The sequence below is a fragment of the Trachypithecus francoisi genome, unplaced genomic scaffold (genome assembly GCF_009764315.1).
Source record: "Trachypithecus francoisi isolate TF-2019V2 unplaced genomic scaffold, Tfra_2.0 Lachesis_group1, whole genome shotgun sequence".
Classification (NCBI taxonomy): Eukaryota; Metazoa; Chordata; class Mammalia; order Primates; family Cercopithecidae; genus Trachypithecus; species Trachypithecus francoisi.
The window spans coordinates 124650020-124938377 of NW_022681454.1; the positions used below are offsets into that span (position 1 = coordinate 124650020).

General features: G+C 41.2%; 3 protein-coding genes and 1 pseudogene across 29 annotated transcripts in view; 3 read left to right on the plus strand and 1 right to left on the minus strand.

The window, feature by feature from the left end:
* Positions 1 to 513: 513 nt before the first annotated feature.
* On the minus strand, positions 514 to 57757 carry MFSD8 (major facilitator superfamily domain containing 8). 6 transcript variants are annotated; one of them, XM_033215216.1, is made up of 12 exons: positions 57570 to 57757; positions 46841 to 46932; positions 37102 to 37145; positions 30452 to 30692; positions 28743 to 28856; positions 26571 to 26715; positions 25477 to 25532; positions 19155 to 19263; positions 17093 to 17227; positions 6628 to 6731; positions 6292 to 6539; positions 514 to 3512 (listed from the first exon to the last, which is right to left on the minus strand). In XM_033215216.1, exons 1-12 carry the CDS (start codon positions 57629 to 57631, stop codon positions 3306 to 3308), a joined length of 1557 nt encoding a protein of 518 aa, XP_033071107.1. In that variant the 5' UTR covers positions 57632 to 57757; the 3' UTR covers positions 514 to 3305. The 6 variants fall into 6 exon arrangements, with proteins under 6 accessions (XP_033071107.1, XP_033071105.1, XP_033071108.1 ...); XM_033215214.1 differs by lacking the exon at positions 57570 to 57757 and adding an exon at positions 57407 to 57557; XM_033215217.1 differs by lacking the exons at positions 17093 to 17227; positions 57570 to 57757 and adding an exon at positions 57407 to 57558.
* A 5-nt stretch (positions 57758 to 57762) lies between these two features.
* On the plus strand, positions 57763 to 127664 carry ABHD18 (abhydrolase domain containing 18). 10 transcript variants are annotated; one of them, XM_033215223.1, is made up of 14 exons: positions 65728 to 65787; positions 66331 to 66636; positions 71775 to 71883; positions 73161 to 73245; positions 80795 to 80895; positions 100618 to 100696; positions 100805 to 100889; positions 103056 to 103083; positions 110014 to 110152; positions 113688 to 113777; positions 115002 to 115103; positions 119994 to 120372; positions 122946 to 123108; positions 127089 to 127664. In XM_033215223.1, exons 3-14 carry the CDS (start codon positions 71792 to 71794, stop codon positions 127138 to 127140), a joined length of 1395 nt encoding a protein of 464 aa, XP_033071114.1. In that variant the 5' UTR covers positions 65728 to 65787; positions 66331 to 66636; positions 71775 to 71791; the 3' UTR covers positions 127141 to 127664. The 10 variants fall into 10 exon arrangements, with proteins under 10 accessions (XP_033071112.1, XP_033071118.1, XP_033071119.1 ...); XM_033215224.1 differs by having other exon boundaries at positions 65744 to 65787; positions 66545 to 66636; XM_033215221.1 differs by lacking the exons at positions 65728 to 65787; positions 66331 to 66636 and adding an exon at positions 57763 to 58097.
* A 28514-nt stretch (positions 127665 to 156178) lies between these two features.
* Positions 156179 to 288358, plus strand: part of LARP1B (La ribonucleoprotein 1B) — a 158554-nt gene continuing 26374 nt past the window's right edge. For 2 of the 13 annotated variants that reach the window (XM_033215232.1, XM_033215239.1), the window contains exons 1-14: positions 156327 to 156456; positions 171018 to 171076; positions 171493 to 171552; positions 175449 to 175623; positions 179298 to 179438; positions 183600 to 183743; positions 183947 to 184112; positions 190196 to 190340; positions 199689 to 199863; positions 206898 to 207070; positions 215793 to 216155; positions 259890 to 260013; positions 276893 to 277104; positions 277865 to 277971. In XM_033215232.1, the coding sequence (XP_033071123.1) occupies positions 171511 to 171552; positions 175449 to 175623; positions 179298 to 179438; positions 183600 to 183743; positions 183947 to 184112; positions 190196 to 190340; positions 199689 to 199863; positions 206898 to 207070; positions 215793 to 216155; positions 259890 to 260013; positions 276893 to 277104; positions 277865 to 277971 (1967 nt within the window). In that variant the 5' untranslated portion in view covers positions 156327 to 156456; positions 171018 to 171076; positions 171493 to 171510. Of the gene's footprint in view, positions 156281 to 156326; positions 156457 to 157139; positions 157277 to 166529; positions 166659 to 171017; positions 171077 to 171492; positions 171553 to 175448; positions 175624 to 179297; positions 179439 to 183599; positions 183744 to 183946; positions 184113 to 185357; positions 185611 to 190195; positions 190341 to 199688; positions 199864 to 200427; positions 201424 to 206897; positions 207071 to 215792; positions 216156 to 216431; positions 218160 to 226396; positions 226553 to 259889; positions 260014 to 275047; positions 275068 to 276892; positions 277105 to 277864; positions 277972 to 288358 lie in introns of those variants that run through there. The other 11 variants (XM_033215235.1, XM_033215237.1, XM_033215234.1 and 8 more) reach the window with 11 other exon arrangements.
* Positions 238410 to 253948, plus strand: LOC117086258 (annotated as a pseudogene).

A 288358-nucleotide genomic window follows, 5' to 3' on the forward strand; every position in this document is an offset into this window, starting at 1 on the left:
ACAAAGTCTTGCATTGTCCCTGTATAGACTTAGCTAATATTAGGCTTCTTCTCAACCACTATAGTCCACCCACCTTGGACCTATTTTTAGTTCTGCAAAAGCTCCAAGATCTTCCCACCTCCAGGGCTTTGTACACACTGCCTTCTGCCTGAAAAGTACCTGTCCCACTCTTCACCAATCCAAATTGTTCTCTTCCTCCAGGTCTTAGCTAATCATTTATTCCTGGAGAAACATGCCTGACTCTCCTGTTCAGGTCAGGTTCCCTGTTAATCATATTTACCCTCATAGCTTCCTATGCTTCTCTCTCATCACCCTTCCCTCAATCATAATCATCTGTGAAATCATCTTGTGAATATCTGACTTTCTTGCTGGTATGTAAGCCTCATGAAGGTTGGAGCTCCGTGTGTTTTGTTTATTGCACAATCCTCCAAATGACATGGTAATTGGCACATAGGGGGTACTCCCTTAAATATGTATGGAAAGCACAACTGAATAAAGTTTTAAAGCTTAAGGTACATATCGAAATAATCTTGTTTATTAGAAAATGGACGTTCACAATGTAAAGTAGATATTAAATTACAAATAAGTCTTCAATAGTCAAAAATGGTGCCCAGAATTTCTTCTCAAAATAAGTTAACCTATTCTTAAACAGATGCAGACAAGCAGTTTATCCTTGTCAAAACAAAAAATTAACAGATTTCACTTTATGTAAGAGATAAGTTTTATATGAACCAGAAGAGTTTATTTTTAAATGTAAAGCTGAACAAGATAGAGATGCTTTGTGAAGTTATAAATCCCTTCAAAATATGAAAATCATCCTTTCAAGTTTAAATTTATGTTTTCAAAAACATATTTTTTCTTCTTAAATATGTACTACTCTTAACAATGTATCATACCTTAAAATCTCCTGTTGTCATTTTCTCTTTATACTCAACTTGGCCTACTCAAGAAGACATCAACAGAGTGATTTTTTTCCTCAAGCTTTACCTCCTTGCTCTTTTCTCAATTCCGTGTTACTTCCTTTCGCCTTCTTTTGTGCCAACCTCCAAAGAAGAAAATGCTCCAAAGAAAATGCTCTCAATAAAAAGGAAAGTAACAGTCATTTATGCAAGGTTAAGTTTATCTAAATATTAATCAATATTATAAACCTTTGAAAGCTGGGAAACTTTTTTGTTATATTCTTGCTGGAAACAGGCTATTATGCTACGACAAAAGCTCCAGTCAGTGGGCTTATGTTGCCCAATATTTCTGCTAATAGGAGTCACTGGTATGGTTAAGTTACCCTATAATTAGTAATTAATTGAAACTGTAACTTTCTGGGCTATTTTCCTCACTATGAAAAATACAGTGGTTAAGACTGTGGACTTTAAGGATAGACTGTTATATAGACAAGTAACTTTTCTGTGCCTCCATTCTTTCGTCTATAAAATGGGAATCATAATAGTATTTTTACTCCGTAAGACTGCTGTAAGAATTAAATTATATATTACACATTACCTGGAATGTGGAAAGCACTCTGCAAATTTTGCTCTTATCACTTTCATCATTACCATTATTCTTGTTATTTCTGTCATGCACACTATGCAAACCAACGGTGGAATTTACTCTTTAAGATTAGAAGTGGCCCAAAAAATGTAAGACAAAGAAAGCAGCTGCAGAATAATAGGTAAGAAGGATCCCAGACTTGACCAAATAGCCAGAAACCTGGCTACAGTTCTGAGAAATCTATGGAAGCAGTCTTGCTATGTGTGGAAGAGGAGAGTGAACAGTCTTCAAAATTTAATCGTAGAACAATTCTATCAAATTAAGCCCTTTATTAGAGCTGAAAAAATTGAGTTTAAGAGCACAGCAAGTTTAGCATAAAGTGCAGATAATACATTTTTAAATTTTTGTTTTTATTTTATTTTTTGTAGAGACAGGGTCTCACTTTGTTTCCCAAGCTGGTCTTGAACTCCTGGCCTCAAGCAATCCTCCTGCCTTGGCCTTCCAAAGTGCTGGGATTACAGGCATGAGACACTGCACCCAGTCTATAAAGTGCAGATTATAGTGTTCATTCTCAGATTTGAAAATATTTCTAACTTAAAGTAGAAAACATTTGGAAAAGTGTTTACAAATATTTTTTGCATTTTCTGTAACACTGCTTATCCATATACACAGTTCTCTACTAGTTCCTTTTATCAGCATTCAACTTATGTAGAGGGAGAAGTTAAACATGCAGTGTTATTTAGCCAACTTCAGGTAAACTCAGTAAATTGTTAGATTAAAGCCATTTTGCCTCAAATACTTATTAGCCTGACTAGGTTGGGGCTGTCAGGGACCATCCAAATTAAAAATCCAACTAAAATTCTGTAGCTCTAAACAACTATGCAGACATAGATTGAGAAATGTTGTGTTCCTCCCCACCACTACTGAGAGATGGGAAAAATTTAAATAAATTAATTAATGTTTTACTAATTAAATGTTTTTCTCCAGTTTAAGGGGTTGAAAAATAGCAATAATTTTAATAAACCATTTACTGTTTTGTACATATATACAATAACACGTATCTGGATTATGTTTCTAACATGAATTATTGGCATTTGAAAGAAAGTAGGTAACCCTATTAGGCTAATAGGCAGTGAAGTATCTTGATCTCTTAATCCTCTGTATTGCTCAAATATTAGCATTATTCATACTCATTTATGAATGTAGGGGTTACTTAGTGAAACCCTGAACTAAAATAATGCATAGGTGTAGTATTAGAAGACTCACAGAAGGAAAGGTAGGATGTTAGGCATGCTAAATGGAAAATATAAGTGTTATAGTTTTTATTTCATAAGGGAACTTGATAATAGAAAATGTATTTTTTTTATAAATAAAAAGTAGGTGTCTGAATAAAAATACCTCTACTTGGGTTTTTTAAATTCTGTAATTTTATTCTGCTATGGCTAATTCTTAACAGAACCCTCTTTCTGGTTCCACTGTATATCATTTTAATGACACTTCTGCAGTTGGTATTAAGAATACAACTTCACATTTATACATTGTTGTCCATCACTCATTAGTTCATGCAACCACAAAAAGGTATTATAAGAATAATATTTCATTTCTGAGATAAGGAAATTATGATCTAGTATGTTTTTAGATAACCTACTATTCACAATCACATGTAGAATTCTCTCTGTTATTCAATATATGTTCTTGTTCTTCAAAATCTGCAATATCTGTAGTCTGATTCTTGGAGACTGGCTCATCACAATTGTCTAGAAGAGCTTTAGCCAGGAAGTGCCACAAAGCAAGTAGTTTCCATCATAGTCTTAGCTAGTTTATTCCTGAATCCTCCCATACCTTACAGAAAGAGCAATGAGTCTTCTGTAAACCACTCCCAGGAGTGTGATGGTGAGCACCACTATTCCACACACCAGGCTGAATGCCCATCGTGGTCCCCAGTGAGCATACACTTGGCTGATGAACACAGGCCCAAGAATCCGGGCTCCACTTCCAGATGCTGTTAACCAGCCCATGTATACACCCTGTTGGGGGTGAAATGGGGGACAAGCAGATTGATATTGGGGTTTAGTTATTTAAAAGCAAAGAAATGGTATTACCAAACTACAGCAAATTTACAAGAATCACTTTCTCCATCTTTTACTTTTAAATTAAACATAAAATGCCTCCTATAAATATAGCATTTGATATCAAGTCAGATTAAGAAAAATAAAAGGAGTGTAAAGGGAAAACTTAATGTCTGCCGAAGCCCTGGGAATAATAAAATTGATTGAAATACCTTTTAAAGCTAACACTTATTTTGTACCGGCTACATGCCAGTCACTGAGGTAAGTGCATTACATACATCATTTGTAATGTTCATAAGTTTCAATGACAGGTATGTTATCCCCGTTTAACAAAGGTAGAAACTGAAACTCAGAAAGTTTAAGTAAGTTGTTCAAGAAGTTTGAAGCCATATTTGGCTGACTCCACTGTGCCACTTTACACTCTACCACAATGCCACTCCTACAACTTCTGTATCCAAAACTATAATCCACATAAACTGCCCAAGAATGTTCAGGGCAGCATTGCTTTTAATAGCTTCAAATTGGAAACAACCTAAATGTCACTGGTAGATTAAGTGAATAAACTATGGTATACTTAATAACTGGAATGCTAAGCAGCTACTTATATTTATAAAATTTTTCCTTGCCCTGTCTTATGGTACTAATAAGCAGCTATTTACAAGAATAAAGTCTTATATAGAGAGAGTAAAATCTTCTGAAAACATCTGTATATGCTGACATGGAAAGAAAGCTATAACATATTAAGTAAAAAAAAAAAAAAACCTATCAAGAAGCAGAAACAAGTATATATCCATGTGATATAGTCCATTTTTCCCTTTTTCTAAAAAAAGGTACAAATGTGGGGATGTTTGGATATGGACAGAAAAATGTCTTAAAGCGTACAAACTGAGTTAACAGTGGTTGACTTTGGTGAGGTGAAGCTAAGGGGAGCCTCCATTTTCTGTTAAATACATTTCTAAATTATTTGAATTTTGTTACAACCATTATATATTGCTTTGGTAATTAACAAGCTTTTATTCTAAATTTTGAAAAATTAAAAATATAATCTATTAGATTAAAAACAAACCCAGAAATTATTACTGAAATGTAATAATATCTAAATGTAAATATCTACTCCTTATAATTTGAAAACAGGGGTATTCATTTTTTCTCCTCTTTGCCTTATTTCAATAGAGAAACACTAATTTCTGCTCTGAAAACGTAAAGCTATTTATTTATTTATTTATTTATTTATTTTTTGAGACGGAGTCTCGCTCTGTTGCCCAGGCTGGAGTGCAGTGGCGCGGTCTCGGCTCACTGCAAGCTCCGCCTCCCCGGTTTACACATTCTCCCGTCTCAGCCTCTCAAGTAGCTGGGACTACAGGCAGGCGCCACCACGCCCAGCTAACTTTTCCTGTTTTTAGTACAGATGGGGTTTCATCATGTTAGCCAGAATGGTCTTAATCTCCTGACCTCGTGATCCGCCCACCTTGGCCTCCCAAAGTGCTGGGATTACAGGCGTGAGCCATGGTGCCCGGCCGCTATTTAATTTTTAAAGAGGAAGATAATATTTTTATTTTGTGGCCATTTAAATGACTATTACTAAAAAGAGTTACAAGTGAGCAGGCACTGTGGCTCATACCTGTAAACCCAGCACTTTGGGAGGCCAAGGCGGGAGGATCACTTGAGCTCAGGAGTTGGAGACCAGCCTGGCCAACATGGTGAAACCCCATCAGTACAAACATACAAAAATCAGCCAGGCCCGATAGTGCACACCTGTGGTCCCAGTTACTCAGGAGGCTGAGGCACAAGAATTGTTTGAGTCCAGGAAGCAGAGGTTGTAGTGGGCTGAGATCGCACCACTGCACTCCAGCCTGGGCGACAGAGAAAGACTGTCTCAAAAAAATTTTAAAAAGAGTCAGAAGCAAAACCTGGAAATAATCTAAATGTATAATAATAGGAAAATGATTGCAAATAGATGATGGTACATACATAAAATGGAATATAATGTTTACATTAAAAATAATTCTCTAAGAGAAAATTAAATGGTATGGGAGCATAGTCACAATGCATTATTATTTTTTTAAAGCAGATTACAAAACAGTATCCATGATACTATTTTTAAAATCCTATTTTTGTGGTAAATGCACGTACACATATAAGCATAGATAAAAGACTGGAAGTAGAAATGTAATTTTGCCAAAATGTTAGTAGCAACTGCCTCATTGAAATTTTTCATTTTCCTTCTACATTGTTTCTAATTTTCTATAAAAACATGGAAAATTTATTTAAAAATTATAAAATAGACATAGCGGCTGTAAACTTTTAAGACTGTCGTGTATTAATCTCTTAGTAATTGCCTGGGGCTAGGTGAAATTAAGCCTAGGTTCAAATCTGGTTATCAACTTTGGTTGCCTAACTCTAGCCTAGTTTAAGAATGAGTTTTAGAAATTTACACCTCAAAAAAAAAAAAAAAAGATTACACCTCAGATTATTCTTTTCCTATGAAAATGATTTTGAGCTCCCTAACCTCTGAATTCAAAACAAAGGAGTTATAGCTTAGGGTACTGTTTGTAAATTTCAACATATAAATCTTGCAAACACTTTACAGAAGTTGTGGGATTTTTAAAAATTTTAAATGCTAAATATGATAAAAATCCCTCAAATCAGTCTGTGTAAAAATAGAGAATGGCAGCAAAAAATGTGAGTGCTTACAAGTATATTTTCTATAATTGCAATGTCAGGCTACCTGGCTTACCTGAGGTTTTGGTCCTAGAACTTTTGAATATAGAGTATAGGACATAAGGTTGCAGACTGGATAGCCTACTCCAATTAGCACAACTGATGTAAGGAATTGGGCCAGATGGATCACTGGGGTGTAGAGGCACCAGGCTTGTTCAATCGAGCAACCAGTTGGTCTTTCATTGCCATCTTCCATTGGAAACTTCCAAAGACCAATAATAATTTCCCCAAATGTGGTATTAGGGATTGAATTATTGTGCAAATCTGTAAAAACAAAATCATTGCAGTGCATTACTTGTTGATTTTAGATAAATAACAGAGGCTAACATTATATAATTATGTATGGCTATACCTTCCCACTGTATTCTGGGAAATTGATTTCCCCAAGGTAACAAGATAAAGAAGCCAACCCATATAATGATGAGTCCTCCCAGTAGAATAGCACGCTCGCCAATCCTGTTAAAGAACAGAAACTCTGTAATTTTAAAATGAAACATTATAACATAGCTTCATTACTTTCATAATTTTAAAAACTAAAAATAATATCTTGTACTTTCAGTGATATATCCATTAAAAAGAATGCTAAATATAATTTTCCACTAAAAATAACCAGGACTCCTCTGAAAAATGGCTGACTTAAGGTCTGGGACACAAAAAGTAGAAGAGCTCAGATCTTTCACAGCAAAAAGCACAGAAGTTTTCAGTGATGACTAGGTCGTATAAGTCTTTTTGACTCAGCCAGTTTGAAGAAGCTGGCCAAAAATTTGACACCGTGAGTACTAAAACAGAATAATAATGGCAATGGACAGGATAATACACAAAAGTATTATCATCTGTAGCCTGGTATAGTGGCTCACGCCTATGACTCCAGCACTTTGGGAGGCCAAAGCAGGAGGACTGCTTGATGCCAGAAGTTCAAAACCAGCCTGGGCAACATAGCAAGACCCCATCTCTACACAAAATTTAAAAAATTAGCCGGGAGTGGTATCTGGTGCCTGAAGTTCCAGCTACTCAGGAGGTTGAGGCAGGAGGATTACTTGAGCCCAGGAGGTCAAGGCTGCAGTGAGCTGTGATGGCACCACTGCACTCCAGACTGGATGACAGAGCAAGACCCTGTCTCTAAAAGAAAAAAAAAAAGTGTTATAATCTATGAATTCATAGTATATTAAAATACAGTATTCTTTGGTCAGTTTTTGAGGATGTTAGGGAAACAACTCATTATTTTAAAAACCAGTTAATAAAATAATCAAGCCTTTATCCTGCTTTTCCTATACAACTGTAGCTCAGGTTAACCAAATAGTTGGTGAGAGAAAGATTCTCTTTATGGTAAGTATTCTAGCAAATAAAGGAATGATAGAATTAAAATACCAGAATTTTGCAATGATCCATTAATGAATTAATGGACCTATGGAATAATCAAAGGCTACTTACATATCAAGAAGAGATAAACATTATATTTCTTCTGAATAAGCACATATCCTCACCTATAAAGTATTCTTGCCAAAAAATTGAACCCAAATTTCATCAAGCTTCTAGATGCAAGTACTAGTTTTTAAGAAATACAGCAATCGGCCGGGCGCGGTGGCTCAAGCCTGTAATCCCAGCACTTTGGGAGGCCGAGACAGGCGGATCACGAGGTCAGGAGATCGAGACCATCCTGGCTAACATGGTGAAACCCCGTCTCTACTAAAAAAAACACAAAAAACTAGCCGGGTGAGGTGGCGGGCGCCTGTAGTCCCAGCTACTTGGGAGGCTGAGGCAGGAGAATGGCATAAACCTGGGAAGCAGAACTTGCAGTGAGCTGAGATCCGGCCACTGCACTCCAGCCAGGGTGACAGAGCGAGACTCCGTCTCAACAAAAAAAAAAAAAAAAAAAAAAAAAAAAGAAATACAGCAATCACGTCATCTGCAAACAGAGACAATTTAACTTCATTTCCTAATTGAATATCCTTTATTTCTTTCACTTGCCTGATTGCCCTGGTCACAACTTCCAATACTATGTTGAATAGGAGAGGTGAGAGAGGGCATCCTTGTCTTGTGCTGGTTTTCAAAGGGAATGCTTCCAGTTTTACTTTATCCAATATGATACTGGCTATGGGTTTGTCATAAATAGCTCTTATTATTTTGAGATACGTTCCATCAACATCAGTTTACTGAGTGTTTTTTAGCATGAAGGGTATTGAATTTTATCAAAGGCCTTTTCTGCATCTATTGAGATAATCATTTGGTTTTTGTCATTGGTTCTGTTTATGAGGTGGATTATATTTACTGATTTGTGTATGTTGAACCAGCCTTGCATCCCAGGGATGAAGCAGATTTGATTGTGGTGGATAAGCTTTTTGATGTGCTGCGGGATTTGGTTTGGCAGTATTTTATTTTTTTACTTTTATTTATTTTTATTTGATTATTATTATTATTATTATTATTTTTGAGACGGAGTCCCAGGCTGGCGGGCAGTGGCGTGATCTTGGCTCACTGCAAGCTCCGCCTCCTGGGTTCACACCATTCTCCTGCCTCAGCCTCCCGAGTAGCTGGGACTACAGGTGCCCAGCACCACGCCTGGCTAATTTTTTTGTATTTTTAGTAGAGATGGGGTTTCACTGTGTTAGCAAGGATGGTCTCGATCTCCTGACCTTGTGATCCACCCATCTCAGTCTCCCAAAGTGCTGGGATTAGAGGCGTGAGCCACCCCGTGCCTGGCCTCGGTTTGCCAGTATTTTATCAAGGATTTTCGCATCGATGTTCATCAGGGATATTGGCCTTAAATTTTCTTTTTTTGTTGTATCTCTGCCAGGTTTTGGTATCAGGATGATGCTGGCTTCATAAAATGAGTTAGGGAGGAGGCCCTCTTTTTCTATTGTTTGGCGTAGTTTCAGAAGGAATCGTACCAGCTCCTCTTTGTTCCTCTGGTAGAATTCGGCTGTGAATTCATCTGGTCCTGGGCTTTTTTTGGTTGGTAGGCTATTAATTACTGCCTCAATATCAAAACTTGTTATTGGTTGATTTCAGGGATTCGACTTCTTCCTGGTTTAGTCTTGGGAGGATGTATGTGTCCAGGAATTTATCCATGTCTTCTAGATTTTCTAGTTTATTTACATAGAGGTGTTTATAGTATTGGAGAATACTTTGGTATTCTCTGATGGTAGTTTGTATTTCTGTGGGATAAGTGGTGCCCAAAATCTCGTTAAGCTGACAAGCAAAAAAAAAAAAAGCTGACAAGCAACTTCAGCAAAGTCTCAGGATACAAAATCAATGTGCAAAAATCACAAGCATTCCTATACACCAATAACAGACAAACAGAGAGTCAAATCAAGAGTGAACTGCCATTCACAACTGCTACAAAGAGAATAAAATACCTAGAAATCCAACTTACAAGGGATATGAAGAACCTCTTCAAGGAGAACTACAAACCACTGCTCAAGGACATAAGAGAGGACACAAACAAATGGAAAAACATTCCATGCTCATGGATAGGAAGAATCAATATTGTGAAAATGGCCACACTGTCCAAAGTAATGTATAGATTCAATGCTATCCCCATCAAGCTACCATTGACTTTCTTCACAGAATTAGAAAAAAACTACTTTAAATTTCATATGGAACCAAAACAGAGCCCACAGAGCCAAGAGAATCCTAAGCAAAAAGAACAAAGCTGGAGTTATCACAATACCTGACTTCAAACTACACTACAAGGCTACAGTAACCAAAACAGCATGGTTCTTGTACCAAAACAGATATATGGACCAATGGAACAGAACAGAGGCCTCAGACATAACACCACATGTCTACAAGCATCTGATCTTTGACAAACCTGTAAAAACAAGCAACAGGGAAAGGATTCCCTATTTAATAAATGGTGTTGGGAAAACTGGCTAGCCATATGCAGAAAACTGAAACTGGGCCCCTTTTTTATACCTTATGCAAAAGTTAACTCAAGATGGATCAAAGACTTAAACATAAGACCTAAAACCATAAAAACCCTAGAAGAAAACCTAGGCAATACCATTCAGGACATAGGCATGGGCAAAGACTTCATGACTAAAACACCAAAAGCAATGGCAACAAAAACCAAAATTGATAAATGGGATCTGATTAATTAAACTAAAGCGCTTCTGCACAGCAAAATAAACTATCATCAAGCAATCTACAGAATGGGAGAAAAATTTTGCAATCTATCCATCTGACAAAGGGCTAATATCTAGAATCTACAAGGAACTTAAACAAATTTACAAGAAAAAACAACCCCATCAAAAAGTGGGCAAAGTATATGAATAGACACTTCTCAAAAGAAGACATTTATGCAGCCAACAAACATATGAAAAAAAGCTCATAATAGGCCGGGCGCGGTGGCTCAAGCCTGTAATCCCAGCACTTTGGGAGGCTGAGGCGGGCGGATCACGAGGTCAGGAGGTCGAGACCATCCTGGCTAACACAGTGAAACCCCGTCTCTACTAAAATTACAAAAAATTAGCCGGGCGAGGTGGCCGGCGCCTATAGTCCCAGCTACTCGGGAGGCTGAGGCAGGAGAATGGCGTGAGCCTGGGAGGCGGAGCTTGCAGTGAGCCAAGATCGCGCCACTGCACTCCAGCCTGGGCGACAGAGCGAGACTCCGTCTCAAAAAAAAAAAAAAAAGCTCATAATCACTGGTCATTAGAGAAATGCATACCAAAATCACAATGAGATACCATCTCACAACAGTTAGAGTGGCAATCATTAAAGAGTCAGGAAACAGATGCTGGAGAGGATGTGGAGAAATAGGAATACTTTTATACTGTTGGTGGGAGTGTAAATTAGTTCAATCATTGTGGAAGACGGTGTGGTGATTCCTCAAGGATCTAGAATCAGAAATATCATTTGACCCAGCAATCCCATTACTGGGTATATACCCAAAGGATTATAAATCATTCTACTATAAAGACACATGCACATGTATGTTTATTGCAGCACTATTCACAAGAGTAAAGACTTGGAAGCAACCCAAATGCCCATCAATGACAGACTAGATAAAGAAAATGTAGCACATATACACCATGGAAAACTATGCAGCCATAAAAAAGGATGAGTTCATGTCTTTTGCAGGAACATGGATGAAGCTGGAAACCATCATTCTCAGCAAACTAATACAGGAACAGAAAAACAAATACCACATGTTCTCACTCGTAAGTGGGAGTTGAACAATGAGAACACATGGACACAGGGACGGTAACATCACACACGGGGGCGTGCTAGGGGGTGGGGGCTAGGGGAGGGATAGCATTAGGAGAAATACCTAATGTAGATGATGGATTGATGGGTGCAGCAAACCACCATGGTACATTTATACCTATGTAACAAACCTGCATATTCTGCACATGTATTTCAGAACTCAAAGTATAATAAAGGCTGGGTGTGGTGGCTCATGCCTGTAATCCAGTACTTTGGGAGGCCGAGGAGGACGGATCATCTGAGGTCAGGAGATTGAGACCATCCAGGCCAACATGGTGAAACCCTGTCTCTACTAAAAACACAAAAATTAGCTGGGTATGGTGGCACACGCCTGTAATCCCAGCTACTCGGACTCAGGAAGCTGAGGCAGGGGAATGGCTTGAACCTGGTGGAGGTGGAGGTTGTGGTGAGCCAAGATTGCACCATTGCACTCCAGCCTGGGCAACAAGAGTGAAACTCCATCTCAAAAAAAAAAAAAAAAAAGGTATAATTTAAAAAAAGAAAAAGAAACATAGCAGAAAGGAAAATGTCTTCAAAACACCAATGATGCAATCAGTAAGATCCAAAATGTGGGAAACTATAGTACAAAAATCCTGGTTTATTCAATTTGTAAGAAGAAAAGAGAAAAAAAGACAGAGATGGAGAAGAAACGTATTGATTAAAAGAGACTTAGTAAACTTAAGAGCCTGAATCTAGTGAACATACTGAGAAACAAATACAACAAAACAAAGCCAAAAAGCACTTGAGACAGTGGAGAAAATCTGAATGTTGCCTGAATATGTGATGATATTAATAAATCATTTTTTGGATGAGATAATATCATAAACTTTAGAGACACATACTGAAATATTTGTGGAAGATATGAATTGATGCCTAGGATCAGCTTCAAAATAATCCAGGTACAGGGGAAAGAGAGTGTGGAATAGCTAGAGGTAGAGATGGAACAGGATTGTCTAAGTGCTTATAATTGCTGAACCTGGGTAATGAATACTGGAGATGCTCTCTAGACTTTGGTGTATGTTGGAAATTCTGCATAACAGTAAAACATAAAAGCAAAACCAAAGTCTTCCAAAATACATGCATAAAAACCACACAACCAAACAACCAACAAAAACCCAATGACTTCCATCACCCACAGAATACCAACAGGCATTCACGTCTTTCTAACCTGATTTATCATTTGCCTTTTTCCTGACTGTGCTCTTGTCAAACCAGCCTTTCTGCTTGTTCCTTAAACATACAAAGCTCAGCCTTCTGGGGGAAGAGAGTTCCAGGCCATTGCATGGCTCTTTGCTGACTTCACTAAGGTCTCAGCTTAAATGTAACTTCGTCATATATACCTTCCTTGAGCAGTCTATCGAATACAACATTTCCCCACTTTCCAGCCCTGCCCTTGTCACTCCTTATTCTCTTCTCTTCTCTTCTTCTTTGTAGTACTTATCACTAACTGACTTCACATTTGTGTTTACTGGCTTTCCCCCTACTGGAATACACATGCTTTGAGGGTATGGTATTGGACATTCTGTAAGGATGTATATCAGCCATACTGCTCTACTTTTGTAGCAAGATGTAATGTACTTCCTATTAACTTTGAATATAAATATGTCTACCTTATATCTTGATCCTTCTACTTGGCTCCATAAGGACAAGAATTCTCATAGTATCCCCATAGCAGTGAACCTGATACACTGACTTAACATTTGTTGATTAATTTTAGAAACTTATTAAAGTACATACAGTCTCTGACTTATGAGTGTTAACCTATAATTGTTCAGCTTTACAACAGTAGGAAAGTGATACTCATTCAGTAGAAACCACACTTCAAATTTTGAATTTTGGTATTTTTCCAGACCAGCGATCTGTGGTATGATACTGTTTCATTATGCCGGACAGCAGCAGAGAGCCACAGCTCCCAGTCAGTCACATGATCACAAAGGTAAACATCTAATACCGTAATCTACAGCATACTGTATTTGGCAAATTACATGAGATATCCAACACTTTATTATAAAATACACTTCATGTTAGATGATTTAACCTAACTGAAAACTATTGTGAGTGTTGGAGCGTGTTTAAGGTAGGCTAAGCTAAGCTAAGCTACAATGCTCTGTAGGTTAGGTGTATTAAATTTTTTTGTTGTTCTGTTTTGTTTTTCGCTTTTTTTGAGATGGAGTTTCACCCTTGTCATCCAGGCTGGAATGCAATGGCTCACTGCAACCTCCGCCTCCCAGATTCAAGCGATTCTTATGCCTCCACCTGCGGAGTAGCTGTGATTACAGGCACCTGCCACCATACGCGGCTAATTTTTGTATTTTTAGTTGAGATGGGGTTTCACCACATTGGCTGGGCTGGTCTCGAACTTCTGACCTCAGGTGACCTCCCTGCCTCGGCCTCCCAAAGTGCTGGGATTGCAGGCGTGAGCCACTGCATGCAGCCTGTATTTTCAACTTTGTGCTATTTTCAACTTGTGATGATCAGTTTATCAGGATGTAGCCCCATTGCAAGTTAAAGAGGATCTGTATTTCAGGAATACTTAAACAGAACTGTCTAAATTCATCAGCTGATGATCCACCTTAGACTATATGACTGAACTTAATTTTACACAAGCATTTCCCTGAAAATATGTTCCTTACAGTTATACTTTTACAAAATGATTCTTTTTGTAAGAGATGGGTCTTGCTCTGTCACCCAGACTGGAGTATAGTGATACAATCACAGTTCACTACAGCCTCAAACTCCTGGGCTCAAGCAATCCTCTTGCCTCAACCTCCCAAGTAGTTGGGACGACAGGCGTGCTCCATCACACCCAGCTAATTGTGTGTGTGTGTGTGTGTGTCTGTGAAGAAATAGGGATCTCACTATGTTGCCCAGGCTGGTCTCAAACTAACTTCTGGGCTGAAATGATCCTCCTGTCTTAGCCTCCTAAATTGCTCGGGTTGCAGACGTGAGCCACTATACCTGGCCAAAATTATTCTTTTATTTATTTGTATTTATTTATCTATTTTGAGACGAAGTCTCACTCTGTCGCCCAGGCTGGAGGGCAGTGGTGTGATCTCGGCTCACTGCTGCAACCTCCACCTCCCGGGCTGAAGCGATTCTCTTGCCTCAGCCTCCTGAGTAGCTGGGACTACAGGCACATGCCACCACACCCTCTATTTTTAGTAGAAAATTTTTTTTATTTTAGTAGAAACGTGCCACCATGCCCTATATTTTTAGTAGAAAAATTTTTGTATTTTTAGTAAAAATGGGGTTGCACCATGTTGGCCAGACTGGTCTCAAACTCCTGACCCCAAATGATCCAGCTGCCTTGGCCTCCCAAAATGCTGGGATTACAGGCATGAGCCACTGCACCAGGCCCTCAAAATGATTCTTTTAAACAGTGAATAGACATTCTCAAAAGAAGACGTACAAAAGGCCACTAGGTGTACAAAAAATGTTTGACATCACTAATCATCAGGGAAATGCAAATCAAAACCACAATTAGGTATTCTCTCAACCCAATTAAAATGGCTTTAATCAAAAAGAGGGAATGATGGATGCTGGTGAGGATGTGGACAAACAGGAACCCTTGTATACTGTTGGTGGGAATGTAAATTAGTAAAACCACTATGGAAAACAGTACAGATGTTCCTCAAAAAAAATTAAAATGGAACTACCATATGAACCAGCAATCCCATTACTAAGTATATATCTAAAATAAAGGAAATCAATATATCAAAGACACATCTGCACTTCCATGTTCATTTCAGCACTATTCACAATTGCCAAAATATGAAACCAACCTAAGTGCCCATCAATGGATGAATGGATAAACGTGGTATATATACACAAGGGAATATTGTTGAGCCATTAAAACCATGAAATCCCATCATTTTGGGTAACATAGATGGAATTAATGGTCATTATGTTAAGTGAAATAAGCCAAGCACAGAAAGACAAATTATCACATTTTCTCACTCATGTGAAAAAAAGCGAATCTCAGGTTGGGCGCAGTGGTTCATGCCTGTAATCCCAGCACTTCGGAAGGCGGAGGAGGCGGGCAGATCATGAGGTCAGGAGATCAAGACCATCCTAACGTGGTGAAACCCCGTCTCTACTAAAAATAAAAATTAAAAAATTGTCAGGTGTGATGGCATGTGCCTGTAGTCCCAGCTAGTCGGGAGGCTGAGGCGGGAGAATTGCTGGAACCCAGGAGGTGGAGGTAAGTAAGCTGAGATCGCACCACTGCACTCCAGCCTGGGCAACAGAGCGAGACTCCGTCACAAAAAAAAAAAAAATTTTTTTAATGAATCTCATGAATATAGAGAGTAGATTGGTGAACCCAGGCAACACAGCAAGATCTTGTCTCTACAAAAAGTTAAAAAAAAAAAAAAATTAGCCAGGCATTATGGCACATGCCTGTAGTCCTAGCTACTCAGGAGGCTGAGACAGGAGGATTGCTTCAGCCCAGGAGTTTGAGGCTGCCATGAGCTATGATCACACCACTCTACTCCATTCTGGGCAACAGAGTGAGACACCATCTTTTACAAAAAGAAAAAAAAAGGAAAAGAAAGAAAGAAAAGAGACTAGATTGGTAGTTACCAGAAGCCAGGAATAATAGTGGGAAGGAGGCAATAAACAATAGTTGGTTAATAGGTACAAATACACAGTTAGAAGAAATAAGACCTAGTTTTCAATAGCTCAGTAGGGTGACTACAGTTAGCAATAATTTAGTGTACATGTCAAAAGCTAGAAAAGAGTAATTCAAATGTTCCTAGCATAACGAAAAGGTAAATATTTAAAGGGATGGTATCCCAATTATTTTGATTTGATCTTTATACATTATATGAATGTATCAAATTATCACACATACCCCAAACATATGTACATCTATCATGTATCAATTAAAAAACACTTATGCTGGACACAGTGGCTCATGCCTGTAATCCCAACACTTTGGGAGACGGAGGCAGGAGGAATGCTTGAGCCCAGGAATGAGACTAGCCTGGGCAACATAGTGAGATATTGTCTCTACAAAAAATAAAAATAAAAGAAATTAGCCAGGTATGGTGGTCATGCCTGTAGTCCCAGCCATTCAGGAGGGTGAGATGAGAGGATCACTTGAGCCCAGTAGGTCAAGGCTGCACTAAGCCATGATTGCACCACTGCATTCCAGCCTCAGCAACAAAACGAGACTTGTCTCAAAAAAAAAAGTGTTGTGTGGTCTGGGAAATGTCACAAATTTTATTTGCCATGATGGATGATATAGAATATATATACTGTGGATAGAAGTTCTAGAATAAGTTTGGTAATCTTAACCAAAATTTTCCAAACTTAATCACTGAATCTTTTTTGTTGCACAATATATATTACAATACAGAACAATGGTTTATGAAATATACTTTCAGGAAAACATAATAGACAAAAGATAAATAAGTCTCACTTTGTGAGAAATTTTGTTTTACCAAAGAAATGCTGTAGGGTATAGAAATATTATGATCTCTTAATAAATTGTAAATCTGTGTCCAAAAAAAGCTTTAGATTATTTTCCTGGTACATCCATTTGCATTGTTAGCTCTGTTTTTTGTTTTATTTTTAAAAAATAGACATAAAACCAAAAACACTTAACTTACTTTTTGGAAAGTAACTTAACTCCTACGAAAATAACAATTGCTTCAACCCCAAGAGCAGCAAGTATTATGCCATTATATAACACAGCTTGTTCTTGAGTCCAGGCATACATATCCATTGTTAATGGAGCAATGATGCTAAGAAAAACCAAAAAAAGTATTCTTATTTAAATCACAGTAACTGTTATACTTAAAGTGAAGTGTAAGTTTTAAAAATGACAGCTACGCATTCAAGAATTTGCATGCCTTTTAACAATGACAACATACTTAAGCAAAAGTTTGAACACATTTTAAGCATGTTGTTGTTACATAACTAAGTTACTAAGTCTGTCTACTCATAGTTTACTTTCTAATGTTTATTTTAATTATATAACTAATATAGCCCTATTACAGAAAGTCTGAAACAAAGGAAAAGGAAACAAACCACACCAATCACAATGCCTATCATTCTAATATTACTAAATAATCATGGTTATATTTTTAATTAAATTGGTCTCTTTCAATGCAATAATGTTATATTAAGTTATCAGAATATACTGGATTTTTTTAATGTATATATTTTTCTCTTTACCTCTCAATGTTTCTTCCTTTACATGACTATATCCTTCCTTTCCAAGTTTCTCTCCCTACATGCCATCTCTAGTAACTGACTACAAAATGCAATTTATATTTATTGTTTATTATTATTTTTGAGATGCTAGAGTCTCACTCGGTCACCTGGGCTGGAGTGCAGTGGTATGATCTCGACTCACTGCAACCTCCATCTCCCGGGTTCAAGTAATTCTCCTGCCTCAGCCTCCTGAGTAGCTGGGACTACAGGTACCCACCACCACACCCCGCTCATTTTGGTATTTTTAGTACAGACAGGGTTTCACCATATTGGCCAGGCTGGTCTTGAACTCCTGATCTCAAGTGATCCACCTGCCTCAGCCTCCCAAAGTGCTGTGAATTACAGGCGTGAGCCACCGCACCCAGTCTGAAATTTATTTAATATTGTTTAATTGGTATGTTATTCTTTAATGTGTATGGAGCTTCTGTTTAGGATGATGAAAACGTTCTGGAAATAGTGGTCATGGTTGCACAACACTGTGAATGCACTTAGTGCTACTGAATTGCACACCTTAAAAATAGCTAACATGATAGTGCCAGGCGCGATGGTTCACATCTGTAATCCAAGCACTTTGGGAGGCCAAGGTGAGCAGATCACTTGAGCCCAGGAGTTCAAGATCAGCCTGGGCAACATGGGGAAACCCTGTCTCTACAAAAAATACAAACGAATTAGCTGAGCATGGTGGCGCATGCCTGTAGTCCCAGCTACTTGGTGGACTGACCCACAGCTCACTGCAGCCTTGACCTCCCCAGGCTCAGGTGATCCTCCTACCTCAGCCTCCCAAGAAGCTGGGACTACAGGCATGTACCACCACATCCAGCTAATCTTTATATTTTTTGTAGAGATGAGGTTTCACCATGCTACTCAGTCTAGGCTCGAACTCCTGAGCTCAATCAGTTCGCCTGCCTTGACCTCCCAAAGTGTTGGGATTACACGTGTGAGCCACTGTGCATAGCCAACAATAATTTATATGACAGAAATAATTTTTAAATGGCATTTAAAAGCAAGGTGAATTTTCTTCCCCAGAGATATACTTCAATTCTGTTATCTTAAGAAATACTCAAATGTATTTTGTACTTGGTATATCTCAATCCAAAAATGTAACTTATAGAACTCTATATCATATACATATATATGTAGGAAATTATAGAGCTTAAGAATAATTAAATCACAGCACTAAAGTTTTATAACTGTATTTAATCATAAAACTCAGATGAAAGAGGGAAAGAGTAGTAAAACTGATCCGTTTATAAGAAAGTAAGAGTAGATTATGGACAAAGAATTAACTACTTTCAAGTTAAAAGCAACAAAATGTATATACATTTTTTACATCATGGTAAGAAAAATTTGCCTTCCATAAGATTTTTAATAACATCGATATGCCTAATTAACACTGCATTAAGGAATAAACGTTAAAATATTATCTGATTTAGATAAAGATGGAATAAAACTTACGTTTCAAAAACGGCGAAGATAAATAGAGCCACAAAAAACAGAACATTGATGGCCACAACAGCAACTTGGTCAATATTTCCTTGGGGAACTTGCATTTCATCTCTACTTGCTGTAGGTAAATAGGAGAAAAATTACATTACCTATACATCTAATTTTTCTTATGACATTAAAATAATGTAGAAATTATATTGTAGCAAAATTTATAAATATTTAAAAAATTTTTTTAGGATTCAAAGTAGTTTAATAACAAGATAATTTGTTTATTTTTATTTTTTGAGATGGGGTCTCACTGCAGCCTTGACCTCCCCAGGCTCAGGTGATCCTCCTACCTCAGCCTCCCAAGAAGCTGGGACTATAGGCATGTACCACCACATCCAGCTAATTTTTATATTTTTTGTAGAGATGAGGTTTCACCATGCTACTCAGTCTGGGCTCGAACTCCTGAGCTCAATCAGTTCGCCTGCCTTGACCTCCCAAAGTGTTGGGATTACACGTGTGAGCCACTGTGCGTGGCCAACAATAAGATAATTTATATGACAGAAATAATTTTTAAATGGCATTTAAAAGCAAGGTGAATTTTCTTCCCCAGAGATATACTTCAATTCTGTTATCTTAAGAAATACTCAGATGTATTTTGTACTTGGTATATCCCAATCCAAAAATGTAATTTATAGAACTCTATAACATACTGATCTCATATTAAATATATTTGCTTTAAATTTAAATTGCAGATTTTTTTCCACCTTACTCAAATCTTAGACTTACAAGAATTTCATGAAGAACTCCAGTGGTTTATTAAATCAGTTCCCAGTTCTATGATTTACTTCAATGGATATATATTTTGAATTTCAGTGCTACATGAAATTAGTATTCATGGCCAGGAACGGTGGCTCATGCCTGTAATCCCAGCACTATGGGAGGCCAGTGCAGGTGGATCACCTGAGGTCAGAAGTTTGAGACCAGCCTGGCCAACATGGCAAAACCCCATCTCTATTAAAAATACAAAAAAAAAAAATTAGCTGGGCATGGTGCCGCACGCCTGTAATCTCAGCCACTTGAGAGGCTGAGGCACGAGACCTGCTTGAACCAGGAGGCTGAGGTTTCAGTGAGACAAGATTGAGCCACTGCACTCCAGCCTGGGTGACAGAGACTCTGTCTCAATAAATAAATAAATAGAAATTAGTATTCGTAAAGATCTTTATGGCCGGGCGCAGTGGCTCAAGCCTGTAATCCCAGCACTTTGGGAGGCCGAGACGGGCGGATCACGAGGTCAGGAGATTGAGACTATCCTGGCTAACACGGTGAAACCCCGTCTCTACTAAAAATACAAAAAAAAACTAGCCAGGCGAGGTGGCGGGCGCCTGTAGTCCCAGCTACTCGGGAGGCTGAGGCGGGAGAAAGGCATAAACCCGGGAGGCGGAGCTTGCAGCGAGCTGAGACCCCGCCACTGCACTCCAGCCTGGGCGACAGAGCGAGACTCCGTCTCAAAACAAACAAACAAACAAAAAAGATCTTTATGTTATCATTACCATTTAAAAAACTCCTATCATTTATGTTTCTGTAAAGAAATAATCAGGATTTGATGGTGGTTTATAAACAAGGAGGACAAAGTAAGTGTACTGACTTCTCATCTTGAACAACGTTTTAAGTTTAATACACATTAAGCTATTCTTGATGTAACTGAGAATCATGCAGACATATTAATCTACTCATACATATTCACGCTGTTTTGTAATTTTTCCACTTATTCAGAATACGTACACCAATAAATACCAAAATAAGCCAGGTATTTTCTTGGGGTGGCAGGGGGACGGAGTCTCGCTCTGTTGCCAGGCTGAAGTGCAGAGATGTGATTTCTGCTCCATGCAACCTCCATCTCCCAGGTTCAAGTGATTCTCCTGCCTCAGTCTCCCGAGTAGCTGGGACTACAGGTGCACGCCACCATGCCCAGCTAATTTTTGTAATTTTAGTAGAGACGGGGTTTCACCATGTTGGCCAGGATGGTCTCAATCTCTTGACCTCTTGATCTGCCTGCCTCGGCCTCCCAAAGTGCTGGGATTACAGGTGTGAGCCACCGCACCCAGCCTAAGCCAGGAATTAATACATAAAATATTACAAAAATATGTTTATTTATGCTATCTTAAATTGTGTGCAGTGTCAGTGGTTGGTGGAGGGGAGGGAGGGCTTCCTAAGATGTAGTAAGTTTCTATGATTTTTTTCATAATAATGCCTGCCTTTCTATCTCAGGATTCTTGAGGAGTTCCTCCTCCAACAATAAGTAGATTTGGAAATAGACTGCTATACTTAAAGGGAATTAAGCACCTTGGACACTCAACATAGCCTTATGACCTTCCTTTATAATCACACAAAGAGAACTGGTCACCTTTGTCCAGATCCTTTGCCAGGGGTAGGCCCTGGTGGTTGTGGCTCTTGTATTATTTTAGCTAGACCTCTCTGATTCTTAATCACCACCTAGAAGTCAGTCTTTACTCCTTCAAGTCAATATCAATATTGCCCCAAGTCAGACTGGAGTTTGCTTCATAATATGTGCTTAGTTTCCTGTAGCCTCTACTTAGTGCTGGTTTAAGTGCGGAATCTCAGAAATGTTGCATCCTAGACTATGGGGATTGACTAGATATCCTAATTATAAATTTTTTTAAAAGACTAATTAGTATATGGACTCAAATTCTATGCAATTAGAAATTATAATCCTGTCTCATAATAACCTCTTTAAATTTGAATATCTTTAAATTAAAACAATTATGGAAGTTTTTTACCAGATATATTTTATGCAAACATTTATTGAAATTTAAAAATTTTATTTTATAAAAATTATTCTGAAGTAACTAGAAATCTCATACAAGAAAACACTACATCTCCTCTAAACTCATTCCCATTTGTACTTTTAGAACAGTGCTGTCCAATAAAACTGTGACATGATAGAAATGTTCCTTATCTGTGCTAATACAGTGGCCACTAGCCACATATACCCATTACTGAGCACTTGAAATGTGGCTAGTATGACAGAAAATAATTTATTAAATTTACTTTAACTTATATTTACATAGCCACACATGGCTAATGGCTACTATATTGGACAGCATAGCTTTCAATCTTTGCAGCACAATCTATGATTTCTAGACCAGCAGCATCACATCACATGGTAGTTTGTTATAAATGCAGATGCTCAGCATCTCACTAGGGTTGCCAATATAGTAAATAAAGATACAGGAGACCTAGTTAAATTTAAATTTGAGATAAACAATAAGTGTTAGTATAAATATGTTCTGTGCCATATTTGAAAGTTAAGTATTAGAATGTTCCATGAAGTATTTGGATTGTATTTACACTTTCTTTTTTTGAGACAGAGTCTCACTCTGTCACCCAGGCTGGAGTACGTGGTATGGTATCGGCTCACTGCAACTTCTGCCTCCCAGGTTCAAGCGACTCTCCTGCCTCAGTCTCCTGAGTAGCTGGGATTACAGGCACCTGCCACCACACCCAGCCAATATTTGTATTTTTAGTAGAGACAGTGTTTCACCATGTTGGCCAGGCTGGTCTTGAACTCCTGACCTCAGGTGATCCACCTGGTTTGGCCTCACAAAGTGCTGGGATTATAGGCATGTGCCACTATGCCCAGCTGGATTGTATTAATACTAAAAGTTATCTGTTGCCAGGTGCAGTGGCTCACATCTGTAATCCTAGCACTTTGAGAGGCTGGGGCAGGCAGATCACTTGAGTCCAGGAGTTTACGACCAGCCTGGACAACACGGCAAGATCCTGTCTCTACTAAAGAAAACAAAAACAAAAACAAAAACGTTATTTGTTGTTTATTGAAATCCAAATTTAACCAGGTGGGACATATTTATACTAAAACATTACTCAAATTTAATTGGGCATTCTGTGTTTTATTTTTTATATTATATATTTTTACATTTCTTTATTAACTCCCCTATTCTGAGAAGCAACATCCTATGTTTTATTGGCAACCCTATTTAGTATCACCCTAAGTCTAACGAATCAGAATTTGCATCTTGAACAAGGTTCCCAGGTGATTTCTAAGCACATGAAAGTAAATGAAGCATTGATGTATATTACCCCCTTCCAACTTCTGAAATACTGATTTTTACATATCTTCCCTTTGTCATACCTCTACCTCATCCTCTTAACTTCCTCCTTCCCTTTACCTGATAGCTCCTTGAAGTTAGCATCCTATTTTTTACCTTTGAATAAAGGAGTTTATACCCACTGTTGACATTTCACCTCTCATTCTTTATTTTTTATTTTGAAAGTTTTCAAACATATTCTCACATATTCATTCCTCAGATTCAACAATCTTTTCCCACACTTGAATCATCACCCCATCCTTTCTCTCACTCCCTCTTTGCTCCCATAGTGTTTTTCACTGGGTGACTCACAAATTTTTATCTCTAGCTTTTACTTTTACTGTCAAAATTACAAATGCCTCTGGGATTTTTTAGTTGTTCTAGAGTAACAGTATATTCAGCTTGATCCAAACTGAAATCATCTTCTCTTTTCATCCAACCTCCCTTCGTAAATTCTTGTTCTCTCTCATTCTTCCAGGTGATCTAGAATCAAAACCTGGCAGAAATGTTGGCTTTCTCTAATCCTTAATATTCTCTATCCAAATCTCTTTCTTGATTCCTCCTTCAACAACTCCTGCTTATCCCTTCTCCATTCTCAGTCACTGCCCTACTTCAGGCCTAGTCAAAATTAATACTTCTATACTGTCTTCCTGAGTCATCCACACAATGTTCTCTTAAAAAGAAAAACACAAATATTGTACCTTTGAAAAGCTTAATAGAGAAATTGTTCCAATTTGTTACTGGCATCATATTTTTTTTCACATTCTGATACAGTTTCTTTTACTGGCTTTTCAGTAATAAAACTGTTACCAATGAGATATGACCAGTGAGATATAACCAATCTGGATTAGCCTCTGCATGGAATCAATGTCAAAACTGTCCTAGTTCAAAAACTTACTATAGCTCCTCACCACTCTGGTCTCCACCCTACTGCATTTAAATTTATCTTCCACTATTTATTTTGTGAAAATTAAATAATAGAGCTATGAAAGTACCTGGTAAAATAATACTATGTCTTTTCCACAACTTTATGAACTGTTGAGGGCCAGGATCAGTCCTTGCATTCTTTCCCCAAGGAGGATATAATTAGTACCTAAATAACAGTTTCTTTGGTAAAATATAGCTACTTACCGGGTTCTCTGACTTTTATGAATCAGAGAAGATCTAAAGGATGAAAATGTGTATTTGTAAAATATACCAAAACAACAAAAATAAAAAGGCAAAACCGTACCTGTTCTCATGCCTAAAAGAATAAAGAACTGCTTTATTTTTATTTATTTTTTTTTTTTTTGAGACAAGAGTCTCACTCTGTCGTCCAGGCTGGAGTGCAGTGGCCGGATCTCAGCTCACTGCAAGCTCCGCCTCCCGGGTTCACGCCATTCTCCCGCCTCAGCCTCCCGAGTAGCTGGGACTAGAGGCACCCGCCACCTCGCCCCGCTAGTTTTTTGTATTTTTTAGTAGAGACGGGGTTTCACCGTGTTAGCCAAGATGGTCTCGATCTCCTAACCTCATGATCCACCCGTCTTGGCCTCCCAAAGTGCTGGGATTACAGGCTTGAGCCACCGCGCCCGGCAAGAACTGCTTTAAATAGAAAGACATGGCCGGGTGCGGTGGCTCACGCCTGTAATCCCAGCACTCTGGGAGGCCGAGGGGGGCGGATCACGAGGTCAGAAGATCGAGACCATCCTGGCTAACACAGTGAAACCCCGTGTCTACTGAAAAATACAAAAAATTAGCCGGGCGCGGTGGCGTGCGCCTGTAGTCCCAGCTAACCCCGAGGCTGAGGCAGAAGAATGGCGTGAACCCGGGAGGCGGAGCTTGCAGTGAGCCGAGATGGCGCCACTGCACTCCAGCCTAGGCGACAGAGCGAGACTCCATCTCAAAAAAAAAAAAAAGACAGACATATTTATGTGATAGTAAAGATATGGAAATCATTGCAAATATCTCAAAGGCTTTAGGATACTGGCTCTCTGAAAATAAGACAAAGTGAATTTTTTACAATGTCTGTAACCTTGTCAATCATGACCACCAAATAACTAATATGGGTATGCCTCTTTAAAAAAAATCAATTTGGGTCACTTCCAGCTTTGAAGATCTTCCCCAATCACCCACTGTGTTGTCCTTAGAAGCAAAATCGAAGTAAATACCAAACAAACAGAATCATTAGAAACACTTTGATAATGTTACATTAATTCAGCCAAATGGGTTTAAAGTACCTTCTTCAAAATTAATATTTTTACACTGTCTTCCTGAGTCATCCACACGATGTTCTCTTAAAAAGAAAAACACAAACATTGTACCTATAAAATGCTTAATAGTGAAGTTGTTTAAATTTATTATTGGCATTGTATTTTTTTTCACATTCTAATATACTTTCTTTATTGGTTTTTCAGTAATAAAACTGTTACCAATGACATATAACCAATAAACTTAAGACAGAAGTTACAATTCTTATCAAATTCTCACAGACAGGTAAAATGAAAAAAATCCAACTCATCCTAAAGCATACATGATCTACTTTAGTATCTGAAGTTTTACAGTGATTATAAACATTAGTAATAAATGTTTTTAGACTACTGAATAAAGCACTCTAAAAACGATAAACAAAACATAATTTAAAAAAATTTTTCAAATATATGAAAGAGATATACATTACTAGTAACTTTTATATTTAAGACTGATACAAATCCATTAATCTATTTAAAATGTTATTTTCCATGCCTTTCTCCTACTTAGAAACATGTAGTTTGTAAATCAAGATCAAACCTTCAGGCGGGGCACAGCCTCACATGGCTCATGCCTGTAATCCCAGCACTTTGGGAGGCTGAGGCAGGCAGATCACTTTGAGGTCAGGAGTTTGAGATCAGCCTGGCCAACATGGTGAAACCCCGTCTCTACTAAAAGTACAAAAATTAGCTGGATGTGGTGGTGCGCACCTGTAGCCCCAGTTACTCGGGAAGCTGAGGCATGAGAATCCTTGAATCTGGGAGATGGAGGTTGCATTGAGCCGAGATAGTGCCACTGCCCTCCAGTCTGAGCAACAGAGTAAAACCTTGTCTCAAAAAAAAAAAAAAAAACCCAAAAAACCAAACCTTGAATCTTCAAAGACCTTCCTTTTCTGTTCTCATTTATTGGTTGTCTTTTGGTTGCCGGTATTACATGCTTTAGTACTACCTGACCAAAAAATATAAACAAACTATAGACATAGAAAAACAAATACACTTCATAAGGATAATTATCTTCCAACAATTACAAAGCTCATTAAATTTCACAATCTACAAAAATAGTTTTATCATTTCTATCTAATTACCTTAGTATAGCAAGGATCAGAATAATATTTAAAATTCCCAGGAAGGCGCTAAGTAAAACTGGTGTTGTATACATGTTTATCCGCAGTTTAATCACATCCCATGTCACACCTTTTTCTCCAATGAATGCAAAACAAGTCTGAAAAACTTATTAAGATAAAATTTTAACAGATGAATTACTATATGAGAAGTGTAGGATAAAAAATGCAAAAGACATTTACAACAGAATTGGGAACAAAGTTATGGAATCATCCTTCTATATCATGCATTCTCAACAGATGCAATTGGTTCTTGATGGGGGGGTCAAAAATTTTCCTCTTTTTAGGTATAAAGCAGGTATGTACAGATATACATATGGTACATAAAAGATATATGATACGTCTGTGGCACTAAAATTTTATGGGGTAAAGAGAGTAGGAAAAAACATTGAAAAAGGCTCCTTAGGGAGACAATAATGAAAAAAAGGTTGTGAACCACTGATGTACATGCATTCACAAGGAGTTGTATCTTACATAACTTCTTAGTTTTTTACAAAACATCTCCATAGGCAATTTAAATTATACCATTTCTTCCAATAATTATAAAGGTTTAATCAGCTTCATTATAAGAATGAAAACATATTTTAGATCAGATATCTTAAATATTATTGTGTATATGGTACATATACATATAGGTGTATATATATATTTAATATCATTTGACCATAATGTCATATACAGGTAAAATGAAAAAAAAAAAAAACCATTTCATCCAAAAGCATACATAATCTACCTTAGTATTTGAAGTTTTTTTAGTGACTTTAAACATTAGTTAGAAGTGTTTTAGGACTGCTGGATAAAGCACTCTAAAGAAATATGAAGTGGCAAAATCTAATCTGGATCTGTGGCAAAAACTCATTTGGAAGAGTACTGGTTTGCTCTTCTGATTTAGATTCTATATGTGGCTCTATAGTAATTCACATATAACTCTAGGGTGAGGACTTAAGATACTGCACCTACCATACTTAGAACTGTGACTAGCATACAGTAAGCACACAATAAATGTTAGTGCTTGTTGAGGGTTTATTATTGGAAAAGTCATCGAAGTTCTTCAGGCTTATATTTAGTCATCTATAATGCAAAATTTTTAAATGACATAATCTTTAAAATGCTTTTAAGGTGGTAAAAAGTATTTACTAAGAACATAAGTCTATACCAGGTATTATGCTAGATACTGAGGGTAGACTGGAAAATAAAGACTCAAACTATGTCCTGATGTACTTTACAATATAGTATTCAAGTTCAACTATTCTACATTTGTGCTTGTATTTGTTTCAGGGTACTAAATCGAAATAGGTTTTGGTGAACAGTGAATTAGATTCCCTTCTGTTGAGCCTTTTCCTTTTGGCTAAATAGAGGAATGTAATGGAAACTGGGGGTGGGAGATGGGGTGTTAATGATGAAGTAAGCTGAGTTGGATTCAAACTGATAATATTCATAACTTCAATATTCAAAATATGGACCAATTACATGGTTTTTCAATATTATTCTAGGCATGAAAATGACTGATTATTTACTCAGCAGAAAATTAATTTGCCTTAAGGAAATATTAAATCTCATTAATATATTTTTGAGACAGGGTCTTGCGCTTATCGCCCAGGCTGGAGTGCAATGATGTGATCTCGGCTCACTGCAACCTCTGCCTCCGGCTTCAAGTGATTCCCCTGCCTCAGCCTCCCAAGTAGCTGGGATTACAGGTGCCTGCCATCACACCTGGCTAATTTTTGTATTTTTAGTAGAGATGGGGTTTCACCATGTTGGCCAGGCTGGTCTCGAACTTCTGACCTCAGGTGATCTGCCTGTCACAGCCTCCCAAAGTGCTGAAGATTACAGGTGTGGACCACCGTGCCTGGCCTCACTAATTTTTTTAACACTCAGCAAAAGGGTGACCTTGGACAATTTACTTAGATTCTCTATGCATTGGCATTCTCAACTATAAAAGGGGACTAATAGCACTTAATTTAGTGGATTGGCATCAAGATAAAATGAGTCTAGCCTCATTGCTGGATAAAAAAAAAATTAGCTTTCCTCCCTTTCCCTTTAGCTATGAGTTTTTATACTTGGGTTACATTGAATATTTAAGCCTCAAAGTTTTCCCAATTCAAATTCAAGTAATGACAAGTGAAGAACACCTACCTGGACCTAGAATAAAACCTAATGCTTGACACATGCTTATATTTGCCATGGAACTTGTTCTTTCTTGAAGGGAAGTAGCACCAGCCGTATATGATCGAACAACTGCTACGTTTCCTTAAAAACAAGACACAATAATCCAAAGTAAGTTATCATTCAGTTTATAAAATTTAATCAAATTTGACTTTATACAGAAGAAGAAATCTTGGTCAACAGTATAGTCACTGCTTCCTCTTTATGATCATACAAAGCATGTAAGGTATTTTTATTAAGCAAATGCAGCAATTAACGGACCATACTAGTTTTGGTAATATGAAAACAGTTAAAGATATCAAAGAGTGAAAAAATGGTATCATAAGTAAAACAAGCTGGGCACAGTGGCTCACATCCATAATCCCAGCACTTTCAGAGGTCAACGTGGGTGGATCATTTTGAGGTCAGGAGTTCAAGACCAGCCCGGCCAACATGGTGAAACTCTGTCTCTACTAAAAATTCAAAAATTATCCACCTGTAGTCCCAACTACTCAGGAGGCTGAGGCAGAAGAATTGCTTGAACCTAGGAGGCTGAGGTTGCAATGAGCCAAGATCGCACCACTGCACTCCAGCCTGGGCAACAAAGTGAGACTTCATCTCAAACAAACAAACAAACAAAAAATATAAAATTTACTCAATACTAACACAGCACTGAGTGAATGGCATACCATTGATTATTACAACTATTTTAAAAAGTATTACAAACTCTGTATGCATAAGCATGTAATATAAGAAACAGAAAAAAATGCACTAACAATTTTACTGAAAAATTTCATTGAGTACATTACATTCAAGAGATTCTGTTAGGGGGCATAGGATATTTTTAAAGTACCATAAATTCTTTCTAATTGCAAAAAGTTTAGGCTAAGAGTGGTGGCTCATGCCTGTAATCCCAGCACTTTGGGAGGCCGAGGCAGGTGGATCACGAGGTCAGTAGTTCAAGACCAGTCTGGCCAAGATGGTGAAACCCCATCTCTACTAAAAATACAAAAATCAGTCAGGCACAGTGGCAGGTGCCTGTAGTCTCAGCTACTCGGGAGGCTAAGGCAGGAGAATTGCTTGAATCCAGGCAGGTAGAGGTTACAGTGAGCCGAGATCGCGCCACTGCACTCCAGTCTAGGCGACAGAGTGAGACTCGGAAAAAAAAAAAAAAAAGTTTACCATCTGATTAGTGAGAAAGCATAAAAACAGTACAATACTATAAGCAAGTGCCAGAGACATGTCAGAGAAGAAAAAATCTCTGAAGGGGCAGGGTAGCCCAAGAGGGCTTTGTGGAAAATGTGGAGCTTGAATTGGATCTATTTTTGTTTTGGGTTTTTCTGTTGTTTTTTTTTTTAAGATGGAGGTCTCCCTATGTTACCCAGGCTGACCTTGAACTCCTGGGCTCAAGAGAGATTCTGCTACCTCAGTCTCCTGAGTAGCTGGTATTATAGGCACGTGCCACCACGCCTGGTTTGAACTGAATCTTGAAGAATGAAGAATGATGGGAACAGAAGAGAACTATAGGTAATGAGAACATCATGAGCAAAGGCAAAATGATAGGAAAAATATTTGTTTACAATGAGAGACATGTATGTTGAACTGTGAAATATGAGTTTAAAAGGGGATGAGACCAGGTGAAAGTGAGCCATAAATGTCAGAATGAATGTGAATTTGACACAATCAACATACAAACTTACCTGCTCCAATTCCCAACAATCCACGAGCAACCAGCATGTAGTATTTATTATGAGAGGCTGGGATGTGGACATATGCATAGAGGCAGTTGGCTGCCACGGAAATGAAGATGGAGACGATAAGAGGCTCTTTTCTTGGTCTATAATTAGACCATAAACCAAATATAGGTGAAGCTACCATTTGGCCAAGACTATATGAAGCAATCACCCAGCCCAAAAATCTTGTATCAGCTGTCTGATCAATCTGCAGACAAAAGTATGTGCTTTAAGAATTGTTATCCAAGAAAAGTTTAAAATCTAAACATATTTGTCATACCATGTAAAATTTTCTATTAAAAAAATAAAAACAATTCTAATGTATAAGTTTTATAGCACTATTATTTACAGTAAAGGATTCAAACTTCTGACAATACAATTAAAGTGCTAACAACAGACTGTACACAAGGGAAAAATGCTTGGGAGGCTCATTTTTAAGAATGACCATGGAAATTTTTGGTTCATATAAACCTTGGTAAGAAGATAATCACACACCCTATGTATACATATAGCAATAACATCATGAAAAATAATACAAGCTATTCTTTAATTCTTGTAAATAGAATTCTTTAGACTTATGCTACCCCATACGTTAAACAGCCATTAGTGCTGTAAATCTTTTTTTAAAAAACAAACTAGGCACAAGAGTCAAATGCATAAAGAAGATAATAAAAACACAAAAGATGACAGACAATTCTCTCAATAAACCTGTTATAAATTCTTCCTTTCTACATAGGCAACTTAGTATTCTACCACTTTAAAAGGGTTTACATATCATGATGAACATGAGGGGAGAACCAAATGACTACAACTCAGAAAACAAAACACTTTCAGAAAAACAGAAAATGTTAGCATAGAAAAGACACTATTGTTTATTTTTATTTATGTATTTGAGACAGGGTCTCACTCTGTCACCCAGGCTGCAGGGCAGTGGTGCGATCACGGCTCAGTGCAGCCTCGACCTTAGAGGTCCAAGTGATCCTCCTGCCTCAGCGTCTTGAGTAGCTAGGACTACAGGCATGCACCACCATGCCCAGCTAATTTTTTTATTTTTGTAGAGACAGGGTCTCCCTATGTTGCCTAGGCTGGTCTTGAACTTCCCACCTCCAGCTCGAAAAGCAATCCTCCTGCCTCGGGAGGGAGCAATTCTCCCACCCTGGCCTCCTAAATTATTGGGATTAGTGCCATGAGCCACCATACCCAGCCAGATTATTTTTTTTCATATATGGTAGGCTAAGCCAGGTGAAGTGGCACAACCCTGTAATCTCAGCTACTCAGCAGTCTAGAACAGAAGGATCCCTTGAGCCCAGGAGTTGGAAGGTGTAATGCACTATGATTATACCTGTGAAAAGCCACTGCACTCCAGTCTGGGCAACATAGGAAGATTCTGTCTCTAATCTTTCTATTTAATGGCTTTTATTAAATTTTAGGAAATAAATTTAAATGAACATAGATATGTGGTAGAACAATTTAATAAGGAAAACTATGACCTTTTGTTCCCTAAAGATATTTATTTATTTATTTAATTTTATTTATTTACTTTTGAGATGGAGTTTTGCTCTTGTTGCCCAGGCTGGAGGACAATGGCGCAATCTCAGGTCACTACAACCTCTACCTCCCGGGTTCAAGCGATTCTCCTGCCTCAGCCTACCAAGTAGCTGAGATTACAGGCATGCGCCACCACACGGGCCCAGCTAATTTTTGTATTTTTTTAGTAGCGACGCGGTTTCACCATGTTGACCAGGCTAGTCTCAAACTCCTGATCTCAGGTGAGCCGCCTGCCTCGGCCTCCCAAAGTTCTGGGATTTTGGGTGTGAGCCACCATGCCTGGCAATTCCCTAAAGATATTTTAACTGAAAATATTTAGGTGCGTTTTTCTTTATGGGGCATAAGAAATAATATGCAAAAGTATAATGATACATAATACTTAAAGTTCTAGCCATTAAAATATCTTTCAGTTTAGGTACTCTGGTTTTCATTTTCTCCCTGTATTACTTTTAGTTTCATTTGTCATCTCTGAAAATAGAAAATAATAATTTCATGTCATATAAAATTTTAAATTAATTTTCAAAAAAGTAATGAAAACTCAATTTTAATGTTAAATGTGTAGTGGTTTGAAAGCAAAACTTTCTTTTTTTTTTTTTTGAGACAGGGTCTGGCTCTGTCACCCAGGCCAGAATATAGTGGCATAATCTTGGCTCACTGTAACCTCAAACTCCTTTGCTCAAGAAATCCTCCCACCTCAAGCTCCCAAGCAGCTGGGACTACAGGGAGTAGCACCACCATACCCAGCTAACTTTTAAAATTTTTTTGTAGAGACAAGGTCTTATATTGTTACACAGGCTGGTCTTGAACTCCTGGGCTCAGGCAATCCTCCCAACTTGGCCTCCCAAAGCACTGGGATTATAGGCACATAAGCCACAGCACCAGGCCTGATAGTAAAACTCTTCAAAGAGTTTTCAAAATATCTGGAGAAAAGAGAGTACTTTTCAAAACTCAACATAGTATGCTGACGAGACCTAATCACTACTAATATCCTTCTTTTGAGAATTTTGACTAAAAAGACTAAACGCCAAGAAATTAAGAATTTTGATACATGAAAATATCTTTTTAGTAGAGAAGACATTGCTCCAGAATTGTGCCAATTCCAATGACTACCAGTATGGAAAGAATTTTTAGTGTAATGGGTAATAATTCCATGTAATATAATTTTTTTTTTTTTTTTTTGAGACGAGTCTCGCTCTGTCGCCCGGGCTGGAGTGCAGTGGCTGGATCTCAGCTCACTGCAAGCTCCACCTCCTGGGTTTACGCCATTCTCCTGCCTCAGCCTCCCGAGTAGCTGGGACTACAGGCGCCAGCCACCTCGCCCGGCTAGCTTTTTGTATTTTTTTGTAGAGACGGGGTTTCACCGTGTTAGCCAGGATGGTCTCGAACTCCTGACCTCGTGATCCACCCGTCTCGGCCTCCCAAAGTGCTGGGATTACAGGCTTGAGCCACCGCGCCCGGCCATATAATTTTCAAAATAACAATGAAAATATGGCACTAAATCAGTAAAAAGTAAAATTTGTATTTCTTTTTTTCTTATATTCCTTTAAAAATATATTTTAGGAGAGCATTTTCAAAAAGTAGAAATTCGTAAAACTGGGCTGGGCATGGTGGCTCACACTTGTAATGCCAGCACTTTGAGAGGCTGAGGTGGTGGGTCACCCAAGGTCAGGAGTCTGAGACCAGCCTGGCCAACATAGTGAAACCCTGTCTCTACTAAAACTACAAAAATTAGCTGGGCGTGGTGGTGCACGACTGTAATCCCAGTTACTTGGGAGGCTGAGGCAAGCGAATTACTTGAACCTTGGATGTAGAGGCTGCAGTAAGCCAAGATTGCGTCACTGAACTCCAGCCTGGGTGACAGAGGGAGACTCCATTTACAAAAAAAAAAAAAAAAAAATTCATAAAAACAAAACAATCCTAACAATCTAGACAATCTAGTAGGGGAGTTAAGTAAACTCTGTAAATACAGTGTTAGGACACTCCATATTAAGGGCTAATGATAAAGGGAAACGGGAGTATACAGGAAAACCTTCTGATCCAAACTGTTGTGAGGTGTGGTGGCTCACATATGTAATCCCAGCAATTGGGAGACTGAGGCAGGATCACCTGAGGTCTGGAGTTTGAGATTAGCCTGGCCAACATACCGAAACCCCATCTCTACTAAATATACAAAAATTAGCCAGGCATGGTGGCAGGTGCCTGTAATCCCAGCTACTTGGGAGGCTGAGGCATGAGAATCGCTTGAACCCGGAAGGTGGAAATCCCAGCACTCTGGGAGGCTGAGGTGGGTGGACCACCTGAGGAAAGGTAGAGATCAGCCTGGCCAACATGGTGAAACCCCATCTCTACTAAAAATACAAAAATTAGCTGGGTGTGGTAGCTGGCATCTGTAGTCCCAGCTACTTGGGAGACTGAGGCAGGAGAATCACTTGAACCCTCAAGGCAGAGATTGCAGCACGCCAAGATCATGCCACTGCATGCCAGCCTGGGCATCAGAGCAAGACTCCATCGCAAAAAAAAAAAAAGAGAAGGCTTTCCAGAGGAGGTGACACTGGAGCAAAACCTTGAAGAGTGAATAAAAGACAGTGAGGAGGGAGAAAGGGGAGAGCAAAAGAAAGATGGAGAGAGGAAAAGCATTCCAGTAAAAAGGGAGACAAATGTGTAAAGACCTAAGGAGCCTGGGTTCATCCAAGTACCATGGATCTATCTAATAAGTTGATGGCTATACATCTAATATGGGACAAAGTTCAGAATCTAGGATAAAACACACACATGCATGTGCGAACACACGCACACACACACACACACTCTCCAACCTCTTAGGAAAACCAACAAGTAAAGGACAAACTGATAAGGAAGAATACACAAAAGAATTTAAGAATAAGTCGTTAGAGTTAAGAGGAAAGCCAGGATAGAGAAATGTCATAGAAGCTTAGAGGTGGTGCTATGGTTTTAATGTGTCCCTCAAATTTCATGTTTTGGAAATTAATATTTAAATTAATATTATTAAAATATTGAAAGTTAGGACCTTTAAGAGGTAATTGTGTTACATTAGGTAGTTAGTTGGGTATCAACAGGGCAGGAAAGGTCTCCCCTGCCCCACACATAGGGAGTGTCCGGAGACCATTAGGTGATGGTCAGGCAGTTGTTAACTCTCTAAAGTAATATTGGTCAGAGCCAGGGCTAGGAAAAGGAAGCCTCTTAATACACAGAAAACACCTGGTGATTAGCAGATTCCCGATACGATCTCAGGGGTGGGGTGAGTGGGGAGAAGTAATGCCAGGCCCCAAAAGTATGCCAGTGTATAAAATCCCAAGTCAAAAGGTCAAACCGTGCACTTGTCTTTCAAGTTGCCCACCTGGCCTTCTTCCAGTTGTACTTTCCTTCTTTTCCTTCCTTTCATTCTTGCTCTAAAGCTTTTTAATAAATTTTCACTCCTGCTCTACAACTTGCCTCAGGTTCTCCTTCTGCCTTATATCCTTTACTTGAATTATTTCTTCTCAGGAGGCAAGAACTGAGGTTGCTGCAGACCCGTACAGATACAGATCTGCCAACTAACAACTGGATCATGAGGGCTGTGCCCTGTTGATACCCAACTACCTACCTAATGTACCTAATCCATTCATGTATTAATGGGTTATCATGGAGTGGAACTGGTGGCTTCATAAGAGAAGGAAAAGAGACCTGAGCTAGCATGCTCAGCTCCTTCATCACGTGATGCCTTACAATGCCTTGGGACTCTTCAGAGAGTCCCCACCAGCAAGAAGGCCCTCACCAGATGTGGTCTCTCAGCCTTGGACTTCTCAGCCTCTGTAATGGTAAGAAATAAAATCCTTTTTTTAAGTAAATTATCTAGTTTAGGGTATTCTGTTACAAGCAACAGAAAACAGACTAATACAGGTAGCTTCAGGAAGTAAGGAGAGGACAACAATGTCAAATCCTATCCAGGTGTCACCTAAAGTAAGGACTCAAAAGTATTTCATGATCAACAATTAAGTAACTGGAAACCTTTTTTGTTTGTTTGTTTGTTTGTTTTTGTTGTTGTTTTTTTTTTTGAGACGGAGTCTCGTGCCCCGGCTGGAGTGCAGTGGCCGGATCTCAGCTCACTGCAAGCTCCACCTCCTGGGTTTACACCATTCTCCTGCCTCAGCCTCTCGAGTAGCTGGGACTACAGGCGCCTGCCACCTCGCCCGGCTAGTTTTTTGTATGTTTTAGTAGAGACGGGGTTTCACTGTGTTAGCCAGGATGGTCTCGATCTCCTGACCTCGTGATCCGCCCGTCTCGGCCTCCCAAAGTGCTGGGATTACAGGCTTGAGCCACCGCACCCGGCCAAGTAACTGGAAACCTTACAAGAGGAGTTCAGGACAGCAGAAAAGTTAATCAGATAGTAGTAAGTTAAGGAGTAGGTTAGGGAATACAGAGGAACTCTTTAAGAACCTTTACTAAAACATTGTTATAGATGAATTATGTAACCAACTTATATACTGATTTTTAGTTAAGTTCCTTCCTGGAGATTTAAGATAGAACTGACAGGACTTGATGATCAACTGATGTCAAGCTACCTAAAAAACTTACATCTTCCTGTCACCTCCTCTTCCCCTTCTAGTAATAACAGCATCAAAAAATACATATGTTCTAGTCTTTACAATGTTACCTGATAGCCCAAATTAATTTTATGGGAAAAGCATTAAATTATTCCACAAACATATCATTTACACACTTTGGGAATTCAGACTATTACTAGTTTCCTTTTTATTAGGGAAGAGGTAATGATGGAATATGAACGTGGCTTCTGAGTAGGTGACCATACATCTCCATTTGCCTGGGACTATCTGGGTATGATCCTATTTTTCCTTGTATAGCACTCTCTTCACTTCAAAAGTGTTCTGGCTTGCACAATAAAGCATATGGTCACCTTACTTATAAGCCTCTTTTAAGGAACTATTATCTCATTATTCTTGTAAAGATTAAACCATAGAATACCAAAGAGACTCTTTAGAAAATGCTTAACTATTTAAGAGTTACTACTACTGTAGCTATAAGGGAAAAATAGATTGAAATGTACAAACCTTTTGGAGATATGGCCATATGGACAGCATCACTATAGAAAAGCCTGTGAAGAAGCAAACTAGGTTATTTATACTTACAATAATTTAATCATTATTACAGATACAATTTACTGAACTGTGGCGTGGATTGTAAAATATTCTGAACCTAAAATTTATGCATACAAATGCATAATTTATCAGGCAATGAGATTTTAATTATCAGAAGGAAAATAAATACTAAAAGAACATACAATTACAGTCTCTCATCATAATTAATAATACAAAAAAGGAGAGGATCTATTCCTCCATACTCGTGTGCTTTTACTGTAAATGGAAATAACCAAAAATTTTGTTAAGTTTTTATAGCAGAAATGAATGGAAGAAAGGTTATTTTGTTAGATAGGAAGTGCTAGGCTTCTATCCTATGTTGTTTGGAGGAGATAATTGACTGAAGAGAAGAGCAGGAATAAGGAAAATGATCATCTACAGGGGGGCTATAGAAAACCAGAATACTTCAAGATGGCCACACCTTAAAAGAAAATTCACTATTTCTGCTAGTCTTTACTGCATGAAAACTATAATTAACTCCAACACTATTTGTCAATTTTAAATGTTAGGCAAATGCGGCCAGCAGTGACTCATGCCTGTAATCCCAGCACTTTGGGAGGCTGAGGCAGGCAGATTACCTAAGGTCAGGAGTTTGAGACCAGCCTGGCCAACATGGTGAAACCCTGTCTCTAATAAAAATATAAAACTTAGCCGGGCATGGTGGCACATGCCTGTAATCCCAGCTACTTAGGAGGCTGAGGTAGAAGAATTGCTTGAACCCAGGAGGCGGAGTAGGTTGCAGTGAGCCAACATCGCGCCACTGCACTCTAGCATGGGTGACAGAGCAAGACTCCATCTCAAAAAAAAAAAAAAAAGAAAAGAAAAATGAATAAATAAATGTTAGGCAAATCTATTAAGAAATTCTATAAAGCCTGTTCTTCAAAATGGCTCTATTAAGGCTTGGCACAGTGGCTCACACCTGTAATCCTAGAACTTTGGAAGACTGAGGTGGGTGAATCACTTGAGGCCAGGAGTCTAGAGACCAGCCTGGCCAGCATGGAGAAACCCCATCTCTACAAAAAAAAAAATACAAAAATTAGTTGGGCATGGTAGCACATGCCTGTAATCCCAGCTACCCGGGAGGCTGAGGCAGGAGAATTACTTGAATATGGAGGCAGAGGTTGTAGTGCGCCAAGATTGCACCACTGCACTCCAGCCTGGGTGAGAGTGAGACTCTGTCTCAAAAAAAAGAGAAAAAAAAAGAAAAAAATAAATTTAAAAAATACCTGTTGAGATATAATTCACATATCATACAATTCATGCATTTAAAGTATACAATTCAATGGGTTTTAATATAATCACAGATATGTGCAACCATCATTACAGTCAATTTTATTTAACTTATTTTTGGAGACGGAGTTTCTTGTAGCCTAGGCTGGAGTGCAGTGGCCTGAACTCGGCTCACTGCAACCTTCGACTCCTGGATTCGAGCGATTCTCCTGCCTCAGCCTCCTGAGTAGCTGGGATTACAGGCTCCTGCCACCACACCAGGCTAATTTTTGTACTTTAGTAGAGATGAGGTTCACCATGTTGACCAGGCTCGTCTCGAACTCCTGACCTCAGGTGATCTGCCTGCCTTGCCTCCCAAAGTGTTGGGATTACAGGCATTAGCCACTGTGCCCAGCCATTACTGTCAATTTTAGAACATATCTGTCACCTCAAAAAGAAACTCTATACCCTTCAGCTATCACCCTGTTTCATCCCCTCTCCAGTCAGCTGTAAACAACCACAAATGGACTTTGTTTGTACTCTATATATTTTTATCTGCATTTTCATACAAATAGAATAATATAACACACGGACTTTTGTCTTGTCTTCTTTCACTTACTATTATCTTTTTTTTTTTTTTGAGACAGACTCTCGCTATGTCACCAAGCTGCAATGCAGTGGCACGATCTCGGCTTACTGCAATCTCTGCCTCCTGGGTTCAAACGATTCTTCCACCTCAGCCTCCCGAATAGCTGGGATTATAGGCATGTGCCACCACACCCAGCTAATTTTCTGTATTTTCAGTAGAGACAGGGTTTCACCATGTTGGCCAGGATGGTCTCAATCTCCTGACCTCGCAATCTGCCCGCCTCGGCCTCCCAAAATGCTGGGATTACAGGTGTGAGCCACCGCACCTGGCCTTAGCATTATATTTTCAAGATTCATCCATGGTATACATGTACGTTCCTTATATAAACCCTATTTTAAAACATAATTTAATTATTAGCTTCCTTTCAGGCCGGGCACGGTGGCTCACGTCTGTAATCCCAGCACTTTGAGAGGCCTAGGCAGGCAGATTCTGACGTCAGGAGATGGAGACCATCCTGGCTAACACGGTGAAACCCCGTCTCTACTAAAAATACAAAAAATTAGCCTGGCGTAGCGGCGTGCACTGTAATCCCAGCTACTGGGGAGGTTGAGGCAGGAGAATGGCGTAAACCCAGGAGGTGGAGCTTGTAGTGAGCCGAGATTGCGCTACTGCACTCCAGCCTGGGTGACACAGCAAGACTCCGTCTCAAAAATATATATAAATAAATAATTATTAGCTTCATTTTTAAGTATTTTGAATTGACACAGTTACTTAGATCAGTAAAGGATTAAAAGCACCAATTAATCTTTTAAATCAAGGCTACAATTTTGGAGTACAGAAATTTGTAAACAAAATGTTTAACATGCCAATTAAAATCTAAAGTTGACTGGGCGTGGTGGATCATGCCTGTAATCCAAGCACTTTGGGAGACCGCGGTAGGCGGATCACTTGAGGTCAGGAGTTCAAGACCAGCAATTGCAACATGGTGAAACTTCATCTCTACTAAAAATACAAAAACTAGCTGGGCATGGTGGCGGGCGCCTGTAGTCCCAGCTACTGGGGAGGCTGAGGCAGGAGAATCGCTTGAACCTGTGAGGCAGAGGTTGTGGTGAGTTGAGATCGTGCTACTGCACTTCAGCCTGGAAGACAGTGTGACTCTACCTGAAAAAAAAAAAAATCTAAAGTTAAAATAATTTTCTTATTTTGCTGTTGAATTTGAAATTGTTTCTTATAATTTTAGATAATTGAGTACTCAAAACTAGAAGTGTTTAGAATGGAAAAATAAATCAATTGCAGGCATTGCTACCAAAACAGTATCAACTGGTCCCTTCCACCTTCTTGATGGAATCCCAGTTCTATTCAGGTATCCATACTTCCTCAACAAAGCCTCATGGTCTAAGAGAAACTCTCTCCATGTTCGATTCCAGAGGGTACATTCTGATTAGTCTAAAAATTCAATTGGAGTAATCCCATTATCTTAGTTGATGTTGGTTTAGAAATTTACAGGTCACACCTGTAATCCTAGCACTTTGGGAGGCTGGCAGGCGGATCACCTGAGGTTGAGAGTTTGAGACAGTCTGACCAACATGGAGAAACCCCGTCTCTACTAAAAATACAAAATTAGCTGGGTGTGGTGGCACATGCCTATAATCCCAGCTATTTGAGAGGCTGAGGCAGGAGGATCGCTTGAACCCAGGAGGTGGAGGTTGCGGTGAGCCGAGATAGCACCATTGCACTCCAGCCTGGGCAACAAGAGTGAAACTGTCTCAAAAAAAGAAAGAAAAGAAATTTACAGGTAATATAGTTCTGACAAGTGAGAAGTGAGGGGAGGTTTATCTGGGAACCTCTGATCTACCTGGGGACCTCTGGGAAAGGATTCATCATGTCTGAGGAGGCTGTAAAAAAGGTCTCTTTTAAATAAATTTTAAAAATTGCCAAGAATGGATATGACACTTGCAACTCCTGCAACAGTCTTGCTACAGCCTAAGAATGAAGCCAATATGTAGAAGAGTATAAACCCCAAAAACTTATTGAAAAGCGGAACCACAGCCCCAGTGAATCTTGTCTGGAATTGTTGTACTGTGGATATCTTGTAAGACATAATAAATTAGGCTCGGTGCAGTGGCTCATGCTTGTAATCCCAGCACTTTGGGAGGCCAAGGTGGGTAGATCACTTGAAGTCAGGAGTTCAAGATCAGCCTGTCCAACATGGCGAAACCCCATGTCTACTAAAAATACAAAAATTAGCTGGGCGTGGAGGCGCATGTCTGTAATCCCAGCTACTTGGGAGGCAGTGAACCAAGATCGTGCCACTGCACTCCAGCTTAAAAAAAAGAAAAGAAATAATAAATTACATTACCGTATAAGCCAACTGATTCAGCACTTTTTCTGATATTTGCATAAGGCTTTTTTTTTTTTTTGAGACAGAATCTCACTGTGTGGCCCAGGCTGGAGTGCAGTGGCGTGATCTTGGCTCAGTGCAACCTCCGCCTCCCGATTCAAGTGTATTTTTAGTAAAGATGGAGTTTCACCACATTGGCCAGGCTGGTCTCAAACTCCTGACCTCGTGATCTGCCCGCCTCAGCCTTGCAAAGTGCTAAGATTACAGGTGTGAGCCACCTTGCCGGGCCCTGCACAAGTCATTCTAACTGATACAAAATGCCAGGTGAAACTGTATTATAAAGAATAGTTGACCCATCAAAAAGTGGGCAAGGGATATGAACAAACATTTCTCAAAAGAAGACATGTGGCCGGGCGCGGTGGCTCAAGCCTGTAATCCCAGCACTTTGGGAGGCCGAGACGGGTGGATCACGAGGTCAGGAGATCGAGATCATCCAGGCTAACACGGTGAAACCCTGTCTCTATTAAAAAATACAAAAAACTAGCCGGGCGAGGTGGCGGGTGCCTGTAGTCCCAGCTACTCGGGAGACTGAGGCAGGAGAATGGCGTAAACCCGGGAGACGGAGCTTGCAGTGAGCTGAGATCCGGCCACTGCACTCCAGCCTGGGCGACAGAGCGAGACTCCAACTCAAAAAAAAAAAAAAGAAGACATGCATACAGCCAACAGACACATGAAAAAATGCTCGTCATCACTGGCCATCAGAGAAATGCAAATTAAAACCACAATGAGATACCATCTCACACCAGTTAAAATGGCAATCATTAAAAAGTCAGGAAACAACAGGTGCTGGAGAGGACGTGGAGAAACAGGAACACTTTTACACTGTTGGTGGGATTGTAAACTAGTTCAACCATTATGGAAAACAGTATGGCGATTCCTCAAGGATCTAGAACTAGAAGTACCATATGACCCAGCCATCCCATTACTGGGTATATACCCAAAGGATTATAAATCATGCTGCTATAAAGACACATGCACACGTATGTTCATTGCGGCACTATTCACAATAGCAAAGACTTGGAATCAACCCAAATGTCCATCAGTGACAGACTGGATTAAGAAAATGTGGCACATATACACCATGGAATACTATGCAGCCATAAAAAAAGATGAGTTTGTGTCCTTTGTAGGGACATGGATGCAGCTGGAAACCATCATTCTCAGCAAACTATCGCGAGAACAGAAAACCAAACACCGCATGTTCTCACTCATAGGTGGGAACTGAACAATGAGATCACCTGGACTCAGGAAGGGGAACATCACACACCGGGGCCTATTATGGGGAGGGGGGACGGGGGAGGGATTGCACTGGGAGTTATACCTGATGTAAATGACGAGTTGATGAGTGCTGACGAGTTGATGGGTGCAGCACACCAACATGGCACAAGGATACATATGTAACAAACCTGCACGTTATGCACATGTACCCTAGAACTTAAAGTATAATAATAATAATAATAAAAGAGAATAGTTGAAAATATCCTTTATCATTCACTTGTCTTTTTACCCAGTATTGAATCATGCACAAGTTTGGCAAGTGAGAAAAAACAGGATGATTGGGGTAAACAGAAAATATATGGAAATATATATAGAAAATACATGGAAAGCAATTTAGTAAAATGACCTTCCTTAAATTCCTCTCAGGGGAAAGAGACCACTTGTAATACTAGTGCCTATAGATTTAGAGGGTCTCAACTTAGAAAAAAATTCATTTCCTAAAACAGTCCTTTAAAAACTATCACAATATTCATCATTCCTATACATTCTCATTCTATCCTTTTAACATGGTTATAGATGTTTAATATTTTGAAAAGTTTTCCTCATGAAGTTTTACTTTTTAGTAAGTACATATTCAGAAATAATGTGAATAAGTTAAAACACATCAAGCAATACAAATTAAGATTCTTGTATTTTACTTTTTGTATGTTTTAACAATATAAAAATAAGATGAGGTTCAGAGGCAACAAAAGATAAAAACAGCTGGGTGTGGGGCTCATGCCTGAAATCCCAGCACTTTGGGAGGCCAAGGCAGGTGGATTACCTGAAGTCAGGAGTTTAAGTTCAGTCTGGCAAAAATGGCAAAACCCCGTCGCTACTAAAAATACAAAAATTAGCCAGGTGTGGTGGCACACATCTGCAGTCCCAGCTACCAGGGAGGCTGAGGCACAAGCATCACTTGAACCCAAAAGGGGGAGGTTGCAGTGAGCCGAGATCATGCCATTGCACTCCAGCTTGGGCAACAAAGCAAGACTCTGTCTCAAAAAGAAAAAAACAGATAAGGTGGACTACATCAATATTTAACATTTCTGTGAATCACAGGATACATTTGGCACAGTGAATAGAAGAGTCCTGGAAAGGGAGCAAATATCTGCAAATCATATATTGGATAAGGGGCTAACACCCAGAATACATAAAGAATTCCTACAACTTAACAACAACAACAAAAAATACAATTAATAAATGGGCAATGGTCTTGAACAAACACTTCTTCACAGAAGATATACAAATGGGCAGTAAGTACAAGAAAACATGTTCAACATCAATAATCATTAAGGAGATGCAAATCAAAACAACAATGAGATACCATCTCATCCACTAGGATCACTACTATCCAAAAGAAAGTTAATGTTGGCAGGCCAGGCGCGGTGGCTCAAGCCTGTAATCCCAGCACTTTGGGAGGCCGAGACGGGTGGATCACGAGGTCAGGAGATCGAGACCATCTTGGCTAACACGGTGAAACCCCGTCTCTACTAAAAAATACAAAAAAACTAGCCGGGCGAGGTGGCGGGCGCCTGTAGTCCCAGCTACTCGGGAGGCTGAGGCAGGAGAATGGCGTAAACCCGGGAGGCGGAGCTTGCAGTGAGCCGAGATCCGGCCACTGCACTCCAGCCTGGGCGACAGAGCGAGACTCCGTCTCAAAAAAAAAAAAAAAAAAGAAAGTTAATGTTGGCGAGGATGTGAAAAAATTGTAACCCTGACTGTTGGTGAGAAAGTAAGTAAAATGGTGCAGCTGCTATGGAAAACAGTATGGCAATTTTTCAAAATAGTTAAAAGAAAATTATAATAGGATCCAGCAATTTCACTTCTGGATATATACCCAAAAGGACTGAAAGCAGGATCTTGAAAAGATATTTGCACACCCATATTGAGCGCAGCACTATTCACAACAGCCAAGAGGTGGAAGCAACCCAAATGTCCATTGACAGATAAATGGCTAAACAAAATGTGGTAGGCCAGGCACGGTGGCTCACGACTGTAATCCTAGCACTTTGGGAGGCTGAGGCAGGCCAAGATGGTGAAACCCCGTCTCTACCAAAAATACAAAAATTAGCTAGGCGTGGTGGTGGGTGCCTGTAATCCCAGCTGCTTGGGAGGCTGAGACAGAGAACTGCTTGAACCTGGGAGGTAAATGTTGCAGTGAGCCAAGATCATACCACTGCACTCTGGCTTGGACAACACAGCGAGACTTCGTCTCAAAAAAAAAAAATGTGGTATACACTGAAGGCAATCAGAGCATGCTACTCCAAAAATATGCTGCTTTGCCATATTAATTATTTCAAGCTGAAGGCAACCAAGAAATAGCAGATGCAGGAAGGGTTCTCTGCTCCCCCCTTTTCTGTCTGAATGCAGAGAATAGATTGAATTTTGTTTTGTTGTTAATTCTTTGAGGCACAATTGAGATTCTGTTACCTACAATCTGTCTTGGGACATAAAGACACTAGTGTAATTAAGACCGTACATTTAAACTTAAGAAATTTTGCACTGGCCAGGCGGGGTGCCTCATGCCTGTAATCCCAGCACTTTGGGAGGCCGAGGCAGGTGGATCACCTGAGGTCAGGAGTTTGAGACTAGCATGGCCAACATAGTGAAAACCCATCTCTACTAAAGGTACAAAAAAATTAGCTGGGCGTGGTGGCATGCGCCTGTAGTCCCAGCTACTCAGGAGGCTGAGGCACAAGAATCACTTGAACCCAGGAGGCAGAGGTTGCAGTGAGCCAAGATCATGCCACTGCACTCCAGCCTGGGCGACTCCACCTCAAAAAATGAATAAATAATAATAAATAATAAAATTTTTTTAAAAAGAAATTTTGCACATCTTCAAGAAGTAGCAAAACAAATCATTCACTGATGGCTGTAAAGATGAAATACTTTTGGCCAGGCACAGTGGCTCACGTCTGTAATCCCAGCACTTTGGGAGGCTGAGTCTGGCAGATCACAGGGTCAGGAGATCGAGACCATCCTGGCTAACACAGTGAAATCCTGTCTCTACTAAAAATATAAAACAATTATCCAGGCGTGGTGGTGGGTGCCTGTAGTCCCAGCTACTCGGGAGGCTGAGGCAGGAGAATGGCATGAACTGGGAGGTGGAGCTTGCAGTGAGCTGAGATCACGCCACTGCACTCTAGTTTGGGCGACAGAGTGAGACTCCATCTCAAAAAAAAGGAAAAAGAAAAAGAAAAAGAAAAAAAAGACTTTGAACTGGGTGCGGTGGCTCACGCCTGTAATCAATTACAGCACTTTGGAAGGCCAAGGTGGGCAGATCACCTGAGGTCGGTAGTTCGAGACCAGCCTGACCAACATGGAGACATCCCCATCTCTACTAAAAATACAAAATTAGCTGGGCGTGGTGGCACATGCCTGTAATTCCAGCTACTTGGCAGGCTGGGGCAGGAGAATCACTTGAATCTGGGAGGTGGAGGTTGCAGTCAGCTGAGATTGTGCCATTGCATTCCAGCCTGGGCAACAAGAGTGAAACTCTGTCTCAAAAAAAAAAAAAAAGATGAAATACTTTTGTGAGTACATGAAAGTGTTAGGAACTCTTAGTAGTTGCCTAGTTTCATTTGTATGTACACTCCTTAATGTTTTTTGTTTCTTTTCATTAAAAAATATTAACATCAAATAAATTTATATACTTTTTTACTGTTAGTGTTTCTTTTGTCAGCTTAATTCACCAGCCTTAGGCAGATAACATAAGAGAATAGAGGAAAAGTTTCTGCTACCCTACAATACATATAATGGACTATATAGCCTTTAATTAAAAGGAAATTATCACAAGTGCAACATGGATCAACTTGAGGACATTATGTTGAGTGAAATAATTTCATCACAAGAAGAAAAATACTATATAATTCCATTTATATGAGTGATCTAGAGTAGTCAAATTCCAAGAAACAAAGTAGAATGATGGTTGCTAGGGCTTGGGGGATTGGAAAACAGGGAGTTGTTTAATGGGTATAGAGTTTCTCTTCTGCAAGATGAAAATGTTCTAGGGATTGGTTGCACAACAATGTGGATATACTTAAGGCTACTAAACTTAGATATGGTAACATGGTAAATTTTATGTTACATATTTTTTAGCACAATAAAGATAATTTCAGAGGCAACTGAAGTAAATGAAGTTAAAATATGACATCTGATCTGAATTGTTAAAATTATGTATTTCTAATACTTACCTACACTGCTGAGAAACATAGTAAGATATAAAATCCTAATAGATCTCCATCGGCTCTTATAATGCTCTTCAGTCTCTAAAATGTCCCATTCTCTAGGTGTAAAGAAGAAAAAAGTAGTATAAATTTATCTCATTACATGTGGATCTTAAGTGTCAACAATTGTATTATCTACTAAAGTTATGAAAACGATGTGATAGAGGTAGAATTTACTAATACTGGTTCTGCTACACTAATTTATCTATGAATAAGCATTATTTTTTTTTAATTTCCATGGATTGTATTTATGCATTATTGTATATAGAAATTTGGGAAACAGTATAGTTTTAAAAGAGGAAACATTTTGCAAGGCAATTATTTTGCTACTGTTGACATGCACAGATTTATTAATCAAGAATGTTGCAATTTGTAAAAATGAATAAACTACATCAAGATAAATCAAATAAACTAGCTACAACTAGATCCCCCATAGCTACTAAGTACTAAAAAATAGTAACTGTCATCATTATAACATGCTGTACTTGATGACAGGAAATTAAATTGCTGCAGGAAGCTGTTTTGGCTTCCTACTTCAGAAAATAGAAGTGATACCAGGAAGGTTTAATGTAACCTAAGAAATTTTCAGCCCTGGGACCTCCTAAATGGGTTACCAGATAAATTTTACCAGCAGACAAAAGAGAGACCATGACACCCCAGACATAAGTGATCTTTTGGATAAGTATCTGATCTAGACCAAGGGCATGTATACTAAGTAGACATCTTACCTCCATTAGGTGACACATGAGTCTATACACTCATTACATTTTCACACACACAATAGAAACAGTTAACAAGTTCACCTTAATGTGAGCATTATCTTTTCAAATAATCAAGACATGCAGAACAGACAAAATGCCTTCTTATGTACCAAGATTAATTTCTTAAAAATAAGCCTTAGAACTGTCAAATTAGTCTTCAAAAAAGAAACTTTTTTTTTTTCAAACGTGATATGGTTGGGAGTGGTAAAGAGGAAAGGAAGAAGAAAAACAATGTTTTTTAGATGTGTTATACGCCAAATATATTAGTTCCTAATATATTTAAAATGCTTAACACTGTATATGTCATTCCATACAAACAAACCTCTTCTAGGTCAAAGGAGAGTAGATAAGAAAAAAACAAAAATAACAGACCTTAATGATAATGTAGCTTACCTGAGAAAAATATCAGAACCCCAGATACACATCATTTGAAATCAATATACTAGAGTTTGAATAAAACATCATATATATCTAAGTTAGGGAATCAAGAGGTAAATTATTTGATTCTAAAAAAAAAAAAATTGTTTGAGTGACCGATTTAGAGCTCAGTCAAAATCTTTCTTCTTTTAATGACAATTATTAAATATTGAAAAAATAAAATTAGAAAATAATTTAATGGCCACTTTCTATGTAACAATGGAAGGATCATCAATGGATGCTAAAACAACTGATTGAAAGATTGTTATGGAGAGGACAGTCAAAGGCCCTCAAATGTCACCCCAGTGTCTGCTTACTAATTACAAAATGGAACATGAACCTTTATAATTGAAAGATACTGCAGTCGCCCTCTTAACAAGTGGTCATGTTTGGCATTCCCAGTAGTGGGATGTCCTGCTAGTTTTATCCTGTTCAACATTTCTGTTACAAACTGAAATACTCCAAATGATAGCATGCTTGTCAAACTTGTGACTTAAAAACTAAAAGGAATACACAATATAGTGGAGTGAACTGAATAACAAAGTGAGTTAGATAAAATTTAACAACAGCCAGGCGCAGTGGCTCACGCCTATAATCCCAGCACTTTGGGAGGCCAAGGCAGGCAGACTGCTTGAGGCCAAGAGTTCAAGATCAGCCTGGCCAACACAGTGAAACCCTGTCTCTACCAAAAATACGAAAATTAGCCGGGCGTGGTGGTGCATGCCTGTAGCCCCAGCTACTTAGGAGGCTGAGGCACGAGAATCACTTGAACCTGGGAGGCAGAGGTTGCAGTGAGCAGAGATTGTGCCACTGTACTCCAGCCTGGGTAACAGACAGACACTCTGCCTTAAAAAAAAAGAGAGAGAGAGAAAATAAAGAAGTGTGTGCTCACTGACAGAACACTGTAGTGGTATAACATTTATGGAAATAAACTGAAAATATTCTATAAAGATATGCCCTATAAGGACAGATACCCTAATAATACAAATTTTACAGAGACTAGGCTAAGGTTGCAAAGAAAATGTGAAATCACTTGTAACTTGGATCAGTAACATGTGAGCTACAAATGGTTTTTACAGATGAATATTTGTTATCAGTTTGATGACAGAAAACACCAACTCGGAAGTGCAATTAAGGAAAATGTCATCCCCTCCCCCACCAAATTCTATCCCTTTCATTAGTAAACCTATATTATACTTATTAGTATATTTTAAATGTCATTACTAAAAATTTTTGTGGAATTTGTTTTCTGGTTATCTAAACATCTGTACAATATCCTTGATTTTTCCCTTTGCTCTAAACAGGTCTAAGATATTTACAATCTGGAACTTTACAGGAAATGTTTGCCAACCCCTGTTGTCTGTCTTCCACAGAGGGGGTCAGTGGGGAGCACTGAGGATTCAAGAGGCCAGCTCCACCAGACCAGCAAATAATAATCAACCTTGTTAGTGAGGAAAGGTTGGTGGTGACCTAGACATGTTTGTGCAATATATTCAAAGTGAACAGGTCCTGCCAAATAGCTATACATAGGTTCACTTTACTAGGGAATATACTTGCGTTTTTAAAGACATATACTTATTGAATTATTTTCAAAATACTCCCTTTTTGTTTTTAAAATGCTTAACCTAGAACCTCAATCAGAGGTATTGATTATTGGCAGGAACACCTAAATTTGGACAGATTCTAATGAGCATCAATCACTTTGATGAAATCAAAGCTAAGAGTATGAAAAAAAATCACCTTTTGTACAAGGTGACAGAATGTACCAGAAGACCACATTTAACCATAACTCAGGAATCCTGCAATTATCTGGAAAATGGCTAAAAATCATGATGAAGCAAAAAGAAAGTTCTGAGAAAACCAAATGTCACAAAGTCCATGCACTCAAGCTTATGCACTTAATAGGAAAGACATTTAGCTCTCAGTCAGAACTACCAGGTTGTAATCAGACAGTTATATGAAGCATAGATACAGGGTTATCAAACTTATAACAAACAAGAAGCCCCAAATTAAAGCTGGTGGAAAGAGTGTGGTGACAGCAACGACAACAAAAAAAACTGTTGCTGCCAGATTTCAAGAACATGCTGCAGAATAGTCTGCCAGGAAAACAGTCTGTCAGAAAAACTAAAAAGCAGATGTAAGTACTTAAAAGTAGAGCAGCTGGCCTCAGAGCCTATTGATACATTTGAGACTGTTTGCTTCTATATCAGCACTTTGGGAAGCTGAGGTGGGTGGATCACTTGAGGTCAGGAGTTCCAGATCAGCCTGGCCACACGGTGAAACCCGTCTTTACCAAAAATACAAAAATTAGCTGGGTCTGGTGGCCCGCGCATGTAATCCCAGCTACTGTGGAAGCTGAGGCAGGAGAATCGCTTGAACCCGGGAGGCAGAGGTTACAGTAAGCCAAAATCACACCACTGCACTCCAGTCTAGGCCACAGAGCGAGACCCCATCTCAAAAAAAATAAGTATAGCAGTGCAGAATAAATTGGTATAGAAGCAAACAGTCCCAAATGTTTAAATAGGCTCTGAGGACATCACTCTATTAAAATTCATTTCAGCATCGATATTCATTTTAATGATCTCAAGATAAAATCAAGATAAAACTGCATTCCATAAACTCTGTTTAGTAAATCGAGGACCAGGCCGGGCGCGGTGGCTCAAGCCTGTAATCCCAGCACTTTGGGAGGCCGAGACGGGCGGATCACGAGGTCAGGAGTTCGAGACCATCCTGGCTAACACGGTGAAACCCCGTCTCTACTAAAAATACAAAAACTAGCTGGGCGAGGTGGTGGGCGCCTGTAGTCCCAGCTACTCGGGAGGCTGAGGCAGGAGAATGGCGTAAACCCGGGAGGCAGAGCTTGCAGTGAGCTGAGATCTGGCCACTGCACTCCAGTCCGGGCGACAGAGCGAGACTCTGCCTCAAAAAAAAAAAAAAAAAAAAAAGTAAATCGAGGACCAGAGAAATACATTTTCCAAAGGGTTTTGAGTTAAGAGTCACCAAAAAAGGTTTGGTGCTTACGAGGAACAAATGAGTAAAAATTAACATGGTCAGAGACAGCTGAAGTTTAACTGAATTTATTAATTTACTTGAGATAATTATGTATATTTCAAATAAAATAATAATTCCATTTTCCTAAAGGTAAAAATACATAATTATGCAGTAAAAGGCAAAAGGTGAACATTGCTGAGTCATTGCCCATAAACTAGGATCAAAACAACCAGAATTATAAGGATCAAAATACTGACGTTATTCCTTCAATGCCTTAAAATTAGTCTTTATTTGTACATTTGGCATAGGACAAAGGTGAGCTCATTTTAGACAGGTTTGTTAAAGTATCAAGAGGTGTGGGGAAAAGAAAGATCAGACTGTTACTGTGTCTATATAGAAAGAAGTAGACATAAGAGACTCCATTGTAAAGGTAAACTGAGGCTGGAGCCGAACCGAGGAACACAAGGCAAATGGCAGTGAGAATAGCCTTTATTAGGACTCGCAGGCGAGGTTCCTCGGTCCAAAGGTGTGGGCCGAGGAAGTCACACTGAGGGAGGAGGGTAGGGGCTTTTTATAGCCCGAGAGGTAGGGAAGCTGGTTGTGCAAACAGGGCCCGGGGGGTCTTGAAACTACCAGGGCAGGAGTTGAGTAAGGGTCATGAGGAAGGGGTCTTTGGAAACTGTCAACCGAAACTGCTGTTTACGAACTTGTGGAATGCAGGTGAGCTGCAGGTCATGGGGCAGTGTGGTTGCCCAGCCGGAACTCTGATGCATGTAAGTCTGCAGGTGTGTACAAGGGTGAAGGGAGTCTTTAACAAAAGGCCTGCTACGCCGGGTAACGCCGCCATGTTGGGTCTAGATTCCTGCCTAACATTCCGACCTCTTTCTAATAAGAAAATGGGCCGACGTGTTCATCTGGCTGCTTCCTGCTGGTATGGGTCGTTGTGGGGTTCTTCGGAGGTCGGAACTCGGGTATAGGGGTGGAGCAGCATCTGATTGAAAGTGACCTGGGAGACTTCTTTCACGCAATCCTGGATGAAGTGGAGGACACAGGGAGCTATGAGTAGCAAGAAGCCAACGATTAGTAAGGGGCTTAGAAAGGGTAGGACTTAACCGACCACAGACAACTGCCACCACCTAAGTGAGGGCCTTGATCCGAGGTTTTTCTGGTGGAGTCTTTCCTGAATCTTTTTCTAGAGTGAGGAGATCGGTTTCTGCGAGTCCTGACTCATTGATGCAGTGTTCGGCCAGGAAGGGGAAAGGAAGGGGTTAGGTTAGAGGAGTTAAAAGGGCTGGGTAAGGGTACCGCAACTAGTGGGGGCTTATTCAAGCCTGCACACAAGAAACAACGAGAGATGTTGTGTACCTCGGCCATGTGTACCACTCGAGCCCCTCCCCTGACTAAGGTTAGCCAGGAAAAAGGGTTGCTGCTGTCCTGGGGCTTGCTGTCTGGGCTAGAGCTGAGATGGCTTCCTCCTGTTGTCTGATGTCAGAGGCCAGGCTGACGAGGCTGCTTACGACCTTGATGTAGGCCTTAAAAGATCCTGAGTGGGGCCACGGGATAAGACTCACTGTGCCCACCAGTCCTAGGAAGGACAAGATCTCTTCCGCATCCTGAGGAGGCTGGAGAGTTTCAATGAGGCTTATTCTATCTGCTGTGAGGCTTTTTGTAGCAGGTGTGAGGAGTATGCCTAGGTAGGTGACAGAAGGGCCGCAAAGTTGAGCCTTAGCCAGGGTAACCTGATAACCTCGCTCGCCTAGAAAATTTAAAAGTGTAGCAGTATCTGCAAGGGAGCACTCCTAGGCAGGACTACATAGTAATAAGTCATCGACATACTGCAATAGTGTGCTGTGGGTTAGGGGACAGAGGATAACATCCTGTGCCAGTGCCTGTCTGAAAAAATGGGGGCTATCATGGAACCTTTGAGGCAAAATAGTCCAAGTCAGCTGGGAAGAAATATGAGTGTCTGGATCTTCCAACGTAAAAGCAAACAGAAAGTGGCAGTCTGGGTGTAGCGGGATGGTAAAGAAGGCATCCTTCAGGTCAAGAACAGTGAAATGGGTGGTGTCAGGGGGAACGCGCGAGAGGAGTGTATATGGATTAGAAACAACTGGAAAGGTAGGGACTACTGCCTCATTGATGAGGCATAGGTCCTGTACGAGACGATAGGCCCCAGAGCTTTTCTGTACAGGCAGGATAGGAGTGTTGCATGGTGAGTTGGCGGGAACTAGAATGTGCTGTTGGAGCAGGCGTGTAATGATAGGTTTTAATCCCTGTCGATGTTCAAGGGAGATAGGGAACTGGGGTCTAGAGAGAAACTTGGAAGGGTCTTTTAGTCGGATGCGGACCAGAGTATGGTGCTGGGCAATGATTGGGATGGAGGTGTCCCACATCTTAGGGTTAATGGGGACTGGAAACAGGAGTGGGGGGTCAGCCTGGTGAAGTTTGTCAGGTGAGAGAAGGGGGAAGAGGAACGCGAGGTGTGGGGAGGGGTTGGGTCGGAAGTGAACTGAGGCCCCTAGCTTGGAGAGGAGATCTCTTCCTAACAAGGGGACTGGGCACGAAGAAATGATAAGAAATGAGTGCGAGAAGAGGGAGCCATCCAAGCAGCAAGACAGAGGAGGAGTCTGGCAGTAGGTGGAGGGAGTGCCATCAATTCCCATGACCGTGACAGTGGAAGGGTGGCTGGGGCCACTAAAGGAAGGCAAAACAGAGCAGGTAGCCTCTGTGTCCATGAGGAAAGATATGGACTTACCCGCTACCTGGAGCATAACCCTGGGCTCGGCGAGAGTTAAGAGGGGTTCCCGAGTCTGGGCCTCTTCAATCTTCGTCGGTGTCGAGGAGTTGGAAGGTGCCTCCAGTACCTGGAGGAGGGTCATCACGTGGAGGCGCAGCGACCATCCTTAGGTCGGGGCAGTCTGACTTCCGGTGGCCCATCTGCCGACAGTTCGGACAGGGGCGAGTTGGCTCCTTTGGGTTAGGGCACTGCCTGGCCCAGTGGCCGTTGTTGCCGCACTTGAAGCAGGCACCAGGTGGTGCTCGGGTAGTACCTCTTTTCTGGGAGCTCCTGGAGCCGGCCAGCCTCAGGGCTGCTACCAAGGCCTGGGTTTGGAGTTGTATCTTCTGTTTTAGCCTGGCCTGTCGTTGGGCCTCAGCTGCTTCCTCCCTGGAGTTGTAGACCTTGAAGGCCAGTTTGACTAAATCCTGGATGGGAGTTTGAGGGCCGTCCTCCGCCTTTTTTAACTTTTTTTGGATATCAGGGGCCGACTGAGAAATAAAGTATGAAGCTAAGATGGCTCCTCCTGCAGGGGAGGCAGGGTCAAGGCGGGTGTACTGAATAAGTGACTCTGTCAAGTTGGTTAAGAAAAACAGCCGGATTTTCATCTGAGCCTTGGACTACCTCCTTTAACTTATTAAAATTGACTGACTTATTGGAGGCTGCCTGCATGCCAGCAGGAAGGCACTGAACCATCATATCTCGGCGGTGGCGGCCTGCCTGACCAACCTGCTAGTCCTAGTTGGGCTTGGCTGAGGACACCGCCTCAGTGCCAACTGGCATGGCGTGGTCAGTTAAATGAACCTGGTCAGCATGCTGCCTGGCTGCCGCTAGGATACGCTCCTGTTCCTCAGGGGACAGGGTTGAGGTCATAACGACATGGGGATCATGCCAGGTGAGGTCATACGCCTGGCACAGGTATCTGAACTTTTTGAAATACTGAGTGGGGTTGGCCGAGAAAGAGCCTACACACTCTTCAACCTTAGGTCTCACAGCGAAAACAGCACATGGACCCGGACCACTCCTTCGGCACCTGCCACCTCTTGCAAGGGACACAGGAGGTCGGTCCTGGACCGAGTATGGGCTAAGACAGGCGAGGAAGGGGAGGAGGTAGAGGTAGGGGAGACAGAATCTGTCGGGTTTGGCGAGGGCACAGGAGGGGTGGAAGGGAGGGGAGGCGCTGATGAGGATGGTGATAATGGTGGGTCAGGGTGAGGAGAAGGTTGGGTGGGAGACAAAGGGGTGGCCGGGATAGGGTGTCAGAGGCTCAGAAAAAGAGGAGGAATCATCCCTCTCCTTGCTCGAGGGAAGAGACTTTGCGAGTAGGACCTGAGCTAACAAGCATTGAGCGCAGAGATCTGGGCGAGAACGCAAGTCCCAAAAGGCTTGAACACAGGGTATCTCGTGCCATTTGCCTAGTCTCTTGCAGAAGTTGGTCAGATCCGTGAGGATGTTAAAGTCTAGAGTGCCTTCTGCAGGCCACTGAGACTGATTATCCAATTTATACTGCGGTCATGCTACTGTGCAGAAGAAAATGAGCCACTTGTGTTTTAGGGCTTGGTTGAGACTTAAAGTCTGGAAATTAGCCTAGAGGCACCTCAGAGGGGATTTTCGGTTTGGTTTGGACTGAGTAGTTCCCATGGTCCTAAGGCGGGCAGTCCGGTGGCAATGGGAGCGTCCTCCCACTGCCATGCGGAGTGCAGGGTACGGCGGCTTCTGGGGAGGTTGGACGTCTCCTAGTCCCCGGTGCCAAGGTCACAGTTGACCGGAGGGAGCCCCTGACGTGGCCACGCGTTTCGGACAGGGACTTCCCGGAGGGAGCCTACAGGACGGGGGAAAACTTACCCAGCAGTGATCGAATTGAGTCTTGGATTTGGTGAAACAGCTCCTGGCTTGGGAAGAAGGTCCCGGCTCGGGGAGAGGAGACCCTGCCTGACCTGGCAGGGGTCCGGGGGAGGGGTCTCCTCCCGGGTTTCGGCACCAAATGTAAAGGTAAACTGAGGCTGGAGCCGAATCGGGAACGAAGACACAAGGCAAATGGCAGTGAGAATAGCCTTTATTAGGACTCGCAGGCGAGGTTCCTCGGTCCAAAGGTGCGGGCCGAGGAAGTCACACTGAGGGAGGAGGGTAGGGGCTTTTTACAGCCCGAGAGGTAGGGAAGCTGGTTGTGCAAATAGGGCCTGGGGGGTCTTGAAACTACCAGGGCAGGAGTTGAGTAAGGGTCATGAGGAAGGGGTCTTTGGAAACTGTCAACCGAAACTGCTGTTTACAAACTTGTGGAATGCAGGTGAGCTGCAGCTCATGGGGCAGTGTGGTTGCCCAACCGGAACTCTGACGCATGTAAGTCTGTGGGTGTGTACAAGGGTGAAGGGAGTCTTTAACAAAAGGCCTGCTACACCGGGTAATGCCGCCATGTTGGGTCTAGATTCCTGCCTAACATCCATCTTGCTCTGTATTTGAGATGCTGTTCATCTGTGACCCTACCCCCAACCTTGTCCTTGCAAGAGACATGTGCCATGGTGACTCAAGGTTTAAAGGATTTTGGGCTGTGCAGGGTGTGCTTTGTTAAAGAAGTGCCTGAATGCAGCTTACTGGTAAAAAGTCATCACCATTCTCTTAATCTCAAGTACCCAGGGACACTTACTCTGCAAAAGGTCGCAGGGACCTCTCCCTAGGAAAGCTAGGTATTGTTCAAGGTTTCTCCCCATGTGCTAGTCTGAAATATGGCCTCGTGGGAAGGGAAAGACCTGACCGTCTCCCGGCCTGACACCCGTGAAAGGTCTGTGCTGAGGAGGACTAGTATAAGAGGAAAGAAGGTCTCTTGGCAGTTGAGATAGAGAAAAAGCATCTGTCTCCTGCCCGTCCCTGGGCAATGGAACATCTCGGTGTAAAACCGGATTGTATGTTCTGTTTACTGAGAAAGGAGAAAACCGCCTTAGGGCGAAAGGTGGGACTTCCTAGCAATGCTGCTCTTTATGCACTAAAAAGGTTTATGGAGATGTCTGCATATGCATATCAAGGCACAGCACTTTTCCTTAAACTAATATCACAGAGATCTTTATTCACATGTCTTACTGCTGACCTTCTCCCTATGATGATCCTATTATCCTGTCACTTCCCTTTTTCTAAGATAGTAAAGATAATTATCAATAAATACTAAGGGAACTCAGAGACCGGTGCTGGCGTAGGTCCTCTGTATGCTGAGCACCGGTCCCCTGGGCCCACCTTTTCTTTCTCTATACTTTGTCTCTGTGTCTCATTTCTTTTCGCAAGTCCCTCGTTCCATCTAACGAGAAACGTCCACAGATGTGGAGGGGCAGGCCACCCCTTCGAAGAGGTTGTCAGGCAGTCGGGCAGCAGGTCATATTAAGACCCATACCTTCAAGTATCGATTAAATCCATCAATTTGGAACTGTGAAATGTGGAAAGTGATCAGCTACAAAGTGCCAAATACGGAATTCTGAAGATACAGAATGTGGTGGCTTGGCTGCTGCAACAGGCAAAGCAGCAGCCCGGGTTTCTCCCGCCCAGTCACTCGAACCTACCGGCTCATCACCGCAAGGTGCGGCCAGACGCCCTTTCTCTTACCTTGGGAGCGAATCTCCTGGGCTCACACAACCCGCCCACCGGCTCCCACCGCGCTGGCACCCCTCTGGCAGCAAGGGTTCGTCCCAGTGCTGGTGACGCCCGGAAAGGAGCCAATCCCAACAGCGCATGAGGCTGAGGGGTCCCTCCACCAGGATTCGCTCACCTGCTTCCAGGTGTGTCGCCTAACAGCGGCTCCTGTTCACCTTCGATCCGCAGGCCCGCCATAGTTACAGTCCCTACAAGGCGTCTTGCGCCCAACTCTCGCGACACCTGTTTTGTCCCATTCCGGGTGGCGTGAAGCTGGCCAAACAAGCCTGCAAGTGCGCGTGCGCACCTGACGGTCAGACGTGAGCGGGACGCCCCGAGGTCATAGGCGGGGTCACGCGGAAGGCCCGGCAGCGCAGGGCGGAAGGAGGCTGTATCCTCAGCCTCCTCCCTCGGTAGGCGCTTCCCATTCTGAGGGGGAGGAAGAGCCGAGGAGAGCTCGGGGCGTGTCCAAACTGCCGCCCCGCCCCGCTCCGCCCCGCGCTTGTCTTCCTCTCTCCGCTTAGCCTTCCATTTGGATTCCTGGAAAGGTTACCCGACCTGCGGTTGGGGTTCGGACCAAAGTCGAGTCCTCGAAAGGGAACCTGGAGAGCGGCGGTGCTGGGAGGCCCGGCCAGCTCAATATCAGGCTTCTGCCTGACGGCCGGTAGGTAGCCAGTCGGGTTAAGTAGCAGGCGCGCTAAGAGCTCCCCGCGCTTCTTAGCACGTCGTGTACGTGCCGGAAGGCAGGGACCTGGGACGCGGAGCTGGGCAGGAGACTCGTGGTCAGGGACGCGGGGTGAGGCAGGGGCGAGGGACAAGGCTGGAGTCCGCGGCGTGCTCCGGAGGGCCGAGGTGATGGGGACGAGCGGGTGGGCAGTCCCTTCCTCCCCGTGAAAGGTAGAGGTGGCTTCCAGCTCTCTTCTCTAAGTCGGCTAAATGCAAAGGCGCATTACCTGGAGGGCTTGTCAGAGCCAGTACTGAAGGTGGGATCCGCTGCTTGTAAACTGCAGGTTGCCGGATGCGCACCCCAACGGCGGCTGCGCCTACGGGGGCCTCAGCCTTGCAAAATCTCACCCAGAAGAGCCTGCTGCTGAAACGTGGGAGTTGAAAAAGGCACAGCACCTGCCTAGCAATGACCAGCTCCTTTCGTCACAAGGAAGATGACATTTTTAGAAAACATGTCATGGGTTTTCACGAGATCTCCATGTTTATTTCCTGGTAGTTATGTATTAACATCTTATCTCTATTATTAGGCTTGTAGGCTAGCTGGTGTCAGTAGTCATTCTGTGTCTCATAAATTACCGTTTTATTAGCGCCAGATACATTGTCATGTAATTTCATCTGATTACAACTATCCTATGAGATAGGCAAAGCAGACACATTTCTATTTTACCGAAAATTAAGATCCAGACAAGTTAAACCTAGAGTCACTCGGTGTGGAAGTGGCAAAGTTGGAAACCAAACTTAATTTTTTAAATTAATATTTATGAGCATTTACCCTATGCTAGGTCCTATACTAGTTACACAGTCGTGTATGGTATATGACATCACTTCTGATCTTTGTGTCATTTTTGACCTTGTGTGTATCAGCCAGGCACGGTCAACTGGTGAACACCTAAACTTGAAACGTGCAGGCCAGGTGCGGTGGCTGACGCCTGTAATCCCAGCACTTTGGGAGGCCGAGGCGGGCGGATCATGAGGTCAGGAGATCGAGACCATCCTGGCTAACACGGTGAAACCCCGACTCTACTAAAAATGCACCAAAAAAAAAAAAAAGAAAGAAAATTAACCGGGCTTGGTGGCACGCACCTGTAGTCCCAGCTACTCAGGAGGCTGAGGCAGTAGAATCCCTTGAACCCAGGAGGCAGAGGCTGCAGTGAGCTGAGATCGCGCAACTGCACTCCAGCCTGGGCAAGAGAGCGAGACTCTGTCTCAAAAAAAAAAAAAAAAAAAACTTGAAACGTGCTATTCAGAAATACCTTCTAAATCAAGACCTATTTGCACTTGGATTCAGTCTTGTAGATTCATTTGTAACAGTTCACAAAAACAAGTCAGATTTGTATTATTGGTTCGAAGAAGATACATAGGTAGAAAAGTTAGTATTTTCTTGCCATAATGTTGCTTTACTATATTGTCTATATTGTCTTTTTTAATTCCTGGGGGCTAGCAATGTATGACACATACATAGTGGACAAGGGGATTTTTAACCAGTATAGCAGTAGGCAGAATGGTTCCTAGATAGATACACGTTGGATGAATGCTCATTGAATTACCTCATCTCATCCTTACAACAATCCTCTGAGGTGGGAATTATCTCATGTATACAAGGAAATAGAAGGCAGGGAGATTAAGTAACTTGCCTACAATCATACAACTAACAAGCAACAGAGCTAGAATTCAAGAAACGCAGGACTCCTGGTTCTAAAGCCTGTGCTCTTTACCACCAGGCTTCTTATGGGAAAAAAATGGCAAAGCAGCAAGCAGGATCTTTCCTCATATCTCATAAAAAGATATAGTAGATATTCAGTTTTTATCTAAGTGAAATAATTGGCTATCATGTATCAGGGCAGATATTACTTTCTGTTTATAGGTTAAGGTGGCTTACTCAAGGTCATACAGCTGGTAGAGGAATCCCAGTCCTCTGACACTGCTCTTTTCCATTGGTGCCTCCAAGTGATGACTTCAGACCACAAAAGCACATGGGATGAGTACATATACAGCTGGTGAAATCTAAGTAAGCTTAGTGTATTGTACCAGTAGAAAAAAAAAAAAGAAAAAATGTTTCTTAGGAACACATAGCATCCAAACAAAGTAAACATTTAAACATATATGTGTATATGTGTATATATATATATTTTTTTTAATAAAGCCCATGGAAAAGAGGAGCTAAATTTGAAGAGATTAGATTATTTCCTGAATGTTTCACGTGAGCATATGAGACAGTCCAGTTGGTGGATTTCCTTAGGTAACTGCCCAGGATAATTACCCACACCCGTTTCAAACAAACAAACAAGCTTCCTATTTTCTTACTCTTGTTCAGTGTAAGATTAAAAGGAATTATATTTGTGAAGCTAGGGAAGTAGATTTTACCAGTGGATATCTGAGGTATCTAAACCCTTTCTTAGCTGCTTAAACTTGTATAGACATTATTTAGAAGTGAAGTTACAAGATAAAACTTGAAGTCTCTTTTTTAGGTAAGGGAATAAGTTCTTGTACATGGTGATATTTTTTAAATTTTCGTTTATGCCTTTGAGATATATATCACCAATGTAAAGATAAAAGTCCAGAAAAAATTAGTATTGCATTGTTAAATACTTAGATACCAGATTGACAGGAAATAAAAGTACTAGATAGCATAATAAATGATGAGTGTCACTTTAGCAATAGAACTCATTTCTAGGGAAGACTTTTTAGTTCTTGGTACTGTACTAGAACTTCTATTTTTGTTTCCCTTTGCGTTTCCCTGTCACATTGATAATTGGGTCATTTTGGATTGATATATACTTCAAAAATGGGTTCTATTTCTGCAGAAGCTCGTTGTTGTCTGTCCAGCCTGAAGCAGGGACTTTTAAGTATCTGGCATGGCTCCAGATGGTGCCTCATTTTGGTAATTTGGAGTTATGTTCACCCTGGGCTTGGATTTTTATCTGTTCATAGTGGCACTGAATACCCTGGACCCAGCCAACCCTGTCTAGAAAAATTTACGTGTTTAGAGAGTTCCACAAAACCTGACTTTTATGTTGTTCTTGGAGCTGAAATGGGATTTAAGAAGATTTGTGTAATCCCAAACCCCAGAACCAAATTTATACTAACCTGTATGTGTGTTTGATTTACTTTCTGTTCCTCATTTATTAGTTGTTTATTAGTAGATAAATATAGTAAGGAATGTGCTGTGTCTAAGTTTGGAGTGCTGACTTTTGTGGCCTATTATGCAGGGAATTAAAGTGATTTGGGAATGTTTTCTTTTTTTTTCTCTTTTTGAGACGGACTTTTGCTCTCGTTGCCCAGGCTGGAGTGCAGTGGTGCAATATCAGCTCACTGCAACCTCTGCCTCCTGGGATCAAGGGATTCTCCTGCCTCAGTCTCCCAAGTAGCTGGGATTACAGGTGCCCACCACCACACCTGGCTAATTTTGTATTTTTAGTAAGAGACGGGGTTTCTCTATGTTGGTCAGGCAGGTCTCCAACTCCCAAACTCAGGTGATCTGCTTGCCTCAACCTGCCAAAGTGCTGTGATTACAGGCGTGAGCCACTGGGAACATTTTCTAGTTTGGGTGGAAAACTGGAAATAAGTAAACAATTTAGGCAAATAATAAATATAGTACTTTACAAAAATATTTGAAAAGTTCATCGTTCTTAGGTCCTTTCTTGCTTCCTTTGCAACTTTCTAACTCCATATTTTTGCCTTACCTTGGTTTTATCTACCAATCTAGAAGAATATCAAAGATTAGGAAAATGGAGCATCTCATGAGCAAATACTACTTTTCTTCTTACTGTAAAATATAGGTGTTGTTTTTTGTTGTTGTTGGGTTTGTTTGTTTGTTTATTTATTTTGGAGACAGGATTTTGCTCTGTTGCCGAGGCTGGCGTGCAGTGGTGCAACCATGCTCACTGTTGCCTCAACTTTCCAGGCTTACACAGTCCTCCCACTGCAGCCTCCTGAGTAGCTGGGACTACAAGTGTGCACCACCACACCTGGCTAGATTTCAAAATTTTTTTGTAGAAACAGGGTCTCATTGTGTTGCCAGGGCTTGTCTTGCACTCCTGGGCCCAAGCAGTCCTGTTTTTGGCCTCCCAAAGTGCTGGGATTACAATCATGAGCCACTGTGCCTGGCCAGGATTTTTTTTTTAAGAGATGAGTTCTCACTATGCTGCCCAGGCTGGTTTCAAACTCCTGATCTCAAGCAATCCTCCCTCCTCAGCCTCCCAAAGTGCTAGGATTACAAATGTGAGCCACCACATGCAGCCTAGCCAGGATTTTTAATTAAATTTTATTTTACTATCATGGATTCCACTTATTGTTATTGATGCCATGGATGTTACAAAGGAAGATGATGCCCCTGGTTCATTTCATGCCGCTGTTAAGAAAATAAGTGGGCCAAGTGCGGTGGCTCATGCCTTTAATCCCAGCACTTTGGGAGGCCAAGGCGGGCAGATCACCTGAGGTCAGGAGTGTGAGACCAGCCTGACCAACATGGAGAAACCCCGTCTCTACTAAAAATACTAATTAGCCAGGCATGGTGGCGGATGCCTGTAATCCCAGCTACTCGGGAGGCTGAGGCAGGAGAATTGCTTGAACCCGGGAGACAGAGGTTGTGGTGAGCCAAGATTGCGCCGTTGCAGTCCAGCCTGGGCAACAAGAGTGAAACTCCGTCTCAAAAAAAAAAAAAAAAAAAGGAAAGAAAATAAGTGACCTATCATATATTGCAAAAGGCAGTGAAGTCCTAGCTGGGTGCAGTTGCTCATGCCCGTAATCTCAGGACTTTGAGAGGCTGAGGTGGGAGGATTGCTTGAGCTCAGGAGTTCGAGACCAGCCTGGTCAATATAGCAAGACCCTCATCTCTACAAAAAATAAATTAGGCTGGGCATGGTGGCTCACGCCTGTAATCCCAACACTTTGGGAGGCCAAAGTGTGTGGATCAGCTGAGGTCGGGAGTTCGAGACCAGCCTGCCAACATGGTAAAACCCCGTCTTTACTAAAAATATAAAAGTTAGCCAGAAGTGGTGGTACATGCCTGTAATCCCAACTACTTGGAAGGTTTAGGCAGAATTGCTTGAACCTGGGAGGCGGAGTTTGCAGTTAGCTAGATGGCGCCACTGCACTCCAGCCTGAGTGAGAAGAGTCAGACTCCGTCTCAAAAAAAAAAAAAAAAAGATAGAATTTAGCCAGGCAAGGAAGGTGGCCTGTGTGCCTGTGGTCCCAGCTACTCTAGAGGCTGCACTGGGTGGATTACTTGAACCTAGGAGCTAGAAGGTTGAGGCTGCAGTGAGCCATGATTGTTCCACTCGCACTCAAGCCTGGGCGACAGAGCAAGACCATCTCAAAAAAAAAAAAAAGACTTCATTGTCTTTTTTTTTTTTTTGAGACGGAGTCTCACTCTGTCACCCAGGCTGGAGTGCAGTGGCTGGATCTCAGCTCACTGCAAGCTCCGCCTTCCGGGTTTACGCCATTCTCCTGCCTCAGCCTCCCGAGTAGCTGGGACTACAGGTGCCTGCCACCTCGCCCGGCTAGTTTTCTGTATTTTTTAGTAGAGATGGGGTTTCACTGTGTTAGCCAGGTCTCGATCTCCCGACCTCGTGATCCGCCCGTCTCGGCCTCCCAAAGTGCTGGGATTACAGGCTTGAGCTACCGCGCCCGGCCGACAATGAAGTCTTGTATTCCAATGACATGCCACTGTTCTGTTGCACTTTAACAAATGTATGCAAAAGATATATTGATGCTGTATATTTTAACAATTCGGGAAAGACCTAGGGAATAAAATAATTAAAATTATTATCACCTAGAATTATCTTTCCTCATGCCATAGCACTCCCACCTGCCCCGCCGCCCCACCCGCCACTCCCCTGGTAGGAAAATGTGAAGAAAGTAAGTATATCTGAAGAGTTGACTTTTTTTTTTTTTTGAGACAGAGTCTTGCTCTGTATATCCAGAGTCTTGCTAAGTATATCCAAAGAGTTGGCTTTTTTTTTTGAGGGGGCAGAGTCTTGCTCTGTCGCCCAGGCTGGAGTGCAGTGGTGTGATTCCGGCTCACTGCAACCTCTGCCTCTCCAGTTCAAATGATTCTCCTGCCTCAGCCTCTCGAGTAGCTGGGACTACAGACGCCCGCCACCACGCCCAGCTAATTTTTTGTATTTTTAGTAGAGATGGGGTTTTGCCATGTTAGCCAAGATGGTCTCGATCTCCTGACCTCGTGATCTGCCCGCCTTGGCCTCCCAAAGTGCTGGAATTACAGGTGTGAGCCACCACACCTGGCCTAAGAGTTGGCATCTTATTTGGAATATCTAACACTAGTCAGAATTTTGGTAAAGAATAATCTATTCCATTTCCACTCCAACTGGGTGTACTTCGATTCCCAATTCTGACACTAACCACCTAGAGTTAATGCAGACCCCACAAGTTAAGGGATCAGTTCTTCAGATGCACTTCAGGGTTCTCCAGGCCTCTCATCCTTCTGACCAACTTGGCTAAAAATTTAGGAGTTCCTGAGAGCCCTGTGGGTCTGTAATTTGCTAGAATGACTCAGAACTCAGGAAACAGCTATATTTATGATTATAGGGTATTATAAAGTATACAACTCAGGAACAGCCCAATGAAGAGAAACATGAGACAAGGTATGGGAATGAATGTGGAACTACCTGGCCTCTTTCTATGTACTCAGGGAGCATCTCCTTCCCGACACATCAAGGTGTTCATCAACCACAAAGCTCCACCAAGGTTTAGTGTCCAGAATTTTTACTGGAGTTTCATTAATAGGCATGATTGATTGAATCTTTGGCCATGTGATTGAACTCACTTTCCAGCTCCCTTCCCTTCTGGAGTTCAGAGGGTCCCAAAGTTCCTTTCTGGTGGCCAGCCCTGATTCTGAAACTTTCAGGGGTCCCACAGGGAGTTGCTTGTTTAGCATAACAGATACTCATCACTTAAGAAAAACCAAGGGTTTTAGGAAGTTCATGCCAGGAACTGAGGTCAAAGACCAGACATACTCTTTTTTTTTTTTTTTTTTTTTTTTTTGAGACAGAGTTTTACTCTGGCTAATTTTTGTAGAGACAGGGTTTCACCATGTTGGCCAGGCTGGTTTTGAACTCCTGACTTCAAGCTATCCACCCGCCTTGGCTTCTCAAAGTGCTGAGATTACAGGCGTTAGCCACCATGCCTGGCCCAGATATACTCTTTATTATTCCACACTGACATGCACTCTACAAGAAAAACACTAGTCAAGCAATTTAAATGTATACTACATATATTTACATGATTGTAATTGCACTAAAGTAGAAAATATATGTAATGAAGACAACATTTCAGAAGTTAGTTTGCCTTTTACCATTTGTTTCATGATTAAAAACCAAAATTCTAAGAAGCAAGCGTTTTTACTTTGTTTTGGTTTTTTTGTTCTTGTTTCTGACAAAGTTGTTAAGTGAATGAAAATATATAAACATGATTTAGACAATCTTTTCTCTCCCTTTCCCTCCCCACTCGTTTCCTCTCTTTTCTTAGACCGGGTCTCTGTCACCCAGGCTGGAGTGCGGTGGTGTGATCCTGGCTCACTGCATCCTCTGCCTCCTAGGCTCAAGCAATCCTCCTGCCTCAGCCTCCCGAGTAGGTGGGACTACACAGGCATACACCACCACGCCCAGGTAAGTTCTGTACTTTTCATAGAGACAGGGTTTCCCCATGTCACCCAGGCTGGTTTGGAACTGCTGTACTCAAGCGATCCTCTCACCCTCTCACCTCGGTGTCACAAACTACTGGGATTACAGATGTGAGCCACCACGCCTTGTTGATTTAGACAAACTTTCAAAATTTGCTTATAAATAAATGTTTGTTCAAGTCTGTGGAGTTTGGGGTTTTTTTCCCCCATACTGGTAGGAAAATGTGAAGAAAGTAAGAAACACCAGGTATTGAGGGTATCACCCCAGATACTCTACTCAAAACCTGAGAAGTACAGTTGGTTTCTCCCAGCGTAGCAGACAGTTTCTAAGGTGGCCCTCAAGATCCTCAAATTCTGAAGTTCATATTTTTGTGTGATTCCTTTCCTTGAGTTAGGGCAGAACCCATGATTTGCTTTCTAACCAGTCATATGGCAAAGGTGATTGACTGTCATTCCCATGATGACATTATGTTATATGGCAAAAGTATGGCTCATGTGGCTCACTCTTACTTTCCTGCTGGCCTTAAAGAAATAGCTGCCATGTTGTGAACTTCCTATGAAGACAGCCATGTGACAGGGAGCTGTGGATAGCCTCCAGGAGCGGAGACTGGCCTCTGGCTGATGGACAGCAAAAAAAAAAAAAAAAAATTAAAGCTCATGGTCCCACAGCCACAAAAAAAATGAATTCTGCCTTCAACCTGAGTAAGCGTGGAAGTGAGTTCTTGTCTCTTCAAGCCTACAAGCCTACAGATGAAAATGAAGCCCAGCTGACACCTTGATTGAAGCCAGATGAGATCCTGAAGCAGAAAACCGAAGTAGGCTGGGTTCTTGGAAGGTAATCCTCAAGGAAAAGGGAAGAAGATGGAGGAAACAAACCAGATGCAAGAGATTTGTTCTTCAAAGTCTATTCTTTAAAGGTCTCAGTTATTAAAAGCTTCCAACTATTTAAATTATAGAGTGGTCTTTTTTGAAGAGAATATTAACCTTAAGTTTTGTGGTTTGGTTTTGTTTTGTTTTATTTTTTGAGACAGAGTCTTTTTTTTTTTTTTTTTTTTTTTGAGACAGTCTCCCTCTGTCGCCCAGGCTGGAGTGTAGTGGCCGGATCTCAGCTCACTGCAAGCTCCACCTCCCGGGTTCCAGCCATTCTCCTGCCTCAGCCTCCCGAGTAGCTGGGACTACAGGCGCCCGCCACCTCGCCCGGCTAGTTTTTTGTATTTTTTAGTAGAGACGGGGTCTCACGGTGTTAGCCAGGATGGTCTCAATCTCCTGACCTCGTGATCCGCCCGTCTCGGCCTCCCAAAGTGCTGGGATTACAGGCTTGAGCCACCGCGCCCGGCCGAGACAGAGTCTTACTCTGTCACCCACACTGAAGAGCAACAGCACTATCATAGCTCACTGCCACCTCACTCTCCCAGGCTCAAGCTATCCTCCCACCTTAGCCTTCCGAGTAGCTGGGACTACAGGCACACACCACTGTGGACCACTGCACCCAACTGTTTATTATTTTTGTGTGATGTGGCCTCACTCTGTCACCCAGACCTGGAGTGTAGTAGCATGATCTTGGCTCACTGTAGCCTCTGCCAACTCAGTTCAAGCAATCGTCCCACCTCAGCCTCCTAAGTAGCTGGAACTACGGGCATGCACCACCATATATGGCTAGTTTTTTGTATTTATTGTAGAGATGGGATTTCACCATGTTGCCCAGGCTGGTCTTGAACTTCTGGGCTCAAGCGATCCACCCACCTCAGCCTTCCAAAGTGTGGGATTACAGGTGTAAGCCATGGCATCTGGCAAGTTCTGTTCTGAGTTAAATAGTGAGCTACTTCTGGCTGGATGCAGTGGCTCACACCTGTAATCCCAGCACTTTGGGAGGCTGAAGAGGGTGGAGGGTGGATCACCTGAGGTCAGCAGTTTGAGACCAGCCTGGCCAACACGGTGAAACCCCATCTCTACTAAAAATACAAAAATCAGCTGGGCATGGTGGTGGACGCCTATAATCTCAGCTACTTGGGAGGCTGAGCCAGGAGAATTGCTTGAACCCAGGAGGTGGAGGTTGCAGTGAGCCAAGATCGCTCCATTGCACTCCAACCTAGGCAACAAGAGCGAAAACTCTCAAAAAAAAGAATAGTGACCTACTTCTGTTTACTGACAAAGCTGTCAAAAGGAAAAGAAAGCATCAATTTAATTCCCCTCAGAATTGTATTTGGAGACTCAGATTAACCCCAAATTCTATTTTGTTTTCTCAGTTTTTTTTCTTGTGGTAAAATACACTAACAGAATTTACCATCTTAATAATTTTAACTCTATTGTTCAAAGGTAAGTACATTTATATTGTTGTGCAGCTGTATCACCACTGTCCATCTCCAGTTTTCATCTTGCAAAACTGAAACTCTATACCCATTAAACAATAGCCTTCCCCTTTTCCCGTCCCCCTAGTACTGGGCAACCATCCTTCTACTTTCTGCCTCTATGAATCTGACTACTCTAGGTATCTTGTTTAAATTGAATTATACAATATTTGTCTTTTTGTGACTGACTTATTTCACTTAGCGTAATGTCCTCTGAGTTCATCCATGTTGTATCATGTGCCAGAAGTTCCTTCCTTTGTATGACTGAATATATTCCTATTGTGTGTTGTGATTGTTTGTATGTACTTACTTTGCTTATCCATTCATCTGCCAATGGGCACTAAAAGCTTCCACGTTTTATGTATTTATTTATTACCTAGGAAGGGAGAAGCTTCTGCCAAATTCTAAATTTTATGGAGGAAAACAAAGCATGGCTGATTAGATAACTAGTGTTTACTTTAGATAGAATATTAATTTTAGGTCTACTTTATGGCATATAGAATTTCCTTAAAATCAGTATTTGTATTATATTTATGCCCATTTTATAGGGTTGGGATAATTTACTTTTTTATTTTACTTTATTTTATTTTATTTATTTTATTTTGAGACGGAATCTTGCTCTGTCACCCAGGCTAGAGTGATGATTAGGTTATGAGGGCTTTATCCTCATGGATGGATTAATGTTATTATTTTGGAAGTGAATTAGTTATCTGGAGAGTGGGCTAACCCGGTGAAACCCTGTCTCTACTAAAAAATACAAAAAACTAGCCGGGCGAGGTGGCGGCGCCTGTAGTCCTAGCTACTCGGGAGGCTGAGGCAGGAGAATGGTGTAAACCTGGGAGGCGGAGCTTGCAGTGAGCTGAGATCCGGCCACTGCACTCCAGCCCGAGCGACAGAGTGAGACTCCGTCTCAAAAAAAAAAAAAAAAAAAAGTGAGTTCAATTCTCTGTTGCTCTCTTATCATGTGATACTTCCACCATGTTATGATGCAGCAAGGTCCTCACCAAATGTTTACCCCTCAGCCTTGGACTTCCAGCCTGCAGAATTTTAAGAAGTAAATTTCTCTTCTTTATAAATTACCCAGCTGGTGTTACTCTGTTATAGCAACACAAAACAGAGCAAGACAGTTATGTGTAGGTGAATAAGTAACATCAACAAGAAAAAGATCAGAAAGAGTAGACTCCAAACTGTTAGCACTAGATATGCCTGAAAAGTAAAATTAAAAGTGATAGGAAGGGGGCCAGGTACAGTGGCTCATGTCTGTAATCCCAACACTTTGAGAGGCCAAGGCAGACGGATCACCTGAGTTCAGGAGTTCAAGACCAGCCTGGCCAACATGGTGAAACCCCATCTCTACTGAAAATACAAAAATTAGCTGGGGATGGTGGTGGGTGCCTGTAGTCCCAGCTACTCAGGAGGCTGAGACAGGAGAATTGCCTGAACCCAGGGGGCGGAGGTTGCAGTGAGCTTGGGATCCCGTCACTGCACTCCAGCCTGGGCAACAGTGAGGCTCCCTCTCAAAAAAAAAAAAAAAACTGATTGGAAGGGGATTGTTTTCCCCATTTTTACTATACATACCTTCATATTGGTGAATTTAAGAATTTTACAGTGAGCATTTTTTAATTTAAAAACAGAGTATGTAATTATTTTTTCTTTCCTTTCCCTTATATGAATTATCTCTACCTGTGCTTTACCCACTGAGTAGGTAATTTTCAACGAATTTCACTGGAACATAGTAATGGGTAGATTTCAAGAGGTGTATGATTTTAATGAGATTTGCAATTTAAAGACTTGAGTGCTCCTTGTCATGTAGCTATTGGCTTAAATACATACAGTCTCTAACTTACGATGGTTTGGCTTATGATTGTTTTGACTTGACCATAGGTTTGTCAGGGTATTAAATGTATATTGCACATATGATTTTTTTTTACTTATGATGGGTTTATTGGGATGCAATCCCATTGTAGGTTGAGGAGCATCTGTATTGCCTTTTTGGTACCTCTTCAAAGATTTTTTTAAATTATCAGAAGAGCCCTTTAGTTGTTACCACATTGCCTTGTTTCATTTTCATCAGTGTTGTTATCTTCTACTCTTACTTATTTTGATAGATAGATTTTTGAAAACTTTTAATTATCTTCCCTCCACTAAAATCTAAGATCAATGAGAACAAGACCATTCCTTTGTCATTTTTGTGGCACAGGGCCTAAAATAATGATTGGAATATAATAAGCAGTTAATGAATATTTGTTGAATGAAAAAAATCATACATAGTCTTACAAGTTCAGGAACTTATTAACCATCCCAGGGATGGTTCATCTATGGTGAACTGCACTTAACACTGGATGGATGGTAATTTATAGGACTCTAGTAATGAATACCAGTTTGTTTATGTATAGTGGTAGACATAAATAGTATAATAACAAAACTGTGTATGCAATACATTTTTTCAAACATTGTTATGTCTAAACCACACATTTATCAAAGAGTCATTGAAGAGTACATGGAAACTGGGAAAAAGAGAGAGGGGTGCTTTCAAAAAAACAATCCTATACTCTGGCTATAGGTTGTCTTGTCTAACAAGTACATTAGCTAGTAAATGTTTCCTCTTGGTACTGAGAATTATAAAAGGCAGTATGAATGACTTGGTTTTGCTGGTCCAACCATAAAAAAACTTAAATGCCAGCCCAATTGATGGTGGGTTACATTCTATACCTAGGCAAACAGAGGATATTAAGTTGGACTTGCAGGTTATTAAAAAATGAAAAAGTAAAAATAGAAGATAAAAGGAATGGTTTCAAAAAAATCTGAAGAAATGGATAAGTACTTCTTAAAGCTCATTGATGGAAATGCAGATTTCCTAAGATCTGAGAAAAAACAATTGAAAAAGGAAATGCAGATTTTCATTTTTCATTTATCTAAGTAGAGTAAACCCTGAATCTGAGTCAGGTTTCATCCACAAATCAAAATCTTACCATTCAGTTTGACAAGATGGAGGTAGATACTTAAAAATCTTTGGAAATATTTGAGAAGATAGATAAATGGTATGAAAGTAGTAGCAGTGATTATTATTTTTCGTTCACTGTAGTATAGTAGAGAGTGTAGTGTCGTAGTTAGATGTTGAGCTGTGTGCCTGGAATTGAATCTTAGCTATGTTTCCCACTAGTTGTGTGACCTTGAGTAAATTATCTGTGCTTCAGTTTTCTTGTCTATATAATTGGGATAATAAATCCTTCCTCAAAATTGTTGGTAGGTTTTATGAGAACCTGTGCATGTGTTTGTAGTTCTTAAAATAGCGGCGCCTGGCAGATAATATACTATCACATGTTCCCCTACTATTTTTTTCCAGCAAATAGAGGGTACTTATTTCAGCAACTGTATGGAGGATGGGAAGATCCTACCTTAGAGGAATTCACAGTTTAGTGAAGTTCAAGAGTGTACATCTTCTCTCTTTTCAACCCAGCTCTTTTTTTCCCCAAAATCTTGTATTTTGTTTCCAAAGGAATTAATTCAAGAATTTAGTCTGAATCTTTAATTTTACATGATAGTCAAAGAAATGGTTAGAGAATTGACCTGCTGCCTTGAAAAAAATAAAACATTTTAAAACCATTTTAATTTTGTTTTATAGATGCTTGTTTGCTACTGATGGGTGTGAGCAAGTTAGATATTTTATACCGGAGACTTCTCCTAACAAAACTTTTTATCAGAGGATGGGGAAGGCCAGAAGATCTCAAAAGGCAAGCAATTTTTTTTTCCTGAATACTTGTTCTGAATTTGTTGTTTTAATGAACATTTAAAACTTTGTTATAAAATCCCTTACTCTCAAATACAGAGCATTTGTCCAGCAAATTAGACATTAAACTATGTAAAATGCAATTATTTCCTTTTTACTTTTGTCTTTTTAGTTATTTCTCTTAAATTTTAGCCCATATCATAAATTGTACTATTTTTAAAATAATTCAGATTTTTAAAATAGCTCTCAGAAACACAGGGTAGATTTTTTACTTCAGTAATTATTAAGCTGATAAGAATTATATGTAGTTTCCAAGGATTGAGTCTTCTTGGGTAACCCGAATTTGTAATGACTTCAAAACTGGAATACACTGTAGCTCATAGGAAAATCTGGACTTAAGAAAATGAATTTTCGGCCAGGATTGGTAGCTCACTCCTGTAATTCCAGCACTTTGGGAGACTGAGGTGGGCGGATCACGAAGTCGGAAGTTCCAGACTGACCTGGCCAACATGGTAAAACCGTCTCTACTAAAAACAAAAAAATTAGCCAGGCGCGCTGGCTCACTCTGTAATTCCAGCACTTTGGGAGGCCGAGGCAGGCGGATCATGATGTCAGGAGTTCAAGAACAGCCTGGCTAATGTAGTGAAATCCCGTCTCTACTAAAAATACAAAAAATTAGCCGGGCGTGGTGGCGGGCACCTGTAATCTTAGCTACTCCAGAGGCTAAGGCCGAAGAATCGCTTGAACCCGGGTGGGGGAGGTTGCAGCAAACCGAGATCGCACTACTGCACACCAGCCAGGGCGACAGTGTGAGACTCTTGTCTCAAAAAAATAAATACAAAAATTAGCCAGGTATGGTGGCGTATGCCTGTAATCCCAGCTACTCGGGAGGCTGAGGCAGGATTGCTTGAACCCGGAAGGCAGAGGTTGCGGTGAAGTGAGATCGCACCACTGCACTCTAGCCTGGGTGACAAAGCAAGACTCCGTCTCGGAAAAAAAAAAAAAGAAAATGAATTTTCAGCATTGGTGCCTTTAATTTTGAGTCTTGTATGTATTAATTACTTTCTGAACAATATTGTTTCTCGCATTTTTCTGAAAAAAGTGTTCAGTTTGGGAAAAAACAGCCTAATCTCTTTCTTTAATGATCAAAATTAAATTTTAATATGGCTTATGAACTAGATTTGCTAATTTTTAATTACTGTTAATTAGTCTCAATTATAATATGCCTAGTAGGTGATATAAATATTAATTTTTTCCTTTTTGTCTTCTTTCCCATAATAGACTCTTTGAATTCAGAAAGATGATTGGAAATCGAGAGAGATGCCAGAATCTGGTTTCAAGCGATTATCCAGTACACATTGATAAGGTATTCAAATAAGAGAAAAACAGTTATAGGAATTGTGGTTTGACATAAATATGTCTAAGAATAGATTACATATTGGAGTATAACAACAATAAACTAAAATATGAGTGCAGTATGGATTTTTCATTTCATATTTAAAGAATACTATTTGTGGGCCGAGCGCAGTGGTTCATGCCTGTAATCCCAGCACTTTGGGAGGCGGAGGCAGGTGGATCACCTGAGGTTGGGAGTTCTAGACCAGCCTGACCAACGTGGAGAAACCCCGTCTCTACTTTAAAAAAATACAAATTAGCCGGGCATGGGGGCGCATGCCTATAATCCCAGCTACTCAGGAGGCTGAGGCAGGAGAATCACTTGAACCCGGGAGGTGGAGGTTGCAGTGAGCCAAGATCATGCCATTGCAGTCCAGCCTGGACGACAAGAGTGAAACTCCGTCTCAAAAATAAACAAACAAATAATTCTATCTGTGCACTAACTGGATGTTGTTAATAACTACGTTCACGTATATTTGGGAGCATATGTTTATTACTTGTCTAAATATATAGAGAAGGCTGGGCGCGGTGGCTCAAGCCTGTAATCCTAGCACTTTGGGAGGCCGAGACGGGCGGATCGCGAGGTCAGGAGATCGAGACCATCCTGGCTAACACGGTGAAACCCCGTCTCTACTAAAAACTACAAAAAAACTAGCCGGGCGAGGTGGCGGCGCCTGTAGTCCCAGCTACGTGGGAGGTTGAGGCAGGAGAATGGCGTGAACCCGGGAGGCGGAGCTTGCAGTGAGCTGAGATCCGGCCACAGCACTCCAGCCTGGGTGACAGAGCGAGACTCCGTCTCAAAAAATATATATATAGAGAGAGAGAGAGAGAGAGAAGTATTTAGGCTGGATATTTCTGGATCTCATTTTCTGTCTTTAGGCTCAGGAGGGTTAAACTACTCAACATTACAGAAGAATAGTGAGTATTAAAGGGGAGTAATCTAGTTGGAGAGTCAACACATAAGAAATTATTAGCAAACAACTGTTAAATAACACCAGGAAAATATTATGGGATACAGTTAATTCCTGAGAGAATGGTAGAAAGAAAAAGCGATAAAATTAGAGAAGACAAGGATGTTTTTGAAATCTTTTTTTTTTAGAGGAGGCACCTGGTTTTCTGTAAAATATTTCTAGGTTTATGTAATTGCATACTTTGATGTATTGTTGGAGAGGGGATACAAATAGGCAAGCTTCACACATCCCTCACTCCCCTTCAACCAAAGTAACTGTACTTGCATCTCATATGTTTTGGATATCTTTAGATTTCTCTTTTCAAAAGAGTTCGACTGCTAAGAACAAAATTTTATAGATTGAAAACCCCTCCTCTACATCATAGAAGTTCTTTCTGTATCTTCTGAATTAATAACATTTCTCCGTGTACCCTCAAATTTTGCCAAATATTTTTATCCTCTATATTTTTTCTATTAAAAAATTATAAACTTAAAAAAATTTTTAATGTACCAAGTTTAAAAAAAAAATCTCCTTTAATCTCTGCCACTTTCCACTACCTAATTCCATTTCCCTCCCAAGAGTGAATTGCTGTTAAGATTTTGGAATGCGTTCTTACTGATCCACTACCCTTAGTTTTTAAAAACTGAGACAAGGATATCCCAGCACTTGGGAGGCCGAGGCGAGAGGATCGTGAGGTGAAGAGATCAAGACCATACTGGCCAACATGGTGAAACCCCATCTCTACTAAAAGAAAAATAAAAAAATGAGCTGGGCGTGCTGGCGCACACTTGTAGTTCCAGCTGCTCGGGAAGCTGAGGCAGGAGAACCGCTTGAACCCAGGATACGGAGGTTGCAGTGAGCCGAGATTGCGCCACAGCACTCCAGCCCGGCGACAGAGCGAGACTCCGTCACAAGGAAAAAAAAAAAGCAATTGAGATAAAATTCACCCTTTTACAATATACAATTGAATGGTTTTTAAATTATATTACCAAGATGTGCAGCCATCAACATTGTCACTAATTCTAGAGTATTTTCATTGTCCTAGAAAGAAATCCTGTATCCATTAGCTGTCACTTTCCCTTGCCTCTTCCGCCACCTGCTGGCAATCACTAGTCTACCCTCTGTCTCTATGGGTTCTCCTACTGTGGACATTTCTTATAAATGGAATCATGCAATATGTAGCTTTTTTTATCTGGCTTCTTCACTTAGCGTAATGTTTTCAAGGTTCATCCATGTTGTAGCATGTGTCAGTACTTCTTTTTGGTTTTTTTTTTTTTTTTTACAGCATCAGAACATTCAAGGAAAACTATCCTTTTGTATAGCTAAATAATATTCTATTGTATTGTATATCACAGTTTGCTTATCCATTCATAAATTGATGGACATTTGGGTTGTTTTCACTTTTTGGCTATTATAAATAGTTCTGCTATGAATACTCAAGTATGAGTTTTTGTGTGAACGTATGTTTTTAGTTCTCTTGTGTATACTGAAGAGTTTAATTATTGGGTCATATGATGATAACTCTAAGTTATCATAAGTTTGATAACTAACAAACTGTTTTCCAAAGTGACTATACTATTTTATATTCCCACCAGTAGTGAATAAACATTCTGATTTTGCCATACACACCAACTTTGTACTTGTCCAAGTCATCATAGTGGGTATAAAAGTATTTCCTTGTAGTTTCGACTACGCCCTAATGGCTGTGAGGCTGAACATCTTTTCAAGTGTGAATTGGCCATTTGTATACCTTCTTTGGAGAACTGTCTTTTCAAACCTTTGCTCCTTTTTACGTTGAGTTCTCCATCTTTTTATTGTTGGGTTGTATCTTGCTTAATTTTAAAATCCATGTTATGTATAATATGTGTAATTCTGAAATTGTCTTTTCTTACCAAGTTGCCAGCTATCAGAACGCTAATTTGTTGCATTATTTTTCCCTTTAACATTAGTTTGTTCTGCTTCCTTTATTAATAATTAATAATGGGCTGGGTGCGGTGGCTCACGCCTGTAATCTCAGCACTTCGGGAGGCTGAGGTGGTGGATCATTTGAGGTCAGGAGTTCAAGACCAGGCTGGCCAACATGGTGAAACCCCGTCTCAACTAAAAATACAAAAATTAGCTGGGCATGGTGGTGCATGCCTGTAATCCCAGCTACTTGGGAGGCAGAGGCAGCAGAATTGCTTGAGCCTAGGAGGCAGAGGTTGCAGTGAGCTGAGATCATGCCTCTGTACTCAAGTCTGGGCAACAGAGTGAGACCCTGTCTAAAAAAAAAAAAAAAATTAATAATGTATTAGTTTGTGCTGCTGCTTTATCAAATAACTTATTCTCGTAAAATACATAAAAGGGTTGAGTGTGGTGGCTTACGCCTGTAATCCCAGCACTTGGGGAGGCCGAGGAACATGGATCACTTGAAGTCAGAAGTTTGAGACCAGTCTGGCCAACATGACAAAACCCCATCTCTACTAAAAATACAAAAAAATTAGCCAGGCATGCTGGTACATGCCTGTAGTCCCAGCTACTCAGGAGGCTGAAGCAGGAGAATTGCTTGAATCTGGGAGGCAGAGGTTGCAGTGAGCTGAGATAGCACTCACTGCACTCTAGCCTGGGTGACAGAGCAAGACTCAAAAAATAAAAATAAATAAATAAAAATGAATACATAAGAAGAACACTTTAAAACTATACTAATAGGCATACAAAACTAAATTGGAAAGTTTTTTGGATTAAAAATTCAGTTTTAGCTGGAAGCAGTGGCTCAAGCCTGTAATCCCAGCACTTTGGGAGGCCGAGACGGGTGGATCACGAGGTCAGGAGATCGAGACCATCCTGGCTAACACGGTGAAACCCCATGTCTACTAAAAAATACAAACAACTAGCCGGACGAGGTGGCGGGCGCCTGTAGTCCCAGCTACTCGGGAGGCTGAGGCAGGAGAATAGAGTGAACCCGGGAGGCGGAGCTTGCAGTGAGCTGAGATCCGGCCACTGCAGTCCAGCCTGGGCGACAGAGCGAGACTCCGTCTCAAAAAAAAAAAAAAATTCAGTTTTATAGAGATATTATGTCTCCTTAAGCATTTTTAAAAATGTAATGCAATTTCAATTAAAGTATTGAACATGGAACCTACATTCATAAAAGCATCCTAAAATTATTTTGAGAAAATGCTGAGAGTAAAATCAGATCGAGAATACTCTGGAAAGGAAGAGTTGTAAACAAAGACTAGTTCAGTCATATAACAATGAGTATTAAAATGCTGCAGTTATCAACACAGCATGATATGGGTGCAGAAATAAAAGGTAGGCAAATAAGACCTAATGAAGGATTTAAAATAACTGGCAGAAATATATGAATGTTTAGTACATAGTAATGGTAGTGTTTTAAGTCAGTTGCAAAAATATGTGAGTCATTTAATAGATGACATTTGTCCAGCTGATTACAAAAAAAAATTTTGTGTGTGTAAACAAAACAAAATGTTGTTTTGTTTTGAGACAAGGTCTCACTCTGTCACCCAGCTGCACTGCAGTGGAGCAGTCATGGCTCACTGCAGCCGTGACCTCCTGGACTCCAGTGATCCTCCCACCTCAGCCTCATATGTAGCTGGGACCACAGCTACATGCCACCACGTTCAGCTAATTTTTGTATTTTCTGTAGAGAAAGAGTTTTTGCCATGTTGCTCGGGCTGATCTTGAATTCCTGGGCTCGAGAGATCTGCCCACCTCGGCCTCCCAGAGTACTGGGATTACAGGTGTGAGTCACTGCACCTGACCTAGAATTTATTTTTTAAAAAACTAGCTTGTCCTGGGTGCAGTGGCTCACACTTGTAATCCTAGCACTTTGGGAGTCCGAGATGGGTGGATCATGTGAGCTCAGAAGTTTGAGACCAGCCTGGTGGTTTTTAATATGGTGAAACCCCGTCTCTACTAAAAATAAAAAAAATTAGCCGGGCATGGTGATGTGCGCCTGTAATTCCAACTACTCGAGAGGCTGAGGCAGGAGAATCGCTTGAACCCGGGGGGGCGGAGGTTGCGGTGAGCCGAGATCGCGCCAGCACACTCCAGCCTGGACAACAAAGTAAGACTGTTTCAAAACAAAACAAAACAAAAAAAGCTAGCTTGTAATCCTAGCACTTTGGGAGGCCAAGTCGGGCAGATTGCTTGAGTCCAGGAGTTTGAGACCATCCTGGGCAACATGGCAAAACCCTGTCTTTACCAAAAAAATGTAAAAATTAGCTGGGTGTGGTGGTATGCCTGTAGTTCCAGCTACTCTGGAGGCTGAGGTGGGAGGATTGCTTGAACCCTGGGAGGTGAAGCATACAGTGAGCCAGGATGGCAGCACTGCACTCCAGCCTGGGTGACAGAGTGAGACCCCGTTTCCCCAAAAATTAACTAATTAGTTAATTAATTTTTTTAAAGTTAGATATATACATCATCCACAGATACGTTTTTGTTGCTGATTTGAATGAAAATATGTGGTAATTCAATGCTACTTTAATTTTTTTACTATTGACCTGAAATTTTTAAGAAATAATTACTCCAGACACAATGGCTCATGCCTTAATACCCAACACTTTGGGAGGCTTGAGGCCGGGCGTTCCAGACTAGCCTGAGCAACATAGTAAGATCCTGTCTCTACAAAAAGAAAATAAATACTTACTGGAGGGGAGAATAAGTTTAGGTATTGAATGTTAACAAATGCGTTTTTTATATATATAGAAATTATGTTTTTTTCTCATTTACTACGTTGACATGACTCTACATCAGATTGCCTGACACTGAACCATTGTAACATATTTGATGTCAACCCTTATTTGATTATGGTAACTTATTTTTGAAATTTGTAAACAATTATTTTTATACTGTTGAATGTTGTTGAATTCTCTTAACAAGTAGTTTATTTTGAGTTATTGCATGTCAGTGTATGAATGTGATTTATTTATAGTTTATTTTTTCAAGTAGATTATAGTAAAGGATATGGAAGGAAAAGAAGTGTGTATAGGCAGGAACCATGTCTTTAAAAACCACAGTGGTCCACAGAATCAGAGAAAATGTTTACAAACTACTCATCTGACAGGGAATTAAGAACCGGAATATAAGGAGCTCAAATAAATTAATAGGGAAAAATCATAATCTGATTTTAAAATGGGTAAAAGATCTGAATAGACATTTTACATTTTTCTTTTGTTTTTTTGAGACAGAGTCTTGCTATGTTGCCAGGCTGGAGCGCAGTGGCTCAATGTCGGCTCACTGCAACCTCTGCCTCCCGGGTTCAAGTGATTCTCCTGCCTCAGCCTCCTGAGTAGCTGGAACTATAGGCGCACACCATCACGTCAGGCTAATTTTTTGTATGTTAGTAGAGACAGGGTTTCACCATGTTGGTAAGGCTGGTCTCGAACTCCTGACCTCAAGTGATCTGCCTGCCTTGGCCTCCCAAAGTGCTGGGATTACAGGCGTGAGCCACCGCGCCTGGCCGACATTTCACATTTTTCAAAAGAAGACATACACATGGCCAACCACGTATATGAAAAAATGCTCAGCATCATAATCATCAGAGAAATGCAAATCAAAATTACAGTGATATATCATTTACCCTAGTTAAAATGGCTTTTATTCAAAAGACAGGCAATAATAAAAGCTGGTGAGGATGTAGAGAAAGAGGAAGAGGAAACCTCGTTCACTGTTGGTGGGAATGTAAGTTAGTACGACCACTGTGGAGAACAATATGGAACTTCCTCAAAAGCTAAAACTGGAACTACCATATGACCCAGCAATCCCCCCACTGGGTATGTATGAAAAAGAAAGGAAATCACTGTATCAAAGAGATATGAGCACTCCCATGTTTATTGTAGCACTGTTCGTAGTAGCCAAGATACAGAATCAACCTAAGTGTTCACCAGCAGATGAATGGATAAAGAAAATGTACAAATATGCAGTGAAATATTATTCAATCATAAGCAAGAATGAAATCTTGTCCTTTGCAACAGCATGGATGGAACTGAAGGACATTGTGTTAAGTAAATTAAGCCAGTCACAGAAGGACAAATTTCATGTGTTTTCACTCACATGTGGGAGCTAAATATTTTTAAAAATTGAACTCATGGAGATGAAGAGTAGATTGATGATTATCAGAGGTTAACAAAAGTAGCAGGGAGGGGAAGATAGAATGGAGATGATTAATGGGTGCAAATGTACAGTTAGAATCAATAAGATCTAGTATTTGATAGCATAATAGAGTCACTATAATTAACAATAATTTATTGTATATTTTGAAATAAGAGTGAAATTGGAATGTTCCTAACACAAGGAAATGATAGGTGCTTCAGGTGATGGATACCCCAATTGCCCTGATTTGATCATTACAACTTGTATGCCGGTATCAAAACATCACATGTACCCTATAATACACTCAATGATTATGCACACAGAATAATTAATGATAAAGTACAGTGGCACAAAAAGTTTACATGGTAGGTGCTGAAAACATGATTTTAATTGAATAGAACTTTTTATTAGAAGAACATCCATGATAGACCAAGATATCTTAGTTTTCTTGCATACATCTTGGTTTTGATTTTCTTTTAGATTGAAGAGCAATCAGATTGTAAGATCTTAGATGGACACTTTGTTTCCCCTATGGCTCACTATGTGCCTGATATCATGCCAATTGAATCTGTTATTGCAAGGTAAGAATTTTTTGTTCAAAAAGATGAATTAATATGTTATTTATGTTCATTAAAATTATAATGTCAACACTATGTTATTTGAAATTAGGAGTAACAAGGCAGGCCTAAATTATTGAAAAGGCTGAATTAGAAGATATTTTAATTCTTCTAAGAACATAAGGAGTATATGTACAAGGATATTCATTGAGGCATTGTTTATAGTTGGAAAAAATAGATAATGCAGGCCGGGCGCGGTGGCACAAGCCTGTAATCCCAGCACTTTGGGAGGCCGAGATGGGCGGATCACAAGGTCAGGAGATCGAGACCATCCTGGCTAACACGGTGAAACCCCGTCTCTACTAAAAAATACAAAAAACTAGCTGGGCGAGGTGGCAGGCACCTGTAGTCCCTGCTACCCGGGAGGCTGAGGCAGGAGAATGGCATGAACCCGGGAGGCAGAGCTTGCAGTGAGCTGAGATCCGGCCACTGCACTCCAGCCCGGGCAAGAGAGCTAGACTCCGTCTCAAAAAAAAAAAAAAAGATAATGCCTAAATGTTCAACAGTAGGTGATTAATTATCCATACTGTGGATACCATTAGTGACATGGAAATATGGTCACAATATGTGAAAGCTTAAGAAGATAATACAAAGGATTTTTTAGTTCCATTTTTGTAAATATACAAGTATGCACACATAATCACACAGAAGTTTCCAAAGGATATATATGAATATACAAACTCTGCTTATCTCTGAGTGGAGAGATTTTTGGCTTTAAAATTTTTAGTTTTAGGTCAGGCATGGTGGCTTATGCCTGTAGTCCCAGCACTTTGGGAGGACAAGGCAGTTGGATCACTTGAGTTCAGGAGTTCTAGACCAGCCTGGCCAACATGGCGAAACCCCATCTCTACTAAAAATACAAAAAATTAGCCAGGTGTGGTGGCAGACACCTGTAATCCCAGCTACCTGGGAGGCTGAGGCAGGAGAATTGATTGAACCCAGGAGACGGAGGTTGCAGTGAGCCAAGATTGTACCACTGCACTCCAGCCTGGGCCACAGAGTGAGACTCTGTCTCAAAAAAAAAAAAAAAAAAAATACCATGTACATGTGTTGATTTTATAATAGGAAGAAGAAGTACTTTTAAGTGAAGAAACTAAAAAACATGTGGTAACTTAGACTAGACAGACTACATAGTTCAGCTAAGTAAAGCGCCTCAGGATTGGTATGTAATTAGCATGTCAGTTTGAGAATGTAAATAGATATTCTGAAATAGCTGAGGTTCCTAAGTGGTTAATTATGCAATAGTTGAAAACTGGCTTTTTGGATCTTTGTTAGAGTACAGAGGTTATTCTTTTTTTTTTTTTTTTTGAGACGGAATCTCGCTGTGTCGCCCAGGCTAGAGTGCAGTGGCGCGATCTCGGCTCACTGCAAGCTCCGCCTCCCGGGTTCACGCCATTCTCCCGCCTCAGCCTCCCGAGTAGCTGGGACTACAGGCGCCCGCCACCACGCCCGGCTAGTTTTTTGTATTTTTAGTAGAGATGGGGTTTCACCATGTTAGCCAGGATGGTCTCGATCTCCTGACCTCGTGATCCACCCGCCTCGGCCTCCCAAAGTGCTGGGATTACAGGCTTGAGCCACTGCACCCGGCCACAGAGGTTATTCCTAGCTCAGTCTTGTTAGTGGTATTGTTTGTTTGTTTGTTTGTTGAGACAGAGTCTCGCTCTGTTGCCCAGGCTGGATGGATGGAGTGCAGTGCTGCCACTGTACGCTCTGCCTTTCAGGTTCAAGCGACTTTGATGTCTCAGCCGCCTGAGTAGCTGGGATTATGAGCGTGTGCCACCATACCCGGCTAATTTTTTTATTTTTAGTACAGATGGACTTTTGCCATGTCGGCCAGGCTGTTCTCAACCTCCTGGTCTCAAGGGATCCACCTGCCTCGCCTCCCAAAGTGCTGGGATTACAGGTATGAGCCACCACACTCAGCCACTGTTAATGGTTTGTGTTTTGTTTTGTTTTTGGGATGGAATCTCACTCTGTCTCCCAGGCTAGAGACAGAGTCTCCAGAGTCTCGCTCTGTTGCCCAGGCTAGATGGAGAGCAGTGGTGCTCACTGCAGCCTCCGCCTCCTGGGTTCAAATGATTCTCCTGCCTCAGCCTGCGGAGTAGCTGGGATTATAGGCACCTGCCACCATACCCGGCTAAGTTTTGTATTTTTAGTAGAACGGAGTTTCAACATGTTGGGCCGGCTGGTCTCAAACTCCTGACCTCAAATGATCTGCCCACCTCAGCCTCCCAAGTGCTGGGATTACAGTAGGAGTGAGCCACTGTGCCTGGCTTGATAATGGGTTTTTTAAGTTGTTTTTAATTCTAAATCAGTGTTGAACCTAGATCTTTACACAGTTCTCTATTTTATGTTATAACTAATTTTATTTAAAAAGAACAAAATACTTTTTTCCCCTACATTGTTGATAATAAACTATTTGCTGTTTCTGGTTAGTAGGTGTTTTCTCCTTTTAAGATTTTGTCTGGGCCAGGCGCGGTGGCTCAAGCTTGTAATCCCAGCACTTTGGGAGGCCGAGACGGGCGGATCACGAGGTCAGGAGATCGAGACCATCCTGGCTAAGCCGGTGAAACCCCGTCTCTACTAAAATATACAAAAAACTAGCCGGGCGAGGTGGCGGGCGCCTGTAGTCCCAACTTGGGAGGCTGAGGCAGGAGAATGGCGTAAACCCAGGAGGTGGAGCTTATAGTGAGCTGAGTTCCGGCCACCGCACTCCAGCCTGGGCGACAGAGTGAGACTCCGTCTCAAAAAAAAAAAAAATTTTGTCTGCAATAGCAATGATAAAATAGTGATACATGTATGGGCGTTTGAAAAATTCTTCAGTCAGGAAGAGATTATTCTGTAATGGAAACCTACTTAACCTTTTAACCAACCCTGTAAGTGAACCTATAAAGTGCAAACTAACCGAAGAGCGGTTTGATAGACCTGATTAAAAGTTGTAGTCAGCTGTCCATTATTTTGTTACCCCTAAGGCATTATTTTAAATTTCTATTTTTTTTCTGTTGATAGCCTCTGAATGAAAGGCAAGCAATGTCATGTAGTGGAAAGAGCTAGAACTTTGGAATTAAACAAATCTGGGATCGAACCCTGAGTCTACTACTTATGGTCAATTACTTAATCTCTGAACCAGGCTTTATAAAGTAGGACTAATAACACTTAATCTCGTAGGGTTGTTGAAAGTGATAAATAAGGAATGAGACTGAGCACGGTGGCTCACACCTGTAATCTCAGCACTTTGGGAGGCCAAGGTGGGCGGATCACCTGACATCAGGAGTTCGAGACCAGCCTGGCCAACATAGTGAAACCCCATCTCTACTAAAAATACAAAAAAAATTAGCCAGGCATGGTGGCAGACATCTGTAATCCCAGCTACTCGGGATGCTGAGGCAGGAGAATCACTTGAACCTGGGAGGCCGAGGTTGCGGTGAGCTGAGATCATGCCATTGGACTCCAGGCTAGGTGACAAGAGTGAAACACCATCTTAGAATGAAAATAGTGTGCAGGGAATATAAAAAACATAAACGTGTAGCTAGTTTATGTATTTATTTATTTGTTTGACAGAGTCTTGCTTTGTCAGTCAGGCAAGGATGCAGTGGTGCTATCTAGGCTCACTGCACCCTCAACCTGCCCGGCTCAAGTGATCCTCTCACCTCAGCCTCCTGAGTAGCTGGGACTGTAGACTGATGTCATTAGACCTGGCTAATTTTTTTTTAGTTTTTTTTGTAGAGATAGGAGTCTCACTACATTGTCCAGACTGATCTCAAATTCCTGGGCTCAAGTGATCCTCCTGCCTTTGCTCCCCAGAGTGCTGAGGTTACAGACTTGAGCCACTGCACCCAGCCTTAACTGTTTTAGATATGCTTTGTCTTATTAATGCTTTATTAAAAACATTAAGTCGTGGCCGGGCACGGTGGCTCAAGCCTGTACTCCTAGTACTTTGGGAGGCCGAGACGGGTGGATCACGAGGTCAGGAGATCGAGACCATCCTGGCTAACATGGTGAAACCCCGTCTCTACTAAAAAATACAAAAACTAGCCGGGCGAGGTGGCGGGCGCCTGTAGTCCCAGCTACTCGGGAGGCTGAGGCAGGAGAATGGCATAAACCCGGGAGGCAGAGCTTGCAGTGAGCTGAGATCTGGCCACTGCACTCCAGCCTGAGTGACAGAGCGAGACTCCGTCTCAAAAAAAAAAAAAAAAAAGGCATTAAGTCAACCTGGGCAACATAGAAAGACACTGTCTCTACAAAAAAAAACAGAAAATAAATTTTCTGGCCATGATGGCATGTGCCTCTAGTCTTACCTACTCAGGAGGCTAAGGCTGAAGATTGCCTGATCGAGGTTAGAGTGAGCTATAATTGTACCACTGCACTCCAGCGTGAGTGACAGAGCATGACCGGTCCTGTGTCAAAAAAAAAAAAAATTTTTTTTAAACATAAGTGAATGTGTAGCTCTTTAGCCTGTAGGCAAAAGGATATAGAAGGAAAAGAAACTTTCAGTTTTTACATATCATCACTTCACTCCCTGGAACTATGTGTCCCTTTCTCATAGATTCTCCACCTTATCTGGACAGTTATACAAGCTATAAAGCATAAAGAAAGGAGGAAAATTATGTGATTTTACTCAGACTCAGAAGTACTCCTCAACATCTGTTGGAAATTGAGGAAGGGTTCTTTCCAGTTAGTGACAGGAATGGGGAAACAAGTTGACTTCCTGTCTCTGCAGTGTCATATTTTTACAACATAAATAATACTTTTTTCAACAATTTCTAGTCAGATTTAAAGCATAACTTATTTTGATGAAAGACTATAAATTCCCAGGTGATGCACATTGACGTCTACTTTCCCTTTCTTTCCCCCTGTCATTTTTGTGCAGCAATTTATCTCATTGCATTAGAAAATGCAAATAAGAAAAAAGAAAAAAAATCATTGGTAATTCCACCAATGAGTGATAACCACTATTTTATGTATATTCTAATCTTTCTCCTATGTGTTCACATACAACTGTACTTACTCTTTTTTTGACCTAATTAATCAATGAATATGCAGTTGATTATCATTAATGGCTGTTTGGTATTCCATACTGTGGCTCTACCATAATTTACTAATTCCTTATGGTGCACATTTAAGTTGCATTGTTTTTCACTCTTACAAACAACATCACAATGAACATCCTTATGTACATCTCCTTACCTGCTACTCTGATTATTTTTGTGCCATAAGTTGCTTAACATGGAATTTCTGTATTTATAAGATTTGTGCAGATTTTAAACTTTTGGTCATATTGTCAAATAAGTTGGAAAAGTTTAAGGCTATCCCAAGTATAGATTAATCCACAGGGAGAAGCCTATTTGTCCTATTATTGTTTGGTTCATTACTTGTGATTCTGTCTCTTTTTCACACTTTCAGTTTTTATTGAGGTAGAGAAAAATATATCAGGTAAATGAAATAGGGAAACTGCAAGCATTCTTTTCCCTTAAAAGAACAGTTTTAAGACTGCTAAAGATCTGTGGTGATGGGATTTATAGATCACAAAATATGGATTTCCCTATGTAATGCAAAGTAGCTCATGAAATTGTGATGTATCTTCTGGACAGCCTATATTGGAAATGTACTTATGTCAAAATTCCAAATGAACTATAATATTTTAAAACATAGCATTCAGGCCAGATGTGGTGGCTCTGGGAGGCCTATAATCCCAGCGCTTTGGGAGGCCAAGGTAGGCAGATCACCTTGAGGTCAGGAGTTCGAGGCCAGTTTGGCCAACATGGTGAAATCCTGTCTCTACAAAAATTAGCCAGGCATGATGGCTGGTGCCTGTAATCCAAACTACTCCGGAGGCTGAGACAGGAGAACTGCTTGAACCCGGAAGGCAAAGGTTGCAGTGAGCTGAGATCGTGCCATTGCACTCCAGCCAGGGTGACAGAGCGAAAATTCTGTCTCAAAACAAACAAAACAAAACAAAAAGAAAACGTCCATTTAAGCAGCCTTAAATAATTTTATGGTAACATGGCATAATTTAGTATTCAAATATTACTCAAGATTGAATTGTAATAAAAGTTCAGGAAAATTTAATATTTATCTTCTGGTAAAATATTAATATTCCTTCGAGGATAGTTTATATGTCTTCTATACGATTTTCATTTCTCAGCATCAGAGGTAAAAATATTTTTCACATAATTGGGTTTAGGTTCCTCAAATATTTAGGGATAAAACACTCATTTTATGTATTTATTTATTTATTTAGTTAAATTTTTTGAGGTGGAGTCTCACTCTGTTGCCTAGGCTGGAGTGCAGTGGCACGATCTTGGCTCACTGCAACCGCTGCCTCCCAGGTTCAAGGGATTCTCATGCCTCAGCCTCCCTAATAGCTAGGATTATAGGCACATGCCACTACGTCCACCCGCCTGGCTAATTTTTGTATTTTCAGTAGAGATGAGGTTTCACCATGTGGTCCAGGCTGGTGTCAAACTCCTAACCTCAAGTGATTCACCTGCCTCAGCCTCCCAAAATGCTGGGATTACAGGCTTGAGCCACTTGGCCCAACCAGGCACTCATTTTAAATTATGCATACTTGCCAATAAACTGCTCTAGGTTTTCATGATATTTTATTCCATTTATAGAAATATGTGTGTATGTATATGTATATATCTGTGTGTGTATGTGTAACAAAACCAGCTATCCTTTCAGCATTACTTCAGATGTTACTTTTATGCCATATTCCAAATTGAACCAAAGAAGTAAGATACTACTTAAAATAACGAAATGTAGATAATTCCTGTTCTGATTTCATGCTTACTACTCATCTAGTTTTTATTTTTAAAAGAATAGTGGTTTATTAGAGAGTAGAAAGAGCAGTATTTCTAAATTAATAGACTCATGTGATTTTAAATATATATACATTAAACTTTAAAAATAAAAATTAGGCCGGGCGCGGTGGCTCACGCCTGTAATCCCAGCACTTTGGGAGGCTGAGGCGGGCGGATCACGAGGTCAGGAGATCGAGACCATCCTGGCTAACACCGTGAAACCCCATCTCTACCAAAAAAATACAAAAAATTAGCCAGGCATGGTGGCGGGCACCTGTAGTCCCAGCTACTCGGGAGGCTGAGGCAGGAGAATGGCGTGAACCCGGGAGGCAGAGCTTGCAGTGAGCCGAGATCATGCCACTGCAATCCAGCCTGGGCGACAGTTTGAGACTTGGTCTCAAAAAAATAAAAAATAAAATTAAAAATTAAATTTGATTAAATACATATCAATAAAATAAAGATAAGCAGGAAAAATAATACTTTAATTTTCACTGCTACTTTATTTTCATGATTTTAACAGCAGTAAATCTAAATATATTTATGTATGATTTTAAATATAAGTATGTAACTAAATTAGTAAATTCAATGTTATAAGCAGGAAAAATAAGACTTTAATATTATGCTCTGTTTTTTTCTAATGATTACAACAATAGTTTTTGCCAATGTTTTAAAAATCATTCTTACTGTCTTTAAATGGCATAAATGGCATTCAGTAGTTCTCTACTCATTCTAAAAAGGAAAAAAAAATTGCATAAAAATTTTCCTTGGCTATAAAAAATTCTGTGTAGGTACTGGTAATTCCCTGTGTCTAACATAAGGAAGACTTATGTCTCAGTCATGACTCAGCCACTCAGCTCCCTGTCCTTAGGTAATTTATTTAACTATATGGTACTTAACGTCTTCTCACATCTGAATTAGGGCTTACTGGAAAGATACAGGCAGGAATAAAGAAATTAAAGTTGAAAGGAGTGTAGACTAGTAGAGGAAAAGGAGTAGACAGCTACATATTTATTTATATGTGCTGGAAAACCAGTATTTAGCTAAAATCTTTTATAAAACTAATGTGATATGACTTGAGCAGAGCCAAAATTTAACTGTTCAAATAAATAGTATTCACTCACCTTTTCACTTTGATCGGGGGAGCCAGCCCCCAATATTTCAACATACATTCTTTCTGTTTTCCCTAAGTGTTGGCCAATCTGAGAAATAAAGAGTACAAAGAGAGAAATTTTACAGCTGGGCCTCCAGGGGTGTCATCACATATTGGTAGGACTGTGATGGCGACCGCAAGCCACAAAACCAGCAAGTTTTTATTAGGGATTTTGAAAGGGGAGGGTGTGTATGAACAGGGAGTAGGTCACAATGATCACATGCTTCAAAGGACAATAAAGATCACAGGCAAAGGCAAAATTAGAATTACTGATGAGGGTCTGTGTCCTGCTGTGCATGCATTGTCTTGATAAACATCTTAACAGGAAACAGGATTCAAGAGCAGACAACCAGTCTGACTAGAATTTACCAGGCTGGAATTTCCCAATCCTAGTAAGCCTGAGAGTACTGCAGGAGACCAGGGTGTATTTCAGTCCTTATCTCAGTCGCATAAGACAGATAATCCCAGAGTGGCTGTCTATAGACCTGCCCCTAGGAATGCATTCCTTCCCCAGGGTTATTCCTTGCTGGGAAAAGAATTCAGCGATATTTCTCCTACTCGCTTTCTGCAAGAAGAAAAATATGGCTCTATTCTGCCCGACGCCGCAGGTAGTCAGATCTTATGGGTATCTTCCTTTGTTCCCTGAAAATCACTGTTATTCTGTTCTTTTTCAGGGTGCACTGATTTCATATTGTTCAAACACACATGTTTTACAATCCATTTGTACAATAGTGGTCCTGAGGTGATGTACATTCTCAGCTTACGAAGCTAATGTGATTAAGAGATTAAAGACAGGCATAAGAAATTAGAAGAGTATTGATTGGAGAAGTGACAAATGTCCATGAAATCTTCACAATTTATGTTCAGAGATTGCAGTAAAGACAGGCGTAAAAAATTATAAAAGTATTAATTGGCCAGGCGCGGTGGCTCAAGCCTGTAATCCCAGCACTTTGGGAGGCCAAGACGGGCGGATCACGAGGTCAGGAGATTGAGACCGTCATGGCTAACATGGTGAAACCCTGTCTCTACTAAAAAATACAAAAACTAGCCGGGCAAGGTGGCGGGTGCCTGTAGTCCCAGCTACTCAGGAGGCTGAGGCAGGAGAATGGTGTAAACCCGGGAGGTGGAGCTTGCAGTGAGCTGAGATCCGGCCACTGCACTCCAGCCTGGGCAACAGAGCGAGAGACTCGGCCTCAAAAAAAAATATATCAATTTTGGCAACTGATAAATGTCCCTGAAATCTTCACAATTTATGTTCTGCCTCGGCTCCAGCCAGTCCCTCCGTTCGGGGTCACTGACTAACCACAACACACTTTCTAATTGATTTGCATCTAATACAGATGTACATACACAATCTTTTTTTTTTTTTGAGACGGAGTCTCGCTCTGTCACCCAGGCTGGAGTGCAGTGGCCAGATCTCAGCTCACTGCAAGCTCCGCCTCCTGGGTTTATGCCCTTCTCCTGCCTCAGCCTCTCGAGTAGCTGGGACTACAGGTGCCCACCACCACGCCCAGCTAGTTTTTTGTATTTTTTTTTTAGTAGAGATGAGGTTTCACCGTGTTAGCCATGATCGTCTCGATCTCCTGACCTCGTGATCTGCCCGTCTCGGCCCCTCCCAAAGTGCTGGGATTATAGGCTTGAGCCACTGCGCCCGGCCACATACACAATCTTTTTTTTTTTTTTTCCAGACGGAGTCTGGCTCTGTCTCCCAGGCTGGAGTGCAGTGGCCGGATCTCAGCTCACTGCAAGCTCCGCCTCCCGGTTCACGCCATTCTCCTGCCTCAGCCTCCTGAGTAGCTGGGACTACAGGCGCCTGCCACCTCGCCCGGCTAGTTTTTGTATTTTTAGTAGAGACGGGGTTTCACCGTGTTAGCCAGGATGGTCTCGATCTCCTGACCTTGTGATCCGCCCGTCTCGGCCTCCCAAAGTGCTGGGATTACAGGCTTGAGCCACCGCGCCCGGCCCACATACACAATCTTACTGTACTCTCTGGAGATCAGGAAATATGATGAAAGAGTGTTGAAGACTTACATTTCAAAAGACTAGGCAGTCAAAAGGATATTCTTATTTTAAAAAGGAAAAAGTAACAACAAAAGACTAGGCAGAATCAGTACAAGGAGTTCTTTGAGGGCGGGGTAGAAGGAATACTCATTTCATATGACTAAAATTAGAGTTTCCTTGAATCTCAGCCCTCTTCAGTCTGCCTTCCTTCTAGACTCAAAAAGCTAGGTATTTGCCTTTTGGAATTTGTGGTTTGAAACTTGTAGAGTACTGCTTTCAGCCTTGTCAAAGGCAACAAGTGATTAAGAAAAGCAGTGTACAACCTAGCAGCAGTAGGCAAATGTGTGATTAAAGCTACGTAACCATAACAGCTGTTGGCTCAGAGAAAAACTTAGTCATTTCTTATTAGCTCTCATCTCCCTCCCTCCTTACTTTCTGTTCCACTTTCCCTGCTTCTTTATTCTTCCTTCTTCTCCTTGTCCTTCTCTTTCTTCTCCTCCTCCTCCTCCTCCACCTTCTTCCTCTCCTCCTCCTCCTCGTTTTTTTTTTTTTTTTTGGTTTGTTTTTTGTTGTTTGGGTTTTTTTTTTTTTTTTTTTTGACCACCTTGCTCTATTGCTCAGGCTGGAGTGCAGTAGTGCGATCATAGCTCACTGCAGTCTTGAACTCCCAGGCTCCGGTGACCCTCCAACCTCAGCCTCCTGAGTAGCTGGGACTACAGGCATGCACCACCACAACCAACTAATATTTTTATTATTTGTAGAGAACAAGGTCTCTCTATGTTGCCTAGGCTGGTCTTGAATTCTTGGGCTCAAGGGATCCTCCCGCCTCAGCCTCCCACAGTGCTGGGATTATAGGCCTGAGCCACCATCCCCAGCTTCACTTCTTTATCTCACTTCCTCTTTTCTGTCTCTCTCTTTCTTTGACTTGGTCTAATTTGTCTTATCCTTTGTAAATTTTTCAAGACTTTTTATTTTTGAGATGGAGTCTCGCTTTGTTGCCCAGGCTGGAGTGCAGTGGTGCAATCTCGGTTCACTGCAAGCTCCACCTCCCGGGTTCACGCCGTTCTCCTGCCTCAGCCTCCTGAGTAACTGGGACTACAGGCACCCGCCACCACACCCAGCTAATTTTTTGTATTTTTAATAGAGACGAGGTTTCACCGTGTTAGCCAGGATGGTCTCGATCTCCTGACCTTGTGATCCACCTGCCTCGGCCTCCCAAAGTGCTAGGATTACGGGTGTGAGCCTCTGCTCCCGGCTGACTTTTTTTTTTTTTAAGAGACTGGATCTCACTGTTGGCCAAGCTAGTCTCAAACTCCTGGACTCAAGTGATTCTACCCATCAGCCTTCCAAGTAGCTGGGACTATAGGTGGGCACCATTGCATCCAGCTCTAATTCTTCAGGTCTTTCTGGTTTTTTTCCACTTCCCTCTCTCTGCAAATGCCATTATTAAATGTAGCGCCCCCAAAAAGGCAAAGAACTAAACAAGATAAAAGCAAAACAGTTTATTCTAGTAACCTATAAACATTACATTTTAAATTATATGAATTGTCTAAGTCTGTAGTTTGTCTTTAACTCTGCCACTATGGTGCTTTACATACTTAGGAACTTTAAAAATCTTTTGAATGATTATTGGGATGAAATATTGGGTTTTAGTGTCTAGAATCCAAAGCAAAGCAGTTATGCAACTATGGAAGTGATACACATGTTCACTGATTTCTTGATTACTCAAGGTGAAGGAGTTTGTTATTATACGCAGACTCTCATTTAAATATATAAAATGTATATATATATTTTTAAAACACGAGCCTGGCCAACATGGTGAAACCTCATCTCTACTAAAAATACAAAAATTAGCTGGGCATGGTGGCGTGCGCCTGTAATCCCAGCTACTCGGGGCTGAGACAGGAGAATCACTTGAACCTGGGAGATGGGAGGTTACAGTGAGCCAAGATCACAGCACTGCACTCCAGCCTGGGTGACAGAGTGAGACTGCATCTCAAAAATAGAATTTAAAAATAAATAAGAAAGTAGCCTTCTGGTGGCTTAGTTCCTACCATGGCTTAGAATGAAACAGGTTCCTAGGTGAAGGTGAGTTGCTGATGTGGGTAAAAACAGGATTATTTTACTCTATTTAAAAACAAAACAGTGACAACATATTAGCTAAAGCCCTCATTTAGATTGTTTTAAAATTACAAAGTAATACATGGTCATTATAGAAATGAGTGCAAATAATACAGATTCTGGAGGAATCTCTAAGAAGGCTACCTATCGGGTACTATGCTCATGACCTGGGTGATGGGATTATTATTCTTTTGAAGGCTGCCTCTTTGTATCTTTTGCCTGTTTTTTAATGGGGTTGTTTGGTTTTTGTTAAATTGTTTAAGTTTACTATAGATTCTGGATATTAGACCTTTATTGAATGCAAGTTTGTGAATATTTTTCTTGCTTTCTGTAGGTTGTCTCAGCCTGTTGCTACTTTCTTTCTTTTTTTTTTTTTTGCTGTGTAGAAGCTCTTTAGTTTAATTAGGTCCCACTTGTCTCTTTTCTTTATGTTGCAATTGCTTCTGGAGACTTACACATTCTTTGCCAAGTGTATTAGTTTGTTTTCACACTGCTGATAAAGACATACCCAATACTGGGCAAACAAAAGAAAGAGGTTTAATGGACTTAACAGTCCATGTGGCTGAGAAAGCCCCATAGTCATGGCCGAAGGTGAAAGGCATGTCTCACATGGCGACAGACAAGAGAAGAGAGCCTGTGCAGGGAAACTCCCCTTTTAAAAACCATCAGATCTCATGAGACTTATTCACTATCACAAGAACAGCATGGGAAAGACCTGCCCCCATGATTCAACTACTTCCCACCAGGTCCCTTGCAAAACACATGGAAATTAAAGATGAGATTTGGGTGGGGACACAGCCAAACCATATCATCAAGGCTGAACCCAGAATTTCCTAGGTTTTTCTTCTGGGGTTTTTATTGTTTTAGGTATTACATTAAAGCCATTAATCCATCTTGAGTTAATTTTTGTTTATGGTGAAAGGAATGGGTCCAATTTCAATCTTCTGCATATGGTCAGCCAGCTATCCTGACACCATTTATTGAATAGGGAGTCCTTTCTCTTTTGTCTGCTATTGTTGACTTTGCCGAAGATCAGGTGGTTGTAGGTGTGTGGGTTTATTTCTGCGTTCTATATGCTGTTCCATTGGTCTACGTGTCTGTTTTTATACCAACATACCAGTACCATGCTGTTTTGGTTACTATAGCCTTGTAGTATAGTTTGAAGTTGGGTAATGTGATGCTTCCAGCTTTGCTTTTTTCGCTTAAGATTGCTTTGGTGATTCATGCTCTTTTTCGGTTCCGTATATGAATTTTAGAATAATTTTTCTAGGCCGGGTGCAGTGGCTCAAGCCTATAATCCCAGCACTTTGGGAGGCCAAGATGGGTGGATCACGAGGTCAGGAGATTGAGACCATCCTGGCGAACACAGTGAAACCCCGTCTCTACTAAAAAATACCCAAAAAAAACTAGCCAGGCGAGGTGGTTGGCGCCTGTAGTCCCAGCTATTCGGGAGGCTGAGGCAGGAGAATGGCGTGAACCCGGGAGGCGGAGCTTGCAGTGAGCTGAGATCCGGCCACTGCACTCCAGCCTGGGTGACAGAGCAAGACTCCGTCTCAAAAAAAAAAAAAAAGTAATTTTTCTAATTGTGTCAAAAATGGTTTCGGTAGTTTTATAGGAATAGCATTGAATCCGTGAATTGCTTTGGACAGTACAGCCATTTTAACTATTGATTCTTCCTATCCACGAGCATGGAATGTTTTTCCATTTGTTTATGTTGTCTCTGATTTCTTTCAGTAGTGTTTTGTAATTCTCGTTGTAGAGATCTTATACCTCCTTGGTAAGCTGTATTCCTAGGTTTCTGTGTGTGTGGTTGTGTGGCTATTATAAATGAGATTTGTGTTCTTGATTTGGCTCTCAGCTTGGATGTTATTGGTGTATAGAAATGTTACTGAGCGGGCCGGGTGCAGTGGCTCAAGCCTGTAATCCCAGCACTTTGGGAGGCTGAGACGGGCGGATCGCAAGGTCAGGAGATCGAGACCATCCTGGCTACCATGGTGAAATCCTGTCTCTACTAAAAAAATACAAAAAAAAAAAAATAGCCGGGCGTGGTGGCAGGCACCTGTAGTCCCAGCTACTTGGGAGGCTGAGGCAGGGAAATGGTGTGAACCCAGGAGGCACAGCTTGCAGTGAGCTGAGATCCGGCCACTGCACTCCAGCCTGGGCGACAGAGTGAGACTCTGTCTCAAAAAAAAAAAAGAAAGAAAGAAATGTTACTGAGCTTTATACATTAATCTTCTATCTCTATCTTGAAACTTTACTGAAGTTATTTATTAGTTCTGAGAGCCTTCTAGCAGAGTCTATGGGGTTTTTGAGATATAACATTATATTGACTGCAAAGAGAGATAATTGACTTCCTCTGTTTCTATTTGGATGCCTTTTATTTTTTTCTGTTGCCTGATTGTTCTGGTTAGGATTTCCAATACTGTGTTGAATAGTGGTAGTGAGAATGGGAATCCTTGTTTTGTTCCAGTTTTCAAGAGGAATGCTTCTAGCTTTTGCCTATTCAGTATGGTGTTGGCTGTGGGTTTGTCATACATGGCTCTTATTATTTTGAGGTATCTTCCTTTGATGCCCAATTTATTGAAGGTTTTTAACATGAAGTGATGTTGAATTTTATCAAAAGCCTTTTCTGTATCTATTGAGATGATCATGTGGTTTTTGTAAGTCTGTTTATGTGGTGAATAACCTTTATTAATATGCACATATTGAACCAATCTTGCACCCCAGGAATAAAAGCCCACTTGATTGTAGTGGATAACTTTTTGATGTGCTAGTGTTGTCCTTATAGCTTCTGATACTTTTTTCCTTGAGGTTCTGTAGATAGTAAATTTCTGAGTTATTCATATGTAAAAATGATTTTATTATCCCTCATAGTTAGTTAACCCCTTGCCTACTCATGTAATTCTTGGTTCAGAATAACTTCCTTCAGAATTTAGAAGGCTTTGCTGTGTTTTTTTGTCTTCCAGCATTATTGATGAAATGCTTGATACCAACTTGATTATTCTACTTTTGTAGGTAACCAGTTGTTTCTCTCTAGAAACTTTTGTGGTCTTTTCTGTATCCTTAGTGGTTAGATGTTGTTGTTGTTGTTTTTTAATTCTTTGTGCCTGCCACTCAGAAGACCCTTTCAGTTTGAAAAAAAACAGATAAATTTTCATCTATTATTTTTGCCACTTTTTTTTCTCCTGTTTTGTCTCCATTCTTTTCTGAGATTCCTGTTAGAAACATGTTGGAGCGAGGCATGGTGGCTCACGCCTGTAATCCTAGCACTTCAGGAGACCTACGTGGGTGGATCACCTGAGGTCAGGAGTTCGAGACCAGCCTGGCCAATATGGCGAAACCCCATTTCTACTAAAAATGCAAAAATTAGCTGGGCATGGTGGTGAACACCTGTAATCTCAGCTACTCTGCAGGCTGAGGCAGGAGAATCACTTGAACCCAGGAGACGGAGGTTGTGGTGAGCTAAGATTGTGATACTGCGCTCCAGCCTGGGCGACAGAGCAAGGCTCCATCTCTCTCTTTTTTTTTTTTTCTTTGAGATGGAGTCTTGCTCTGTCACCCAGGTTGGAGTGGAGTGGCCCTGCAATCTTGGATGACTGCAACCTCGGCCTCCCAGAGTCAAGTGATTCTCCTGCCTCAGTCTCCCAAGTGGCTGGGATTACAGGCACTCGCCACCATGTCTAGCTAATTTTGTGTTTTTAATAGAGACGGGGTTGTGCCATATCCAAAAGCTTTCATATCCAAGCTCCACAGAATCTAACTATAGTCTGTCCCAATTCCGTATTACCAAAAGAGCAAATCTCATTGCCCTAACTTGGCTTATGCTTGGCCCAGTCAGCTGTGGCAGAGGAGTCACATGGCCTATACCCATTCATCATGGGACACTGGGGAAGACTGTTAGAAGATAGTCGAATTTGAGCAGACTGATTACTGAAATTAATTAGGTGGGTAGTTAGTTAATACTACAATAAAAACTTCCTATTAAAGCTATTATCCAATAATGAAGTCACTACATGCATTGCTATGGAACAAAAGGAAAGTACAAATAATAGCAGAGATGTCCAGCTTTCTACTGAAAAAATTCTTAAATGTTTTCATTTCGGCCGGGCGCGGTGGCTCAAGCCTGTAATCCCAGCACTTTGGGAGGCCGAGATGGGCGGATCACAAGGTCAGGAGATCGAGACCATCCTGGCTAACACGGTGAAACCCCGTCTCTACTAAAAAATACAAAAAACTAGCCGGGCGAGGTGGCGGGCGCCTGTAGTCCCAGCTACTCAGGAGGCTGAGGGAGGAGAATGGCGTAAACCCGGGAGGCGGAGCTTGCAGTGAGCTGAGATCCGGCCACTGCACTCCAGCCTGGGGGACAGAGCGAGACTCCGTCTCAAAAAAAAAAAAAAAGAAATGTTTTCATTTCCCCAAAATCTTTAAAATATCAGGAAACAGGATAATGCTCAGAATGCAAAATGAAGCAAGGTGTTAGTTAACAGTGGCAGTTCTCATTATGGAATTGAAAATTAAGAGTTCCCATGAGCACAAAACAGAAATAATTCTTAAACCATCCTAAATTTATTTGTCTTTGTTCTATTCTGCAATTTATTGACGGTGGATAAGTGGTGATATTACCCATTCTGTCCAAGCAAAGTTTTCAGCTCAGAATTGAGGTTTTATGTTGCTTGAGAATCTAGTCACCTCAGGTCAAACCTTCAGGTGACAGTACAGTCTTTTCCTATGATAGTAATTCTAAAATATGAACTGCTAAGAAAATTAAAATGAGAAATGAGTTTGGGAAGATGAAAATGTTTTGAAGATAGGTGGTAGTGATGGTTGCACAACGTTACTGTACTTAATGCCACTGAATCATACACTTAAAAATGGTTAAAACGGGCCGGGCGCGGTGGCTCAAGCCTGTAATCCCAGCACTTTGGGAGGCCGAGACGGGCGGATCACGAGGTCAGGAGATCGAGACCATCCTGGCTAACACGGTGAAACCCCGTCTCTACTGAAAATACAAAAAACTAGCTGGGCGAGGTGGCGGGCGCCTGGGGAGGCTGAGGCAGGAGAATGGCGTGAACCCGGGAGGCGGAGCTTGCAGTGAGCTGAGATCCGGCCACTGCACTCCAGTCCGGGCGACAGAGCGAGACACCGCCTCAACAAAAAAAAAAAAAAAAAATGGTTAAAACGGACAGGTGTGGGGACTCATGTCCGTAATGACAGTTATTCGGGAGACCATGGCGGGAGGATCACTTCAACCCAGGAGTTCAGGATCATCTGGGGCAACATAAGAAGACTCTGTCTCTTCAAAAAATAAAAGAAATTAGCCGTTCAAGACCAACCTGACTTAACATGGAGAAGCTGCATCTCTACTTAAAATACAAAATTAGCTGGGTGTGGTGGTGCATGCCTGTAATCCCAGCTACTCTGGAGGCTGAGGCAGGAGAATCGCCTGAACCTGGGAGGCAGAAGTTGCAGTGAGCCGAGATCACATCATTGTACTCCAGCCTGGGCAACAAGAGTGAAACTCCGTCTCTCAAAAAAAAAAAAAAGAAAGAAAGAAAGAAATGAGTCAGGTGTGATAGCACATGCCTGTAGTCCCAGCTGCTTGGGAGGCTGAGGTGGGAGGATTGCTTGAGCCCAGGAGGTCTGGGCTGCAGTGAGCCATAATTGTGTCATTGCACTCCACCTTGGGCAAAAACGTGAGACCCTGTCTCTAAAAAAAAAAAAATAATGGTTAAAATTGTAAATTTTATGATATGTATATTCTAACACAGTTAAAAAAAATAGAGAAGTCATACAGGTTAAAAGAAAAAACATAAAACATTAAATGAGGACCAAAATACTACAATAAGAAAAAAACAAAGGCCAGGTGCAATGGCTCATGCCTGTAATCCCAGCACTTTGGGAGGCTAAGGCAGGAGGATCGCTTGAGTCTAGGAGTTTGAGACCAGCCAGGCAACATAGCGAGACCCCATGTTCTCAAAAAATAAAAAATTAGTTGGGCTTAGTAGCAGATACCTGTAATCCCAGCTACTGGGGAGGCTGAAGTGGGAGGATCACTTGAGCCCAGGAAGTTAAGGCTTCAGTGAGCTGTGATCATGCTGCGGCACTCCATCCTAGGTAACAGCAATACCCTGTCTCAAAAAAAAAAAAAAAGACAAATAGAGAAAACTATCTGCGCATTTGTGTTTTTTGTTTTCTGGCATGGATTGACTTGACTTGTAAGTATCAACATTTTAATGAGTCAGATTCTATCATATACTAAAAGTTTTTTAAAAAGACAACATAAACTATTTTATTGATTCATCAACAGCTTGTACAGCCAAGCATTTCTTTTGCAAAGAGGAAAAGTCAGAGCTATATCTAAAGAGTTATTTCTTTTGGCCAGGCACGGTGTCTCACACCTGTAATCCCAGAACTTTGGGAGGCTGAGGCAGGTGGATCACAAGGTCAGAAGTTTGAGACCAATCTGGCCAACATGGTGAAATGCCATCTCTGCTAAAAATACAAAAATTAACCAGGCACAGTGGCGTGGACCTGAAGTCCTAGCTACTCAGGAGGCTGAGGCAGGAGAAGTGCTTGAAGTAGGGAGGCAGAGGTTGCAGTGAGCCGAGATCGTGCCACCGCACTCCAGCCTGGGTGACAGAGCGAGACTCTGTTCCTTTTTTTTCTTTTTCTTTTTTTTTTTTTTGAGACGGAGTCTCACTGTGTCGCCCAGGCTGGAGTGCGGTGGTATGATCTTGGCTCACTACAACCTCTGCCTCCTGGGTTCTAGCGCTTCTACTGCCTCAGCCTCCCAAGTAGCTGGGATTACAGGCATGCCTGGCTAATTTTATTTGTATTTTTAGTAGAGACAGGGTTCTTCCATGTTGGTCAGGCTGGTCTCGAACTCCCAACCTCAGGTGATCCACCTTCCTCAGCCTCCCAAAGTACTGGGATTATAGGCGTGAGCCACTGCGCTCAGCCAATAGTTACTTCTTTTTTTTTTTTTTTTTTTTTTTTTTTGAGACGGAGTTTCGCTCTGTCACCCAGGCTGGAGTGCAGTGGCCGGATCTCAGCTCACTGCAAGCTCCGCCTCCTGGGTTCACGCCATTCTCCTGCCTCAGCCTCCCGAGTAGCTGGGACTACAGGCGCCCGCCACGTCGCCCGGCTAGTTTTTTGTATTTTTAGTAGAGACAGGGTTTCACCATGTTAGCCAGGATGGTCTTGATCTCCTGACCTCGTGATCCGCCCGTCTCGGCCTCCCAAAGTGCTGGGATTACAGGCTTGAGCCACCGCGCCCGGCCAGTTACTTCTTTTAAGACTTACTCATATACGGTGGTGTCTCTACAAGATAAGAAAATTTCTTTATGTATTTATAAAATTGTGATATTGAACAAGGTAAAGAATAGTGACAATAAATTCTGTGTTTATGTTGTATTTAATATTTTAATATCCTAACAGAAGGCAGATTTACAATATCTTTGTAGCGTTTGGACAATTTAATTTAGTTAATTACAATTTGAATGTTAAAATTTCGACAGAACTTTTCTCTCAAATAATTTTTAAGAATTGAAAGTTTTTATTGAAAGCCCTTTAAAGAGAATTTTATTGATAAGTCTTTGCTTTTAAAAATAGGTTCCAATTCATTGTGCCTAAAGAATGGAACAGCAAATATAGGCCTGTATGCATTCATCTTGCTGGAACAGGAGATCATGTAAGACTTTATTATAATGCTTTAATCTCCAGATAATTTGTTAACATATTCTCCTTAACAGATGGGGCTACTGTATTCTTTTGAGTATGTGTTCTTTTCTTTCCTTAGCATTACTGGAGGCGACGAACACTAATGGCCCGTCCTATGATTAAAGAAGCCCGAATGGCTTCTTTATTGTTAGAAAACCCTTATTATATCCTTTTGTGATATCTAAGAAGTCTTTTGCCTTGTTTATTTATTAATATAGTTAGTCATCAAAAGGAATGATAGTAACAAAGTTTTCTAAACCAGTTAAATTTAGTCATCAGTTCAGAAAATACTTAAGAAGTAATAATCAAAAGGAGAGAAAGACTATTTCATGCCTCTTAAAAATTAACATAAGGATTGTACTTCTATTGTGCAGTAAAGAAATTGTACTTCTATTTCTTGGGAGACTTATGCTAGATTTTTAATATTAGTAAGTCAAATGTTTACTATTAAGGAAACACTCATGTTTTAAATGCATTTACAGTATCAGTTGAGGTTTAGACAGTTCTTAACTTAATTTTCAAGATGACGTCAGACTATTCACAGAAGAAGAAATGAAACTGATGCATAGGTATAAAGAAATGTTCAACGTTGCTGGTAATAAATGTAGAGTTAAAACAATAATGATCAACTATTTAAAAAAAAAACACAGTACTGGTGAGGCTGCTTTGAAATGGGCACTCTTGTTATTAATGACTGAAAATTAGTTCAACCATTTGGGAAAACATTTTTTACCATGTGTATCAGGAGCTTTGAAACATCATATTCCTTGACAAAATGATTTTGATTCTGGGAAATTTATTCTAAGGATAAAAACTAAGAAATAATTAAATAACAAAAACATGTTTGTATGTTTGTATAGCTTTAGTTTAGACAGTAAAGCATTAGAAATAGCTCAATGTCTAAAATAGAAATAGTTATGTAAACTGTGGTTCATAATATTGGAATTTGATGCAATTGGTTGTGTTACATTTATTTCTCTACCTGTGTTATATTTATTTCTCTACCTCTTACTACCTTTGTGACCTTGGCTATTACATAACCTTTTAGTACCTCAATTTTCTCACTGATAAATGGGAATAATCTCTTAGGTTATTGAGGTTATTAAATGATTAATACTATCTAGAACAGTGCCTGATAAATAATAAGCATTCAGTAAGTTTTAACTCTTATTATTAAAAAGCTTACAATAATGTATGACAAGTATTTCTGATGTGAAAATAGGATATAGGCCAGGTGCAGTGGCTCACGCCTGTAATCCCAGCACTTTGGGAGGCTGAGGTGGGCAGATCATCTGAGGTCAGGAGTTCGAGACCAGCCTGGCCAACATGGTGAAACCCCATCTCTGCTAAAAATATAAAATTAACCTGGCATGCTGGCACATGCCTGTAATCCCAACTTCTCAGGAGACTGAGGCAGGAGAATCACTTGAATCTAGGAGACAGGTTGCAGTGAGCCAAGATCACGCCATTGCACTCCAGCCTGGGCAAAAAGAGTAAAACTCTGTCTCAAAAAAAAAAAAAAAATGAAAAGAAAATAGGATATAGACTCTACGGTGTGGCACAGGTATGCAAAAAAACTGAAAACAAAATCCAAAGCAAAAACTGTGCATTGGCCTGGCACGGTGGCTCAACGCCTGTAATCCCAGCACTTTGGGAGACCGAGACAGGAGGATCACCTGAGGTCAGGAGTTTGAGACCAGCCTGGCCAACATGGCAAAACTCCATCTCTACTGAAAATACAAAAATTAACTGGGTATGGTGGCGTGCGCCTGTAATCCCAGCTACTTGGGAGGCTGAGGCAGGAGAATCGCTTGAACCCAAGAGGCAGAAGTTGCAGTGAGCTGCCTGCACTCCAACCTAGGTGACAGAGCAAGATGGTGCCTCAAAAAAAAAAAAAAAAACCGTACATAAAGAGAAATATACCAAAATGTAATCTGGTTGTCTGTAGATTAAGTAGTTGTTCTTTAATCTGCTTTTTAGTACTTTTTGGATTTTCTATAATAAAAATTATATAAGTGAAAAAATCAATAAACTTCATTTAAAATTTAAATTGAAGATTGTACAACCCTGTTAATTTACTGAAAACATTAATAGGCATACTTTATTGGCTGAATTATGTGACATATGATGATATCAATAAAGCTGGGGGTTTTTTTTAATAAAAAGGAAAATAATTAAGTTGAAAATTTAAGAACTTCTAAACAGCCTACTTAAGAGAATTAGAATGGAGTTACTCCAGTATTAAATTGTAGAAAATTTAACTACTTAATGTACTCTCAAACAAAATTATTTAATTATTTTAAAACTTTCTCTTTGACCCACATTCTTAAATGGCTGCAGGAAACCCAAGGACCAAATGTAAGTATATATCACCTTCATTTTTGCAGTCTTTTTACCAAATATCCAGCAGTATTAAAATTTTGGTTGCCTTCAGTTAACCATTTCTAAATTGAATATCTCAATATTATGGGGGGTGAGTTCTGTTATAAAACTGTAGTATGAATACTGACTTTAATTTTTATTTTTAAGATTTCTGCATTTTAATGTCTGTTAAGGAAATACAATAAAAAATTTTAATAGGTAGACTTAATATATAGTTTAGTTGTGAAACTGTAAATGAAGAAATGATAAAACCTTTTCCTTTTTTGGTTTTTATTTTTTTACTTTTTTTTTTTTTTTTTTTGAGACGGAGTCATTCCATCGCCCAGGCTGGAGTGCACTGGTGCGATCTCAGCTCACTGCAAACTCTGCCTCCCTCGTTCAAGCAATTCTCCTGCCTTAGCCTCCCAAGTAGCTGGAATTATAGACATGCACCACCACACCCGACTAATTTTTGTATGTTTAGTAGAGATGGGCTTTCACCATGTTGGTCAGGCTGGTCTCAAACTCCTAACCTCAAGTGATCCGCCTACCTTGGCCTCCCAAAGTGCTGGGATTATAGGCGTGAGCCACCGTGCCCAGCCTACCTTTTCCTTTTTAAGGTACATTTACATTGTGTAATTAGACACTTTATTCTTACAATGAATAATATAGAAAATCTGAAGATAAACTTTCTCTTTTCATTCTTTTAAAATGATAAACTTCAAGGCGTTTCCATAATCTATACTGTGTTTCATTTGGTTTATTCAATAAGTATTTGAACCTAGACCCTGGGAATACTGCAACAATAAGACAACATTTTCTCATAAAGTTTGTATTGTAGTGTGGGAGATAGATAACAATAAATAAGGTGATTTCAGATATTTATCAATACCCAATGAATGAAGTAAAGCAGGGCAATTATATAAAGAATAATATGGGGTGCAGTGTAGTAACAGTATTATATATGAAAACATAATATAATGAGAAGGAGCCACCTGCATGAAGACTTGGAAGAAGAGCAGCCACAGAGAAGGAAAAGTAAATGAAAAGCCCCATGTAAGCATCAGGAGGGGAGAGTAGTACAAGATGAGGTCAGAAAGATAGGCAAGGGCCGAGTACAGTGGCTCACACCTATAATCCCAGCACTTTGGGAGGCCAAGGTGGGTGGGTCACTTGGGGTCAGTAGTTCGAAAACAGCCTGACCAACATGATAAAACCCTGTCTCTACTAAAAATACAAAAATTAGCCAGGTATGGTGGTATACACCTATAGCCCCAGCTACTGGGGAGGCCAAGGGGGGAGAATCACTTGAACCCAGGAGACAGAGGTTGCAGTGAGCCAGTACCATGCCGCTGCACTCCAGCCTAGACCACAGAACAAGACTCTGTCTTAAAAATAAATAAATAAATAAAAAATAAAAGACAAGGACCGGATTGTGATAGGCCATCATGCTTTGAATGTGAACGATCAGAAAGTGCAACGGGAAGTGTCTAGAGGACTTTAAGCAGATGAGTGGCCTGATTTATATTTTTTAAGACCTACTTTGGTTTACTGGGGCAAGAGTAGCAACAGAGAAAACAAGCCGGGCGCGGTGGCTCACGCCTGTAATCCCAGTACTTTGGGAGGCCGAGGCGGGTGGATCACAAGGTCAGGAGATCGAGGCCATCCTGGCTAACACGGTGAAACCCCGTCTCTACTGAAAAATACAAAAAATGAGCCGGGTGTGGTGGCGGGCACCTGTAGTTCTCAGCTGCTGGGGAGGCTGAGGCAGGAGAATAACGTGAAGCTGGGAGGCGGAGCTTGCAGTGAGCGGAGATCATGCCACTGCACTCCAGCCTGGGCAACAGAGTGAAGACGCCGTCTCAAAAAATAAAATAAATAAATAAATAAAGCAACAGAGAAAACAAATAGGAAGCTATTGCAATGATGCAGGAAAGAGTAGTGACTTTAGGTAGCAGTGGAAATGGAGAGAAGTTTTCCTGGGTTCAAGATATATTTAAGTTTAAATAATAGGACTTGTTTATGAATTGGATGTTGTGGGAGGGAAATCAAAAGTTCTGGGCCGGGTGCGGTGGTTCACGCCTATAATCCCAGCACTTTGGGAAGCCAAGGTGGGCAGATCACAAAGTCAGGAGATCAACACCATCTTGGCTAACACGCTGAAACCCCATCTCTACTAAAAATACAAAAAAGCCGGGCCTGGTGGCAGGCGCCTGTAGTCCCAGCTACTCGGGAGGCTGAGGCAGGAGAATGGCGTGAACCCGGGAGGCGGAGCTTGCAGTGAGCCGAGATCGCCCTATTGCACTCCAGCTTGGATGACAAGCGCGAAACTCCATCTCAAAAAAAAAAAAAAGCCAGAAATGGTGGTGCACACCTGTAGTCCCAGCTCCTGAGAAGGCTGAGGTTGAGAATCACCTGAGCCCGGGAAGTCGAGGCTGCCGTGAGCCATGATCAAACCACTTCACTGCAGCCTAGGCAATGAGAGTGAGACCCAGTCTCAAAAACAAGAAAAAAGAAATGGTTTGCAATTTAAATCACAGATACTTCTCTCTTGCGCATTCTTTCTTTTTAAAAAGCCATCTTAAGTCTGTTTTCATCAAAAATGCTGAAACAGGCTGGGCACGGTGGCTCAAGCCTGTAATCCCAGCACTTTGGGAGGCCGAGACGGGCGGATCACGAGATCAGGAGATCGAGACCATCCTGGCTAACCCCGTGAAACCCCGTCCCTACTAAAAATACAAAAAACTAGCCGGGCGAGGTGGCGGGCGCCTGTAGTCCCAGCTACTCCGGAGGCTGAGGCAGGAGAATGGCATAAACCCGGGAGGCGGAGCTTGCAGTGAGCTGAGATCCGGCCACTGCACTCCAGCCCGGGTGACAGAGCGAGACTCCGTCTCAAAAAAAAAAAAAAAAAAAAAAAAAATGCTGAAACAATTTGAGGCCGAGTCTACCGTTATAAATAACCACTGTCCCAGAATTTCATATCAATAACTTCTAAAAGAGCAAACTGGAGACCTGAGAATTCAAGGCTCCCATACAAGGCTAAAAGAAAAAGTTGGGGAAATTGTGTAATCATAAGTAGAAAAATGACTTGAGGATAGGAAACAAAGATAAGAATAAATGGGTTTTTTTTCTGATGAAGCATGACTATGATCTGTTTGGATGAAGGATAGCATAGTTTCCATAAACAGAAACCCTACCTTCTGGACTTAGAGCTCTGAGAGGACTTGGTAGGACAGTGGAAGTAAGGTCTTTGGGAGCCAAGATTTTGTTTTTCACGCTTGGCATTCCTTCTGGCACCCGGTTCTTTGCACATATTATGTGTAGGCATATGATAAATAATCATTCGTAAAATGAATTTTTGTAACTTTGACAAGGTTTCATCCAGTAACCAGTTATGTGTGTCTTAATACAAGTTACATTTTGAAAAGTAGATTCTAGCCGGGCGCGGTGGCTCAAGCCTGTAATCCCAGCACTTTGGGAAGCCAAGGTGGGCAGATCACAAAGTCAGGAGATCAACACCATCTTGGCTAACACGCTGAAACCCCATCTCTACTAAAAATACAAAAAAGCCGGGCCTGGTGGCAGGCGCCTGTAGTCCCAGCTACTCGGAGGCTGAGGCAGGAGAATGGCGTGAACCCGGGAGGCGGAGCTTGCAGTGAGCCGAGATCGCCCTATTGCACTCCAGCTTGGATGACAAGCGCGAAACTCCATCTCAAAAAAAAAAAAAAGCCAGAAATGGTGGTGCACACCTGTAGTCCCAGCTCCTCAGAAGGCTGAGGTTGAGAATCACCTGAGCCCGGGAAGTCGAGGCTGCCGTGAGCCATGATCAAACCACTTCACTGCAGCCTAGGCAATGAGAGTGAGACCCAGTCTCAAAAACAAGAAAAAAGAAATGGTTTGCAATTTAAATCACAGATACTTCTCTCTTGCGCATTCTTTCTTTTTAAAAAGCCATCTTAAGTCTGTTTTCATCAAAAATGCTGAAACAGGCTGGGCACGGTGGCTCAAGCCTGTAATCCCAGCACTTTGGGAGGCCGAGACGGGCGGATCACGAGATCAGGAGATCGAGACCATCCTGGCTAACCCCGTGAAACCCCGTCCCTACTAAAAATACAAAAAACTAGCCGGGCGAGGTGGCGGGCGCCTGTAGTCCAGCTACTCCGGAGGCTGAGGCAGGAGAATGGCATAAACCCGGGAGGCGGAGCTTGCAGTGAGCTGAGATCCGGCCACTGCACTCCAGCCCGGTGACAGAGCGAGACTCCGTCTCAAAAAAAAAAAAAAAAATGCTGAAACAATTTGAGGCCGAGTCTACCGTTATAAATAACCACTGTCCCAGAATTTCATATCAGTAACTTCTAAAAGAGCAAACTGGAGACCTGAGAATTCAAGGCTCCCATACAAGGCTAAAAGAAAAAGTTGGGGAAATTGTGTAATCATAAGTAGAAAAATGACTTGAGGATAGGAAACAAAGATAAGAATAAATGGGTTTTTTTTCTGATGAAGCATGACTATGATCTGTTTGGATGAAGGATAGCATAGTTTCCATAAACAGAAACCCTACCTTCTGGACTTAGAGCTCTGAGAGGACTTGGTAGGACAGTGGAAGTAAGGTCTTTGGGAGCCAAGATTTTGTTTTTCACGCTTGGCATTCCTTCTGGCACCCGTTCTTTGCACATATTATGTGTAGGCATATGATAAATAATCATTCGTAAAATGAATTTTTGTAACTTTGACAAGGTTTCATCCAGTAACCAGTTATGTGTGTCTTAATACAAGTTACATTTTGAAAAGTAGATTCTAGCCGGGCGCGGTGGCTCAAGCCTGTAATCCCAGCACTTTGGGAGGCCGAGACGGGCAGATCACAAGGTCAGGAGATCGAGACCATCCTGGCTAACACGGTGAAACCCCGTCTCTACTAAAAGATACAAAAAAACTAGCCGGGCGAGGTGGCGGGCGCCTGTAGTCCCAGCTACTCCGGAGGCTGAGGCAGGAGAATGGCGTAAACCCGGGAGGCGGAGCTTGCAGTGAGCTGAGATCCGGCCACTGCACTCCAGCCTGGGAGACAGAGCCAGACTCCGTCTCAAAAAAAAAAAAAAAAAAAGAAAGAAAAGTAGATTCTAATTTGGTCATTTTGGTAATAAAATATATTTATTTCAATCACTATATACGGATGGTTCTAGGACCCAAAAGGATATATTTAAATACTTTTTTTTTGTTTGTTTGTTTTTGTTTGAGATGGAGTCTCACTCTGTCACCCAGGCTGGAGTGCAGTGGCCCGATCTCTGGCTCACTGCAACCTCCACCTCCTGGGCTCAAGCGATTCTCCTGCCTCAGCCTCCTGAGTAGCTGAGATTACAGGCACGCACCACCACACCTGGCTAATTTTTGTATTTTTAGTAGAAACAGGGTTTTACCCTGTTGGTCAGGCTGGTCTTGAACTCCTGACCTCGTGATCTGCCCGCCTTGGCCTCCCAAAGTATTGGGATTACAGGTGTGAGCCACTGCACCCAGCTTAAGTACTTTTTATAAGGAAATATACTTCTATGTAAAATTAGCTTCTAAAAATGAAATTCCAGTTGAATTGGTCTTTATTTAAAACATGTATATTTATAAAAACGTATTTGTTTTATATTTTATTATATTCATAAATTGTGTATTTTGTGAAAATAAGCAACATATTTAAGATTTCAGTAATACATGAGCCTAGTGTTTGGTTAAATTCTTTATTTATATTGCCTTTTTTAAAAGTTATGCTTGGCCAGGCGCAGTGGCTCATGCCTGTAATCCCACCAGCACTTTGGGAGGCCAAGGCGGGCAGATCACAAGGTCAGGAGATCAAGACCATCCTGGCTAACGTGGTGAAACCCCGTCTCTACTAAAAATACAAAAAATTAGCCGGGCGTGGTTGCAGGCACCTGTAGTCCCAGCTACTCGGGAGGCTGAGGCAGGAGAATGGCCTGAACCCGGGAGGCGGAGCTTGAAGTGAGCCGAGATCACGCCACTGCACTCCAGCCTGGCTCCATCTCAAAAATAAAATAAAATAAAATAAAAGTTATGCTTTAAGCCTGGGCGTGGTGGCTCACACCTATAATCCCAGCACTTTGGGAGGCCAAGGCAGGCTGATCACTTGAGCTCAGGAGTTCAAGACCAGTCTGGCCAACATGGTGAAACCCTGTCTCTGCTAAAAACACAAAAATTAGCCAGGCGTGGTGGCGCATGCCTGTAATCCCAGCTACTCAGGAGGCTAAGACAGGAGAATCGCTTGAACCCAGGAGGTGGAGGCTACAGTGAGCCAAGATCATGACACTGCACTCCAGCCTGGGCAACAGAGCAACACTGTCTCAAAGAAAAAAAAAAAAGTTAAGCTTTAAATTCTATTATAATAATTTCAGTAAAGATTATGTGCTATAGAACAGGAACACTTTTTTTGTTAAGTTTTAGGTGATTTGATGTGTAATCTAATGTTAGCAGCTAATTCCTTTTTTTTTTTTTCTTTTTTTGAGACAAGGTCTCACTCTGTTGCCCAGGCTGGAGTACAGTGGTGCAATCTCAGCTCACTGCAGCCTCTACCTCCCAGGTTCAAGCGATTTTCATGCGTCAGTTTTCCACATAGCTGAGATCACAGGCATGCGCCACCATGCCCTGCTAATTTTTGTATTTTTAGTAAAGACAAGGTTTCACCATGTTGCTCAGTCTTGTCTTGAACTCCTGACCTCAAGTGATCCCTCTGCCTCAGCCTCCCAAAGTGCTGGGATTACAGGCATGAGCCACCACACCTGGCCCTAATTCCAATTTATTACATTGTTTTACTTAACTATCTGGTCCTTTAAAAGAAATACATGAAGTCTGGCAGCCTGTTGTAAATTTGCATATATTAGCATGTAAATACATAAAATAATCATTTTCTATTTTGTTTTGTGAGGGTAGAAGGTCCAGCTTAAAAAATGTGTCTGACCTTTTTGTGATGGGAGGAGCTCTTGTTTTAGAATCTGCAGCTCTCTTGCACTGGCTAGAGAGGGAAGGTTACGGCCCTTTAGGAATGACTGGAATATCCATGGGAGGACACGTAAGCCTTTTTATTTCTGTTTACATTTAATTATGTTTATGTTTGTAAGATCTAGAGAACCTGGTTATTTTAAAAATTCACTTTAGGTATAGAATTAGTTTTGGTAAAAGTAGGAAGCAGAAACAGATTCCAAACTCTTATTCCAATTATGAAGTAATGATGTTAATTTTTTATATAGACACTGTACTACTCCACAGTTGTATCTCAGATATTAGATTTAATATTTTATTACAAATTAATTATAAAATTTAACTTTTCAAGTCTCAAGTATAAATGCCCAATTTTGCTGTTACATTGGTCAAGATAGCTGAATTGGAAAATACTTTCCATTTATCTATCTCCCTAGTACCACCAACCTATTTTACTTTTTGTCTGCCTTTTAGAGTGTACTAAAATGGATTCCTAATTGCTTTCTCTGTCTCTAGTCTTTTATTAATCTTTTTCTTTTTTTTTTTTTTTTTTGAGACGAAGTCTCGCTCTGTTGCCCAGGCTGCAGTGCAGTGGCTTGATCTCGGATAACTGCAAGCTCCGCCTCCCGGGTTCATGCCATTCTCCTGCCTCAGCCTCCCGAGTAACTGGGACTACAGGTGCCCATCACCACCCGGCTAATTTTTTGTATTTTTAGTAGAGACGGGGGTTTCACCATGTTAACCAGGATGGTCTCGATCTCCTCACCTCGTGATCCACCCACCTCGGCCTCCCGAAGTGCTGGGATTACGGGCATGAACCACCAAGCCCAGCCTCTTATTAATCTTTTCTGTAACCATTTCTCCTCCACACCCTAACTACAGTGATCTTTCTAAATCTTGTCTTTGTTCTGTCTTGTTCAAAACCTGCCAAAAGCTTGTGTGCACACTGGGCTCCAGCTGTGTCACATGTTAGCATCCCTCTAGTGCTCCCTTATTCTCTTTCACCTAGCTGAGTAACAGCTTACCCTTCTGTTTCAGCTGTGACACCCAGGCTTACCTCCAGACTATACTTGAAACTCTCATTAGTAACTTTTTACTGTACTTTACTGACTTGTTCAGCAGTCTGTTTTCTCTATGAAGCAGTTGAGACATAGAGGGCCAGGAATATGCTCTGATTTATTACTTCGCACATATTAGTCACTCAGTACATTTTTAAAAAATTGTTAGTATTTTGTTTGTGTGTGGGCTCAAGTGATCCACACAGGTTGGCCTCCCAAAGTGCTAGGATTCTAGGTGTGAGCCACTGCACCTGGCCTAAAAAATAATCATACCCCAACCTAGGCAACATAGTAGTAAGACCCTGTCTCTACAAAAAAAATGTTTAAAAAATTAGGCATGGCCGGGCGCGGTGGCTCAAGCCTGTAATCCCAGCGCTTTGGGAGGCCAAGACGGGCGGATCACGAGGTCAGGAGATCGAGACCATCCTGGCTAACACAGTGAAACCCCGTCTCTACTAAAAAATACAAAACTCTAGCCAGGCGTGGTGGCGGGCGCCTGTAGTCCCAGCTACTCGGCAAGCTGAGGCAGGAGAATGGCGCAAACCCGGGAGGCGGAGCTTGCAGTGAGCTGAGATCCGGCCACTGCACTCCAGCCTGGGCGACAGAGAGAGACTCTGTCTCCAAAAAAAAAGAAAAAAGAAAAAAAAAGAAAAATTAGGCATGGTGGCACATCTCTGTAGTTGTGGCTACATGGGAGGCTGAGGTGGAGCCCCTGAGTTTCAGTCTGCAGTGAGCTGTGATCATACCACTGCACTCCAGATTAGGTTAGGTGACCCAGACAGAAGCGAGATTTTATCTCAAAATAATAATAATTATTATTATTATATGAGTTTCTGTATTTCTCTTGAATTTGAAAGTTAAGTTCAAAAACTTAACTCAAATTTAAAACTATGCTGGGGCCGGGCGCGGTGGCTCAAGCCTGTAATCCCAGCACTTTGGGAGGCTGAGACGGGCGGATCACGAGGTCAGGAGATCGAGACCATCCTGGCTAACACTGTGAAACCCCGTCTCTACTAAAAAAAATACAAAAAACTAGCCGGGCGAGATGGCGGGCGCCTGTAGTCCCACCTACTCGGGAGGCTGAGGCAGGAGAATGGCGTGAACCCGGGAGGCGGAGCTTGCAGTGAGCTGAGATCCGGCCACTGCACTCCAGCCTGGGTGACAGAGTGAGACTCCGTCTCAAAAAAAATAATAATAATAATAATAAAACTATGCTGGGCGCAGTGGTTCACACCTGTAATCCCAGCACTTTGGGATGCCGAGGCAGGCACATCACCTGAGGTCAGGAGTTCAAGACCAGCCAGACCAGCATGGTGAAACCCCGTCTCTACTAAAAATGCAAAAATTAGCCAGGTGTGGTGGCACACGCCTGTAATCCCAGCTACTCAGGAGGCTGAGGCAGGAGAATCGCTTGAACCCGGGAAGCGGAGGTTGCAGTGAGCTTAGATCACGCCACTGCACTCCAACCTGAGCAATAGAGCAAGACTCTCATCTCAAAAAAAAAAAAAAAAAAATTCAAAACAACTACCTGGCAGTGAAACAGAAGATGGAAAAGGATTTATATTCCTACCTAGTAGTGTTTCCATTGTTATCACCTAGGTCAGGTCCTTATAACTTTCACCTAGATTACTGCCTATTAACTGGTCTTCCTACCTCAGCTCTCCCCTTCTCTGTTCAGTCCTGTAAACTACTATCATGTTACCTTCTTTGAATCACTTCTTTGACAATACTACTCCTTTGCTCAGACCTCTTTATTAATTATCGATTATCTATAGAACAAAGGACCTCTAATCTGATCCTGATCAATCTTTCTAGCCCTACATATCTCCCTCACTCCATTGGCCACATGTGCCTATTGACCATCCCAACTGAAGCATATTGGTTATTTCCCTATGAGACCCTGTGCATTCTCACCATCTTGCCTTTGATCATACTGATTTATTTCTATGGAAGACAAGACCCTATCTTTCATTCCTCTAGAAGACTTACCCATTTCATGAAGCCTGCCTTTCCCTTCTGATTCCTCCAGCCCAGAAGGGAAAGTAACTTTTCCAGAAGATAAAGTTCTCCCTTCTCCAAAAGGGAGAGTAATTTTCCCTTCTCTAATCACACACATTACATTATTTTATATCTATTATATAATCTGCTTTGTGGTTCCCTGAATTCTTTGCATACTCAGTGCACCTCAATGGTCTGTTTTATAGTTGTGATTTTGCTGTATCTGAGTAAGTCACTTAAGTAATGAGTGTGTTTACCCTGCTGCCCAGCATCTACATCTCGGCATCTTTGCTCCACATTTACACAGTAGAAAGTAGCTCTCAGTGAATGGTCTTGAGGTTATTAAAGTTTTCTATTATATTTTATTGCTTTCTAAGGGGGAAATTAAATGTTGTTGAATTTATGATTTGGGAAGTTTAATGAGGTTGCTAGACATTCTCACAAATGTTTGCAGACTTTGTGTTTATCTGACCGCCTTACTGCACTGAATGCTTATTAATATTAAATATTTTTATTTTACTGAATAGAAACTCTAAACAGAAGCTCTCTAAACTATCTGTTATATTACAGATGGCTTCCTTAGCGGTATCCAACTGGCCTAAGCCCATGCCATTGATTCCATGCCTGTCTTGGTCCACAGCATCTGGGGTCTTCACTACGGTAATTTAATTGTAATTAATATTAGGTAGCGGCCGGTCGCGGTGGCTCAAGCCTGTAATCTCAGCACTTTGGGAGGCCGAGACGGGCGGATCACGAGGTCAGGAGATCGAGACCATCCTGGCTAGCACGGTGAAACCCTGTCTCTACTAAAAATACAAAAAACTGGCCGGGCGAGGTGGCGGGCGCCTGTGGTCCCAGCTACTTGGGAGGCTGAGGCAGGAGAATGGCCTAAACCCGGGAGGCGGAGCTTGCAGTGAGCTGAGATCTGGCCACTGCACTCCAGCCCGGGCGACAGAGCAAGACTCCATCTCAAAAAAAAAAAAAAAATATTAGGTAGCTATATATAATTAGAGGTAATTGTTTTGGGGATCCCCAAAACCACCCTCAGCTTTGGTGATTCATGAAAGGAATTATAGGACTCCTGAGTCCTATGATGATATAGTTGTAATCATGATTAAGGCTTAACTACAACAAAAGAAACCAAGAACAAGCTTCCGAGATTCCTCTCCTAATGGAGTGTTATAGTTCATGCTTAATTCTTCCAGCAATAATTATTGACAATAAGTGCAAAGCGCTGTCCATCAGTGAAGCTCCCCTGAGCCTCGCAGTCCAGAACTTTTATCAGGGGTTAGTGACTTGGATAACTTCTGCCTGGCATGCACCAAAAATTCAGAAGGAAAGCAGGTGTTCAGCAGAAACCGCATTGTTTATATAAGCAGTTTAGATACAGTGACCGAGTCTTATCTTTTAGGAAAAGTTTTATATAAGTATAGAAAGCTGTTTATTGGTCCATTTCCGAGACTCCAGTTAAGGGCCAAACTTACAAGCGGGCGAAAGATAGGCAGTCTCAGATCGGGAGCGGTGGCTCACACCTGTAATCCCAGCACTTTGGGAGGCTGAGGCTGGTGGACCACCTGAGGTCAGGAGTTCGAGACCAGTTCTGTCTCTACTAAAAATACAAAAATTAGCTGGGCATGGTGGCACATGCCTGTAGTCTCAGCCTCTTGGGAGGCAGAGGCAGGAGAATCACTTGAACCCGGAAGGCAGCGGTTGCAGTGAGCCCAGATAGTGCCATTGCACTCCAGCCTGGGCAACAGAGTGAGACTTCGTCTGCAAAAAAAAAAAAAAAAAAAAGATAGGTAGTCTCACACAGTAATAATAATAAAAGTATTGGACAAATTGCCTTATGATGTGGTTTGATCTTAATTTAGCTTATTATTTCAGGGTGTGTTGAGTAAATCAATTAATTGGCGGGAGCTGGAAAAGCAATATTATACCCAGACAGTTTATGAAGAAGAAATTATTCACATGCTTGAATACTGTGGAGTAAGTATTTCACTTTCCACCCAACATTGGTGGAGGGGGGGAAGTTGATTGTATATTTAATGATTCAGATTTTTAAAGAGAATAGCAAATTTTTAAAAACATAGCTGTACATACTGTTTTTTAATTTCAACAATGTTTAATTTTTTCCGGGCATGGTGGGTGACACCTGTAATCTGAGCACCTTGGGATGCCCGAAGCAGGTTGATCACTTGAGGTCAGGAGTTTGAGACTAGCCCAACCAAACCCATCTCTAAACACCATCTCTGTAAAAATACAAAAATTAACCGCATGTGTTGTTGGATGCCTGTAATCCCAGCTATTCAGGAGGCTGAGGCAGGAGAATCTCTTGAACTTGGGAGTTGTAGGTTGCAGTGAACCAAGACTGTGCCACTGCACTCCAGCCTGGGTGACAGAGTGAGACTCTTTCTTAAAAATAAATAAATAAAAATTATTTTAAAATAAAACACAGATACAGAGAATCATGCAAAGCAAATATGTGGTTTACTACATTTATTAAAAGGCAAACACGGCCGGGCGCGGTGGCTCAAGCCTGTAATCCCAGCACTTTGGGAGGCCGAGACGGGTGGATCACAAGGTCAGGAGATCGAGACCATCCTGGCTAACACGGTGAAACCCCGTCTCTACTAAAAAATACAAAAAACTAGCCGGGCGAGGTGGCGGGCACCTGTAGTCCCAGCTACTGGGGAGGCTGAGGCAGGAGAATGGCGTGAACCCAGGAGGCGGAGCTTGCAGTGAGCTGAGATCCGGCCACTGCATACCAGCCTGGGCAACAGGACGAGACTCCGTCTCAAAAAAAAAAAAAAAAAAGGCAAACACTGTAACTACTACCTAGGTCAAAAATAAAACTTGACCACCCAAACCAGAAACCCCTTCAAATGTGTCCTAATCACAAAGCCTTCCTTCCTGCATTGTTAGTAATCATTATCCTTGTGTTTATAGTAATTACTCCTTCTGCTTTTAAAATAATTTTATTATCCAAATGTGTATCTGTAGACCCTATAGTTCTTTTATTTGAAGTGCCTTTAATAAGTTGCCTTCTGACAGAAAACTAAACACCGCATGTTGTCACTCACAGGTGGGAATTGAACAATAAGAACACTTGGACACAGGGCGGGGAACATCACACACTGGGGCCTGTCAGGCGGTGGGTGGGGGGTTGGGGGATGGATACCATTAGGAGAAATACCTAATATAAATGACAAGTTGATGGGTGCAGCAAACCAACATGGCACGTGTATACCTATGTATCAAACCTGCACGTTGTGCACATGTACCCTGGAACTTAAAGTATAATAATAATCAATCAATCAATCTGTAAAAAAAGAAAAAAAATAAGTTGCCCTACATCCCTTTATGTTCCTTATAATTTATTTCATGAAGAATTTAGGTTATTTGACCTGTAGGGTTTCTCACAATCTAGATTTTTCTGTTTGTGTTCGCATGGTACAGTTCAGCATTTTGCTCTACATTGCCTGAAAATTGGCAGTTGGATCTAAATAAAGGCTTGATTAAACTCATTGTTTTGATTTCTTTCACAAGGCTATAGGAAACACATAATATCTGATTTTCTCTTTTTTTATGATGTAAGCCTCTACTGATGCTTGCTGACTGTATCAATACATTGATGGTTGCTGATATTCTATTATTTCTTTTTCATGTATTAGTTTGAATACTTTTATAGGGAGACACTTACCTCATATATTATTTAGTTACATGGTAGTTCAGTTTGTATAAGAAAGGCAGTTATGATAAATGCTTGATTTTTTTTCTGTAATTTACCAGTTTTCAAGATGATGAATTGGTTTCGTATTACTCTTCAAAAGTGATCGATCCTTTTCTTTTTTTTTTTTTTTTTTGGCTGTCGCCCAGGCTGGAGTGCAGTGGAATGATCTTAGCATCTCAGCTATCAGCTCACTGCAACCTCCGCCTACCAGATTCAAGCAATTCTCCTGCCTCAGCCTCCTGAGCAGTTGGGACTACAGACACTCGCCACCATGCTCAGCTAATTTTTGTATTTTTAGTAGAGATGGGGTTTCACCATATTGGTCAGGCTGTTCTCAAACTCCTGACCTCAGGATCCACCCGTGATCCGCCCGCCTTAGCCTCCCAAAGTGCTGGGATTACAGGTGTGAGCCACCACGCCCGGCAATCCTTTTCATGAATTTAAGTCTTTTACTGTTTGAAAGATACTGAGACTTTTTTTTTTTTTTTGAGACAGAGTCTCGCTCTATCGCCCAGGCTAGAGTGCAGTGGCCGGATCTCAGTTCACTGCAAGCTCCGCCTCCCGGGTTTATGCCATTCTCCTGCCTCAGCCTCCCGAGTAGCTGGGACTACAGGCGCCCGCCACCTCGCCCGGCTAGTTTTTTGTATTTTTTAGTAGAGACGGGGTTTCACCGTGTTAGCCAGGATGGTCTCGATCTCCTGACCTCGTGATCCGCCCGTCTCGGCCTCCCAAAGTGCTGGGATTACAGGCTTGAGCCACGTGCCAGGCCCCTGCTACTGAGACTCTTAAGAAACTTTGAAAAAAAGAAATCTTTCTACTATCAATGAGGACTTTTTGTTTATAATTAAATCACTGTAAACCTTACTCTTGTAAAGTAGGTCTATCTTTCGTAACTTCAAAAGGCAGTTGATTACTTGCTTAAGGACTTTATTACAAAATAGCTTTATCGGGGCCAGGCATGGTGGCACATGCCTGTAATCACAGCACTTTGGGAGACTGAGGTGAGAGGATCACTTGAAGCCAGGAGTTTGAGTTAAGTTGTAAGGAAGGGATCCAGTTTCAGCTTTCTATATATGGCTAGCCAGTTTTCCCAGCACCATTTATTAAATAGGGAATCCTTTCCCCATTTCTTGTTTTTGTCAGGTTTGTCAAAGATCACATGGTTGTAGATGTGTGGTATTATTTCTGAGGGCTCTGTTCTGTTCCATTGGTCTATATCTCTGTTTTGGCACCAGTACCATGCTGTTTTGGTTACTGTAGCCTTGTAGTATAGTTTGAAGTCAAGTAGCGTGATGCCTCCAGCTTTGCTCTTTTGACTTAGGATTGTGTTGGCAATGCAAGCTCTTTTTTGGTTCCATATGAACTTTAAAGCAGTTTTTTTCCAATTCTGTGAAGAAAGTCATTGGTAGCTTGATGGGGATGGCACTGAATCTATAAATTACCTTGGGCAGTATGGCCATTTTCATGATACTGATTCTTCCTATCCAGGGACATGGAATGTTCTTCTATTTGTTTGTGTCCTCTTTTATTTTGTTGAGCAGTGGTTTGTAGTTCTCCTTGAAGAGGTCCTTTACATCCCTTGTAAGTTGGATTCCTAGGTATTTTATTTTCTTTGAAGCAGTTGTGAATGGGAGTTCACTCATGATTTGGCTCTCTGTCTGTTATTGGTGTATAGGCACGCTTGTGATTTTTGCACATTGATTTTGTATCCTGAGACTTTGCTGAAGTTGCTCATCAGCATAAGGAGATTTTGGGCTGAGAGGATGGGGTTTTCTAAATATACAATCGTGTCATCTGCGAACAGAGACAATCTGACCTCCTCTTTTCCTAATTGAATACCCTTTATTTCTTTCTCCTGCCTGATTGCCCTGGCCAGAACTTCCAACACTATGTTGAATAGGAATGGTAAGAGAGGGCATCCCTGTCTTGTGCCAGTTTTCAAAGGGAATTTTTCCAGTTTTTGCCCATTCAATATGATATTGGCTGTGGGTTTGTCATAAACAGCTCTTATTATTTTGAGGTACGTTCCATCAATACCAAATTTATTGAGCGTTTTTAGCATGAAGACAGCCAATAATTTTTAATTCTGGTTAGTTCAACCAGAGAAAGGGATTTGGGGAAGCTGGTGTCCTCTTCTGTTTGAATTTACGTTACTCATTTGTAATACTTTTAGAAGTTCAAAGGTTAAGGCAGATCATGGATTTCAAAACTTTGGCTGTAAAAAAAAAAAAAATGATGCAGGCTAAATGATACCCTTTACTGTTAAGTAGGAAACAGCAATAAACTGTAAGTCATTTATCTTAGTCCTGAGTTACATTTTGATGCCTCTTTCTTTTTTTAAAAAATTATGAGGCCAGGCGTGGTGGCTCACGCCTGTAATCCCAGCACTTTGGGAGGGAGGCGGGTGGATCACTAGGTCAGGAGATCAAGACCATCCTGGCTAACACGGTGAAACCCCATCTCTACTAAAAACACAAAATACTAGCCGGGCGTGGTGGCGGGCGCCTGTGGTCCTGGATGCTCGGGAGGCTGAGGCAGGAGAATGGCAGGAACCCGGGAGGAGGAGCTTGCAGTGAGCCGAGATCGCGCCACTGCACTCCAGCCTGGGGGACAGTGCGAGACTCCTTCTCAAAAAAAAAAAAAAATTATGGTAAATATATACAACATGAAATTTACTATCGTAACCATTTTTAAGTGTATAGTTCAGTGGCATTAAGTATATACATGTTGTGCAACCATCACCACCATCTATCTCCAAAACGTTTTTATCTTTTCAAACTGAAACTTACCCATTGAACAAAACTACTCATTCCTCCCTTCTCCCAGTCTCTGGCAACTGCCATTCTCTTTTCATCACTATGAATTTTACAACTATAGGGACCTCATATGAGTGGAATCATACAATATTTTTCCTTTTGTGTCTGGCTTATTCACTTAAGATAATGTCTTCAGTGTTCATCCGTGTTGTAGCATGTGTCAGAATTTCATTCCTTTTAAGACTGAATAATGTTTAATTGTTTGAATGTACCACATTTTGTTTATCCATTTATTCATTGATGGACATTTGTCTTTTCTCTTTTTTTTTTTGACAAAGTTGTTAATAAACCCTATTTTATATTAAATAATGTTTTCTTTCATATGTTCAGACAGATTCTTTCAAAATGGGACAAGAGTTTGTGAAATGCTTCACTAGCAGTACAGACAAGCTAACTAACCTTAATCTGGTTTCCAGAACTTTAAATTTAGATATAACAAACCAAGTTGTATCCCAAAAACCTGCTGACTGCCATAATTCTAGTAAAACATCTGTCAGTGCAACATCAGAAGGACTCTTGTTGCAAGATACCTCTAAGATGAAGTGCTTCAATCAAACACTTTCAACCAACAAAAGTAGTTACACAAGTTGCAACCCTCAGTCATACCACCTACTTAGTAAACAACAAAGAAGAAACAATCTTCGGAAAGAATCTTTAATATTTATGAAAGGTGTCATGGATGAATGTACTCATGTAGCAAATTTCTCAGGTACTAATTTTTATATGAAATTGAGAATATTTGCTGATGTGTAAATATTTGTGAAACATTTTAAAGGATGCTTTATAAGATAATTTTATATATTTCAAGGGTATATTTTTTTGTTGGCTCCAGAATATGTTTGCAAAGATAAGTTGCTTTACTTAAATGTATCACATTCTATCTATGAAAATTTAAGATTATCTTATTCATTAAAAAACACACTGGACAGCTGGGCATGGTGGCTCATGCCTGTAATCCCAGCATTTTGGGAGGCTGAGGCAGGTGGATTGCTTGAGCCCAGGAGTTCAAGACCAGCCTGGGTAACATGGTAAAACCCTGTCTCTACCAAAAAAAATTACGAAAAAGTAGTCATGTGTCGTGGTGCGTGCCTGTAGTTCCAACTACCTGGGAGGCTGAAGTGGGAGGATCACTTCAGCCCAAGGAGATGGAGGTTACAGTGAGCCAAGATCACACCACTGCACTCCATCCTGGATGACAGAGCAAGACTCTGTCACACAGACACACAAACACACACTCTGGAGCTGGTCACAATGGCTTACACCTGTAATCCTAGCACTTCGGTAGACTGTGGTGGGAGGACTGCTTGAGCCCAGGAGTTTGACACCAGCCCAGGCAACATAGTGAGACCCTGTCCCTACAAAAAATATAAAAAGTAGCTGGGTGGCCAGGCCCAGTGGCTCATGCCTGTAATCTCAGCACTTTGGGAGGCTGAGGCGGATGGATCACTTGAGGTCAGGAGTTTGAGACCATCCTGGCCAACATGGTGAAACCCCATCTCTACTTAAAATACAGAAATTAGCTGGGCATGGTGGCAGACGCCTGTAATCCCAGCTACTCAGGATGCTGAGGCAGGAGAATCACTTGAACCCAGGAGGTAGAGGTTGCAGTGAGCAGAGATCATTCCACTGCACTCCAGCTTGAGTGACAGAGCAAGACTCCATCTCAAAAATAAATAGGCTGGGCACAGTGGCTCAAGCCTATAATCCCAGCACTTTGGGAGGCCAAGGCGGGCAGATCACCTGAGGTCAGGAGTTCAAGACCAGCCTGGCCAACATGGTGAAACCCTGTCTCTACTAAAAATTAAAAAATTAGCCGGGCATGGTGGCAGGCGCCTGTAATCCCAGCTACTCAGGAGGCTAAGGCAGGAGAATCGCTTGAACCCAGGAGGCGGAGGTTGCGGTGAGCCAAGATCGTGCCATTGCACTCCAGCCTGGGGGACCAGAGTGAGACTCCGTCTCAAAAAAATAATAAAATAAATAAGCTAGGCCGGGCGCGGTGGCTCAAGCCTGTAATCCCAGCACTTTGGGAGGCCGAGACGGGCAGATCACGAGGTCAGGAGATCGAGACCCTCCTGGCTAACACAGTGAAACCCCGTCTCTACTAAAAATACAAAAACTAGCCGGGCGAGGTGGCGGGCGCCTGTAGTCCCAGCTACTTGGGAGGCTGAGGCAGGAGAATGGCGTAAACCTGGGAGACGGAGCTTGCAGTGAGCTGAGATCCGGCCACTGCACTCCAGTCCAGGCGACAGAGCAAGACGCCGCCTCAAAAAATAAATAAATAAATAAATAAATAAACTAGCTGGGCGTGGTGGCACATGCTTATAGTCCCAGCTACTCAGAGGCTGAGGCAGGAGGATCCTTTGAGCCCAGGAATTCAAGGTGGCAGTGAGCTATGATTGCACCACTGCACCGTAGCCTCAGTGACAAAGTGAAACTCTCGTCTCCCAAAAAAACAAAACGAAAACCACTAGATTGCTGACTGTGGTGGCATTCACCTGTAGTCCCAGCTACTCAGGAAATTAAGGAGGGAAGATCACTTGAGCCCAGGAGTTCAAGGCTGTAGTGCACTATGATCTTGCCCGTGAATAGCCACTGCACTTCCGCCTGGGCAACATAGTGAGATCCCATCTTTAAAATAAATTATTGAGGTGATGCATACCTCATGTACTCTGATGTGATTATTATGCATTGCATGCCAGTATCAAAATATCTTACATCATGTAACCCATAAATATATACACCTACTGTGTACCCACACACACAAAAGAAAGAAATTAGTTAATTTTAAAAAACCACAGTATTAGGCCAGGCGCAGTGGCTCAAGCCTATAATCCCAGCACTTTGGGAGGCCGAGATGGGCAGATCACGAGGTCAGGAGATTGAGACCATCCTGGCTAACACGGTGAAACCCCGTCTCTACTAAAAAATACAAAAAACTAGCCGGGCGAGGTGGCGGCGCCTGTAGTCCCAGCTATTCGGGAGGCTGAGGCAGGTGAATGGTGTAAACCCGGGAGGTGGAGCTTGCAGTGAGCTGAGATCCGGCCACTGCAGTCCAGCCTGGACCACAGAGCAAGACTCAGTCTCAAAAAAAAAAAAAAAAACCACAGTATTTTGTATCATTTTTAGAATGTTTATCTCGTACTGGAGATGAGTAATGTAGCCTATTATAGTTGATTTTTAACTAAATCAAAAATGTTTGACGAATGTTTTATTTACTACATTGTGTGGTGTTTTTTATTTTCTAATGTGTATATGTTGAATTTTTTAAAATCCTATACCTAGTACCAGTTGATCCAAGCCTCATTATAGTGGTTCAAGCCAAAGAAGATGCGTATATTCCACGAACAGGAGTTCGAAGTTTACAAGAAATTTGGCCTGGTTGTGAGATCCGATACTTAGAAGGGGGTCATATTAGTGCTTATCTTTTTAAACAAGGACTCTTCAGGTAAGATGGCTGGTCTAAACAGCTAATTCGTTCATTTGTTGTTTGTTTTCTGGATTTTTTTGCTTCAATAAATATAAAAGATTAGGTATTTTTATTATCTGTTTCAATCTTTGAATTCCCCCCTCACCTCCCACAAATCTCACATTTAGTTACTTTTCCCTCTTTCCTAGGATTTCATCTTCTTCTTTTCTTTTTCTTCTAGAGAACTAGGCATGATGCATATCATAGGCATGCTTTATCGTGTGGCTTTCCCCTCTTCAAATATTAATGGCCACATATTTTAGGATGTGAGAAGGACGACCACGGCTTGTTAAAGTTGCTTTGGTGCATCAAGAGTTTTTTCACTCTATTCTGATGTTTTTTCAGAATGGCCTGAACATCTGTGGAATAATTTAGCAAAGTTTTTCAGTTAGCAAGTGAATATTGAACCTTAAATAAGAAGTGCTTTTGGCCGGGTGCGGTGGCTCAAGCCTGTAATCCCAGCACTTTGGGAGGCCGAGACGGGTGGATCACAAGGTCAGGAGATCGAGACCATCCTGGCTAATACAGTGAAACGTCGTCTCTACTAAAAAATACAAAAAACTAGCCGGGCGACGAGGCAGGCGCCTGTAGTCCCAGATACTCGGGAGGCTGAGGCAGGAGAATGGCATGAACCCAGGAGGCGGAGCTTGCAGTGAGCTGAGATCCGGCCACTGCACTCCAGCCTGGGCGGCAGAGTAAGACTCGTCTCAAAAAAAAAAAAAAAAAAAGAAGTGCTTTTAATGTTAACAACTTTATATGACTCCACTATTTTAGTTAGAACTTATAAAAACTTTTATGCTAGCCGGGCGCGGTGGCTCACGCCTGGAATTCCAGCACTTTGGGAGGCGGAGATGGGCGGATCATGAGGTCAGGAGATGAAGACCATCCTGGCTAACACTGTGAAACCCCGTCTCTATTGAAAATACAAAAAAAAAAAAAAAATTAACCAGGCGTAGGTGGTGCATGCCTATAGTCCCAACTACTCGGGAGGCTGAGGCAAGAGAATGGCTTAAAACCCGGGAGGCGGAGCTTGCAGTGAGCCAAGATTGTGCCACTGCACTCCAGCCTGAGAGACAGAGCAAGACTCCGTCTCACAAAAAAAAAAAAAACCTTTTATGCTAAAACTACAGTTTTCTGGTATTCTGCATTATTGGAACATATTCATCATGTTATTATTAATGGTTAAATAAATTAGTTCACATAAATGATTAGATCAGTGCCGTGTCCATAAGTTGAAAAAAGCTGCCAACTGGATAACTATCTAATGGAAGAATTGTATGTGATATGTTTGACTTGTTTTAGCTCTTGTTAACGTAAGAAATAATTTTTGTATGTTGTTACTTATCTAGCTCAACTTACAAATGTCACCTTTTTGAGAAATAGACCAATTCTTCAAGTCTGTCATGTCTTGAAGGATATAGTAAACCTTTCTTTTTATAGTATGATCTTTTAAGAAGTATTCATGCGGCATTTGAGTCCCTATTGGTGAGTGAGCAGACTATCTAATACTCATTGGCCCTCTGGCACAACAAAATTAAAACAAATAAACAGGCCAGGCGCAGTGACTCACGCCTGTAATCCTAGCACTTTGGGAGGCCGAGGTGGTTTCACCGTGTTAGCCAGGATGGTCTCGATCTCCTGACCTCGTGATCTGCCCATCTCGGCCTCCCAAAGTGCTGGGATTACAGGCTTGAGCCACTGCGCCCGGCCTTGTTTTTTCTTTTTTTTTTTTTGAGCCGGAGTCTTGCTTGTCACCTAGGCTGGAGTGCAGTGGCGTGATCTTGACTCACTGCATCCTCTCCCTCCCAGGCTCAAGCAATTCTCCTGCCTCAGCCTTCCAAGTAGCTGGGATTACAGGCGCCCACCACCACAGCCCGCTAATTTTTGTATTTTTAGTAGAGACGGGGGTTTCACTATGTTGGCCAGGCTGGTCTTGAATTCCCGACCTTGTGATCCGCCCACCTTGGCCTCCCAAAGTGTTGGAATTACAGGCGTCCACCACCACACCCGGCTGATTTTTGTATTTTTAGTAGAGACGGGGTTTCACCATGTTGGCCAGGCTGGTCTTGAACTCCTGACCTTGTGATCCGCCCACCTTGGCCTCCCAAAGTGCTGGGATTACAGGCGTGAGCCACTGCGCCTGGCCTAGACATGCATTTTCTTAAAAGCCTGGAGGAAAGATATGAAAAGATTAATAGTGGATGTGAGTGATGGGATTATGATGTTTTCCCCTTCCCATATTTTGGATTTTCTGACTATTCTGCTATGAAAACGTAATATACAATAGAAAAAAAAACAGGTTTAGAAAAAAATATCTTGTGAGTGGGGCAGGGTGTCACAGGACTATAGTTCCAGATACTCAACAGGCTGAGGTGGGAAGATAGCTTGAGGCCAGGAGTTTGAGGCTGCAGCGTGCTACGATTGCACCTGAGAGTAACCACTGCACTCAAGCCTAGGCAACATAGTGAGATCTTCTCTCTAAAAAAAAGAAAGAAAAAATACCTTATGGAAGATAAAATTTGTCTATTCCTTTTCAATTGAAATATTAAAATACTCGGTAAAGTTAATGTAGGAAACCAAGGCTTTTTAATTTTTTTTTTTTTTTTTTTTTTTTTTTTTTTTTTTGAGACGGAGTCTTGCTCTGTCGCCCAGGCTGGAGTGCAGTGGCCGGATCTCAGCTCACTGCAAGCTCCGCCTCCCGGGTTCACGCTATTCTCCTGCCTCAGCCTCCGGAGTAGCTGGGACTACAGGCGCCCGCCACCTCGCCCGGCTAGTTTTTTTGTACTTTTAGTAGAGACGGGGTTTCACCGTGTTAGCCAGGAGGGTCTCGATCTCCTGACCTCGTGATCCGCCCGTCTCGGCCTCCCAAAGTGCTGGGATTACAGGCTTGAGCCACCGCGCCCGGCCGGCTTTTTAATTTTAAGTAGCTAGGAACATGTTCATAGTAAATGAAAAGCATCTATATCATAATCTGTGAAACAGAATCTTACATTCTGAAAAGTTACATAATTAATTTTCAACAAAGTGGTGATAAATCAGTTCCTTTTTCTTTCATAATTTATTTTATACACACACATCACACACATATGCCACTGTGTGTGTACATGTATGTGTGTGTGAATATATATATTCTAAGGCACAAAAAAGTGCTTCAGAAAAAGATAATGCTTCTAGATCCATCAAAATTGGAAATATGTTTGATGTTTTCCAGTAGTGGTGATAAAGTTGCATGCATCTGAGGCAGGCGGATCAGTTGAGGCCAGGAGTTTGAGACCAGCCTGGCCAACATGGTGAAACCCCGTCTCTACTAAAAATACAAAAAGTTAGCAGGGTGTAGTGGTACATGCCTGTAATTCTAGCTACTTGGAAGGCTGAGGCATGAGAATCACTTGAACTGGGAGGCAGAGGTTGCAGTGAGCAGAGATCATGCCACTATACTCCAGCCTGGGCAACAGAGCAAGACCCTGTCTCAAAAGAAAAAAAAAAGGCCGGGCGCGGTGGCTCATGCCTGTAATCCCAGCACTTTGGGAGGCCGAGGCAGGTGGATCACGAGGTCAGGAGTTCAAGACCAGCCTGGCCAAGATGGTGAAACCCCGTCTCTACTAAAAATACAAAAAAATTAGCCGGGCGTGGTGGCATGCGCCTGTAATCCCAGCTACTCCGGAGGCTGAAGCAGAGAATTGCTTAAACCTGGAGGGGCGGAGGTTGCAGTGAGCCGAGATTGCGCCACTGCACTCCAGCCTGGGCAACACAGGGAGACTCTGTCTCAAAAAAAAAAAAAAAGTTACATGGATTCAAACACCCATTCTGAGGAGGGTACACTGCCTGTTTCATAGCTATTTAGAGAGGATGTAAAGTTGCAAGCCACAGATAAATTTGGAAATAACTTACGGTAAAGGCATTGTTTGTCCCCCCTTTTTGTTAGTTACTTAGAGTTTTTCTTTCATATTTAATTTTAGACAAGCCATCTATGATGCATTTGAACGCTTCCTCCAAAAATACGCTAACTAATTGGATTATTATATGTAACCAGTGTGGCCAAGATGTTTCTTACAAAAGGAAGCTTCATCCTATGATCATGTGAAGGACAAGCAGACAGCACTAATATATCTAATCGCTATCAATGTAGTCTGGAATTCATTGTTACAGATCCGTTAACTATAAACTTCGAATACCTTTGAATAATTTCAAGATAATATTTGAAGTAAATAATGTTAAAGTATTTTTATTATTGTTCATTGGAATCCTATATACTCAATGTTTAGTTTGTTGTTACTATCTATGAAAACTAAATTTTTAATCATGAATAATTTATTAAATTAACTAAATTTATTCATAGAAACTCTTCTGGGTTTTAGTAAAATTGCTAAATCAAACCAAGATTTTAATATATCAGCATTTACTTTGTACCCTTATAACATTTCACTATTGACTTTATTTGAAAAACATGTTTATTTTTTGAATGTATGGTGAATTCATAATCTTGTGTTCAACTAATTTTCTGCTGTGGAAATAAATACTTATGATGTATAAAATCAGTGTTAACTTTGAATTATAAAATATCCTGACAGTCGGCTGGGTGTGGTGGCTCAAGCCTGTAATCCCAGCACTTTGGGAGGCCGAGACGGGCGGATCACGAGGTCAGGAGATCGAGACCATCCTGGCTAACACTGTGAAACCCCGTCTCTACTAAAACATACAAAAAACTAGCCGGGCGAGGTGGCGGGCGCCTGTAGTCCCAGCTACTCGGGAGGCTGAGGCAGGAGAATGGCATAAACCCGGGAGGCGGAGCTTGCAGTGAACTGAGATCCGGCCACTGCACTCCAGCCTGGGCGACAGAGCGAGACTCCGTCTCAAAAAAAAAAAAAAAAAAAAAAAAAAAATCCTGATAGCTTCATAGATAAGTGCTTTTCTTTCTTTTCTTTTTTTTTTTTCTTCTGTTTTTGATATGTACCTCTATTTGAATGCAAGTGCTTTTAATGATCAAAGTGAGTGACAGGGTGCAGTGGCTCACACCTGTCATCCCAGCACTTTGGGAGGCTGAGGCAGTCGGATTACCTGAGGTCAGGAGTTCAAGACTAGCCTGACCAATATAAACCCCCTCTTTACTAACAGATACGAAAAATTAGCCAGGCATGGTGGCACATGCCTGTAATCCCAGATATTCGGGAGGCAGGAGAATTGCTTGAACCCGGGAGGCAGAGGTTGCAGTGATCCGAGATCCCACCATTGCACTCCAGCCTGGGCAACAAGAGTGAAACTCCATCTCAAAATAATAATAATAATAATAATAATCAAAATGAGTGTTCTGCAGATAAAATGCATTAGACTTTGCTAGACTAAAACTTTACTAAAGATTAGGATTTAAAAAAAAATGCCAGTAGGCCGGGTGCAGTGGCTCATGCCTGTAATCCCAGCACTTTGGGAGGCTGAGGTGGGTGGATCACAAGGTCAAGAGTTTAAGACCAGCGTGGGCAACATGGTGAAACCCTTTGTCTACTAAAAATACAAAAAAATTAGCCGGGCATTGTGGCGTGTGCCTGTAATCCCAGCTACTCAGGAGGCTGAGGCAAGAGAATTGTTGAACCCGGGAGGCAGAGGTTGCAGTGAGCTGAGATCGCACCACTGCACCCCAGCCTGGGCAAGAGAGCAAAACTGCATCTCAAAAAAATAATAATAAGCCGGGCATCGTGGCAGGCACTACTCAGGAGGCTGAGGCAGGAGAATCGCTTGAACCCTGTTGGCAGAAGTTGCAGTGAGCCGAGATCGCACCATTGCACTCCAGCCTGGGAGACAAGAGCAAGACTCAGTCGCAAACCAAAACAGAACAAAATGCCAAGCTTATTTCTCCCTACGAAAAATTTTCAATTCACAAAAATGGAAACATTGGAAGACCTGTTCCAGTAACTGATGGATACTGTGTCTTTTTTTTCTTTTTTTTTTTTTGGAGACAGAGTCTTACTCTGTGGCCCAGACTGGAGTGCAGTGACATGATCTTGGCTCACTGCAACCTCTGCCTCCTGGGTTCAAGTGGTTCTCCTGCCTCCACCTGAGTAGCTGAGATTACAGGTGCCTGCTACCATGCCCGGCTAATTTTTGTATTTTTAGTAGACACGGGGTTTTACCATGTTGGCCAGCCTGGTCTCGAATTCCTGACCTCGAGTGATCCGCCTGCCTTGGCCTCCCAAAGTGCTGGGATTATAGGCGTGAGCCACCACACTCGACCTGACATTTTATTTATATTTTATGTTACATTATGTTATGTTATGTTATGTTATGTTATATTTTTGAGACGGAGTCTCGCTTTCACCCAGGCTGGAGTGCAGTGGCACGATCTCGGCCCACTGCAAGGTCCGCCTTCCAGGTTCACGCCATTGTCCTGCTTCAGCCTCCTCAGCAGCTGGGACTACAGGCGCCCGCCACCACGCTCCGCTAATTTTTTATGTTTTTAATAGAGATGGGGGCCGGGCGCGGTGGCTCAAGCCTGTAATCCCAGCACTTTGGGAGGCCGAGACGGGCGGATCACGAGGTCAGGAGATCGAGACCATCCTGGCTAACACGGTGAAACCCCGTCTCTACTAAAAAAATACAAAAAAAAAAAAAACTAGCCGGGCGATTTGGCGGGCGCCTGTAGTCCCAGCTACTCGGAGGCTGAGGCAGGAGAATGGCATAAACCCGGGAGGCGGACCTTGCAGTGAGCTGAGATGCAGCCACTGCACTCCAGCCCGGGCGACAGAGCGAGACTCTGTCTCAAAAAAAAAAAAAAGGGCCGGGCGCGGTGGCTCAAGCCTGTAATCCCAGCACTTTGGGAGGCCAAGACGGGCGGATCATGAGGTCAGGAGATCGAGACTATCCTGGCTAATACGGTGAAACCCCGTCTCTACTAAAAAATACAAAAAACTAGCCGGGCGATGAGGCGGGCGCCTGTAGTCCCAGCTACTCGGGAGGCTGAGACAGGAGAATGGCGTGAACCCGGGAGGCGGAGCTTGCAGTGAGCTGAGAGCCGGCCACTGCACTCCAGCCTGGGTGGCAGAGCAAGACTCCGTCTCAAAAAAAAAAAAAAAAAAAAAAAATAGAGATGGGATTTCGCCGTGGTCTCAATCTCCTGACCTCCTGATCCGCCCATCTCGGCCTCCCAAAGTGCAGGAATTACAAGTATGAGCCACCGCGCCCGGCCCATTTTTATTTTTTTAATAACTTTTCTTATATGCTTACTCTTTGGATTACTAATCATCTAACTACCCAAATACTTAACAGCTTTGGCTTTTAATTTCAGAATTTAATAGACACATATGCAATTGATTTGTCTCATATAAACTTTATTTTACAGAAAATAAAGTTTTATGTAATAGCTATTAACTCTTAAATGGGGGATTATATGGCTAGATTTGGTGCTTTCTGTTTATGTTAAACTTCTCTAGCTCTCAGCTAAAATGTTAAAAAAGTAGAAAATATTTTGGGGTATTGTGTGAAGTTTTACAGTAGGTATATTTGAGTTTCGTTTGAAATCTGTGTTGTCTGTGAATTATTTTTAAATAGGTATTCTTAGTCTACTAAAGATATTTGAATAATAATGTGCCTTTGCAGTCTTTTTAAAGGAGATTTCATTTGTCACCTCTAATGCCTCTATTATCTTAATTTTTTACAAATATTTAAAAATTATTGATGTAAAGTTATTGATGGTAAAGTAGTAACTTCTTTCAAACTACTTTGGCACAAGAAGCCAACACTGTACAGCTCTTTGAGCGATAAGCAATTTTACATGTTCAGATGAGAACCTTTAGTTTTAACCGAAAGTATAAAATCTACTAAAGTTCTTCCACAAAATACTCTTTAAATAAAACTTGTCAACTGAATTACGATTTTCTTATATTATGTATATATTGAGGTTATATGATTAAATGCTTTTTGAACAATGGTTTTAGTAAAACTAGCACTTTATTATTGTTCACATAAACATTTCTTACTAAGCAATAATGTACTATGTTGTGTGAATTTATATTGTTAAAACATGAAATTTTGATTTAGTTTTAATTAATTCTTAGGCATAACTAACTTTTCCCAAATAAAGTGTGAAAGAAAGTATTTTTAAAATTTCATCTCTTAACCAGATGTATTAAAAATATATCCCCAGGCCAGGTGCGGTGGCTCACACTAGTAATCCCAACACTTTGGGAGGCCAAAGTGGGCAGACCACCTGAGGTCAGGAGTTCGAGACTAGCCTGACCAACATAGAGAAACCCCGTCTCTATTAAAAATACAAAATTAAAAAAAAACACACAAAATTAGCCGGGCGTGGTGGCGCATGCCTGTAATCCCAGCTACTCGGGAGGCTGAGCCAGGAGAATCGCTTGAACCTGGGAGACGGAGGTTGTGGTGAGCCAAGTTTGTGCCATTACACTCCAGCCTGGGCAACAAGAGCGAAACTCTGTCTCAAAAAAAAAAATTATATATATATATATATCCCTAAAACTACCTCAGTTGATGAATTCAAAGTGCAACATAACTTTTCTTAGAATTTTTTAATCTATTCCCCCCCAAAATGGTGGCTTAAGTATTCTCAAATACATAGATATATATATACATATACATATATGTATGTATATACATATATATACATATATGTAATATATAGATAGATAGATAGATAAAAAATCTCGAGGCCGGGCGCGGTGGCTCAAGCCTGTAATCCCAGCACTTTGGGAGGCCGAGACGGGCGGATCACTAGGTCGGGAGATCGAGACCATCCTGGCTAACACGGTGAAACCCTGTCTCTACTAAAAAATACAAAAAACTAGCCGGGCGAGGTGGCAGGCGCCTGTAGTCCCAGCTACTCGGGAGGCTGAGGCAGGAGAATGGCGTAAACCCGGGAGGCGGAGCTTGCAGTGAGCTGAGATCTGGCCACTGCCCTCCAGCCCGGGGGACAGAGCAAGACTCCGTCTCAAAAAAAAAAAAAAAAAAAAAAAAAATCTCTAAGTGCAGTCTGCCATTTGTCTGCCATTTTGAGGATTAGGTACTACATAAAATATTGTAAGACCAGAGTTGTAAACCGGTAGTTCACATAGGCCAGTTTGACCCACAGTTGTTTTATTTGATGTACATAATGTTTCGAAAATTTTTGAATTTGAAAAGTCTTTCGATTGGGTATGCATTCTCCAGTTTGCCACAGCCTGCTGGACTTCCCTCTTATATCAGACAGCTTCTCTACTTTGTAGTTCCTACTCAGCCCTGAAGACTTCTAAGTTTGAGACCCCTGATTTAGATCTGTAATTAGAAAAAGCTTCTGAATTTCATAATTTGCTAATGTAATTACTATTGTCATTTTAGCATGTGCATTTTAGATTCCTTCTTTGTATTTTTGTAATGTGGTGCTTTCTCTCATAAAGATAATTGAATTGTTAACACAGTAATTGAAATTTTAAAAATCATTTTCAAATCTTGTATTATATTTCACAATAAAAGTATATTTTAAAAGCTAATCATTTGTGCTTTTTTTAAGAGGTATTATTGTAAATACAGTAGACACATGTCACGTTTGATTAATGTACCCAAACTTGAACTGAGTGTATATGTTCCTTCTTTGTTATTATGCCCTAAACAAGGTAAGACAGAAATAAGCAAGGGAGGCTGTAGCAGAACAGTATCAGTATCTCTATAGAAATAACCAAAATTTTCCCCAAAGTTGTGTGATCTGAGGGAAATAAACATTCTTACAGACCATAGTTATCTCAGTGTTGCTGAATGTTGAATGTGATTACATTTATACTCATGAATAAATATACTGCAAACAAAATCTAGAGATTTAATTAGACTGGGAATGGGAGTCTTAGAGTCTCCTGTATGTTAATAATAGTAACTGCATGTGGAAATGTGAAGAAAGATTATAGTAGATTAGACAAAGGGGGAAAAGGTCATTTGGCCACTTTGCAGTAAAATAGCCTAATTCTAGGAATATTCTTATAGACAAAATCCTAGGAAACCAATGACTGTATGAATTATAAGCCAGGAATTAAATGGGCCAGCACCTTGGTGGACTCCCCAGCTCCAGAACTGTGAGAAATAAATATCTGTTGTCTAAGCCACCAAATTAAGGTATTTTATAGTAGCCCAAACAGACTGAGGTAACAGGTCATGTGAGCAACCATTAAATAAGAGTATAAAACAGCACTGTCCAATATAACTTTATATAGTGACAGAAAGGTACTCCATCTACTCTACCCAACACAGTAGTCTTTAGTCACATGTGGCTATTGATCATGTGAAATGAGGCAATTAAAACTGAGGTACTGAATTTTTATTTTTTATTATTTTTTATTTTTTTGAGATGGAGTTTTGCTCTTGTTGCCCAGGCTGGAATGCAGTGGCACGATCTTGGCTCACCACAACCTCTGCCTCCCAGGTTCAAGTGATTCTCCTGCCTTAGCCTCCCAAGTAGCTGGGATTATAGGCATGCGCCACCACGCCCAGCTAGTTTTGTATTTTTTTAGCGGAGACGGGGTTTCTCCATGTTGGTCAGGCTGGTCTTGAACTCCTGACTTCAGGTGATCTGCCCACCTCGGCCTCCCAAAGTGCTGGGATTATAGTGTGAGCTACCACGCCCGGCCTGAATTTTTTATTTAACATTCAAATGTTAAAATTTAATGTAAATAGCCACATGTAACTGGTAACTATTAGATAGCACCGATACAAAAAAAATCTGAAAAGTGTCCGGGTGCGATGGCTCGTGTCTGTAATCCCAGCACTTCGGGAGGCCGAGGTGGCTGGATCACCTCAGGTCAGAAGTTCAAGACCGGCCAGGCCAACATGATGAAACACCATCTCTACTAAAAATACAAAAGTTAGCCGGGCGCGCTGGCAGACACCTGTAATCCCAGCTACTCAGAAGGCTGAGGCAAAAGAATCGCTTGAACCTGAGAGACAGAGGTTGCACTGAGCCAAGATCGTACCACTGCACTCCAACCTGAGCAACAGAGCAGGACTCTGTGTCAAAAAGAAAAAAAAAAAAAAAAAATAGGCATAGCAGGGCAGTCTTGTGTACCTGTACTGCCAGTTACTCAAGAGGCTGAGGCAGGAGAATCACTTGCACCCAGGAATTCCAGGCTGCATTGAGCTATGGTTGAACTACTGCATTTCGGCCTGGGTGACAGAGCAAGGCCCTGTCTCTAAAAAACAAATAAAAATAGCTGGGTGCAGTGGCTCACGCCTGTAATCCCAACACTTTGGGAGGTCGAGGTGGGCAGATCACGAGGTAAGGAGTTCAAGACCAGCCTGACCAACATGGTGAAACCCCGTCTCTACTAAAAATACAAAAATTAGCTGGGTGCAGTAGCACATGCCTGTAATCCCAGCTACTCAGGAGGCTGAGGCAGGGGAATCGCTTGAACCCTGGAGGCAGAGTTTGCAGTGAGCCGAGATCCCACCAATGCACTCCAGCCTAGGCGACAGAGCGAGACTCCGTCTCCAGATAAAAATAAACTGATGTTAACTAAAAAATTTACAGATGCATCAAAAGTTGAGAAAATTTAGATCTGTGAATTTGACCTACAAAAATCAATTAAAGATTTTCAAAGAAAACTCAAAATATAAAATTAAGAGGGATGAGAATTGATCCCAAGAAAATTAGTTAAAAATTAGTATGAAAGTGGAAATGGGCCAGGTGCAGTGGCTCATGCCTGTAATCCCAGCACTTTGGGAGGCTGAGGTGGGCCGATCACGAGGTCAGGAGATTGAGACCATCCTGGCTAACACGGTGAAACCCCATCTCTACTAAAAATACAAAAAATTAGCCTGGCATGGTGGTGGGCGCCTGTAGTCCCAGCTACTCAGGAGGCTGAGGCAGGAGAATGGTGTGAACCTGGGAGGTGGAGCTTGCAGTGAGCCAAGATGGTGCCAGTGCACTCCAGCCTGGGCCACAGAGAAAGACTCCATCTCAAAAAAAATTTAAAAATAAAAAAAAGGAAGTGGAAATGGGCTTAACTGCATCATGAAGAAATTGATCAGAGTTTAACTTGTTTACTAAAATTTGTTCCTGAAAATATTAATGAAGTGCTGTAACTAGATTATGCAGGGTCCTGTAGGATTTTAGTCTCTATGCAAAGAGCTACGGAAAGACATTAAAGGTTTTTCTCCACTGATTTAACGAGTCTTTTAGGATTAGGACAAACACCTAATGCATGCAGGGCTTAAAACCTAGATGACGGGTTGATGGGTGCAGCAAGCCACCATGGCATGTGTATACCTATGTAACAAACCTGCACGTTCTGCACATGTATCCCAGAACTTAAAGTTAAAAAAAAAAAAAAGAAAAAGAAAAGATTGTCAATTGATCATTGGAAAAAAATGTCATTCACTCTGGCTTCAGTGAGAAGAACCAATTGAAGGGGGCCTGCAGTCCATGCAAACGTTTCAACTAGAAGTTCATCAACGTGGCCAGGTAAAAAATGATGATAGCTAAAACTAGGATGGTGTCTGTGGATATGAAGAAATCTGGATGGATTTCAGAGATAATACAGGTGATGCGGTGATGGTGGGTTGGCGGTGAGGGTGGTACTCTTTGAGATAGAGGGCCGGGCGTGGTGGCTCACGCCTGTAATCCCAACACTTTGGGAGGTCCAGAGGGCAGATCACGAGGTCAGGAGATGGAGACCATCCTGGTTAACATGGTGAAGTGAAACCCCCGTCTCTACTAAAAATAGAAAAAAAAAAATTAGTTCGGCTTGGTGGCGGGCACCTGTAGTCCCAGCTACTCGGGAGGCTGAGGCAGGAGAATGGCGTGAACCTGGGAGGCGGAGCTTGCAGTGAGCCACTGCCCTCCAGCCTGGGCGACACAGCGAGACTCCCGTCTTTAAAAAAAAAAAAGAGAGAACCCTGGAAGAAAACCAGTGTGAGAATACAGAAACCCCGTCTCTACTAAAAAATACAAAAAACTAGCCGGGCGACGAGGCGGGCGCCTGTAGTCCCAGCTACTCGGGAGGCTGAGACAGGAGAATGGCGTGAACCCGGGAGGCGGAGCTTGCAGTGAGCTGAGATCCGGCCACTGCACTCCAGCCTGGGCGGCAGAGCAAGACTCCGTCTCAAAAAAAAAAAAAAAAAAAAAAAAAAAGATCTTAGTCTGGCACATACCTTGGTGTTTTTGGTTTTTGTTTGTTTGTTTTTAGCCAGAGTCTCGCTCTGTCCCAGGCTGGAGTGCGGTGGTGCGATGCCGGCTCACTGCAACCTCCACCTCCTGGGTTCAAGCGATTCTCCTACCGCAGCCTCCTGAGTAGCTGGGACTACAGGCGCCCGCCACCACGTCCCGCTAATTATTTGCATTTTTTAGTAGAAACGGGGGTTCACCACGTTACCCCAGGCTGATGTGGAACTCCTGAGCTCAGGCATCCGCCAGCCTCCCAAAGTGCTGGGACTACAGGCGTGAGCCACCGCGCCAGGCACATACAGATTTTTATATGTCTAAAACTAGACAGTAAGATGGCAGTTGGAGGCTCAGAGCAGAGGCCTGAACAGGAGATAAAAACTCGTAAATCACTAGTATTTAGATGGTAACTGATGTTATAGGCATGGGTGAGATTTTGAGGAGAGCCTAGGAGAGGAAGAGGACATGGGACAATGGTTCTCAAACTTTTTCATGTAAGAAATCCTTTAACTATTTTTTTGTTTTTTGTTTTTTTGGAGACGGAGTTTTGCTTTTGTTGCCCAGGCTGGAGTGCAATGGCACGATCTCGGCTCACTTCAACCTCTGCCTCCCGGGTTCAAGCGATTCTCCTGGCTCAGCCTCCCGAGTAGCTGGGATTACAGGCGCGTGCCAGAACGCCCAGCTAATTTTTTTGTAGTTCTAGTAGGGACGGGGTTTTGCCATGCTGGCCAGGCTGGTATCAAATTCTAGACTTCATCCGTCCGCCTTGGCCTCCCAAAGTGCTGGGATTACAGGGGTGAGCCACCGCGCCAAGCCTGAACTATGTCTATTTTATAAAAAGAAAACACAGTGAAAGGCATTCAGGTACTTCATGAGATCCTCACTGTTAGTTTAATGGTAGAGCCAGAAGTCTTCCCCTTCCCCTCCTTTTGCATCAACCCTCCAGAGATTTCTCTGAGCTGGGGCTAAGGCCCCTAATTTTGTTATTTCTGTAACACTTAGTACTTTCCTTTATCACAGCCCTTATTTTATTATATTTAAATAATTAGTTAATTGTGTCCCACCCCCTCCATGCCCAGTCTGTGAAGGAAGCAGATCTTATTCATTTTTATGCCCTTAGTGCCTGGCACGGTTGGAGGCATTACCAAGTGGTCTATCAAACTTTGCAGAATGATTTGAAGTGTAGTGCTATTTTCACTGTTCCAGCTTGTAATTTTAAACCATATTAGAGAGCAATTTTAAGCAGAAATTTTATGATCTTCTCCACTGGTTTTCAAACTGGGTTCCACATGCTTCTCAGAGTTGTTTTTTAGAATTAAAAAATTACAGCCAGGTGAGGTGGCTCACACCTGAAATCACAGAATTTTGGGAGGGCAAGGTGGGTACATCACCTGAGGTCAGGAGTTTGAGACCAGCCTAGCCAATATGGTGAAACCCTGTTTCTACTAAAAATACAAAAATTAGTAATCCCAGCACTTTGGGAGGCCGAGACAGGCGGATCATGAGGTCAGGAGACCAAACCATCCTGGCTAACACAGTGAAACCCCGTCTCTACTAAAAAATACAAAAACTAGCTGGGCGAGGTGGCGGGTGCCTGTAGTCCCAGCTACTCGGGAGGCTGAGGCAGGAGAATGGCATAAACCCAGGAGGCGGAGCTTGCAGTGAGCTGAGATCCAGCACTGCACTCCAGCCTGGGCGACAGAGTGAGACTCTGTCTTAAAAAAAAAAAAAAAACAAAAAGCCAGGTGTGGTGGCGCACACCTGTAATCCCAGCTACTCAGGAGGCTGAGGTGGGAGAATTGCTTGAACCTGGGAGGTGGAAGTTCCGGTGAGCAGAGATCATGCCACTGCACTCCAGCCTGGGTGACAGAGTGAGACTCCATCTCATTTAAAAAAAATTAAAAAATAAAAAAATAAAAAAATGTACATGCTTTCATCTTAATGACATTCGAAAACAACAACTAGTATACAATCTTCTGCATCATTTAGGCCAATAGTTCTCAATTCTGGTTATGGATTTGAGTCTCAGTAGAAAGCTTTTAATAAATATTGATGTCCAAGCTACACTCCAGACTAATTAAATCAGAACCTCTGAGAAGGGGGCTCCCTACAAAGGCATTTTTTCCCCCAAAGATCTTGAGGTGATTTAAATGTAAAGTCAAGGCGGGTAACAGTAGCTCACACCTGTAATCCCAGCACTTTGGGAGGACAAGGAAGGTGGATCACCTGAGGTCAGGAGTTTGAGACCAGCCTGGCCAACATGGTGAAACCCCGTCTCTACTAAAAATACAAAAAATTAGCCAGGCATGGTGGTGGGTGCCTGTAATCCCAGCTACTCAGGACCATCACTTGAACCTAGGAGGCGGAGGTTACAGTGAGCCAAGATTGCACCATTGTACTCCACCCTGGGCGACAAGAGTGAAATTCCACCTAAAAAAAAAAAAAAAGTACCGTCAATATTGAGATTTACAATGATCTAGATTAGGAAGTTGGCAAACTTCATCTACAAAGGGCCAGAGAGTAAATATTTCAGGCTTTGCAGGCCAACACACAAAATTGAGGCTATAATTGAGGTACTAATATGAGGTTGAAAATAAATTTCCACAAATTTTTATTGATGAAATTCAAAATATAATAATTATTGTTTCTACTATAGCTCTACTAATGAGAAGAATGGGATTCTTTTTGGAGATAATCACTTAGTTGAGGATCAAGATTTGTGTTCCCTGTCATCAAAATCTGTTGCAAATATTCATCTATTAATACTGACCTGTTTTTTTTTTTTTTACCATTTTACGTATTTCAGCTTTAAAAATGTCTCCACAGGCCGGGCGCGGTGGCTCAAGCCTGTAATCCCAGCACTTTGGAGGACAAGGAAGGTGGATCACCTGAGGTCAGGAGTTTGAGACCAGCCTGGCCAACATGGTGAAACCCCGTCTCTACTAAAAATACAAAAAATTAGCCAGGCATGGTGGTGGGTGCCTGTAATCCCAGCTACTCAGGACCATCACTTGAACCTAGGAGGCGGAGGTTACAGTGAGCCAAGATTGCACCATTGTACTCCACCCTGGGCGACAAGAGTGAAATTCCACCTCAAAAAAAAAAAAAAAGTACCGTCAATATTGAGATTTACAATGATCTAGATTAGGAAGTTGGCAAACTTCATCTACAAAGGGCCAGAGAGTAAATATTTCAGGCTTTGCAGGCCAACACACAAAATTGAGGCTATAATTGAGGTACTAATATGAGGTTGAAAATAAATTTCCACAAATTTTTATTGATGAAATTCAAAATATAATAATTATTGTTTCTACTATAGCTCTACTAATGAGAAGAATGGGATTCTTTTTGGAGATAATTCACTTAGTTGAGGATCAAGATTTGTGTTCCCTGTCATCAAAATCTGTTGCAAATATTCATCTATTAATACTGACCTGTTTTTTTTTTTTTTACCATTTTACGTATTTCAGCTTTAAAAATGTCTCCACAGGCCGGGCGCGGTGGCTCAAGCCTGTAATCCCAGCACTTTGGGAGGCCGAGACGGGTGGATCACAAGGTCAGGAGATCAAGACCATCCTGGCTAACACGGTGAAACCCCATCTCTACTAAAAAAATATAAAAAACTAGCTGGGTGAGGTGGCAGGCGCCTGTAGTCCCAGCTACTTGGGAGGCTGAGGCAGGAGAATGGCGTAAACCTGGGAGGCGGAGCTTGCAGTGAGCTGAGATCTAGCCACTGCACTCCAGCCTGGGCGACAGAGTGAGACTCCGACTCAAAAAAAAAAAAAAAGAAAAATAAATAAATAAATAAAAATGTCTCCACACAGATAGGTACTGCCAAATACTGATATCAATCTAAAAGCAAATTCTTTTTTCTTTCTTCTTTTTTTGAGATGGAGTCTCACTCTGTTGTCCAGGCTGGAGTGCAATGGCATGATCTTGGCTCACTGCAACCTCCGCCTCCCAGATTCAAGCAATTTTCCTGCCTCAGCCCACCGCACCCAGCCAAGCAAATGCTTTTAATTGAACATATTCACCATTTGAAAGGCAATTTATAGAATTCTATTTGATTCTGTTCCTGATATTTGCCCTTCAGCCTTTCTGCAGCAATATAAAGTGATGATAGCACCATATAAGGTCTCTGTTACCACTACTCAACTCTGTTGTTGTAGTGTGACAGCAGCCATAGACAATACATAAATGAATAAGTATGGCCTTGTTCCAACAACATTTAATTTATGGAACTGAAATTTGAATTTTGCTGGGTGCAGTGGCTCATGCCTGTAATCCCAGCAGTTTGAGAGGCTGAGGCTGCTGGATCATCTGAGGTCAGGAGTTCAAGACCAAACCTTGTCTCTACTAAAAAAAATACAAAAAGTAGTCAGGTGTGGTTGTACACATCTGTAGTCCCAGCTACTCGGAGACTGAGGCAGGAGAATCACTTGAGCCTGGGAGGCTGAGGTGGCAGTGAGCCAAGATCGAGCCACTACACTCCAGCCTGGGTGACAGAGTAAGATTCAATCTCAGAAAAAAAAAAAAAGGAAAGAAATTTGAAATTTATGTGTTTTTTTATGTGTAACAAAAGACTATTTTTTTCTTTTCCTTTTTTTTTCTTTTTTTTTTTTTGGAGACAGAGTCTCACTCTGTTGCCCAGGCTGGAGTACAGTGGCATGATTTCGGCTCACTGCAACTTCTGCCTCCTGGGTTCGTGCCATTCTCCTGCCTCAGCCTCTGGAGTAGCTGGGACTACAGGCGCCCACCAGCACGGCTGGCTAATTTTTTGTATTTTTTTAGTAGAAACGGGGTTTTATCATGTTAGCCAGGATAGTCTCGATCTCATGACCTCATGAGCTGCCCGCCTCGGCCTCCCAACGTGCTGGGATTACAGGTGTGACCCACCGTGCCTGGCCCCTCTTTTTTTATTTTCTTAATCATTAAAAAATGTAAAATTCATTCTTAGTTTGTCCCTGTATAAAAATAGTTGGTAGACAGATTTGGCCCATGGGCCGTAGTTTGCCAAGGCCTGATCCAGATAATCTATATGACCTTGAATTGTTTTCTTTTTTGTTTGTTTGTTTTTGTTTTGTTTTTTTGTTTGTTTGTTTGAGTCGGAGTCTTGTTCTGCCACCCAGGCTGGAGTGCAGTGGCCGGATCTCAGCTCACTGCAAGCTCCGCCTCCCGGGTTTACGCCATTCTCCTGCCTCAGCCTCCCGAGTAGCTGGGACTACAGGCGCCCGCCTCATCGCCCGGCTAGTTTTTTGTATTTTTAAGTAGAGACAGGGTTTCACCGTATTAGCCAGGATGGTCTCGATCTCCTGACCTCGTGATCTGCCCGTCTCGGCCTCCCAAAGTGCTGGGATTACAGGCTTGAGCCACCGTGCCCGGCCCCTGAATTGTTTTCTAAGTAATATATGTTTACTAGTGCTTATGATTGGAATCAAGCAGTTATATAGTAACAAATATGGTTGTTCATATAGGTGACATATAGTAATAAAAACATTGTAAGTCAGAAAAAAAGCCAGTAGTCTTTCTTACCCTTCATGTTCCCTATCTATGATTTTGTAATTTAAAAAATATTGGGTTACTGAGTTATGTAGACCTCCAAAATGTTGACACATTTCATTACACAACATCAAAAAGTAGGTTCATTAAAATCACTACTGAGTTCATCAGAAAGTCTTTAAGCACTAGGAAGCTGTTGAGTTCATGGTAATGGTTACAAGTTTTCCAAGCTTCTCAATTTCTCTTGAAAACTTGAAGGTTATCACTGACAACAGATACTGTCTAGTTGTTGACACTGATGTGACAGGCTCATTTCATTCATTTTTTAGAAAATGTCTGCCAAAGTACCTAAGCACAAGTAAACCTATTTTGTTATCAATAGTTTTTTCTTTTTTGTGTGTGTGACAGAGTCTCGCCCTGTTCCCTAGGAGGGCAGGGGCACGATCCCGGCTCACTGCAACCTCTGCCTCCTGGGTTCAAGTGATTCTCCTGTTTCAGCCTCTGGAGTAGCTGGGATTACAAGCACCTGCCACCACATCCAGCCAGTTTTTGTATTTTTTAGTAGAGATAGGGTTTCACCATGTTGGCCAGGTTGGTCTCAAACTCCTGACCTCAGGTGATCCACCGGCCTCGGCCTACCAAAGTGCTGGGGTGCTGGGATTACAGGGGTGAGCCACTGTGCTCAGCCCCATTTGATCTTATTTCTAGGGGATCATGACACTGAAACCACAGAGAAGGGATGCAATCCTCTCATACTACATTGTTCTGTAGTAAGAGATATTATAAACTCAAAATAACATAAAGCTGTTTGTGGGTTCTTAAATTTTAAGACCAATCTATGTACAAAGCACAAAGGTACATTACGGTTACTCAACAGAGTATAAGTGATTACTCCTGACAATGTAAGGAAAAAGAAGAAATGTCCAGGATGTGGAGACCTCTCATATGCTGCCAGTGGGTGTGAGAATTGGTACAAGACGTTGGAAAATGACTTGGCAATATTTAGAACAAATGAAGATATGCAGATCCTATGACTCAGAAATTCTATTCCTAAAATGACACCCTCAATAAATTGGCACATGCACACCAGAAAAAAAAAATGTTCATAAAAGCCATGTTTATAGTAGACCCAAATTGGAAATCAAAAAATTCATCAACAATAGCATAAAAAATTGTGATATAGGCCGGGCGCGGTGGCTCAAGCCTGTAATCCCAGCACTTTGGGAGGCCGAGATGGGCGGATCGCGAGGTCAGGAGATCGAGACCATCCTGGCTAACACGGTGAAACCCCGTCTCTACTAAAAAATACAAAAGAAAAACTAGCCGGGCGAGGTGGCTGGCGCCTGTAGTCCCAGCTACTTGGGAGGCTGAGGCAGGAGAATGGCGTGAACCCGGGAGGCAGAGCTTGCAGTGAGCCGAGATCCGGCCACTGCAGTCCAGCCTGGGCGACAGAGCGAGACTCCGTCTCAAAAAAAATAAAATAAAATAAAAAATTGTGATATAGTCATTCAATGAAATATACATACTATAACAGAACAAATGACCTACAGCTACTCTCAACTTGTATAAATCTTAAAAACATAATATTGAATGAAAGAAGCAAGACAGAAAATAGCATATGATTCCGTCTACATATAATTTTAAAAATAGGCAAAATTATGGGGTGCATATTTAGTGATAAACCATAAAGAAACGCAAGAAATTTGAGGAGGCCAAGGCAGGAGTATAGCTTGAGCCCCGGAGTCCAAAATGAGCCTGGTCAACATGGGGACACCTGCTCTCTACAAAAATGGAAACGAATAAAAAATTTGCCAGGGCCGGGCACAGTGGCTCACGCCTGTAATGCCAGTACTTTGGGAGGCCGAGGCAGGCAGATCACGAGGTCAAGAGATCGAGACCATCCTGGCCAACAAGGTGAAACCCTGTCTCTACTAAAAAAAAATACAAAACGTAGCTGGGCATGGTGGCATGTGCCTGTAATCCCAGCTACTTCGGAGGCTGAGGCAGGAGAATTACTTGAACCTGGAAGGTGGAGGTTGCAGTTAGCCAAAATCACACAACTGCCCTTCAGTCTGGCAACAAAGCTAGACTTCATCTCAAAAAAAAAAAAAAAAAAAAATGCCAGGCTTGGCAGCTGATGCCTCTGGTCCTAGCTACTTGAGTGGCTGAAGTGGGAGGATCTCTTGAACCTGGGAGGTCAAGGCTGCAGTAAGCGGTGATCGCAGCACTACACTACAGCCTGAGCAACAGAGTGAGATCTTGTCCCCACTCCAAAAAAAAAAAAAAAAAGGTGTGTGTTGGTGGGGGGACACATGGGAGTTCTAATTTTTAACTTGGGTGGTCATTATATGAAATGGTTGTTCACTTTAACCATTAATGTGTACATTTTGTGGTTTTCATTTGAAGTGGGGGCTACTTTTCTGTGTATGCTATATTTTACAATAAAGAGGGTTGAATGTAAAAATAAAGAAAAACAGACAACAGTTGGAAGGTAGAACAAAGTGTAGGATGATATATTCTCATTTTATAGAGTGGCAATATAAGAAGCTCTTTCTAAAATCAGTGAAATACTAAGTAAATGTTCAAAGTACTTAAATTATTTAAAATTTCCAAGTAAACAACAAAAAACATCAGAAATTGGGAGGAGAATCGAGGAGGGGCTTATGTGAGTGTGTTTGATCCTCATGTTTTATAGTGGCAAGGCAAAAGTTGAAAGATAGTGACTTTGGGGATTAGTACCTCTGCGAAGTAGAACTGTTTTTTTTTTTTTTTATTCATAATAAACTATATTGTACCATTTGGTGTTACCATATGCAGCAGTTAATTGCATTTTTTTTTTTTTTTTTGAGATAGAGTTTTGTTCTTGTTGCTCAGGCTGGAGTGCAATGGCGCCATCTCCGGCTCACCACAACCTCCGCCTCCCAGGTCCAAGCGATTCTCCTGCCTCAGCCTACTGAGCAGCTGGGATTACAGGCAACCACACCCAGCTAATTTTGTATTTTTAGTAGAGATGGAGTTTCTCCATGTTGGTCAGAGTGGTCTCGAACTCCCAACCTCAGGTGATCCGCCCGCCTCGGCCTCCCAAAGTGCTGGGATTACAGGTGTGAGCCACCATGCCTGGCCCTGGCACTTTCTAATTGTATGATTCTAGGCAAGCCATTTATTCATTTTGCCTCAATTTCCTCATCTAAAAAGGGGGGCAATAATAATCTATATTTTATATAGTTGTTCCTTTTTTTTTTTTTTTTTTTTTGAGGCGGAGTCTCGCTCTGTCGCCCGGACTGGAGTGCAGTGGCCGGATCTCAGCTCACTGCAAGCTCCGCCTCCCGGGTTTACGCCATTCTCCTGCCTCAGCCTCCCGAGTAGCTGGGACTACAGGCGCCCGCCGCCTCGCCCGGCTAGTTTTTTTTTTGGTATTTTTAGTAGAGACGGGGTTTCACCGTGTTCGCCAGGATGGTCTCGATCTCCTGACCTCGTGATGCGCCCGTCTCAGCCTCCCAAAGTGCTGGGATTACAGGCTTGAGCCACCGCGCCCGGCCTAGTTGTTCTTAAGATTAAATGATTAACATATGTAAAACACTTAGTGTCTAGCATATGTGTGTTAACTATTACCTACCACTAGGTAGTTAATTGTGAAAAATAAAGCTGAAAGGAAAAGATGAAGACTGAAAATTACCCAGTAGACTTATTAACATGTAAGTAATTTGATATTTTAGTGACACGGTTGAGTGGGTTGAGTGATAGAGCCAAAAACTGGACTGAAAAGGGAGAGGTGAAGAAACAGATGCATACTCAATTTTCCACGAATCATTGATCATATTCCTTATATTTTTTTCTTAACTCCTTTGACTTTCCCAAAGATAACTGCTATCTTTTTTTTTTTTTTTGAGATGGAGTCCCTCTATGTCACCCAGGCTGGAGTGCAGTAGCATGATCTCAGCTCACTGCCACCTCCGCCTCCCCGGTTCAAGCAGTTATCTGCCTCAGCCTCCTGAGTAGCTGGGATTATAGGCAAATGCCATCACGCCTGGCTAATTTTTGTATTTTTAGTAGAGATGGAGTTTCTCCATGTTGGTCAGAGTGGTCTCGAACTCCCAACCTCAGGTGATCCGCCCGCCTCGGCCTCCCAAAGTGCTGGGATTACAGTGTGAGCCACCATGCCTGGCCCTGGCACTTTCTAATTGTATGATTCTAGGCAAGCCATTTATTCATTTTGCCTCAATTTCCTCATCTAAAAAGGGGGGCAATAATAATCTATATTTTATATAGTTGTTCCTTTTTTTTTTTTTTTTTTTTTTTTTTGAGGCGGAGTCTCGCTCTGTCGCCCGGACTGGAGTGCAGTGGCCGGATCTCAGCTCACTGCAAGCTCCGCCTCCCGGGTTTACGCCATTCTCCTGCCTCAGCCTCCCGAGTAGCTGGGACTACAGGCGCCCGCCGCCTCGCCCGGCTAGTTTTTTTTTTTGGTATTTTTAGTAGAGACGGGGTTTCACCGTGTTCGCCAGGATGGTCTCGATCTCCTGACCTCGTGATGCGCCCGTCTCAGCCTCCCAAAGTGCTGGGATTACAGGCTTGAGCCACCGCGCCCGGCCTAGTTGTTCTTAAGATTAAATGAATTAACATATGTAAAACACTTAGTGTCTAGCATATGTGTGTTAACTATTACCTACCACTAGGTAGTTAATTGTGAAAAATAAAGCTGAAAGGAAAAGATGAAGACTGAAAATTACCCAGTAGACTTATTAACATGTAAGTAATTTGATATTTTAGTGACACGGTTGAGTGGGTTGAGTGATAGAGCCAAAAACTGGACTGAAAAGGGAGAGGTGAAGAAACAGATGCATACTCAATTTTCCACGAATCATTGATCATATTCCTTATATTTTTTTCTTAACTCCTTTGACTTTCCAAAGATAACTGCTATCTTTTTTTTTTTTTTTGAGATGGAGTCCCTCTATGTCACCCAGGCTGGAGTGCAGTAGCATGATCTCAGCTCACTGCCACCTCCGCCTCCCCGGTTCAAGCAGTTATCTGCCTCAGCCTCCTGAGTAGCTGGGATTATAGGCAAATGCCATCACGCCTGGCTAATTTTTGTATTTTTAGTAGAGACAGAGTTTCACCATCTTGGCCAGACTGGTCTTGAACTCCTGACCTCCTGATCCACCTGCCTCGGCCTCCCAAATGCTGGGATTACAGATGTGAGCCACCGCGCCCGGCCTGATAACTGCTATCTTTACTTCTAACACAATAGATTAATTTTGCTCTTTTTGAACTTTAAGTAAATTTAACTCTATACAAATCACAGTGTATTTATGTGTGCCATCTTTTATGTTTACCAGCCTAACACTATGCCTGTGAGATATATCCATATTGTTGCTTGTAGATGTAGTTAATTTTTCAAAGCTGTATATTATTTCATTATATACTGTATTAGTCAGGGTTCTCTAGAGGGACAAAACTAATAGGATATGAAAGGGAGTTTATTAAGGAGAATTGACTCACATTATCACAAGGTAAAATCCCAGGATAGGTGGTCTGCAAGTTGAGGAGCAAGGAAGTCAGTGGTAGATCAGTCCTCCAAAACCTCAAAAGTAGGGAAGCCAACAATGCAGCCTTCTGTTTGCGGCCAAAGGCTCAAGAGTCCCTGGCAAACCACTGGTGTACATCCAAGAGTTCAAAGGCTGAAAAACATGGAGTCTGATGTTTGAGGGCAGGAAGCATCCAGCATGGGGAAAAGATGAAGGTCGGAAGACTCAGCAAGTCTAGTCCTTCCACTTTCTTCTGCCTGCTTTATTCTAGCCACCCTGGCAGCTGATTAGATGGTGCCCACCCAAATTGAGAGTGGGTCTGCCTCTCCCAGTCCATTGACTCAAATATTAATCTCTTTTGGCAACACCCTCACAGACACACCCAGAACAATACTTGGATTGCAGGATTTTCATTCTTCAATAAAGTCCAATCAAGTTGACACTCAATATTAACCATCACATATACAATGCCACTATTTATGTATTCTACTGCTGGTAGGCATTTAGGCTATTTCCAGTTTAGGGATAGAAGAATGATAAAGAATGCTGGGGCCGGGCGCGGTGGCTCAAGCCTGTAATCCCAGCACTTTGGGAGGCCGAGACGGGCGGATCACGAGGTCGGGAGATCGAGACCATCCTGGCTAACACGGTGAAACCCCGTCTCTAATAAAAAATACAAAAAGCTAGCCGGGCGAGGTGGCGGGCGCCTGTAGTCCCAGCTACTCGGGAGGCTGAGGCAGGAGAATGGCGTAAACCCGGGAGGCGGAGCTTGCAGTGAGCTGAGATCCGGCCACTGCACTCCAGTCCGGGCGACAGAGCGAGACTCCGTCTCAAAAAAAAAAAAAATTTCTTTTTTTTTTTTTTTTTTTTTTTGAGGCGGAGTCTCGCTCTGTCGCCCGGACTGGAGTGCAGTGGCCGGATCTCAGCTCACTGCAAGCTCCGCCTCCCGGGTTCACGCCATTCTCCTGCCTCAGCCTCCCGAGTAGCTGGGACTACAGGCGCCCGCCACCTCGCCCGGCTAGCTTTTTGTATTTTTTATTAGAGACGGGGTTTCACCGTGTTAGCCAGGATGGTCTCGATCTCCCGACCTCGTGATCCGCCCGTCTCGGCCTCCCAAAGTGCTGGGATTACAGGCTTGAGCCACCGCGCCCGGCCGGGATTTTTCTGTTCATGCATTTTGGTGCACATTACTGTTGGAGCAAAATGGCTGGGTCAGAGATATGTTCATATTCGACTATAGTAAGTACTTCCAGTTTTCCACAATAGCTGTACCAATTTTGGTAGTGTCAGACTTTTTTTTTTTATGTCATCTGGTAAGCTGTAGTGTTTTCTTTCTTTCTTTCTTTCCCTCCCTCCCTCCCTCCCTCCCTTCCTTCCTTCCTTTCTTCCTTCCTTTTTTTTTTTTTGGAGATGTGAGTCTCCCCCTGTTGCTGTTGCTCAGGCTGGAGTGCAGCGGCTCGATCTCGGCTCACTGCAACTTCTGCCTCCCAGGTTCAAGCGATTCTCCTGCCTCAGCCTCCTGAGTAGCTGGGATTACAGGTGTGTGCCACCACGCCTGGCTAATTTTTGTATTTTTAGTAGAGACGGGGTTTCACCACATTGGTCAGGCTGGTCTCAAACTCCTGACCTCGTAATTTGCTCGCCTCGGCCTCCCAAAGTGCTGGGATTACAGGCGTGAGACACTGTGCCTGGCCAGGTTGCAGTGTTTTCTCTTTGTGATTTTAACTTACATTTCCCTGCTTTCTTTTCTTTTTCTTTTTCTTTCTTTCTTTCTTTTTTTTCTAAGACAGAATCTTGCTCTTGCTCTGTCGCCCAGGCTGGAGTGCAGTGGTGTGATCTTGGCTCACTGCAACCTCCACCTCTCGGGTTCAAGCGATTCTCCTGCCTCAGCCTCCCAAATAGCTGGGATTATGGGCACACGCCACCATGCCCGGCTAATTTTTGTATTCTCAGTAGAGACAGGGTTTCACCACGTTGGTTGGGCTGGTCTCGAACTCTCTGACCTGTCGTCTGCCCATCTCAGCCTCCCAAAGTGCTGGGATTACAGGCGTGAGCCACCGAGCCCGGCCCCATTTCCCTGCTTTCTAATGAGGTTAAACATGATTTTGTTTCTTTCTTTCTTCTTTTTCTTTTTTGAGACAGGGTTTCACTTTGTTACCCAGGCTAGAGTGCAGTGGTATGATCGCAGCTAACTGCAGTCTCAATCTCCCAGACTCAAGTGATCCTCCCACCTCAGCCTCCCTTGTGGCTGAGACTGCAGGCATGCCACAATACCGGGTATCCAGGAAAGTGTCAAAGTCTGTAAAATATTTGAAGAGATTTATTCTGAACCAAATATGAGTGACCATGGCCTGTGACACAACCCTTAGGAGGTCCCGAGAACAGGTGCCCAAGGTGGTAGGGGTGCAGCGTGGTTTTATGCATTTTAGGGAGGCATGAGACATCGAACACACTTAAGAAATATGTTGGTTTCGTCTGGAAAGGCAGGATAACCCCAAGCGGAGTGGGTGGGGGGCTTCCAGGCTATAGGTAAATTTAAACCTTTTCTGGTTGACAATTGGTTGAGTTTGTTTAAAGACCTGGGAAAGTAGCCGGGCATAGTGGCTCATGCCTGTAATACCAGCACTTTGAGAAGCCCGAGCGGGCGGATCACCTGAGGTCAGGAGTTCGAGACTAGCCTGGCCAACATGGTGAAACCCCATCGCTACTAAAAATACAAAAATTAGCCGGGCGTGGTAGCGAGTGCCTGTAATCCCTGCTACTTGGGAGGCTGAGGCAGGAGGATCACTTGAACCCGGAGGTGTAAGTTGCAATGAGCCAAGACCGTACCATTCAGCCTGGGCAACAAGAGGGAAACTCTGTCTCAAAAAAAAAAAAAAAAAAAAGACCTGGGAAAGAAAGGCATTTTCCTTTCGAAAGAAACAAAATGTTGAAGTTAAAAGATTACGGAGACCAAGGTTCTTTTGAAGCCGTATAGTGGCTAGCTTAGAGACAATAGATGACAAATGTTTCCTATTCAGATCTTTAAAAGGTGCTACACTCTTAGTTAATCTCTTTAGGATTGGGAGGGCCTGGAAGAAAAGATCTAGCTATGTTAATATAGATTCTTTACAGATGCAAATTCCCCGCCCCCCCCCCACACACAAAGGACAGCTTTGCAGGGCCATTTCAAAATATGGCAAAGAAAAAAACAAAAAAAAAAGGCCGGGCACAGTGGCTCAAGCCTATAATTCCAGCACTTTGGGAAGCCCAGGCGGGCGGATCACCTGGGGTCACTGAGATTGAAGCCAGCCTGATTAACACGGTGAAACCCCATCTCAACTAAAACTACAAAAACTAGCCAGGCATGGTGTCGTGCACTTGTAATCCCAAGTACTCAGAAGGCTGAGGGAAAAGAATCGCTTGAACTTGAGAGGCGGAGGTTGCATTGAGCCAAAATCGTGCCACTGCACTCCAGCCTGGGTGACAGGGCAAGACTCTGTCTCATAAATAAATAAATAATTAATTAATTAAATAAAACAAAATATGGCAAAGAAACATGCTTTGGGCTAAAATATTTTTACTTTCTTCTTTGCTATGCCAGAGTCAGATTGGAAAGTAAGTCACAATATATAGGGTTAAATAAAACCCATCTGATAAGAATTTATGATTTGTAGGGCATGAATCCCCAGACCCATTAGATAGGAATTTGGGCAAGATAAAAAAAAATGAGAGCTTAGTCCTCACTGGCCACTTTTTTTTTTAGAGACAGAGTTTCATCATGTTGCCCAGGCTAGTCTCGAACTCCTGGGCTCAGGTCTCCTGGGCTCAATCAGTCCATCAACATTTGTCTCCCAAAGTGCTGGGATTACAGGCTTGAGCTACCGTGCCCAGCCTGTGATTTTCTTTTTATTTTTTGAGGGAGAGTTTCGCTCTGGTCGCCCAGGTTGGAGTGCAATGGTGCAATCTCGGCTCACTGCAACCTCCACCTCCCGGGTACAAGCGATTATCCTGCCTCAGCCTCCTGAGTAGCTGAGATCACAGGCGCCTGCCACCATGTCCGGCTAATTTTTTCTATTTTAGTAGAGACGGGGTTTCACCATGTTGGTCAGGTTGGTTGCGAACTCCTGACCTCAGCCTGCCACCATGTCCGGCTAATTTTTTCTATTTTAGTAGAGACGGGGTTTCACCATGTTGGTCAGGTTGGTTGTGAACTCCTGACCTCAGGTGATCCACTCGCCTCAGCCTCCCAAAGTGGTGGGATTATAGGCGTGAGCCACCACTCCTGGCCGAGCCTATGGTTTTCATATAAACATATGAAGCATTTTGATTCTCTCAGATTTTACACTCAGAATACACTATCTACAGTTAATTGTCAACTTTTTCTCCTACTTAATTAAATTCTAAGAATACTAAGAAGATGAGCTGAGATAGGGTCTTGCTATGTTGCCCAGTCTGGTCTCAAACTCCTGAGCTCAAATGATTCTCCTGCCTCAGCCTCTCAAGTAGCTAGGACTACAGGCAGCTGTCACTGTGCCCAGCTTTAGGCAGAAATTTAGAACTTGATCTCTTTATTTCATTTCTCATATCCATTAGATTAGCAATTCCAGTTAATGAGATAATTCCCAAAATGTATCTCAAATCATTCCACTGCCCTACACACTGCCACTTCTTAAGTCCAGACCATCATCATATCGTTCTTAGAATACTACAACTTCATATTTTTCACATTCTGCATTTTGTCACTGCCCATTCCACTTCATTTTCCATATTGCAGCAACAGGGGTATTAACTCTTAAATCTTTTCAGTGTTTCCCCATTGCTCTGATAGAATTCAAATTCTGTCATAATCCAGAAGCCCCTGCAGGCTCTGCCTTAGGCTCTCTCTCTAACCTCATCTTTTTTTTGAGACAGAGTCTTGCTTCTTCACCCACGCTGGAGTGTGGTGGCATGATCTTGGCTCACCGCAACCTCCCCCTCCTGGGTTCAAGCAATTCTCCTGCCTCAGCCTCCCCAGTAGCTGGGATTACAGGTACCACCACCATGCCCGGCTAATTTTTGTATTTTTAGTAGAGATGGGGTTTTGCCATGTTGGCCAGGCTGGTCTCGAACTCCTGACCTCAAGTGATCTGCCCGCCTTGGTCTCCCAAAGTGCTTGGATTACAGGCTTGAGCCACCACACCCGGCCATTTTCTTTTTTTCTTTTAAGACAGGGTCTCGCTTGAACCTGGGAGGCGGAGGTTGCAGTGAGTTGAGATGGCGCCACTGCACTCCGGCCTGTCTCTGTCTCAAAAAAAAAAAAAAAAAAAATTAATTAATTAAAAAGTGAAATGGAACTGAATAGACCATGTAAGAATGTCTTCATAGCCGGGCACAGTGGCTCATGCCTGTAATCCCAACACTTTGGGAGGCCCAGGTAGGTGGATCACCTGAGGTCATGAGTTTGAAACCAGTCTGGCCAACATGGTGAAACTACTACTAAACTACTACTACAACATGGTGAAACTACTAAAAACACAAAAAGAAGCTGGGCGTGGTGGCAGGCGCCTGTAATCCCAGCTACTCAGGAGGCTGAGGCAGCAGAATCGCTTGAACCCGGGAGGTGGAGGTTGCAGTGAGCCGAGATCGCACCACTGCACTTCAGCCTGGGTGACACAGTAAGACTCTGTCTCGAAAAAAAAAAAAAGAATGTCTTCATGTAGTAAGGGTAAGTACTGTTTTCTGAAACTTTTGGTTAAATTATACATATTAAGTCATTAGATGTGAAAGTCATTGCAGTATGCATTTTGCCTCTCTGTGTAAGTTCCTGAAGTGACTAGTTCACCAAATCAGTTACTGGATCATAGTAATCAGTCAGTGAATATTTATAAATTGATTAAAACAAGCTGTGATAAGTATTGAGAAGCTGATTAAAAACTTTTGCTTAATTTCTCTACAGAGTTTCTTTTTCTCTTTCTTCTTTTGTTTGAGACAGGGTTTCGCTGTCACCCAGGCTGGATGCAGTGGCACGATCTCGGCTCACTGTGACCTCTGCCTCCCAGGTTCAAGGGATTCTCCTGCCTCAGCCGCTGAGTAGCTGGAATTACAGGCATGTGCCACCATGCCCGGCTAATTTTTTGTATTTTTAGTAGAGACGGTGTTTCACTATGTTGGTCAGGCTGGTCTCGAACTCTTGACCACAAGTGATCCGCCTGTCTTGGCCTACCAAAGTGCTGGGATTACAGGCGTGAGCCACCACGCCAACCCAGAGGGCAGTGTTTTTTTGTTTGTTTTTGAGATGGACTCTCGCCCTGTAGCCCAGGCTGGAGTGGAGTGGTGCCACCTCACTGCAACCTCTGCCTCTCAGGTTCAAGCAATTCTTCTGCCTCAGCCTACTGAGTAGCTGGGACTACAGGCTCACAACACCATGCCCAGTTAAATTTTTGTATTTTTAGTAGAGACAGAGTTTCACCTCATGATCTGCCAGCCTCGGCCTCCCAAAGTGCTGGGATTATAGGCGTGAGCCACCGCGCCTGGCCGATGGCAGTGTTTTGAACCAAATAATTTGTTCTTCCAGACCAGGTGAATACCCTACTCAAGGGCAGATAATCCGCAGATTGGCTAATGACTTGTATAATCTGGCTGGAAAAAATAACTAGGCTCAAGCAGTCTTTTATCCTTGATTTTGAACTAAGAAGCAGAGGAAGAGTCCGGCACGTAGCTGCAGAGGCAGAATGAAGTAACAAGATAAAGGTTAATAACAGCAAATTGGGTCAGTCAGATGAAACTAAAATCAGACAGAACGCTCAAATTTTGGAATTTTAAGTTTATTATTAAAAGGACCCTTTACAGAGGTGTGAGACTGGGCGTGGTGGTTCACGCCTGTAATCCCAGCACTTTGAGAGGCCAATGGGGGTGGGGAGGGCTGACCTGAGGCCGGGAGTTCGAGACCAGCCTGGCCAACATGGTGAAACACCATCTCTACCAAAAATACAAAAATTAGCCTGGTGTGGTGGTGGGAGCCTGTAATCTCAGCTACTCAGAGGCTAAGGCATGAGAATCGCTTCAACCCGAGAGGCAGAGGTTGCAGTGAGCCGTGACTGCGCCACTGCACTCTAGCCTGGGCAGAGAGACATTACCTCCAAAAAAAAAAAGGAACTCCAGGCGCGGTGGTTCACGCCTGTAATCCCAGCACTTTGGGAAGCTGAGGCGGGTGGATCATTTAAGGTCAGGAGTTCAAGACCAGCCTGGCCAACATGATGAAACCCCGTCTGGACTAAAAATACAAAAATTAGCCGGGTGGTAGTGGCATGCCTGTAATCTCAGCTACTCAGGAGGCTGAGGCAGGAGAATCTCTTGAGCCTCGGAGGTAGAGGTTGCAGTTGGCCGAGATCACACCACTGTACTCCAGTCTGGGCCAACAGAGTGAGACTCTGTCTCAAACAACCACCACCACCACCAATAAAAAATACAAAGCGATAGGCCGGGCGCGCTGGCTCAAGCCTGTAATCCCAGCACTTTGGGAGGCCGAGACGGGCGGATCACGAGGTCAGGAGATGGAGACCATCCTGGCTAACACGGTGAAACCCCGTCTCTACTAAAAAATAAAAAAAAATTAGCGGGGCGTGGTGGCGGGCGCCTGTAGTCCCAGCTACTCGGGAGGCTGAGGCAGGAGAATGGCGTGAACCCGAGAGGCCAGAGGCGGAGCTTGCAATGAGCTGAGATCGGGCAACTGCACTCCAGCCTGGGCGACAGAGCGAGACTCCGTCTCAAACAAACAAACAAACAAACAAAAAAGCGCCACTAATAACAGACCTAGTAAAGATGGCTGGGAATATAGGTGGAAGTACAATCCCCGTTTAATTGCAACAAGGTTCTCTAGGTTACTTAGGGTCAGGTAAACTGGAGATCACTGACACGGAAAACAAGAAAACCCTTATTGTTTATAGCTGTTATGTATAAATAGGTTATTAGCCTTAGGAAAATCATTTATGCCGAGTACAGCTTTTGAGTAAGCAAAAAGTATTAACGTCGGGTTGAATGTAACTTAAGCGAGACCTATTGGACGTGGAGTGGGGGTTGCAAGCCCATACAAAAGGCGAGCACGGATAATTTATTTAACAAGGCTATGGGGTTGTGGGGCTCGGAAAAAGAAACATCAGCGGCGGAACCTGCTCTCAGCTACCTTGCACCAGAACACAAACAATGACTCAAAAATACAAGCATATGAAACGAGTATCATCTCTAAGTGAATGTGGGTGCCAAGTAGAAAGCTCGTATCCGATTTATTATCGAAACGTCTTTGTACCATTTTAATATCCATTCCAGGAAGAAAAAGCCTATTGGGAATATGGTTAATTTATAATTAAGTGCTGTTTCCCCAAATTAAAGAAACAACAAAAAAATTTAAAAGCCGGCGAAATACTATTTAATTTACTCAGGAACCCTTTAAAACTCTTTTAGGTGGTGGGTGGGAATCTGGGCGGGGAAGCGCACTAAACCGAACGCCTGGGCAAAGGTTTCCTAAACAGTCACCGGGAGGTAACTCCGTTTCATCTCGGACGTGGCTCAAGATTACAGGTGATCGCGGTGCCCGGAGGCGCCAGGAGGCAACTTTCACCGGGGGGAGGCGCCGGACGCCAGGGGGCCAAGCGGCCGGGCCCGGGAGCCCACTTCACTTGGGAGCCGACCCAGGCCGGGGGTCGACACCGCGTCCCCTCCCTTAGCCTAGCCGCGACCCAGCTTTAGGGCCTAAGGGCAAATCAAGCGCGCGATCCTCCCGGCGCCATGTGCGCGGCCCGCCCAGGCCCTTGGCCAGCGTCGCCGCGGGGGCAGGCCGCGAGCCACAGAGGCCTGATGCGTGCCCCGCCCCTGAGCCCGCAGTAGGGGCGGCCTCAGACCGTGAGCCGGCCGTCGTCCCCTTAGTCCTCCCTCGCACTAGGAGGGCCTCTGGGGAGGGGCAGGCCTTCGGGCAGGGCGGCACCCGGGCGGTCGAATCCGTCAGCTCCCGCGGGTGGCCAGGCGAGGGAAGGAGCCGGTGAGTAGCCACGTCACGCTCCTCAGGGAGACCCCGCCCCGTGCTCTCGGGCCGCCCCTCCTCGCCGTCTCCACGCCTCCGCGGGCAGTTACCGGCTCTGGCTGCTCGCGCCTCCCCAACTCGGGTAAAGCTCCTAGGCCCCTGCGTGCTGCGCCTCCGCGACTGCCCTGCGCCAGGTGAGAGCTCGCGGCTCCCGGCTGCGGCTCCCGGCGCGTGGTGGCGGGCTCCGGGCGTGCGTCGCGGAGAGGACGGGACGGGCGGGCGGTTGGCGCTCCGTTCGGTGCGGGGAGGGGCGTCACGCCGGGCGCTGCGCGGCCTCGGCGGGCGGCGGCAGTGGCGGCCACGGCCGCCGGGCTCTCAAATTCTCTGCCCCCAGCTGGAGCCGGTCGGTGTCCGGGCGGAGAGACGGGCAGTCGGGCTCCCTGGCCTCGGGGCCACCCCGGCCGGGGCGGCTGGGGCAGAGGGACGATGTCTGCTCGCGCCCCGGTGCCCGCCGCCCATTCTCGGGAGGATCCGCCCGCGGTGACTGCTGAGAGGGAGTCGCTGTTGGCCGCGGCGAACCGGCCGGCCGAGCAGCCGCCCCCGCCCGAACGTGAGGGCAAAGAGGCGGCGAGGGAGGAGAGGGCCGCGGCCGCCACTAGCGCGGGGGCGCGGGGAGAGCCGTCGCCGGCGCTGGTGCTGGGACGCAGCGTGCCCCAGGCGGCTGTCCCCGTGAGGCCCCTGGCGCTGCACCTGGCGCACAAGGCGCGTGGGCCAGGTGGCCCCTTCGGCGGGGAGCCGCCACTACCGCCACCGCCGCCGCCCTCGCCGTTGCCGCCGTTGCTGCGGGATCCGCCGGCCGAGGACGCCCGGGAAGAGGCGGCAGCTGGCCCTGCGGAAAAGCGGCAGCCGCCGCCGCTGCCGCCTAAGGGAAATCCCTGGACCAAAAAGCTCCCCAGCACCTGTCCCCAGACACGACAGGTCCACCGCCGCCCCCGCTGGAAACCCTGGAGGCAGGTCTGTGGTTGCTGTGCGTTGGGCACTGGCAGGGTGAGGGCAGGGGCGACTTGCGGGACTTGCCGGCGGGTGGCGGCGGTAGCGGGCGCCGGGCCCGGGTAACGGCAGGCCTCCCTTCCCTGTCAGTCGGATGTAATTTGTTCCAAGGTGTCATTCACTCTGCCTATTTACATACATGGGCATCTGGGAAGGGAGCGGCAGGAAGAGGTGGGACCTCAGGTTCTCCTTGCCTGATGGGGGCACGGAGGGGGTAGCTTGGCGGCGCAGCCCTGCTGGCGCGGTTGCGATTGTGTTTTGTCCCCACGTGTTAGTGACTTGGGAAAGTAGCTAACTTTAGATATTGCAGTGCTTCGTATGGGAAAGTTTTGGTGGAATTTTTTTTTTTTTAAAGGATTGAAGCAAGTTAGAGCAAGGGGATTTATTCGTAAGTGGAAGCGCGATTGTAGTCTTTTATGTGAAATAATAAGATGAAAATCTCAAGGTTTTCGAAACACTGCTAAGCAGTCATATTAAAAATGAGACTTTAAATGTGGTTTTTAAAGTGCTTTAAGTTATGAGTGTGCTGGAAAATAATTAAATAGGATGGTTGACATGCGAGCGTGGATTGCACATTATGTAAATGGTTTTCTAACATTGTCAGCTCTCCTTCCCTTTTGAAGAGATAAGATTATGCCACTGTATTTGAATGCTGACCAATGCAGTATGGCCCTCGGTGCTTTATTTTGATTATATCAACTGCAACTTAAGAAAGTTAAAATGGGTCGGCGCGGTGGCTCACGCCTGTAATCCCAGCACTTTGGGATTCCGAGGCGGGTGGATCACCTGAGGTCAGGAGTTCGAGACCAGCCTCTCCAACATGGCGAAACCCCATCTCTGCTAGAAATACAAAAATTAGCCAGGCGTGGTAGCGGGCCCTTGTAATATCAGCTACTCGGGAGGCTGAGGCAGGGAGAATTGCTTGAACCCGGGAGGTGGAGGTTGCAGTCAGCCGAGATCGCGCCACTGCACTCCAGCCTGGGCAACAGAGTGAGGCTACCTCTCAAAAAAAAAAAAAAAGTTAAAATAGAAATAAAAACCACGACAAAAAGCAGTATCTGACCGGGCGCGGTGGCCTGTAATGCCAGCACTTTGGGAGGCTGAGGCGGGTGGATCACCTGAGCTCGGGAGTTCGAGACCAGCCTGACTAACACGGAGAAACCTTGTCTCTACTAAAAATACAAATTAACCAGGCGTGGTGGCGCATGCCTGTAATCCCAGCTACTCGGGAGGCTGAGGCAGGAGAATCGCTTGAACCCGGGAGGCGGAGGTTGCGGTGAGCTGAGATGGAGCCACTGCATTTCCAGCCTGGGCAACAGGAGCGAAACTCTGTCTCAAAAAAAAACCCCAAAAAACAAAAAGACAAAAAACCAGAAAAAACCCTGTATATTCTACTTTCTCAATTAAGTTGTAAATGAGTTGAACTTTTTATATGCAAATGACAGCTGTTTACTTGCAAGTCTTCATTCTTATTTAAAATTAAAGGTTAGCAGTAGAATAGGAAATATTAGAGCATGTTTACTGGCTTGTGAGGATCAAATGCGATGAATATGTGGTATAAATGTAAGGCAGTTGGCAGTGCGCGGTGGCACATGCCTATAATCCCAGCACTTTGGGAGGCCGAGGCGGGTGGATCACCTGAGGTCAGGAGTTCGAGACCAGCCTGGCCAGCATGGCGAAACCCCGTCTCTACTAAAAATACAAAAATTAGCCTGATGTAGTGGTGCGTGCCTGTAATACCAGCTACTCAGGAGGCTGAGGCAGGTGAATCACTTGAACCTGGGAGGCGGAGGTTGCGGTGAGCCAAGACTGAGCCACTGCATTCCATCCTGGATGACAGAGCAAGACTCCCTCTCAAAAAAAAAAAAGGCGATTGTTGCAAGCACCTGTTATGTTAACATTTCTTCAGAGGAACTCTCCAATAGAGGGAGATAAGTGTTGAATTAATTGATTCTCTTGCCTTTGCACAGAAATACTCCTAATTAATTGTTAGTAAATTTTGATACTTGCAGAAAAAAACTTAACAGTTTGCTCCGGATTTAATGTTGGCATAATTCCTTCCTCACTGTAAAGAGCTATTTGTTTACTCCTGTTACTAACTGAAGAGAACACTGTTAAGTAAAGACCTCATAAAGTTTTTCTTTTTTTTTCTTTTTTAAAATCCAGTGGCAAGCACTCTAAAATTTAGCAAAGAAAGAAAACCCTAGTGAATCATCTTATTTGCTGTTTCACCTCTCTACTTCTAGACTTGTAGACAATTGTACATTCAGTGAATTACCAAGTAGGAACCCTTTGTTGATCATAAAACCAGTATTACAGATTTTAAAACTTTGAAGCCATGCATGGTAGTGTGTGCCTATAGTTTTAGCTCTTTGGGAGGCTGAGGCCGGAAAAATCGGTTTTGCCCTGGAATTTGAGGCTGTAGTGTCCTATCATAGTGCCTGTGAATAGCCACTGCATTCTAGCCTGAGCAATATAGCAAGACCACATTTAAAATAATAATAATAATAGAACTTTACAAACTGTCAAGGTAAGCCTTGGGAACTTTAATTGCAAATGACCTGTGAAAAATATTTAACAGTTAACCTATTGATGCTTTCATTCTCCAGTCTTCACTGGAGATTAAGAACACTGTGATACTAGTTTTATGGTATGGTTCATGGGAATTTCAGTTTTGCTGTTGTCTTGTGTAGGCAACTCTTTTCTGTCTTTGGATGGAATCCATTCCGCACTGGCAGGGAGACCATCTTTCAGACCTGGAATAGTGTAGTAATAGTGTAGTGACCATGGTCTCTTCTCAACACTGACTCTGCACCTCCCTCCCTCCCTCCCTTCCTTCCTTCCTTCCTTGCTTCCTCAGATGGGGTCTCTCTGTGTTGCCCAGGCTGGTCTTGAACTGCTGGCCTCAAGCAATCCTCCTGCTTCCCAAAGTGCAGGGATTACAGACGTAATCAGGCTTTCTATTTTCTTCAGCAAATTTACAACTTCAGGAGTAAAGAAATAGGACCACACTCTATTTGCATAACTTAGGTAACTTAGATAAAAGAGATTGTAGTGTAGAAATGTACTGTTTTGAGAGACTTGGGTTATAGTGCAAGTATTTGTTACTAACTAGCTAGTTGACTGCTGGCAAGATTTCTGGGCATTATAAATGAATAACATGGATGGGCTCATCTCTTCTGGTTCATAATACCAGAGTGCCACTTATAACCTGGCTGCCTTGGCTTCCATTTATTTATTTATTTAATATTATTTAATTTACTTAATACATTTTACTTTAATTTATTTAAATAGGTAGATAGATCGTCAGTCTTGCTTTATTGCAGTGGTGAAATCATAGCTCACTGCAGCCTTGACCTCCTGGACTCAAGCAATTCCCCTGCCTTGGCATCCCAAGTAGTTGGGATGACAGGCATGCATGTCATTCCATGGAATTAGCTATGCCTGGCTAATAATTTTTGATTTTTTTTTTTTTTGTATAGACAGAATCCCACTTTGTTGCCCAGGCTGATATTGAGCTCTTGGGGTTAAGATATCCTCCTGCCTCAGCCCCTGCAAAGTGCTGGGGCTACAGGTGTAAGCCACCCTGCTTGGCAACTTTGTATTTACTGTTTTCTCTCTTTCTTTCTTTCTTTTTTTTTTTTTTGAGACAGAGTCTCGCTCTGTCGCCCAGGCTGGAGTGCAGTGGTGCGATCTCTGCTCCCTGCAAGCTCCGCCTCCCGGGTTCGCGCCATTCTCCTGCCTCAGCCTGCCATTCTCCTGCCTTAGCCTCCCTAGTAGCTGGGACTACAGGCGCCGGCCACCATGCCCGGCTAATTTTTTGTATTTTTAGTAGAGACAGGGTTTTACCGTTTTAGCCAGGATGGTCTCAATCTCCTGACCTCGTGATCTACCCGCCTCGGCTTCCCGCAGTGCTGGGATTACAGGCGTGAGCCACCGCGCCTGGCCTTTTTTTTTGTGAGACGGAGTTTCATTCTTGTTGCCCAGGCTGGAGTGCAATGGTGTGATCTCGGCTCACCGCAACCTCCACCTCCTGGATTCCAGTGATTCTCCTGCCTCAGCCAGCTGAGTAGCTGGGATTACAGGCATGCAGCACCATGCCTGGCTGATTTTTATATTTTTAGTAGAGATGGGGTTTCTCCATGTTGGTCAGGCTGGTCTTGACCTCCCGACCTCCGGTAATCCTCCCACCTCCGCCTTCCAAAGTGCTGGGATACAGGTGTGAGCCACCGCGCCCGGCCGTGCTTTCTATTTTCTTTCCTTTTTTTTTTTTTTTTTTTTTTTTTTGAGACGGAGTCTTGCTCTGCCGCCCAGGCTGGAGTGCAGTGGCCGGGTCTCAGCTCACTGCAAGCTCCGCCTCCTGGGTTTACGCCATTCTCCTGCCTCAGCCTCCCAAGCAGCTGGGACTACAGGCGCCCGCCATGTCGCCCGGCTAGTTTTTTTTGTATTTTTAGTAGAGACGGGGTTTCACCATGTTAGCCAGGATGGTCTCGATCTCCTGACCTCGTGATCCGCCCGTCTCGGCCTCCCAAAGTGCTGGGATTACAGGCTTGAGCCACCGCGCCCGGCCCCTTTTTTTTTTTTTTTTTTTTTTTTTTTTTTTGAGACAGAGTCTCGCTCTGTCACTCAGGCTGGAGTGCAATGGCGCAATCTTGGCTCACTGCAACCCCCCACCTGGTCCCAGGTTTGAGCAGTTCTCCTGTCTCAGCGTCCTGAGTAGCTGGGACTACAGGTGCGTGCAACCATGCCCAGTTAATTCTTTTTTTTTTGTATTTTTAGTAGAGACGGGGTTTCACCACGTTGGCCAGGCTGGTCTTGAACTCCTGACGTCAATAGATCTGCCTGCCTTGGCCTCCCAAAGTGCTGGGATTACAGGGGTGAGCCACCATGCTTGGTCTTGGGCTTTCTATTTTATTAAGCAAATTTGCAACTTAAGAAGTAAAGAGCGGCCGGGCGCGGTGGCTCAAGCCTGTAATCCCAGCACTTTGGGAGGCCGAGACGGGCGGATCACGAGGTCAGGAGATCGAGACCATCCTGGCTAACACTGTGAAACCCCGTCTCTACTAAAAAATACAAAAAACTAGCTGGGCGAGGTGGCGGGCGCCTGTAGTCCCAGCTACTCGGGAGGCTGAGGCAGGAGAATGGCGTGAACCCGGGAGGCGGAGCTTGCAGTGAGCTGAGATCCGGCCACTGCACTCCAGCCTGGGCGAGAGTGAGACTCCGTCTCAAAAAAAAAAAAAAAAAAAAGAAGTAAAGAAATAGGACCAGAGGTTGTTTAAAGTTCACAGTGGGTACCTCTAAATCTATTAGTTATCTATTAGTGATTGTATAATTTATACAATATAGGCCGGGCGCGGTGGCTCAAGCCTGTAATCCCAGCACTTTGGGAGGCCGAGATGGGCGGATCACGAGGTCAGGAGATCGAGACCATCCTGGCTAACATGGTGAAACTCCGTCTCTACTAAAAAAATACAAAAAAACTAGCCAGGCGATGTGGCGGGCGCCTGTAGTCCCAGTTACTCGGGAGGCTGAGGCAGGAGAATGGCGTAAACTCGGGAGGCGGAGCTTGCAGTGAGCCAAGATCGCGCCACTGTACTCCAGCCTGGGCGACAGAGCGAGACTCCGTCTCAAAAAAAAAATAATAATAATTTATACAATATAAATTGTATAATTCTACAAAACAGGATACTCTTTGAGAGAGATAATTGTATTGAAATAACAGACTTAAATCATGTCTATCCTGCTCAAACTTGGATTTACTGTCACTCTGTTAATAAGGTAAAGGAATTCCATCCACAAAATTTTGCCAGGAAGTTTCTTACTACAGTTAGAAACATAGGAAACACATGGGAGAGTATTTCAGGACAGAAATTATGAATCTTCTCTACATTACAACCTGCAGATCTAAGTGAACCAGATTCTTGATGCCTTGGCCCTTGTGAGAGACTTTCTTCCACTTTTAGGATGATTTTGATCATGTGTTGCTGTTTCCAGAAATCCAGATAAGGCACTCTTCAGCCAAAGTTGCTGCCCACCCAAGAGGCCTGCTATCTTGAAATTTAGTCGTGAGACCAGAAGGAACTTCCCTCATCTGTGTCCTGACTTGGCATTAGTTTCATTTTGGATACCTCCTTTTTTTTTTTTTTGAGATGGAGCCTCGCTCTTGTCGCCCAAGCTGGAGTGCAATGGCTCAGTCTCGGCTCACTGCAACCTCCACCTCGCATGTTCAAGCGATTCTCCTGCTTCGGCCTTCTGAGTAGCTGGGATTACAGGTGCTTGCCACCATGCCTGCATACTTTTTGTATTTTTAGAAGAGATGGGGTTTCACCATGTTGGCCAGGCTGATCTTGAATTTTGGACCTCAGATGATTGACCCACTCTGGCCTACCAAAGTGCTGGGATTATAGGCGTGAGCCACTGTGCGCAGCTTTTTTTTTTTTTTTTTTTTTTTTTTTAAGAGACTGGGTCTCACTTTGTCACCCAGGCTAGAGTAGGAGTACAGTGGTACAGTCATAGCTCACTGCAGCCTATAACTCCTGGCACCAAGGGGCCCTCCTGCCTCAGCCTCTCAAGTAGCTAGGACTACAGGCGTGTGCTACCATGCCTGACAAATTATTTTATTTTTATTTTTATTTTTATTTTTATTTTTTTGAGACGGAGTCTCGCTCTGTCGCCCAGGCTGGAGTACAGTGGCCGGATCTCAGCTCACTGCAAGCTCCGCCTCCTGGGTTCAGGCCATTCTCCTGGCTCAGCCTCCCAAGTAGCTGGGACTACAGGCGCCCGCCACCTCGCCCGGCTAGTTTTTTGTATTTTTAGTAGAGACGGGGTTTCACTGTGTTCGCCAGGATGGTCTCGATCTCCTGACCTTGTGATCCGCCCGTCTCGGCCTCCCAAAGTGCTGGGATTACAGGCTTGAGCCACCGCGCCCGGCCTTATTTTTATTTTTTAAATTTAAAAATAGTGACAGTATCTTGTTATGTTGCCTAGGCTGGTCTCAGAACTCTTGAACTCAAGCTATTTTTATTATTTTTAGAGACAGGGTCTCCCTATGTTGCCCAGGCCTAGTCTTGAACTCTTGGCCTCAAAGGATTCCCCGCCTCAGCCTCCCAAAGTGGTGCTATTACAGGTGTGAGCCTGGCCTTGCAGATTTCTTTTTTTTTTCCCTCTTTTAAATAATTTATTTTAAACCTATTATATCATACAGTATGTTTTATACAGACATATAACACCCTAACAAGATAAAACAAAGCCAAAAAGTTTATCTTATTAGAAAGAAGATACACCATAACTTATTCTCTTCAAACAGTATTGCACTTTAACTTTTCTTTCTTCTTTTTTTTTTTTTTTTTTTTTGAGACGGAGTCTTGCTGTGTCTCCTGGACTGGAGTGCAGTGGCACCATCTCAGCTTACTACAAGCTCCGCCTCCCTGATTCACGCCATTCTCCTGCCTCAGCCTCCAGAGTAGCTGGGACTACAGGCGCCTGCCACCACGCCCGGCTAATTTTTTTGTATTTTTAGTAGAGACGGGGTTTCACCGTGTTAGCCAGGATGGTCTCAATCTCCTGACCTCGTGATCCACCCACCTCAGCCTCCTAAAGTGCTGGGATTACAGGCGTGAGCCACCACGCCCGGCCAACTTTTCTTAATTTGACAAAGCATTCGTTGTTTTTTTTTTTTTTTTTTTTTTTTTGAGACGGAGTCTCGCTCTGTCGCCCAGGCTGGAGTGCAGTGGCCGGATCTCAGCTCACTGCAAGCTGCGCCTCCCGGGTTCACGCCATTCTCCTGCCTCAGCCTCCCAAGTAGCTGGGACTACAGGCGCCTGCCACCTCGCCCGGCTAGTTTTTTGTATATTTTAGTAGAGACGGGGTTTCACCGTGTTAGCCAGGATGGTCTCGATCTCCTGACCTCGTGATCCGCCCGTCTCGGCCTCCCAAAGTGCTGGGATTACAGGCTTGAGCCACCGCGCCCGGCCGACAAAGCATTCGTGAAACAGCCTGCAGACTAGTTTCAACAGATAAATAACGCCTGTTAGCAGACATGAGTGTCCTAAATTGTTTATTAGGTATGAATTTTACAAACTTTACTTATATTGACCATAACAGTGGAGCTGGAGAGTATTGCGCCTTCTCCAAGCTGCCTGGTGAGAACCACCAGTAATGTGGTGGCACTTGGCACTTAAGGCCCTTTCCAAGGCCATGGCTCTTTCGGCCTGCAGATGGCAGCCCATGCATCTCTCTATGCTTGTGGACTGGTTTGGTGATCCATTGGGTGTCAGGATTTCTTCTGATAGCTTTATGGAATGGATCAATGAGGATAACCTCAAAAAACTTGCATGTGGAATCTTCACCAACCCAGTAAGAATTCAGGACTCTTAGAGCCCCACAGTGGCATCCAGCTCGCTCCTTTGCAACGAACTGAAGACTTTGAGCAAACCTTTAGCTGGTTAACACCAAGATGGACAGGCTTGATGTGAGTGTTTTCAGCCACCATGGCAAACACGAATCCTATATATAACGTAAACTTGCTTGGCCTTGTAGCCCAGTTGGCGTGCTTTATCAGGCCGAGTGGAGTGGGGAGCCCTATGGAGAGCAGAGATCTGGCAGTACTGCCAGCAACCTCCTCTCAGAAGAAAGCGCATGACATTAGACTGCTTTTCTCCATAGCTCCTGGATTTACTTGTATGCACCCATCTTGGCTTACCTGATGGCTGCCACTAGACGGAAAGGGCGCAGATTCTTTATTAAAATCACAATATGGGTTTATTAATCCCTTACTTGTAGTTATGGTTGTTTTTTGCCTGTTAAACATCAGCATTCTAGTATAATTTCCATTCTTTTACTCATAAAAATATGATGTGTAAAAAATACTGATTTCTTTTATTCTTTCTTTTCTTGAACCCTGTGTTCATCATCAACCCTCTTTTCTCCTACTATTTGGTTCTTCAACCTTATTTTCTCCTGTTTGGTTCTTAGAAACCTCAAGTAAGCTTACTGTTGTTACCCTAATTAAATACCTTTTTTTTTTTTGAGGGGGACGGAGTCTCCCTACAGGCCAGTGCAGGCTGGAGTGTAACCCAGGCTGGAGTGCACTGGCCCAACCTCAGCTCACTGCAAGCTCCGCCTCCTTGGTTCACGCCATTCTACTGCCTCAGGCTCCTGAGTAGCTGGGACAACAGGCACCTACCACCACGCCTGGCTAATTTTTTTGTATTTTTAGCAGAGACAGGGTTTCACTGTGTTACCCAGGATGGTCTCGATCTCCTGACCTCGTGATCTGCCTGCTTCGGCTTCCCAAAGTGCTGGGATTATAGGCGTGTAATCCCACGGCCATGAAATACCATTTTAAGTAAGTTATATAGAAAAAAATGCATAAATATATTCTCTTTACAAAAATAAAAAACTTTCATGTCACCTTAAGATAATTCACTGAGGCTGGGCACAGTGGCTCACGCCCGTAATCCCAGCACTTTGGGAGGTAGAGGCTGAGGTGGGTGGATCATGAAGTCAGGAGATCAAGACCATCCTGGCTAACACGGTGAAACCCTGTCTCCACTAAAAATACAAAAAAAGTTAGCTGGACATAGTGGCAGGCACCTGTAGTCTCAGCTATTCGGGAGGCTGAGGCAGGAGAAGGGGGTGAACCCGGGAGGTGGAGCTTGCAGTGAGCCAAGATGGCGCCTCTGCACTCCAACCTGGGCGACAGAGCAAGACTCGGTCTCAAAAGAATTTACTAAATCTAAATTCCTTTTAAAAATTGCTGAGGACCGGTCGGGCGTGGTGGCTCATGCCCTTAATCTGAGCACTTTGGGAGGCTGAAGCAGGCAGATCACCTGAGGTCAGGAGTTCCAGACCAGCCTGGCCAACATGGTGAAACCCCATCTCTACTAAATATACAAAAATCAGCCGAGGGTGGTGACCAGCACCTGTAATCCCAGCTACTTGGGAGGCTGAGGCTGGAGAATTGCTTAAAAACCTGGGAGGCATAGGTTGCACTGAGCCAAAATGGTGCCATTGCATTTCAGCCTGGCGAGTGAAATTCCATCTCAGAAAAAAAGGCTGAGGATGGCCCGCTGTGGTGGCTCATACCTGTAATCCTAACACTTTGGGAGACCAAGGTGACCAGGGTTTGAGGCCAGGAATTTGAGACCAGCCTGGGCAACATAGTGAAACGCCATCTCAATAAAAAAAAAAAAAAAAAAAAAGCTAAGGAATGGCCCTAAATATAGCTGACATAGTTAATTTAGATATTTACCTATTGATCATCTTGATTTTTTTTCATTTTTGTATTTAGGTGAGGAAACCGAACATTTTTATGCGTCTTATATCCATGTGTGCCTTTCTCTAGGGTAGATGCTGAGAAGTAGAATTGGTAGGTTATAGGGCATTTCTTTTTTAGTTTACAAGTTGCTTTTTATTTATTTCTTTTTTAAATTTTTAAATTCTTATTTTTATTTAATTTAATTAATTAATTAATTTATTTATTTTTTTGAGACAGAGTCTCGCTCTGTCGCCCAGGCTGGAGTGCAGGGGCTGGATCTCAGCTCACTGCAAGCTCCGCCTCCCGGGTTTTAAGCCATTCTCCTGCCTCAGCCTCCCCAGTACCTGGGGCTACAGGCGCCCGCCACCTCACCCGGCTAGCTTTTTGTATTTTTTATTAGAGACGGGGTTTCACCGTGTTAGCCAGGATGGTCTCGATCTCCCGACCTCGTGATCTGCCCGTCTCGGCCTCCCAAAGTGCTGGGATTACAGGCTTGAGCCACTGCGCCCGGCCGACTTTTATTTTTTATTTGTGCTAGGATTACAGGCGTGAGCCACCGCGCTGGCCTTTACAAGTTGCTTTTTAAAGTAACTGTACAAATTGATACTCCCACTATTAGAATTTGAGAATTGTCTTTCACTTTTTTTTTTTTTTTTTTTTTTGAGACAGAGTCTCACTCTGTCACCGAGTCTGGAGTACAGTGTCACTGTGTCGGCTCACTGCAACCTCCGTCTCCTGGGTTCAAGCAGTTCTCCTCCCTCAGCCTCCTGAGTAGCAGGGATTACAGGCGTCCACCACCACGCCTGGCTAGTTTTTATATTTTTAGTAGAGACGGGGTTTCACCATGTTGGCCAGGCTGGTCTTGAACTCCTGACCTTAGGTGATCCGCCTGCCTTGTCCTCCTAAAGTGCTGGCAGTACAGGTGTGAGCCACCGCGCCCGGCCCTTCTTTAACATTTTTAAAAGCACTAATTTTTACTACATTTTCCCTTGAATATGATAAAATGAAATATTGATATCATCAGTGCATTTTCTTAATTAAAATTTTGCCAAAAGATTATGGTCGTAAGAATTAAACTGAGTGAAATAGGCTCTGTTTTGTTGTAGCTTTTGTTTAAAGTATCCTAGCCCTTAAATATATATTGTTTTCCTTATGTGTTTATGGTTATTTCCTTGTAGGTCCCAGGATTTAAAAATAACATTTTATTATTTATTTGTTTTTATTTTTATTTATTTATTTTTTTGAGATGGAGTCTCCCTCTGTTCCTCAGGCTGGAGTGCAGTGGCACGATCTTGGCTCACTGCAACCTCTGCCTCCTGGGTTCAAGCGATTCTCATGCCTCAGCCTCCAGGCATAGCCCCTGTGCCTGGCTTGTTTCTTACTTAGAAACAAAAAACAGATTTCATCTGTATGAATATACATGTTTTAGGCCGGGCGCAGTGGCTCACGCCTGTAATCCCAGCACTTTGGGAGGCTGAGGCAGGCGGATCACGAGATCAGAGATCCAGATTACCCTGGCTAACAGTGAAGCCCCATCTCTACTAAAAATGTAAAAAGATTAGTCGGGCGTGGTGGCATACGCCTATGGTCCCAGCTACTCAGGAGGCTGAGGCAGGAGAATCGCTTGAACCTGGGAGGCAGAGGTTGTAGTGAGCCAAGATTGCACCACTGTACTCCAGCCTGGGTGACACAGAATGAGACTCTGTCTCAAAAAAAAAAAAAAAAAAAAATATACATATTTTTTAATGTGAAAAAATTTTAAATTTAAAACAATTTCCTAAATTGGCTTGCTATTTCAGTCTTAGGTGTTCTCTAATGACATGCAATGTGATTTCCTCCATGTTAAAACAATGAGAAAATGAAAATTTTCCTTTCTTAGGCTTCTTTTACCTGTAATCTGTATGTATATATAATTTTTTGTTTTGTTTTGAATCAGAGCCTCACTCTGTTGCCCAGGCCGGAGTGCAATGGTGCAATCTCGGCTCACTGCAACTTTTACCCCTGGATTCAAGTGATTCTCTTGCCTCAGCCTCCCAAGTAGCTGGAATTATAGGCGTGCGCCACCACACCTGGTTAATTTTTGTGTTTTTAGTAGAGATGGGGTTTCATCATTTTGACCATGCTGCTTTTGAACTCCTGGCCTCAAGAGATCTGCCTGCCTTGGCCTCCCAATGCTGTTGGGATTACAGGTGTGAGCCACTGAGCCTGGCCTGTATATGTAAAATATTTAAAACCTGGTGGACTTCTTTCCATGTCAATACATACACAGCTTTGTCTGATTTCTAAAAGTTATGTAGTATTTTGTGTATTAATACATAGAGGCTATTTAAATAGGATTATCAACAAAGTTGCACTGAATATCCTATATAGACATCTTTGTACCTTTTCTTGATTCCCGATAATTTCCTGAAAATGGAATTCTTTTATTAAAAGGTTATATACATTTTAGATGACAGATTACCCTTGAAAGATATACCATCTTGGCTGGGCGCCGTGGCTCATGCTTGTAATCCTGGCACTTCGGGAGGCCAAGGTGGGCGGATTACTTGAGATCAGGAGTTTGAGACCAGCCTGGCTGACATGGTGAAACCCTGTCTCTCCTGAAAATCCAAAAAAGTTAGCCAGGCGTGGTGGCAGGCACCTGTAACCCCAGCTGCTTGGGAGGCTGAGGCAGGAGAAGGGCTTGAACCCAGGAGGGGGAGGTTGCAGTGAGCCAAGGCTGTGCCACTGCACTCCAGCCTGGGTGACAGAGTGAGAAGACTCTGTCTCAAAAAAAAAAAAAAGAAAGAAATACTACCTCATACTCTTACCAACAGCATGAGAGAAATAAGAGACTCTGTCTCAAAAAAAAAAAAAAAAAAAAGCCGTATTTGTAATTTTCTCCTGTTACATTCTTTTTTTTTTTTTGACAGAATCTAGCTCTGTTGCCCCAGCTGGAGTGCAGTGGTTTGATCTCGGCTCACTGCAACATCCACCTCCCAGGTTCAAGCGATTCTCCTGCCTCAGTCTTCTGAGTAGCTGGGACTCTGGGCATGTGCCACCATACCTGGCTAATTTTTCTATTTTTAGTAGAGATGGAGTTTCACCATGTTGGCCAGGCTGGTCTCAAACTCTTGACCTCCAGTGATCTGTCCACTTTGGCCTCCCGAAGTGCTGGGATTACAGGTGTGAGCCACCAGGCCCAGCCTATATTCTATTAATGAAAGCATTGTTCTGTTCGTTCAGTGTAACACACTGTTAATATTTCTTCTTGATTTGGAGACTGAAGACCACCTTGAATCTATGTGTCAAATGGAGTTGATTTTTTGCTAGGAATTTGAGTCTTAGAACTTTGGATTTTATTGGAAATGATGATTATACTGATTTACTGAAATTGACATAATAGTTATTTTGTTAAATTTATTGAATGAAGTAGTTGTAAAAAACAATTCTATATATTTTCTTTAGAGTTCGGTTCCCTCAAAATTATAAAAGCAGAAAAACTCAAGACAAAGAAATCCAACAAGGTATGTTTTCATAGGAAATAGTTCTTAACTGTACTGATTTTTGAAAACTGAGGCTAAGAACTCTTAGGTTATTGTAAGTGTATTTTTCTTTAATTGTACTGTTGGTATTAGATTAAAGTTAATATTATGGAGAATCATAACCATTATCCAAATCTCTATATATGCCTTTGCTATCATGTATAACTCAGTTTAGTTAATGTCATTAAATAGTGGTGAAAGTTTTATCGTAAAATTAAGCCATTCTTATTGCAAATGTTCTATTGTTTGCGGAAACTTTTAGATTAATTTGGCAGATGCCTGCATATAACTGAATGTAAATGATTATTAAAACTTCTTTCACTTTTAGAAAATGTTTTTTTCTGCTTAAAATTTCTAAAACTAATTTGCAGACCTAACTCTTATTTGTTACTTCTTAGGCTAGTGATTTCAGCGATATGGAGAATTGGCCAACACCAAGTGAATTAGTGAACACTGGAGTGAGTATTATTTTAAAGTTTTTCTTTAAAGAAAGGAAAATATATCCATTACAACATGCAGAATTTTATTTTACTTAAAATGTAAAGAATTGTCATACTGGGGGACAGATTTTTTTTATTTGTTTGAGACAGGGTCTTGCTCTGTCACCAGGCTGGAGTGCAGTAGTGTGATCACAGCTCATTGTAGCCTCAAACTCCTAGGCTCGGGTGATCTTCCTACCTCGACCTCCAGAGTAGCTGGGACTACAGGCACGCACCACTGTGCACAGCTAATGTTTGTATTTTTCATAGAGACGGGATTTTGCTGCTCTCCAACTCCTGAGCTTAAGTGATCCTCCTGCCTCAGTCTCCCAAAGTGTTGAGATTACAGTGTGAGCTACGACCCTGGCTGAGGAACAGATTTAAAAACTTGATTCATCAAGATTACATGGTGTTAGTTTAATTTGCAGTTATTCTTTGATGCTGCCAGTAACATTAGTAATGAACTTGTCTTAAGCTTTACTCATGATAAGCTTAACCTAACCTAGTATTTCTTTCTTTCTTTCTTTTTTTGTTTCTTTAAGACAGGGTCTCACTCCATTACCCAGGCTGGAGTGCAGTGATGTGATCACAGCTCACTGCAGCCTTGGCCTCCCAGGCTCAGGTGATCCTCCCCCTTTGCCTCCCAAGTAGCTGGGACTACACGTGTGCGCCACCACACTGGCAGGTTTTAAACTTTTTGTAGAGATGGGGGTTTGGCCATGTTGTCCGGGCTGGTATCGAACTCCTGAGCTCAAGCAATTGGCTCGCCTCAGCCTCCCAAAGTGCTGGGATTATAGGCGTTAGCCACCATGCCTCGCCTATTATTTCTTTAATAATGAAGACATGTTATAAATTGTAATCAAATTTTTATATTTGTATAAAGTCACGTACATTGATAAAGAGGTGGTGAAAACATGGCAGCTATTCTTTTGATAGTTTCAGATAACTAGGTTATCTGAAAAGTGGGTACACTTTTCAGATAACCTAGTTTAATTCATCACATTTCCCTCATCTGATTGTATTCTTTTTTTGAGACAGAGTCTTACTCTGTCACCCAGGCTGGAGTGCAGTGGTGGGATTTCAGCTCACTGCAACCTCTGCCTCCCTGGTTTCAGTGATTCTCCTGCCTCAGCCTCCTGAGTAGCTGGTATTACAGGCATGCACCACCACATCCGGATAATTTTTGTATTTTTAGTAGAGACTGGGTTTCGCCATGTTGGTCTCCAACTTCTGACCGCAGGTGATCCACCCACCTTGGCCTCCCAAAGTGCTGGGATTACAGGTGTGAGCCACCGTGCCTGGCCTCCTCTGGTTGTATTCTTTTTTTTTTTTTTTTTTTTTTTGAGGCGGAGTCTTGCTCTGTCGCCCAGGCTGGAGTGCAGTGGCCGGATCTCAGCTCACTGCAAGCTCCGCCTCCCGGTTCCCGCCATTCTCCTGCCTCAGCTCCCGAGTAGCTGGGACTACAGGTTGTATTTTTTTTTTTTTTTTTTGAGACGGAGTCTCGCTCTGTCGCCCAGGCTGGAGTGCAGTGGCCGGATCTCAGCTCACTGCAAGCTCCGCCTCCCGGGTTCACGCCATTCTCCTGCCTCAGCCTCCCGAGTAGCTGGGACTACAGGCGCCCACCACCTCGCCCGGCTAGTTTTTTTGTATTTTTAGTAGAGACGGGGTTTCACCGTGTTAGTCAGGATGGTCTCGATCTCCTGACCTCGTGATCCGCCCGTCTCGGCCTCCCAAAGTGCTGGGATTACAGGCTTGAGCCACCGCGCCCGGCCCTACAGGTTGTATTCTTAAGAGGTAACCTTATATGTGAGATTTGCATTTTCTAGAATTTTGTATATATGGAAGCATTCAGTAGGTACTCTTTTTTCTTTTTTTTTTCCTGGCTTCTACTCAGCATGATTATTTTGAGATTTTACTTGTGTGTCAGCAGTTCATTCCTTTTTCTTGCTGAGTAGTATGGATGTAACACAGTTTGTCCATTCACCTATTGTTAATGGACATTTGGATTAATTTTGGGTTTTGGTTGATACAGATAAAACTGCTGTATGGGCCGGGCGCGGTGGCTCAGCACTTTGGGAGGCCGAGACGGGCGGATCACGAGGTCAGGAGATTGAGACCATCCTGGCTAACACGGTGAAACCCCGTCTCTACTGAAAATACAAAAAATTAGCCGGGCAAGGTGGCGGGCGCCTGTAGTCTCAGCTACTCGGGAGGCTGAGGCAGGAGAATGGCGTGAACCCGGGAGGCGGAGGTCGCAGTGAGCTGAGATCCGGCCACTGCGCTCCAACCTGGGCGACAAAGCAAGACTCCGTCTCAAAAAAAAAAAAAACTGCTATATGAACGTTTGTGTAGAACATTTTTCATTTTTTCTTGGATATGTCACTAGGCTGGATCATACAGTAGCTACCTGTTTTAGCTTTTTAAGAAATTGCCAAATTTGGCCGGGCGCGGTGGCTCAAGCCTGTAATCCCAGCACTTTGGCAGGCCGAGACGCGTGGATCACGAGGTCAGGAGATCGAGACCATCCTGGCTAACACGGTGAAACCCCGTCTCTACTAAAAAAATACAAAAAAACTAGCCAGGCGAAGTGGCGGGTGCCTGTAGTCCCAGTTACTCGGGAGGCTGAGGCAGGAGAATGGCGTAAACCCGGGAGGCGGAGCTTGCAGTGAGCTGAGATCGGCCAATGCACTCCAGCCTGGGCTACAGAGCGAGACTCCCGTCTCCAAAAAAAAAAAAAAAAAAAAAGAAATTGCCGAATTTGCACTTCTGTCAGCAGTGTATGTGAATTCCAGTTACTCCACATTTTCACTCCCTCTCTTTTTTTTTTTTTTTTTTTTTTTGGTGAGACCCGGTCTCACTTTGTCACCCAGGCTGGAGTGCATTGGCATGATCTCAGCTCACTGTAGCCTTGACCTCCTGGGCTCAAGTGATCCCCCACCTCAGCCCCACAAGTAGCTGGGATTATAGACATGCACCACCATGCCTGGCTAATTTTTTTGTATTTTTGTAGAGATGGGGTTTTGCCATGTGCCCAGTCTGGTCTCAAATTCCTGAGCTCAACTAATCTACCTGCCTTGGCTTCCGAAAGTGCTGGAATTACAGGTGTGAGCCACCGCTCCCATCTTTACTTGCCCATAATATAGTCAAGTTTCAAAAAAATTTTAGCCATTCTAATAAATGTGGAGTGGTCTCCCATTGCAGTTTTAATTTACATTTTTCTGACGAATGAATGCAATAATCTTTTCATAGATTTGCCATCGGTATATCTTTTTGATGAAGTATCTGATCAATCTGCCCATTTAAAAAAATGGAAGGCTGGGTGCAGTGGCTCATGCCTGTAATTGCAGCACTTTGGGAGGCTGAGGAGGGTGAATCATTGGGGTCAGGAGTTTGAGACCAGCCTGACCAACATGGCGAAACCCCGTCTCTACTAAAAAAAAAAAAAACAAAACTAGCCAGGTGTGGTGACATGTGCCTGTAATACCAGCTACTAGGGAGGCTGAGGCAGGAGAATTGCTTGAACCCAGGTGGTGGAGGCTGCAGTGAGCCGAGATCGTGCCACTGCACTCCAGCCTGGGCAACAGAGTGAAACTCCTTCCTCCCCACCAAAAAAAAGTGGAATTGATTTCTTGTTACTGAGTTTTGAAAGTTCATTATGTATTTTAGATAAAAGTTCTTTGTCAAATACTTAGCAAATACTTTCTCCTAGTCTGCAGCTTTACTTTTAACTATCTTTTGAGAAGTAATTTTTTGCTTTTGATAACAGTTTTTGTCATTTGTTTTGCAATTTTAAGTTAGGTATATTACCGCAAATTTTTGGGTGTATTAGTGAAAATATTAATGGAAATCATTTCATTCTGAAAACCTTTTTGCAGTTTCAGAGCGTCCTCAGCCAAGGAAATAAAAAGCCACAAAATAGAAAAGAAAAAGAAGAGAAGGTTGAAAAGAGAAGTAACAGTGAGAGCAAAGAAAATCGGGAAACAAAGTTAAATGGTCCTGGTGAAAATGTCAGTGAGGATGAGGCTCAGTCAAGTAATCAACGAAAGAGAGGTCAGTTTGTCCATAATCTTTATTTTGATTTTAGTTTTTGAAGAAAGTTGTAATGAGGAATTGTATTTCATTAACTTATCTCTGATAGTCAAAAATGTATAGTTTGTATTTCTTCAGGATAAACAATCTGCAGTGGTAACTCATTTGCTTTTGTAACATTTCTGAACTATTAGACTTTCCTTTTTGTATGTAATTTGTATTCTATGCAAGAAAATGGAATGGAGTTCCACTTAGAGGTGCAGTTATAAATACATTCTTGGAAAGTTGTGTGACAATTATTGTTCTTTTAGATCTGCATTGGAACTGCTTACTATATTTAGGGAGTACTGTGAAAATTAAATACATTTTTTTCCTAAGAGAAAAGTGAGAATAGGCCAGGCACAGTGGCCTAGCACTCTGGGAGGCTGAGGCGGGCGGATCACTTGAGATCAGGAGTTTGAGACCAGCCTGGCCAACATGGTGAAACCCTGTCTCCACTACAAATACAAAAAAAATTAGCCGAACACGGTGGTGCACACTTGCAGTCCCAGCTACTCTGGAGGCTGAGGCAGGAGAATTGCATGAACCCTGTAGGTGGAGGTTGCAGTGAACCGAGGTTGCGCCATTGCAATCCAGCCTGGGCGACAGTGCAAGACACTGTCTCAAGAAAAAAAAAAAAAAAATTTTAGTCAGCCTTTTCCCTCATAGCATTCCCCTGTCAAAATTACACTTTGAAGGAATAAAAATATTGTCTTCATATCCTTTTCCGTTTTCTTCTCTGAACTTTTCGTGTGTCTAGGGACAGTTTTTGATTTACCTGCTTTGTAAAAGCATATACTCATTCAGTGGTCGGAGTCTTGGTAAAAGTGTCTTCACGTGCTTCTAGGCAGAAAAGGGCTTTAAACTGTTAAGTTGTTGGTGACTGAAGCAAGGTGATTTTCTGGGAGAGTAGCAGGAGATGAGGTTAGAGACATAGACAAGGTCCATGGTGTACAGGGCCTTGGAGTTAGGATTCTTTTTTTTTTTTTTTTGAGATGGAGTCTCACTCTGTCACCCAGGCTGGAGTGCAGTGGCCGGATCTCAGCTCACTGCAAGCTCCTCCTCCTGGGTTCTAGCAATTCTTCTGCCTCAGCCTCCTGAGTAGCAATTACAGGCAGACGCTGCCACGCCCAGCTAACTTTCTGTATTTTGGTAGAGACAGGGTTTCACTGTGTTGCCCAGGCTGGCCTCGAACTCCTGAGCTCGGACAATCCACCTGCCTCGGCTTCCCAAAGTGTTAGGATTACAGGCGTGAGCCACCGTGACTGGCCGAACAGTTTGTCTTTTTAATAAATAACTAATCCTTAGTTCAGGATAAGCATGATGTTTACTTGATACCATGAATAAAGGCTTATTGCTCAAAAACAGTGACAAGACAAACAGGTGGTTGTTAGAGAAAAATTTATCCCTATTTCTTTTTTTTTAAGTTTTAAATTAAAAAATGTTTTTAAAATTTTGAGACAGGGTCTTGCTGTGTCACCCAGGCTGGAGTTCAGTGGCATGCTCATGGCCCACTGCAGCCTCAATGACCTGGGCTCACGTGATCCTCCCACCTCAGCCTCCTGAGTAGCTGGGACTACAGGCATGTGCCCCCATGCCTGGCTAATTTTTGTATTTTTTTGTAGAGACAAGGTTTCCCGATGTTGGCCAGGCTGGTCTTGAACTCCTGAGCTCAAGTGATCCACCTGCCTCAACCTGCCAAAGTGCCGGGATTAGAAGTGTGCGCCACTATGCTTAGCCTCCCCATTTCTTAACTACTTCATCACTTAACTATTTCCTGCTTCCTACATACATAAGTAGTGTTCTTGACTGTCTAGAATCCATACAGATGACAGATTTGTTATCCTGATCTAAAATTTGTCTTTATTAATTGCTTCAAATAAAACTGGTCAGTCAACACTAAAACCCAGATGTTTTGTAGTTAGAACAATTCGTATAATCAAGCTATTAATTGATCTAGAGTACAGATTTTTGACTTCAAAAGAAGGGCTTCTTTATGTCAATGAATCTCATTGACATAAATTTATAGTATAAGATTAAAAGTCTTTTTATTTTTTTTTTATTTTCATTTTTTTTGAGACGGAGTCTCGCTCCGTCGCCCAGGCTGAAGTGCAGTGGCCAGATCTCAGCTCACTGCAAGCTCCGCCTCCTGGGTTTATGCCATTCTCCTGCCTCAGCCTCCCGAGTAGCTGGGACTACAGGCGCCCGCCACCTCGCCCGGCTAGTTTTTTGTATTTTTTTTTTTTTTTTTTTTTTTTTTTAGTAGAGACGGGGTTTCACCGTGTTAGCCAGGATGGTCTCAATCTCCTGACCTCGTGATCTGCCCGTCTCGGCCTCCCAAAGTGCTGGGATTACAGGCTTGAGCCACTGCACCTGGCCTAAAAGCCTTTTTAGATGCATTTATATTCACTTTTCCTCATTTGATCCATAGTTTGCAGGATTTATAGGATATCAATATTGTAGTTGCACACTAATATTTCTTTTTAAATTACCTTGGCAGTTTTTTCATTCCCATGAGTCTTTATTTTGGTAGAAAATATAGATTGGGCAGAATACTGAACATTTTGAAACCCGAGGTATGGCATTCATGAATAGATGATCTTCAGAATTTCACTATAGAATAACCATAAATAGTTACACTGTCATTTAGTCATCAAGAAAAGTTAAATTGCTTGTGTTTTTTGTCCTTAGGAAGATGCATAAGAGCTGTAAAAAGTTCTGTCAAGTTAAACAAATTTTGTACTTATCCATTTTCCCTCTTATATTTTGAGAAACCTCATTCATTAGTAAAAATCCTGGGTAAATTAATATTTTAGGCAGTGATCTGGAACTAAAAGTGCTTCAAACCTAAAGCCTAACTTTCTAAAGTATACATTATAGTGTTTTATCAGATATATCCCATTCTAAAGCCTAAGAATTTTAAATTAAACTGATTTTTTTTTTTGGTAAAGCCTAAGGTACTAAACAGGAATAGTATGTATATGTACTTTTTTGTTTGTTTGTTTGGAGACAGAGTCTTGTCTCGTGCAGTGGCGCACGATCTTGGCTCTCTGCAACCTCTGCCTCCCAGGTTCAAGGATTTCTCCTGTCTCAGCTTCCTGAGTAGCTGGGACTACAGGCATGTCCCACCATGCCCAGCTAATTTTTGTATTTTTAGTAGAGATCGGGTTTCGCCATGTTGGCCAGGCTGGTTTCGAACTCCTGATCTCAGGTAATCTGCCTGCCTTGGCTTCCCAAAGTGCTAGGATTACAGGTGTGAGCCACCACACCTGGCCTTTTGGCATGATCTTGGCTCACTGCAAGCTCCGCTTCCCAGGCTTAGGCTATTCTTGTGCCTCAGCCTCCCGAGTAGCTGGGATTACTGGCGTGTGCCACCACACCTGGCTAATTTTTGTACTTTTTAGTACAGACAGGATTTCTCCATGTTGGTCAGGCTGTTCTTGAACTCCTGGCCTCAAGTCATCCACCCACCTCGGCCTCCCAAAGTGCTGGGATTACAGGCATGAGTCACTGTGTCCGCCCTCTTTACAAATAATCTTAAAATATACATTAAGTGTTTCACTTATTTGATTGAAGTTCAGAGTGCTTTCAAATTGCAAGGGTTTAGTGAAAATTGTGCATTTTTCCTTAAATGATTTTATTTTGTTTTCTTCAAGCTAATAAGCACAAGTGGGTACCACTCCACTTAGATGATGTAAGATCAGAGAGTCAAGAAAGACCTGGATCCCGGAACAGCTCAAGATGTCAACCTGAAGCAAATAAACCAACACATAACAATAGGAGAAATGATACACGAAGTAAGTTACCATTCTAAGACAAAAATGACTAAGGAAAGACTTAGTCTTAATGCTTGTTATTTTAGTAACGACATGTATAAACCATTTGAGAATAAGTTGAAGACATCATGTCCCTTTAACCCTAAATACTTTCAGAGTATATTTCATAAGAACAATATAACCGTAATGCAGTTAACAATAATGAAACTTAACATTAATACAATGTGATTGTCCACAGGCAGATTTTTCTGAATAAAGTCCTTTTTTTTTGAGACGGAGTCTCGCTCTGTCGCCCAGGCTGGAGTGCAGTGGCCGGATCTCAGCTCACTGCAAGCTCCGCCTCCCGGGTTTACGCCATTCTCCTGCCTCAGCCTCCCGAGTAGCTGGGACTACAGGCGCCCGCCACATAGCCCGGCTAGTTTTTTGTATTTTTTTTTAGTAGAGACGGGGTATCACCGTGTTAGCCAGGATGGTCTCTATCTCCTGACCTCGTGATCTGCCCGTCTCGGCCTCCCAAAGTGCTGGGATTACAGGCTTGAGCCACTGTGCCCGGCATCTTGCATGTTTTGAAATCGCGGTGCAATGTGACTTTATCAACATTCTTTGGCAGGAATTTTTATTTTTATTTTTATTTTTATTTATTTATTTATTTTTTGAGGAGGAGTCTCGCTCTGTCGCCCGGACTGGAGTGCAGTGGCCGGATCTCAGCTCACTGCAAGCTCCGCCTCCTGGGTTTACGCCATTCTCCTGCCTCAGCCTCCCTAGTAGCTGGGACTACAGGCGCCTGCCACCTCGCCCGGCTAGTTTTTGTATTTTTAGTAGAGACGGGTTTCACCGTGTTAGCCAGGATGGTCTCAATCTCCTGACCTCGTGATCCGCCCGTCTCGGCCTCCCAAAGTGCTGGGATTACAGGCTTGAGCCACCGCGCCCGGCCTTAATTTTTTTTTTAATCCAGCCTACTTTTCTTTAGATTAATGCATGTTGGTTGTATTATTGTAAGTCTTCTTTTTCTCTTCCTGCTGAAAGGCTGTTTCACTATTTGATAAAATTTGTACTAATGGTGGTGGGTATTTGGATTGTTTCTTGTTTTTTTGATATTAAAGTGCTACCGTGAACATTTTAATGCATGTTTTCCAGCACTCAAGTACAAGAGGCTCTCTAGGGTAATTTTTTCAGACTACAGACTATAGTCTGTGAGTGGGTTATGAAATCAGTATATTGGTTCATGATAAGGTTTTTAAAAACCTAGAGTGCTTCACATAGTAAATTTTAAAATGATATGTGTTTAAATTATAAAATTTTTTGTAAGTGTACTTGTATGTGAAATACATAAGGCTTACTTACAGATTAAGGCAGAAATGTTTGAAAAAGTGGCTGGGCACGATGGTGCACGCCTGTAATCCCCACACTTTGGGAGGGGGAGGTGGGTGGATCGCTTGAGCTCAGGAGTTCAAGACCAGCCTGGGCAACATAGTGACACCTCATCTCTATTTAAAAAAAAACAGAGGCCGGGCACGGTGGCTCAAGCCTGTAATCCCAGCACTTTGGGAGGCCGAGGCGGGCGGATCACGAGGTCAGGAGATAGAGACCATCCTGGCTAACACGGTGAAACCCTGTCTCTACTAAAAAATACAAAAAACTAGCCGGGCGAGGTGGCGGGCGCCTGTAGTCCCAGCTACTCAGGAGGCTGAGGCAGGAGAATGGCGTAAACCCGGGAGGCAGAGCTTGCAGTGAGCTGAGATCCGACCACTGCACTCCAGCCTGAGGCGACAGAGCGAGACTCTGTCTTAAAAAAAAAAAAAGAGAGAAAAAGACTGTTTTAGGTCTAAGCATTGAGGATGGAGCTATGGAATCTAGGGTAATGGTCTCAGTGAGGGTGATTTTTTTTTTCCCCATAGAGTCATTTGACATTGGAGATATTTGTTACTGGTTGTCACAACTGAGGGAGTGAGTGGGTGCTACTGGCATTTAGTAGGTGGTGGTATGGATGATGCCAAACATCCTGTAGTCCACAGAACAGGCCCCCACACCAAAGTCTAAAGTGCTAAGGTTGTAAAACCTTTTCTCTAGGATTTGCATATCTTCACATTAATTAGATTATTCCAAGTTGATTTTCAAAGTAGATATACCTGTTTTCAACCTTATTAGCAATATACGAATGTTCTACCTGTTTTTTTGAGACAGAGTCTCACTCTGTTACCTAGGCTTCAGTGCAGAGGCGAGATCTCGGCTCACTGTAACCTCTGCCTCCCAGGTTCAAGTGATTCTCCTGCCTCAGCCTCCCAAGTAGCTGGGATTACAGGCGCCCACCACCATGCCTGGCTAATTTTTGTATTTTTAGTAGAGATGGGGTTTCACCATGTTGGCAAGGCTGGTCTCAAACTCCTGACCTCAAGTGATCGGCCCCCCCTCAGCCCCGCAAAGTGCTGGGATTATAGGTGTGAGCCACCACACCTGGCTAATGTTAAACCTTTTTAAACTTTGTCCACATTTCATATTACAGACATTAAAATATTTGTTGTACTAGGGCAAATAAAGAGCCTTTCATTGTCTTAATTAGTATTTCTTATAGTCAGTAAGGCTGAGCACTGCTTTCTTTTTTCTTTTTTTTGATTCTGAGATGGAGTCTTGTTCTCTTGCCGAGGCTGGAGTGCAGTGGCAGGGTGTTGGCTCACTGCAACCTCCGCCTCCCAGGTTCAAACAATTTTTCTGCCTCAGCCTACCAAGTAGCTGGGATTACCGGCCCTCCACCATCACGCCTCACTAATTTTTTGTATTTTTGGTAGAGACAGGATTTTGCCATGTTTCCCAAGCTGGTCTTGAACTCGTGAGCTCAAGCAGTTTGCCTGTCTCAGCCTACCAAAGTGCTGGTATTACAAGCATGAGCCACCACACCGGGCCTCTTTTTATGGTTTCTTTTTTTTTTTTTTTTTTTGAGAGGGAATCTCGCTCTGTAGCCCAGGCTGGAGTGCAGTGGCGCAATCTTGGCTCACTGCAACCCCTGCCTCCCAGGTTCAAGTGATTCTCCTCCATCAGCCTCTTGAGTAGCTGGGATTACAGGTGTGTGCTACGGTGCCCGGCTAATTTTTGTATTTTTAGTAGAGGCGGTATTTCACTATGTTGGCCAGGCTGGTCTCCAGCTCCTGACCTCAGTTGATCCGCCCACCTCGGCCTCCCAGAGTGCTGGGATTACCGGCCTGAGCCACTGTGCCCGGCCTTGTATGATTATTGACTCACTGGTAGGCAGCGTTTTCAGTATTTATTGTCCACTTGCATTTTTTTGCCCTGCTTGTATTTTAGATATTTTCCCCATTGAGTGGTTGTATGTGTGTCTGTGTGTGTGTGTGTGTGTGTGTGTGTGTGTGTGTGTTGCATGAGAGAGTGGTATGGTTCTTACATGTACTCTAGATAGAATTTCTGTATTTCACTTCAGATATCTTAATTTGTTTTGTGTTTTCATTTCCTTTTTACTTTATAAGGAATGTCATTTACTTTTTTTTTTTTTTTTTGAGGCGGAGTCTCGCTCTGTCGCCCGGACTGGAGTGCAGTGGCCAGATCTCAGCTCACTGCAAGCTCCGCCTCCCGGGTTTCCGCCATTCTCCTGCCTCAGCCTCCCTAGTAGCTGGGACTACAGGCGCCCGCCACCTCGCCCGGCTAGTTTTTGTATTTTTAGTAGAGACAGGGTTTCACCGTATTAGCCAGGATGGTCTCGATCTCCTGACCTCGTGATCCGCCCGTCTCGGCCTCCCAAAGTGCTGGGATTACAGGCTTGAGCCACCGCGCCCGGCCAGGAATGTCATTTACTTAAATAGAACCATCCTTAAATATTTTGTGAGAAGTGTTTTTTAGGAGTTTTATACAGTACAAATTAGTAGTCTTGGAATTTCTTGAATCTTTATCAGCACAATCTTAATAAAACTATCTCTTTATCTTTCTAATATGTGATTTTACTTGTTAGAATGTATTCTTCATATGCCAATACTTTTTAGGCTCTGTTTTATGCTAGAGATATTTTTGATAAATTCTTGTTGGATCTCTTCAGTTTGTATCCATCTGAAAAATGCCTGGCTACTGTTAATTAGTGACGAAGTGGAAGAAGGTGGCCACTATGTTTTCATAAAGACAATCATGTTATTTTACTTGGCAAATCGAAGTATATAAAAATATTTTTATTTTTAAAAGGTTGGAGGCGAGATAGAGAAAAAAGAGATGATCAAGATGAAGTTTCCAGTGTGAGAAGTGAGGGTGGTAATATCCGAGGTTCCTTTAGAGGTCGAGGAAGAGGCCGAGGACGGGGAAGAGGACGAGGCAGAGGAAATCCTCGATGTATGACATAATTTTTGTTTTGTTAAATTAGATAAACTTTGAAAAAAATAGAGCAACTATCCTCTATTATGTTTTAACTAATTTTCTTTGTCTGGTAATAGATGGTTTTATGTTTGTTAACCTTTGAAGTTCTTCACTTTATCCATAGTAACTATTTTTTTTCTAATATGTGATTACCTTTCTTTTTCTTTATTCACATCAAGTGAACTTTGATTATTCATATGGTTATCAAGAACATGGTGAAAGGACTGATCAACCATTTCAAACAGAACTTAATACCAGTATGATGTATTACTATGATGATGGTACAGGTGTACAGGTGTATCCTGTGGAAGAAGCATTGCTTAAAGAGTATATTAAGCGTCAAATGTAAGTGGATGTTTGATGTAAGCAGATGGGATAGCAAAATCTGTGGCAATATCAAACTTTAATGTTACTGATAATGAATATGTTATAATTTTTTTTTTTTTTTTTGAAACAGAGTCTCGCTCTGTTGCCCAGGCTGGAGTATAGTGGTATGATCTTGGCTCGATGCAGCCTCTGCCTCCCGGGTTCAAGTGATTATCGTGCCTCAGCCTCCTGGGTAGTTGGGATTACAGGCACATGCCACCACACCTGGCTAATTTTTGTAGTTTTAGTAGAGAACGGGTTTCGCCATGTTGGCCAGGCTGGTATTGAACTCTCAGCCTCAGCTGATCTGCCCACCTTGGCCTCTCAAAGTGCTGGGATTATAGGTGTGAGCCACCATGCCTGGCCTGTTATAACATTTTTAAAGCTACTTATTAGTAAAGGTTGGAAAATGCTAAAAATTATTTTGATTATATATTTTGAGGGAATATGATTAAAATAGGTATTTGAAAAATTTTATATTTGGTTTATGTTGTTTATATAAGTCTCCTGGCTTCTATACTATTTAGATATTTTTCTCCTTAAAGGAGATTAGGTAAAATGTTATTGCATAATATGAATAAATATAAGACTGTAAAGCTTCTCTATATATACTTGAAATTGAACAACTAAAATTTGGCTTATTATTTGCCAGTAGATGTTTATATTAGAATTTGCAAATGAACATAAATAACAAAATATTTTAATTTTCTTCTTAGCAATTGACTTCTGAATTCTAAATTTTTTTTTACCTTCTGAGTTTTTCTTTGTGACATGTAATTAAATGGGGACTACCTTATATGTTAGTTCAGACTTCTTACTCTAGTTCTCATAGTAGTTGCTTTTTGGGTACTGAATGTGAAGTCAGGAGAATATCAGCTGTATTTTCTGAAAGGAAAAACAAACCCTATGCGTATTAGTATTATATAGGATATTTTGCTTATTTATAGGCAAGAGAAAAATGTTGCCAAGCAGTTTGCACAACCAATTTGTTAAAACTTGAAATTTTTCTCTCCTTACAAGGTGAAGGAAAAGGGCTATTTTTGAAAGGGCATAAGCATTTTAGAATCATCTATTTTTCCGAAATAAAATAGACTCTACTCTGTTACTAGAAAATTTCTTTGTCATCATCAGCCAGGTACCTTCCTGGGTTGCCTTCATGGTGGATCCAATTTGCTTACAGTGTGGAGCAACTTGTTTATTTTGTTCTTGCTTCTTTTGTTACAGTTGATGCAAACACTGAAGAAAAGGGCCTTTTTATGGGCAGAAAGTGCTTGACATGTGGCTGTCAACTTCATACCACTATTACTGTCTTTTTTGTAACTTTTGCTGCCAAGCCCCTTCTGAGACCTGACAGTGGACATGCAACTCCATGTCAGGATAATCGGCCTCCAGTGCTCATACAAGTGAGGGAGGAGCAGAGCTACTTCAGTGTTGACAAAATTTCTGATCATGCAGTGTAGAATCCAGAGCCTCTAAGGTAGGACTTGATGATGTCCCTAGGACACTGAGCAAAATGTCAGACATGGCATTGGTCATGCCTCTTTTTTTGGTTGATCTAGCAGTAGGGGTTTTGGCAAATGTTAGTAGAGCACTAGGTTTAGTGTGGCTTATTATTATTACCATTATTTGATTAGTGGAGATGTGGCTTTGAAGGAGTTGTGCTTTTTACCTTATATTATTTGGTTTCTAATATATAGATAGGCTGATTGATTAAGATTTTGATTTTCTTTTTGAGAAGTCACCAAAAGTTTTCCTGACTATGAAGCCTAAAAGTATTCAAAATGGTTGAAGGTCTTTTTTTAAACTTTTTTTTTTTTTTTTTTTTTTTGAGACGAAGTTTTGCTCTTGTTGTGCAGGCTGGAGTGCAATGGCACGATCTCGGCTCACTGCAACGTCTGCCTCCCGGGTTCAAGCGATTCTCCTGCCTCAGCCTCCCGAGCAGCTGTGATTACAGGCATATGCCACCACGCCCAGCTAATTTTTGTATTTTTAGTAGAGACGGGGTTTCATCTTTCTGGTCAGGCTGGTCTCGAACTCCTGACCTTGTGATCCGCCCTCCTTGGCCTCCCAAAGTGCTGGGATTACAGGCGTGAGCCACCATGCCTGGCCTACTTACTTGTTTTTAATATTTTAAGTGAAAATTTATATTAATTGTTTGTGATGTCAGCATTAAAATGTAAAGATCTTGATTATTTCTAGCTGTGATAATCACTCTTGGCACTGAGAGATGACAGATTTGCAGCTCTTTAGAGGTTTTTTCCTTTTTTCTTTTTTTTTTTTGAGGCATTGTCTCACTCTGTCACCCAGGATGGAGTACAGCAGTGCAATCTCAGCTCACCTCAACCTCCGCCTCCTGAGTTCAAGCAATTCTCCTGCCTTAGCCTCTCGAATAGCTGGGATTACGGGCGCGTGACACTGTGCCCAGCTAATTTTTGTATTTTTATTATAGACAGGGTTTTGCCATGTTCACCCGGCTGGTCTCGGATACCTGAGCTCAAAGTGGTCCACACATCTCAGCCTCCCAAAGTTCTGGGATTATAGGCGTGAGCCACCGTGCCTGGCTGGGACAGTTTATTATTGATTTAGGGAAGTTCACATCTCACAGCTAAGACCAGTTGTAACTTGTGACTAAATCAAATGTCTTAATGTCTGAAATTTTTGAATTTTTTTTTTTCTTTTGAGATGGAGTTTTGCTGTTGTCAACCAGGCTGGAATGCAATGGTGCAATCTCGGCTCACTGCAATCTCCGCCTCCCAGGTCCAAGTGATTCTCCTGCCTCAGCCTCCCAAGTAGCTGGGATTACAGGCAGGCAACACCATGCCCGACTAATTTTGTATTTTTAGTAAAGTCGGGGTTTCACCATGTTGGTCAGGCTGGTCTCGGATTCTTGACCTCAGGTGATCCACCCGCCATGGCCTCCCAACATGTAGAAATGACAGGCATGAGCCACCACGCCCTGCATGAAATTTTAGAATTTTAACACATGTATTATGTATCTACCACATGCCAGACGTTATGAATAAGGCTTTTGAGGTGTAACAACCATCAGAATATTCATTTCTTTAGGACTTAGATTTTTTTCCTTCAGTGTTTAAAAAGAGTAAATGAGGCCAGGACGAGGTGACTCACTCCTGTAATCCCAGCACTTTGGGAGGTCAAGGCAGGTGGATCATCTGAGGTCAGGAGTTCGAGACCAGGCTGGCCAACATAGTGAAACCCCATCTCTACTAAGAATACAAAAATTAGCCGGGCAAGGTGGCACATGCCTGTAGTCCCAGCTACTCAGGAGAGTGAGGCAGGAGAATTGCTTGAACCTGTGAGGTGGAGGCTGCAGTGAGCTGAGATCATGCCATTGCACTCCAGCCTGGGCAATAAGAGTGAAACTCCATCTCAAAAAAAAAAGAGTAAATGATTTACTAGTGTTACTGAGATGTCAGTAGTATTTCAGTAGTCTTTGAGAGAGTTTTGCACTCTGACAATTGGATAAATATCAAACTATTAAAGGAAATTTTGGATATTTACTTTTTTTTTTTTTTTTGAGACGGAGTCTCGCTCTGTCACCTGGGCTGGAGTGCAGTGGCCGGATCTGGGCTCACTGCTAGCTCCGCCTCCCGGGTTTACGCCATTCTCCTGCCTCAGCCCCCTGAGTAGCGGGGACTACAGGCGACCGCCACCTCGCCCGGCTAGCTTTTTTAATTTTTTAGTAGAGACGGGGTTTCACGTGTTAGCCAGGGTGGTCTCTATCTCCTGACCTCGTGATCCGCCCGTCTCGGCCTCCCAAAGTGCTGGGATTACAGGCTTGAGACACCGCGCCCGGCCGGATATTTACATTCTTAAAATAAGTTGATTTATTTTCTTCCCCTTGAGTAAAAGGTAGCTGAAAACCAGTTTTCAGTTATAGATGCCTTTTTTTCAAAGATAGAATTTGGTCCGTATACTTCAAGGGCATCTTTAGTCACTGAGTTTTATACCCCAAAATGTGAGCCGGTTTGTTTTCCCATAACTTGTATACCGTGTTTGAAAACTTTCTTTGTGATCTGGAAATAGTGTAGGATTATTTTATTTATTTATTTATTTATTTGAGACGGAGTCTCGCTCTGCTGCCCAGGCTGAAGTGCAGTGGCCGGATCTCAGCTCACTGCAAGCTCCGCCTCCCGGGTTTACGCCATTCTCCTGCCTCAGCCTTCGGAGTAGCTGGGACTACAGGCGCCCGCCACATCGCCCGGCTAGTTTTTTGTATTTTTTAGTAGAGACAGGGTTTCACCGTGTTAGCCAGGATGGTCTCTATTTCCTGACCTCGTGATCTGCCCGCCTCGGCCTCCCAAAGTGCTGGGATTACAGGTTTGAGCCACCACGCCCCGCCAGTTTGTGTTTTTCAAGAGAAGATAAGACATCTAATCATTTTCTATATTTTTGCCTCCATGTGCCTCATGGTGTCAAGGATATTCCTTCTTTAGCTATATTCTGTTATACCTTAATGTCTTTTCTCTTTTTGTTGTTTTTTTGAGATGGAGTCTGGCTCTGTTGCCCAGGCTAGAGTGCAGTGTCATAATCTTGGCTCACTGCAAGCTCTGCCTCCCAGGTTCCTGCCATTCTCCTGCCTCAGCCTCCCGAGTAGCTGGGACTACAGGCTCCCACCACCACACCCAGCTAATTTTTTCTATTTTTAGTAGAGACAGAGTTTCACTGTGTTAGCCAAGGATGATCTTGATCTCCTGACCTTGTGATCCGCCCGCCTCAACCTCCCAAAGTGCTGGGATTATAGGCGTGAGCCACCACGGCCAGCTAATGTCTTTTATTATTATTTTTAGACAGTCTTGCTCTGTCGCCCAGGCTGGAGTATAGTGGCATGGTCCCTGTTCACTGCAACCTCTGCCTCCCGGGTGCAATCAGTTCTCCTGCCTCAGCCTCCCGAGTAGCTGGGATTACAGGCACCTGCCACCATGCCCAGCTAGTTTTTGTTTTTTAGTAGAGATGGGGTTTCCCCATATTGGTTAGGCTGGTCTTAAACTCCTGACCTCAAGCAATCCACCTGCCTTGGCCTCTGAAGGTGCTGGGATTACAGACGTGAGCCACCTCACCGGGCCACCCTTAATGTCTTATAGTCTATCTATCAAAGAAAGAAGCATGGAGGACTTAAATCATTCAAAATATATATGTGCACATATGCCTGTGTGTTCACTAAGTTTTTTTTTTTTTTGAGATGGAGTTTTGCTCTTGTTGTCCAGGCTTGAGTGCAATGGCGTGATCTTGGCTCACTGCAACGTTTGCCTCCTGGGTTCAAGGGATTCTCCCACCTCAGCCTCCTGAGTAGCTGGGATTACAGGCATGCGCTAACACACCTGGCTAATTTTGTATTTTTAGTGGAGACAGGTTTTCTCTATGTTGGTCAGGCTGGTCTTGAACTCCCGACCTCAGGTGATTCGCCTGTCTCAGCCTCCCCAAGTGCTGGGATTACAGTCATGAGCTACCGCGCCTGGCCATGTTCACTAAGTTTTTAACTAAGCATTGTGCTGGTTACTAGGCTTCAGAAGTGTTAAACATGTCAGTACTTTGTCAATTTAGAAAACAAAATGAACTACTTTTCTGTATGCAAATTTGACAAAGGATACTTCCAGTATACCATTCTTCTCAGTGACTGGGAAAAAATTGGCAGGCATTATGCTAACATGTGATTAGCTTTGTTATCTAATACTTAAATGAAACAAGTAGAAGTGGCTTTGTAAAGATTTTCATCTAATTAACTCATTAAAATCAATTATTGAACTATCTTAAAGTAAAATGAGCAGGTTAATTCTTTATATTTAGTGAAGCTGATCTAAATAGAAGTTATTAAGTTTTTGGAAAATAATCAGTATTTTCAGTATAAGAGAAATTAATTCAGTAGGGTTTTTTGCTATCTTATATGTTTACCCTATCTATGTTGTATTAGACCTATACATATTGTTAGCCAAATTACAATATTTTCATGTTAATGATTGGTTTTCACAGTTAGTGTGTGAGCAGTAGAAATATTTATTTTCTACTGAATAAATGTATGAAATTCTAATTTCTCTTTTCAGTGAATATTACTTCAGTGTAGAAAATTTGGAACGAGACTTCTTTCTTCGGGGAAAGATGGATGAACAAGGTTTCTTGCCTATTTCCCTGATTGCTGGTTTTCAGCGTGTTCAGGCTCTCACTACAAACCTTAATCTCATCTTAGAGGTAATTGCTCATTTGAAGAACAATTTGTACTTTCCACTCAAATTTCCTTTGTACCTAAAACTTCTCTAAAAAACAGAGTATTAAAAACAGATAATCTATAGTTACTGAGGCTCAGACAGCGTTCCATGACGTTTTTCTGTTTTGTAAAACCTTCATAAATGTCTAACCTTGGAAACCCCTGAAAGTATTGCTAATGATGTTACTACATATTTTCTCCTTCCCCTCCCCCTCAATTAGTCAACCTGTTTTAAACCTGATCCTTCAAACTTTAACCCTTTTGAACATTCTTGGTCCTTAAAACTTCTTCAGGGCTGGGCGTGGTGGCTCACGCCTGGGCGATAGAGTGCGACAACACAATCAAACAAAAATTTCTTCAGGTTACTGTAAAAAAGCATGTGTTCCCATATGTATTTTTGTATATAATATATATTTATTATTGTGTATATATATATATATATATATATATTTTTTTTTTTTTTTTTTTCTCCCCGGACAGTCTCGCTCTGTTGCCCAGGCTGGAGTGCAGTGGCACGATCTCGGCTCACCACAACCTCCACCTTCCGGGTTCAAGCGATTTTGCTGCCTCAGCCTCCTGAGTAGCTGGGACTACAGGCACGCACCATCATGCCTGGCTACTTTTTGTATTTTAGACTTGGCTTCACTATCTTGGCCAGGCTGGTCTCAGACTCCTGACCTCGTGATCCACCCACCTCCGTCTCCCAAAATGCTGGGATTGCAAGTGTGAGCCATCATGCCCAGCCGTTCCCACTTATTGAAAGGCTAATTTAAAATAGTCCTTCTGGCTGGGCATGGTGGCTCATGTCTGTAATCCCAGCACTTTGGGGGAAAAAAAAAAATCTCTCATCTGGCCTGTTTCTAGAAATCCTTTCGACATCTTTTTTTTTTTTTTTTTTTTCTAGCCAGTTTCTTTCCCTACACACAGCCCTTGGTAACCACAATCACTAATCTGCTTTTTTTTTTTTTTGAGACAGAGTCCCATTCTGTTGCCCAGTGTGGAGTGCAGTGGTACAATCTTGGGCCACTGCAACTTCCACCTCCCAGGTTCAAGCGATTTTCCTGCCTCAGCCTCCCAAGTAGCTGGGATGACTGGAGTGCGCCACCATACCCAGCTAATTTTTGTGTTTTTAGTAGAGACAGGGTTTCCCCATGTTGGCCAGGCTGGTCTTGAACTTCTTACCTCAGGTGATCCACCTGCCTTGGCTTCCCCAAATGTTGGGGTTATAGATGTGAGCCACCACGCCTTTCCACTAGTCTGCTTTTTATCCCTATACTTCTATAGCTTTGCATTTTCCAGACTATCATAAAATTTTAAAAGTTGTAGCCTTTTGTTTCTGATTTTTCAGTTAGTATAGTGCTTTTGAGATTCACCTATGTTGCATGTAGCAGTAGTTTGTTCTTTCATATTGCTGACTAGTATTCCATGATGTGGATATACCACAGTTCATGCATTCACATGTTGGTGGACATTCAGATTGTTTATGGTTTTGGAGAGTATGAGTAAAGCATGAAGATCTTTATAGGGATATATATATATATATATATATATTTCTGTTGGATAAATAGTATTGTGATTGCTGGAAAAAAATATAGTAAGTATATGCTTATCTTTATAAGAAAATGCCAACCTATCGTCCAAAGTGACTTTACCATTTTACATTCCCACCATTATGTATGGGACTTGTTCCTCAGTCTTATCATGGCTTATATTGTCAGTTTTTTGAATAATAGATATGTAGTGGTTTCTCATCGTGGGCTTTTTTGGCTTTTTTTTTGGACAAAGTTTCATTTTTGCTCTTGTTGCCCAGGCTGGAGTGGAGTGCAATGCCATGATCTTGGCTCACTGCAACCTCCACCTCCTGGGTTCAAGCAGTTCTCCTGCCTCAGCCTCCCACGTATCTGGGATTATAGGCACCTGCCACCACGCTGAGCTAATTTTTTATTTTTTGTATTTTATTTTATTTTTTTTTGAGGCGGCGTCTCGCTCTGTCGCCCGGACTGGAGTGCAGTGGCCGGATCTCAGCTCACTGCAAGCTCCGCCTCCTGGGTTTACGCCATTCTCCTGCCTCAGCCTCCCGAGTAGCTGGGACTACAGGTGCCCGCCACCTCGCCCAGCTAGTTTTTGTATTTTTAGTAGAGACGGGGTTTCACCGTGTTAGCCAGGATGGTCTCGATCTCCTGACCTTCGTGATCCGCCCGTCTCGGCCTCCCAAAGTGCTGGGATTACAGGCTTGAGCCACCGCGCCCGGCCAATTTTTTATATTTTTAATAGAGATGAGGTTTCACCATGTTGGCCAGGTTGGTCTCGAACTCCTGACCTTCAGGTGACCCATCTGCCTTGGCCTCCCAAAGTGCTGGGATTACAGGCGTGAGCTACCGCACCTGGCCTCTCATTGTGTTTTTTTGTTTGTTTTTTGAGACAGAGTCTCTCTCTGTCGCCCAGGCTGGAGTTCTGTGGTGTGATCATGGCTCACTGCAACCTCCGCCTCCTGGGTTCAAGTGATCCTTCTGCCTCAGCCTCCCAAGCAGCTGGGACTACAGGCACGCACCACCACGCCCATCTGACTTGTGTTTTTAGTAGGGATGAGGGTTTCACCATGTTGGCCAAGATGGTCTTGATCTCTTGACCTTGTGATCTGCCCGCCTCAGCCTCCCAAAGTGCTGCGATTACAGGCGTGAGCCACTCACTGTTCCCGGACTTATTGTGGTTTTAATTTGCATTTCCCTAGTGATTAAAGCTGTCAGCATTTTTTCATGTGCTTTTTTATCTGCATACCTTATTAGTGGAAATGTCTGTTCAGATTTTTTGTTCATTATTATTGAAGTGTTTTTTAAAAGATAATTGTATGAGTTCTTTATTCTGGATACAAGTCCATTATATGTATTTTGCAAATGTTTTTTTCGTAGTTTTTGTCTTTTCATTTTCTTTTCTTTTTTTTTGTTTTTGAGACAGAGCCTTGCTCTGTCACCCAGGCTGGAGTGTAATGGTGTGATCTTGGCTCACTGCAACCACTGTTTCCCGGGCTCAAGCGAGTCTCCTGCCTCAGCCTCCTGAGTAGCTGGGATTACAGGCACCCGCCACCATGCCCAGATAATTTTTATATTTTTAATAGAGATGAGGTTTCACTATGTTGGCCAGGCTGGTCTCAAACTCCTGACCTCAGGTGATCCACCTACCTTGACCTCCCAAAGTGCTGGGATTACAGGAATGAGCCACTGTGCCCACCCTCATTTCTTAACAGGCTTCTTTGAATAGCAAGTTTTTGAACACATTTGTGCTTCCTATTTTAAAAATCAACTATGGGGCGGGGCACGGCTCACACCTGTAATCCCAGCACTTTTGGAGGCCAAGGCGGGTGGACCACTTGAGGTCAGGAGTTTGACACCAGCTTGGTCAACATGGTCAAACTCTGTCTCTACTAAAATACAAAAATTAGCCAGACATGGTGACGTGCCTGTAATCCCAGCTATTCGGGAGGCTGAGACAGGAGAATTGATTTTACTATAGTAAAATCCATGTTTTAAAAACAACATAAAATAATGATTTGTTGGTGTATAATTAATGGTTCTCGGTTTCATGAAAATAATTACTGTCAGCAAATGTCATTATTGCATTTGTTTATAGATAGGTATGTAAGGTTTCTATATATTGTAATTAACAGAGAAAATTAGTTTTTTTTGCAAAATTTGTTCTTAGAGCAAATATTACGATTCATAGTAGAATGAGTTTGTTTCTTTCTTTACTTACTTATTTATTTTCATTTTTTAGTAGAGATGGAGTTTCACCATGTTGGCCAGGCTGGTCTCCAACTCCTGGCCTTAAGTAATCTTCCTGTTTCAGCTTCCCAAAGTGCTGAGATTACAGGCGTGAGCTACTGTCCCCGGCATTAGAATGAGTTTATTAACTGCTGCCATTGTACTATAGCAAAGGTCCAACTCAGCTGCCTTTTTTTGTGAAGTTGTTGCCATTTTTCCCTGTCTACTTCTGTACGAATATAGTTGTAATTTTATTATTGTATGCCTCTTTGGTCTATTTGTAGTCCATTAAATCCCCAAGCACAATTTTAAGATCATTGACGTCTTGTTTTTACTACCTACAACAGTTATGAAGGATTTTTAAAAGGAAACTTTGAGCTGCTGTTATGGTTAGCACTGATACAGTAGCTAATGATACAGTAAAAAATATCACTATTGAAAAGCAGAAACACGTAAACATAGCAATTTAGAAGAATATAAGTCTGCATTCACTTAACATTCATTATGCACCTACCATTATGCACTTACTGTTAAGAAAGTAAGGCTTCATTATGCATTGCAGTGTAAAGATAGAAAGATCATGGACCTATGAATATGTCCCTTGTAGTTCTGTGACTATGGTCAGTGTCCTGAGACAGTAATATATACTTCCTAGGGTTGTCGTGAGGATGAATTGTATTAATGAAAGTATCTGCCAAAGGTAGTAAGCTCTAAATAAGTAAACATTTGCTATTATTGTTAGTCTTAAACGATGTCTTTCTGTTGGTAACTCCTTTATCTTCATGCATTTCATTTCTACCATCTTCTTCCTGTATGTATTTGAATATGCTCGAGTTTTTCGTTTCTTGAAAAACTCTCGAGAGAAGCAAAATGCTTTAGCTGGTACCTGTATCTGCCCTGGTTAAATATGCATACGCAAACCAAATTTGTTGAATCTGATTCTTCTCCACTCATTTATTTTTTAGCTTACTGCATTCTTGATGTCTTCCCCATAATTGAAAGCTTTTTGTGTCTTCCATTTATTAGAGCAAATTGATCCTGGTTCTTTGGCTTACCAGTTGTATAACTAAGTAATTAACATCTTCATGCTTCAATTTTCTTGTTAAAATATAGCAAATAATATTTAAGCTATAATAGAGTATGAGGATTGAGAGGAATAATTAATATAATATCAGCCTCAGAACTGTACCTGCTACTTTCATCTCAAACTTTGTTTTCTAAATTGTCTGAACTTGTGGTTCCTCAGAACTTGTGCTCTTTTCTTTTTATCTCCAGGTCTTTGCACATTCAAGTCTTTCTTTTACTACCAGGCAGTGAGAATGCAACATCTATGTATTCCAGCATTGGTAGTTATTCATAATAGTAGGTGTGTATCATTAAGAAAAGGACCAAAATTAATAGCTAAGTCAGATAAAACCTCAGATACTGGAAAATATTGATGTACCCAGTAACTCATTGTTTAGGAGTTCAGGATTACCAAGGCTTGGTTTTTAATAAAAATATGTGTAACTCTGTTTCTTCTCGTCTTTACCTTAATTTTGTGCATGGTGTAGTTTCTATATGATCCTTTTAAGGCCTGAGTGATGAATGTTTCTTTCACTTTCTGTGTTCTTCACTTCCCTTTTAAATTTATTATTTTTAAATAGGAAATAAATTACACAAAATTCAAAACTCAGAAGGTAATATGGTTATCTTCCAGTGGTTGTCCAAGGAAAAAAAAGGTATATGGTAAAAAACTTTTTTCCCATTTTTCACCAACAGTGAATGAGTTACCTGCCTTGGTAGTGGTCATTGTTACTTCTTTCTTGTGTCTTCCTCCTGAGATAGTTGGTTTATATAAGAGAATACTATGATACCTTGCTATATACAATATTTGTTATGCCCCTACCTCTTTTGTTTTTTTTTTTTTGAGACAGAGTCTCACTCTGTCACCCAGGTTGGAGTGCAGTGGCACGATCTTGGCTCACTACAACCTCTGCCTCCCGGGTTCAAGCAATTCTTCCACCTCAGCCTCCTGAGAAGCTGGAATTACAAACTCCTGCCACCACGCTCAGCTAATTTTTGCATTTTAGTAGAGACGGGTTTTTGCCATGTTTTCCAGGCTGGTCTGGAACTCCTGACCTCAAGTGATCTGCCTGCCTCGGCCTCCCAAAGTGCTGGGATTACAGGTGTGAGCCACCGTGCCCGGCCTCCTCTTTTTTAGTTTTTATAAAAAGCATGTGTTGGAAGAGGCTTTAGTAGCTGTACATAAAGAACTTTGAGCTTTTTCATCCCACAAGTTTTTCTTTAAATATTTTATTTTAAATTGAGGCCTAATGTATACATTATTATTATTTTACTTATTTTTTTCGAGATGGAGTCTCGCTCTGTCGACTGGGTTGAAGTGCAGTTGAGCGATCTCAGCTCACTGCAACTTCTGCCTCCTGGGTTCAGGTGATTCTCCTGCCTCAGCCTCCTGAGTAGCTGAGATTATAGGCGTTCGCCACCACACCTGGCTAATTTTTGTGTTTTTAGTAGATACGGGGTTTCACCATATTGGTCAGGCTAGTTTCGAACTCCTGACCTCATGATCCGCCTGCCTCAGCCTCCCGAAGTGCTGGGATTACAGGTGTGAGCCACCGTGCCTGGCCTTTATACATTATATATTGTAACTCATAAGATTAGAGATGATATTTTTTCCTGTGTATACGGTCAGGTAACTGCCATCCAGATTAACATATAGAACATTTTCAAGACCCAAGCAAGCTGCCTTCTGTACCCTCCTAGTCAGTACCACTGCTCTCCCTTTTAAGAGGTCTCTCTCCTGTTTTTTGAATTTCACGTAAAGGGTGTTATGACTTTTATATCTGATTTTATTTCTGAAGTTATTTCTGTGAGATTTATTCATATTGGTGTATAGCAGTTGTTTACTTTCTGTTTTTTGGTAGTTTTTCCACTGTATGAATATAACAGTTAATCTTTTCTTTTTTTCTTCTCTTTCTCTTTCTTTCTTTCTTTCTTTCTTTCTTTTTTTTTTTGAGACCGATCTCACTCTGTGGCCCAGGCTGGAGTTATATTGACCTGATCTCACTCTGTGGCCCACGCTGGAGTTATACTGACCTGATCTCAGCTCACTGCATCTTCCACCTCCCAGGTTCAAGCGATTCTCCTGCCTCAGCCTCCCGAGTAGCTGAGATTACAGGCACCCACCACCAAGCCTGGCTAAGTTTTTGTATTTTTAGTAGAGACAGGGTTTCACCATGTTGGCCAGGCTGGTCTTGAACTCCTGATCTCAGGTGATCAGCTGCCTTGGCCTCCCAAAGTGCTGGGATTACAGGCTTGAGCCACCATGCCCAGCAACAGTTAATTTTTCTATGTAGATACTGCTCAACATTTTTTTAAAGTATCGAACCAATCAAAACTACCACTATTGGGAATTTGACTTGCTTCACTAGAAAACAACACTATTGGCAGTCTTTTTCCACAACTTTACTTTGGAAAATTTAAACATATGGGAAAGTTTCAAGGATTTTTTTTTTTTTTTTAACATTCAGGGATAGATAACGTATGGTAAAATATAGCGATCTTAGGTGTTCACTGTTGAGTTTTGAAAAATTGAACATAAGCATTACCCCAAACAAGATGTAGAATACTTTCATTATTCTAAAAACTTCCTTCATGGCTCTTTCTAGTCAGTTTCACACAGCCTCTCCAACAACTTTTCTGATTTTCATATCATAGATTAGATTAGTCTGTTCTTGGCATTTGTATAAATTGATTTCTTTTGTCTCTGGGTTCTTTTCATTGGTAGTGTTTGACATTCATCCATGTCGTTGCATGGTTTGGATGCTGGGCATACTGTTTGCTACTGGGTCATCATTGCTTCTGGGTCTTTCAGTGGACCAAATGAGGAAAATATATGTTGGGAAAAATATACTGATTTTACTCATTTAAAACTTTCACCATAGGTTTCTTTCCTATCTTTCTCCATTTTATATTTCAGACTCCCTTCTCAAAGGAGTTTCATTTAAAATAAGTCCTAATTGTAATTTAAAGAAATGCCCAGTTATGGCCGGGTGCAGTGGCTCACCCCTGTAATCCCAGCACTTTGGGAGGCTGAGGCGGGTGGATCACGAGGTCAGGAGTTCAAGACCAGCCTGGCCAACTTGGTGAAATCCCGTCTCTACTAAAAGTCCAAAAAACTAGCTGGGTGTGGCGCCTGTGATCCCAGCTACTTGGGAGGCTGAGGCAGAGAAGTGCTTGAACCTGCGAGGTGGAGGTTGCGGTGAGCCAAGTTCACACCACTGTACTCCAGCCTGGGTGACAGAGCGAGACTATCTCAAAAAATAAAAATAATAATAAAAAAGAAATACCCAGTTATGAGAAACACATTTTGAGAGTTAAGTACCATACTAGTATTAAGAGCAAGAGTAGGTTCTTTTTTCAAAATCTGTTCATTTCTGAATGGAGAATATTATATTTTTTTGGTTTTTTTTGAGATGGAGTTTTGCTCTGTCTCCGGGCTGGAGTCCACTGGCGTGAGCTCAGCTCACTGCAACCTCTGACTCCCTGGTTCAAGTGATTCTCCTGCCTCTGCCTCCCATGTAGCTGGGATTACAGGCACGTGCCACCATGCTGAGCTAATTTTTGTATTTTTAGTAGAGATGGGGTTTCACCATATTGGCCAAGATGGTCTCGATCTCCTGACTTCATGATCCACCCGCCCCGGCCTCCCAAAGTGTTGGGATTACAGGCGTGAGCACCTCGCCCTGTTAATGTTCTTAATTATATACAGCATGTTCTCCAACTAAAATGTAGTGGGCTTTAATTTTTATAAGTTAATGTACATATAACTTTGTATTGTTTTTATATTATACATTTTATATTTATCCTAATTTCTAAAAGGTGAGTACTCCTGTACTTCAGTGAGAAGTTAAATCAGTAAGGCTTTAGTTTGTATCTTGAAGAAATTTTGGCCTAGTTTTGTTTTATCCTTAAATTATAGTACATATTGGGGAGGCATCATAGCCTAATGGCTAAGACTTTTAGTTGCAGATAGATAATGGTTTGAGTCCTGGTGTTGTCTCATACTAGATCTATGATCTTCGATTAAGTTTACTTCTTTGAGCCTCAGTTTCCTCATCTATATGTAGGCGTGATACCTTCTTTGTGAGGTATTGTGAGGAATCATGAGTACATGTAGTACTTATTATTCAATAAATTGTGGTAATTATTACAATAATAAAATGCCTAAATTTTATTTGGTGATATTTTAATGGAAGACAAGGAAATATGAGAGAGAGTAGAAAATAGTAAAAGTCAGTTTGCTTCTAGCTGCTTCAGTATTCCTTAAATGACTATTCTAATTGTGAAAAATTTATCATCGGAAGTTAAATAAGTGGGAGATCAGGATATTTGTTACTTTACAGGCACAAATGATTTTAAAACTTGTGTTCTATGTAGTTATGGATTGTTTAGAATCATTAACTGCAAATTAGTTTGCTAATTTCAGATTTTCAAATTTTTAGGTTCTTAGAAGTATAGCATAGGCAGTGAAATAGCTCATAATTTTAATAGCTCAATTTCTGTTAATAGGCACTGAAGGATAGCACAGAAGTGGAAATTGTGGATGAGAAAATGAGAAAAAAGATAGAACCAGAAAAATGGCCAATTCCAGGCCCTCCTCCACGCAATGTGCCACCAACAGACTTCTCTCAACTGATTGATTGTCCAGAGTTTGTACCAGGCCAAGCCTTTTGCTCACATACAGGTAACATCTTTTCTTCTAGAGCAAACGATGTAACAGTAGGTTATTTGGTGCAGTTTACTTACTTACTTATTTATAGTTTATTTAGATTTGATAGGAAAATTAAAGCTAACTGAAGGACTTTTGATGTCCCATTTTGTATTCATATTGCCTCACCCACAGAGGTATAAATTAAGGATTTAAAAATTATGAGGAAAGCTGTCTTATGTTTCTTGTTCTTAAATTATATGTGTACTTTGTCATGTATGGAGTTTCTTTCTTTTATTTTTACTAAATAACTATAGATATATATCCTGTTTTCCCCTGTAAAATTGGAATAGTATGATTGGATTATTCTAAAAAGGTCTTATACTCAAGAGTGGGGTAGTCTTCCTTTAATTTTGTTACCAGTGTGCTTCAATCTTGTCTTGGAAAGATAAGATGACCTACATTCTAAATCAGAATTGGGATTCTCTTTAATTTGGTTGTGTTTAGAATTTCCAAAAGCTTTAATGTTAATAATTTTTTCCTGGATCATTTTTAAGACTTTCCCTCTTGGGAAAAAATGTGTGCTTAAACTTTTTTCAGTCAGGGTGATGATCTTCTGAAGCTCTTGGATGTCATTTGATCGGAATATGCAGTGGAATAGGTGACTCCCTGAAATGCCATTATAAATACTGGAACAAATCCTGCTGCAAAAATGAAAGCAATCAGACTGTCTTCTGTTCAAGAATGTCTATTCCCACCTCCTGGTGGAGGAAGTTGGGCCAGCACTGCAGTGGAGATAACCAACTTTGCGATAATGAGAGACAGACCAGAGGACTGCTACTCATTTTATAGGAGCTGCCTATTTCTGTGTAATTGGCCTGGGCTGCATGGGCTGCTTTTATTCATGGTGGGAAAGTTAATTATTATTCTGGAAATACCACAAGAGTATGTTTTCTGTTTCCAGGGTTATGTACTTGTGTCCAGATGAATAAAGCAGAAAAGGGGGATTGAGTAGCATTTCCCAGATTCTTAAGTACTTTGCTATTTGATTTGCCTTTCAGTGTAGTGTACATTGCAAAACTCAGATATTGTCACGATGTTTCACTTGGACATAAGACTTATTAATGTGGACCTTAAGGGGTAAGGAATTTAAGAACTGGATGAGGGTATTTCTTCCTTTACTCTTCAAAATGTATTTTTGATACTTCAGTATGAGAGAACGTCCTATCAACAAAGCATCGATGATGGGCAGTCTCACAGTATTTTTATCTTATGCTTCTTTGTCAGGCTTCTGCTTCTAATCACAGTAAGCAACTTGGACAGGCATTTTAAAAGCTGAAGAAAAGTGACATTATTTTAGCTAGTGGTTTTTAATTTATTTTTTGTTAAGATATAATGGGTGATTATATAAGTTAGATTTATTTATTGTATCAACTTGGGTCCAAGATGATAGTTTTAGCCAACTTGTGAACAGGCATTGGGCAAGTTAGATGAAATAACATATACTTTATAGGGTAGGTAAGATAGGTCAAGTTGGTAATACCTGTCCATCAACCGTTTATGCATACTAATAAAATTATAAGAATAAAATCATAATGTCTTGTACATTTTTGTGTTTTTTAATATACACTCAGATGCATGCACATACATATTGTCTGAAACAAGCCAGTATATATTCAAATGTCATACATTTTAGGTTATTTAGATTATGTATCAGCGACTAGATGATTAATGAAGAAATATAGGAAGATGGAGGGTTCTTAGAATTATACTGATTCACATTAGGTCATAGGAATAAATATGTAAATCACCTCTTTCCATGAATTCCCAAATTTCTCACCTTAATAATTTCCTAGTGATAAGAAAGCCTAGTTTCTTTAAGTCAATGGGGAGTAGTATGTCACCAAAAATTTGAAGTGGAAATAGGGATAAGACGCATAGACTGTGTTTATATGTATCTATGGGTAGAGAAAAGTAGTGAAACTATATATCATTTTAATCTCAAATTTGAAGACCTTAAAAATGTTAACAACATAACTCTTTATGATTTTGGAGGGATTTGTATGGTGAAATATTCTAACATAATTGGTCTTCTTCATCAAAGAGATTAAAATTTCTATTTTTTTTTCCTATCTGGAGGTTGAATTTTCTAATAGGGGTTGAACTGAGCAGAAGTCTACCTTTATGCACCACAAAACATTGATTATGGGAATGGTAAGATTACTTCTGAAACAGATTTTGCAGTTTTATGGATACTGTTAGTATTGTACTATTAACTTAAATGAAAGGATTTCATTCATCAAAATTGAAAGGTCAGGTACCTGACAGTTTTTTCTTTTTTTAAATTGTAATAATCTTCACAAGGGCATTGTAATTCTTTTTTTTTTTCTTTGACTCTTAACACCACTCAATGAGAATTTTAAAAAGTGCCACACATAAAATATGTAATCCCTTTTTCAGGAAACCTGTTTAATTACCCAGAAATGTGATCCTCCCGAGGTAGAAAAAAAATCATACCAGAGATGAAATGTATATGGTGATTTATCTTTGGAGAGTTTAGTTGATAATTTTCTTTCCTTTTTTTTTTTTTTTTTTGGTTGAGATGGAGTCTTGCTCTGTCGTGCAGGGCTGGAGTGCAGTGGCACAATCATGGCTCACTGCAGTCTCTGCCTTCTGGGTTCAAGTGATTCTCTTGCCTCAGCCTCCTGAGTAGCTGGGATTACAGGTGCACGCCACCATGCTTTGCTAATTTTTGTATTTTTAGTAGAGACGGGATTTCACCAGTTGGTCAGGCTTATCTTGAACTCCTGACCTTGTGATCAGCCCACCTCGGCCTCCTAAAGTGTTGGGATTACAGGCGTGAGCCACCATGCCCGGCCACTGATAATTTTCAATTAATAAAAGCAGCAAAGATAAATTTTCTGTGTTCTTACAAATTAAAACAAGTATTCAATATATGTATCTAATTTTTTTTAAGTAAGTTTAATATCAGGTAATCTAAGTCATTTAAACTCATTTTGTCTTGGAAGATAGGGGTTTACTGTTACCCTTAATCTGTTCAGATGTATAGTTTGAAATCTTTTCATTATTAAAAAAAAAGATGCAGAAGACCACACAGAGCATATGTATAAATTAATAACACCTTTACAAGTCTTATTCTAAGAATTGCATGTTTTCTCATCTTACCCAAATTCTTTAGTGTTTTAATGTCATTTCATTTCTAAGCATATGTGTTGTGAATATATTGAAATGCTTTACCTCCCAGTAGAAGCATAATTCAAGCTTAAATAACATTTAGAGATCATTTTATAAGAAACAGCTGAGTGTTGTGGTATACACCCATAGTCCCAGCTACTCGGGAGGCAAAGTTGGGAGGATGCTTGAGCCCAGGAGTTCGAGGCCAGACTGGGTGACATACCAAAAACTCATATATATGTATGTATTTTTTTTTTTTTTGTTAGAGATGGTGTCTTGCTCTGTTGCCCAGGCTGGAGTGCAATGGCATGATCTCTGCTCACTGCAGCCTCCACCTCCCAGGTTTAAGCAATTCTCCTGCCTCGGCCTCCTGAGTAGCTGGGACTACAGGTATGTGCTGCCACGCCTGGCTATTTTTTTGTATTTTTAGTAGAGACGGGGTTTCACCATGTTGGTCAGGCTGGTCTCGAACTCCTGACCTCAGGTGATCCACCTGCCTCGGCCTCCCAAAGTTCTGGAATTATAGGCATGAACCACCATGCCCAGCTCTTCATCTACTTTTAAGGCTTTATTTAGTATGAACATTGATAATTCATAGTATTAGAAATAAGAGTTCTCTGGGCCAGGTGCAGTAGCTCATGCCTATAATCTCAGCGCTTTAGAGATTGAGGTGAGAGGATCGCTTGAGACCCGTTCAAGACTAGCCTGGGTAACAAAGTGAGACCCAGTCTACAAAACATATATTTTTTTAATTGGCTGGGCATGGTGGTGTGTACGTGTAGTCCTTGTTATTCAGCAGGCTGGGTTGGGAGGATGGCTTGAGCCCAGGAGTTGGAGGCTATCGTGAGCATTACCATGGCACTGTACTGCTGTAAGGGGCCCTGTCTCTCTCTTTTTTTTTTTTTTGAGATGAAGTCTTGTTCTTGTCCCCCAGGCTGGAGTGCAGTGGCATGATCTCGGCTCACTGCAACCTCTGCCTCCCAGGTTCAAGTGATTCTCCTGCCTCATCCTCCCGAGTAGCTGGGATTACAGGTGCCTGCCACCACGCCCAGCTAATTTTTTTATTTTTATTTTTATTTTTTTAGAGAGACGGGGTTTCACCATGTTGGCCAGGCTAGTCTCGAACTCCTGACCTCAGATGATCCGCCCGCCTTGGCCTCCCAAAGTGCTGGGATTATAGGCGTGAGTCACTGCGCTCGGCCTCTGTCTCTTAAAAAAAAAAATTAAGTCTCCTGTATGGTTCATGAAGAAGAAAAAAAAAAGTGTTCTCTGGAGTTAATATTTTTCCCATTCCTGTAACTGGACAATTAATGTTCATCCAAAGCGTGTATTTCACTTGTACTTTTTTTGTGAATGAATTGGTGATACATGTGTTGTTAATAAAGTTATAGAGCACCAGTATCCAATGAAAATGTGAACCATATATATAACTAAAAATTTTAGTATTCTTAAAATTATAAAACAGTTGAAATTAATTTTTTTTTTTTTTTTTGAGACGGAGTCTCGCGCCCAGGCTGGAGTGCAGTGGCCGGATCTCAGCTCACTGCAAGCTCCGCCTCCTGGGTTTAGGCCATTCTCCTGCCTCAGCCTCCCGAGTAGCTGGGACTACAGGCGCCCGCCAAATCGCCCGGCTAGTTTTTTTTTTTTTTTTGTATTTTTTTAGTAGAGACAGGGTTTCACCGTGTTAGCCAGGATGGTATCGATCTCCTGACCTCGTGATCCGCCCGTCTCGGCCTCCCAAAGTGCTGGGATTACAGGCTTGAGCCACCGCGCCCGGCCAGTTGAAATTAATTTTAATATTTTAAATAAATATTTTAGTTTAACTCAATAGATCCATTTATTTTTGAGATGGAGTCTTGCTCTGTCTCCTAGGCTGGAGTGCAATGGCGCGATCTCGGCTCACTGCAACCTCTGCCTCCTTGGTTCAAGGGATTCTCCTGCCTCCCAAGTAGTTGGGATTATAGGCATCCACCACCACGCCCGGCTAGTTTTTGTATTTTTAGTAGAGATGGGGTTTTGCCATGTCGGACAGGCTGGACTCCAACTCCTGACCTTAGGTGATCCACCCGCCTCGGCCTCCCAAAGGGCTGGGATTACAGGTGTGAGCCACCGCGCCCGACTGTGCCTACTCTGTTGCACAGCACAGTTCTAGAGCTTTTCCTGTTATGAAACAAATACATAGTCTTCTATAAATAATACAGTAATCTAGTAGTTGAGTCCTGGTTGAGTCCATGTGTTCAAGGGGAAGATTTTAAAGCTATCTGATTTTACTCTCATCTATGTCTAGCATGTAGATGAACGTAAAATCTTGATATAATCTTCTTAAACCTATTCTTGAAATGTGCCTTTCATTTAGTAAATATTAAAAAAAGATTGCTCGTGTTAATTTATATCAGCTTTCTGCATCTAACATTTAACTTCTTCATATTTTCAATGAATTGACTTACAGAGGTTAATGATGTTAAGAATTTTATAGTATACATTTTTGAAAAATAAATTTTATTGTGTATATTTGAGACTTACAACCTAATTTAGAGATTACATTTTTTAAAGACACCTTGTGTCCAAAGCAAGTTCATATTGCATCTTCAGACCTGAACATGAATGTGGCTTAAAATATTTAAATACTCTTTGACTTTTGAAAAAATATTTATAAAAGAAGCCATTTGATTTTTTTTTTTTTTCCTGAGACAGAGTGTCACTCTGTCACCCAGGCTGGAGTGCGGATCTCAGCTCACTGCAACCTCCACCTTGTGGATTCAAGCAATTTTCTGCCTCATCCACCTGAGTAGTGGGGATTACAGGCGCCCACCACCAGGCCTGGCTAATTTTTTTGTATTTTTAGTAGAGATGGGGTTTCACCATATTGGCCAGGCTGGTCTTGAACTTCTGACCTTGTGATCCACCTACCTCAGCCTCCCAAACTGCTGGAATTACAGGCGTGAGCCACCGCACCTGGCTACAATTTGAATTTTATAATTTTGATTAAAAATAAACCTACAGAAGTGTACTGTATAGAAAGACATTTTAAATTCCAACAGCTTTTAAATGCTTTTAATGCCAGGGCTGTGTGCATTAGGGATGTAGTGATGTAACATTTACTCTTTTTTTTTTTTTTGAGATGGAATTTGGCTTTTGTTGCCCAGGCTGGATTGCAGTACACCATCTCGGCTCACTGCAACTTCCGCCTCCCAGGTTCAAGCGATTCTCCTGCGTCAGCCTCCTGAGTAGCTGGGATTACAGGCATGCGCCACCACGCCCGGCTAATTTTGTGTATTTCGTAGAGATAGGGTTTCTCCATGTTGGTCAGGCTGGTCGACATTTTGCTCTTTAAAGTATTTCAGTATGAGCCAAAGTAGTAAATGACTACACTGCATTTATTGCAGTAGGCAAACCTTGTTGAGCCAAGGAAATGTGAAAACTAGGAGTAATAACGGCTTTAGTTTAGACCCTAGTAGAACAAGAGACTAGTTTTATCTTGAATAAGATGTGCATTTAGCTTAACTATGGCTTAATAGCAATTGAGGATTCCATAATTTCCTTATAATTTATAGATTTTAATCTAAGATTTTTCAGAGAACTTGACTTCCTAATAGTTGTACTGTCATAATTAGGAAGTGAATCATATTGATATTTTTGAGAAGTTTGTGTGAATGTGGTGGTCTGTGTAAGAGTTGGTGACATTCCTTTAATTATTCAGTGGTTTCACTTTTGAGTAAATCTTCAGGTTTGAAAATCACTGGAAAGCTTACAGTTGAGACTGATCATGTTTTTGTGAAAAAATATCAAGCCCCATTTAAGGAAAAAATGAAATGTATTTTATAAGTAAGAAAAGCCACTATCATTTTAACTATAGAACTAACTTAAAATTTTAGAGTCTGCCCCAAATTCTCCAAGAATTGGAAGCCCATTGAGCCCAAAGAAAAATAGTGAAACAAGTATTCTTCAAGCAATGTCTAGAGGTTTGTCTACCAGTTTGCCTGACTTGGACTCAGAACCTTGGATAGAAGTTAAAAAGAGACATCAGCAAGCACCAGTGAAATTGAGGGTAAGTTGTTACAGACTGAGTGAAGTGTGACATACCCTGGATGGAGTATAAGGTCAGTGCATTTTATGTTTGTTAGGTGCATATGTAAAATTTGGAAAAGTTTGGCAAAGTTTTAAATTTGTAATTGTTGGCCTTCAGTAGACACTTATGGGTTATTCTATGAGGAAAATAAGTTGTATCAAGTTTTAAAGTATTTTTTTTTTTTTTTTGAGATGGAGTCTCGCCCTATAACCCAGGCTGGAGTGCAGTGGCGCGATCTCGGCTCACTGCCCACTCTGCCTCCCGGGTTCAAGCGATTCTCCTGCCCCAGCCTCCTGAGTAGCTGGGATCATAGGCACGAGCCACCACGCCTGGCTAATTTTTGTATCTTTAGTAGAGACGGGGTTTCACCATGTTGATCAGGCTGGTCTTGAACTCCTGACCTCGTGATCCACCCGCCTCAGCCTCCGAAAGTGCTGGGATAAGAGACGTGACCCACCACGCCCGGCCTTAAAGTATATTTTTTATTTCTGAACATGATTTAAGAATTTTGTGGCCGGGCGCGGTGGCTCAAGCCTGTAATCCCAGCACTTTGGGAGGCCGAGACGGGCGGATCACGAGGTCAGGAGATCGAGACCATCCTGGCTAACACGGTGAAACCCCGTCTCTACTAAAAAATACAAAAAAAAAAAACTAGCCGGGCGATTTGGCGGGCGCCTGTAGTCCCAGCTACTCCGGAGGCTGAGGCAGGAGAATGGCGAAAACCCGGGAGGCGGAGCTTGCAGTGAGCTGAGATCCGGCCACTGCACTCCAGCCCGGGCGACAGAGCAAGACTCCGTCTCAAAAAAAAAAAAAAAAAAGAATTTTGGAGGCTGGGCACAGTGTCCCATGCCTGTAATCACAGCACTTTGAGAGACTGAGGCAGGAAGATTGCTTGAGCCCAGGAGTTCGGGGCCACCTGGGCAACATAGGGTGACCCTGTCTCTACAGATAATTCAAAAAATTCGCTAAATGGTAATTTTTTGGTGGAATGTGCCTGTGGTCTCAGCTACTCAGGAGGCTGAGACAGGAAGAACACTTGAGCTCAGGAGGTCAAAACTGCAGTGAGCCATGATCATACCACTGCACTCCATCCAGGGAGGGCAACAAAGTGAGATCCTGTCTCAAAAAAAGGAAAGAATTTTGTCTTGGTTTTTCTACTTGTGACTAATTTTAACTTGAATAATATTTCAGTTTTTTATACAGTTGAAAAAATATGACTTCTTGAGACAGAGTCTCGCTCTGTCGCCCAGGCTGCAGTGCTGTGCTGCGAAGTTGGCTCACTGCAGCCTTTGCCTCCTGGGTTCAAGACAGTCTTGTGCCTCAGCCTCCTGAATTACTGGGATTACAGGCTCACTCCACCATGCCCAACTATTTTTTTGTGTGTTTCTGGTACAGATGGGATTACACCATATTGCCCAGGCTGGTCTCAAACTCCTGTCCTCAAATAATTCACCTGCCTTGGCCTCCCAGAGTGCTGGGATTACAGGCGTGAGCCTCTGCAGCCTGGCCAGAAAATATATAAATTTTGAAGTTATACCCATGTTAATTATTTATAAGGTTTATATAAGTGTTGGTGATTTATACATCAGCTTTATATATGTTTTGGTGATTTAATGCACAAAAGGAAAAGAAAATGAATTTTTGGTGGGGGGTACATAAGGGAATGAGATGGTTATATTTATAAAAAGAGCAATAGGAGATCCTTGTGGTGGTACTGCTCTGCATTTTTCGCTAGTGGTAGATACACAAACTTACATATGTGATAGGATCGCTTTGATCTAAGTAAAAAATGAGTGCAAGTAAAATTGGGGAAGTATAAGCTAAGACTGATTTATATCAAAGTCAATACCTTGTTTGGAATGTTGTAGTATATTTTTGTAAGATGTTAACATTGGGGGAAACCAGAATACATGAGATCTCTATTATTTCTTACAACTGTATGTGAATGTATAAATATTTCAAAGTAAAAGTTCACTAAAAATAAACTTGGGAAGAATGCCACTCAAAAGATTCAAATATTGAAAGTAAGCTCTGTAAAGAGGATGGAAGGTATTGAGAGGATTATGATGTGGAGGACCAGCAAATTGTTTCTGGTGGCTGGTTTTAAAAGTGTAAGGAGAACTGTATAGTTTTATGGCCAAAGAATGCCAGTATATCTGAAATGTATGGTTTTTTTTTGTTTTTTTTTGTTTTTTTTTTTGAGACGGAGTCTTGCTCTGTTGCCCAGGCTGGAGTGGAGTGGCCGGATCTCAGCTCACTGCAAGCTCCACCTCCCGGGTTCACGCCATTCTCCTGCCTCAGCCTCCGGAGTAGCTGGGACTACAGGCGCCCGCCACCTCGCCCGGCTAGTTTTTTTTGTATTTTTTAGTAGAGACGGGGTTTCACCGTGTTAGCCAGGATGGTCTCGATCTCCTGACCTCGTGATCCGCCCGTCTCGGCCTCCCAAAGTGCTGGGATTACAGGCTTGAGCCACTGCGCCCGGCCCAGTGTATGGTATTTTGATGCTACAGACTGAGGATCTGGCCTGGAGGAAACATGGCTTTAGGTTCTGGGGACCTAGATATTTCAGAGATAACTGTTGAGGTAGCTCAGTTATTGACATTATTTTTAATATACTTTTTAAAAAGTGATCTTTTAAAAACATTCTAGAGTGGGTATAGAAATCTTGGTTGAGCATCATTTTTCTTTGGAATTCTAAAAGCATTTTTCTTTTGTCATTTTGGTTTCTTTTGTCATCTTATAAAAGTCAGTCCCTTCGCATTCTTTGTATCAAGTGATTTTTTTTTTTCCTCTTGAGATTTTTTTTTTTTTTTTTTTTGAGATGGAGTCTCGCTGTATCGCCCAGGCTGGAGTGCAGTGGCGCAGTCTTGGCTCACTGCAACCTCTGCCATCCAGGCTCAAGCGATTCTCCTGTTCTCAGCCTCCCGAGTATCTGGGACTATAGGCGTGTGTCACCACACCCAGCTAATTTTTTGTATTTTTAATAGAGATGGGGTTTCACTGTCTTAGCCAGGATGTTCTCGATCTCCTGACCTCCTGATCTGCCTGCCTCAGCCTCCCAAAGTGCTGGGATTATAGGCATGAGCCGCCGTGCCTGGCCTGAGATTTTTTTTTTCTTTTTTTTTAAAGACGGAGTCTTGCTCTTGTTGCCCAGGCTGGAGTGGAGTGCAATGGTGTGATCTTGGCTTACTGCAGCCTTCACCTCCCGGGTTTAAGAGATTCTCCTGCCTGAGACTTGTGAGTAGCTGGGATTACAGGCACCTGCTATCACACCCCGCTAATTTTTGTATTTATCTATTTTTTCTTTTTCAGACAGAGTCTCACTCTTCCCCAAACTGGAGTGCAGTGGCACGATCTCAGCTCTCTGCAACCTCCCCATCCAGGGTTCAAGTGATTCTCCTGCCTCAGCCTCCAGAGTAGCTGGGATTATAGGCACGCACCACCACGCCCAGCTAATTTTTGTGTTTTTAGTAGAGACGGGGTTTCCCCATGTTGGCCAAGCTGGTCTCGAACTCCAGACCTCAGGTGATCCACCTGCCTCAGCCTCCCAAAGTGCTGGGATTGCAGGTGTGGTCCACCACACCTGGCCTAATTTTTGTATTTTTAGTAGAGGTGTGGTTTCACCATGTTGGCCAGGCTGTTCTCGAACTCCTGACCCCAGGTGATCCGCCGGCCTCGGCTTCCCAAAGTGTTGGGATTACAGGTGTGAACCACCGCACCTGTCCTTGCTTGAGATTTTTAAGATCATTTCGGCCGGGCGCGGTGGCTCAAGCCTCTAATCCCAGCACTTTGGGAGGCCGAGACGGGCGGATCACGAGGTCAGGAGATCGAGACCATCCTGGCTAATACGGTGAAACCCTGTCTCTACTTAAAAATACAAAAAACTAGCCGGACACGAGGCGGGCGCCTGTAGTCCCAGCTACTCGGGAGGCTGAGGCAGGAGAATGGCGTAAACCCGGGAGGCGGAGCTTGCAGTGAGCTGAGATCTGGCCACTGCACTCCAGCCTGGGTGGCAGAGCAAGACTCCGTCTCAAACAAAACAAAACAAAACAAAAAGATCATTTCTTCATCCCCACTCTTGAAATTTCAAGATGATATGCTTTAGTGTAGGTCTAATTTTAAACAGAAAATCTTTTTTTTTTTTTTTTGGCAGAGGGTTTCACTCCCTTTGCCCAGACTGGTGTGCAGTGGTGTGATCTCTGCTGACTGCAGCCTCTGCCTCCTGGGCTCAAGCGATTCCCCTGCCTTAGCCTCTCAAGTAGCTGGGACTACAGGCACAAACCAACAGGCCCGGCTAATTTTCGTGTATGTGTATATATTTTTTGTAGAGACAGGGTTTCTCCATGCTGCCCAGGCTAGTCTTGAACTCCTGGGCTCTAGTGATCTACCCACCTCAGTCTTTCAAAGTGTTGGGATTATAGGCATGAGCCACCATGCCCAGTCAGGTCTATTTTTTTTTTTTTTTTGAGATGGAGTCTCGCTCTGTCACCTAGACTGGAGTGCAGTGGCGTGATCTCGGCTCACTGCAACCTCCACCTCCTGGGTTCACGCCATTCTCCTGCCTCAGCCTACCGAGGAGCTGGGACTACAGGCGCCCACCACCATGCCCGGCTAATTTTTTTTTTTTTTTTGTATTTTTAGTAGAGACGGGGTTTCATTGTGTTAGCCAGGATGGTTTTGATCTCCTGATCTCGTGATCCGCCTGCCTCAGCCTCCCAAAATGCTGGGATTACAGGTGTGAGCCACCACGCCCAGCTCAGTCAGGTCTATTTTTATTCATTGTGCTGAGTATTCATGTCCTTCATTTTGGGGAAACTAATGTTTCTCTTATTTCCACTTTCTGGTATCTGTTTTCATCTGATGTTGGACCTACATGATTGCTCATCTGACTACTGGGTGTTGGGTGTTTAAAAAAAGTTATCTTCTGATACTTTCATTATTTCCATCATTGTTTCGGTTGCTTTTTGAAGGCTTTCTTAATATCTGGTGATTTTTGGTTGACGGTTCATATTAATATCAGTAAATTGGTATGATTTTCTTTTTTGGTCTAATCTGCTCATCCAGGGCTGTTTTGTTTAATATGAGGTATGACTGCACACTCTATTTTTAGCTTTTTTTTTTGAGACAGAGTTTTGCTCTTGTTTGCCCAGGCTGGAGTGCAATGGTGGCGTGATCTCAGCTCACTGTAATCTCTGCCTCCTGGGTTCAAGCGATTCTCCTACCTCAGCCTCCTGAGTAGCTGGGATTACAGGCACCTGCCACCACGCCCAGCTAATTTTTTGTGTATTTTTAGTAGAGACGGGGTTTCATTGTGTTAGCCAGGATGGTTTTGATCTCCTGATCTCGTGATCCGCCTGCCTCAGCCTCCCAAAATGCTGGGATTACAGGTGTGAGCCACCACGCCCAGCTCAGTCAGGTCTATTTTTATTCATTGTGCTGAGTATTCATGTCCTTCATTTTGGGGAAACTAATGTTTCTCTTATTTCCACTTTCTGGTATCTGTTTTCATCTGATGTTGGACCTACATGATTGCTCATCTGACTACTGGGTGTTGGGTGTTTAAAAAAAGTTATCTTCTGATACTTTCATTATTTCCATCATTGTTTCGGTTGCTTTTTGAAGGCTTTCTTAATATCTGGTGATTTTTGGTTGACGGTTCATATTAATATCAGTAAATTGGTATGATTTTCTTTTTTGGTCTAATCTGCTCATCCAGGGCTGTTTTGTTTAATATGAGGTATGACTGCACACTCTATTTTTAGCTTTTTTTTTTGAGACAGAGTTTTGCTCTTGTTTGCCCAGGCTGGAGTGCAATGGTGGCGTGATCTCAGCTCACTGTAATCTCTGCCTCCTGGGTTCAAGCGATTCTCCTACCTCAGCCTCCTGAGTAGCTGGGATTACAGGCACCTGCCACCACGCCCAGCTAATTTTTTGTGTATTTTTAGTAGAGACGGGGTTTCACCATATTGGTCAGGCTGGTCTCAAACTCCTGACCTCAGGCAATCCACCTGCCTTGGCCTCCCAAACTTCTGGGATTACAAGCGTGAGCCACGGCGCTCAGCCGATTGCACACTCTTGGTAAGTGAAAACGTCCTATGGACTTGGACACCTAGGCAGAAAATAGGGATGCTGGCTCTTTTTCTCCAAAATTGCTAAAAAAAAAAAAAAAAAAAAAAAAAAAGGAGTACTTTTTCTCTGAGACGTAGAATTTTAGTGTATCTCATTCATTGGTGAAATTACCTTTTCTTTTCCTCCCCCAGCTCTATTTTAGAGGTTCAAAATAATACTAGGATGTGTTCATCTTCTGTTCAGCCCCAGTACCCAAAACATGAGCCCTCTCTTGTGAAATCTTATTTTGTTTAGAAAGTAATTCTCGGGCTTTTAGTTGGAAGCAATCTTTATGTAGTTTTATATTCTGAGATAAAGGAATTGGATTGACTTTCTAGCTGTATTCTATAGTTGGTTTTCCAAATACCTATTTTGATTGCCATCCAGTAGTCCATTCCCACTCCTTCTAACTGCCATCTCAAAACTTTCTAGAACCCTGGGGGTATCAATGGCTTTTGCTTCCCTTTTAACCTTTGTATCAGTTCTAGGTTGCTGTTTTCTCTACTCTTGTTTATTATCAATACAATCCCATTTATTTTCTGCTTTCCAGAAAGTCGTAAACGTCTTTGATCTTCTAATAGTAATACGTGTTTTCAGTATTGATGTGGATTTATTGCTTTTATTCTTTGCACTGTGTATTATTAATGCAAATAAGCATGCAAACTTAAGTCATCTTCAACTCCTCATCTCTTAATAATGGTCTTTTCCTTAGAAATTACAAAAACAAATTTAACAGTTTGGTGTTTATTGTCTTAGACTTTGATCATGTACTTGCAAATGTGAAAAGCAATGTATATAGTTTAAAATACATCATCAATGTTTTTAAAAATATATATTCACAGTGTTTTACAAGTTGTCTTTTTTTAGTAAAAACATCTTGGGCAGCCTTCTGTTTACTAGATTGTTAGCTCCATCAGGGCATAGTTGTTGTTAAATTTATTGCTGTCTGTCCCTGTCTAGAACAGTGCCTGGCTCAGAGGGAGCACTCATAATTATCAACTGACTAAATGAATATGGATCTATGTTATTGGGAGTTTTGAAAGGGAGGAATTGTCTTTTTCCTAGACGTAGGAAGTTAGCATGAACTGAAGGGTAAAATAGGCCAGAGGATGACCAATGAAGGTAACACCAAGGAGAATCTACTTCCTGCTGTTGGGAGTTTTAGACTAGTTTACATATTAGAAGATCTAGGATCTAAAAGCTTAGACTTTTAATGTAAACCAACAACTGTTTTAAGTTTTGTTTTTGAGATGGAGTGTTGCTCTGTCACCCAGGCTGGAGTACAGTGGCACGATCTCAGCTCACTGCAGCCTCTGCTTCTGGGGTTCAAGTGATTCTCCTGTCTCAGCCTGTCTCAGCCTCCTAAGTAGCTAGGATTACAGGTGCACGCCACCATACCTGGGTAATTTTTGCATTTTTAGTAGAGACAGGGGTCTCGCCATGTTGGCCAGGCTTGTCTCGAACTTCTGGCCTCAGGTGATCTGCCCACTTTGGCTTCCCAAAATGTTAGGATTACAGGTGTGAGCCACTGCACTTGGCCTAGCTGTTTTAAGTTCTATAGAGGGGTAGACAATTTGTCTTTTTTTTTTTTGAGACAGAGTCTCGCTCTGTCGCCCATACTGGAGTCCAGTGGCGTGATCTTGACTCACTGCAACCTCTGGCTCCCAGGTTCATGCAATTCTCCTGCCTCAGCCTTCCGAGTATCTGGGACTACAGGTGCGTGCCATCACGCCTGGCTAATTTTTGTATTTTCAGTAGAGACAGGGTTTCACCATGTTGGCCAGGCTGGTCTTGAACTCCTGACCTCGTGATCCACCCTCCTCAGCCTCCCAAAGTGCTGGGATTACAGGTGTGAGCCATGGTACCCGGCCTGAGGAGTAGACATTTTAACATTTGCTGCATAATAGCGTGAATTTGACGTGAAAATTGGGCCATGTAGAATGGGGATGAGGACAGAGTAGAGGGATTAGCTAGGAAACTATGTTATTATCATTGTGAGGTAAAAAGATTTGAAATAGGGAAGACCATTGACTCTGAAAATGAGAAGACCTTGATTCTATCTATCTGTCCGTCTGTCTATTTATTTATTTTTTGAGACAGAGTTTCACTCTTATTGCCCAGGCTCGTGTGCAATGGTGCGATCTGGGCTCACTGCAACCTTCCTGCCTCCCAGGTTCAAATGATTCTCCTGCCTCAGCCTCCCGAGTAGCTGGGATTATAGGAATCTACAACCACACCCAGATAATTGGTTCTGTTTATAATTATGAAATCATAGGCAAATACTTTCGTATCTCTGGGCCTTTGTTTTCATCAGTAAAATGAGTCATTGCAATGTAATTGATGATTAAGACTATTCCAACTCTAAAAGAGTCTTTAATGTAATCCTTTCTTTATTCAACTTTGTGTTTTTCTTTAGTCTTAAATTTACTGGGCCAAAATAATACTAACCTGATTTTCTTTTACAGTTTGGCTGTTAAACTAGTAATTGAGCATAAAAGCTTGATATTACTTACTGCTTGCAACACTGTTTTATGACATTTAATTTAAAAGTGATAGAAAGTTTTTTATATAAATTACCAATTTCTTCCTTCAGGAATCAGTGTCTGTCCCTGAAGGGTCATTAAATCAGCTATGTTCTTCAGAAGAACCAGAACAAGAAGAACTTAATTTTTTGTTTGATGAAGAGATTGAACAAATAGGACGAAAAAACACATTTACTGATTGGTCTGATAATGATTCAGATTATGAAATTGATGACCAAGACTTAAACAAGATTTTGATTGTAACTCAGACACCACCTTATGTGAAAAAACATCCCGGAGGAGATCGAACAGGCAACCACATGTCTCGGGCAAAAATCACATCTGAACTTGCTAAAGTTATCAATGATGGCTTATATTATTATGAACAGGATCTATGGATGGAAGAAGATGAAAACAAACATACAGCCATAAAGGTAATTGTTTCTGGCCAACATCTTTCTACTGATGCTTTGTTTTGATTGTATGTTGCTGTTTATATTTTCTTAAACTTGAGCCTCTATTTTATGAAATGTTGAATATAAATACATTGTATTTAACTTAAAATTCCTGGAAATATACCTGATAATTACTACCTGAGGAATAATTTTATTTTATGAAAGTAACAGCATGATGAATACTGTAATTACAAAAGAAAATTAGCACTCACTGACTTAAAACCCTTGCTTTTTTTTTTTTTTTTTTTTTTTTAGGTGAAAATACTAAGAACACCCTTTCTCATATGAAAGAATAAAAACAACTTACTGTGGGGACAGGCTTGATTTATATTCTCATTACCTCATTACTTACCTGGCTATCACCACAGCTGTATGAGCCAGTGGCTTTAGAGAGCACTCTTCTTCACCTTTTCTGTTTTCCCCACTTAGTCTATGGTGAATGATCTAAGATAGTGGAAATGGTTGTGGACAAACTATAAAAGGACTAAACTGGATGATTGTCTCTCTTGGTCTAGTCATTACTGTGGTGCTAGGGTTACTTTTTACAACCTTGTTCTAATTTGTTTTATCTTCTTGCATTTCACCCCAGATCCTGGTCCCTATCCTAGTTATTAAGGTAAAATAGAGAACCAGAATAGTTTACTAGGTATCTGCATTCCTTCCATATAAATTATAATGGCACAGATATGGGGATAAAAAGGGATCTTTGTCTGCCATTAAGTTTATCAGAAAAGTCCCAATAGTTAAATATTTGTTTTCAGGATAGGGTATAATAAGGGAAACATTATATGCCAAATAGGAAACTGATCTTGGTTGGAAACAGTTAAAGTTGTAGGAAGAAAAGCTAGCCAACTAGTGGCTGGGTAGAGGGGACTGCCTGTTAATGGGGCTTCATATCATCAGCAAGAAGTGTGCTAGCCTTCAGCTCCTCATTCTTTTCTTACTGGAATCCCCAGTACTGCTTTTAGCCTTCTGTAACCGCTGCCTTCTTGGAGAACCTGCCCCAGGCTGTAATAGCTTGTTATGTGACTTAGAGCCTGAGTAGTTCTCTGACTGTCCTACTGCTATGGGAAAGGAAGTGTGTTTTTATAATGCTTCTCAGTTGAAAGTCTTTCCTAGTGTAAGTATTGCTATTTTATTTGTAATACTTAGTTTCTGTAATACCTACCTTAAATCCTTTTAGAACAGAGATTCTAGTACATTCTACTAATAATCAGTTGAAATTATTCTTCCCCCATTCTCTATCCCTTTACCCAGCTTTGTTTTTCACCATAGCATATATCATTATCTATAATTCTATATATTTTACTTACTTTTATTCTCTTGGAGAAAAACCATGGATGTAATACCAATGACAATAGGATTTTTTGTCTATCTTGTTCATTACTATTGTATCTCTAGTGCTAGAATAGTTTCTGGCACAAATAAATATTCAATTCATGTTTGTTAAAGTGGGTAAATAAATTATGGAGTAAACATTATGCACTAACCAAAGGAACCCAACCATTGTGTGTAATATTGGTTCTGTGGGAAAATGTTTCCAGTCTTTCAGGTAGTAACAAATTTGTAAGCCAACTTGAGAAACATGCCATTTGTAGGTGATTATTTCCTTAAATTATAGACAACAATAATTAAAAGCCATGTATTGAGTTCTTGAGGCATGTGCTGATCTTATTCATTAAATATTAATGGAAAGTAATCTTGGCTATATAACTTTAACCATTATAATTGCAAATATATCTTACTTTGACTTGATTCTTACATTCCTGTCATTTAACTCATGGTTCTGATTCTGTGGTCTACATGTAGTTCCTCATTAGACTTATACTTTTCCTGTGGGTCTGCTTAAAGGGAGAGAAATCAGTCATTTAACATATGCTCATTGAATGAGAAGATAACAAATAGGGTTTCTACATACCTAGAACCTACAGGTAATTGGGGGAACAGACATAAAAATAAACCCACAAGAAGTACTTAGTCACAAATTATAATAAATATTCTAAAAGAAAAAAACAGGATGCTGTTTCTTTGAGTAGTCAGGGAAGGCTCTGAGAAAGTCAGTAATAGTGAAATCTGAAGTGGAAGTAGGACATATAACCAAGCAAAGAGTAAGGAAACGGTATTCCAGGAAGAGGGAACAGTAAATGTCCAGGATATGTGGCAGGAAAGAATTTGGCGTATTTGAGGAAATGGAAAAAAGGTCAATTTGCCTACGGTATTATATTAAAGGTTAATTATAGATGAATAGGCAGGAGTCATATCATTTTGCGCCATGTTAAATAATGTGGAATTTATCTAAAGTTCATATGCAGTACTTTAGGTTTTGCAAAGGCAGTGTAACATCTAATTTTTATTTTTAATAGATCACTCTGGTTGTTTTGGCACAGAATGGATTGTACAGGGACAAAAATGGGCAGAAGAAATCCAGTTAAGAGGCTATCCATATAGAAGATGAATTGGTAGGCTAAGACAAACAGTGGCAGAGGAAATATAGAAGTGAGAAGACCCATTTCATCTGAGCCTTGAGGAACGATTATATAGCAGTTGTGTAGGAAAGTGTGTTGTTGTGAAAGTCAAAAGCTGGCCTTAAGAGAATAATCAGGTGTGTCAGCAACTTTACAGGTTGAATTAGATAGAAATGAAAAGTATGCCAAATTGATAGGGCAGTTTAGTACTCATTTTCGACCTCTGCAATAAGAGTTTTGGTGGATCCAGAAGCTATGTTGAACTGGACCAAAGAGTGAGTAAAGGCTTTATTCTGTTTTTGGCATATATTTACTGCTGAAGACTACTAAAATGAATAGGCTTATAGGTAAGAAAGTATCTGCTTAAAATATTTGAAGATATGCTAGGTACGTTATTATCAGGATAAAACTATACAGAAGTGAAGTACTGAAACTTACTTTTACCCTTAGGACCCTTTGTAGAAGCTACCCAAAACGGGTAAAAACCATAAACTCAGGGACCAGCCAAAATTGTGGATTCCCATAGGATTCCTTTTCCCATTTAATTGGTACCCAAAAGTGCACCAAGATCTGACAGATCACCACTGAAGAACTTACTCATGTAACCAAATACCACCTGTTCCCCAAAAATCTATGGGTAAAAAAGGTACCCCAAAGAATACACTTACAGTGAAAGAACTAAACTTGCTTCCTACCTACTCCCCTAAGGGACTGAGTATAAAGAATATTTTTCTGACTGGCGCAGTGACTCACACCTGTAATCTCAGCACTTTGGGAGGCCGATGTGGGTGGATCACAAGGTCAAGAGATCGAGATCACCCTGGCCAACATGGTGAAACCCCACCTCTACTAAAAATACAAAAAGTAGCTGGGCATGGTGGTGCATGCCTGTAATCCCAGCTACTCGGGAGGCTGAAGACAGGAGAATCACTTGAACCGGGAGGCAGAGGTTGCAGTGAGCGGAGATCACGTCAATGCATTCCAGCCTGGTGACAGAACAAGACTCTGTCTCAAAAAAAAAAAAAAAAAAAAGAGAATGTTTTCTGGTTGTGCTGAGCAGAATAGGGAGGAAAAAATTGGGCTAGAAGTTGTATTCATGCAACCCAAGTTCATACTCTGTGGGTGACTAAAGGAAGCACTAGTTGTAAATTTAATGTGATTGCGGTCTTTTTGTTTCCCAGACACCTAGCATATGAAAATAAAGTTTTTTTGTGTGTGTGAAAATATTCACCTTTATCCTAGACCTCCTTTATTCACATTATATTGCAAGGAAAGTTAGTAGCACATAAAGTGAATAATCTAACAAGAAAGTGAGATCTTGCATGTGAGAATGAGCAGAAAGTAACAAGCAGCAGAAACATGCCTTAAAATAGTTTTTTTTTTTTGAAATGGAGTCTCGCTCCATCGCCCAGGCTGGAGTGCAGTGACACCATCTTAGCTCACTGCAGCCTCCGCCTGCTAGGTTCAAGTGATTCTCTTGCCTCAGCCTCCCAAGTAGCTGAGATTACAGGCGTGTACCATCACATCCAGCTAAATTTTTATATTTTTTGTAGAGACAGGGTTTCACCATTTTGGCCAGGTTGGTGTCGAACTCCTGACCTCAAGTGATCTGCTTACCTTGGCTTCCCAAAGTGCTGGGATTACAGGTGTGAGCCACCATGCCTGGCCCCTTAAAATAATTTAGATAGTCAGATTTTTAAACAAAATATGCAGTAGCTAGGCTTACTATGTTTAAGGAAATAAAAATATGTGTAGAGAAGAAGAAATCCTAAAGAATAACCATAGAACTTCTGGAAGTAAAAACAATTATGATTAAAATTAAGAACTAAATCAATTGAAGGGATTAACAACAGATTAGACAGAAATGGAGAATTAGTCATTTGGAAGACTGTTCACAAGAATTTATTCAGAAATTTCCAGAGTAGCAAAGAAATAGAATATATGAAAAGAGGATACAGAATGATTTTCTACACAGTCTTTCCTATCGGTTGATAAGTTTTAAATCAAGTTTTGTAATTTAACATCTAGTAGATTTTATTATAAAGCTTTTTATTTTATTTTTTTTAACAAAAGGTAAGCAAGAAACTTGGAATATAGGATAATGGAGAAGGTCTAAAATACACATTTAGTCAGAGTTCCAGAGTGAAAGGGTAGAGAGAATGGGGCTAAGTTATTATTATAAGAGGCAATGAGGACCTCTGCAGAACTGAGGAGAGGTGTCAGAGTTTAGCCAGAAAAAAAAGACAGATTACTTTCTTTTTTTTTTTTTTTTTTTGAGACAGAGTCTCGCTCTGTTGCCTAGGCTGGAGTACAGTGGCGCGATCTCGGCTCACTGCAAGCTCTGCCTCCCAGGTTCCTGCCATTCTTCTGCCTCAGCCTCCCGTGTAGCTGGGACTACAGGTACCCACCACCACGCCTGGCTAATTTTTTGTATTTTTAGTAGAGACGGGGTTTCACCATGTTAGCCAGGATGGTCTCGATCTCCTGACCTCATGATCTGCCAGTCTCAGCCTCCCAAAGTGCTGGGATTACAGGCATGAGCCACCGCACCCAGCCCAAGACAGATTACTTTCAAGAAAAAAGAATCATTAGACAGCTGATAGCTAGTTTCCCAACAGTGACAGCCAATAGACAATGGAATGATAGCTTTAATTTGCAAGGGAAAATAACTATCAACTTATAATTGTACGCCTTGCATAAATATCTTTCAGTAAGAGTGTAGAATATGAGAAATTGCCACCAGCAGAGCCTCATGAAAGAAAGTCCCAAAGGGTAGAATAAAAGTGATTTTACATATCAGAATCACAGAAGGGACTGCAGAGCAAAGCAAGTAATAAATACATAAATAAACCTAAGTGAATATTAACTGTATAAAGCAATTATTATGTCTGATAGATTTACTATAACATTAACACAAACTGGGAGAGAGAGCAGCAAATGAATCTAGTACTTAAATGTAACTTCATATCTGGAAAAAGGGTACTGATTAAAGTTATTAAAGTTTGCAAATTGCATTTTGAAGGATATCCATTTAATTAACAAGGTGATCTAAGTTCATATGGAAATTTCAGGAATCCGTAGTAGTCAAAACACTCTTAAAAAATAACAAAATTATGGCTGGGTGCAGTGGCTCACGTCTGTAATCCTAGCCCTTCAGGAGGCCGAGGTGGGTGGATTACCTGAGGTCAGGAGTTGGAGACCAGCCTGACCAACATGGTGAAACCCTGTCTCTACAAAAATTACAAAATCAGCCGGGCATGGTGGTGCATGCCTATAATCCCAGCTACTTGGGAGGCTGAGACAGGAGAATTGCTTGAACCTGGGAGGTGGAGGTTGCAGTGAGCCGAAATTGCGCCATTGCACTCCATCCTGGGCAACAAGAGTGAAAATTCTGTCTCAAAACAAACAAAAACAAAACTGAAGGACTCATTTTATGATTTCAAAACTTACTACAAAGCTGCAGTAATCATTGAGATAGTGGTACTATCATAAGGATGAACATATAGATCAATGGAATAAAATTGAGAGCCCAGAAATAAACATGTCTATTTTCAACTAACTTTCCAACAAATGTGCCTAGACCATTCAGTATGGAAAGAATAGTTGTTTCAACAACTGGGACTCTGTCAACTTGATATCTACATACAGAAGAAGGAAGTTGGGTCCCTCCCTGTCTTACATCATGTATCAAAATTAACTTGAATTAAATTCATAAATTTAAGAGGAAAAAGGATAAAACTCTTAGGATAAGATGTGTAAAATCTTCATGACCTTGGATCTGACAGTGGTTTTTCACATGATACTAATAGTACAAGCGACAAATGATAAAAACAGGTAAGTTGGACACCATCAAAATTTTAAAATTTTGAATCTCAAAGGACACCATACAGAGAGTGAAAAGCCAGTACAGATGTTCCTCAAATTATGTTGGGGTTACATCCTTATAAACTCATCATAAATTGAAAATATACTGTTAAACTGAAATGTAATTAGTACACCTAACCTACCACACATCATAGCTTAGCCTAGTCTACCTTAAGTGTGCTCAGAGCACTTATGTTAGCCTTAGTTGGGCAAAATCGTTTAAGCACAAGGCATATTTCATAATAAAGTATTAATATCTTATATAATGTATTGATTACTATACTGAAAGAGAAAAAAAGAATGGCTCACTGCTGCTGCCCTGCATTGCAAGAAAGTATACCACATATTGCTGGCCTGGGAGAATTAAAAAATTTGAAGTACAGTTTCTTCTACTGAGTGCCTCTTGCTTTCACAACATTGTAAAGGCAAAATCATAAGTCAAACTGTCATAAGCCTGGGGCTATTTGTACAAAAAACCACAATACAATTTACATTTGCACCCTAATACATGAAATAGTTATAAATCTGACAAAATATGTACAGGATCTATGTGAGGATTACTACAAAACCCTGATGAAAGAAATAAAGGGGCCAGGTGCGGTGGCTCACGCCTGTAATCCCAGCACTGGGAGGCCGAGGCGGGCAGGCGGATCACGAGGTCAGGAGATTGAGACCACCCTGGCTAACACGGTAAAACCCCGTCTCTACTAAAATACAAAAAAACTAGCTGGGCGTGGTTGCGGCGCCTGTAGTCCCAGCTACTCGGGAGGCTGAGGCAGGAGAATTGCGTGAACCTGGGAGGCGGGGCTTGCAGTGAGCCAAGATCGCACCAATGCACTGCACTCCAGCCTGGGTGACAGAGCGAGACTCCCTCTCAAAAAAAAAAAAAAAAAAAAAGCCGGGTGTGGTGACACGTGCCTGTAGTCCCAGCTACTCAAGAGGCTGAGGCAGGAGAACTGATTGAACCCAGAAGGTGGAGGGTGCAGTGAGCCGAGGTCACACACTCCAGCCTTGGCCACAGAGCGAGACTCTGTCTCAAAAAAAAAAAAAAAAAGAAAAGGAATAAGTAAATTGAGAAATATTCCATGTTCATATTATAGATAGGAAGACTCAATTATGTGTCAGTTCTTTCCAACATAACCATAGATTCTGTGCAGTTTATGGTCTTGTTAAATTGAGATGCATTTAGTATACCCAATCAAAATCCCAGCAAATGATTCTGTGGATATCTCCAGAGGCAAAAAAAAAACACCTAAAAAACCCAGAAGAGCTAATACAACATTGAAATTTGGAAGACTGATACTGCCTGACTTCAAGATTTACTGTAAAGCTACAGTAATGAAGACAGTACAGTATTGGTGAAAGAATAGACAACTAAATCAATAGAACAGAATGGAAAGTGCAGAAATAGACCCACACAGATGCAGTCAACTGATGTTTGACAAAGGAGCAAAGGCAATACAATAGAGAAAAGTTTTCAACAAATAGTGCTAGAACAGCTAGCTGAGCATTCAAGTGGAAAAAAAAAAGAATCTTCACCCTTCAGAAAGGGTGGAGAAAGCGGACGGACCATAGTCCAAAATGTAAAAGACAAAACCGTAGAAGTCCTAGAAGATGATCTAAGAGAAAATCTAGATGACCTTGGGCTTATCAGGACTTTTTAGATACAATACCAAAACAATCCATGAAAGAAATAAGCTAGAATTCTTCAAAATTAAAAACTTCTGCCCAGTGAAAGATACTGTCAAGAGAATGAGGAAGGCCAGGTGCAGTGAGTGGCTCATGCCTATAGTCTCAGTACTTTGGGAGGCTGAAGTGGGAGGATTGCTTGAGACCAGGAGTTTGAGACCAGCCTGGGCAACATAGTGAGACTGTCTCTACAAATATTTTTTTAAAAAAAGGAGAGAAGCCATTGACTGCTAGAAAATATTTGCAAATGACAAATCTGATAGAGGGCTATTATCCAAAATATACAAATAACTATTAAAACTGAGAAAACAGAACCCAATTTAAAAATGATTCACTAAAAAATGGTTGATAGATCAGTTTATTGAAGAAAAAAAGAAAAAACTATTGAAAGAACTGAGCTGACACTTCACCAAAGAAGATAAACGGCAAATGCATATGAAAAGATGCTGAATATCAAATATTAGGGAGCTGCAAGTAAAAACAACAATGGGATACTACTGTAGACTCATTAGGAGCGCCAAAATCCAAAACAATAACACCAAATGCTTGGAGGGATGTGGAGCATTAGGAAATCTCATTCATTCCTGGAGGCAATGCAAAACAGTACAGCCTCTTTGGAAGGTAGTTTGACAATTTTGTACAAAACTGAACTAAACATACTCTTACCAAAGGATCTAGCAAATTTACTCAAATGAGTTGAAATGTATAGCCACACAATAACCTGAATATGAATGTTTATAGCAGCTTTATCCATAAATTGTCAAAACTTGGAAAACACCAAGGTATCTTTCAGTAGGTAGATGGATAAACAAGCTGTGTGGTACATTCCTACAGTGGACTTACTCAGAGCTCAAAAATGAATGAGCTATCAAGCTGTGAAAAGACATGGATTCATACTAAGACTTAGTTTATATTGGGTGAAAAAAGCCTATTTGAAAAGACTACATACTGTATGATTCCAACTACGTGGCATTCTGGAAGGGGCAAAACTATAGTAACAGTAAAAAGATCAGTGATTGCCAAGGGTTGGAAGAGATGAATGGACAGAGCACAGGTTTTTTAGGGCAGTGCTACTATTTTCTATGATGTTCTAATGATGGATACATGCCATTGTACACTTCTCAAAACCCATAGAAAATGTACAGGACAATTTTGATAATACTGTAAGTGTTTTCATCTATTGTAACTAATGTATCATTCTAGTGCAGGATGATAGTGGGGGAGGCTCTATGTGTTTGGGTGCAGGAGGTCTATGATATACTCTGTACTTTCTGCTTGGTTTTCCTGTGACCCTAAAACTTCTAAAAATACCTAAAAAAAAGGCCGGGCGCGGTGGCTCAAGCCTGTAATCCCAGCACTTTGGGAGGCCGAGATGGGTGGATCACGAGGTCAGGAGATCGAGACCATCCTGGCTAACACGGCGAAACCCCATCTCTACTAAAAAATACAAAAAACTAGCCGGGCGAGTTGGCGGGCGGCTGTAGTCCCAGCTACTCGGGAGGCTGAGGCAGGAGAATGGCGCAAACCGGGGAGGCGGAGCTTGCAGTGAGCTGAGATCCGGCCACTGCACAGCCTGGGCAACAGAGCGAGACCCCGTCTCCAAAAAAAAAACAAAAAACAAACAAACAAAAAACAAAACCTAAAAAAAGATAACAGATTAGGAGAAAATATTTGCAAATTAAAGGAGGGAGGGGCAAAGAGCTTATTTTCTTCTAAAAATTTTTCTTTAAAAAAGTTTTTACCCATCTGTATGTGTTGAAAAATATTTGTAATATACAAAGAGCTCTTACAAATCTATAAGACAAATAACCTAATTTTAAAAAGGGCAAACAGGAGCTCAAGGCCAGCCTGGGCAACTTAGTGAGACCCTGTCTCTAAAAAAAATAAAGATATAAACTAGGCAGGTGTGGTGGTGTGTGCCTGTAGTCCCAGCTACTCCACAGGCTGAGGCAGGAGGATTATGTGAGCCCAGGAGTTTGAGGTTACAGTGAGCTGTGATCGTGCCACTGCACTCCAGCCTGAGCAATCAAGCAAGACCTTGTCTCTAAAAAATAATAAATTAAAATGGGCAAAGAATTTGAGTAGACATTTCTTCAAAGAAGAGATACATGGGGCCAATAGGCACTTGAAAAGTTGCTTAACATCATTAGCCACCAGGGGAATTGAAATAAAATCGTAATTATACCATGTTATGCTCAACAGGATAACTATAATAAAGAAGACAGATATACTGCCAAGTGTGAGGATAGGAAGAAGTTGGAACCCTCATACCACACTGGTGGAAATGTAAAATGGTGCATCTGCTTTGGAATGCAGTCTAGCAGTTTTCAAAAGGCTAAATGAACATAGGGTTACCATGTGACCCAGCAATTCCACTTTTATGTATGTAATCCAAAGAAACAAAGACATTTATGCACATAGATGTCATGTTCTTGTATATGAATGTTCATTTAAGCATTTCAAAAAATGAATAGAACTCAGATTTTTATTAATTGATGTTTGGATGAATGTGGTATATCCATACAATAGAGTATTTGGCAATCAAAGGAAATGAAGTACTTAATTTTTTTTGATTATTATTATTTTTTGAGACAGAGTCTCTGTCACCCAGGCTGGAGTGCAGTGGTGTGATCTTGGCTCACTGCATTCTCTGCCTCTTGGGTTCAAGTGATTCTCCTGCCTCAGCCTCCCAAGTAGCTGGGATTACAGGCATGCCTGGCTAATTTTTGTATTTTTTAGTAGAGACGGAGTTTCGCCATGTTGGCCAGGCTGGTCTCGAACTCCTGACCTCAAATGATCTGCCTTCCTTAGTGCTGAGATTACAGGGGTGAGCCACTGTGCCTGGCTGATTTTTAAATTTTTATTTTTTGTCTTAAGATCTTTTTTCTCTAACCTGCTTCAGAGAAAGAGAAATGAAGGACTAATACATGATACAATATGAAAGCATTATGAAGACAGTATGTGAAAGGAGCCATCATAAAAGACTACAATTTATAGAGTAGCAGTCCCCAACGTTTTTGATACCGGGGACTAATTTATGGAAGACAATTTTTCCATGGACCGGGGGGCATGGTTTTGGAATGATTTAAGCACATTACATTTATTGTGCACTTTGTTATGTTATATAATGAAATAATTGTGCAACTTATCATAATGTAGAATCAGCAGGAGCCGTAAGCTTGTTTTCTACAACTAGATAGTCCCATCTGGGGGTGATGGGAGACAATGACAGATCATCAAGCATTAGATTCTCATGAGGATCACACAACCTAGATTCCTCACATCTGCAATTCACAAAAGGGTTCATGCTCCTCTGAGAATCTAATGCTGCCACTGATCTGGCAGACGGTGGCGTTCAGGCAGTAATGAGAGCGATAGGTAGCAGCTGTAAATACAGATGAAGCTTTACTCGCTTGCCCGCCCACCACTCACCATGGTTCCTAACAGGCTACAGACCAGTACTGGTGAGTGGCTAGGAGGAAATGTGGAGTGACTGTTAATGGTTATCAGGTTTCTTTTGGAGGTGATAAAAATGTTCTATAATTGATTGTGGTAATGGTTGTGAAACTCTGAATATATGAAAAACAATTGAATTGTATACTCAAGTGAATTATACTATATGTGAATTACACATTAATAAAGCTGTTATAAAAAACAACAAATAAATGGGAAGTCATCTCATGTTCATGGATGACTTAATATTGTTAACATGTCAGTACTACCCAAAGTATCTGCAGCTTCAGTGCAATGTCTATGAAAATCCCAATGGGATTTTTTGCACAGTTAGAAAAATTCACCCAAAAAAATTCACATGAATAGCCAAAACATTCTTGAAAAAGAAGAGATTTGGAAGCTTTAGAGTTCCTGATTGTTACAGTAATCAGAACATTGTGGTACTGTCATAAAGACAGACATACAGACCAATTGAATAGACAGTCCAGAAATAAACCCTTATGTATATGGTTAAATGATTTTTTTTTTTTTTGAGACGGAGTTTCACTTTTGTTGCCCAGGCTGGAGTGCAGTGGTGCGATCTCAGCTCACTGCAACCTCTGCCTCCCAGGTTCAAGCAATTCTCCTGCCTCAGCCTCTCGAGTAGCTGGGACTACAGGCCTGCACCGCCACGCCCAGCCATTGTTTGTATTTTCAGTAGAGATGGGGTTTCACCATGTTGGCCAGGCTGGTCTTGAACTCCTGACCTCAAGTAATCCACCCGTCTCAGCCTCCCAAAGTGCTAGGATTACAGGCGTGGGCCACCGTGCCCAGCCTGATTTTTTTTTTTTTTCTATTTATTTTTTTGAGACGGGGTCTGGCTCTGTCGCCCAGGCTGGAGTGCAGTGGCGGGATCTCAGCTCACTGCAAGCTCTGCCTCCCGAGTTTACGCCATTCTCCTGCCTCAGCCTCCCGAGTAGCTGGGACTACAGGCGCCCGCCACCTCGCCCGGCTAGCTTTTTTGTATTTTTTTAGTAGAGACAGGGTTTCACCGTGTTAGCCAGGATGGTCTCGATCTCCTCACCTCGTGATGCGCCTGTCTCGGCCTCCCAAAGTGCTGGGATTACAGGCTTGAGCCACCGCGCCCGGCTTTTTTTTTTTTTTTTTTTTGAGGCGGAGTCTCGCTTTGTCGCCGGGACTGGAGTGCAGTGGCCAGATCTCAGCTCACTGCAAGCTCCGCCTCCCGGGTTTACGCCATTCTACTGCCTCAGCCTCCCGAGTAGCTGGGACTACAGGCGCCCGCCACCTCGCCCGGCTAGTTTTTGTATTTTTAGTAGAGACGGGGTTTCACCGTGTTAGCCAGGATGGTCTCGATCTCCTGACCTGGTGATCCACCCGTCTCGGCCTCCCAAAGTGCTGGGATTACAGGCTTGAGCCACCGCGCCGGCCTTTTTTTTTTTTTTTTTTTTTTTTTTTTTTTTTAAGACAGTTTCTCACTCTCTTGCCCAGGCTGGAGTATGGTGGCACCATCATGGCTCACTGCAGTTTTGACCTCCTGAGCTCATGCAATCCTCTCACCTCAGCCTTCCGAGTAGCTGGGATTACAGGCTCACACTGCCACACCTGGGTAATTAATTTTTTTGTTTTTTCTGTGGAGGCAGGGTCTTGTTATACCTGGTCTCAAACTCCTGGACTTAAGCAATCCTTCCGCCTTGGCCTTGCAAAATATTGGGATTACAGGTATGAGCTACTGAACCTGTCCGGGTAAATGATTTTTTTGACAAGTGTATCAAGACCACTCAATGGAGAAAGGATAATCTCTTCAACAAATGATATTGGGAAAATTGGGTATCTACATGTAAAGGAAGGAAGTTAGATCTTTACCGTGTATCATAAAAGAAGGTGAATTAACCTGGATTAAAGACTTAAACATATTACCTAAAATTATAGAACATTTAGAAGAAGGCCTTAGGGGAAAGCCTTCATGATCTTGGATTTGGCAGTGGTTTCTTGGACATCACACTAAAATCACGTTATAGAACAAAAGTAGACAAATGGAATTCTTGAAACTTAAAAATGTATGTGTATGAAAGGACACAGTTAACAGTAGGCAACCTATGGAATGGGAGAAAATATTTGCAAATTATATATCTGATAAGGGATTAGTATCCTGAGTATATGAAGAACTACAAATCAACAAAAAATATAACAATTTTAAAAATGGACAGAAGACTTGTATAGACAGTTCTCTAAGGGTGATATGAAAATGGCTAATAAGGCTGGGCGCAATGGCTCACGCCTGTTAGTAATCCCAGCTCTTAAGGAGGCCGAGGTGAGTCAATCACTTGAGGTCAGGAGTTTAAGACCAGTCTGGCCAACATGGTGAAACTTCATCTCTACTGAAAATACAAAAAAATTAGGGTTGGTGGTGCATGCCTGTAATCCTAGCCATTCAGGAGGCTGAGGCAGGGGAATCGCTTGAACCCTGGATGTGGGGGTTGTGGTGAGCTGAGATCGCACCACTGCACTCCAGCCTGGGTGACTGAGACTTCATCTCAAAAAAAAAAAAGCTAACAAACATTTGAAAAGACGCTCAAAATCACTACTCAGAAGAGAAATGCAAAAAAAAAAAAAAAAAAAAAATCACGGGATTATCACCTCACACTGATTAGGATGTTTACCATTTAAAAAACCACACAGAAAGGCCGGGCGCGGGCTCAAGCCTGTAATCCCAGCATTTGAGAGGCCGAGACGGGCGGATCACGAGGTCAGGAGATCAAGACCATCCTGGCTAACACGGTGAAACCCCGTCTCTACTAAAAAAAAAATGCAGAAAACTAGCCGAGCGAGATGGCGGGCGCCTGTAGTCCCAGCTACTCGGGAGGCTGAGGCAGAATGGGGTAAACCCGGGAGGCAGAGCTTGCATCTGAGCTGAGATCCGGCCACTGCACTCCAGCCTGGGCGACAGAGCGAGATTCCGTCTCAAAAATAAAAATAAACCACACAGAAAATAACAATTGTTAACAGGGATTTGGAAAAATTAGAAACCTTGTGAACTCTCAGTGTGAATGTAAAATGGTGCAGCCCTTATGGAATACAGGATGGCAGTTTCTCAAAAAATTAAGGATAGAAATATCATGTTATCTAGCAATATTAATTCTAGGCATATATCCAAAAGAATGAAGGCAGGATCTCTAAGAGGTATTTGCATGTCCATGTTCAGAGCAGCATTATTCACAATACCCAAGAGGTGGAAGTAAGTCAAGTCAAATGTCTTTCTTTTTTTTTTTTTTTGAGACAGAGTCTCGCTCTGTCACCCAGGCTGGAGTGCAGTGGCCAGAGCTCAGCTCACTGCAAGCTCCGCCTCCCGGGTTCACGCCATTCTCCTGCCTCAGCCTCCCGAGTAGCTGGGACTACAGGCGCCGCCACCTCGCCCGGCTAGTTTTTTGTATTTTTAGTAGAGACGGGGTTTCACCGTGTTAGCCAGGATGGTCTCGATCTCCTGACCTCGTGATCCACCCGTCTCGGCCTCCCAAAGTGCTGGGATTACAGGCTTGAGCCACCGCGCCTGGCCTCAAATGTCTTTCAATGGAGGAATGGATAAGCAAAATGTAGCACATACATACAATGGATTATTATTCCACCTTAGAAAGGATGGAAATCTTGCTGCAACACAGATGAACCTTGAGGACTTTATGTTTCTGTCACAAAAAGACTCAATCAAAGTATGTTTCCACTTATAGGAGATACCTGACTAAAGTGGTGAAGTTCATAGAAACAAAGTAAGAAGGTAGTTGCCAGGAGCTGAGGGCAGGAGAGAAATTGGGAAAGTGTTGCTTAATGGGTATAGGGTTTAATTTTTGCTAGATGAAAGTTTTGGAGATCTGTTGCACAGCAGTGTGAATATATTTAACATTACTGAATTGCACACTTTAAAATGGTTAAGATGGTAAATTTTGTGATGTGTTTTTTAACATAATTAAAAATTATTTTAAGAGGCCGGGCGTGGTGGCTCAAGCCTGTAATCCCAGCACTTTGGGAGGCCGAGACGGGTGGATCACCAGGTCAGGAGATCGAGACCATCCTGGCTAACACAGTGAAACCCCGTCTCTACTAAAAAAAAAAAAATACAAAAAACTAGCCGGGCGAGGTGGCGAGCGCCTGTAGTCCCAGCTACTCGGGAGGCTGAGGCAGGAGAATGGCGTAAACCCGGGAGGCGGAGCTTGCAGTGAGCTGAGATCCCGCCACTGCACTCCAGCCTGGGCGACAGAGCGAGACTCCGTCTCAAAAAAAAAAAAAAAAATTGGCCGGGCGCGGTGGCTCAAGCCTGTAATCCCAGCACTTTGGGAGGCCGAGACGGGCGGATCACTAGGTCAGGAGATGGAGACCATCCTGGCTAACACAGTGAAACCCCATCTCTACTAAAATATACAAAAAAAACTAGCTGGGCGAGGTGGCGGGCGCCTGTAGTCCCAGCTACTCGGGAGGCTGAGGCAGGAGAATGGCGTAAACCCAGGAGGCAGAGCTTGCAGTGAGCTGAGATCCGTCCACTGCACTCCAGCCTGGGCGACAGAGCGAGACTCCGTCTCAAAAAAAAATAAAAAAAAATAAAACAAAATTTAAAAATCCAACTGCACACCAAATTTAAAAAAAGAACCAAAAGAAAACTTAATACACATAGCCTCAGACCTGTAATCCCAGCACTCTGGGAGGCTGAGGTGGGAGGATCACCTGAGGTCAGGAGTTAGAGACCAGCCTGGCCAACATGGCGAAACCCCATCTCTCCTAAAAATACAAAAATTAGCTGGGTGTGGTGATGCACGCCTGTAATCCTAGCTACTCGGGAGGCTGAGGTAGGAGAATTGCTTGAGCCCGGGAGGTGGAGGTTGCAGTGAGCTGAGATTGCACCATTGCACTCCAGTCTGGGAGACAGAGCTAGACTCCATCTCAAAACAACAACAACAACAAAAAAAGCCCCCAAAACCAAAACATACACGCATATTAATAGCAGATGGAATAGACTTACATAGTTGGCTTAGAGATAAAAAGCATTACCAGTGTGCAAGTGTCATATAATGATAAAAAGTGAAGTTTATCAGAGGAGATAACCTCAAATTCAATGTATTTAATATCAAAGCTTCAAATACATGAAACAAAAATTGGTAAAACAAATCCACTGTTGTAATGAGTGGTTTACTCTCTATGTAAACAAGGCATAATCAGACAATAAAAAGTAGTTTCAGAAACAACGTTTTGCCTAAGAACTGCAGAGCATATGTTCTTTTTTAGTATATACATGGTACTTAGACGTCCGCTGGTTTATAAAGTGAATTCCAAGGCATTTATATTACACAAAACACATTATTAGTGGAATTAAACTGGTGATTTTATTTGTTAATTTTTAAATACTTTTGTAGAGATGAGGTCTCACTATGCTGCCTGGCTGGTCTTGAACTCCTGGCCTCAAGAGATTCTATGGCCTTGGCCTCTCAAAGTGTTGGGATTACAGGCATGCCACACTGCACCTGGTCAAGCTAGTGATTAATAATAATAAAACTGAACGAAATAAATTCCCATATTCCTGAAAACGGTATGTTTTTAAATAACTCAGCGTTCAAAGAAGAAATTAGTGGAAATTAGAAAATTTGAATTGAATGATAACTGAAGTTAAAAGGTGCAGCTAAGGCAATAGGCTTAAATGCAAATATTAGGAAAAACACTTGAAATTAATGGGCCAATTACCAATATTATCTTGGCTTTATTAAAAAAAAACTCCCCCAGTAGGTTGCAGTGAGCAGAGATTGTGCCACTGCACTTCAACTTGGGAGACAAAGCAAGACTCCATCTCAAAAAAACAAAACAAAAAACAAACAAACAAAAAACTCCCCCAATTCTCAAAGATAGAACAAAAGCTTCTCATTCATGTTACCTGACATTGGCTGTGGGTCAGCTATTGCAGCTCTGTATGTTTGGTTCTTCTCCAATTGTCTTCTCATTTGGGGATTGATTCCAGAACAGCAGTTCCTATACAATACATGCTTATTCATGTGGCAGAGGGCAAGAACAAGAGGCAGAGCCAAATCTTAGTTATATTTGACGTTGCTGCTTATATGTGCTTTCTGTGCATTCTTTATATTCCATTGACTATATGGCCAAGCCTGTAGGCTGGGGAACATATATTTTTTCCTTCCATTTGAAATTTATTTTTTAGTGATACATAATAATTGTATATATTTATGGGATACATGGGATATTTTGATACATGCATACAATGTGTAATTATCAAATTAGGGTAATTTATATATGTCACCTCAAACATTTATCATTTCTTTGTACGTGGATGGGGAATATATAGATACACATACACTATATGCACAAATGTGTGTGTTTATATATGTATATATATGTGTGTGTGTGTGTATATATATATATATTTTTTTTTTAGGGTGGGTGGTGACAAAGTTTTGCTGAGTCACCCAGGATGGAGTGCAGTGGCATGAATCTCAGCTCACTGCGACCTCTGCCTCCTGGTCTCAAGTATTTCTTGTGCTTCAGCCTCCCGAGTAGCTGGAACTACAGGCATACACCACCAAACCTGGCTAATTTTGGAATATATTTTCTTTTTTTTTTGAGATGGAGTCTCGCTCTGTCACCCAGGCTGGAGTGCAGTGGCCAGATCTCAGCTCACTGCAAGCTCTGCCTCCCGGGTTTATGCCATTCTCCTGCCTCAGCCTCCCGAATAGCTGGGACTACAGGCGCCCGCCACCTCGTCCGGCTAGTTGTTTGTATTTTTTAGTAGAGACGGGGTTTCACGGTGTTAGCCAGGATGGTCTTGATCTCCTGACCTCGGGATCCGCCCGTCTCGGCCTCTCAAAGTGCTGGGATTACAGGCTTGAGCCACCACGCCCGGCCTGGAATATATATTCTTAAAAGGCAGGTGACAGTGGTGAATATGCATAATCTTCTCTTCTGGGGAATATGAGGATTGAACAACATAACAGAATCTGCTATAGCATTGATCTCAAGAAGTTAGGAAAAGAATTAGCAACATAAACCCCCATAAAAAATATGGAAGGAAATAAATAGCAGAATTTAATTAATTACATCTAACACATAACAGAGTACTTAATTTATGACTTAATCATATCAGGACTTAATTTTTCAAAAAGGCTAGAATTAAGCTTATGATAACAAAAAAGAAAATAGATATTTTACATGGAATGCAATAGGGGATATAGGTAATAATCATACAGAAATTTAAAAATATAATTTTAGAGCAATAAATTTGAACATTTTTATAAAGACAGATTTCTAGAAAAGTATATAACTTCAAAATTGAGTGGAAAAGAAAGTCTACATAGTGCTATGACAAACTCTATAATAATTTCAAATATAGATATTTTATTAACATATCTCTTTATAATTAGAATGATTTCAGGAATGCACAAATATTTCCAGTAAATAGAATTAATAATAATAAGTCAAATATTTGTGGAAATGGTAGTGGTGGCAGAGAATACTTATGAGAAGAACCTATCGTTGGTACCTGAACTATACATAAGAAATTAGAATTCATGAGAATATGAATGAGTCAGGCATTACCTAGGTATAAAAAGGCTAAATAGCTGGGCATGGTGGCTCATGCCTGTAATCCCAACCCTTTGTGAGGCCAAGCCAAGTGGATAACCTGAGGTCAGGAGTTCGAGACCAGCCTGGCCAATGTGCTGAAATCCTATCTCTACTAAAAATACAAAATTAGCTGGGCATGGTGGTGGGCACCTGTAACCCCAGCTACTTGGGAGGCTGAAGCATGAGAATCGCTTGAACCTGGGAGGCAGTTGCATTGAACCGAGATCACGCCACCTTCACTCCAGCCCAGGCAACAGAGTGAGACTCTGTCTCAAAAAAATAAAATAAAATAATAATAACAATAATAATTTTTAAAAAGTCTAAACAATATTTTAGTAAACCAAATTTAGCAGTTTTTAAAAAAATAGATAACCAAGTTGTGTTCATTTCAAGATCATGAATTAATTGTACATTAGAAAAGTTAGTAAAGGAAATTCATATTAACGGATTGAAGAAAGATTGTAATCACTTGAATAAAAAAGAAAAAAATAGAAGAGAATAAAGAAAAATATTTGAGGTGATTGATATCCCCATTACCCTGATGTGATCATTACACATTGTATACAGGTATCAAAATAGCACATGTACCCCAGAAGTATGTATGACTAATATACATATATCAGTTTTTTTAAGAAGCATAAAAAGTCCCCAAACCACTAACGGTCTAGGCATTAAAGAATGTCTGTAAGTCAGGCATGGTGGTATGCACCTGTAGTCCCAGCTATTCTAGAGGCTAAGGCAGGAGGATCCCTTGAGCCCAAAAGTTCAGTGCTGTAGTGTGCAATGATTGCACCTGTGAATGGCCACTGCACTTCAGCCTGGGCAATATAGTGAGCCACTATCTCTTAAAAGGAAGAAAATAATCCATAAAGTAGATTTACTAAATGCTTGTAACTGTGTAACTGTTAAAACAAAATCAGTATAAGATCGTGCCTTTGCACTCCAGCCTGGGCGACAGAGTGAGACTGTCTCAAAAAAAAAAAAAAAAAGAAGAAGAAGAAAAGATTCAGTATACTGCTTATAAGACGTGAACAAACTTTTTACAAAAGAAGCAGTCTAAATGACAGAACACAAGAAGATATTCAACATTATTAGTCAAGGAGATAAAAATGTTTCAATGAAATAGTTCATAAAACTTAACATTAGCAGTGTTAAGACATCAGATGGTAAATAGAGTTTGGGAACCTCAATCTGTCTGTGGGAATAAAAAAATGATCCACCATTTCCACTCAGGAATATATTCTCGAGTTGCATTGTTTAAATATAGTAGACATTAACCACATGTAGTTATTGAGCCCTTGAAATGTGGCTAGTCAAAATAGAATGTGTTTTAAATGTAAAATATTGAATTTTGAAGACTTAGTAACAAAAAGGAATATAAAATATCTCAAATTTTAATAATTATTGCATGTCAAAATAGATTAAATATTTAAAATGTACCTCTTTGTATATTTTTTGTAGTTATGGGAAATTTAAGATTACATTGTGTTTGTATTGGATGGCACTACTCTAGAGGAATTTAGATGTGTTCACCAGGAGCAATGTGTAATAATATAGCAGAATAATTCATTATAGTCACAAACTGAAAATATTTGAAGTATTTATCAGTACTTGACTATGTCATCATTATAGTAGTGAAAAGTAGCTATATAGTAGAGAAAAAAAGATTGCCATACACATCTTTATGAATACATAAAGAAAACAATGCTGAATGAAAGAAGTGAGGGTTCATACACAATATGACTCTACAAAACTCAAGAACAGGTTAAATGAAACATGATTTTTTAGATATACTTACATATATAGATAGTTGCATAAAGAAAAACCTGGAATAATTATTACATAAGTCAGAATTTATTCATTGTGGGGGTTGGGGGGAGGTGTAGGATACTCAGAAGTTTCTAAAATACTAATAGTTGTGTTTCTCGTAGTTGTTACATGAATGCATTATAAGTTGCACATATATATTTTATGCATTATTCTAGGAGACATATTTCATAACAATACTAAAAGGCTAGAATTAAAGGGGGATGGGTACTACAAAAGAGGCAAGCCAAAGCTGATTTATTTACTTCTTGAAGGTGCCACATTGTTGTTCCTTGGTCTAAAGTCAAGGTAGGTTGATTGTCTCTGTTTTTTTTTTTTTTGAGACAGAGTCTTGCTCTGTCACCCAGTCCAGAGCACAGTGGCGTGATCTCGGCTCACTGCAACCTCCGCCTCCCGGGTTCAAGTGATTCTCCTGCCTCAGCCTCCCAAGGGATTACAGACGTGCACCACCATGCCCGGCTAATTTTTGTATTTTTAGTAGAGACGGAGTCTCACTGTCTTGGCCAGGCTGGTCTTGAACTCCTGACCTCGTGATCCACCTGCCTCGGCCTCCCAAAGTTCTGGGATTACAGGCATGAGCCACTGCAGTTGGTCAATTGTCTCTGCTTTTTTGCGTCCACCTATTTGTCTTCCTTTCCAGTGGTCTGCTTGAGTGGTATAAATCTGTACAGTATTGAAGGCTTTGTTAACATAGGATGTAGAGATCAGATGTCCATCCCAAAAATGCGCTGGTAGGCCTTTACATCTTATTACTGGTATCATTGGCTAGCATCTGGGCTCATGAGCTTTGGTATTTCCTGGACCACTATCTCCTGATACCTTCCCCTAACTAAAAATGTTTAATTTGTATTTACAGAATAAGAGAGAGAGAAACCCATTACAAGTTGCTCAGTATTCTATCCTCTGCCCAGGTTGCTTGTGTAGAAACTTAAATATACTAATGTGTTTATCTCCAACATTTTAGGAAGAACCTTCAAATTTGAAACTTCTGAATCACATCTGCCAGTCACTTAATCTAATCTTTAGGCTCATTGCTTTTACAGTAGTGAAATATACCAGTTTTGTCCAGTACTACTTATATATTATCAGGTGAACTTATACTCCTGACTGGTGGCCTAAACATCAGTTCCCAGAATTTTTCTTGGATGTACTTAGCTTTGTGGTATTTGAGAGAACATTTCCAGTAGTTAGGTGATTGAGACCATCAGCAAGCACATTGTTGAGAGGTTACACTGTCAACAAGAAAGCCCACCTTTAGTGGCTTTCTTCTGCCTTGACCCGGACAGCATTCTGGAATTATTGGCATCCTTGAGCCTTGGAAGACCGGATGGCTCTCATTCACTTTGACTTTGCTGATTACTTCACTGTCTTATGCAGCATCCCCCTTAGAAATGAGGCAAGTCCTTACCTGTATTTATTTCAGATAGTGAAAGGAACTTCAGTTGTGGCAGAGTATTTGGTATAAAGGTGGAAATGCTGTACACATTTATCAGGAGATGACTGGCAGACAGAAACAATAGCTTCATACTGACTTGTCAAGAAGAGAGTCATGTAAACTTCCTGTCTCCTTACCATCACTTGAGCTGAACTTTTCTCCTTATTAGAGAAGTACACCAAGTTGAGAACCTGTCTGGCTAAGCTTTTTTCTTGACCAGCAGTCAACTATGTGCAAATTCCATTGGGAGTGCAGTTCTGGACCAAAACCTAACTTCTGTGAATCTCAGGCAGGGATCATTTTTACCCTCTCCACCTCATGGGGTTGTAAAGAATTTGAAAACTGTAAAAAACTGGGCATATATGAAGAAAGAACAAAGACCATATGGTTATGTGGGACCAGAAACAATGTTACAAATGGAGGGAAGACCAGGAATTTAAAGAATATGGAAGCTTAGGCAGCCTTTACATAGAAACTGTGCCATCAAAGTATAGTCTGTGGAGTTCTTCCAGGTGCCACAGTTCCATTATTAGTCCTCTTAGGTTGTATATTTCTTTTTAAAATTTATTATTATTATTATTATTATTATTATTTTGAGATGGAGTTTCCCTCTTGTTGCCCAGGCTGGAGTTCAATGGCGTGATCTCGGCTCACTGCAACCTCCTCCTCCCGGGTTCAAGCTATTCTTCTGCCTCAGCCCCCCGAGTAGCTGGGATTACAGACATGCGCCACCACGCCTGGCTAATTTTGTATTTTTATTAGAGATGGGGTTTCTTCATGTTTTTCAGGCTAATCTCAAACTCCCAACCTCAGGTGATCTGCCCGCCTCGGCCTCCCGACATGCTGGGATTACAGGCATGAGCCACTGTGCCTGGGTTATGTTGTATATTTCAAAATGCAAAATTCTTTTACACTCTTCCTAAACCTTACTCTGAAAGACTTCTCAGATCGCTTTCCTTTCATGGACAATGTGAGCTCTCAAGTTAACTGTAGTCACTCTCTCTTTAGAAATGGTTTTGAACTAAAGTTCTTTCTGCTGGAGAGTCAAGTGAGTCAGGAGACCTGATTTCAGAGGCCAGGCACAGTGGTTCATGCCTGTAATCACAGCACTTTGGGAGACCGAGGCAGGCGGATCACAAGGTCAAGAGATTGAGACCATCCTGGCCAACATGGTGAAACCCCATCTCTATAAAAATATAAAAATTAGCTGGGTGTGGTGGTTTCTCAACCTCAGTACTATTAACATTTCGAAGTAGCTGATTCTTTGTTATAGAAGTTGTCTTATACATCATAGGATGGTTAGCATTATCTCTAGTCTCTACCCACAAGATGCCAGTAGCATCCCCCCACCCCAATCCCATGACAATAAAAAATGTATGGTGGAGGTGTAGACAAAATCAAAACCCAATTGAGAACCACAGAAGTCAGCCATTATTTGTATTCTTGTTCTCTTGTGTGTAATGTGTTGTTTTCCTCTCTGGCTTTCAAGACTTTTACTTTACCATTGATTTTTAGCAGTTTTACTGTGATGTGTCTTGGTTTGGTTTTCTTTGAATATATGCAATTTGAGGTTAGCTGAAACTTTTGAATTAGTAATTTGATGTTTTTCATCAAATTTGGGGACATTTCAGTCATTAATTCTTCAAATATTTTTTCTGTTCCTTATTCATTTTTTTTGGGAATTCACTTACAGGTATGTTATACTATTTGATAATGTTTCACAGGTCCTTGAGGTTCCTTCTGTTTTTGTGTTTTCTTTTTTTGAGATACTACCCAGCCTTCTTGTGAAATCCTGGGCTCAAGTGATCTTCGGACGTCAGCCTCCCGAGTAGCTGGGATTTCAGGCGTGAGCCACCATGCCTGGTTCTTTTTGTTTTCTGAAATATTTATGTTCTATAGATTGGACTGTGTTTATCAGTCTGTCTTAAACTTCACTAATTTTTGTCTACCATTTTCATTCTATTTTTAGACCCGTCCAAGTATATATTTTTCAGTTCTGGAATTTCCATTTTTTATAGTTTGCATTTTTTCGGCTGCGATTTCGCATCTGTTCACTTATTAAGACCATGTTTTTCTTCTGTTTCTTCAAATATATATATATATATATATATTTTTTTTTTTTTTGAGGCGGAGTCTTGCTCTGTTGCCCGGACTGGAGTGCAGTGGCCGGATCTCAGCTCACTGCAAGCTCCCCCTCCCGGGTTTACGCCATTCTCCAGCCTCAGCCTCCCGAGTAGCTGGGACTACAGGCGCCCACCATCTCGCCCGGCTAGTTTTTGTATTTTTAGTAGAGACGGGGTTTCACCGTGTTAGCCAGGATGGTCTCGATCTCCTGACCTTGCGATCCGCCCGTCTCGGCCTCCCAAAGTGCTGGGATTACAGGCTTGAGCCACCGCGCCCGGCCCAAATATATTTATAATAGTTGCTTTGAAGTCCTTGTCTTAAAATCTGACATTTGACATTTGAGATCTTGTGATAACATTTGAGCGATCTACTGACTGCTTTTTTACCTTGACTATGTGTTACATTTTCCTATTTATTTTCACTGCTAGTATTTTTTAAAATTTTATACTGTGCATTATACATATGCTGTAGAGATTATAGATGTCATCTTCCTCTGAAGGCTGTTGAGTTTTTTTGTTTTATTGGGTGTTGTAGGCTACACTTGGAATTGTGTAGGCTTATTTTACTCTTTGTTAGGTTAGATCTGTGGAAAGCCTCTTTAACTTGACAGAGATTAACCTCCACATTCTGTGTCTCCTCTAGATCTTATCAGGTTTTATATTAGGCTTTGCTAGTGAGTCTAGAGCAGGTCTTATTCTCTGTACTTGAGTGTGGACCTTATTCTGTAGCATGGCTTCATTTCAAAGCTGTATCACAGATGAATGCCCAGAGTGTTAACGAGTGGCTTATGAAGGGTATCCATTCTTAACTGAGCTTGTATGCTCACCATCCCCCAGCACTACTGGACCTTTAGTATATCTGTTCAGCTTAACCACATAGCAGTCACTTTGGGATATATCTTAGGTAGTCTTATCCTGAACACATGTGCTCTGCCTCCAGCCAAGGACACACAGCAGCCTGAGCCTCACATGGACTTATTGCCCGACTCTTCCCTGCATAGATTGTCTCCAGTGCTCTATTCCACAAGTTCCACTGCTTAAACTGTACTGAACTCTAAAGCACTACCTTCTCAGCTCAGCAGGACAGTTATACTTTGCTTGGGCTGAAGCTTGCTTTGCCATGGTTAGGAAATTGTACCCAGAAAGAGAGCTGGGGTGATTGTGGAGCCCATCTTGTGAGCTCTTCTCTCAGAGATCACAGTCTTACATTGCTTTTGTTCAATCCCTAAAAATAGTTGTTTCATATTCATATCAGTTTTATGGTTATTTACATTAGCAGGCACAGGCTGGTATTGGTCACTCCATCATAGCCAGAAGCAGAAGACCATACACATTACATCATAAAATCAAAAAGTCTCAGCCGGGCGCGGTGGCTCACGCCTGTTATCCCAGCACTTTGGGAGGCCGAGGTGGGCGGATCACAAGGTCAGGAGATCGAGACCACGGTGAAACCCCGTCTCTACTAAAAATACAAAAAAAAGTTAGCTGGGCACCGTGGCGGGCGCCTGTAGTCCCACCTACTTGGGAGGCTGAGGCAGGAGAATGGCAGGAACCCGGGAGGCGGAGCTTGCAGTGAGCCGAGATAGCGCCACCGCACTCCAGCCTGGTGGACAGAGCGAGACTCTGTCTCAAAAAAAAAAAAAAAAAAAAAGTCTGACAATATTAAGTCTTGGTAAAGAAGTGGTGCAACATGAATTCAGACATCACCGTTGGTATTACATTAAGTTGTTACAACCAACTTTAGTATTACTTATTAAAGATGATTGTTTATCCTAAGAAGCATCAGTTCCATTTCCACATGTACATATGTATGCATGCATATTTCTAATATGCATCAATTCCATTTCTAGTTATGTCTATATGTATACATATAAACTTTTGAATGTGTGGACTATGAGACACATACATATTGTTAAATCTAATAGCTTCATATGTCTAAAATGGTATTATATGTATTTTGTATACAATGGTATGGTATTTAACAGTGAAATAATTGGTATGGAAATGAAGATGATTTTAAAAATAATGCCAATATAGATCAAATAAGAGAATGGTAAAATGGTGATAGTTGTTGAAACTATGTAATGTGTATATAGTACTTTGTTATACTATTCTTTTTTTTTTTTTTTTTGAGACGGAGTCTCGCTCTGTCGCCCAGGCTGGAGTGCAGTGGCCGGATCTCAGCTCACTGCAAGCTCCGCCTCCTGGGTTCACGCCATTCTCCTGCCTCAGCCTCCCGAGTAGCTGGGACCACAGGCGCCCGCCACCTCACCTGGCTAGTTTTTTGTATTTTTTAGTAGAGACGGAGTTTCATGGGGTTAGCCAGGATGGTCTCAATCTCCTGACCTCGTGATCCGCCCGTCTTGGCCTCCCAAAGTGCTGGGATTACAGGCTTGAGCCACCGCGCCCGGCCTTCTATTTTTTTATATGTTAGAAAAATTCCAAAGTAAAGAAGTTTTAAAAGTTTGGTGGATGGTAGCCATATAATATATGCAGAAAATATGCTTTTATTAATATACAGTTCCAAAACGGGAAATGAAATATATTGCATAGGGAAACTTTCAAAGGTAATAAATGAAAGAACAGTTAGGAAATTGGTCTTTGCTAAGGTCAATATAGTGGTTTTTCTGAAGAGAAGGAGAGGAATGGGATTGGGCAAGGGCAAACAAGGGACTTCTAGGATATTGGCAGTATCCTATTAACATAGATGGTAGTAGCAAGTAGTATTCATTGTATTAATTTTTATACCATACACATAGGTTTTATACAAGATATTTCAAAGTAAAACAGTTATTTAAAAATAGCTGGATGAAAGAATTTTGAGAGTTTTAGGTTGGCATAATCAAGGGAAACATCCTAGAGAAGCCTAGAACTTAAAACTAGGTCCTAAATAATGAATAGTCTGTATTATAAAACATCTGATCTAGGACCCACTGTTATGCTTAGTATTCCTGACCAAAAATAAAGGACACAGAGGATAACTTCCATTGGAACACATTCACCTTGACTACAGTGTCTACCCCATTTGTTCACTCATTCATTCATCTATCCATTTATTCATTTAACAGATATTTGAGTAGCTGTTAGGTGCTAAGCATAGTGATAGGCAATTTGTGAACAGTGTTGAGGAGTAATGGAGTTTCCAGTCCCCAGATTCTTTATGATTCTCCTCTTTGTTGAGCTGGGATGAGAGACCTCTTTTGTATATTTGGTTTGAGGTGTGAACTAGTTAGCCCCAAACAACTGGCTGGCTTCTTTCTTGCCCTTTTTCTAAGACTGCCTGGTTTCTTCGCTCAGATTTCTGTGGCAGAGTCTTTCCATTTTTCTCACTGCTAAGACAGCAGTTGAAAAATTTGCTCTTTTATACATCTTTCAAAAATTCCTGCCCTTGATGCATGCAAGAGTTTTGCCTTGATTATTAGACAATGTTTGGATATATGTACAAAATCAAAACAGAGAATAAGTAGTCTAGCTAGAGAAGGTAGCTGGTGGGCTTGATTTATGAAGGGGAACAGTAAAAAAGAGAAGTTGAGGACAGAAAGTAGTGTGGGGTGCTCTAAGTGGGTAGATTGCCTCTTAAATGTTGAAATCTGTATATGGTTATTGCCAGAACAGTGGCTGAAGAAAATCTTGTGTTTCAAATAAAGTGGATTGAAGGGTACTTTTTGTGACCCAGAATTCAAAATTAAAAACTTATAAAGTTATGGCCCGGTGCAGTGGCTCAAACCTGTAATCCCAGCACTTTGGGAGGCGGAGATGGGCGGATCACGAGGTCAGGAGATCGAGACCATCCTGGCTAACACAGTGAAACCCCGTCTCTACTAAAAAAATACAAAAAAACTAGCCGGGCGATGTGGCGGGCTCCTGTAGTCCTAGTTACTCGGGAGGCTGAGGCAGGAGAATGGCGTAAACCCGGGAGGCGGAGCTTGCAGTGAGCCGAGATCGCACCACTGTACTCCAGCCTGGGCAACAGAGCGAGACTCCGTCTCAAAAACAGACAAACAAACAAACAAACAAAACTTATAAAGTCAATAAATGGAAAACAAATGAGTTTCTGAAGTGTCTTCATCAAATATAGAATTATGGCCAGTAGTAAAAAAACAAAAAAGAGTTATGGCCAGTAATTATAATATAATCTATAAAGTTTCTAGTCACTCCTTCATTGATAGAATGCAGTAATATATAAGCACAAATGTATTTATCAATAGCCTGTTGATATAATTTATGAAAAAAAATACAGAGTTTACAACTTTTTTTCGAAATTGGCTCCTGAGTAACAAAAGGTTTCTTGACATTAATTGTCTTATGAGAGCTAAGTAGGTGAATTATCTAACAGAGTTCAATATTATTTGGGAATAGGTTTTAGAGCCCTTTTAAGTTGAAAATTGAGAATGATCAAAATATTCCTAATTCTCTTAAATCACCAGTAAAATACATATCACTTTATGCATAGCCTTACACTTTAATATGCATCTAAGGCTGGGCATTTGCACATGCCTGTAATCCCAGCACTTTGGGAGGCTGAGGCGGGTAGATCACCTAAGGGCAGGAGTTTGAGACCAGCCTGGCCAACATGGTGAAATCCCTCTCTACTAAAAATATAAAACAATTAGCTGGGCATGGTGGTGGGCGCCTATGGGAGCTACTTGGGAGGCTGAGGCAGGAGAATCTCTTGAACCTGGGAGGTGGAAGCTGAAGTGAGCTAAGATTGCACCATTGAACTCCAGTCCAGCCTGGGCAACAAGAGCAAAACTCTGTCTCAAAAAAAAAAAAAAAAAAAGCTTCTAAATATATATGTAGTAATGTAGCAGGATCATATTTATAAAGTAAAATATTGAAGCGCTTGAATTTTGAAGTACCTGAGCATATTTATAAGATTCTAATTTGGTGGGTCTTCCTGTCCATAGTCATCTTTCTCTTTAGAAACTTATTTTTTTAAATTTTATTATTTTATTTTATTTATTTTTGAGACGGAGTCTCATTCTGTCGCCCAGGCTGGAGCACAGTGGCGGGGTCTTGACTCATTGCAACCTCCGCCCTCTGGGTTCAAGCAATTCTCCTGCCGCAGCCTCCTGAGTAGCTGGGATTATAGGTGGTCACGACAATGCCTGGCAAATTTTTGAATTTTTAGTAGAGATGGGGTTTCACCATGTTGGCCTGGCTGGTCTCGAACTCATGACCTCAAGTAATCCACCTGTCATGGCCTCCCAAAGTGGTGGAATTATAGGCGTAAGCCACTGCCCCAGCCTGAGGCTGATATTTAAAATAATTATTTCTACTTTTAGTTGTTATTTCCCTATGCTTTTCAGCATTTTTTGAACATGAAAGGATATGGTAAAACTATACTTGTTTGGGCACTTTTCAGTGGTCCGGACATTTTCGAAATGTATTCATCCTTTCGTTAGGTTTTTCTTTCTGTGCATTAACAGTTGGGTTTGATTACATCAGTGCATACATTCATTGAGTAGAATAGCAAGTGGCATTGCTAGCACATTTAAAAAGTGTATTATTATTGCTAAACAAGTATAATTGAATTTCTATAAGTTAAATGTTAGCACTACAGTACTCTGAAGATTGTTTGGGTAGGTGAGGAGGGACCAGATTGCAAAGTATCTTGAAAGTTACATAGGAATTTAGAATAAAGAGCAATTGTAGTTTTTATAAAGAAAGTGGAATGATCAAAATAGTGGTTTAATAGGTTTATATATGTGAGGCATTAACCTAGATCAGAATAGAGGAGGACAGAAGTTAAAAACCCACTTATAATAATCCAAGGGTGAAATGAAGTGCTAAACAAAAGGAATATCGTTTATTTTCTCAATATTCATTAACAACTTACGTGAGAATGAAAAAGTGCCAAAATTGGAAGAGATTTTAAAGAAACAGTTCATAATACCTTGTGAAAGAAGTAGGAACATTAACAAGGAAAACTTAGGAGAGAATGATCTTGAGATCAGATTTGGAAATGTTGAGTTGATGTCATGGTGTCTATTCATGTAAAATGGCTTTTACCCTCTCTCTAAATCCTAGAGATGATAAGAAGGCCAGAAATGTAGATTTTGGAGTATTTAGTAAAGAAGGGAGACTTAAAGCAGGAAAAGTGATTGAACGTTTTAAGTTATTAAAGAAAAGGAGAGGGAACAATTGAGACAGGAAGTCCACTAGCAGTAATTTGGAAGAAAAAAAAATAGATGTGGGCTGGGCACGTTGGCTCACGCCTGTAATCCCAGCACTTTGGGAGGCCGAGGCAGGCAGATCATGAAGTCAGGAGCTCAAGACCATCCTGGCCAACATGGTGAAACCCTGTCTCTACTAAAAATACAAAAATTAGCCAGGCACGGTGGCGCACACCTGTAGTCCCAGCTATTCAGGAGGCTGAGGCAGGAGAATCACTTGAACCCAAAAGGCGGAGGTTGCAATGAGCCGAGATCGTGCCACTGCACTCCAGGCTGGGCGACAGAGCAAGACTCCATCTCAAAACAAAACTACAAAAAAATAGTTGTGGTTATTATATATAGTTTCATTGAAGAAGCCAAGAAAATAAATGGTGTCTGAGATTATGACCCATAAAGGGACACATTCTATCTCAACTATAGCTTTATTTATTTATTTATTTTTTCCAAACAGGGTCTCACCCTGTTGTGCCCAGGCTGGAATGCAGTGGTGAGATCATAGCTTACGGCAGCCTCAAACTCTTGGGCTCAAGGGAGCCTTCTGTCTCAGCCTCCCCAGTAGTTGGAACTACAGGCATGTGTTTTACTACAACTGACTAATTTTTTACTTTTTTTGTGGAGACAATGTCATGCTAGTCTTGAATTCCTGGCCTCAAGTAATCCTTCCACATCAGCCTCCTGAATAGCTGGAATTATAGATGTGAGCCACTGCACTCAACCAGCTTTCATTTTTTTTTCCCCCACTGACTTCTTATTTTAAGGCAGGGAAAATTGCTTGAATCCGGAAGGTGGAAGTTGCAGTGAGCCAAGATCACACCACTGCACTCCAGCCTGGGCAAGACAGCAAGACTCTGTCTCGGGAAAAAAAAAAAAAATAAATAAATATAAAATAAAATTAAAAAAAATCCCTTACTGCTGACCACCTTGGACCTACCATCAGACTGTAATTCACATTGACATGAATAGGAAATGAGAAAGTCAAAGCACCAAGCGTTTTTTCAAGCAATTTGGCTGAAGGGAAATCCTTGTTGCTTAAACTTCCTCTTTCTAGTCAGACCAATATGAGTTGCAGAGAAATGTATACTTTGAAAGACTATGTAATTTTCTCACTTAATGTTATGAATATTTTTCCATATCAGTAATATGCATCTATATTTTATTCCCTCCAAGTCTTCATTTTAAAATATTTCAAACCTCCAGAAAAGTTACATACATAATATGAAGAATGCCAGTATATTGTTCACCTAGATTCGGCAAACATCTTACCATATTGCCTTTTTTTTATGTATAATATATATAGGTGCATATATGTACATTTTTTTCCTGAATCATTTGAGAGTTACTTGTAGACATTATGTCAGCTTATCCTAAAATACATCAGCAAGTATCTCCTAAAAACAAGTATACTCTCCTACATAACCACAATTATCAAAAACACAAGAAGTTTAACATTGATAGAATGCTATTATTGAATATGCAGTTTATATTTACATTTCTCCAATTATCTCAGCTGTCCTTTTTAATTTCTTTTATTTTTTTCTAAGTCAGTTCCAGCCAGGAATCACACACTGCATTGAGAGTCATATAATTTTAATGTTCTTTTTTTTTTTTTTTTTTTTTTTTTTGAGGCGGAGTCTCGCTCTGTCACCCGGACTAGAGTGCAGTGGCCGGATCTCAGCTCACTGCAAGCTCCGCCTCCTGGGTTTACGCCATTCTCCTGCCTCAGCCTCCCTAGTAGCTGGGACTACAGGCGCCTGCCACCTCGCCCGGCTAGTTTTTGTATTTTTAGTAGAGACAGGGTTTCACCGTGTTAGCCAGGATGGTCTCGATCTCCTGACCTCGTGATCCACCCGTCTCGGCCTCCCAAAGTGCTGGGATTACAGGCTTGAGCCACCGCGCCCAGCCAATTTTAATGTTCTTTCATTTAGAACAGTTGTGCTGCTTTTTTTTTTTTTTTTTTTGAGGTGGAGTCTCGCTCTCTCTCCCAGGCTAGAGTGCAGTGGCCTGATCTCGGCTTGCTACAACCTCTGCCTCCCGGTTCAAGCAATTCTCCTGTCTCAGCCTCCCAAGTAGCTGGGACTACAGGTGTCCGCCACCACTCCCAGCTAATTTTTGTATTTTTAGTAGAGACGGGGTTTCACCATACTGGCCAGGCTGGTCTTGAACTCCTGACCTTGTGATCCGCCTGCCTCAGCCTCCCGAAGTGCTGGGATTACAGGTATAAGCCACTGCGCCCGGCCTGCTTTTTTTTTTTTTCTTTTTGGCTATTAATGACATTGATGTTTTTCAGGAGTTCGGACCAGTTGTTTTCAGTTTGGATTTGCCCTATATGTTTATATGATTAGCTTCAGATTAAGTTTTTTTTTTTTTTTTTTTTTTTGAGATGGAGTCTCGCTCTGTCACCCAGGCTGGAGTGCGGTGGCGCGATCTTGGCTCACTGCAGCCTCTGCCTCCTGAGTTCAAGTGATTCTCCTGCCTCAACCTTCCGAGTAGCTGGAATTACAGGCATGCACCACCACATCCGGCTAATTTTCTGTATTTTCAGTAGAGACAGGGTTTCACCATGTTGGCCAGGCTGGTGTTGAACTCCAGACCTCAAGTGATCTGCCCACCTTGGCCTCCCAAAGTGCTGGGATTACAGGCGTGAGCCATCACACCCAGCCAGGTTAAGTATTTTTGACAAGAACATTATATAGGGAATGTGCCCTGTTCAGTATATGCTCTCCAGAGACATGTGATGTCAGTTACAAAATTTGATGTGGTTAGAATTGGTGATTTGGTCATTTGGTTATGATGATATCTACCAGATTTGCTCACTATAAATGTACCTTTTCTTCTTTGTAATTAATAAATGATCCTTGGAGTGATATTTTAAAACTGTGTTCCCCAACAGTCTTTATTCAATATTTTAGCTTCCACTAATGATTTTTGCTTGAATCAGCTATTATGCTTATTATAAGATGGTGATTTTTTTTTTTTTTTTGAGGTGGACTCTCGCTCTATGCCCAGGCTGGAGTGCAGTGGCACAATCTCGGCTCACTGAAACCTCCACCTCCCGGTTCAAGCGATTCTCCTGCCTCAGCCTCCCGAGTAGCTGGGACTACAGGGCGTACCACCACGCCCAGCTAATTTTTTTTTTTTTTTTTTGAGACGGAGTCTCGCTCTGTCGCCCAGGCTGGAGTGCAGTGGCCGGACCTCAGCTCACTGCAAGCTCCGCCTCCCAGGTTCACGCCATTCTCCTGCCTCAGCCTCCCGAGCAGCTGGGACTACAGGCGCCCACCACCACGCCCGGCTAGTTTTTTGTATTTTTTAGTAGAGACGGGGTTTCACCGTGTTAGCCAGGATGGTCTCGATCTCCTGACCTCGTGATCCGCCCGTCTCGGCTTCCCAAAGTGCTGGGATTACAGGCTTGAGCCACCGCGCCCGGCCCCAGCTAATTTTTGTATTTTCAATAGAGACGTGGTTTCACCATGTTAGCCAGGATGGTCTCGATCTCCTGACCTCGTGGTCCGCCTGCCTCGGCCTCCCAAAGTGCTGAGATTACAGGCGTGAGCCACTGTGCCCGGCCAAAATGGTGATTTTTAAATTTGTTATTCCCTGTATGTCTGTCAGTTTTCTTCTATAAAGAAGAACTTTCCTCTCCACTTCATTTTTTATTTTTATATTTTAATTTTCTCCCTTTTTAGTGCTAATATGGACTCCAACATGGATTTCTATCCGTTCTTGTCCTCATTCATTTTGATGTTCAGAATATCTCAAACCTAGTCAGGTTAGAGCTCTCTCAAGATGGCTCCTGCTTATAACCAGCATGTCCTCATCTGTTCAGCACATTTATATTTTATGGCACAACAAAGTGGTTTTCTTCTTTCTTTTTTACTTTTGTTTTTTAATTGTGATAAAGCATACACAACAGAATGTATTATTTTACAGTTTTAAGTTTACAATCTTGGTTTGCCTTTTTTTTTTTTTTGAGATGGAGTTTTGTCACCCAGGCTGGAGTGCAGTGGTGCGACTTTGGCTCATTGCAACCTCCACCTCCTGGGTTAAGCGCCGATTCTCCTGCCTCAGCCTCTTGAGTAACTGGGATTACAGGTGCCCGCCAGCACACCCAGCTCATTTTTGTATTTTTAGTTGAAACGGGGTTTCACTATGTTGGCCAGGCTGGTCTTGAACTCCTGACCTCAGCTGATCCACCTGCCTTGAACACCTAAGTGTTGGGATTACAGGCATGAACCATCACACCTGGCCTTTGTTTGCCATTTATTTATTTATTATTTTTAAGACAGAGTCTCTGTCGCCCAGGCTGGAGTGCAGTGGTGCAATCTTGGCTCATTGCAACTTCCGCTTCCCGGATTCAAGTGATTCTTCTGCCTCAGCCTCCTGAGTAGCTGGGACTACAGGCGTGTACCACCACGCCTGGCTAATTTTTGTATTTTTAGTAGAGATGGGGTTTCACCATATTGGCCAGGCTGGCCTCGAACTCCTGACCTCGTGATCCATCTGCCTTGGCCTCCCAAAGTGCTGGGATTACAGGCATGAGCCACGGTGCCTGACCAGTTTGCCTTTTAAAATGTGGTCTTCCCTGGTTTATCCCTGGCCTACTTCTCTCATTGCTTTGATAGCTTGTCCAGAAATAATAGACTCTATTCTTAAGTTTTGGGTTTTTATTTATTAACTGTATGCTAATGACTCCCTTGTGTCTTTTTGGGACTCTAGAACTATATTACCAGTAGCCTACTAAATTCTCCAGTTATTTGTCTTATGTTTCATAGGCATCTTTTTTATATTCTCTCATTTAAAAAATGAAAGAAAACATACCCCAAACCTATATTTTTTATTTTGCTTGGATGCCTTAGGAATCCCCATCCATTTATCCTAACTTCTAACATGTAATTTGTCACTAGGTCCTATCAGTCCTTTCATATTCATTCCTACTGCCATGCGTCATCTCTCTATAGAAGTTTTATAGGAGGTTTTTGGCTTTAGTTCATTGTCTTTCTAGCTTAATTCTTGTCAGAGTAGTCTTTCCTCCTTATTTCTCATTTCATTTTTTTTTTTCCTAGCAAATAAGATAATTTACTACAAGTCCAAGAAGCAGTTCTTGATTTTAGGCAAAGCTTTGTATAAGACACCAAAGAATGACTTTGCTTTTCTTTACCCCTATCTTTGGTGTACTTTCCTCTGTGTTAGCTTCATTTTCATTTATGCTTTCTCTGAGTGGGCGCAACAATGGCCATTGATAGTTTCAGGCTTACATTATTTTCAAAGTAAATGATTCCAAGGAAAATCCTTCATCCTTCTAAAATCCTTCGTCATCGTAAAATATAAATGATTATCTTTCTGTTTTTCTTAATTCTATTCAGTGGTTCCTCACCCCCTTCAGGATAAAGTTCTTATTTGGCAAGTAAGAATTCATGAATTCTTGATTTGGCCTTTACATATTTTCATTGTCCTGTTGCTCTTGCTTTAAAATTTATATCTATACATACCAAGTTGCATGTGCTGTTTCCTCTGCCTGCAGTGGCTTTTCACATTGTTTACTTGCCAAACTCCTTATCTTTTAGCTAAATAAACCCCAGTTCAGATATTACTCTTCCAGGAAATTTTTATTTGATAAATTTTATGCTCAATCCCAGAAAAATTGCTCTCCTATTCTACCTTTGTACCACATATGTATGTTTGTTTTTGACTTATACTAAATTGTAATCTGTTTACAATTTTTTTTTTTTTTTTGAGATGGAGTTTTTGCTCTGTCACCCAGGTTGGAGTGTAATGGTGTGATCTCGGCTCACTGCAACCTCTGCCTACTGGGTTCAAGCAGTTCTCCTGCCTCAGCCTCCCTAGTAGCTGGGACTACAGGCACCCACCACCATGCCCAGATAATTTTTATATTTTTAATAGAGATGAGGTTTCACTATGTTGGCCAGGCTGCTCTGGAACTCTTGACTTCAGGTAATCCACCTGCCTCAGCCGCGCAAAGTGCTAGGATTACAGGTGTGAGCCACTGTGCCCAGCCTACAAATTTTTTTTATATCCATTAGATCATTAAATCTCTTTGTCTCTTTTTGAACAAGGCAAGGTATAAATTTATTAAAAATAACAGTAACAACAACAAAAAAAACCCAAAATTAGGCTTTGGTTGTGCATCCAGTTGTGGTAGACTGGCTAATTCAGATCAACCCTATTGCTGAGAAGAGCAGAAAAAGTAGGTTTAAAAAATCTGTGTGAAGGCACAGTAGAGGGCCAAGACAGTAAAACATCATGTGGTCAAAATCTGGAAAGAGAGTCAGAACCCAGCAGCCGTGGACCCCGTGGAGCCGCCAGCCCCGGGCCTGTTCCGAGACTTTGGGAAACCTGGCCCCAGCTCCGGGAACGGCTGCAGGTACCGCGGCCCCGCGCAGCCCCTGGTGGCATCGCAGGCAGCCCAGCAGAAGTTCCACCTCGTGCCAAGCGTCAACAACATGAGTGACAGGAGCTGCAGTGGATGGTACAGCCTCATTTCCTGGGGCCCAGCAGTTACCCTAGGCCTCTGAACTACCCCCACAACCCCAGCCAGGAGTCATCCGGGCCCCAGGGCCGCCTCCAGGGGTACGTCCAAGGCCTTGTGAACAGATCAACCTGGAGGAAGAGGAGCGCCGCGGAGTAAGGCGCGAGCGGAACAAGCTGGCTGCGGCCAAGTGCAGGAACCGGAGGAAGGAACTGACGGACTTCCTGCAGGTGGAGACTGACAAACTGGAAGATGAGAAATCCGCGCTGCCAAGAGAGATTGAGGAGCTGCAGAAGCAGAAGGAGCGCCTGGAGCTGGTGCTGGAAGCCCACTGACTCATCTGCAAAATCCCCGAAGGAGCCAAGGAGGGGGACACAGGCGGTACCAGCAGCACCAGCAGCCTGCCAGCCCCCTGCTGCCCTGTACCTTGTATCTCCCTTTCCCCAGGGCCTGTACTTGAACCTGAGGCACTGCACACCCCCACGCTTATGACCACACCCTCCCTAACTCCTTTCACCCCAACCTGGTCTTCACCTATCCCAGCACTCCTGAGCCCTGTGCCTCAGCTCCTGGCAAAGGAGTAGCAGCAGCAGCAGCGGAGACCCATCCTCTGACCCCCTTGGCTCTCCACCTGTTCTCGCTTTGTGAGGCACCCGAGCCTTACTCGCTGCAGGTGCCACCCTAAGCAACGTCTCCTCCCCTTCCCGCACCGGTCCAGCTGACCTGGATAGTATCCCACACCCAACTCCAGCAGCTTCTTCTCCATCCATCTAATGAGACTGACCATATTGTGCTTCACAGTAGAGCCAGCTTGGGGCCACCAAAGCTGCCCACTGTTTCTCAAGAGTTGGCCTCTCTAGCACAATTTGCACTAAATCAGAGACAAAGTATTTCCCGTTTGTGCCGGAGGAATCCTGGCAGCCCAGAGACTTTGTAGATCCTTAGAGGTCCTCTGGAGCCCTAACCCCTTCCAGATCACTGCCACACTCTCCATTACCCTCTTCCTGTGATCCACCCAACCCCACCCCCTGACAGAAGGTGCCACTTTACCCACCTAGAGCACTAACTCTCCAACCCCACTGCCAGCAGCAGCAGGTGTTGCCGCCCCCTCCTGAACTGCACAGCTGAGGAGGCTCCCATGGTTTCTGTGATGAGCTGATCTGCGGATCTCAGCTTTGAGAAACCTTCACCTCTAGGGAATCCAAGCCTCCATAGTGAGGGCAGCTGCTATTTATTTTCCTAAAGAGAGTATTTTTATACAAACCTACCAAAATGGAATAAAAGGCTTGAAGCTAAAAATAAAAAATAAAAAAAAAGTCTGGAAAGAGAAGGAAACCTAGAGAAATAAGGCTGGCATTTGGGTCTTCATTTACCTCAGACGCATCTGCCAGTTCCATCCTAGGCTTCAAACTTTTAGTAATAATGTCTGGTCATCAAAAAATAATCAGGAATATCAGAAGACAATATGATATGATAGAAAATAACAAAAGAAACAACAGGAAATAGAAACAGACCCCTAGTGATCCAGAAAATAGAGTTATCAAGCAGACTTTATTTTTAGTAAGTTAAGAAATAAAAGATAAGATGGAGAATTTCAGTATAGAGCCAGAAACTTTAAAAAATAATCAAGTGGAAATATTAGAACTGCAAAATATGATGAGTGCAATGGGTAGGCTTAATAGTAGATCAGGACAGTGAAAAGGTAATTATTAAACTAGAAGATGGATCAGAAGAAAAATCCAGAGTGAAGCACTGAACAAAAAGATGGAAAATACAGAAAAGGGTGTAAGAGACATAGTCTAACACATATCTTTGAATCCTCCAAAGGGGGAGGAGAGAGAATAAAGCATAAGTAATATTTGAAGAGATTATGGGTAAGAACTTTCCAAAACTGATGAAAGACACCAAAGGACAGATTCTAGTCCTAAAAATTTCAAAGAAGATAAATACAAAGAAAACCTCATCGAGACCATCCATATAAAACAACTGAAAACAAATAAAAGCTGGATAAAAAGGACAGATTACTTTACAAGCATTGATAGTAAGACTTACAGCTAACTTCTCAGTAGAAATAATGGAGGTGAGGGAACAAAGGGATGATGTAGTTACAGTACCTGTAAGGGAAAATAGTGTTCAAGAATAAAGGTAAACAAATAATTGAATTGTATGCTTAAATAGGTGAATTTATGAGGTGTAAAATAAAGCTCTAAATAAACCTGTATAAAAATGAAGGTAAAATAGAGATATTATCAGAGACATGAAAACTATGAAAATTTATTTTCAGCAGATCTGCTTTAAAGAAAATACTAGAGGGAATTTTTCAGGCAGAGGAAAATGATTCCAGAAAGAAGCTTGGAGATGCAGGAAGAAATGAAGAGCAATGGGAAGGGTAAATATGTGTGTATATTTAGATAAATATTGGCAGTAAACACAACAAAGCTGGTGTAACTCTATTTACTGTATCAGGCAAAGTAGGTTTTTAAGGCAAAACTTATTGAAGATATAAAGATGGATGTTTTATAATCATGACAAGTTTCATTGCCTCAGAAGATATAATAGTTCTAAATTTGTGTGCATCTAATAATGTAGCTTCAAAATACATAAAATTTACAGGCAAATAGGTGCATTCATAATCATAGTGGGAGATTTTAACATACACCTTTCTTATAAAGAAAGGTGTAAGATGGAGCAATCAGAACCAAAAAATCAGTAAGGTTATAGAAAATGTGGATGCAATTTAGAAAAGTCAATTCCAATTGGATTATAGTTCTAAATGTGAAACACAAAATAATAAAACTTATAGAAATAATAGCTCAGTAATATTTGGGGAAGATTTATTGAACAGGAAACACAGTGAAGGAAGTGATTGATAAATTGTACTACATTAAAGGACTTCTTTTCATCAAGATACTGTAAGAGAATAAAAAGGCAAGTTAAAAAGTGTCAAAAGGTATTTACAATATTTTATAAAGAACTCTTACAAATCAATAAGAGAAAGACAACCCTATAGAAAAATGAGCAATAGTATTGAATAGTCACCTCAACAAAGGAAGCTATCCAAATCAGCAAATATACTCAAGGTTTTCAGCCTCATTAGTAATCAGAGAGATGCAAATTAAAGCTACAGTGAGATAACACATATACCTACCAGGATGACTGCATTAAAAACTTTTTCTGAATTTTTATTTTGAGATATTTATAGATTCACAGGAAGTTGCAAAAATTGTACAGAGAGGTACTGTATACCCTCACTTCCCTTCAAAGATCACATCTTGTATAACTATCTATACATCTTATATAACTATAGCACAATGCTGGGCAAAGTAGCTCATGCCTGTAATTCCAGCTGTTCTGGAGGCTGAGGCAGGTGGATTGCTTGAGGCCAGGAGTTCGAGACCAGTGTGGGCAACATAGTGAGACTCCATCTCTTAAAAAAAAATTTTAAAAAAAATTAGCCTGTCAAGGTGGCATGCACCTGTAGTGCCAGCTACAGGTTGAGGCAGGAAGATCATCTGGGCGCAGGAGTTCAAGGCTACAGTGAGCTGTGGTCGTACCACTGTGTTCCAGTCTGGGCAACAGAGCAAGACCCTGTCTCTAGGGGGGGAAAAAAAGGAAATACGTTGTATAATATTAAAACCAGAAAATAGACATTTCTTATCACAAATGTATGTGTATAGTTTTGTGCCATTTTATCACCTGTAGATTTGTATAACTACCAGCACAGTCAAGACACTGAATTGTATTGTTACCACAAAATTCTCCCTGTGCTCTCTAAAGTTCAGAGTCTTTAGGGTCTCACTCACCTGCCTCACCTCCACTATCCCTAACCCCTGGCAACCACTAATCTGTTCTTCATCTCTGTAATTTTGTCGTTTTGAGACTGTTACGTGATGGAATCACACATTTCTTAGAACGGTTTTATATTCATTGCAAAATTGAGCAGAAGATAGATCTTCCATAGATCTTCTTCCCCCACACAAGCATAGCCTCTCGTATTGTCAACCTCCCCTACCACAGTGGTACATTTGTTGCAAGTGATGAACCTACCTAGATGCGTCATTCTCACTAAAAGTTTATAGTTTACATTAGGGTTCATTCTTGTTCAAATGGCTAAATTTTGAGACTGAAAATACCAAGCATTGGTGCAGAAGTAGATCAACAGGAACTTTAATATACTGCTAATGGGGAAATAAATAGGTACAGCCACTGTGAAAAACTGGCATTTTCTACTAAGGCTAAATAAAAACCTACTCAATTCAGCAATTCCACTCCTAAGTAAATATCCAACAAAAATGTGTGTTCCTGTTCACCAAAAGAAGTTTTTGTAAAAACGTATTTATAGGAATTCATTTGTAATAGCTATAATCTGAGAAAGGACCCAGATGCTCATCAATAGCAGAATGGATTTCTTAAAAAATTGCAGTGTATGCATATGGTAGAATAGAGTAAGGGTAGACAAACATTTTCTATACAGAGCTGTATAGTAAATACCTTAGACTTTGTGGGTCATACGTTGTCCACCTAACTCTGCAGTTGTAGCAATGAAGTAGTCATAGGCAATATGTAAACAAATGGGTGTGGTTATGTTCTAAAACAGCGATTTATAAAAACAGACTTTAGTCTTTGGGCCTGTAGTTTGCTGACCTCTGCTGTACAGCCACAAACTGTGATTACACGCATGTACATGGATCAGTCTCCTAAACATAATTTTGCGTGAAAGAAACCATACGGTATAATTGTATTGTTATAAAGTTCAGAAACATGCAAAACACCTATTGTATTGAAGTCAGTGTATGAGCTATCTGGGGGGAGAAAGTGGAGATCCTGACCAGAAGGGACATGAAAAGGAAGCTTCTAGGGTTCTAGTAATTGCTTTACCTGAATGGTGATTGCTTAAGTCTGTTTACCTTTGATTATTCATTGAGATGTATACTTACGATTTGTACACTTCTCATGTATGTGTGTGTGTGTGTATAATACATTAATGAATTAGTTAAAAATAAAAACTAAACTAAAACATATACAACTTGTGTTTCCATCAGGGTAGAATTGTGTTATTTACCTCTGGCATGTAGTAAACATACAATAATTATTTATAGAATTGGGAGTTGCTAATAGCAAGCTCTGTAGCAAGATAAGGGACAAGAGGAGTGAGCAATGATTCTGATTTAGCCTGAAGAGCTTATTGAAAACTTTTGAGGAAGAAATATTGATAAATATACATTTTGACATAATTAAAGATACTTTAGTATAATCTAAAAGGCTAACATTGGGATTTAATAAATGGTTTGAGCTGACAAGTGACTTCATCTTTGAAGACAGAAGGAAAAGATTCTTTTGTTATTAAGAGCAAGCTACTACTTGTAATGATATTTAATTTGCTTCCTATTTTAAATTTGCTTCAATCTGACAAATTCTTTGTTATGTTTTTTACTTGCTTAAACCATCTTTGGATGTTGCCCTGTAAAGATTCATGTACCCATTAGTACCGTGTGGCATAGACGTGATACAGGGTTTTATTGGGAAAAACTTAGAAGAAATAGTAGAGTGTAAGCAGTCCCTCAAACTCCTTTTTTCTCTTAAGTTTAGGCCAGACATAGAGGGTCTTTATGCACCTGTGGCAAAGTGAACTTCCAGTAGAGAATGACCTCTACCCTCTGTAACGCTCCAACATTTGTAGGGCAGGGATGGAAACACCTAAGTGACTATGTAATAATAGTTACAAAGGGGAAGCCTCCAGAACCCCAGAGTCAGAGAGGGGTCTATTCTTCCTTTGAGCTAACAACCGAGTCAGAGAGGGGTCTATTCTTCCTTTGAGCTAACAACTCAAACCTACTGAGTCTCTTTGCTGCAGCTATCCAGGGCCATCCAGATTTATCTTTATCACATGCATCCATTATTATAAAACAAAGTGAAATCTTCTTGACCCAGTATTAAAGGTCTTCTAGTAGCTTTCTCCGACTTCCGCATCAGGCCTCTTTGCCACTGGTTCTACACAGATATTCTCATTCACGTAATTACTTTCTAATAAACACATTGCTTTTTCCAAGCGTCTTATCTTTGCTCACATTACCTATTTAGAATGTTTCTCCCTTTCTCTAAATTCTCATCCTTCAAGAGCTGCTTTTGTCCCTTCTCTTCTGTGATGGCTTCCTGATGATCTTAATTCTTATACCAATATCGCTTTTCACATACTGCCTAATATTATTCATTTTTATGTGTTCATTTCTTCCTTTTCATCTAACATATAGATTCCTTACTGGTAGGGAGCATGTATTAGATTACTTTGTAACTTCTGTAATACCTGGTAGTCTTGTATGTACATGCTCAACAAATAATTAATGATTAGTTTGTGTGCTCTTATGTTTTTTAATTACAAAATCATCATAATATTTTAGGGTTTTATATGCTTCTTAGATTCTGAATGTTGTTATTAAGTTTAATGCTAGATTCTTTATTAGAACATCTTTTTCACTCCATTGTGATTAATCCCTGTTTTAGAAGTTCATTTTTTTGAGGTTGGTATCAATTATTGTCTGTTGGTTACTCTGTTAGCCAGTAGTAATAAGATTCCTCCATTCTACTTCAGCAAGAAGTTGAGAACTTTAAGAAGCTAAATCTCATTAGTAAAGAGCAGTTTGAAAACCTAACACCTGAACTTCCTTTTGAGCCAAACCAAGAAGTTCCTGTAGCACCTTCACAGTCCAGGCAAGGTATGTAAATCTGTTTTTGTGTAAGTGTCTGAATAGTATTAAAGCAGTTCTGAATTGTTTTTAAAAATTACTCCTTTTTTTTCTTTATTTGTGGAAAATCATTAGGTAAATGGTAAAATGCTAGAATTTTAAAACTCAACTTTTATCCTTTTGTGAACTTCTATGATCACACCAGGTTATGCTCAAAGCCAGAGGCTTACTTAGAAGTAGGCAGAATTTGTTGGTTCTTTATGTATCTGATGTGATTTTAAGATTGCTGGGAATGTTTCTCTTCCCAAAATAAAATTTTTCACTGACTCACTGATCCTAAGAATGCAATAGAGTCATTCTTTTGTTTTAAGGTCTTAGCTGTGTGTGACAGTGTAAATAAATACATTGGGAGATCCATAAATTGAATCTGACATTTCAGACAAGCATAACTGATTTTGTTATAGTCTTTTCCCAAAGGTGGTTAAAAAAAAAGATTTATAAAAAGTCACACATATACAAAGATAGAGTGAATTTTATAATAAAACTCCCATTTTCTGTTATACTTAATCATCTCATACCCAATTTTGTTTTGTCTCGACTCCAGTCACTCCTGTACCTCCCTCTGGATTATTTTGAAACAAATTCTCAATCATATGATTCATATTTTTTTATCCCTAAGTATTTCTGTATGTGTCTTTAAAAAGATAAGGGCTGTATCTTCTAACACATAAATTAGCAGGACATTATTTCTAAAATTAACAGTTATTCCTTAATGTGAAATATCTAGTTAGTGTTCAAATTTCCTCATTCATCACTTTTTTTTTTTCCAGTTTCTTCAAATAGATTGCAATAGATTGATATGTCTTTTTTAGTCTACAGGTTTCTACTGTTTTTTGCCTTATAATTTATTGGTCCTTGCAATTTGGTATTAAAGAAACTGGGTTGTCTGTCCTGTAGAATTTCTCACATTCTGAATTTTGCTGATTGTATCCCCATGGTTTCATTTAACCTGTTTTCTAGTCCTGAGTTATCTATGACTGTTAGTTCAGCATAGAGGCTTGATTAGATTAAGACTCAAATCTCTGTAAGCATATGTCATATGTAGTATTGAATACTATTAGGAGATACATAATGCTCTATTGTCTCTTTTTGTAATGTTAGCGGTCATTGATGATCAGTGAGTGAAGCTTTTATTTTACTAGGGGTTGCAAAATAGTGATGATTCTATTTTTAATCATTACGTCTTACCTTAATAGGTAGAATACTTTTATAAAGAGAACTTTCCTCAGAATATTTTTTTATTCTGAGATAGAGTTCTTACAGGAAACTGAGTCAGTGCTGAATTATTTCCTTTTGTTTACTAGTTTCAAAGTACTAGCTGGTTCCTTAACATTCTTCGCTGGTGACTAATGAAGTTTTTGTTTGTTTTTAAATGATCACTGTGAACTCATAAATACATGAGATGGGTTTCACTCTATTATAGTTATTATTATTATTGATACCTGTGCCAGTTATCAGTTTATTGACTGTTAGCTCTAAAGCCACCTTTCATTTTCTTGCTCAGTAATAATGGAGTTGGACTGTTAACTTTAATGTTTCCCACCCCACACAAGGTTGAGCCCCCACACAAGGTTGAGCTTTGTCAGTACCAGACCTGCTGCTGAGTTGGTCCTTGTTTCTAGGCCTTTTGAATAGAAAGAGCTAGGAAATTTTTTTAAGAGAAAAATATATTATGTATTCATGTTGATATTTTCTGTCTAAATTTAAGATTATAGGTTTTAATTTTAACTTCTTTGATTTTGTAGTTGTTTTGCTTTTTACTTACATATAAAAAATCTTTCTTCTTAACCACAGTAACATAATTATTTATTTGCTAATCCTATGATATAATAGTTCCAGAATAACAATAACATTAAATAACAATATTATAAATACTGAAAGGTAACTTCTTTTAGAGTTCTTTAAGCTTTAAACTTTTAAAAACTTCATACTTTAAAGCTTTCTTTAAGGTTCTTCGTGTGTCCCACTAGGGATGTTCAGTTAAACTGCTGGATTTTTTGTCTTGTTAAATTTGAATACTTTAAAATTGAGAATGTATGTTCCTTTGCACATCATAGAAAGCATACAAATCGCAAATAAGGAGATAAATTTGGCAATTGCATGACATTAACAAAGAATTAATATCATAGAAATCTAAAACCTTAAAAATTAATGTGAAAAATGGCAAACATTAACAGAAAAAGTAGTAAATGAAACACGAACATCAGTTTCATATTTGGGAAGACCAAATGGCCAATAAATATGAAAAGCTGCTATTTTTATTGAGGTTTTCCAATTAAAACCATAGTGATACACCATATTATAACCTAGCAGTTTCATTTCAAGAGATACTGTTGCAGGCCGTTGTGACTCATGCCTATAATCCCAACACTTTGGGAGGCCAAGGCAGGAGGATCACTTGAGCCCAGGAGTTTGAGACCAGCCTGGGCATACTGTTGCAGATGTTTACCAAGAGAATGTTTGCAGTATCATGGTTCATAATAGAAAAAAGCAATTGAAAACTAAAAAATGCACAGTTATAGTAGAATGTATTATAAGATGTGGTGTATTCATACGTAGGAAAAATAGGCAGCAGTGGAAAATGAAAGAACTAACGTTATATGTGACAAAATGTGTTAATCTAAAAATATAGGAAAAAATAACAAAAATAAAAAATAAAAAAATAGGATGTATAAAATAAGCTAGAACAAAGAAGTTCATTCAATGTAATGCTATTACATAAAGTATAAAATTCATGGATATATGCATAGCACATAGGAGCCATGAATATAAGCAAGGGGAATTATTAATATAAAAATTTAATATATTAATTTACTCCTGAGGGTGGGGGAATCCCATATGGAGGGTCTGCATATGTGTTTGCTAGCGTCTGGAATTTATGTATTGGTCTAGTTGGTCGGTATGAGTGTGTATCAACTCTACTTAAAAATTTATATATAAATCTATTAATTTTTATTTGTGTGCTATAATCTCTAGTTTTTAAATATATGAACAGAAAAGTATAAAAATAAAGCAAAAATTTAAAAAAGATAGAATTTGACCCAATATATTGCTATGACAGGAAATGTTGAATAGATTAATGTTCAGATGAAAAGATAATTTTAATCTTAAAATTAATTGGGCTTAAAAAAATTCACTCTATGCTAGTTATATGTCATAACATATGGAAATATTAGAAAGTAAAGGATGGGAAATCATATAAAAGAATGATCCTAATAGAAAAGAGTTGGTATTGCCATTACGATATAGAATTTAAGGCATAAAGAAGGAGTTTATTTTCACTGTCTTCAGTATCTATGTTCCTATTTATTCCCTATGCCTGCTCCAAACAGGCCTCTGTCCTCCACATCCCAAACCAGCTACTGATAATATCACCAGGAATCTCTATATATAAAAGGGGTCAAATCAGTCCTTATCTTACCTGACATCATCATTAAATCAAAGTAATCGCTCTGTCCTGAAACATATTTTTACTTCCTGAACACTTATTCACTTATTCTCCTTCTGCCTCATGGAGTCTTTTTTGCTAGTTCTTCACTGTTTCCCTAACCTCTAAAATTTGGATGCTTTAGGACCCAGTCCTCAAATTTCTCCTCTTTTGAATCCTCATTAACTCCTCGTGTAATAGCATCAAGTCTCATGGGTTTTAAAGAGCATTATTATACTAATGAGTATTAAATTGATATGTATAGACCAGACCTCCATCCTGTATTTCAGACAAATATTCAACTGTATGGTTAACAGTTCCACTTGTATATTTTATAAGCATGTTAAATTTCGTATGTCCAAAATCTAAGTTCTGAATTCCCACCCCTCTCCAAGGACTTTTCCTCCTAGACTTCCACATCTCTGTAAATATTACCTCCGTTTTTCCAGTTACACAGGTCAAAACGTTTCTGTGTCATTTTTGATCTGTTTGTTTTTTAAATTCCGTATCTTATTTATGGGAAAGTTATATATATTTAAAATATATCTAGAATCTAACCACTTCTTACTTTCTCCATCTCTATCACCCTGTAAAAGTCACCATCGTTTTCTCCTTGGTTAATTGTAGTAAACTCCTAGCCTGTCTCCCTCCTTTCATTCTGACCACCCTACAAATATCCAGTTATATTTTTTGTTTCCTCTTAAAAATTATATATATTTAAGGTGTACAACATGATGTTTTGATATATATATATATAGTGTAATGGTTACAATAGTCAAGCAAATGAACATATTATCTCACATAGTTACCTTTTTTTGTGGCAAGAGCACCTAAAATCTCTCTTAGCAAAAATACCAAGTATAATATAATATTATTAGCTGTTGTCCTTAGGTTGTACATTACATCTCTAGACTTATTTATCCTACATATCTGCAACTTGGTATTTTTTGACCTACATCTCCCCATTCTCCCTCATCCCACCCTTGGTAACCACTGTTTTATTATCTACGTCTATATACTTTTTTAAAAAGATTCTATGTATAAGTGACATTATGAAGTATTTTTCTTTCTGTGTTTGGCTTATTTTATTTAGCATAATGTCCTCCAGTTTCATCCATATTGTAGCAAATGGCAGGATCTCCTTTTTTTAAAGGTTTAATTCTATTCTATTCTCTCTCTATATATATACACATATATATACACACACATATATACATATATACACATATACGTATATATACACATATATGCATATATATACACACACATATATATACACACACACATATACATACACACACATCACCATTTCTCTGTTTATCATAAGTAGACACATACTTTAGTTGTTCCCATATCTTATATCTTGACTATTGTGAATAATGTGGCAATGAACATGTGAGTGCAGATAGATATCTTTCTATGGTGATGATTTCATTTCCTTTGGGTATATACCCAGAAGAGGGATTGTTGGGTCATATGGTAATTCTACTTTTAATTTCTTTACAAATCTCCATACTGTTTTCCGCAATGGCTGCACCAGTGCACCTTTTCATATACATGTTGACCTTGTTATGTCTTCTTTGGAGAGATCTCTAATCAGGTCTTTTGACCATGTTTTAATTGGATTATTTTCATTCTTGCTATTGAGTTGTTTGAGTTACTTGTATATTTTGGATATAACTCCTAATCAGATATGTGGTTTGCAATATTTTTTTCTTATTCTATAGGTTGTCTCTTCGCTCTGTTGACTGTTTCCTTTGCTGTGCAGAAGAAACTTTTTCATTTGGTGCATTCCATTTGTTTATTTTTGCTTTCATTGCCTGAGCTTCGTGGGTCATATTTTTTGAAAAATTGAGATATAGTTTACATTCAGTAAGTTTCACACCATTTATGTACATCATTTTGGGAACTTTGACAGATGAATACAGTCATGTAAACACCACCTAGTCAAGTTACTGAACATTTCCATTACTCCCTGAGAATTTTTTCATGACTCTTTGTATTCAACCCAGGCCAAGTTTTTGGCAGCTTGTTTTCTATTTTCTATTCCTATAGTTTTGCCATTTCTAGAATATTATATAAATGGAATCATATAAAATATAGCCCTTTGAGTCTGGCTCCTTTCATTTAGCATAGTGCCTTTCAGATTTATTCATGCTTTTGTGTGTTGTTTGTATTACCTTTTTATTGACAAGTAGCATTCCATTACATGGATGTAAACAGTTTATCCACTTATTAGTTGAAGGCATATAGGTTGTTTTTCTGTTTTTGGTGATTATGAATTAAGCTGCTATGAGTATTTGTTTACAAGTTTTTGTGTGAATATATGTTTTCATTTCACTTGGGTAAATGCTTTTGAGTGGCACTGTTGGATCATACAGTAAGTATAACTTTTTAAGAAACTGTCTAACTTTTCCAAAATGGCTGTGCCATTTTACATTCTTACCAACAATATATGAGGGTTCCATTTGCTCTACATCATCACCAGCATTTAGTATTGTTAGTTTAAAAAAAATTTTTTTTGCCGTCTAATAGTAGTATCTCATTGTGACTGATGCTGTTGCGTATCTTTTTATGTGCTGATTTGCCATCAGTTCATGCTTGGCAAAGTGCCTGCACAAATCTTTGGACATTTCTTTTATTGAGTTGTTTTTGTTACTGAGCTTTGAGAGTTCTTTACTCTGGATACAAGTCCTTTATTACAGATGTACATAGGTAATTTGCACATGTCTTCTCAGAACCTAGAGCTTATGTTTTCATTTTTTAAGAGTATCTTTTGGGCCAGGTGCGGTGGCTCATGTCATATGGCTTGTCTTAATTAGTCTGTTTGTGTTGTAAAGTACATTGATTGGTTTTCAAATGTTGAACTAGTCTTGGATTCTCAGGATAAGCCTCATTTAGTTATTATATTATCCTTTTATATAATCCTAGTTATTATATTATCCTTTTATATATTCTTAGACTCAGGTTGCTTATATCTTTTGAAGCCTTTTGTACTATATTCATGAGGAATATTTTTTTTTTTCATTGTCTTGGATTATATTTGTCTGATTTTGGTGTTAGAGGTGTCATAAAATGAGTGTCATAAAATGAGTTGGTAAGTGTTCTTTCTTTTGTATTTTGGAAGAGTTTGTCTACAATTGTTTATTTCTTACACATTGTTGGCATTCCCCAGTGATGCCATCCAGGCCCAGATACTATCTGGGCCTGGAACTATTGGAATGTTTTAAACTACACATTTATTTATTTAAGAAACATAAGACTAAGTAAGTCTTTTTTCTCAGGTGAGCTTTTGTACCTATTGGATTTGTTCGTTTCCTGGAATTTATAATATGCTCTTTTTCTCCTTTTACTGTTTGTAGGTTCTGTAGAGATATCTATTCTTTCATTCCTACTCTTTATAAATTTGTGTCTTTTTTGTCTTGATCGATCTAGCTAGAGGTTCATCAGTTTAATTTTTTTAAGTTTTATTTTCATTGATTTACTTTATTTTTATTCCGGTTTTATTAATTTTTGCTCTTTATTATTTCCTTTTTTCTTATTTTGTTCCTCCTTTTCTAGTTTCAGTGGAAGCTTAGATCATTTGATACCATTTTTCTTTCCTTTTATAACCATTTAATACTACAAATTTCCCCCTAAGCAGTATTTTAGGTGTTATTGCATTTTGATTTTCATTCAGTTCTATATATTTTCTCATTTCTTTTTAATTTTTTGATACATCAGCTATTTAGAAGTGTTTTTGTTTAATTTTTAAAATTTGGATATCTTCCTGAAATCTATTTGTTTGAAATCTAATTTTTAAGGGAGAAGTTTAAATTACTGATTTGAGAGTTTCTTTTTGGTTATAAGCATTTAATATTCTCTCTCTCTCTTTATTTATCTATCTATATATTTTTTTAAGACAGAGTCTTGGAGTCTCGCCCTGTCGCCCAGGCTGGAGTGCAGTGGTACAATCTCGGCTCACTGCAACCTCTGCCTCCTGGGTTCAAGTGATTCTCCTGCCTCAGCCTCCTGAGCAGCTGGGATTACAGGTCTGTGCCACCACACTCGGCTAATTTTTGCATTTTTAGTGGAGACTGGGTTTCACCATGTTGGCCAGGCTGGTCTCGAACTCCTGGCCTCAAATGATCCACCCACTTCGGCTTCCCAAAGTGCTGGGATTACAGGCATGAGCCACTGAGCACAGCCCTTAATTCTGTATATTTTTATTTAAGCACTGCTTTAGCTACATTCCACAAATTTTGATATGTTGTATTTTATTAATTTTTATTCTTTCAAAACATTTTCTAAATTCTTTTGAGACTTCCTCTTTATGTATTATTTAGGAGCATATTCGGTGTAATTTCCAAGTGATTGGAATTTTTTCAGTTATCCATCTGTTATTAATCTTATTGATATATAGTTTAATTCTATTATAGCCAGAGAACATACTTTACATTATTTTAAAATTTAAAGTTAATTTATTAATTTCAAATTTGTTTAATTAATTTGCTAATTTTATCACCCACAATATAGTCTGTCTTGGTGAATGTACCATATACATCTGAGAAGAATGTTTATTATACTATTTTTGAGTAGAATGTTCCATATTGTCTGTTCAATTCAGTTGGTTAATGGTGTTGATGAGTTCTATATCTTTGCTGATTTTTTTGTCTACTGGTTCTATCTTAGAGAGGAGTGTCAAAGTCACCACCTATAATTGCAGACTTGTTTATTTCCTATTTCAGTTCTATCGGGTTTTGCTTCATTTATTTAGCTCTTTTGTTAGTTCACCTTATACCCGTTGGTATATTGTGTCATCTTGGTGAACTGGCCCTTTCATTCATGTATGTTGTCCTTGTTTGCTTTGAAATTTAGTTTGTCTGATTTTAATATAGCCATTCCAGCTTTCTTTCATTTCTCCCTTATGGTATGTGATGTATCTTTTGCCAACTTTTTACTTTTAACCTACCTATATCATTATATTTGAAGTCAGTTTATTATAGATAGCATATAGTTAGGTCATGCTTTTTATTCAGTCTGACAATATGTCTTTTAATTGATTTGTTTAGACTAATGTAATTATTGGTATGTTTGGATTTAGGTCAACCTTTGTATTATTCATTTTCATTTTTTTTTTTTTTTGCTTCTATTGCCCATTTTCTGCATTCTTTGTGTTATTTGTAACTTTTTCTATTACATTTTAATTTATGTACTGTGAATTTGGACATATATATCTTTTTTTTGTATAATTGTTTTTAGTGATTGCTCTAGGGATTTCTAAACACATACTTTTCAGTTTATTTCGAATCAATATTTTACCATTTCAATAAGAATGTATAAACCTAGGCCGGGCGCAGTGGCTCACGCCTGTAATCCCAGCACTTTGTGAGGCCGAGGCGGGTGGATCACCTGAGGTCGGGAGTTCGAGACCAGCCTGACCAACATGGAGAAACCCCGTCTCTACTAAAAATACAAAATTAGCTGGGCCTGGTGGCACATGCCTGTAATCCCAGCTACTAGGGAGGCTGAGGCAGGAGAATTGCTTGAACCTGGGAGGCGGAGGTTGTGGTGAGCCGAGATCGTGCCATTGCACTCCAGCCTGGGCAACAAGAGTGAAACTCCGCCGCAAAAAAAAAAAAAAAAAAGAATATAGAAACCTAACCCCCATACCCCCATAGAGATTTTTTTTTTCCTTTCTCTCCCCACCGGCCCCACCCCAAGAGAGAGGGTCTCACTGTTGCCAAGGCTGGAGTGCAGTGTGCACTCATGGCTCACTGCAGCCTCAAACTGGCTGGGTTCAACTAATCCTACCACCTCAGCCTTCCAAGTAGGTAGGACTACAGGTGCATGCCACAAAGCCCAACTAATTTTTTTATTTTTTTGTGGAGACAGGATCTCGCTACGTTGCCCAGATTTGTCTAGTACTCCTGGCCTCAAGAGATTCTCCTACCGCAGTCTCCCAAAGTGCTGGGATTATAGGCATGAATCACCACACTCAGCTGAAATTTCTTTATGTAATGATTGTCTTATAAAATCTTCATATGTTAAAAAGCCCACCAGATAATGTTTTATTTTTTACTTTCAAGCATGTTTTAAATAACTTAAAAGGAGAATAGTCTATTATATTTATCCAGACCTTTACCGTTTATCTTGCTGTTCCTCTATTTGTGATATTTCAGGTTTCCTTCTGTTATCATTTTCTTCTGTCTGAAATACTCAGGTTAGCGGTTCTTTTAGAGCAGTTCAGTTGGCTATGATTTATAGTTTTCTTTCTTCTGAGAATGTCTTTATTTCACCTTATTGCCAAGGATATTTTCACTGGATAAAGAATTCTGGACTGACAGTTGTTTTCTGTTAGTGATTCAAAATTGTTGTACCACTTCTTTCTGTCCTCTGTGGTTTTTGGTATAAAATTTTATAGTCATTCAAATTGTTTCCCTACAAGTAATGCATCTCTAGCTACTTTCAAGATTTTTATTTTTTTCATCTTAAGTTTACAGCAAGTACAGCAAGTAGAGTGTGATGTGCCTTGGTATGATGTTCTTTGGGTTTATCCTGGATAGGATTGTCTGTTTCTTAAATCTGTAGGTTTGACTTTAGACAAATTTGGGAAGTTTTCAACTATTATTTCCTTAAAAAAATTTTTAACCCTGCATTTCTTCTCTCCTAGACCTTTTATTGTCCCACGGGTTCTTAAGATTTGGCTGATTTTTTTTTCAGTTTCTTTTTTTTCTGTTGTTGAGGTTGCTTTTTCTGTTTTCGGTTCAGTTTCTGTTGATTCTGGTTGCTTTTAATCTTTGTCACCCATTTTAAGCACCTTAATTACGATTGCTTTGGTGTACTTTTCATGTTTCTTGTGCTTGAACTCACTGAGTTTTTAAAATATGTGTGTTTATACATTTTTAATCAAATTTGGAAAGTGTTCAGCTGTTCCTTTAAATTTAAATTTTTAATTAAAAAATTAATAGACTAGGTGTGGCAGCTTATGCCTGTAATCCCAGCACTTTGGGAGGCCAAGGCAGGTGGATCGCCTGAGGTCAGGAGTTCGAGACCAGCCTGGCCAACATGGTGAAACCCCATCTCTACTAAAAATACAAAAATTCGCTGGGGGTGGTGGCGCGCACCTATAAACCCAGGTACTTGGAAGGCTGAGGCACGACAATCACTTGAATCCGGGAGGTAGAGGTTGCAGTGAGCCAAGATTGTACCACTGCATTCCAGCCTGGGTGACAGTGAGACTCTGTCTTTAAAAAAAAAAAAAAAAAGATAAAATTAATAATGTTTTCCTGTTCTTTTTTCTCTTTCTCTCAAGACTCCAATTACATGTATAATTTATATTAGGGCACTTGAAGTTGTCCCATACTTCATTAATGCTCTGTTTTGTTGTTGTTGTTTTTCAGTCCTTTTACTCTGTTTTTGTTTTAAGTAACTTTTATTCCTCTCTTCAAGTTTATTAGCCTTTTCTTCTACAGAGTCTATTTTTAATCCCATCCAGTGTGTGTGTGTGTGTGTGTGTGTGTGCGTGCGTGCGTGTGTATGTGTATGTTTTGAAATCTCAGCTGTCGTCCTTTTCTCATCTAGAAGCTTCATTGGATCCTCTTTTATACTGCCTATATATATTTTTAATATGCTCATGTTTTTCTGTACTTTATTGAATACACAAAATATAGTTATGTTTTTTTTTTTTTTTGCTAGCAAAGTATAAATCCAGGATTTGGATTCATATCTATCTGACTGCTATAGTTCAGTGGCCAGCAAATTATGGCCTATTGACTGAAACTAGCCTGCTATGGGCCAATGTGATAACGCTGGTCATTTACATATGGCCTCTTGCTGTTTTTATGCTACAAAGGCAGAGCTGAGCTGTTTCAACAGAGACCTTACATCTTAAAAAGCAAAAAATATTTGCTATCTGACATTTGTAGGAAAAGTTTGCTGAGTTCTGCTTTAGAGGCATTTTTATTTATAAAAAACCTTAAGTGCCAGTTCTCATGTAGCATTTTTAATTTTTGACCTTCACTAAACACTAACAGCATAATATTGAGTTTTATTTTTATAAAGGCAGTGGAGACTGTAGACAAGGCTCATATGGTTCAGGTATGAAGCTGTGCAATGATCTGATTTGGTAGTGATAAAATTTGGAAAACCTTAGATAGTAGAATAGTTAGCACACCCCTAAGTTCAGTGGTTTTTACATTTAGCATGTGTAAGGTTCACCTGGGAAGCTCGTTGAAACAGATTAAAGGACTCTGTATCAACTTTCTGAATCAGTAAGGTAGGTGGGATATGAGAATATACATTTCTAACAAGTTCCCAGGTCATGCCAATAGTTCTATTTGGGACCATACCTTGAAAATTACTGCTTTAACCCTTTTTAAGTGTATCATTTGAATTTCAGTAAATGTATAAAATTGTATACCAGCACCACAATCCAGTTTTAGAACAATTCCATCATACTAAAGAGTTCCTCATGCACATTTGCAGTCAATCCCAACATTCACCTTCAGCCTGAGGCAACTAGTTATCTTTCTTTCACTATGGTTTTGCACTTTTCAGAAATTTTATATAAATGGAATCATATGATACATAGTTATATACTTGGAATCTTTCACTTAACATAATATTTTTGAGATTCATCTATGTCATTGCATGTATCAGTACCTTTCTTTTATTGCTAAGTATTATTTCATAGAATGAGCATACTACATTTTTTTGTCCATTCAACATTTGTGGATATTTGGATTGTTTCTAGTTTTGGCTATTATGAAAAATGCTATTATGACTATTCATGTACAAGAGATGGCCTATGCTTTTGATTAAAAGGAAGTTATAATATATAGATGATATTCATATATTATGCTATGCTTAGAGTTGACAAAAAATGTTAATATGTTCTTGTTTCCTAATATATTTCCAATAATATTTTAATATTTACTATGAATATTTTATGTTCTTATAATGAACTAATATTTGATAATTTTATGTCAAAATATTATAAATTGGTATATGATAGTCTATAAAAATTTTGTAAAATGTTTCTTTTGAGATAACCAACATACTCTATAGATGTTAATCTTACAAAATTAATATATCTACTCTTATTGGTGGGCAAAATTCACCCTGAGCACCTGGAATAAAATAAGTATAAAACAAATAAAACTTAGCTTTTGATTTTGGAAATGTTCCGATACAGATAACAATAGGGAGAATTATTTAACGAAATCCTCATGTATCCATCTCACCTAATTTCAACAATTGTTAATAGGTTGACATTCTTTTTTAATCTGTACCTTGCCTCCCAATCTCTTTCTGGTATTCTATATTGAATCTCAAAATCATATCATTTCTTCTGGAAATACTTCACTATATATTGCAAACTGACTAGGACTTACAAAACAAGTATGTATGTAAATGTTTACAGCACCGTTATTTCACCTAACAAAATTAGCAGTAATTTTTAATATAATCTACTATGCAGTATATGTTTAGTTGTCCCTAATTGTCTGAAATATATTTTTCAAATTGTTTGATTGAACTAGGACTAAACAAGATGCAAACATTGCAATTGACTGATAACACCATTAAGTCAATCTTAATCTCTAATTATTTCTCTTCCCTTGTTTTTCCATGACAATGATTTGTTGAAGAAACTGGTTAATTTGTTGAAGAACCTGGTAGGATTTCTTATGATCTACATTTACCTGAATGTATCTTCTTCATATCATTTAGTGTATTCTTTATCCCATGTATTACTAATGAAGTATAAGTACAAAGGATTTAGGTATAGAGGATTGAGTATATTCAAGTTTTGGCATTGTTTTTTTCCTAGTAGCAAGAATATTTCTTAGGAAGACTTGTCTATTTCCTATAACATCATAGTATGTCTGTCACTCCCACTTTTACTGATGCTGTGATTCATGATTTGACTCAGGTGTTGTCAGCCTGATCCTTTCATTAACAAGTTTCCCTCCAATCTTTTACTAAATGGTTTTAGCAGCTATTGATGAATATTCCCTAGATTTCCTCTATGTCAGTAGAATTGCAAAATGGTTATCTTCTGATTCCGTCATTTCTTCTGCAATCCTTACGTAAAATTTTCTTATGAAAAATCTTCTTTCATCAACTCTTTGGTTACCCTGAAATTCAACTTTTACAGACAAGCAAGGATAAATGCTTGCTTCTTTCTTTTTATTCAGTTTATTGGTTTTCAAAATAATGAGTTGGTGCCCTAGGAAACTCTAAATGTGATGGAGCTTATTTATTCGATGTGTTTAATCCATTTTGGTCATTGTTTTTAGTGGTCAAATTGTTTTATTTTTGACTGGTGAACCTCTAAGATTTACTCCTGTGTCCTTTGATTTATGCTAGTATTTTAAAAACTACTTTATTGCTTTTTTGCTACTTTATTGCTCAAGATTTCCCAGGCTCAGATTATACATTCTGTACTCCAGATGTTATTTCTTTGAGGAGAGCTAATTAGTGGGAAATGGAATTTATAGACCATAATCTAGGTGATAGGAAGCTTACTGTTTCTGGGTTGTTAACTGCTCCTAGATCTTTGAAAATGTCTTTCACAAAGGTACTGGATTTAACACATTTTTCAGTATATGTTCATGTTTTTATCTCTAGGATTGTATCTCTCTCTCTCTATATATATATGTGTGTGTGTGTGTGTGTGTGTGTGTGTATATATATATATATATATGGTTTTGTTTTTTTTTTGAGATGAAGTCTCGCTCTTGTTCCCCAGGCTGGAGTGCAATGGCGTGATCTCAGCTCACTGCAACCTCCACCTGCCGGGTTCAAGCAATTCTCCTGCCTCAGCCTCCTGAGTAGCTGGGATTACAGGTGCCTGCTACCATGCCTGGCTAATTTTTGTATTTTTAGTAGAGATGGGATTTCACCATGTTGGACAGGCTGGTCTCAAACTCCTGACCTCAGGTGATCTACCTGGCTTGGCCTCCCAAAGTGCTGGGATTACAGATGGGAGCCACTGCACCTGGCCAGATTGTATATATTTTTGGTATAAGGAAAACAGTATTAACACAATTCAATTAAGTTTAGCATTCCTTTGATGAGGATATATTTTTTTCCCAGACATTATGTATGGTAGGCACTAGCATTCGATGCAATTGTGGTAGTTGCTTTCTGGGAAGCAGTGAGACTTACTCTTGGCATCTATGGGATGATATGTAAGAAAATAAATTTTAATTTAATAAATGAAACAATAAATGGAGAAAATACAGACACAGCACAAAGGTGTTCAAGGAATGCTTCACATTTCCAAGAAAGGTAACATCTGTGCTGGGTATTAAAGGAAGGCTATGATAACTGTTGCATTGGGTATACAAAAGATTCAGGAAAGGGACTTTCAGACTGAAGAAAAAGCATATGAAAAGATACAGAACAAGGATCAGGACTGACAGTTTGGTGCTATTTGTGTCACCAAGATCAAAGTGGAAAATCACAACAGATGAGGCAAAATCAGCAAAATCTCATATGCCAGGGTAAAGAGCCTAGGCTTATTCTAGAGGCAAATGGGAAACACTGAAGAATGTTAAACAGAAATATGAAATGATCTAATTTTCTCCTTAGAATAATCATTCTGGTAACAGTGAGGAAAATGGATTGGGAGAGGAAATGGCAAATGTGTAAGTTCACTTTTGACTTTACAAACTCGTGCCTAGAATAGTGCTTGGCAGATAGCAGGCACTTAACAATATTTGTTGCCGGGCGTGGTGGCTCAAGCCTGTAATCCCAGCACTTTGGGAGGCCGAGACAGGCGGATCACGAGGTCAGGAGATCGAGACCATCCTGGCTAACATGGTGAAACCCCGTCTCTACTAGAAAAATACAAAAAAACTAGCCGGGCGAGGTGGCGGGCGCCTGTAGTCCCAGCTACTCGGGAGGCTGAGGCAGGAGAATGGTGTAAACCTGGGAGGCGGAGCTTGCAGTGAGCTGAGATCCGGCCACTGCACTCCAGCCTGGGCGACAGAGAGAGACTCCGTCTCAAAAAAAAAAAAAAAAAAAAAAAAAAAAACATATTTGTTGAATGAAAAAACAAAAAGTTGTTATATGAATCAAAAGAAGTAGATAAGTCTGAAGAAAAACCACACAGAAATAGAGACTATTTTTTTTGTTGCTATTACTTGATTTATCTGCTGGCTTATTTGGTATCTTACCATAAGATTTTCATGAGCAAATCAGTAAGTAAAATAACAGAATAAAAAAAAATAGTCGAAGGGTTTGAATAGCAGGCTCACAAAAGAGGAAGTCTGAAGGGTAACTAGATATATGAAAACATGCACAATTTCACTAGCAACAACTAAGGAAATCCAAATATTTAAATCCCATGAGATGGAAGAATAGTTAAGAGTTTAAACAAAACCCAGTCTTCACCAGGATGTTGAATTGTTGGAATTCTCACATGCTGCTGGTGAGAGTGTGAGTTGGTGAAATCATTATAGAAAGTAGTTTGGTGGTCAGTGGTCATTAAATCAGAAGATGCACATCTTTCTCTTTTTTTTTTTTTTTTTTTGAGAGGGCGTCCTGTTGCCCAGGCTGGAGTGCAGTGGCACCATCTCGGCTCACTGCAAGCTCCGCCTCCCCAGTTCACGCCATTCTCCTGCCTCAGCCTCCCAAGTAGCTGGGACTACAGGCGCCCGCCACCTCGCCCGGCTAGTTTTTTCGTATTTTTAGTAGAAACGGGGTTTCACCGTGTTAGCCAGATGGTCTCGATTTCCTGACCTCGCGATCCCCCCGCCTTGGCCTCCCAAAGTGCTGGAATTACAGGCGTGAGCCACCGCGCCCAGCCAGATGCACATCTCTTTTGACTCAGTATTTCCACTCAGATATAAACCCTAGAGAAATGCTCATACCTGTACAGAAACATATTCAACAATGTTGATCACAGCATTGTTGATTAAACAAAATACTTTGAAATAATATAAATGTCTCTCTGCAGGAGAACGGATAAATTGTGATATATTTGTACACCACATACTATTCAGCACTGAAAATGAACAAATTAGAGTTATGTAAATAAAACATGAGAAAAATTTACAAAGTGATATAGTATTATGTTACATATATAAAGTTAATTATGCAAAATAATATTACATATATGTAATAATAGATCAAAATTCCAAATTTAAGAGGCTAGTTATCTCTGAGAAAGGAAAGCAGGAGGGAAATGGGATTAGGGGAGGTTACATAGGAAGCTTCACCCTTTCTCTAAAAGAAAAAGTCATAAACAGATATAGAAAAATAAAAATTTTATAAAACTAGATAATGGTCAAAAAAGTATTTGTTATTTTTGTTTTTATATATTTGAAATGTTTTCAGTGAAAAATCCTTTGAGCTTAGAGAATTCCATAATTATCCTTATTCTCAAAGTAAAATATTTTCCTAGCATCTAAATAAGAGTTTTTTATTTTGCAGATTTGACTGATGAATTAGCTCAGAAGCTATTTGATGTTTCAGAAATAACTTCGGCAGCAATGGTTTGTTCGTTGCCTACAGCAGTTCCAGAATCTCCTAGAATTCATCCTACAAGAACACCCAAAACACCTCGAACACCTAGGTTACAAGATCCTAACAAAACACCAAGATTTTATCCTGTTGTTAAAGAACCAAAAGCCATTGATGTAAAGGTATACAAAACAACCAGGAATATAAGGCTTGCATTTTGTATCCTTTAACATTACAGAATGAGATGTTGTAATTTCTATAACATCACATTAAAAAGTGTGTGTTATAACTTGTAATATTTCACTTAAAAATCGTACTTTACCATAGTGATAGTTTCTCGGGTTAAGAAATTTTTTGATTGGGCATGGTGGTTCATGCCTGTAATCCAACACTTTGGGAGACCAAGGCAGGTGGATCGCTTGTGCCCAGGAGTTGGAGACTAGCCTGGGTAATGCCGTGGGACCCCATCTCTAAAAAAATACAAAAATTAGCTGGGCATGGTGGCATGTGCCTGTAGTCCCAGCTACTTGGGAGGCTGAGGTGGGAGGATTGTTTGAGTCTGTAGGGGTCAGGGCTGCAGTGAGCCATGATCATGCCACTGCACTCCAGCCTTGGCAACAGAGTAAGACCCCATTTAAAAGTAAACAAACAAAAACCTTTTTTACAATTGGATAGTGTAATTAAAGACGAACAGAAAGTATAATGAAGAATCACACTAAGGTGCACTTCGTTTTATCCTTGTGTCACAAACCTACCAAAGGACCTTATTAAGTTTTGTAACTTGTGTGTGAGATTTTTGAGTTTTGTGACTTCATATGATTTCACAATGTGTTATCTACAGTATGAAAATGTTTGAGTTCATTTATAGTCAGAGGGTTTTAATTTACTTGTGAAGTTCACACTATTGAAACTAATTGCAATGCTTGACTTTATTTTCTTTAGAGTCCAAGAAAGAGAAAAACAAGGCATAGCACAAATCCCCCTCTAGAGTGTCATGTTGGTTGGGTAATGGATTCCAGAGACCATGGACCAAGAACATCCTCTGTCAGGTACTATATTTCTCAAACATTACTTTTTTGTTCTTGATTTGAAGTTTTTTGAAAACAGTTACTAATTAGACATTTCAAAGTATTTAAAAATTAATATGTTAGCAAATTAGAGAACAACGAAAATGGTACAAAGAAGCCAAAGAAGAGATAAGTTTTACAAGTATGTTAAGGAAATAATCCAGTAAGACAGTTTTTTTCCCCATTTAAATTATTTTTCACAAATGTGAACTCTTAGATTTATAAACTATGTAGGTCTATGAAAGTTATTATCTTTGGAAAAATCCCAGAGTCTTAGTGGCATTTGATAGGTTCTTAGTAGATATTTATTGAGGGCATTAATGTGCTAAACACACTACTCAAACTATATAAATAATATGGAAACAAAGCATTATTATTTTGCGTTTTTCCCCCATTTTTGGGAAATCATTTAGATTAGCTGATTTTTAGCAGGAATTTTTTTTTATAAGAACGAAGAAAATTAATTTAAAAAAAAAGAAGACTAGAGCAAATCTTTTAGAGTGCCAGTGATATGCAAAGCACTGTGGTATGTTTTGTCCTTCAGAGGGGTTGCAGAGGTGATTTATTGCTCATTGCTTTGTGATTCTTTCTTTTAAATAAAAATAGAGACAGAATCTTGCCCTGTTGCCTCGGTGGCCTCAAGCAATCCTCCTACCTCAGCCTCTAAAGTGCTGGGATTTTTTTTATTTTTTATTTTTTGAGACAAAGTCTCGCTCTGTCACCCAGGCTGGAGTGCAGTGGCCGGATCTCAGCTCACTGCAAGCTCCGCCTCCTGGGTTTACGCCATTCTCCTGTCTCAGCCTCCCGAGTAGCTGGGACTACAGGGGCCTGCCACCTCGCCCGGCTAGTTTTTTGTATTTTTTTAGTAGAGACGGGGTTTCACCGTGTTAGCCAGGATGGTCTTGATCTCCTGACCTCGTGATCCGCCTGTCTCGGCCTCCCAAAGTGCTGGGATTACAGGCTTGAGCCACCGCGCCCGGCCCAGCCTGTGTTTCTTAAACACCATTTTGTGTTTATACTAAATATTTTCAGAATAATTAATGGATAGTTTTTCCACTTGAAAACTTTGGGAAAATATGTTTTTGACTGGTTACTAGAAAAGGATGAGTTAGTTTCATGAAAAGAAATGCTAGGGAGTTTATCATGCTCTCAAAACCTTGAAATCTGTCTATTTAGTGATACACATTTGATTATTTTACATTGTTCTTACTAGATATATTGTCTCTAGAAGATAAAAAGTGCATATGTTCTTCTGCACACCTGTGGTATACTAATAGTTATTCTGGGGTTATAAGTGACTTTTCAGTTTTTTTCCCCAGAGTATTTCTTTTTATTGGAGCAGTATATTTAGAGATCAACAACAGTGAAAAATGTTTAATTTACCTAATGAAGGACATCTTGTCTTTGTTGCTTCCAAGTTTTGGGAATTATGAATAAAGCTGCTATAAACATCTATGTAAAGGTTTTAGTGTGGACATATTTTTAAAATCCCTTGGATAAATACTAAGGAGCATGATTGCTGGATTGTATGATAAGAATATATTTAGTTTTGTAAGAAGCTGCCAACCTGTTCTCCAAAGTGGCCCTATCATTTTGCATACTCACCAGTAATGTTTCTTTTTAACCTTGGTAGTGTCTTGTTTTGAAGTCAGCCTTGTCTGATATTTGCCAGCTTTCTTTAGATGAGTGTTTGCCAGTGTATCTTTTTTCTACCTTTTTACTTTTAAGCAATCTCTTTGTTTTAAAGTGGGTTTCACGTAGGCGGCATATATTTGGGTCTTTCTTTGCTTTTTATAACCCAGTCTGATAACGTGTTAATCAGTATGTTTAGACCGTCCACATTTAGTGTAGTTACTGATGTGGTTGGATTTAAATCTATCATTTCTTTGTCTCGTCTATTCTTTTTTTTTTCTTTTTTTTTTTTTTTGAGACTGAGTCTCACTCTGTTGCCCAGTCTGGAGTGCAATGGCACGATCTTGGCTCACTTCAACCTCCAGCTCCCAGGTTCAGGTGATTCTCCTTCCTCAACCTCCTGAGTAGCTGGGATTACAGGTGCCTGCCACCACGCCCAGCTAATTTTTGTATTTTTAGTAGAGATGGGATTTCACCATGTTGGCCAGGCTGGTCTCGAACTTCTGATCTCAGGTGATCCACCTGTCTTGGCCTCCCAAAGTGCTGGGATTATAGGCATGAGCCACTGTACCCAGCTGCCTAATCTATTCTTCATTCTTTTTTTTCTTTGTTTGCTTTCTTTTGGATTGAGTTTTTATAATGATCCTATTTTATCTCTACTATTGGCTTACTAGTTATATCTCTTTTTATTTTTTACTGATCCTTTAGAATTTACAGGTATACCTTGTTTTGCTGTGCTTCATAGATACTGTGTTTTTCACAAATTGAAGGTTTGTGGCAACCCTGTGTCGAGCAAGTTTATCAATGCCCTTTATCCAACAGATGTACTCACTTCATGTCTTCATGTCTCTGTGTCACCTTTTGGTAATTCTTGCAATATTTCAAACTTTATTATTATTATTATATCTTTTTTTTTTTTTTTTGAGACAGAGTCTTGCTCTGTCACCCAGGCTGGAGTGCAGTGGTGTGATCTTGGCTCATTGCAAGCTCTGCCTTCAGGGTTCATGTCATTTTCCTGCCTCATCCTCCTGAGTAGCTGGGACTACAGGTGCCCGCCACCATGCCTGGCTAATTTTTGTGTGTGTGTGTGTGTTTTTAGTAGAGATGGGGTTTCACCATGTTAGCCAGGATGGTCTCGATCTCCTGATCTTGTGATCTGCCCGCCTCGGCCTCCTAAAGTGTTGGGATTACAGGTGTGAGCCACTGTGCCTGGCCTTTTTTTTTTTTTTTTTTTTTTTTTGAGACAGAGTCTCACTGTGTTGCACAGGCTGGAATTCTGTGGCACAATCATGACTCACTGCAGCCATAATCTCCCAGACTCAAGTGATCCTCCCATTTCAGCCTTCTGAGTAGCTGGAACTATAGTTGCATGCCACCATGTCCAGCTAATTTTTTTATTTTTTTATAGAGATGGGGTCTCACTCTGCTGTCTGGGCTGGTCTTGAACTCCTAGACTCAAGCAATTCTACCTCGCCCTTCCAAAGTGCTGGGATTACAGGCATCAGCCACCATGCCCAGCTACTATTTTGTATTTTATGGTGATCTGTGGTTAGTGATCTTTGATGTTAACTATTGTAATTGTTTTGGCACACCATGAACCCCGCCAAGATAAGACGGTAAACTTAATCAATAAATGTTGTATGTTTTCTGGCTGCTCCACTGACTGGCCATTTCTCCATCTCTCCCCCTCTTCTTGGGCGTCCCTGTACCCTGAGAGACAACAATGTTGAAATTAGACCAACTAATAACCCTACAGCGGCCTCTAAGTGTTCAAGTGAAATTAAGAGTCAAAATTCTTCAAAATTAGAAATGCCATCATTAATGAGGAAGGCATGTTGAAAGCCCCAAGATAGGCTGAATGCTAGATGTCTTGTGTCAAACAGCCAAAATATGAAGGCAGAATTTTGGAGGGAAATTAAAAGTGCTACTCCAGTGAATACACAAATGATAAGAAAGTGAAACAGTTTTATTGATGATAGCGAGAGAGTTTGAGTGGTCTGAGTAAAAGATCAGACCACCCCCAATATTCCCTTAAGCCAAAGTATAATCCAGAGCAAATCCCTGACTCTCTTCAATTCTATGAAGAGGCGAGGGAGGTGCAGAAGAAAAGTTGGAAGCTAGCAGAAGTTGGTTAATGAGGTTTAAGAAGCTGTCTCCATAATATAAAAGTGCAAGGTGAAGGAGCAAGTGCTGATGAGGAAGGTGCAGCGAGTTTTAAGGAAGATTTAGCTAAGATAATCAGTAAAAGTGGCTACATTTCTGCCGGTCTAGATCTGAAAAAAAAAGTGTGGCTACTTTAAACAATAGATTTTCAATGTAGACAAAACAGCCTTCTATTGGGAGAATAAGCCATCTAGGACTTTCATAGTTAGGAAGGAGCAGTCGATGTTTGGCTTCAGAGCTTCAAGAGACAGGGCTGACTCTCTTGTTAGGGGCTAATGCAGGTGGTGACTTCAAGTTGAAGGCAATGCCAGGGCTCTTTGGAATTATGCTAAATCTACTCATCTGCTTATGCTCTATAAATAGAAAAACAAAGTCTACGTGGCAGCACATCTACAGTGTGGGTTACTAAATATTTTAAGCCTACTGTTAAGACCTACTATTCAGAAAAAAAGATTCCTTTCAAAATATTACTGCTCATTGACAGTGTACCTCATCACCCAAGAACTCTGATGAATATACACAAGGAGATTAATGTTTTTTCATACCTGCTAACACATTTATTCTGCAGTTCATGGATCCCAAGGAATCATTTTAACTTTCTAGTCTTATTTTTTAGAATATTCATATATAGTCTATCCATAAGGCTATAGCTGCTGCAGCTAGTCTTTCCTCTGATGGACCTGAGCAAAGTAAATTGAAAACATTCTGGAGAGTATTCACCATTCTACATGCCATTAAGAACATTGGTGATTCATAGGAGGAGGTCAAAATATCAACATTAACAGGATTTTGGAAGAAGTTGATTCCTACCCTCATGGATGACTTTGAGAGACTCAGACTTCAGTGGAGGATTAAACTACAGATGTGGTGGAAATAGCAAGAGAAGTAGAGTTAGAAGTGGAGCCTGAAGATGTGACTGAATTGCTGCAATCTCATGATAAAATTTGAAGGGATGAGGAATTGCTTCTTATGGATGAGAGCAGAGAGTGGTTTCTTGAGATGGAATCTACTGGTGAAGATTCTTTGAACATTGTTGAAATGACAACAACAGATTTAGAATATTATATAAAGCAGTGGCAGGGTTTGAGAGCACTGACTCCAATTTTGAAAGGAGTTCTACTGTGGGTAAAATGCTATTAGGACAGCATCCGTACTACAGAGAAATCTTTTGGGAACAGAAGAGTCAATCAATGTAGCAAACTTCATTGTTGTCTTATTTTAAGAAATTCCCACAGCCACTCCAACCATCAGCAACCACCACTCTGATCAGTCAGCAGCCATCAGCATCGAGGCAAAACCCTCCACCAGCAAAAAGAGTATGACTTGCTGAAGGCTCATATGACCATTAGCATTTTTAGCAATACAGTTTTAAAAAAATTGATACATAGTAGTTGTACATATTTTGGGGGGTGCATGTGATATTTTGATACATGCATACAATGTGTAATGATCAAATCAGGGTAATGGGGATATCAATCACCTCAAACATTTTTCTTTATTCTGTTCTATTTTTTTCCTTTTCTTTTAAAGATCTTTTTGCGTACCAATCTTCTAGCTATTTTGTACTCTACAATATGTTGTTTTTAAGTATGGTTACTCTACTGTACTATAAAACACTATATCTTATTTCTGGTACTAACTGTATTTTCGTACCTGTTAACCAACTGCTTTTCACCCCTCTTCCCCCTACCCATTCTAGTCCCTAGTAAGCACTAATCGACTCTCCATCTCTATGAGAGCTACTTTTTTATCACCCACAATTAGTGAGAACATGTGGTACTTATCTTTCTGTGCCTGGCTTATTTCATATAACATAATGATCTCCAGTTCTATCCGTGTTGCTGCAAATGACAGAATTCTTTTTTATGGCTGAATAGTATTCCATTGTATATGTGTGTATGTTTATGTATGTGCATATGTGTATGTATGTGCATATATTTACACATATATACACACATATACATACATGTATATAAATACCCATATATATAATTTTCTTCATTAATCCATTGATAGACACTTAGGTTGATTACATATCTTGGCTGTAGTGAATAGTGCTACATGGAAGTGCAGCTGTCTTTTTGATATACTGATTTCCTCTATTTTGAATATATACCCAGCAGTGAGATTGCTGGATCATATGGTAGTTCTGTTGTTAGTATTTTTTGAGGAACTTCTATTCTGTTTTCTGTAGTGCCTGTACTAATTTACATTCCCACCAATGGTGTGTGAAGCATTCTTCTTTCTCTGCATCCTTGCAACATCCATTAATTTTTGTTTTCTTGATAAAAGCCATTTTAACTGGGGTGAGATGCTTTATCATTGTAGTTTTGATTTTCATCTTCTTGATAATTAATAATGTTGAGCATTTTAAAATATACCTGTTGTCCAGTTGATGTCTTCTTTGGAGAAATGTGTATTAGATCTTTTGTCAGTTTTAAAATGGGATTATTTGTGTTTTGTTTGTTTGTTTTGCTACTGAGTTGTTTGAGTTCCTTGTATATTCTAGTTATTAGTCCTTTCTTTTTTGGATGGATAGTTTGCAAATATTTTCTCCCATTCTGTAGGTTGTCTCTTCACTTTGTTGATTCCTTCATTTGCTATGCAGAAACTTTTTTGCTTGATACAATCTCATTAGTCTATTGTTGCTTTTGTTGCTTGTGCTTTTAGCGTCTTACACAAAACATCTTTGCCTAGACCAATGGCCTGGAATGTTTTCCCAACATTTTCTTCTAGTAATTTAATAGATTTGGGTCCTAGTTTAAGTCTTTAGTCCATTTTGATTGGCTTTTTGTATATGGTAGAGATAGAGGTCTAGCTTCATACTTTTGCATATGTTTATCTAGTTTTCTTAGCACCATTTATTGAAGTGACTGTCCTTTCCTCGATGTATGTTTTTGGTACCTTTGCCAAAAATGAATTGACTGATAATGTGTAGATTTTTTTCTAAATTTTCTTTTCTGTTCCATTGGTCTGTGTGTCTGCTTTTACACCAGTACCATGCTACCTTTGTTACTATGGCTTTGTATTATATTTTGAAGTTGGGTAATGTGATGCCTCCAGCTTTATTCTTTTTGCCCAGAATTACTTTAATTTTTCAGGGCCTTTTATGGTTCTATATAAATTTTAGGATTGTTTTTTCTATTTTTGTGAAGAATGTTTTAAGTATTTTGATAGGGATGGAATAAAATCTGTAGAAGTTACTGCGTAGTTTTGACATTTTAGCAGTGTTGATTTTTCCAATCCATGAGCATGCGATATCATTCCCTTTTTTTCGTGTGACCTCTTAAATTTCTTTCATCTGTGTTTTTTAGTTTTCTTTGTAGAGATCTTTCATTTTGGTTACACTTATACCTACTTTATATATTTTTGTAGCTGTCTTGATTTCTTTTTCAGTTTGCTGTTGGCATATATAAATGCTACTGATTTTTGTATATTGATTTTGTATTGTGCAACTTTACTGAATTGATCCAAATTTTTGGTGGAGTCTTTAGAGTTTTCTAAATATAATATCGTATCATCTGCAGGCAAGGATAATTTGACTTGTTCCTTTCCAGTGTGGATGCTCTTTCTCTTGCCTAATTGCTCTTGCTAGGACTTACACTACTATGTTCAATTAAAGTGGTAAAGTGGACAACCTTGCCTTATTCCAGATCTTAGAGGAAAGCCCAAGTGCTCATGTCTAAGACAATGAGAAAAAGACCTTGAAGGCATTTTAGAGCCCTCCTGCCACAGGACCAGAGGCCTAAGAGGACAGAATGGGGCCCTGCGCAACCTCGGAGAACTGCTCCCTGCATTCCAGCTGCTCCAGCTGTAGCATGGCTAAAAGGGGTCCAGGTACAGCTTGGGGCTGCTGCTTCAGAGGGTGCAAACCATAAACTTTGGCAGCATCCATGTGGTGTTAAGCCTGCAGGTGGTGCGCAGAATGCAAGGGTTGAGGCTTGGGAGCCTCTGCCTATATTTCAGAGGATGTATGGAAAATCCTGGATGTCTAGACTAAAGCCTGCTGTAGGGGCAGAGCCCTCATGGAGATCCTCTACAAGGACAGTGCAGAGAGGAAATGTGGGGTTGGATCCTTCATACAGACTCCCCACTGGGGCACTGCCTAGTGACGCTTTGAGAAGAGGGCCACCTTCCTCCGGACCCCAGAATAGTAGATCCACTAGCAGCCTGCACCCTCAGCCTCAAAAAGCCACAGACACTCAATGCCAGCCCTTAAGAGCAGCCATGTGGGCTAAACCCTGGAAAGCCATAGGCATGGAGCTGCCCAAGGCTTTGTGAGCCTACCCCTTGCACCAGCATATCCTGGATATGACATATGGAGTCAAAGGAGATTATTTTGGAACTTTAAGATGTAGTGACTGCCCTTCTGGGCTTTGGACTTGCATGCAGCCTGTAGCCCCTTTCTTTTGGGCTATTTCTTCCTTTTGTGTATTTACCCAAGGCCTATACCTCCATTGTATCTTGGAAGTAACTACCTTGTTTTTGATTTTACAGACTCATAGTGGTAGGGACTAGCCTTGTCTCAAATGAGACTTTGGACTTTTGAGTTAATGCTGGAATGAGTTAAGACTTTGGGGAATTGTTGGGAAGGCATGACTAGATTTTGCAATGTGAGAAGGACATGAGATTTGGCAGGGGCCAGGGTGGAATTATATGGTTTGGATCTGTTTCCCCACCGAAATCTCGTGTTCAGTTGTAATCCCCAGTATTGGAGGTGGGGCCTGGTGAGAGGTGATTGGATCATTGGGGCAGTTTTTCATGGTTTAACACCATCTGCCTTGGAGTTGTCATTATGATAGTGAGTTGTGAGATCTGGTTGTTTAAAAGTATGTGGCACCTCCACTCTCTCTCTTCCTCCTGCTCCAGCTATGTGAAGTGCTGCTCCCCCTGCCTTCCACCATGATTGTAAGTTTTCCTAAGGCCTCCCTAGAAGCTGAGCCAGCATCATGCTGTACTGCCTACAGAACCATGAGCCAATTAAACCTCTTTCTTCTATAATTTACCCAGTCTCGGATATTTCTTTTTTCTTTTCTTTTCTTCTTCCTTTTTTTTTTTGAGGCAGAATTTCGCTCTTGTTGCCCAGGCTCAAGTGCAGTGGCACAATCTCAGCTCACTGCAACCTCCACCTCCTGGGTTCAAGCGATTCTCCTGCCTCAGCCTCCTGAGTAGCTGGCATTATAGGCATGCACCACCACGCCTGGGTAATTTTTGTATTTTTAGTAGAGACGAGGTTTCTTCATGTTGGTCAGGCTGGTCTTGAACTCCGGACCTCAGGCGATCTGCCCACCTTGGTCTCCCAAAGTGCTGGGATTACAGGCATGAGCCACCACGCCCGGCTGGGTATTTCTGTGTAGTAATGTGAGAACAGCCTTAATACATCTAGCTGAAGGTTTGTTGATTCTGTTTATCTTTTCAAAAAACCAACTTTTCATTTCATTGATTTTTTTGTACTTGTTTTAGTCTCAATTTTATTTATTTCTGCTTTGATCTTTATTATTTCTCTCTACTAATTTAGGGTTTGATTTATTATTTTCTAGTTCTTTTAAGTACATCGTTAGGTTGCTTATTTGAAACCTACTTTTTTGATGTAGGCATTTATTGCTATAAGCTTCTCTCTTAGTACTGCTATGCTCAATCTCATAGGATTTGGAAAGTTATGTTTCCATTTTCATTTGTTTGAAGACATTTGGAAGTTTTCTTCTTAATTTCTATATTAATCTATTGATCATTCAGGAGCATGTTGTTTAATTTCCACATTTGTGTAGTTTCCAAAATTCTTCATGTTATTGATTTCTATTTTTATTCTGTTGCAGTCAGAGAAGATACTTGATATGACTTTGACTTTTTTAAATTTGTTGAGACTTGTTTTATAGCCTAACATATGTTTTATCCTGGAGAATGTTCCATGTGCTAATGAGAAGAATGTGTATTCTGCAGTAGTAGGTGAAATGTTCTGTAAATGTCATTAGGTCCAGTTGGTCTAGGTGTAGTTTAACTTCATTGTATCTTTGTTGATTTTCTGTCTGGATGTTCTGACCATTATTGAGAGATGAATGTTGAAGCCCCCTGCTATTATTTGTATTATAGTCTATCTCTCCTCTAGATGTATTAATGTTTACTTAATATATCTGTGTGCTCCAGAATTGGGTGCATATATTTATCATTGTTACAGCCTCTTGCTGAATTCACCCCTTTCTTTATCATCATACAGTGGCCTTCTTTGTCCGTTTTTTACAGACTTAGACTTGGTCTATTTTGTTTGATGTAAGTATGGCTACTTTTTTTTTTTTTTTTGCTTCCATTTGCATGGACTATGTTTTTGCATTGTTCACTTTCAGACTATGTGTGTCTTTATAGGCGATGTGAGTTTCTTATAGGCAATATATAGTTGGATCTTGTTTCTAAAAGTTTTAAAAGTTTTAAAAAATTCACTCAGCCTTGCTTATATCTTTTAATTGAAGAATTTAGTTCATTTACATTCAGTGTTATTATTGATAGATAAGGACTTACAATGCAGTATTTCATTACTTAGTTTCTGGTTGTTTTGTAACTCCTCCCTTACTTCCTTCTT

Bases quoted from the DNA above. Each gene is read 5' to 3' on its own strand.
- ABHD18 (XM_033215221.1), top strand. From the start codon at position 71,792: ATGGGTGTGAGCAAGTTAGATATTTTATACCGGAGACTTCTCCTAACA. The intron at 100,697-100,804 runs GTAAGACTTTAT...TTCTTTCCTTAG, and splicing joins TTGCTGGAACAGGAGATCAT to CATTACTGGAGGCGACGAAC. The intron at 120,373-122,945 runs GTACTAATTTTT...TCCTATACCTAG, and splicing joins TCATGTAGCAAATTTCTCAG to TACCAGTTGATCCAAGCCTC.
- MFSD8 (XM_033215214.1), bottom strand. From the start codon at position 57,534: ATGCGCTGTTGGGATTGGCTCCTTTCCGGGCGTCACCAGCACTGGGAC. The intron at 17,228-19,154 runs GTAAGTTTTATT...GGTTTTTCTTAG, and splicing joins ATCTTCGCCGTTTTTGAAAC to CATCATTGCTCCATTAACAA. The intron at 6,732-17,092 runs GTAAGTTAAGTG...GTTCTTTAACAG, and splicing joins GTTAAGTTACTTTCCAAAAA to GATTGGCGAGCGTGCTATTC.